The sequence below is a fragment of the Cloeon dipterum genome, chromosome 4, assembly GCF_949628265.1.
Source record: "Cloeon dipterum chromosome 4, ieCloDipt1.1, whole genome shotgun sequence".
NCBI lineage: Eukaryota > Metazoa > Arthropoda > Insecta > Ephemeroptera > Baetidae > Cloeon > Cloeon dipterum.
In genome coordinates this window covers 5581777-5831760 of record NC_088789.1, presented here as the reverse complement: position 1 = coordinate 5831760, position 249984 = coordinate 5581777, and the positions used below count along the sequence as shown (strand labels likewise).

At 41.4% G+C, this 249984-nt stretch overlaps 16 protein-coding genes and 2 long non-coding RNA genes across 37 annotated transcripts; 6 read left to right on the top strand and 12 right to left on the bottom strand.

The window, feature by feature from the left end:
• Positions 1 to 5066: 5066 nt before the first annotated feature.
• LOC135942494 (scavenger receptor class B member 1-like) lies at positions 5067 to 33000 on the top strand. The gene is made up of 11 exons (XM_065488624.1): positions 5067 to 5198; positions 6416 to 6679; positions 25419 to 25510; positions 27686 to 27846; positions 28609 to 28753; positions 29378 to 29578; positions 30059 to 30273; positions 30585 to 30769; positions 30831 to 30949; positions 31013 to 31138; positions 31721 to 33000. Exons 2-11 carry the CDS (start codon positions 6439 to 6441, stop codon positions 32003 to 32005), a joined length of 1770 nt encoding a protein of 589 aa, XP_065344696.1. The 5' UTR covers positions 5067 to 5198; positions 6416 to 6438; the 3' UTR covers positions 32006 to 33000.
• Positions 32547 to 35654, bottom strand: LOC135942495 (uncharacterized). The gene is made up of 8 exons (XM_065488625.1): positions 35519 to 35654; positions 35267 to 35457; positions 35143 to 35205; positions 34904 to 35075; positions 34730 to 34848; positions 34500 to 34679; positions 33821 to 34198; positions 32547 to 33462 (listed from the first exon to the last, which is right to left on the bottom strand). The coding sequence occupies exons 2-8, from the start codon at positions 35447 to 35449 to the stop codon at positions 33001 to 33003; spliced, it is 1557 nt and encodes a 518-aa protein (XP_065344697.1). The 5' UTR covers positions 35450 to 35457; positions 35519 to 35654; the 3' UTR covers positions 32547 to 33000.
• Positions 35655 to 35879: 225 nt separating this feature from the next.
• On the bottom strand, positions 35880 to 39975 carry Ssrp (structure specific recognition protein). Of its 3 annotated transcripts, XM_065489281.1 has the most exons (11): positions 39782 to 39966; positions 39527 to 39712; positions 39071 to 39462; positions 38777 to 39016; positions 38509 to 38637; positions 37789 to 38386; positions 37490 to 37675; positions 36495 to 36641; positions 36337 to 36432; positions 36151 to 36276; positions 35880 to 36093 (listed from the first exon to the last, which is right to left on the bottom strand). In XM_065489281.1, the coding sequence occupies exons 1-11, from the start codon at positions 39830 to 39832 to the stop codon at positions 35986 to 35988; spliced, it is 2259 nt and encodes a 752-aa protein (XP_065345353.1). In that variant the 5' UTR covers positions 39833 to 39966; the 3' UTR covers positions 35880 to 35985. The 3 variants fall into 3 exon arrangements, with proteins under 3 accessions (XP_065345353.1, XP_065345351.1, XP_065345352.1); XM_065489280.1 differs by lacking the exons at positions 35880 to 36093; positions 36151 to 36276; positions 36337 to 36432; positions 36495 to 36641 and adding exons at positions 36665 to 37266; positions 37315 to 37402 and having other exon boundaries at positions 39782 to 39975; XM_065489279.1 differs by lacking the exons at positions 35880 to 36093; positions 36151 to 36276; positions 36337 to 36432; positions 36495 to 36641 and adding an exon at positions 36664 to 37402 and having other exon boundaries at positions 39782 to 39975.
• Positions 39976 to 40793: 818 nt separating this feature from the next.
• Positions 40794 to 44473, bottom strand: Rala (Ras-like protein A). Of its 4 annotated transcripts, none has more exons than XM_065488578.1 (7): positions 44239 to 44473; positions 43868 to 43985; positions 43688 to 43809; positions 42194 to 42280; positions 41965 to 42139; positions 41686 to 41821; positions 40794 to 41259 (listed from the first exon to the last, which is right to left on the bottom strand). In XM_065488578.1, the coding sequence occupies exons 2-6, from the start codon at positions 43970 to 43972 to the stop codon at positions 41705 to 41707; spliced, it is 606 nt and encodes a 201-aa protein (XP_065344650.1). In that variant the 5' UTR covers positions 43973 to 43985; positions 44239 to 44473; the 3' UTR covers positions 40794 to 41259; positions 41686 to 41704. The 4 variants fall into 4 exon arrangements, with proteins under 4 accessions (XP_065344650.1, XP_065344651.1, XP_065344652.1 ...); XM_065488579.1 differs by having other exon boundaries at positions 43868 to 43982; XM_065488580.1 differs by lacking the exon at positions 44239 to 44473 and adding an exon at positions 44071 to 44093.
• Positions 44474 to 44753: 280 nt separating this feature from the next.
• On the bottom strand, positions 44754 to 47987 carry LOC135942458 (FAST kinase domain-containing protein 5, mitochondrial). Its single transcript, XM_065488577.1, has 3 exons — positions 47465 to 47987; positions 46652 to 47188; positions 44754 to 45953 (listed from the first exon to the last, which is right to left on the bottom strand). The coding sequence occupies exons 1-3, from the start codon at positions 47852 to 47854 to the stop codon at positions 44868 to 44870; spliced, it is 2013 nt and encodes a 670-aa protein (XP_065344649.1). The 5' UTR covers positions 47855 to 47987; the 3' UTR covers positions 44754 to 44867.
• Positions 47988 to 49502: 1515 nt separating this feature from the next.
• On the bottom strand, positions 49503 to 52040 carry LOC135942622 (dorsal root ganglia homeobox protein). The gene is made up of 3 exons (XM_065488834.1): positions 51932 to 52040; positions 50499 to 50833; positions 49503 to 49859 (listed from the first exon to the last, which is right to left on the bottom strand). The coding sequence occupies exons 1-3, from the start codon at positions 52001 to 52003 to the stop codon at positions 49715 to 49717; spliced, it is 552 nt and encodes a 183-aa protein (XP_065344906.1). The 5' UTR covers positions 52004 to 52040; the 3' UTR covers positions 49503 to 49714.
• A 16683-nt stretch (positions 52041 to 68723) lies between these two features.
• CIAPIN1 (cytokine induced apoptosis inhibitor 1) lies at positions 68724 to 69804 on the bottom strand. The gene is made up of 2 exons (XM_065489944.1): positions 69640 to 69804; positions 68724 to 69533 (listed from the first exon to the last, which is right to left on the bottom strand). The coding sequence occupies exons 1-2, from the start codon at positions 69714 to 69716 to the stop codon at positions 68813 to 68815; spliced, it is 798 nt and encodes a 265-aa protein (XP_065346016.1). The 5' UTR covers positions 69717 to 69804; the 3' UTR covers positions 68724 to 68812.
• Positions 69805 to 70075: 271 nt separating this feature from the next.
• LOC135943422 (huntingtin-interacting protein K) lies at positions 70076 to 70744 on the top strand. Its single transcript, XM_065489945.1, has 2 exons — positions 70076 to 70205; positions 70269 to 70744. Exon 2 carries the CDS (start codon positions 70303 to 70305, stop codon positions 70660 to 70662), a length of 360 nt encoding a protein of 119 aa, XP_065346017.1. The 5' UTR covers positions 70076 to 70205; positions 70269 to 70302; the 3' UTR covers positions 70663 to 70744.
• Positions 70745 to 71111: 367 nt separating this feature from the next.
• On the top strand, positions 71112 to 79101 carry vir (VIR_N domain-containing protein). 4 transcript variants are annotated; one of them, XM_065487288.1, is made up of 17 exons: positions 71112 to 71211; positions 71397 to 71509; positions 71561 to 71705; positions 71772 to 71971; positions 72020 to 72128; positions 72218 to 72512; positions 73245 to 73474; positions 73523 to 73612; positions 73936 to 74128; positions 74186 to 75746; positions 76195 to 76729; positions 77123 to 77285; positions 77341 to 77596; positions 77651 to 77937; positions 78186 to 78482; positions 78699 to 78892; positions 78960 to 79101. In XM_065487288.1, exons 1-17 carry the CDS (start codon positions 71143 to 71145, stop codon positions 79056 to 79058), a joined length of 4836 nt encoding a protein of 1611 aa, XP_065343360.1. In that variant the 5' UTR covers positions 71112 to 71142; the 3' UTR covers positions 79059 to 79101. The 4 variants fall into 4 exon arrangements, with proteins under 4 accessions (XP_065343360.1, XP_065343361.1, XP_065343362.1 ...); XM_065487289.1 differs by having other exon boundaries at positions 73242 to 73474; positions 73529 to 73612; XM_065487290.1 differs by having other exon boundaries at positions 73242 to 73474; positions 78192 to 78482.
• shtd (shattered) lies at positions 79083 to 88459 on the bottom strand. Its single transcript, XM_065487286.1, has 32 exons — positions 88256 to 88459; positions 88067 to 88192; positions 87781 to 87994; positions 87473 to 87721; positions 87281 to 87411; positions 86802 to 86956; positions 86643 to 86747; positions 86402 to 86587; positions 86153 to 86345; positions 85479 to 85847; positions 85359 to 85419; positions 84836 to 84985; positions 84489 to 84778; positions 84288 to 84434; positions 84073 to 84237; positions 83858 to 84020; positions 83371 to 83803; positions 83083 to 83320; positions 82667 to 82829; positions 82425 to 82613; positions 82179 to 82364; positions 81998 to 82124; positions 81383 to 81607; positions 81134 to 81335; positions 80537 to 80769; positions 80285 to 80480; positions 80099 to 80166; positions 79909 to 80047; positions 79673 to 79858; positions 79441 to 79618; positions 79266 to 79391; positions 79083 to 79205 (listed from the first exon to the last, which is right to left on the bottom strand). Exons 1-32 carry the CDS (start codon positions 88277 to 88279, stop codon positions 79114 to 79116), a joined length of 5709 nt encoding a protein of 1902 aa, XP_065343358.1. The 5' UTR covers positions 88280 to 88459; the 3' UTR covers positions 79083 to 79113.
• Positions 88460 to 88753: 294 nt separating this feature from the next.
• LOC135944775 (ABC transporter G family member 20-like) lies at positions 88754 to 93484 on the bottom strand. Its single transcript, XM_065491964.1, has 14 exons — positions 93348 to 93484; positions 91607 to 91750; positions 91391 to 91550; positions 91168 to 91322; positions 91009 to 91116; positions 90856 to 90949; positions 90586 to 90804; positions 90413 to 90522; positions 90138 to 90354; positions 89899 to 90076; positions 89710 to 89825; positions 89575 to 89645; positions 89253 to 89518; positions 88754 to 89196 (listed from the first exon to the last, which is right to left on the bottom strand). Exons 2-14 carry the CDS (start codon positions 91741 to 91743, stop codon positions 88898 to 88900), a joined length of 2130 nt encoding a protein of 709 aa, XP_065348036.1. The 5' UTR covers positions 91744 to 91750; positions 93348 to 93484; the 3' UTR covers positions 88754 to 88897.
• A 941-nt stretch (positions 93485 to 94425) lies between these two features.
• On the top strand, positions 94426 to 100072 carry LOC135944774 (glutamate receptor 2-like). The gene is made up of 16 exons (XM_065491963.1): positions 94426 to 94698; positions 94761 to 94910; positions 94970 to 95173; positions 95228 to 95394; positions 95444 to 95650; positions 97299 to 97475; positions 97735 to 97983; positions 98057 to 98230; positions 98295 to 98394; positions 98450 to 98627; positions 98694 to 98769; positions 98847 to 99076; positions 99133 to 99286; positions 99337 to 99509; positions 99640 to 99761; positions 99814 to 100072. The coding sequence occupies exons 1-16, from the start codon at positions 94614 to 94616 to the stop codon at positions 100050 to 100052; spliced, it is 2685 nt and encodes an 894-aa protein (XP_065348035.1). The 5' UTR covers positions 94426 to 94613; the 3' UTR covers positions 100053 to 100072.
• Ero1L (endoplasmic reticulum oxidoreductin-1-like protein) lies at positions 100066 to 104588 on the bottom strand. Its single transcript, XM_065491965.1, has 11 exons — positions 104280 to 104588; positions 102486 to 102605; positions 102343 to 102426; positions 102227 to 102283; positions 102084 to 102160; positions 101659 to 101903; positions 101507 to 101599; positions 101386 to 101455; positions 100928 to 101116; positions 100711 to 100864; positions 100066 to 100655 (listed from the first exon to the last, which is right to left on the bottom strand). The coding sequence occupies exons 1-11, from the start codon at positions 104397 to 104399 to the stop codon at positions 100458 to 100460; spliced, it is 1407 nt and encodes a 468-aa protein (XP_065348037.1). The 5' UTR covers positions 104400 to 104588; the 3' UTR covers positions 100066 to 100457.
• Positions 104589 to 105276: 688 nt separating this feature from the next.
• Positions 105277 to 110339, top strand: SREBP (Sterol regulatory element binding protein). 2 transcript variants are annotated; one of them, XM_065491959.1, is made up of 11 exons: positions 105277 to 105458; positions 105841 to 106613; positions 106673 to 106939; positions 107197 to 107389; positions 107439 to 107623; positions 107751 to 108154; positions 108354 to 108543; positions 108644 to 109084; positions 109335 to 109505; positions 109568 to 109703; positions 109815 to 110339. In XM_065491959.1, the coding sequence occupies exons 1-11, from the start codon at positions 105311 to 105313 to the stop codon at positions 110030 to 110032; spliced, it is 3126 nt and encodes a 1041-aa protein (XP_065348031.1). In that variant the 5' UTR covers positions 105277 to 105310; the 3' UTR covers positions 110033 to 110339. The 2 variants fall into 2 exon arrangements, with proteins under 2 accessions (XP_065348031.1, XP_065348032.1); XM_065491960.1 differs by lacking the exon at positions 105277 to 105458 and adding an exon at positions 105616 to 105741.
• A 12337-nt stretch (positions 110340 to 122676) lies between these two features.
• Positions 122677 to 238806, top strand: LOC135944628 (cell adhesion molecule Dscam2-like). 9 transcript variants are annotated; one of them, XR_010575352.1, is made up of 32 exons: positions 122677 to 122997; positions 168548 to 168871; positions 184960 to 185121; positions 194311 to 194460; positions 200998 to 201115; positions 206122 to 206334; positions 206802 to 207040; positions 208494 to 208641; positions 209216 to 209367; positions 212369 to 212479; positions 218671 to 218829; positions 228463 to 228759; positions 231534 to 231653; positions 232122 to 232298; positions 232415 to 232562; positions 232948 to 233102; positions 233199 to 233330; positions 233521 to 233669; positions 233846 to 234006; positions 234061 to 234236; positions 234291 to 234437; positions 234779 to 235379; positions 235629 to 235756; positions 235813 to 236040; positions 236098 to 236304; positions 236366 to 236509; positions 236567 to 236713; positions 236767 to 236919; positions 237090 to 237223; positions 237344 to 237508; positions 237666 to 237753; positions 237985 to 238039. XR_010575352.1 is itself a non-coding variant. In XM_065491713.1 (32 exons), exons 1-32 carry the CDS (start codon positions 122952 to 122954, stop codon positions 238208 to 238210), a joined length of 5706 nt encoding a protein of 1901 aa, XP_065347785.1. In that variant the 5' UTR covers positions 122677 to 122951; the 3' UTR covers positions 238211 to 238806. The 9 variants fall into 9 exon arrangements, 8 of the variants coding, with proteins under 8 accessions (XP_065347785.1, XP_065347786.1, XP_065347787.1 ...); XM_065491713.1 differs by having other exon boundaries at positions 168551 to 168871; positions 237336 to 237504; positions 237985 to 238806; XM_065491714.1 differs by lacking the exon at positions 228463 to 228759 and adding an exon at positions 229191 to 229472 and having other exon boundaries at positions 237336 to 237504; positions 237985 to 238806.
• Positions 175745 to 177003, bottom strand: LOC135944631 (uncharacterized). Its single transcript, XR_010575353.1, has 2 exons — positions 176710 to 177003; positions 175745 to 176653 (listed from the first exon to the last, which is right to left on the bottom strand). It is a non-coding gene; the product is annotated as an uncharacterized LOC135944631 (long non-coding RNA).
• LOC135944632 (uncharacterized) lies at positions 184052 to 184609 on the bottom strand. Its single transcript, XR_010575354.1, has 2 exons — positions 184434 to 184609; positions 184052 to 184348 (listed from the first exon to the last, which is right to left on the bottom strand). It is a non-coding gene; the product is annotated as an uncharacterized LOC135944632 (long non-coding RNA).
• Positions 238792 to 243947, bottom strand: LOC135944630 (uncharacterized). 3 transcript variants are annotated; one of them, XM_065491722.1, is made up of 7 exons: positions 243838 to 243937; positions 243669 to 243739; positions 242569 to 243069; positions 240762 to 241130; positions 240269 to 240510; positions 239588 to 239699; positions 238792 to 239287 (listed from the first exon to the last, which is right to left on the bottom strand). In XM_065491722.1, the coding sequence occupies exons 3-7, from the start codon at positions 242994 to 242996 to the stop codon at positions 239188 to 239190; spliced, it is 1251 nt and encodes a 416-aa protein (XP_065347794.1). In that variant the 5' UTR covers positions 242997 to 243069; positions 243669 to 243739; positions 243838 to 243937; the 3' UTR covers positions 238792 to 239187. The 3 variants fall into 3 exon arrangements, with proteins under 3 accessions (XP_065347794.1, XP_065347793.1, XP_065347795.1); XM_065491721.1 differs by lacking the exon at positions 243669 to 243739 and having other exon boundaries at positions 243838 to 243947; XM_065491723.1 differs by lacking the exon at positions 243838 to 243937 and having other exon boundaries at positions 243669 to 243830.
• Positions 243948 to 249984: the final 6037 nt, after the last annotated feature.

Here is a 249984-nt window from a genome sequence, read left to right as displayed (position 1 = left end):
AACAAACCGCATCAAGTTGCGGCTGTTTTTTTCCAAGACATTATACTGCACATCCTTCTTTAGTTTAGAACAATAAAACAAGAGCGCATTACTCAATTCGGATTTCCCAGATTGACGGCACTCCATTTTTTCGGTGTGCCGTCAACAGGCACAATGCAAGGGCGATTTAGCTTTTGTAACGAGAAAAGTTTTATACGCAGAAACAATGGCAGAAAAGTGAAACTGAGCGCGTACAGAGAGACACGGAATACATAAATTTAAGCCGGCACTCTCCGCACGTAATTGCCAATTTAAATGTCAAGGTTTTCGTGTGTGACTTAACCAAGCCGAATGCAAAATGCCGCACATGTGTGACTTAGCAAGATTCTCGACGGCGGCTAGTTTTCGTCTGCGCACCACGCCTGTCCATCACCGCAGATAAGCTAAATTCATGTCTCTTATAACGTTATACATTGTCTGCTGTATGACTTTTATTTTCGTGTTCCGGAAAGAATAGCTTTTATGAAGGTTTTAAATTCTATTAATCAAACGAAATTTGTTTATTATCGATTTTAATATTTTTGCTTGTTCAACTAATTAATCCCTTTTTTGTTTTTAAATGTAACGGTGATTAATTTTGGGAGCAACATTGCTTCCCTGGCATGCTAGTGCATTATTTTAATAATTTTTTCGCGCTTCTAACATCAGGAAACTTCTGGTTTAATCGCGTATCACTTCCGCTTTCGAAAAAAGTGTCGCGTGTCATGCAGGATGCATTCGTGTTTTCTCCTCCCGCCAGAGTGCAATTGCGTTTTGATGATAATTGCACTCGTCGCTTATAGTGCAGAAGATAATTTGGCAGACGTCAAACCCACTCGGCCAACTTCCTCGTCTCTGGAATTCAAACGCGCAATCGTTAAAACGCCTTGTTTGAGGGTCTTTCGTTTCCATCCGTCTCAATTAAGCCCACGAAGCGAGTGACTGAAGAAAAAAGAACGAATATAAATAATCGCTTGTTTCAATGTCAAACAGGCATGGGTCCGATTAACGCGTTTCTTTCTTCGCGGAACGACTGCGCGGGAAAAATTGACAAAGCAAACCGCAGCTGCTGATTATCTGCGAGAGGCGAAAATTGTAATTTGTCGATAAATTAAATAAAATTGAGAGTTACTCATGTTTCGTTGAGCAATTCAATTTATATTTCAAAATTATAAGAATACCAAATCTCCTGCGACCTGAAAATGTCCTTTCACCTAAAAAGCGAACCAATCATTAGAATTTCCATCCGAGATGTGAGAGAAATTGCGTCGCAGAATAATAATAAAAAGCCATTCGATCCCTGGAGTCACTTCGCATGTTTTTTTTCACAATGCCATTAGGTGGCTCAATCAGAGCATGCTCAATTAAAGTAGAGGACCTTTGCATTTACATTTGCAAAAGCAGTGCCGGACGGGCATTATTTTATGAGTGATAGCAACACGAAAATAATTAGCTTTATCTTCTTGCATTATCTGATAATTTGGTCATCTTATCACGCAGAATCACCGCACCGTGAAGGATTAATTAAAAAGGCACTTTTACTTTCGTATTCGCGCCGTGGCCGAAAATCGAGAGAGTGTGTGCTGCTGTGTGTTTTCTTCTGCGAGCAGGCAGACTCGACTGACTCGAGTGCTGGTTCTGCTGTCACAGATTATGCAACACGCTCTTAGTCAGAGTCTAGAGGCTCGTCCGGCAATTTTCTCCGCTCACATCATCTCGCACACAAACACACCATTATCTCAATGCAAAAGATCTCATATGCTGATTTTTAGAACTTCAACGCGATTTTTTAATGGTTCCTGGAAACTTCCATCAGGAATGTTAAAGATTTGCTTCGTTTGACGTAAAAGTCGACGATATTTGCTCACTTAATGAGTCCAGTCCGAGCGGGAAAGGTGTTTACAAGCATTTTTACTGCCTGCATGGCTATGAAAAAATAGAGCGGCTCTTTTGAGGGAAGCGTAGTCTCAGGAGGAAAGAGTCCCTATTCATAGTTTCAATCCATTTGGACGAGGCCACGCGCGTTTTTTGATCCCTGACCTAAAATTATGACACCTGACTTACTTCCTGCTCTAACGTAGATAACTATTTAATTGTTCAAGGAAGATATGTCAGTTCGGATGGCTGTGAAAAATGTGTATGAAAATTGTCACCTCGGGGTCAGCGGGTCTCGCGCCGAAACGAGGAAGTTTGCGCATCTCATTTCAATAATTCTGACGCAATGTAACGAGGAAGCTTCAGTTTTTATTATTTAATATTTTGGTTCAACATTATTTCAAGAACAAAATATAATTCTTTTAGTTAGAATGTGCCTCGCAACCCTGAAAATCGGTTTTACTTGCGGATCAAATCGGAGGTAATCTTTTATGCCTTTTATGAGGAAAGAAACGAACATTAACAGAGAGGGCTTCTGTGGTGGGTACGTAACATTTTGACAAAACACTTTCAAAGAAAATAAACAGAATATATGCCCTTTTCATAACATGAATCTCAATCAAAAATTGTTCATATATATTGAACACATATCTCCGATATAATCCATTTTTGTAATAAAGTTTTAAAATTTTACACACGTTTATATTTATTCATCGAAGGTTAACGAACAATTAAAAAGTTCATTTTAAGTTTGATAGATGGCTACGACGGAATTTAGCACACGATTTCGTTTAAGAGAAGGTATTTTGGAGCTATATGTGCGTCACACGAAAATTTCTTCAAACAAATGGCGAGTTTAGGAGGCTGGACCTTGAAAGGAAAGCCGTGCTTATTGCTAATGCGGGCTTATGTCATTCTTGGAGAGCGACAAGGTCTAGCTAGCTATTTCTCGTTGAGACAGGAGTCGGTTCATCCCTTCATTGCCATGAAGCCGAGGCGGCGGCAGCGGCGGGCGCAAAGAAATTGAGTGTTTCCTGCTTTTCGCGCCCGCCACGCAGTGTATTTGACCTAGATTCGGTGACGCGAGATTTCGGTCGGCTGGTCCGCGGCCGAGAGCAATGTGAGCAAAGGCAACAGGTGCCGCGTGTGCTGAGCACGCTGCTGAAATCGAGAGTTCTCGTCCATTCTCAAGACGCACGGCAGCCCAGTCTTGATGATAATCATATGCTAATTCATGAGCCCAATAGAGAGGAGACGACGCGCGTTTATCACTAGTGCTTCTGCTCTTTGAAACACTCCGTGCCTATTTCATCAAAGAAACTCATTTTTTTCAAGCATCAAGGAAGTCTGTTGTTTGTCGAAGACCGTCATTAATTTTTGAATATGGCTATTATTTCTAAAAATATATTTTATAGCAATTTTTGACGAGAATCCTAATTGGGTGGGTTTTTCCGTTTTATTTTGTTGTGGCGTACTAAATTAAAAGAAATTATACCCAGAATGATCGATTTTCTATAAAAAATTAATTTGAAATAAAATAGAACGTAGTGGCTTAATCTCGAACATTTTGCACACGACCAGTGCTTTGGAATGGTTACAAAATTGGATTTTGTTGGCTATAAGAGAGATGAAAAGTAGAAAATAATGCAAGGAAATATTTTTAAACTCAGAATTATGTTTCTTGTGGATCAGCACTGTAGGTAAAGCAGTATATTGATACTTTTTAGTGCATAGACGTTGAAGATTTAGACGATATCTAGTCTTTTTTGTGAAACCAAATTTTGTTTTGATATAAAATAAAATCATCTTTTCATAAAGTCCAAAACCATCTCTAAGTGCCGGAACCATTTCAAAACGTCTACTCACTTGTGAAACCCTCTAAGCATGATATTATTTACACTACATATAGATACATTTTATTATTTTTTTTTTTTTAAATTCACCTTGACTGTAGTTTGGGACTATTATGAAATCTTCTTAAAGGAAGAAAACAGACAATCGCTATTCACAATGTTGCTAATTTTCTCTAATATTTTTTATCGTAAATGAATTAATAAAATGTGTCTGATTAGTAAAGCTTTTGCTGTTGTCAAGACCATTCTAAATAACTAATTTCAAGCATATTTTATTATTATGTTGATCTCGTATATAGTCAAGCGTAGATTTGATAAAGTAATTTGTGCTAAAAATTCTTAAATGAAACAATTGAAATAAGACAATATGTTCGATAGTATTTTTAGTTTTAAATTTGTTAAAAATTAGGTGCCCTAAAAATGCTTTGTTTTTTGTTAGAGAAGACCGCCGTAACGACTCCGTTTGGTCTATTTTTGTACCCGTTTATGCCTTTCGGATTAAAAAACGCAACTGCCACATTTGAATACTGTAAAAAAAACATCTTAACAAAGCCCGAAACAGTCTAGTATATTAGTCAGGGTGCTAGTGTTGAAGGAAGTTAATTTATTTTTTCGTTTCATTCCAGTATGCTTGCTGGACATTTTCAGAAAATTTTCCCCACGTTGTTTTTTGTTGCATTAGTTGTGTTTGCTAGCATATAGATTAATTTAATTTTTTTAATTTTTTTTTAAAAAGTGCTCAACAGTATTTCTTCATGGAAAGTCTACAAGTTTCAACCCTTTAGTCAAGATTATTAAAAAATTGCGAATAATTAATTTTCTCACGTATTAGAAATGCTCAAATTTGAATTCATTGGTGCCTTGCACCACGATGAAATTATTTGCAAATCATTTTCCGTGAATTAAATGAGTGCCTTGAACGATGTTCCATTAGATTACATCACTAGAACTACGAATGTACTTAAGCAAATTGCATCTAATTTCGTTTCTTTGCGTTCCAGTTAGTCCTTGCTGGTGGCGAAACTAGCAGAGATTACAATTATACATGCAGGAAGAGAGTGCTTCGGCGAAAAGAGGAACAAAGCGATTTCGGTGCTCGAGGGCGAAATGGTCCTAGTCGGCGGCCGCCAAACGCAGAGGGGCGGCTGCTTTCTCGTTTCCCCGTCCGTCCCCCGAAAGGTGCGGCGCCGAAGGTTGGTTGGCCGTCGGCCGCGGTGTGCGTTGCACGCGGTTCAAGGCCCGTCGGCCACCCATAGGTGCACCAGACCCCCTCCCCTCTCCACGCGCTGGCCGCCGCCGCCGAGTTCTTCTCTCGCTCAGCCAGGCTCTCTCAGTTTCGCTTCTGCTTTTGCCAGGTTCGGTGCCGCGCCATGATCGACTGACTTACTCCGTCTGCCACACCAACCCTTTGCCCCGCGACTCCATCGGCCGCTTCTCTCCCTTTTTCCATTGGTAAGTAAGCAGGTCCCATCAGCCTGTAACTGTCATAAATAATTTTCAAATTTATTTAAAACAAAGGGCAAAATATTTACTTCATGATGAAACTGTAAAATCAAAAATTTAACTGGACATTCTTTAATTTTGTGAATGATTGAAACATTTATTAATAAAAAAGTGTACAGCAGATAAAACAAATAAGGTTAATGTTATTATCAAAGTTCAATTCTCGATTTTGTTTTGGCATAATTTTGTTCTTGTCACAGTTTTTATTTTTTGAAGAAAATATTTCGATATTTCAAAAAATTGAGTGATATATTAAATTTGATTAAATTTTTCTGACCTTTTTGAATGAGAAAAAATGACTCTATTTATGCGCTGCGCGATTTATAGTTCGACTGACTGAGTGGCCCTTTTAAAAAGCGGCAAGTGCGCGGGATTTAAGTTGTTGCCAAACAAAGTACCGCGAGCGTGTATGTATGCGCTCAAAGAGGTGCACGATCACCATGAACTCTTTCTACCAAACAGCTGGTTTCGCCGAGCAGTCGCGGCACCAAACACTCTTGCTTTCAAAATACCACGCTCGGCAAGCCGTACACTTACTTTTGTTAATAATCACATGTGCCAGTTCTCCTAAACACCTCAAATTCGATGCTAAAATATTCCTCAATTAAATCTGGTTTGCCCTTCCTCAGAAATGATGCTGAGTGCTATTAAAACTCAAAATGGGCATATTTTGAGAAAGCATTTATGAAAAGTAAACAAAAACACATTTTTAATTCTAAAATGAATATTCACTATTTTTATTTGAGATGAATTCGTCTATTTACTTGAACCATATGCGCTTTAAAATAAGAATAGCGAGAGTGAAATGACTGTTTTTATTGTTGTTATGTAAAAGAGCTAGATGTAAAACTTTCAATACAAATAATATGATTAATTTAAATCTAAATTTAAATTAATGAATTATTTATTGAACAAAATATGCGTGCAAACACTAAATTGATCAATTTTTACATATTTTTGCTGCTTCTCTCAAAGTCAATTTTCTTGCTGTACGCTTTTGAATATGATATTTTTCACAAGTCTCGCAACAGAAATTACATCTACAATCGTTATTAGGTTCATAATAAACCTAAATTTTAAGGGGTCTAAACATTGTTGCTTTTCCAAATAAAAATATCAAAACTATGAAGTTTGTTTTTGACATATAAGGACTCGTGATTTTGCAGGTGTGCGCGATGAGAGCAGTCAGATGACGACCAAGGTGCCGATCGACGAGGAGGATGGCCTCCTGCCCATGCGTGCTGCCCCGGTTTGCGTTATGGTCGGCGGCGCCGGCACCCGTCTCCTGGCCCCCGAAGAGGGTGAGGACGTCAGCATCGAGTCCAGTCTGGACTCCAGCTTGGAGTCCACGACCATCACGTCGTCGCCGGCGCCCTCGCTCCGCTCGGCGGGCTCCCTCGACAAAGGACCGCACAAGGGATTCTCCAAATGTGAGTGTTTTTCTCCCCATGAGCAGCACTTTGCGAACTACGAGTGAGAGATCCTCAACTCGAGTGTGTGGTGGCGCATTACGCATGTACACGAAACGCTGGCTGGTTGTGAAACGCTGGCCGGCCAGTTGGGAAACGCCGCCGTCACCGCGGCTGCTGTGCCATTTTTTACGCGCGCCCGATGCTTTTTCGGCCAGTTTTCTCTATACCCGGCTTCTGGGAATCGGTGTCCCCGGGTGTTTTGCATAATTAATCCGGCGCGTCTTGTGTTTGATTCCTGCCACTCAAATTCTTGATGGCGATGCACGCCACTTGTTTTTATTTTGGAAAATCAACAAAGAGGTAAACAATTTCAACCGGGATGAATTCGAAAGTAAGGTCAAACTGCTCGAAATCGGACCTTGTTGAGCGTGTTTGTTTTCTTGCTGGATGGTAGAAAACATCTTGGAAAGATTAGCAAATGCATCCTGCCGAAAATCGTCCGTCGCTAAATATTTGCCGTTATCAATTCAAATATTTGCGGGTGCGAAAAGTACATACACCTTAAATAGTTTCCAACAGACTTCCTCCGTGCGGTTGCACAAACATCAGACAAACAAAAAAATCACGACTGAGTGAGACACGGCCACGTACGGTCGGAAAATTAAGACCGAAGGATGATTGGTACGAAGAAGAACCATCAATCTGCGTGCGTACAAAATAAAAAGTAAAACCTGACTAGCAACCACTGTTAGGAAATCCCAAAGCGATCATCGGACGGTCTTGTTTTGCTTGTACTTGAGCGTGACGAAAGAAAGAAGCAAGTTCAAGCACCGCTGCCTGAACTCGAATTCGAAAAATGCAGATCGAAAGAGGCTCATGACCTGCGTGCATAACGACAACTCGCCAGGTCGGTTTTCTTAGGCAATCCTCTGACGTGGGAATCCATTTTTTGTCGCTCAGGTTTCGAGAAACAGGAGGAGAGAAAATATAAGTGACCCTCGTCAGGCCGCGTTGGCTGAATTTCCGCATTCCTGGCAGCCCCCGAGGGCGAGGATCGGCGATTTTGGCGGGATCGCTGTTGCTTTCAGTATCGAAATCATGGGAGAACGCACAGGCTGCCCTGAGGAGCGCCTCTACTTCCTTTTTACTGCTGCTCTCTCGCGCGTTTATTGCATTGATTTGGGTTTGGATCAAGGTTGCAGCACTAAGCGCGCGCGCGCTGACGACCAGTTGGGCAATTTAAACCGCTCTCGAATGGCCACCAATTTTCGCCAGAAATTAATTTTTATCCATTTTTAAAAGTCTGCTGCGCGATCAAATTAAATTCCTACTTTGTATTTTAAAAGATTGAAAGAGAAAAGCTGCTCGACACAGTTTTTATTTTTTCCAGCGATGAACTTTCCAAGCGTGAAGAACACTATTAACACCGCGTTGCATAACACTAATATCCTAAGCTCAAGTTCAATCGTAATTACGGTCATTGACGAGAGTGAGAATTAATAATGCAAGTATGTGCGCTAGACTGCAATATACCTGTAAATACCCGCGTGGCGGTCGGTGACGGATAATTGTTGACTTATTCTTTTCCCTGTCGTGCAGCACCTAGCAGCAAAAAACTAGTATGGAAAGTGAAATGATTCCATAAATCTGAACGAATCGAATGCGAGCCGCAGCACACACACACATCGACTCTTTTTAAAAAAATGCCAAGGTCTTGTGGCAAGAGCAAGAAAAATTCTAATTAACATTGAAACAACTGTAGTAGTAAAACGAGTAAATCTTACGTAGACGCCGAAAAAAATTGTCGATGATGTAAAAGTGCTTTCTCCGGCACTGAATATTACCAAACGTGCCAATTAGGACTTGAGTACCAATCCTATACTTTGGGATTCAATTTTTACGCTTTGGTCCCAACAATTAATTATCCAACAGTATCCAAAGCTGCGGAAACTGAAATGGGTAAAGATAGATAAAAATAATATCAACCAGAAATATATTTGCCTTCAAAATTTCACTAATAGCCGCCCATTCTTAGTCAATCTACATAGCCATTTTTTAAATTTCCTTTCTTCATCATGATAAACGGTCTTAGGAACTGCGCAGAATTTGCAAATAAATTAAGAACAACAAGTTATCATTCAAAGTCTCTGCCAATGAACAGAAATTAATCCTGTGTGATGGATGACAAACTTTCTAATGATGTCGAAGGTTGGCAGAATCAAAAATTTTGCAAAGTTTCTTTCTGTGCAAGTTCCTCTGCAGCGCATGCAGTGAAATTGGAATGAGCCCTTTTGTGTCTTCTCAATATAAAGCGCGCGGCGTTGCGTACACACGCTCGCAGTTAATGCCCTATTCACAGAGGCATAATTAAACCGCTCAGCAAGCCTTCGTGGGCAATCTTTCGCAACTATTTTAATACATCAACAACAGCAAAGGCAGTCGGCCGGCCGGGGCGCAGTAAAAAATCAAATCTGGAGCTGATTGAGCGCCGAAGGCGAAAAGTCGCGGTCGCGAGCGGCGTCTATTGCATCCGCGAGTAATTAGCGACATCATGGCTAGCTGCTTGGCAAACCGGAACCGAAAGAAAGCAAAATCCAAGGCTGCACCCAGCCAGCGAAGAAAGTTAATTTGCTTTTCGGGATGGGCCCGGGGGACCGCGATGTCGCAGACACAATCAGCAGCGGCAGCAGAGAAAACGAATGCAAAATGAGAGAGATAGAGGAATTTGAAATTCAATTTTAAACGTCCACCCTAGGGCAGCTGAAACGCCTGCGGGAAAAATTAAAGTTTTCTTGTCGAAATGTAGTTCCAAGTTAATCATTAATAGAGATATTTTGCAACCAAATTTTGGTGGTTCAGCCTGGAAAAACTTTGTCTTGCTCCGACATACATTATCTCTAAGGATCGGAAAGAAAATTTAGACAAAACGAACAACCTTTTCATTAACAATTAACTAATTTAACCTTGAATGATTTATTAATATTATTTTGTTCTTAAGTCGGGAAAGTTAAATTTTCCTTGTGAACAAGCGAGTGAGATCGTTAATGCTTTTTGGAGTAAACGATAGAGAGTTTTTATTTAAGGTTGGCTTTTATTTACGTCAGAACGAGCGGTGAGGAATATTTTAAAATGGCTAGCCTATTAGTGTTTCCGATTTATGACACGTTTGCACGGATATTGTAGCTGACTTAGAGCACGCACGAGCTGACCAAGTTGAAAGTTGTTTCAAGGGTGACGATTAGGTAATGGCTATGCTTCGGTTATATAATTTATGTTAAGAATTTTTACTTCATTTCACTCAGCCTTTACTAGACATTTGTGCATTGTCACCGGTTGGAAAGCGAGCTTTTCGTGAAAAATCTGCGTAATGTACCTCTCGTCAGTGCCTCGGGTTGCGTAAAACCTAGCCGAGAGATGAGCAAACAGTAATGGCGGAAGCAGCTTTTCTCATTCAGACACACACACACGAATGTGCAGACCCTGAATGGGTTAGAGAATTGATGACCGTCTGCTGCGGCTTGCAAATCTGCCGCGTTTTGCATAACGAATAAAAAGCCGTGCGTGCCGTTCAGTTGCATTTTGTTCTCGGTGCAGCGTCATGCACTCGTCCGAACATGAGGCACGTCGACTTTCTTCTTTGTCAGAAAGAAATCGAAATCAAAAGTGAGCAAATTGCAAAAATTGAGGGGCGGGCGAGAAACAAAAGTGTGCCGCGCATATCAAAACTTTTCACCACAAATTGCTTGACCTTAAATAACAGCAACGAGCTCAACACCTTTGCCGCGACATAAATTGGCCCTGCAATTTTCTCATTCGCACGCGCACGAGCTGGGGAGCAGAGGCGAAAATAATTTTGTCGGGATGTGTGTTAATTACATGGCGAGCATCTTTGGAAGCATAGTTCCGCGAACTTGAATTTTCGATGCTTTCGCGCAATTAAACATAATTAAATGTTGACAATGCGGCTCTCGAGTTATTTTCAAATACATACAGCCGTCACGGCAACCGCAGCCACAGGAGAAGAAATTTGCACACATCACGAGCGTTTTAACTTTTACTATTAACAGTTTAAAAGGAAATTAAAAAGTGAAAAAGCAATAAATTGATACAATCAAGAGTTCGTGAAAATAAATATATTTCACTTAAACTGCAATATACGTGTGTAATCTGAGCTAAATATCGCGTTGGGAAATATGATAAAGCAGTCTCCGTGTCTTACAGAATTAATTGCAATCGCGCGCCTGGTTATTAAATTAGAGGAAACGACCAACCTGCTGGTCAAAACAAGGCCAGCTTTGGCAAATATAAAAATGGCCCAATGCTGTTTTTTTTTCAAATTCGCGAGTGCGTTAGAAACAGGAAGACTGTTGTTTAATGAGCCGTTTCAGAAACAAAATAGCATCTCATAATTTTTAATTGCGGTCAGCTAATTTAGCTTTGGACGATTTACACTAAAAAAAAGATGCCGTGAGTCCTCTCTATCAAGATTTACGGCCGATTTCCGCGAGCTGCGCATTCTCGCGAGCTGTTTTCGCCGTTGGCAGGGCATAAGAAGCGGTGGGCTGGCCTTCCAGCCGCCAAATAATGCCAACAATTGCAATCCCCGCCCGCCGCTGACTGACAGAGTGAGTTCGCTCGCAAAATGTGCGACACCCAAACGCTCTCACGCGAATTAATCGTATGCGAGAAGCGGCCCGCGCGTCTGACGTAACTTTAACTTCTGTGTCAAAAATTCTAACTGGCCAGGTCACTTTCGCTTAAAAGCAAGTGCCGGGCCGAGCGGTTCATCTCCAAACGGCTCGGCATATTTTCTTGATCTTGCATTCTTTTCAAAATGGAAGCTCTCGCTCTAGGCGCACGGAATATCCTGAAATCTTTTTAACTATTCTATTTGTTTAACGAATTATGATCTTATCTATTATAGTCAATTTTAAAGATTTCTTTGTGTGGCTTAAGAACTGCGATAATTAGTGGTTACGACAGTGAGAGGCCTCTAAATTATTTTTTGTTCATGAGGGTCCTCAGCGAAATGCCAAATCGCATCTTGTCGGTTAGGCCCAGCAAATATGCCGTTGGCTAGAGACTCACAGCAGTCGATCTGTCTGGCTTTGATTTTAATACATCTTGGTATGACGCCATTTTTCCTTGACAGTAAAATCAAACAAAAATAGTGCATTTTTATTGTGTTAAGTGATTCGACCGCTGTGAAATTTACAATAGAAGAATATCAGACAATGACAAATAACTATTTAATGCTTAGCATGCGAATTCCAGCTGTTAGACGTAATTTTATTAGCCACTTTAACGGCTGGAGAAGCAGCTCTTTGTCCGCGGCGCGCGAGCCACTCAATCGCGCATTGTAATTGAAAATAATACAATTTATACAATACGAGAGTGGTGCCATTCAGAGTCAAGTGGCGTGAAAAGACAAATTAGTTTCATTGTGGGCGCGTTTGTGTCAAGTCACGATTGCTGCCGCCGCCGAAACAGATTTGCTCTTCTAACGTCTAATTCAGGGATTGTTGGCTCAGGTCAATCCGCCCGCGCTTTGCAGAGAGAAGACGCCTTTTTGCGTCTATTATTACGGGCTCTCAACCAACCGAGGTGAAAATCTCTTTGCACGCAATTCGGTGCTTTTTATCTGCGGTCGGATCGCTGGCGAAATAATATTTCACGCCAGGAAAGAAAGGCAGTCTTTCGTTCGCAATGAGACCCACGCTTGCTGAAGGTCACTTCCGCGAAAGAAAGGTCGTCTCTAGAAACAATTTTAACGGCCGCCAAGTGCGCCCATTGCATCCTTCTTTTCTTCCCCCCAGTCGTAGGATTATTCTCCGGCGCTTCGTTCGCGAATTTTGCAACGAGCTTTCGCGGTGGACAGGAGCCCAAAACAAAACACGTGGCCCCCGACGTTGTCGCAGCTGGAAACACGCGAAAATTGCATCAGTGCGAGCAGATGTAATTTGTTTGTCGCTAAATGCCACCAAACGTCGGCTAGAAAGTCTCGATTCTGGTGTTTTGCGAAACACGCGTAGCTCATTGTCAGCATCAGAAAATTATCAATTCTCGGTCAGAAAAATATAAAAATTGTTCACAAGATAATTCAACAAACATTCAGAGCTGTAAAATCATAACAGAAACAGAAAGTTTCTAGCTGTCCAAAAATGTTTTAAGTCACGCGATACTTTCGGTTAAAGGTCCCTGGAACTCGAAGGCTCTTTCTTTTATGGGCGAGAAGCTTCAAAAATACGTTTATTGTTGTGGACCCATTGAAATGCCGGCGCGCGATGTTGTATGTCTGCGTATACGTATCCGTACAAACAGGTTTTGCAAATCTTAACTGTTCTCTGCGTACACGATGCTTTAATTGATATAAATCTTTTAAAAATGCTGAGAAAAGTGCACGTATAGAGCAGCTGAAGGCCACTCGGTGGCACAGAGGTAGAGGACACTCGGAATTTTGCAAGAGGGAAACAAATGACTGTCGCGCACCTTTGAAAGATCGTAATAGCGGATTAACTTTTAACTTAACTGCCTGCTAAGACATTTGACGTTGTTTGTCCTGCCAAATCGAGCCTTTTCATTCTCCGTGCGCGCGTGTACTTTGCAAATTAACGAGGTCTGCGGAGAAAGTTAAAAATGGTAAAAAAGATGCTAGCACGTGATTTAAATTGTCAATGTGCGGATCCCGACCAGTCTGACCTCAGATTGTCATTAATTCAGGGAACAAATGGACACGCTCCTACCGCCGCTGCAGAGCGGATAATTTAATTTAAAGCGGCTCCGGTTTGTTACTTTAATCCTGGTTTCACAGCAGGGCAGGAAATTCTTAGGAAACGTGCAATTTTAAATTCCGATGATTGCCTGGCGGAATAAACTGAGCACAAGCAGGAAGCCGGCCGGACGTTCCAATTGGTGAATTACACAAATTGTGTATTTGTCTACGCGCACGAAGAGTTGCAGAGAGAAAACGATAGACACACTCAACTGCACGCAGCCGGCATGCAGCCTTGACTTGTTTGGTCATCCAGCAAGGATGTGCCGAGAGTGGAGAAAAAGAATGTCACCTGATTCCTTGAAACCATCACTCTTCCCCAAATGGCCGAGACGCCGACAACTAGCCACACTTACGAAACTCCCTCTCTATTTTGAATATGAAAATCGAACGGTTTTCAGCGCGCGGCCCAAAGAAAAATAAGCAGCAACGTTGCTAAGGCTAGCTGTTCACCTGATACGTTGACCTCTGCGCCGTGTCGGAGAAATTCAGCTGGGCGAGATGTTATGAAACTGCACCGAATCTTCGGAGAGACCCCGGGCCAAAATCATAATCTTTCGCTTGGCCAAAGTCGGCGGAAATAGCGTTTTGTTGCTGCCGAGAGTGCACCAACTCTTCCTTCCGACATTGCCCTGCCCAGCAATTATTCCCAAATAACCGTTTTAAACGCCGAGGACACTTTTTAACGAGAACGTGGATGTGCCGTTGCGAGGAAGAAAGCGAAAACGATGTCCTTTTTCGAGGAAGAAATCCCACGCGTGCTGTCAGGAAGGTGATGGCCCTTAAATCATCTTGTTCAACAGCCTCGAAAGAAGTGCAGCATGCGACTCGTCGTAACCGCATCTCTGGAATTAGCAGGGTTCAACGCCCTTCCCTTTTCAACTTGATTTATTCTGACACAAGTGACACTGAAGTCATGCCGTTGGCAATCAAATCAATAAACCCTATCACCCTTCAATAACGTCTTCATAATTATTTTACAATGCTTAAAAAATGTTGAGTGTTGATGAATTTAGTTCAGAGCTAGATCATAAAATAAAATCTAGACTGGCAATAAAATTCCGAATCTGCGTCGCACTTGAGCATCGGACAACCGGCTGAGTTGATATTTTGGTGCGTATATTTACAAATCTAATAATGAAGCCGAAAGACGCGAACAGTGAAAGTATATTTGTGTGCACTGTTACACCTATGGTGGCGGCGGCTGCTGGTAAGATCGAGCAGCAGCAGCAGCAGCAGAAATAGGTTACTAGGTGGATTATATCACAGCAAACCTGTTCTCTCGGCGAGTGCTCTTGAAATATATACATTTTTCTTTCTCGCCGCGTGCGCTATACGTCTCTTACTCAGCATCAGCAGCAGGCGTCGCGCAGGGTGATATGGAATAGTGCATGTGCACACGTACCAAGCGTTGACCTGCCTCAATTGCAGTCAAGTGCATGCAACTGCGATTCATACACGTGACTGGCCGCTTATGGAAATTCCGACGCAGCTGGAACTTAGTGTTTCCTTAAAGAGTTTGTTTGATGTGTCCAGACAAGAAAGAGCTACCGTGGCAGTTACATAAAGCCGAAACGAAAACAAAAATAAGCAACTGAATTCAAGTGGGGAAAAAAGTTAACATTTTTGTGACGCACGCCTGAGGTGTTCTATAAATCCATAATGAAAAGTTGTTTTGATTTGAAATGTGATGGGGTAACCCTTGGAACAAGTATTCGAGTGAAGTTATTCAGGTTTGAATATTAATTAGCAACTTTTAGATATATTTTGAAATATGTCCCTGCTACTTTTTATTTCGCGGAGAAAATTAATAAATTCTACGAAAAAACAATTTATTTGCCTGATTCTATTAATTTATCTTCAATGTTTATCTCCCTTTTTAACTCATAGTCAGGTGAGACAATTAATATAATACCAAGTGTGCGCGACTTGTTGGCATACATTCCTGTTTTATCTCGAAAAAAGTTCCATTCATCTTAGTCTCAGCGGCACGCAATTCATCTCGGCGGAGAGAAGACAATTGCAAAAAGCAGCCGCGTGTGCTGCTGGTCAAATAAAGGAAATGAATGCGCGCGCGTCGAATGTGAAAGTTATATTCTGGCGGCCTGGCGCGCTCACACATAATTTTTTCCAACCACACGCAGACCCGCTGGTCGCCTAATTTTGCACGGAGAAGAAAAAACGAAATAGAGACCGCCTCTATTATGCAACAACAGCTAATAAATGTGATCAAATAACAACGTAATTTGCACTCAACGCGTATAGCCACGGCGAAATGAATACATTTTCCTGATGTTTCACCGCGACTAAGTAAGCACGCACCTTTATGGCTCTTTGTTTGCAGACGGCAGCAAAAAAACTCGCTTTTCCATGTGGCGTCAAGAGGTTTCTCCGCAATTATGATAATGGCAATCAGAGATGGGATGGATAGAGAAATTTTTGGCATTTTTTTTTCTTCTCCAAGCAGCTCGATAAAAGTAAATTATTTGTAGGTCTTTACAACTTCCAGGAATGAGTTGTTTTTGTGCACGTTTGCCACTTGTCTGCTTCCTTACAGGGAACGGGGACCAAAACTGTTGTGTCACAACGTCCGCCAGATAAAATTTTTACAAAACTGAAGTCTCATGGCGACGTAACGTTCCGATAATTGGTCCGAGTGTTGATCCTGAACTGATCGGTGGCCATATTTCCTCGGTGCGGAGAAAGCAGCTGATCGTTAAATCACGACGGCGGAACATGCCGACATGAATGGACTTCGGTCTGCCCGTTCCATACGCTGCCAAAGTAATAATAAAAGCCAACAAACACGTGTGACGCAAATCAACTGCGGCGCGGGCCGTTCACCTTTTCCAAAAGGAAAAAGGATGAGTCGAGAACGTATCTGTGTGGTGCTGAATTTTTTGTTTCAACCCCAACGACTGACCACAAGATGAAGCGTTTCTGCGTTTGCCACTTTTTCAGGACTGGAAAACCTTTTCTTGATTTTTCTTCCGTATCTCTCTTATTTTCAATAAAAAGCTAAAATCGATTCTCGGCGCAGTGAAAAGAATTTCAATTCAATATTCTCTTTTAATTTAATTTAATTGTCAATCAAGCTCAAATAACAAACATGTTTCGAAAATATTCAAAAAGACTCAATAATTATTTAAAATTGAAGTCAATTCTGAGAATTGTACTTTCAAGCGTGAAAATTATTGCCGCTTTTGCAGAGCTGACGTAATATGTTTACGTATTTAATTGAGTAACCAGGCGCAAGATGCGTTCACTGTCGAAAAACGCTATCATTTCCTTGGAATAAAAGCGTTTACAGCTCTCATTCCCGCGGCCGAGCGAGTAATTCCACGCAATAAATATTACCTCAAGGATATTTTGCATAATGTGGAATTAGCCGGTATGTGTATCATTACCTCTTGCCACGTGAAATATTATTGCCAAACTGACCAAAATGCAGGCACGTGAGCAAGACGGAATTGACGGGAAATTACTATTTATGCTATTTATACTGTTTGCGAAAAGGGAGTTGCCGTGCGTAGCAGCTGGCGCGATGAATGGGAGAAAAGATATTACAGCCTCGACGCACTGCTGACATAGAGAAGACGGTGTCATCAGCCGCGCGTGGGAAAATCCTTATCGCGCCGGGCCTGGCAGTAATTTCCAGAGGTTCCTGCTCCCTCACCGCCGCGCGGCCGATACCCAATTTCATAATTGGCTTCGAAAACACTAGATTCTGTGTTCGCTTTCAAGGATTTTGCTTCTATTTCGGCCGCAACGTGTCCCAGAGATTGAGTGGCTCGTAAATTTCTTTAATAAACGGTTGCTCCTAATTCGATTTTTTCATAATCAAGTTTTGATCATAAATGTCAAAATTGCGATGAAACAGATTTTAATTTATGCATGCTTTATACTACTTAAAATTTATTGTATCTAGCGGGTCTAAGATGCTTCATTTAATTTGGCTATTTTTAAATGAAAACTGTGTATTTTATAAAAGTATAGGAAGACCTAATATGAACAAATATCCCATAACGCAAACCCATAACTTTGAAGGAGTTCATTTATTAAATTTAGAATTAACATTGTCTGTGTTGTTTGGGCAGGTCAAGGGGTGTATTTATTTATATTTAATTTTTTCCCGCTCTGTTAACACTGGAAAAATTAGGTATTCTGTTTCACAAACTATTGTCCTAAAATACTAGCAAAGCTTACTTAAATTTACACAGGTTTTCGTTTTTTATTTTACTTCCGAGAAAGCTGACTTCTAAGTTACGTTTGTTTGATTTTTGAGAGGTTTACAGTACACTCTGTCCCTAATGGAAATCATCAGTGGATTTAATCAACCACTTTCCACAGCCATTAATACACAGTTAAATTTTTGGATGTCCTCTAAAGCTCCTATTTGCGGTTGAATTTTACTCATTTACAATAAAGAAATGCATCTCTGACCCTTTATTCCCACTACAATCGTCAGAGTTTAGCAACATGGTTGAATTAATTTATAAACGGAATTGCCTCACGCTGGATTCGTCGGGTTTCGGAGCAGCAGCGACTCGCTTGCTTCTATAATGCATTTTTTGTGGCGATGCGCGCACAGGATGTTGGTATAGACAGGCGTCGACGCGTAAAAATGCATAATTATGCAGCGCATCGATTGGCGAGTCGCGGTGCGTGCGCGAGTGCATCCTTGGCCAGCCTTTCGCACACATCGGATGCACTTGGGAATGCGAAATACTGCTTGGCCAATGCTCATAGGTGACATTGCTAGGGCGGCGTGTGACGCAGCCGAGATGACCGCCGAGCACTGACCTCGACGCATTTTCTTTTCCACAATAATAAAACACACAATTTTGGGTCCACGCGATGGCTCTCACTCTCGAGCACGCATATCGACAATTAAAATTTCGAAAGACACGCTCTGATAAGCCTGTCTGTTGCGAGACTCCGACGTGTTTGTTACACTTTTCGGCTGCGGCGGCAGGAATTAAATTAAATCCGAGTGTCTTTCTCTCGTCAACGACGACGTTGGTGGCGGTGGCGATTAGTATTTTGCCGCCGTTTGTTTGTTTTGTTTGCCTCATTAAGAGAACATGAACTGACGCAATTGCCGTCTGCGTCGGATCCGAACGCATTGTCTTTTCCGCAGTCAAGGACGCGTGACGTTAGATAATAATGATAATTGAAATTATTGCGTTCGTGAATTCCTCGACTAGGTAGCGACGTTTCAATACTCAGGCAAACGAAAGGCCTTTGCCATTGAGCTAAATTAAATATCCGTGATTTCTCTGGACATTTTACCCAGCAGAGTATCCTCGGCCTTTTCATGACCATTCTCTTTATAAATTAAAAATACTTTGGTTCAAAAACACACGAACGTTCAAGAGTTTTTCTCTTTTGCTGTGATGATTAAGGCGTGTTCTTCTCTAATTAAAATAATTAAACCTGCGCTTTATCGTTTGAAGGAGCCATAAAATTATCATTCTAGCCTTGAATTTTGTACAGCACAAAACAGCTAAAACGCGATGTTTTCACAAAGAATAGGATGTCTGCCGTTTAAATTACAGCGCTTAGCAAGCTACCGAGCTAATGTCCTTTGAATCGAAATAGTTTAACAGGCCCTCGATTTAAAAATATTCCTCTACTGTTTTATTGCATAAAAGAACAGATCGAACACGCACAAGCACAAGCAGTAGTAATTTATTTTACTCTCGACCAGACTGAAAAACTTACCGTGCTTGATCTCACCGCCTTTAAGCTGTGACTCAATCTCTTAGGTTACTCGTAATTGATAATTGTCGGCGAAGGATGTGAATGACGCACGTGACCCCATGCTCTGCAGAAACTGGTGGAAAAGCAGGATATGGGTTCTGCACCTGACGTATGCAATTTAGGCTGACGCGAATGATTGAAATGAACTACAGTTAAACACATATGTAAGCCAATTTTGTAGACAATTAGCGGCTCGTAAACTTGCTTAGATCTTCCCAAGGATTCGCTAACACCGATTCAAAAGCAAATAGATGGGTTTATCCCAGACGTCTGCAGTACCTCAGGTCTCTCGTCTCCATATATACACACTGACTATATGGGCTTTCAGGTGTTATCTTTTAATACAAGAAACCTCATTTTTCCTTAAATTTCTAAACTTTTGTAAAGCCTTCAGGAAAATCCATAAAATTTCGACTAACAGATTTTTTTAGCAATTAAATAATCTTAATTTGTCCTATTGAAACCGATTATTGACACCTATCGCAAAATATTTTGTCATTGGCACAGATTAACTCAATTACTCGAGCACGTTTCTGCAAAGTAGGCTCTATTAAGTACTTCCTGCAAGATGCGTGCATGTGAACAATGAGGCGCCGCAAAACGCGGCGTCGGCCCTGATCTTGCGCGGCCGGGCAAACATGTGCCAAGAATGCGGGATCGTAATCTGCGGCACTTTAGTAATAATGTCATTTGAGTGCGAACGGTTCTGGCAATCAAAATGGTCGAGTGCCGCCAAGTGAGAATAGAATAGGCAGGACGCAATCAGGTGTGAAGAGGAAAATGCAAGGCGCGTAATGATATTTGCACGGATGGAAAACACAATGGGTGCCGATCCTAACGACTTGGCTTTTTTCTTTACTCTGCTCACGGAAGCGTGAAAGACAAAAAGTGAAATGTTCAGGCGCCCGTGGAGTTGTTAAATTGATTTTTGTTGATGTCCTAAAAACAAAATGGCTTGACTCTACTTGCAATTTTTAAAAAGCAGGAATTGAAAATTGAAAAGTTTAAATGAACATTGAAATCATTGATGTTCTTCGCTTTCGTGAAAAACAATTTACTGATTTCATTCATGGATGTTTTCAAAATGACAATGAATTCGGAATTTTATAGAGTGAACTAAAATTCAAATTCTTTTCACTTAACTAAATTTTGAAGAAAAATCATATCAACGATGAAACCACGATGAAATAAAACGCATTTTATCTTAAATTTTGATTTTTTCAGTTCGTAGAGACAAACAATAATTTCACATACGTTGGGGAGATGTTAAATTGATTCATGCATAGCTTTGTAACCTTCTGAAAAGGTATACGCAGCCTTCAGGAGCTCAATAAAGTCGAGTGTTTTGCAAATTTTATCGGACGTACGAGAAGACAAAACTGGTTCGGCCGTAAAAGTGCAGAGCGAACTTGAACGCTTCGGCGACCTCGGAACGAGGAACACAAATCAGGAGGACGGTCACTGGCACTCCCGTGTTTGTTGCGAAAAGTTCACATGGCGATAGTGCCAGAGCCGCGCGTTTCGGGCCTGGGAGAAAGGAAGTCGGGCGGACAGCAAGTAGGTCGTCAAGCCGCCATATAGTGTGTTTGTGTGTATGTGACCCCTGGCCGCGCATGGGAAATCCAAGGAAACGCGATTTCTGAATGAAAGGTCAAGAAACCGAGCCGGCCGGCCGGCCGGCCGGCATCAGACACACCTGGTAGGTCACCTGCCCTGGCAACAATATGATCTATTTCCGAGTTGTGCAACACGCATCGGTATGGTAGCGGCACTTTGCCCTGCGCTGCAACTGTCGATTTATGCATGCACGCGACCGAAGCCAGCGGTGACGGTTTCAAATGTCAAGGCTGCATGCCGATTCTTCGTATTTTGCGGTTTTTTCGCGGTTTTTTAATCACTTATTACACTCCTAGTTACACGCTGGAAGGTTTTAGATAACAGAATAATTTAATTGGATGCCGCCGAACATTTTTTGCTGCAGATTACTTATTAGATAGCAGGTAATTTCAGATTTTCCTCTTCAAATTAACTCTTTTTTGAATGATGATAGATAGGAATATAGCCTTCACTTCGTAACATCGAATGTGTACTGCGAATATAGCAACGAGGAAAATATTATTAAAATATGGTGCTTTGATTTGAAGATTAGCTTTTCACCTCTGCGTGTTATGAATGAGACGCAAAAATGCAGGATGCGTTGGATATTTTAACTTCTGCTTTAATTTTTTATAAAAATTCGAATTGAAGAGCAAAATGCCGCAAACATGAACAATTTTAAGAAATTTACAAATCTCAAATAAAGCAACCCTTATTTATTTCTTTGATTACAGAGCACTGCGTGTTTTTTAAATTAATGAAATCAAACCGGACGTATAAATTAGCCGACACGGACACATTTGCTAAAATGAATTGCTTTCAAGATTTTCGCATCCGGACTCACGTATGTGCGTTTAATTAATTCATAGCAAAAGAGCTCGTTTAAAGTTCCTGATACCAATCTAGAGTCCTTCTCAACGATCCTGCAATGTTAACTCAATGTCGGATTATGCACTACCTTCCACATGCACCGGCATAATCAGACCGACTGGCTGATCATCGGCATAACAACAAAATGCATAGGATTAATTAAAAAAATATCACTTTAAGTAAAATTAAAAAACATCAATGTGAGGGAATTCTATTTTTTTAAATTTTCCTTGTTCCCATAATTTTATTGCATTATCGCGTTTGAAACTTTGTACTGCGTCATTCCTCAGTACAAAATCTATGCTAGCAGCTCAAAATTTCGTCTGGAGGTTTCGCTCCTCCTCACTGACTTGTGTCAGAGGAGTAATGACGAGTGAGCGAGTGCGGCGGAGACATGAATGGTCGTGGGCAAGCGCGCATTTAAAGAGGGTTAAGGTCGATCTCGGAGGAGGCATGCCTAGCTCTGGTCGCGTCTGCACTGGCTGAGTGAGCTGCCTCGAATGAGGTCACATGAATGTTTTTCTTCCAGCGAAAACCCCTCCTGCACGCGTGGAAAGCCAAATCCGGTTCCACTTTTCCATAAATCAGACTTTTCTGTGATGGCAGAGCCGCGCTGAACTTGACCCTGCTGTGACGCTTCTTCTCTCCTAAATACGTGATGCCAGGCGGCCTTAAACGCGTGATAGGCGCGCTAATTTTCTGAAGGATTCGCGCATGAAAAATAAATATCTGCTAGGATCGCTGTCGCAGACACACATCATACCGCGGCTGCCATCACAATTAAGTGAGCGGCGGCAGATCATTGTTTCATTCAATTAGCCCGCCCTGCCGCTGTTGTGAAATAGAAAATTGCTCTTTTGAATTAGATTAACCGTGCAATTGTGAAATCAGAGTGAATAAAATTATCCCAAAGTCCTTCAAATCCAGGGATAAAATAAATAATTTGTTTATATTTTATGAGGGGATAATTTCGTCACATGATTAAAAATTAGATTTCATTCAACTGAAGGGGAAATTCAGTTGAATGAAAGCAGCATGCATCGATCATGTCTATATTCAAAGTTAGGCAGCGAGAGAACGATCGCACAATTAACTATTATTTCATTATTATGTAAAGAAGCTGAGTTAACCTTGTAATACTGCACTTAGCCGCGCTCATAATGGCTCAGGTACTCGGCGCTGTGACCTGTTTCGACAAACTAGTCGAGCTTCAAACAATCATAATGCATTGGTAATCTCGCCTTCAATTAAATCACGAATTTTCCTTCGACTTTGCACCTAAGCGAATTGTGTAGAAGCGGAAATTCAGCGAATTCGAACCAAAGCTAAGTCATTTACCGTGAACAAAACAAACATCCTTGTTAACACGCAAAGCAAAATGTGCACTTGCAAGAAATATGTATTCGGCGAATATGGTGTAATTTATTTTACAAATAATGCAAATCACGCTTGTCTCATGTTTAGCAACTTGACGAATGAAAAGACTGCCCTTCTGCGAAAACAATAAGCAAACACTCGACGGGAGCGGCGTTTAGTAGAGTGGAAAGACACGCAGACGTGCCAATTGAAGAGCTCAAAGACAAATTTTATCTAGAATTGTATGCAGTGAAAATAAGGAAAGAACTCTGCTCGACTCACAGTGTTAAAACAACAATTAAAATCGCAATAAACGCTAAATAAAGCTTACGAGGAACATTAAAATACAGAGCTTTTATGGGAGTTGGCTTGAGACAACATCGTGGTTAACCTTTAAGTCAAACAAGGACAGAGCACTTAATTTGCACACTTTAACTATATTTTGTCTCCGTTTGAGTTATCAATTGCTAACGCCAAGGACCAGTAAAAAAATAGGTAATATTCCAGGGTGCCATTATCTCGTTCCTCAAACCAAGAAAATTTGCATGAACTATAAATCAGACTTCAATTTCTGAAACATCATTTAGCACAAGTTATGTTGTTGGAGATATGGTAGCTAAAGTTGATACTGCACGTGTTGGAAACAAGGATGCGAGAGAGAAATTCGCATCACTCTTTTGGACATTCTCCGTAAGGAGACAATAACTTTAATGACAAATCGTGTATCCAATTCAGCGTGGACTAAAAAAATTAAATCACATTTAAGGCAGCGAAAATGTGGTCACGGGAACAATTTTGCGCAGAGAAAGGCTATTAAAATTAAAAAACGAAGATAAAGCCCGTCCCTTGACTTTTTTCTCGATGAGCGAACACCTGCGGCCGACGAAAATTTCTGACAATGAGTGAAGAAACGCGCAACATTATTTGCTGAGGTTTCTCCCTCTGCATGCCGAAGTGTCGTTTGACGCAATGAATGGACAGCCGGTAGATTTACAATTGCTTGATAGAATCGAGGCACACTTGCGAATTTTGCACACATGGTGCGTGCGGCCGAGACAGAAACCTGTTTTCTTCCTCATATTTGATTTTACGGCCATCCATCTGCCAGCACGTGGTTGGTTAGTCCATTCCACACAACGAGGTAGAAAAGAAAAAAATGCAAATCAGTCAGATCCGCTTGTGCTGTGTGGTGTGGGTCTCGACTCGTAATGTGTGTTACATTGGGATTATGGCGGAGAGCGCTGGAGAAAGGCTTTTTATGTAATCGCCGGCTTGCCTAAATGCACTGTTGAAACTGGATACACACAGCTTCTTTTACATGTATGGCAATTTTTCGCGACGCTATTGAAACTTTAAAAGAAAATTCGGGTGCGCCTGCTTCTCTCTAATGTACCAGTCAAAGATTTTCATATTACACGGAAATGGACAGTAAATTTGCCCTTAACCTGTTGACGTGTGTCGGCTAAAAATAATCTGGTGTTGGAGATGTGAAAAGCATCCTGCTGCATTAATAGATACCAGTCAGGTATGCCATAATACGAGGTTAATAAAAAGTAATTAACTTGAGAGAGAAAATATTTGCATAATAAATCCTCCTCCCACTATTGGAAGTTGTGTTTGTTATGACGAAGATGTTATCTTTGTACACTCACAAATGAATGATCGCCAGTTGTTGATCAAGACTGACGAATTACATGAAACCAAAGCACAATCAATAAATTGATCCAACGGAACCTCTTTTGTCCTTGAATCTTTAAATATGCAGGGCCCACTCGCCCCACTCCAACTCTGTCCTCCTGGACAGGGTTTTTGTAAGTTGCTTGACAGGAGTGTTGCCTTTTCTCAAATGTTTTTCTAATATTTTTGACAGCGCCATAAAATGTATTAGCCGAAAACTGCCAATGGTTAACCTGTTTTATTCTTCTGAAAAACTTTATTGCGCGGCAGAACTGGCAAAAGACCGCCAGAATAAAAAATGAATGAAGTCCGATGAATAATGCATCCACGTGTACGTGCCAAAAGAGGAAGCACACCTGGGCCCTGGGAAACAGGATTAGGCAAAAACTCAACGTCTCGCTCGTCAGTGGTCAAGCTTTTCGGTCGGAGGTGAATCGGCCGGTGAGACGTAAATCAAGGTTTCCAACCTTGAACCTGCGAAAACAACAAGGCTCGTGACTCACAGCGAGCGAATTTTTAATTTTCGCTCACTGCTTGTTGTGAGGAAACGCAAACGCTTCTGGAAAGCAACCTTGTACTTAGATAGCTTTTAATTTAAACGGTACACTCAAGAGTATTCACCTCCTTGACAATTTAATTTTAGTGCTGTGTACACCTTCTCTTTTCAACATTTTGTATACATTTTGGGTGCAAATTCTAACAGTGCCATGTTAAATGTTGCAGGCTTGTGCTGGTTGTTCGGAGTCGGAATCACCTTCTTCCTAATCGGCTCGCTCGCCATCATCTTCCCGCCATTCGACGTGCTCATGAACGAGGTGAGTCTAGGATCCAAAAGACACCGACGTGCAGAGTTGTGCGTGGCCTTGCCTTAATTGCGAGACCAAAATGTGCAATTCGCCTACCTGCTTGCCTCGAGAGATATGCGGAGGAAGCACAACGGAAGCTTCTTTTCGGTTTTTGTATTGTTTGCCCAATCAGTTAGAAGTTAAGAAGCCATAGGCTTTATGGCGCCCGAAGCCAGATTTACGACGCTTTTCTGTCGAACTTTCTAATTTGTACGAGTCGGATTTGATTCTGAGTCGGAGTAAATGTTTGTTTTCGCACATAAATAAGCAGGCGGGCCGCATTATTATGTAACTCAGCATTGCAATCGGCGCTTGTGGGCGCCGCCAAACAGTCTTTCAAGTTCGCGTCGCGAAAATTCAGCTCTGATTTGTAGCCAACACCCGAGCGTGTGCAACTAAATTTAATGAAAAGAAGTGCGCATTTGAGTTTGTGCAAAAAGATCAATCGTAGTTTGCTTCCGCGTCTAAGAAAACCGCAGTCGGAATGAAAAATGAACGACTATTGAAATCATATCGTGACAGATGCAGGGCGGCGTGCACTTTGGCTGGGCGCAAAAATTAAAATATATTCACTATCGCGGCGAGTGGTCATTAATCAACGGAGAGGAACAAAGAGGGACGTGTTCGAAATGAAATACAATAAAAAATAGAAGAGCAAACCACACGACACGACGTCGCTTCTTTTTACACGCAAATATTCGCCAAGGCTGGCCTTCAATCATGGGAGGGTCGTTTACATCGGTCTGCGCAATTCGCGTGTAAAAAAGCGGACACGTCGGAAAAATCAATTTTAAGACCGGCTAAAGAATAAGAAGCATTAGGGGGAATTCCGGCCGCTTGTTATTATGATTAATGCTTTCTGCGCTGCCGAGAGACGACATCATCTTCATGCGCGTGGTAATTGCTCCACTCAAATAACCTGCTATTTCTGCATCTCACCAGATCCGGCTGGTTTCTGGTCTGCAGACTTCATTTGAGGGATAATTTTCCAACAACTGTATTTTGGCCGTATAAACACGAACCTGGAGCAAAGGGAAATCCAAATAGTACTGGTTTAGCGTAATTTTTTTCACTCCAGACTAGTTCACATCTCTTTGGGCACAATATCAAACTTGCATCTCTGGGGAAACCCAGCAGTGGAAGAATTCGTCTTCTTGCTGATCCCACACGAAACCTGGGAGTAATTATTAACTACACTAGCATTTTTTTTAGCTGTTCATCACATTTACTTCATTCTTTGACTGGATTATGTAACACTAGTAAAGATGTATATATGTCCTATTTGGATCCAAACCTTGATTAGATATGAAATTGATCTGCACGGATGACAGTTAAAAAAGCTTTGGTTGCCTATCTTGTAAATTGCACAAGTAAAATAATGAAAATTTCACCTTGAAAATATATACTATTTTAAGCCAGCGTACGTGTTCACTAAAAAAATTATTTTTATGCCCTTAGGTGGAGGCAGAATGCTTCACTTAAATAAATTGTTAATAATTATTCCAACAAGGAAAAAATTGCGTAGATGTTGAAATATGTATTATTAGATCACTGTCTGCTAAAAACTGGCAGCTTGACAGAGAAAATATATCGAGGGATGGGAAGCCTCAAAACTAAAAGTAGTAAACTACCTGTTATTTTTATCTTGCACAGTAATGCATTCAGTAACACTTCAAATGTGGTTTTAAGGAATTAAACAACTGCTTCAAATATGACATCAACATTTAATGGTAAGAAGGCCTGCAGAGAGCTGGCGGAAAATGCCCTTCAATCTCGTAATGAAAAGAGGCGTCAAGTTGAGACGAGCAAAAAACAGTGCCAGCCAGTCGGGACGAAGGTGCACTGACTCCAGACGCAAACGTTATAACATAATTATCCAACGAACATTCAAGAAAGCATCACAGGGGAATCCCTGCCGGCGGACTGCCCATCTCGCACTGCTCCCGCGTTAGTTTGTAGCGAAAAGTCGACCGGCCGAAGAAATAAATAAATAAAAAACCCAACCGGTTTTCATACTCACGTGGAGTTGAATAAGTTGCCAAAATAGAGTGACCTCAGACTCAATGTCAGGTCGGCAAGGCAGGCCACTTACTCCTCGTTGCGTGTCTGCCTTTCCTCATTTCGGGCCGCTTTTCTCTTCCGCAGAGGCTGCGTATGCTACGAGGCTTTCCGGCCTTTGAGTGGTGGGTTGAGCCGCCAGATGAAGTCTTCCTCCGCCTCTATATCTTCAACATCACCAACAAGGACGAATTCCTCGCTGGCAAGCAAAAACTCAGGTTGCAGGAGGTCGGCCCTTGGATTTTCAGGTAATCCAGTTTCACACTTCACTCCACGCATTTTTTGTTCTTTTTTAGTTTAACGCAGCGCACAAGGTCGTCAGTATTTGTTTTTATCTGGACACAAGTGAAACGCAGATGCGAATTCCTTCTCTCGTGCGTCATTTGGAAAATTCCTACCCCTTTTTATGGGTGCTTAATGAAACTCGCGATTAAATTAAAAGTGCCTGGAAAACCCACCTGCGTCAATTCAAATTTAGCTCCATTGCGACACTGCTTTCATTGTGTTCCGATTTTAAAGCAACGTAATTATTGAAGTTACAAATTTAAAATGAGATATTTTTGTCAGTCATACTGTACATGAAACATGGAGGTGCTTTTTCATCATATCCTGTCCGTAAATTTGACAACTGCAAATCTTTTAGGAATTTAGTTCTGTCGCAGTTGCTCTCTTAAATAATTTAACGGACGCAAAAAGCATGGAAGGAAAATATTTCGCCTAATTTCCTCTTTTAATTGTACCCGAAAAAAATGTTTCAGATGTGAAATTAGCCTTGAGTTATCCCAAGCATACTCGTCGCAATTTAAATTAAGCTGAAAGACTCGTTTTGAAACCGCCGGCGAGTCATTAGTCTGATATCTGAACGAAAAATCAAGCTGCTACTGCGGCTTAATAAATCTTGTGCGCATCGGCCTTGTCCTCTAATTATCGTTGGAGGCGTGGAGCCTCCATTTTGGCGAATGGCTCTCGATGAAGACAAATAAACTGATTTCTCGCGTGTGTGTCCAAAGGGAACGTCTGCGTCACACGGACGTCTTTTTTAACGACAACGGCACCATGACCTACACAGCACACCGCAGCGCCGAATTCCTGCCAGAACTGTCCGGCAATCTCAGCATGGACACGATGCTAGTGTTACCAAATCTCGGCGTCCTGGTGAGTATTGCCATTAGCGAGCGAGCGGGCAAGAGACAAGAGAGCGAGGAGGCATAGGATAGGCAATCCGCACGTTCACTCTGCGCGGCGTGTTGCCCTACTTCGACTTATCAGGCGTTCAAGCAGTTTTATTCAAATCTTTTGTTCCATTGATAATGCTTTTTTAATCAGTTTTTCTTTTGGATTCAATCACAAGATTTTTTTAGCAAAAGCTGGTGATAGTGGTGATTTAAAAAGTCTGCCTTGTAGAATTCGGCTCAGATTAGCATGCCAGAAAAAGTTCTTGAACTGGTTGTTTCTATGGCGATAGCTTAGTGTTTAAAGTGTTATTTTTTATTGATTGATCAAAACAAGATTTAAAATATTTCTTAACTGTTATATATGTTCGTATTTTATTTATAAAGTCACTATCCGAGTTCCCTTAGTTTTTATCAAAAGCGCCTACATAAAATTAATTATTTAATTGTTAATTTTAAATTTGGATATTTCAATATACATGACACTTACAAATACACAGCTATTCGAAACACCCACTGTGGAACCTGCTTTCGTTTCCGCTAATTTTTGTTATTTTTTTTCGCCGCGACTAACGAAAAATTGTTTTTCTTTGACTGCGTGATACAGGGAGTTGCCTCGTACATGTGGGACGCGTCTTTCTTCACCAAACTGGGCATCAACATGATGATGATGAACTACAACTCACAGCCGATTGTCACGATGCGTGCCGGCGACTACATGTGGAATAACACGGACCCCATGTTCAGCATGGCAGGCAACATCATGCCTGACTTGGTGCCCACCACCAACCTCGGCATCCTACATATCGTAAGTTTTGATATTTTCCAATATTAAAAAAGAAAGAAAGCTTAAACATGCAAGCTTTAGAAAAATAACATATATATATAAATATATTCTACTGAAGAATCCTAACTAGGTCCTTGTTTTCATGTTTAATTGAAATGTCGGACTTTTTCCTCGAAGCTTAACGTTTTTATTACGCTCAACTATAGTGTCGGCTTCTTCCAGAAGCTCTATTTTGGGAACAGATTTTTTTCAGAACATTAATAAAAACGAGTTGAGCGTAATGAAGACTTTAAACTTCGAGGAAAATGTCCGGCATTTAAATTCATCATGAACAATTTTGATGATCTGTTTCTTTTATCGAATACGAATGTTGTGACTCTAAATTCTTCGCTTGTAGCTTCAGAAAAGTAAGGTTCAAGCAGTCAAAGCTTATTTTTCTGTATATTGATTCTCCATATAATATAAATTGCGAAAAGCTGACCGAAATTCCCACTTTGCCAGATTTACGAGCACTTCAGCGACGAGGTGACGGTCTACACGGGTCTGCAAAACAGCCGCCGCTTCTTCCTGATCGACAAGTTCCGCGGCTCGCATCGTCTCGGCCTTTGGGACGGCGAGTACTGCGATTCGGTCTACGGCGCCAGCGAAGGCGTCTCTTACCCTCAGTTCCTCACGCGCAACGACAGCCTCCTGTACTTGCGCAAGACCATCTGCAGGTACCAGAACTTTCATATTTTTCGAGTCAACATAATCCCATGAAATCCAATTAAATTTACGATAAATTGTGATAAATGGTCCAAAGCTGTTTTTTTAAAAAAAATTGATACAGACGTTTGTAGGCTTAGTGTTGCACGCATAATAGCGTTTAATAAATTATTCATTCTTTGATTTTTTTTTATCAGGAAACCTGTTTTAGTGCCTTTTTAAATTTTGGTAAAAATAAATAAATCAATAAAAATGAGTTTACGTTTCCTATACGCGTTTTTAATTACGTATTTTTAAGTAATTTTGAATTGCATTCTGTCAGAGCGACGCCGTTGTATTACGAGCGCGACGAGATGCGTTACAACATGAACGGACTGCGCTTTGAGCTACCGTCCAACTTGTACGCCTCCCCAGACGAGGTGCCCGAGAATAAGTGCTTCCGCCGCAGGGGCGACTTCAGTCCCCAGCTGCCATCGGGGGCCACGGATATCTCGCCGTGCTTTTACAGTGAGTTTGAACGATTTCCACTGACGTTGTGCAGTTTTTAAAACATCCACTCTTGGAACAGATTTCCCGCTGGCCGCCTCGTTCCCGCACTTCATGCACGCGTCCCCAGAACTGAGCAAGAACGTCGAGGGACTCAAGCCGGACCCCAAGAGGCACGGCAGCTACGTCATAGTGGAACCAGTGAGTTTTCTTGCTCCTTGGGTTCTTTTTTTATGATTTTGCTGCAAATTTTCGAATTTCCAGACCACTGGCGTGCCCATGGAGAGCAGCGCCCGCAGTCAGTCCAATCTGGTGGTGCGTCCTCTGCACGGCTTCTCCAAAGTTCAAGCCTTCAGCAACATGACTATCCCCATGTTTTGGGCTGAATACGTGAGTCTCCAAAATTAATTATTTTTTAAGTATTACGGGCGATCAAATGGTGGCACAGCTTATTTTTTTTATTATTTCCATGAGTTTCGTAAATTTTTCATAAATAGTGTCCGAAACAGAGCGTCAGAAAAAGGTATATTGGGAATTGGGGATGTCAAATTTATGATCGTATTTCTCTCTTTAATTGTGCTTCATCATTTTCGTGGACGATAATAAAAATGCCAATGAAAAAACTCTTTCCACGGAAATACATTAATAATTAATTATTGATCTAAAATTAAACTTTGAATTTTGAACTGCTACCAAGTAAAATTTAACGGAGCTTAAAGCGAAAAATTGGCTAGAGGCGTAAAAGGCCCACGGGACAATTTTATTTCTGCAATTATAGTCAGCTCATTATTTTACTCTTTTATCTGTAAATTTGACTTAAGTGAATAAATCAAAACGTTTGAACAATGAAAATACATGTCATTAGAAAAATGAAAATTATTTGTTCAAAATATAACGAAGCTTCTAACTCTGCAAACATATATTATTTATGCGTATATGATTTGACAAAAAATATATTATATATTTTTGCAGACACAAGTTGGGTTGCCGTGGTACATCCGTTGGCTGATGTACCTGGTGGTGGAGATCATCCAGCCAAGCCAGCAGCCGGTGGCGTACTGCCTTGTAACGGCCGGTATGTCCATACTGCTGGCGGCCTTCTTCGGCTGGACGTGCTCGCGCAACCAGTACCGGGAGCTAGGCGGCGCTGGCTCAACGCCGCGCTCCAGCTCCTACAGCTCGCTCAACCTGCTGCCCTCGTCCAAGAGCAGCCAAATCTCGTTCCAGCCGAAAGCTGACAAGCTGATGCATATGTGATAATAAATCTACCCTTATTCTTGCTACGGAAAATAGGAAAAATTCTACGTCTCAAACGTGCCTGCTGTCTGCCAGACTGAAAAAGGAGAGGACTCGAGTTGCTCGAGCAAGTGAGATTGCGTGTGTCTGTGTGTTTCAACTGCACCCGGCCCAATTGCACCGCTCATTCAAATCTCGTGTGGCATTAAATAGTTAGCTATTTGCGTAAACGTTAAGTTGCGAGAAGCCGCCAACGGATAATCCTGTAGCCGTGAATTCTAGACGAGAGAAACTTTCATTTTGGCATACGGAAAAAATAAATATGCGTAGAAACGACAACGTATTTTCTGTTTTGCATCGGTTCCATCGCGATGAGCTAAATCAATTTTAGATTTCAGTCAATAAAATGGATGTTTCACTCTGGAATCCACAGAAAAAGGGCATTAATTAGTGTTAGTGCCTCAACACTGTCAATGGCTGTGGACACTTAACTTTTAACGCAAATAAGAAATATTTTACATTTAATGTCTTGTGAGTGGTACGTTAGATTTTAAATTATATCTTTTTATTGCGCAAAATATTTTTCTACAGCAAAAGGCCGGAGTGCAGACAGTGGACTTTTTATACGTCACTTTAATTTATGAAAAACGACATTTTTGCCATGCTCAAAGATATATCCAAACAATTTGTACTATTTTTTTATTCCTGCAATCATATGACTGACTGTGTCATCCCAGTGAAGCCCCTTCTCCTTTACCCCCAATCCACGCAACCAGTCTTATTGTGATCAACTTAGTAACGTCTTGCCTTTTGATTTACTTTGAAGGGCGTAGTTCATCTGTCAGAAACCTGCATCAGGTTTTGCAAAGCGGGCAACCATACGTAGCTATAGGTATATTTATTAATCGTTTGTGCATTTATTTTATATTTTTATTGTGTATTTGTTATCCCCCATAGAGATATCAATGTAACTCTTTAATCGACAAATAATAAAAAGAATCAGACCCCAAACAGAATTAGATTGCGTTTTGCAAGTTCAACACAATTTTCACAGCACCAATCCGTTTCCTGCCCAGCTTGACGTTCGAATTTGAGAGTTTCTGAAAACTAGTGTGGCCGCTGAACGAGCTGTGCTGCTGCTCGAATTTGTGCCTGCGCAGCTTGGCCTGCGACGCAACCAAGAAGCACACTTTGCCCAGATGGCTCTTTCCGTTTTGACGTGGCAGCTTGGCTGGTCGCTGCCTTCGCGTCGGCGGCGCCGGTCGTATGTGTGAGGGTCTGGCCACAAGGTTGACCACGTTTGGCGCCGTGCTTATGGCACCGACAAATCTCTTGGGACTCTGCGGCGGCGGCCACCGGCAGCACATCACGTCTTCACCCATCAGCTCGCTGAAGAGACGGTAGACCGCGTCAGGGTAACCCGGCGCGGCCACTGACAACGCGTTCTTGATTGGAATGTCCACCCCGATATTCTTTCCCTGAAATTAAAAAAAAACAAGCCTGATGCATTAAATCGTGAAAATTTAAATTAAAACTCATGAAATAAATGGGTTGAGATTTAAATGACAAAAATAAGAAATAAGCTCGATTTTTAAATTAACTGATAAGATTTGATATAAAGATAGATAGACTGGCTGTCATTGGACACAACTATTTTTTCCATAATAATGCTCATACAATTAGAAACTAAAATAAAGAAAAACTAGAACAAACAATTTAAGGGATTTTTTGTAAGAAATTAGCGTTGCAAAACTCGACAAGTTTGTTAAAAATTCAAAACAAAAACGTTTTTTCCTCTCCCTCTGCTCAATATTCAAATATTAGTCAATAAATCACCTGCAAGGCTAGCGAGCAGACTAGCAATGTGTCCTGGATGGCAGCGTAGTCAGCGACAAGCTGCGGCTTGCTCCTGATGGCCTCGAGGAAGAGGCCGTAGGTGGGTCTGTTGAGCAGCAGAGGCCAAAGCACAAGCGCCAGTGACGCGTTCCCCATTGTGGCTAGCACCTGCAGTGAGCCACGCTGCACCTGTAGTGGCAGCAAGCTGTCCTGCAGGCACTTGTTCAGCTTAACTAACACCTCTCGAACGAGCAGGATGTTAGGCCAGCGCAGTAGCGCACGGCCCAACAAGTCGGCTGACTTGCGCCGCAGATCGTCGTCTCGGCCTTGGTTCGGTGAAAATGCCACCGATAGCAGACTCGCTAACAGCTTGTTGATCTAAGTGAAAAATAGATTCGTGTTAAAAACAAGTGACTAGTAAAACCTTTTTTAATTAATTATACAAAGATTATTTCTTTATAAAACCATTTTTATTGGTTGAAAATTAACAAAATGCAGCAACAGGATATAAGAGTAAGTTGAATAATTATAGTTAATATTGAATTAAGACACAAACAATATACCAATATCATCTTGAAAATTAAATCAACATAATGGAGATGTATATTTTTCAAGCCTCAGAAATAAAATAACCGTAGCACTAGCAAGAAATTATACTGCAATTTTAAGCCAAACTTACGCTGACAGACTTGCTGAGATCGACGTACTCATTGCTGACAAGGGCGTCGGTGACCTCCAAAAGGCAGTGCAACTTGGAGTCTCGCCCGTTGGCCACCTTGATCAGCTCACCGATGTCGTCAACAACGTAGGGAAGAATTGGGCCGAGGAGGGAGTTGGAACGCAGCGACAGGGACAGAGACTGAAATTGAAGTCAGGGGAGAAAGCAAAAGAGATTGACCGTTTGATTACCCTGAAGTGCTGCTCGTTGGAGCCGCACAGGATGGCACGGATACTGTCAAAGCACCTGGCCAGTGGCTCCGACAACTGGCCCAAGCTGCCGTCTTCCCCTCTGCCTATAATTAGCTCATCTAAAAGAAAGCTGATGTGATCCACAAGTGTTAATATGAAATATGCTGTACGTACTTTTGATGTAAAGTCCTCCGTTGAGAGTGAAAGTGTTGGTATTGTTCAGCACTGAGCTGCAGAGGTCGATTTCTTGATCATTTTCAACAAGGATTCCACCAATGTTCCAAAATTCAGGCATGGCTTGGTGATCTTCACCAAAAATCATTGGGTAGTTCATTCTCTCTAACACCTGCCAAAAACATTTGTTGTCGCACTGGGTAAAAAGGACGTATTTTCAATCATTATATTGATCAAACCTGGTTGACATCGCCAACTGTGAGTAAAGAACTGTTTTTCTGCGCAATCCATTGAGAGCATTGCTGAAAATTGACGAGGAAAACGTTATATTTTACTCAAAACATTTGATTTTACAAAATGAACCTGGATGATCTCTTTCAGTCTGTAGGTAACATCCCCCACGATGGCGTTCAAAACCGTGTCGGACACCTTTTCAGTGATGAGATCTTGAAACGGTGGTGAGCTGTGGCTATTCATGGTAGGCAAATCATTTTGCAACTGCTCTAATACCTCGCGTTTCGTGTCCTCCATCGCTAAATTCCGCATAATTCACCCTAATGAAAATTTCATGGATGGAAGTTTTTAAAATGTCTCCATTATTTTAAACATGCTTACACAAAGAAGCTAATATTCAGAAAAGAATGTCATCGTTCCTTCAGTCCACTGTCATAAAAGTAAGAATAGTTATGTAGCTAAACCAAATCTTGGCATAATTATATTTTGACCGGCATCGCTCTCGCAGTCAATCGAATTAGTGGTCCACAGCAATGTAAACAAGTGGGTGTGGCGTTGAGCTGAACAGCTATAGAGCTAAGCCGCGAATTTTAAACCCTTTCTCTAATATTGATACTTTCAAAATGCTCTGCAATAATTAAATAATTGCAACGAGGACGTAGAGAGTGATAGTAATTTTCTTGTTTAGCAAGTTTTAAGAGGTCGCGGGTAACATTATTTGATTAACAGAGAGACAAGGAAATCAGTAACTTAAAAATACAATGGATTTTTCGGGAAAAATTTATTTAAGCAATAATTAAGTGGTAGAACTTAAAACGAGATTGGTTCCAAGTAAGAGAAATGCGATTTCAATCAGAGTCATCGCCTGACTCGCTTGAGGCAGTCGGCGAGCTCAAAATCTCTTCCTCATCCTCCAGCTCTTCTTCGTCGCTCTCATCCTTTTTGCTCTTTTTCTTCTAAAAATAAGATTAAGTTAGACCACATTATCACAATTTAAAAAATTTATTGCTTACTGAAGTTTCCTTCTTGGGTGCTGGTTTCTTTCTCTTCTTTTTGTCATCATCACTGCTCTTCCCATCCTCAGACTTCTCTTCTTCCTCGCTTGAGGCTTTCTTTTTTGGTTTCTTGGCGGCAGGTTTCTTAAGTTTTCAATATATTAGTTAATATCAATTAAATACATTGATTCAAAGTTTGCTCACCGAAGAGCCCTTCTTCGCCTTCTTTCCTTCCTCGTCAGAACTGTCGTCGTCATCAGACAGGTACTCCTTGCTCTTGTAGCCGCCACCGGATCCAGACTAAAGACAATGGAGATGCAAATTAACTAATTATCTCGCACGCTAATCTGCAACCTTCGTACCTTGGTTGGGGAGACAGTCTTAGACGCTGCAGAGGCTTTGCTTGAGCTGCCACCGCTCTTTTTGGGAGCACCACCGCCACCCGCTTTGTACTCTTTCATTGCTTCTTCATACTCAGCCTTGAGTTTGCCTGCCTTCTCATCCCACTCCTGGAATTATCGTGTTTCCAAAAATAAAGCCAGAGTCAAGTGCGAAAATTAAACACCAAAGCGTGCATGCAAAAACGTTTTATCAAAATCTCTGATAAATTTCAACACAAAATGTTAACAGCCTTCTATTTCTGAAATAGAAAATAATAAACATGCAAATCAGGCAGCAAATCAGCTCAATAGAAGAAATAGGGTCTATAAACAGGATAGTTCCACGGGACGCGAGCAAAGGGTTGAGAAAATTGGTTTGGATTCGGCACGAACGGCGCACGAAAGTATCTGGGCACTTGCAACTGCGGACTATTGTAGAGCTGGGGGCCGAGATCCAAGGGTCTGATCGCGGGAGCGACAACAGCTGTATTTTTCGCCGATGTCTCTCCATTCATTTTGGTCTTGAGTTGCATTTCGGCTAAGATTTTCTCACGCAGCTCTTTTTCCTCCTTCTCTGCCTGCATTGAAGCGATCACGTCAGCCTCGTCGATGCTGTCAAAATCAGAACATTCCAGGGACAAGCCGCTCCATGAAGACTCAGAGTCATCATCAACAGGGCTAATGGAAAAATCCGGCTTTTCCTTTTCCTTGGCAACGCCAAAATCTAAGTTGCAGCTAGCTTGGCCTAGGGAAACTGAAACTGAGATCGGATCGGCTCGTCCTAGTCTGGACAGAAATTTACCTAGCCTGCTTTGCCTATGCCTAGCTAGAAATTCTTGGCATTTCAACATCCGCATGCGATCAGCCTTAATCAGTCTTTTGTCTTCCCGCTTGAATTATAACAGCAAATTTCATGCAAAGCAACAAGCGACTACACACAGTAAACGTTCCACCAACAACAAAAGCAGGGTACCCACCGATTTATCGGTGAGCTCTTTCCACATCTCGCCAGCCTTCTTAGCCACTTCCGTAACGGAGATTCCAGGGTACTTCTTCTTGATATTTTCCCTGTTGCTATTAAACCAGAGGAAGTAGGCAGACATAGGCCTCTTTGGCTTTCCGTCGTCTTCCTTCTTTTCCTTCTTCTTCCTTGGCTTTTCAGACTGCAACACCAAGTTTTATTTATGGTCGGACGTTTTGAAAATTCAATTTGGTGTAAAAGAGGAAGTGAATATCAAAGGTCACTTAAGAGTGAGATTAAAAAATTCAAACAAACCACAGATTTTGTTTTCTTGGCCTTCTTTTCCTTCTTCTTCTCCTTTTCCTTCCTCTTCTTTTCTTTGGTGCCCTCTGAGGCGTCGCTGTCCTCGTCTGAGTCACTTGAGGACACGTTACTGTCAAACTCCTCTGCGACGTCACTTTGCTCCTCGGTGGGCTTGAAGTCCTCGTCTTCAGACTCATCCTCCTCATCATCGTCATCCTCGTCGCGCTCCTTGGCCTCCCGCTTGACTCTGGCCAGGTACGCGTCCGGCGCGTCCTCCTTGTCGGAGTCACCAAAGTCGTCTGCGTAGTTAGGCTTGTCTGCCTTGCCCTTGTTCTTGATGTGCAGCTTCTTGTTCTGGATGAAGTCAAACAGCTTTGTGTACTCGTCTTTCTCAATACTGCTGAACGTGTGCGTGATGCTTGACTTGAGCTCCACCTCAAAATCAAAAGATCTTGTGCTTCCGCCGCTCCTAGCAAAGTTGACGCTCATGATCTCTTCAAACCTGATGTGCACTGGCGGTTTGTGAACATAGATGAAGCCTCGCTCCAGAGGGTACAGGTAACCAGCAGCCGCTTTGTATGAGCAGCCAACGGCAGGTGTGCCAGAGTGACTGAAATTTTCATACTTTGTCAGATTTCATTTCCATGATTTTTTATGTTACTACAGTTACAATGCCTCCAACAGGTTGGTAGAAGGAAAAGAATTGTCAAAATTAAAATATCAGTATCTCACCCGACAAATGTGTTAGGCATAGTTATTTTCCTTCCAGTCATGCACTTCATTATTTTGCTGAGAACCTCGCAGGTTGAGCCTGACAGTTCTTTGGAGAGCTTCCCATCGTATTTCTCCTTCAACTCTTCCCTGCAAAAGACCAAAATAAATTATTTCAATCTGTCCATTTCTTGGTAAGGTAGCATAATCATAAATTACATTTAGTTTTTGCATATTTTAAGGGCAGATGTTCAAAGAAATATTACAATTAATAGGATAGAATTCTTACTCAGACATTGGCAGATCAATAGTTGTTTCCTCATCAGGACCAAATGAGAAGACAAGGAAGTGGTAACGGGTCTGGCCCTGCTTGATGGGGGGATCTAGTGAAGCCACGAAGAACATCTGCCGACCATCCTTATGTGGCAAAATAAACAGTCGCAGCACCGTCGACATGGGGATTTTGTAGTCGAAAGTCTTGCCGTGCAATTGGAAAAAAGTGGGGAACACCTTGATGTCGTAGCGACCACTGAAAGAGGAATGAAATTATAAAAATGGAAATTAGAAGTTGATTTTTACAAACCGAGGAGTGAGGCATTGGATTTCTCTGAAAATCGCGACAGCATCCCCAACCGCGCTGATGACGCTGGCTTTATTCATTACATTCTGCTGGAACTGGTCGACAGGGTCATCGCCGGCCAGCTCGCTCGAGGGGATGTGGAATCGCATCTCAAGAAGACTGACTGCCGCGTCGTCGTTCTGGTGGTATTCGAGGGTGACCTCATTCTTCCCAGTTGTGCACTGCGACACGTTGTTCAAAGGAACCTCAAAAGCTGTGTAATTGCCCACGTCGAAGCTCAGGGCTGAACCAAGAAACTTGGCTGTGCCCCAATTCCAGCCTTTCAGGCTGAGCTCTTTCTCTAGCATTTCCTTGTCGTAATTCTTCTTGAAGAACTTGGCTAGCTTTTCCTGCTCCTGTTTGGCAAATTAATATATCACTTTACCGGTCAGCAATTGTGATAATTATCGAATCATTTACCTGCTCTCTGAAGCCAATGAATCTGTGCAAGTTGCCATTTTTCAAAAAAAGACGGATTCCCCAGCAACCGACGTGTTTCTGCCAGTTGGCAACTTCAACATCAGAGCCACTGATCTGCTCCACTTTCCCAGTCTTACTGTTTTTGAAAATTATATGTTGATCTGTAAATTTAAGCTTTCCGGGTGTCTGTAAATAAGAGTATCACGAGTTATGAAGTATAAACGAAAATGCAATTCAAAACTCCAAGTGACTTACAATGGCTCCTTTAATTTCGGTTTGGATTTCCGAATATTCGAGGAAATCCATTTTGACTTCGTCCAAATTGATTGGAAAATCTATAACAATTCTTTGTGTTCGTACTCACAACTCGCAGTGAATGTACTGACAAAAATCCAGAAAATATGGAAATATAAAAGATTATTTGCCGGTCACTTCAGTAATATTTACTGCTGAAACTAAATAACCACCATGCTTCTCCTTCCCCTTCCTTATCGCAGTTTAACCAACATTAACACAATATCAACTTTACTCACAATACGTACGAAAAATATCTCGAGATTACTTATAAATTTGTAATTTTATTGATTTTAAGATTAATATATATTACTTAATAATATATCAAATATTATCTCAAATAAAAAGAAAATCAGACAAAAAACATAACTGGTTTTTTTATGAGGTTACCGATGCTGGAAAAGCGCGCCATAATTTACACAGGAGAAGCGCGAGCGCGTTTCTGATTTTAACATTAGAAAGTAAAGGCGAAGCTCTCTTATTTTCAGCATGGTGGAAACATGCCATGGGTCGTCTGTGCTCTAATATTATTTCAATTGAGAATAACAGTGCTATTATAATGAAAATATTTTTAAATTGGCAAAAATTAAAAAATAGGACTCTACGATTCGTCTAACAATAATATTTAATGCATTTATATTATGTCAACTTTTATAACTTATGTAAAAGAGCATTAAGAGAATTACATTTGAATCTTTAGACCTACTTTTTCCGGAATAATTTCCTTTGGGAAGAGCTCTAATTTTTAATGGTCGTTCCATTTTATAAAATCCATTGCATTCATATCATTAATGTGGAGAAACACACATTATATTATTTTAGTTTGAAAACCTTTGAGAATTCCCTTATGATCCATTATTTGTTACACACACCTGTAGTGGTAATGTGAAATCTTTTACTTAATTTTCATGTTTTCTATTCCTGGTTAATTCTTTACTTTGGTTAATTCAATTGAGAAATAATGCTCATCAGATCTACTTTACAACTTTTTAATAAATCAGATATCTTATTACATAATATAAATAATATTAATATGATAAAGTGATAAAAAATCAGTTGATTTAGCCGTAATTACAGAGGAAGCTTCTTTCAACATTAAAATTTTGAGTGTGCGAAACAAACCTATTAAAAATAAGTTACAAATCATAGAGGGTTCATATGTACACAAGTGGAAAATTAGTGTAAAGCAAGGCTCCATTTGATGGACCCCAAGATTTGGTTGAAAGAACAGTGAAATATCTGTTGAATTGCCGGAAATGCGTCGGTTGTCTCGATGTTGCTTTGTAGAAAAAAAGGCGCATGCGATTTCAGTACATTGGGGAATGATTTTTCTTTCACATAATAACACAACACTTTTTGGTGGCCTTGTCTTCCTTGTTGTTGGTCACCTCTTCAGCAGCCTTGCGCTTGGCAATTTTCTGTAGCAGCTCACAAAACACCTGAGAGTGAAACATGTACGCCAATGAGAATTTTCGCAGTAAAATTGTAACGAAAATAGCCAGCTAATTTCAGTTTTCTAACAATTGAAACACCATAGTAACTTTGTAATGAAAAAGGCACTGATTAGTCCATAGATAGAAGATACCTTGGCAAAAAATGCCTCCACCAGAGGTTATGCGAGTGCAGAATTTAAAAAATCCATTCCGATAGTTTTTTATGCGTATTTCTAATTTACAATAGCTAAAAAAATGTAATTTGACTTCCTACCTTGGAATGCAGATTGGCAAGAAGAACCCACCGTGTATTAATGAATTGTTAGCTCAAAAGTCAAAACTAGAAAATGGTGAGTGATGAAAGAGTAAAGTCAGAGCTGGCCCACAAGCACAACAACAAGATTGTAAAGAAAGCATCGACGTGCAGCACACCTAGATTGGGGATTCGGCTCTACAAGATGGTGCATTTGCGTTTCTTCCTCTTGCACTTTTCCTTGCCCTTGCCGTTGTTGGCCTTGTTCTCCTCCATCTTGCGCGACCTTATTTCCCGCATCAGGTCGAAAAAGACCTGTAACACCAACCACGAGTGCTCTGACTGCCGCTGTCCTCACTTTTGAGTGCGCCTCGCGTGCAAAGCCGTCAACGAACAAAACACTCAGCAAGAACGAAGCGAAAAACCGAAATATAAAACGAGCAAAAATGAAAACGCACCTTGTCCACGTTCTCGCGCGTCTTGGCCGACGTCTCGACGTAGGGCACGCCCCATTGCTGCGCCCGCGAGGTCGCCTCCTGCAGGCTAACCTTCCGCTTTTCCTTCAGGTCGCTCTTGTTGCCCACCAGCAGGAACGGAATGTTGTCATCATTTTTCACTCGTAAGATTTGCTCCCTGAGGCACAACAGTTAGCACGCGGTTCGCAAGTTCCCACGCCGCAGTAATTACCTGAACTCCTCTGTCGACTGGAAACTCTCGTGCTCTGTGATGGAGAACACGCAAAGGAAGCCTTCACCGCTGCGGAAGTAGTTATCTCTGCAAACCACGATCGTGAATAAATTAGCATTTTTCCTCCTCAGAAATTAAATGCCGTAATTTAACAAAAATCACATGACCCTAAGAATTGAATGAATAAACAATGAGGCAATTAATTACCTGCACTTTATATTCGTCATTATTGGTTTACGGTGAGAATAAACAGACAAACAACAATAATAATATTTCCAAATTAAACATAAGAAATTTTAAAAGAAAACTTACGCAATTATTGATCAATTTTTTGGATGGGATAATTATACTAGATAATATAAAAATCCGAAATCAATATACATATAAATGCAAAATTAGGAAGGTGCTACGATCTTCAGCACCAAAATTTTGAAAATTTACTTTAAGCCTGAACCAAAAATTAGCCCTCTAAAACCTAAATTTGGGTGTTGAGCAATGCAAAATTCCAGGAAAAATTCAAGCTTTGAATGAGCAAATTGTGTATCTCCTAAATCACGTTAGCAGATATTCAACAGCGTGATTAGCACAACACTGTCAGTACATATATTGATGAATTGACTTATTATCAATCCAATTATCGATAAGAATGATATAAATTATGGGGAATGCATTTTTATCTTTGATGAATCATTAGAGATAAGACTATATTATCGTTTTCCATCTTGTGGAAATAGCTGCGAAACACTTATTTTTCTAGTTGAAAATATAAGCACCCTCCTCCATTATGCTGTTATACAGAATTGTCCTGCTCTACTAGTTTTGGCCACTGGCATTTCCAGGCATATAGCAACAATTACTACTTTTATATATATACACTACTTAGTCTACTTATTATTATGAAGGGATTGACAATGAGCTCCGCCACTTAAAAAATTAAATTATATATTACTATCGTAATAGATGCTTGTTATTGTATAATTTTAAAATGGGCTTAACCACAGTATTAATGATTTAAAAATAATTTAAATGTGCTCAAAACGGCATCCAAAAAAATTGATTTTTTTATACATTTTGAATGGCTTAACTCCAGCTATATTTTCTAACCTTAAATAAAACTTGAGGCATCGGAGACAATTATTAATAAATTTTTGGTTGGGAGTTAATAATATGCAAAAGCCTAATTGATGCAAAAATCATTATCTCTGTTATTCAAAAGGTCGCACACACCTACAGCTTTTACAGGTATTTTTCTATAATAGCGGTTCCTATATTTTAAATGTGAATCCCTTAAGAAGAGAGCCAAGTAAAATAGCTGATTGTTACGATTCAACATCCCTTGGAGCTATTCGCATAATGTTATGATGCGAGAATCACATTAAGGTATTTTCAAGAGCAACATAACTAAAGCATGCACTTGTCTAGCCTTCGTCTCCAAGGCTGGAGTGCCCTTTTCAGGCTTCACTCTACAACAACAAATCATTGATGTATAACCACCTGATTGCTGCGTAATCCTCCTGTCCAGCTGTGTCCAGGATGTCGATCTGCACCTCCTCACCGTCCAGCACTACCTTTTTCCTATACGAATCCGCCTTTGTGGGCTCGTAGTCCTCGACAAACTAATAATTTTTATTGTATTAGTCATAAGACGGAGAGATGCGAATAGACGATACCGACCTCATCATACATGAACTGCAGGGTAAGAGCTGACTTGCCAACGCCTCCACTGCCCACCATGATGACCTTGTGCAGCGCCGGCTGCACCGCTGGCTTCTTGGACATCTTTGCGGATCTTCTGGCAACAAGTGAGACGGGAATTTAGTATTTACAGTGCTAATTGACAGGCCAGACGTGAGTCACGCCCATCCATATTGCTCAACTGATCGACTGCGAAAACTCGACGCGAGGAAAAGACTACGATTGACTCATCAACGCTGAGGAAGTCGATAAGAAATGATAGCTCTTCGACCAGGCAGGATGTGCAGCGCGGACTTTGAGCTCCACATTCGCGCAATATTTGCTAGTTAAATGTTATTTGTGTATCATACCTGTCAAACCGCTGTGATCGAGGGTCAACGCTCTTCTTTGTTGGCGGATCCGCCTGTTACTCGTCGCGCTTTCTTGCCTCCGAATCGCACACAGGCTCACTGGCGATCGGCACAGTATGGCTAATTGTAAGGACAAGGGTTCGCCGCTAATTAATAATATCCACCATGCAGTCTTTTCGTTTAGGTTTCGACGCCCGTGAGTGAGTAGGACAAGACCAAGACACCAGAGACGACTGTAAATGAAAATATATCCCACCTCTCCCACCTACAACTCTATTGTGACGTCATCCAGTTGGAATGTTTTACGCGCCAAAGTCCACTCTACTTTGAAAGTTTATCTTGTGATCACAATTAATTTTATCTTGTGGAAAAAATTACATTTCTTAATGCAATATTGAAAAATGGAGAGGATTATAAAAATATTTAAATTGCGACATGAAAATAATTTGAGGATTTTTTCATGAATAAAAATCAATCAAACAAAGTATTAGTACTTTAAAGAGAATACAATGACATTCAGTTAACCAATATTTTTTATTATAAAATGATATCCAGGCATAAATAATCGAGGGAATTGTTAATTAAATGAAATAAATGAATTCTTCTAAAAGTTATTTATACACGTGAAACTAATTTAACAGAACGTTTTGCTGCCTTTTGCTCATAATTGATTTCCGGCAACTAATTAACAAAGACTCAATTTTGTCAATTTGATCATCTCTATTTTCAGGCCATTCTAAATTTGGTATGAGAATACAGTTATATCCTACTTTTTCCAGCCATCTCAGTTTCATGGCTAGACTACCAATCACTTGGTTTTCGTCGCCCCTGACAACTAAAGACCTGCACGCATAAACCACTACTGCCCAGTTCGGGCTGTCCGGTTTCTTGATCACACCTGGCCACTGAAAATCAAAATCACTGGGGAAGTCTTCAAAGCTCTCACAGTCCTCACTGAATTTCAAAGCGATATCAGGCCAGAAGAAATTGGGCAGCAGGTGTCCAATGTACATTTTGCTTTCCCAGCTGGGGCCAATGATCTTTGACATGGTGAGCGCGACTTCCTTCAGTTTCTTGTCATTATAAGAACCTTTGTCCATGGTTTGGTTAAAGTCGCGGTAGTAGTATGGGCTCTTACTGATCTCCTTGGACAAAACCGATCTGGACTTCTGCTTCAGTCTGGCACCTTGGTAGTCAGGACACTCGACCTCGAGCCCAACGTCCAGAGACAGGATCTCAAAGCCAGAGTCCTTGACGGAAGGTGTGTAGATGACATTGAGAAACTCGTGGCTGAGAGCCCTGTCCGCCAGCTTGTAGTCGTAGAGGCCGGCAACGCTGAGGTAGTGCAGCAGAGAGGTGAAGCTCCTCGGGTACTGGTTGCACTCCTGCTCTCGCTCCGGAGAGTGCAGCTCATTCATGATGAACTTGTAGAGGTCGTCCGTGACGCCCGGCACCTCCTTGGGCCACTTGAACATCTGCAGAGTCAAAGCCAGCCTCTCCAACTCTTTCAGTCTGATCGATTTGATGTTTCTGAGCAGACTCTCTGTGACGCTGGACAAGAGTCCTTGGTGGAAGACCTGCACGTTGGTGCCGGCCAACACAAGGTGCAGCTTGGCGACACTGTTCAGATCACCCCTCTGTACTCTGGGGTACAAGGCCTCAAACACCTGGAGGAGCAATGGTACCAGACCAATATGCAAGCCCATTCGGATAATCTGAAAAAGGAAAAATCATTATAAAAATATTTTATTGCAAAATTATCATATTAACTATTTTTATCTTATTTTAAAAGATATCAGACTAGGAAAATTTTTATGATTGGAAATTTTCATTCTAGGTAGGCTATTTTGATGATGGGAGAAATAATTGGATTTGTCCTTCTTGGTTGAAGTTCTAATTTTATTTTTCACGACATGTTTCAATAAAAAGATAAATTCAACATGAAAGATGAAACACCTCTAAGTTTTTTAAATTAACCCACAAATGAATTTCCAGCTAATAAATTATTTTAATTGTTAAAAATTCTGGCAACTACGCATTAACTGCTTCTTTAAGTCAAACTCCTGTGAAACCTTTGCATTATATAAAAGAAAAATGTGTGCAGGAGTAAATATAAGATTAACGATTGGAGGCCATTTTTCTAGTTAAATTTCCTGAGTGGCTCTCAAGAGAAAGTTGCTGAGGAATTACCACAAAATTAAGAAATTGTTTAGAGAATTGGTATTATTCAAAAAGTCTAAATTTAACAGCTTACAGTTGCAATTTAAACTATGCTAGTTGGTGGGAACAAAAAATCTTGTGTTACGTTCATTTGGAATCAGAGAGAAAATGTGAGCTTTTTATGGACAAATAAGAACTATTAAATAAGGCCAGACCTCCTGAACAGCCCTGCTTTATTCATGTCTCGAATTACCTTTGCAATACAGCCAATAGTGAGAGACTCAGCAGTATCGGCATTGGAGATGAGCTTTCGGAGAATCATCTCCATCAGGTTGAAGCTGACGATCCTGGTCTTGGTCTTGAAGAAGGCCATGGCGCAGACGCCAACCTCCTCCATGCTGAGCGCCGAGATGCGCTTTTCCAGGTGCACCTGCAGCCCAACGACCTCTATGTCAGGGAACACCCTCCTCACGTTGACATAGAAGAGCATCTGCACCAGCTCGGCCGAGGACAGGCTCTTGTAGTTACGCAGGGCCTTGCGGCAGGCAACTCGACCAAACTTGCCGATGCGCAGCAGGGACAACTGGTACCAGTGGTCCATCACGAGTAGCAGCTGCGGCACCGACCAGTCGCGAAACTTGGTCATGCACACCGAGTCTAGCTGTAACCACAGCTCCTTGAAGTTTGGAGATTGGACTGAGCTGGTCGGCGGCCACATGTTCAGGCAGAACAGCACCTTGCACAGCTCCTCAAAGGTGAATGATGGAGACGCATTTATCAGTTCTGCTACCTGCCAAATTATTATTATTATTATTTACAGTCACACTTACAATTTCATTAAATTGTCATTTTTCTTTATTTTCATTAAAAGTGGTAGAGTTAGAATTACGCAAGAAGTTTTATAGCTACTGAAGGGAAATAAAGGGTGGAGTTAGATTCAAGGAATCATTTGAATTAAATAAAATTATTTTCTTGAGAGGCAAGACTTGATCAGACGCCAATAATCTCCTTGCGGGGAACAACCCTTTGCTAATGGGAGTAGAAAATAAATTTGTATTTTCTTTACCAAAGTATCAAAGCAAGGTTCTGAAATAGGGATGTCCAGTCCTTGGTCTCTGACGAAGTAGGAGATTCTGACGAATTCGTCGACGATTGTGTCGCCCTGCCACTGGTTGTTGGCCAGCTTCTCAGTGAACTCGTCGCTGATCAGTGGTTTTTGGGGCAGGTAAAAGTCTTTTGAAATAGGAGAAATGGTGGCCTGGTATTTGGGATCCCTGACCAGGAAGCTGTGCGAGGTGATGTTCTCGTTGTCGTAAGTCATCTTTGCCAAAACGATACGACTAGTGTGCATGAGCCTCAACCGCACCGGCAACTGGATGGCCCTTGTCGTTGGTGCCCTCAACGTGAGGGCCACCCGCGAGCTCACAATCAGTCTCTGCAAGGCTCTGGTAATCATCTTTGGATGCTATATTGCTGAGTTTGTATGTATAAAATATGAACTAAAACAACATGTTCACTTGTATCACAACTTAAAAGCAGAAAAACGATGGTTGTGCGGCTTTGGCTCCAGCCGCGTGGTGTTTTGTTTACAAGTGGATCCGTGACGTCACGAGATTTTCCACGCCCCTCGCATCGACGCAGACTTGTGAGTTGACCGTGCGCGATCAAACCAAATAACATCTATGTGTTGAATAGAGAAAATCCAATTCAACATTTTACATGTTACCAGTCTCGGCTACGTGACTTAAGTTAGGTTTTGTTAAGGAGAGTAGAGACTCTCTACTCTCCTTAGGTTTTGTTAGCGTACAAAATGGAAATAAAATATTGCTTTTATTTATATATGAATCATCGAATCTAAAAAATTGCAACAATTTTCAACTTACATTGTGTGTCTCTGTAAGGTGTGATAAAAAATGGATTCTTAAGTTTCAAAACTTTGATTCAAAGGCACGTTTATATTTAAGATAATATTTTATAAACCACATTAAGTGAGCAATTAATCAGCGACGATCTCCAAAAACATCCGGAATTTCTCATTTCTGATTCAGAATTCTGTAGCTGATAGCGCACGATTTTTTTTTTTTTTTTTTTTTTTGAGATTATTCAAGTACTGCTATTTAGTCATGCGGGGCCCAAACAGTACCATTTTTTCCTCATATATTTTTCACTATTATAGCTATCGCCGTTCCAGAATTAATTTTCCGCACAGAGAGTAGAGCAATTCATTTTTTTTTTATTTAAATATATTGTTTGAGGTTATTGAAAAAAACAATATAGCTAAATATGATTCAAGCTAAATTTAACGTCAGTTTGGGGCACTTTGGGGAGGTTCTAAAAGTGCTCTGAATTAGAGACATGATAAAAAAATGCCCTAAATCACTTTAGTTAAAATCAGAATCTCTGAGTGAGTATTTTAAATAAAAATGTTAGCTGTATTGTTCTAAAAGGGCAGCATTATTTGCTCAACTATAAAACTAACAATAAAAGTTTTGATATCCTAATTTGAAAATTTGAAAATGTCTTGGAAAATCGTGGCAATTCTACAGGTGACAATATTTAAAATCTAATTAGAGTTGTACACAGCGATTGTAGCCGATTTTAATGTTTAGGACCGATTATCTCTGTTGAGAGCTTCATAAACTATCATTTAAAAATAACCAAATTCATTTAAGTTCAAGAAATTGTTGGAGGTTCAAATTATTTGAGTGATAATATGGAGGAATCTAGCTATAGAACATTTAAACCCCCGAAATATACAGAATCATCATCAAAATGTTTTTATTTAACTTTTTCAGTAAAATTCCAATTCCCTCAAGACTTCCGTCATTGTTATTTCCACCTCCACGTCTTAAAAATTGCTTTGTACCTATCGATACGATCATTTCTTCTTGGCATGCTATTATTTTGTGAATGTTTTTTAACACGCCGGTACAAAGTCGGCAAAGAAGTGTATTAATACTTCGTACTCGGAAAGTCAGAAAATGGATATAAAAAGAGGCGTGGTGTGCGCCTGCAATTTTCGGGGGTGTATGCAACCCGCTTGTTCTCATTGACAGGCGGACAGCATAGCTCGGTTTGACGCAGGGGGAGTTGGGTCAGACAAATCCGCTTTATATTACGTTTAAACATTTATTTTACATTTTGATATACATTATATTCCAGGTAAGAGTGGACAAAGAAACAAATTTAATGTGGAAATCACTAGTCAACTTGATTCGCTTGCCTAATTAATTATTGTACATCTATACAGTCGATTGAATAGCAGAGAGAGGGGATTCGTCTGTTTTTATACCCAAAGAGATCACACGCAACATAATTAGGTGGAGACCACTGTGGTTGGCGGAGGAGCGGGACTGACTTTGAGTCTCTCGGCAACCGCGTCCTCCTCGTCACTCGACGTCGCTTGCGCTGGCGAAAGTCTGCTCGTGGCCGTGTGCTGCGACGGGTAGCCGCAAATTGGCCTACAACACAATCAAAAAAATCCTGTTAAAATTGTTGCTAATTAAATCACATTTATAAATTAAAGAACATGTTATTAGCTTGTTGGTCTAATTAATTGAAGGTATACAGCGCATGGAAAATTACGAGGCACGCAGTATCAACTTTCGGGATCAACAATATCAGATCCCATTTTTCATTGTTAATTCTAATTCACATGCATGCCTGGAAAAATACCTAGACGGGACGATATTAAAATTTAAAGTCCATTTAACATTATTTGGCAGATTTCCCCATATGTTTAAAATTATGGCTTTTCTGTTAAGGCTATACTCTAATCCATTAACTCATTTTTTAGCTCAATTTGATCTGGTTTTATTTCATCTTAATTTTCCCGTTAGAAAAAGAAATCCAACCTCACATTCCCGTCTAATTGTTTTGCAAACAAACAACAATGGAAAATGATCAATTTTTAAAAATATTCAATTTTATCGAGGGAACTAATTTTGACTCATAGTTTGTTGCATTCTTGAGAGATAAATCAATATGAAGACTTCATCTTCGTTGAAGAAATAATTTTTTTATAAAATTATTTAACAAAAATTAATTGTAACTCAAGAGTTACCGAATGTAAATAGAGGAACTTTTCTCACACAACTCACTTTTGAGGTACCCTGTAGTTGTCGACGATTTTGTTGCTGAGGTTGGTGGGCTCGTTCTCGGCGGCCGCCCCCGGGGGCGGCTGTCCAAGCAGAAGGGGCGGCGCTCCGAGGCCGAGGCACCTCATGCGCCAGGCATCCTGCAGGAGCTGGAGGCGCGCCTGCTTCCGCCACTTGGCTCTCCGGTTCTGGAACCACACCTGCACCCTCGCTTCGGACAGGTTGATCCGCAGGGCCACCTCTTCGCGCAGGAACACGTCAGGGTAGTGCGTCTTCTGGAACAGCGCCTCCAGCTCTTGCAGCTGCTGTGGAGTGAATGTCGTCCGGTTGCGTCGTTGCTGCCAAGAACAGAATGCCATGGAAGAGATTTTAATACCATTTTTCCCAATCACAAATAATTTTAAGATTAAATTTGGGCAAAATAGATCTGTTATTGGAACTTAATTTTTTTCCTTTTCGGAGACACATATATTTTAAATATGTATTTTTAAGAGGATTAGTCCAGGCCTACAGATCTTTAATATAGAGGGTAAGAATTAAAAATTATTTGCACTGTTGGCTGAAGTGAGCGATAAGTTTTGAATTTACTGGTTTACAAATTTTGACTCTACCGACGCTATACTAACTAAAATAGTACCAAGATAATTACAACAAAAGTTCAGATTCCAGATTTTACTAATTTAATTGCAAATTGAAATCACTCAACAATTTTTACATGTAAATTTCGATTCCTTAAGCTTGAGATCTTTCCAATAGTATATGCTTTTTATGACGGAGACACTCCTAATTTATAAATTGAATGCGAAATCAAGTTGGAGGAACCTGTTCATCGTATGAAAAGCTAACAAGCCTAAAAATGGTACAGTGCGTTTTAAATTGAACTTAATCCACATGGATTTCATAATATGACAACAGGAATATTCTGGGATTTTAATTATCATTCTACTTCCTTTCTTTTGTAGAAGGCTTATTTTTTGTTATTTTAAAAAAATTCTGATAGGACTTCAACTGCTAACGGTTTATTTTGAAGAAGTTTGAAGCAGTTTACAGTACCTTTCAACCTTTTTTAATTGGGATGTATTTCCTCAAAATAATGTAGAAAAATTAAAATAATTAATATAAACATAATTAATATCAAATATCCCTGTTTAAGGGGATTTCACCATTTCTTGATAAGTAAAAAGCTTTAGGTGAAGAGAAAATTGAATTTTGAAACGTAATTCCTGCGTGGTCCCGAAAAGCAAGCAATGTGGTAATTAGTTTCACCTAATGCAGCTAATTTTCACTACTCAAAATATTGGGATATTTTCAACCTATAGATAGTAAACACAGAAAGCCCTAAGATTTTTTTTATATTTGGAGTTTTGCTCGTTTAATCTGATAAAAATTAATTTATATACGTATAAAGCATTATAATTAGTGATTGAAATGATTACCTGCCGTCTGCGTCCGAACATATACTCGGAGAGGAGATCTCCTGGCAGGGGAGACAAGAACGGTCCTGCCATGGTGGCTGCCGCGCGAACAATGCGGGGATGATCAAGCGGCAGGTTCATATCATCCCCCAAAGACCGCCTTTGCAAATATAGAGGCGGGGCGATGCTCGGCAAATAGAGAGTTCACAATCGCCACATTAGCCAATGAGGGGGTGAATTCGATTATTCTTATGCATCATCACATTAAAGCATCCCCCTGAGTGCGCGCCCCGCCGAGTAATTTTCGCGCACACCTTCTCTCATATCATTTCATTGCAGTTTTTTCTCTCGTTCTTCCAACGACATCTCGTTGCCCTCCACCGACGCGGAAAATAATTCGTATTCGAGTGCGCGCGTATAATTAAAAACGAGATTCAATAGAAAGAGCGCGGCAGAGACAATAGGGCTGTTACCCTAATAGAGTGATGACGACGACGAGTGCCACGCACAATGGCACCCAAGCGCGCCACTCACTCGGCTCGTCTGCACAGCTTTTTTGCCGAAGTGGCCACGCACTTGTCGCCAATTGTCTCCGCGCAGCACACACACACACACACACACACACACACACACACACACACACACACACACACACACACACACACACACACACACACACACACACACACACACACACACACACACAAAACAAAAGTAGTGTGGCTGTTAAATCCGAGGCGTAGACTGGTAAATTTCAGTTCTTCGACCTTTTTCATGACAGTTTAAATGAAAACAATGGAGAATAAACAAAAAATTCTGATATTTCATAAACTGTGTTTTATCTTACAAGATTAACTGAATCGACTATTTTAAACTGACCATCGTCAGAAGTCAGAAATTTGTGGGTAAAAAACTGATCCTGAAAAACATTTTTTTCTTAAATATATGTTAGCTAATGCAATTTTATTGAAATTAATTTGAAACTGTTTATTACTACCAAAAGTTACAGAAATATTAAATGTCCAAATAGCAAGTACAAATTTTGCGCAGTTTGAACAGCATTTAAGGCTGTCTTAATTAACTGACAAACCATTGGTTTGATTTACTTTGATAAAAAAAACACGTTTAATCTTACTAATTTATTGTCAAGACGTGTGTACACGTTTATTCTCACTCATTTAACTATAGGAAAACTTTTTAATCCGTGGTAAATATTCCTATAATCTCTATCGGAGAGCAACTGTTTGAGCTCAAAGCCACCTCATCTACTCTATAATTTAACCAGCCTGTTGGTTCGCATTGTTAAGGCAGTCTCAGGAGCAATGGGAGATGTTTGAGCTGTCCGAGGATCTAATACTGGCTGCCCAATGTCAGAGATGCCAAACGGTGGTTAATTTATAGTAACTCGAAATTCTCAAATAGCTCAATTCAATGGGAGGCGCATCGGCACCGACTCGCCACTTGCTGGTTTTCGCACCTTTCCAGCGGCTTTAGGGACAAATCTCTGGCGTTTCAATAAAAGACCTCGGTGCGGGGACGCGAGAAGATGGCCACATTGGGTCCAAGCGCCTCTGCGGTCACTCGGGCCCCATGTTATCCTCTCGGTGGTGTTATTGGGACCTGGATTTCTTGCAAATCCATTTTCAGTTAATAGCAGCTGTGACCTCCATGACTTATTATTTCCACTCCCATTACGCTAATTGTAACTTTCCAATTTTAATTATTGGTTCAGCTTCAGCAGACAGACAATAATGGAGAGAGAAATGAATATTTAATTTTTGTTGAAATAAATGTGCCTCTCATTATTAAAAAATTCATATTTTCCAAAGTAAATCAAGTTAATGGTGCTTGTTGCGGAACAAGTGCCGCATGCGGGTCCGTTTAGCAGGAGGGCTATAAAATCAGCATTTGGGGCCGCAGTTATTAGAGGCCAGGCCGGGGGGAGGGGGAGATGGCTGCGTGGATATGTTTATTCAACAAGCACACTCAAGTGTAATCACTTTGGCACGGCCCGAGGAGAGTGACGGCTGGCAGCTGCGGAGATTTGAATAGCCCTGCGGGGGATATATATGAGCGCTTTCTGCTGTGTGCGCCCTTATCGCATCGGATTAATCAAATGAATTACATTTTAAGCGATCGCACCTTTGAACTCGCTAAGCTAACAAGTAGCACTCGAGCGAATTAGACACACACAACAGCCCTGCTCTATCTGTCTGCATGCACGGTCAAAAGTTTCTCGCTATACAAATTAACGCATTCGGAGATGAATTAGCAGTAATTGGATTCGACCCTCAAACGCGGCTCCTCTTGTTTCTCCATCTGACCGTGTTTTCCTGTAAGGTTTAATTAATTAGTTCCCGTTTGCATGCACACCGAGCCATGCTAACAAAGAATCAAACCAGGAAAAATTATTAATGAAAGAGGGCTATAAGCTGTACAACTATAACCTTTAAAAATAAAGAAAGCTGCTATTTAAATTTAGTTTAGTAACAACAATGTGTATGAAGTTAACCCTTTTGGCAGGACTCGAGTGCACGGAATGAAACTGTTAGCCCCGTTTGTAAGTGTTGAAGTGCCCGAAAACTGTTTTCAAGTTCAAAGCTACCGCCTGTGGAACGACCTCACGCCGAATTTGTGCATCAACGAAAACTTACGCACCTTCAGAGAACTCCTAAAAAACAGTTCCTATGAAGATTTAATTCAATTGAATTTTCCTTTATTCATAATTAAGTCGGAATATCTACAATGACTTTTGAATAGTTTTCAAGATCAGTTTTAAAATTCATCATCACACATATACCATATCTATTTACACACACACGTCTTTCCACTCACATTTGGCACATAAAGGTCGTTTTGGTTCACTTGGGGATTTTTCCTTGTACACCTCACAGAGGGGTCAGAATCTTCACTGTTTAAGGGAAACTTTTCGGGGTAGCGCCTTGCAAACTTAACACACTCTAATTTGTAAAGACCATGTGACCCCCTAAAAGATTACACCTTGCGCCAAACAAGACAGAGCTTCCGAAAAAATCTAAAAATATTAAATTTTCAAAATCCATATTTTGGTCATAAAACATTTAATAATTTTTATTTTCTTAACATAATGCATATGTGTTTTGGAAATTGCGACGCTAAGCTTCTCATGAATGTACAAATTTAATTCTTTTTTGAATTACTTGAGGTATCAGCCAGCCGCGCCAGCCGGCAAATTTTGGGTCACGTGGGCAGCCGCCATCCGCCGTGAATCTGGCTAAGCGGCGCCGGCCACGCTAGCCGCCGGCGAAAAAGTGTCAGATATCAAAAAGTGCAGGAAAAAAATGGCTTGCGGACCATCGGGCCGTTAAGCTCTATCAAGCTTCATGTTTAAAATATTGTCAGCCGCGCCAGCCTCCGGTGAAAATGGCAAGCCGCCACCACCGGGCAAAAAATTCGGCTAAGCCGGTCCGGCCAGCCGCCAACTTATATCAAGTGGCTGACACCTCTATTACATAATTTTTAACTTGTATTGTGTTTACAAAATTTTGACATCTCTTAAATTTGCTCTTGTAATAGAGCTGTTAGTATAAAGAGTCGAATAGTAAAGAACACATTTATCTTTATTAACAAGCAAACTTGTATAATCATCCTTGTAGTATTTTTTCTCAATTTCAAAAAAGATCTTTAAAACTAGTGTAATAAGCCTTTGCAAAATTTTCGATCTGGATGTTTTGATGCAAAACATTTTGAGGCATGTATGCCAAACACTAGTGAGCATAGAGAGTTTTAATCTTTTGCTCTTGCTGGAAGCAAATTAAATGTGAAAAAGTGGTATATTTGGTGCAGTGTTGAGGCGCATCCGCGTGTAAAAATATCAATTGCAGTGGTAAATCACCCGTCGTCATCAGCCCCGAGCCCTTTTGTGCGCCTCGAATGAAGCGCGTTTATCTCTTTTCACACACACCCATGTAATGCACGCTAATGACGAGACGCAGAATTCAAATTCATTGTGTTACCACCGAGAGTAATAAATACAGTACTCGCACACAACACGAAAAACGAAACAAAAACACACAGCAGCTACAGCGAACACACACAGCGTTGAGATAATAAACATTTACGTGCTGCTCTGAGCTTCATGGGAATTTGAATTAAAACGGGTTGCGGGCAAAATTGCACTTCTCACTTCGTACACTACTGTTTGCTCATGGGAAGGTTTCGTGATATTATTCATTCTTGGTCTTTAAATAGAACAAATAGGCATGGACGGCACGTGGGTAATAAATTTAAAATTTTGTAAAATAAATTATCATCACACACTTTCGTATCGTACAGTGACTCTTTGTACAGTCCTCATCAGCAGTACTTACAAAGAGAAATTAATATGAAAAATTATTCAATTAGTTATTAAACCCGACCAGTTTAGGCGAATCGAAATAACTCTGAAATCAGCGAGGATGAAAACTTGTTATCCGTATATTATATACCTCTTAAGAATACAATAAAATCGAAAACTTTCCGTGTTGTTGGAATTCGGTGTTTACCCCAATTTGGTTGTGTGCGGAACCACAGGGGACGCGAGATGTGATTTCAGCTAACACATATACAAACACACGTACGCATGGATTGTGTGTATGTGCGAGCGAGTGAGAGCGAGGAAGCACGCGAGATTGTCTAATGAGGCGCACAAACGCAGTGTAGCGCGCTGCAGAGAGCGAACGAGAGAGAGAGAGAGAGAGAGAGAGAGAGAGAGAGAGAGAGAGAGACCCTTGAAATCATGTGTCACTCTCGCATTGCGGCGGTAAATAATAATTTCAGTGTATTATTATAATATCACAGAGGCGCGCGCATGCATTGTTATTATTTTAATCAGTCAAGCTGTCAACACTAAAATATACACATGCTGCGCCTGGCGTGTCGTGTCGCCCGCCCGCTTTATTATTATTTGTTGTGTACGTGAGCGCCGGATTAACCGCAGCGAAGCTGCTTTTTATTGTGATAAAAACATAATTATTGTGTTGCACCGCAGCCGCCGATGTATTAACACCCCGCGCAACACAAACACACATCTCATCACACAATGCTAAATAAACCCTCTTTTCAGCTATACACTGCGCTGCTCGATGCTGACGTCGCCTCGTTAAAATAGGCCGCTTGCTTTTCTACCACCAACTCCGATTCGTGGGAAAATTGACCGTCTTTTCGCTGTGGTGCAATGTTTTGTGTTTTAATATATACCACGACGAACAGATCGAATCTACTGTGGATATTAATTCTCAACTTGAGCTGAGTTTTTTAATTCAGGAAATAGTTATCTCTTCCCAGTCAATTTGTGCAATAATTTATAATTTATTTTTGATATATTCCCAAGCTTATAGGGCTATATATAATCTATTGATGAGTTTTGGAGCAAAATGGGTTGTTTTTATTAGTGGAATTGTGCATATGTTTTATACGGATTGATACCTCACACTATTCGAATGTATATATTTTAGGAAAAATCTTGTTCTCATCATTCTTTTAAGAGTATTTTAAGCTCAAAGAAAATATTGTTAGGCAGAGAGTAATTTTTTATTAGAACAGCGTATCTACCAAAATTGACGTTTTATACACAATTAATATTGCAAGCTTTTATATTTAACAAAAATAGTAATTCATATAACTGCCCAGTTTATTATGATCTTATTATTTTTCAAACCCTTTCAATCAAATATATCTAACAATAGATATTATTTTTGAAAACGCCTGTTTTCGTATGTTATAAAATATTATTTGCTTTTCACAATTAAAAAAGGTCAGCTCTTTAAAAAGAGCTAATTAAATTGAAAATATGCCACGCAGTTGTAGAGCATTCTACAAGGCTGCATTAATCTCAAGAATAAAATGGTATAGGTCTAAAAATTTGCAATGAAACTGTTCGAATATAAAATAAAATTAAAAATAACTCCAGACTGGAAAATGATACATATATACAGCTGTACAACTGTATAGGTAAATAACAAGGTTACATCTTGCTGGCTTCAGGCAGACTAATATCTCTTTTTAACGATTCAGGAAATGTAAATAGTTTGCTCTCTTATCTGAGAAATAGCAAAGAGTCTTTTGTCAATTCACAGTGGTAATGTTTGCTTTACATCAAACACGATGGTACCCGTGACGTGTCTATAATCACAGAGCGTGGACTTCCAGTTTCGGTGGCGCATTTAGTCTTTTATTATTGTTAATAAATAATCTTAAGCATTCCTTCATAGCACTGTACATGGGTTCAAGAATTTCTTTTAATTAAAATAAAATCCAAACTCCTATATGGTTGGCGGCGAGGGGCGCAATCCCCAATTCCGTGACCGGTGAAAATGCCGAGGGCAGCAGGCGTTGCGGTTCACCTTGCAATAATGAAAGGAAACAATGGGGAGAGCAGTGAAACAAAATGCCAATGCATCGGCTTGGGCATTTTATTACCGCAGTGGGGCGGACGAGCCGAATAATGGAGCCGGCTCCCGCACTCATCACACGGCGGCTGACCACCGCGGATATGTATTTACACTTGCGTCGTGCCCATTGTGATTAATTCCTCTTTGCTGGAGAATGGGAAAACTCATTTCGGTGCGCGCGGCGGCAAGAGGGAGAACACGAGCCGCCCCAACAATATACCGCCCGCCGTCGCTGCTGAAAGGAATTTTTATTCCAACAAAATTAGTGGTGCGCAAACGGGCTGTTTTTTCATCCGTCGGCAGCGCGCCACCAGATTACCATACGCATCAATTGATTTTGCCGTTCTCAATATCAGAGGCCTTTTCATTTTCATCATCACAGACGTGCACAGAAAGAGAGAGAGAGAGAGAGAGAGAGAGAGAGAGAGAGAGAAAGAGAGAGAGAGAGAGAGAGCTGCTCTCTCATCTCGGAAACTCTCACAACACACTCTCGCACACACAAAACAATATTAAAATCACAGAAAATGCGCTGATGCCGCCGACAAATCTGCCGATCTCTCTCTCTCTCTCTCTCTCTCTCTCTCTCTCTCTCTCTCTCTCTCTCTCTCTCTCTCTCTCTCTCTCTCTCTCTCTCTCTCTCTCTCTCTCTCCCTTCCCTTTGCCTTTTATTAATAACTCCTCTGCGGCTTTTGTCCTTTTGACTGAGTGATTTCATTTTGATTAAAACCCAGCGAGCCTTTCAAAACCAATGTGAGCACACAGATTGTTTGTGTTTTGTATTAATATCGAGGAGAGCTACAAGATGTGCACCACCCGCTCGTAATTATCGTAATGACATTTTTCTAACTTCCAATACAAAAACCGAGGAAAATTGGAAAAGTATCGGTATATTTTCGCCCGCCTGACGAGAGTGCATAATTGGAAAGTGGGGCAGCATAATCGATTTTTAAGCAGTGTGCACAGAAATAAACATGGATGTAGATTATTAATTTCAATGTCATACATCCATGAAGAATGGAATAAAAAATTTCCTTTATTAAATCAACTTGCAGGGGATTTAAAGGCGCCATAGTAAAGAAGATCAGCATTGAACCAGCTTTTTTGCTGCTACTATTTTGACGTCACGCATCCTCGCCTGTCTAGCTAAGATCGTGTGGATCACCATCATTCTTTGGAATCGCTGTTAAAAGGTGATTAGCATTTCCGTCTGCCGTAACATTTTCAACTCGGCGGGGCGCTCTTTAAAAATTTCTTCAATTAGCGCTAATGCGCGCGGATTAGCAAAAAGTACAATTTGCTCTTTTGATGGGAGCGGGAGCGCAAAAATGATTGCGATTGAGAGGGAAGGCCGCGCCGGCCGGCGTGTATTTGACTTGACTGACGAGAGAGTCGCATGCAAACAATGCGCGACAACAAAAACAACAAACAGGCAGCAGGCACGAGTCAGCGCAGTCTTGTCGGCAAACAAAAAGGGGCTCTCCTTGTTTCGGGTATTTCATTTCACAAACAGCGTTTCCTTTCGGCATGAAAAGTAAAAATTTTAATTATTTGCTCTCAAGTTATTCCAAGATACACACGCCGCGCGCGTAAGGAGAGACGACGAATAATATACGTCTTTCTCTCATTCGTTCCTTCTCATCTCGGCACTCGCTCTCCTCCCAGCTTAGCTGCGCATTTTTGTCAATTTTTAATCTGAGTCAAGTCAGAGCCTCTCTCTCTCTCTCTCTCTCTCTCTCTTCTCTTTCTCTCTCTTTCCTTCTCTGTGTGTAGGGAAATAAAACATGATTATTGCAAAAATCTGCCCGCCCGCCCACCCGCTCGCCACCCCTCCACCCGCCTCAGAGAGAACTCCTTTTTTCATTTCATTTTCTCATGACTCAAGGCTTGATTTTTTCTTTTGTTGGATCTGCATGAAAATGGATGACATCTTTTTATTATTTCCATTCCTTTTTTCATCCCTTCCCTCTCTCGCTCTCTTTTTTGTAATTATGATAAAAGAATTTTTTAATGTTTCAAAAAATCTCTCTCTCTCTCCGCCACTGCCTCCTCCAGCAACAGCACCAGCGCGCAGATTGGAATAAACCCTTGAACGGCGGAAAAGGAATTAATGCATCTAACCTTCTTCGTTTGCAAAAATATACTAAGTGCACGCAATGTTTTTTGTCGCATAATCGACGCAATACTATTAATAAATTAAGTAACAGAATCAAGAGAACTTTTAGATTCATAACTATTGGCCACCATGGTTAAAAATCAAGACCAAATATGATCAGGTGGTCCGAACGATTACTTCAGGTTTATTTCAAACAAAAAGAGAAAAATATATTTTTGTTGAAATTAAAAGCAGCTTCCTTAGTGTATGTATCAAATACGGAAAAACAAAAGCTTGATACAGACCGAGGAAGCTGCATTAAATTTCAACCAATATTATGGTGACCTTCGGTTTGCTTCATTATCTATCAACAAGAGAAATATATGTTTCCCAGTTTCCAATTAATTTCCGTTAATTACTGATTGCTAATTATAGTTACACAAAAATATAGAATTTTCTGTACTTACCTCCTTTCCTTTATTTTTTCAGACACCAATCAAAAATGGTTAAATCACAATTATTATTTTTTTAAATAAGCGTTCCAAATATTATTGCTCAAGCCATGAATTAAATAAATTCAATAAAACAAAATGTTTGTCCCGAAACAATTACACCATGCCTGATCAAAAGCTACGTATCACAGCCGCTATTAAAAATGTGATTCGCTGGTAAAGAAGCAGCGACAGTGAACGAGTAAAATTAGCTGAAAACATTTGGAATCGCGTGGCGGCGGCTGCTTTCCCGAAACAAAGAGTGAGCTCCGTCATTCACTCGGTAATTAACCAACTTTGAGCGCCGCCGAGCCATTGAATTGCTCGTATTTCAGTCGGCAGGCCAGTAATCAAACGAGCGCAAACAAAACTTTGGACGCGCAAATCGCATGCTGCGCGTGAAGAGCGGAATGATGCGTTGGCAGCCGAGGGAGAGAGAGAGAGAGAGAGATGGAAATTATTTGATTCGCGCGAGCAAATGCGATTTTCATCATCATCAGGCAGCAGCAGCAGCCGAGCCGTACAATTTGATGAGATGAATCTCATCCATTCTGTGCCGCGCTCGCCTTTTGAATGCAATGGGAAAACCAGATTTTCATTAACTGTTACCCCAGCGGCGCCGCCTCCTCATCCGCAGCTCTCTCTCGCTCTCTCTTCTCTGCATTCAGCAGTCACCATCAAAGTTAATTACTACTTTGATATAAACGGAGCCGCCGCCACCGCCGAGCTGCATTATTTCTTCTTACAGCCGGCTGACTGGCTTGCTCTCTCTCTCTCTCTCTCTCTCTCTCTCTCTCTCTCTCTCTCTCTCTCTCTCTCTCTCTCTCTCTCTCTCTCTCTCTCTCTCCGACTTTTTTACTATTTTTATATTATGATAGAATTAAAGCCGCATAGCGGCAGATGTGCCCGCCCGCGCGCTGAACACGCTCCATTCAAAAGGTTTAATTCATCAAATCTCATCAGCGCGCAGCATCCCCCGCCCCGCCACCTAGCTCGCCCCCTTTCCTATCATAATTCCTCTCCGCCTCGGCAACGCGTTTTCGCACACACAAAAGCCAGCGAGAGAGAAATAGAGAATGGAGACCCTATAATTTTCAGCTACGCTTTTGTAAAACAGACAAATAAATACACAGCAGGTGACTGATGAATTGAACATTGAAATGTAGTTTGGATAGAATTAGAATGAGAATACTCAAAACCATAAAATATTTTGCCCCCATTATCAACAAGAAATGTATATTTTCTGTGTTAAAATATTTTTAGATATGACATGGATACATGTCTTAAGTATCTTAAATGCTTTTTAAATCGTTGTAAATTGAGTATTATTTGGATTCAGACCAAGACAAAGCTTCGTCGGTCTGCGCCCGTATAGCAAAGCAGAACACACTGGTCAGTGTTTATGTATCAGTTTGGTTAAAACCTTTACCAATATTAGATCAATTTTATCATATATTTCCCTCAACGGCTGGTCCAAGTCTTATAATTTCATAAAACAAAAGTAAAAACAAAATCGAGGACTGGAGCGCAGTCAAATCAAGGTTGTCATGGGGAAGAGTTGTATAGGCAATTCTGGTGTCAAGGAAGTATGCGAAAGGTGAAGCGAGAGTTTGCTGCAACGCGGCTTTGAGGTGTTTCGAGCAAAATAGCAAGGAAAATTATTCTTGGGGTTTTGACACATTTAAAAATGGGAAAAGACGATCTATGCTTTTTAAACTTCAAACTGAGTTTGAACACCATTCTTTAATCTAAAAAACTTCTCTTTGCATTTTTATATATAATTTTTTGTTTAATTTTCAGCGAAAGTTTTGTTTTGAAGACTTGACATTTCAGGTTACCACGTTTGCTCGTGGTGTGTATTGTGACTTAGCAGTTCAATAATAAGCAATGATTGGTCTATTTTGGACATATCGAGTTGCATAATTGTGAATTCGGCGCAAGCGCGCGCCACGACTCTCATAAAAGTATTTGAGCAAAATAACATGCTGTTTTAAAATTTGAAAATATTTTTTATTTCTTGAATATTGATGTTTATTTTAAATTCGAGTTGAATTCGAGTGGCGTACTGTAAATCCTGTTGTTAGTTTGGTTCCACTGCTGGACTTGAGCTATTCATGGTATTCGCCTGAAACGAGGGTGACAAGTTTCATGCGACCAAAAGTTAAAAAGATTGAAAGTTGAAATATCATGTAATATCTCTATGTGTTTAAAAGAAGGGGGCGACTTGAATGTTGGATTTAACACTGTCAGAGGTGCAGTGGAAAACTAGAAAAATAGCTAGACGCTGTGAGCTATATAAGTTATAAGCTAACTTGTATATTACATATTTATTTGGAAACAATAATATGTATTTCGCTGTTGAAATAATAATACCTTATTCTTCCAAGTGTTTTTGCATTCATTATTACAAAATTGTTTATAGCGGTTGTCGACGCAACTGCTATTTTTCCTCAGTTAATTTAATAAGGTTTATGAAAAATAAAATATTCCGAAGACTGACCAGCAAGTTGGCTCGCATTGTTAAGGCATTCCCAGGAGTGTCAAAGCAATGGGAGATATTTGAGAAGTTCGGTTCGGGGATCTAACACTGGCTGCCAATATCAGAGATGGCAAAAGGTGGTTAGGTTATAGTGACTCGAAATTCTCAAATAACTCAACGAGCTGCAAGGGAGGCGCACCTGCTCGCCACTCGCTGGTTTTCGCACCTTTACAGCTGCATTTAGGACAAATGTCTGTCAGACCTCGGTGCGGGGAGGCGAAAAGATGACCAAATTGGGCCCATGCTCCCCTGCGGTCACTCGGGCCCATGTTATCCGCTCGGTGGTATTATTGGTGAGCTCATAGCACATGGGATGTGCTGAGCATATAGGTTAAAAAAAGAAGAATGAGCTTCTCGTAAATTTCTCTGTTCGGATTTACTGTTGCCGTGGCCCCAATAAGCGACCGGACCGTAATTTAATTGTGAAATAAAGGCACAGTTTTAATTATAATCACTGTCTTTGTTGGAAAATTTAATTTTTATTAATTGCTGAAATAGGCACGTTTCAAGCATTTTGGTTCATTAATTAACAGATAAGAACATGGACTTTTATCATTTCCTGAGCTGTGATAAAAATCAGACGAGTTTGACTCAAGCTGCAAAATTACCAGCTGAATGACTGACCCAAATTATTATTATGAAATCTGTTGTACACAACTTGTGTTTAAAGAAGTGATTGAATAATTAACAGATTTCAATTCTACTCATATCGAAACAGATTTTTATTATTTGAATATATCTGTTGTCACTCCTGAGCCTTTTTTAATTCCTTTACAATTCGGAAGATAAAAGCGGAAAAGTTCATCAGAGCAGGAGTCTGCAAATCGGAGAGCGCGCCACGAGATGTAAAGAATCCTCGGGTTCGCATCCTATTACATTTCTTTTCATTCTTCCTGCTTTATGCCCGGGTACAAATATTATATATCCGTTTTTATACTACAGAATTCGCACTCACAAAGAGCAAGCTGCTGTTTCCATCCATTCTTTGGCAGCAGCCACCATCAAATCACAACCCATCCATAGAATACACATAAAAACTTTTGAGCAAATTAAAAAAATCTAGACCTCGCTCTCCCTTCCTTTCACATGCGCAAATTTTTTTCATTCTCGTCGCTGCTGGGTTGCGCGAGAGCGTGTTTTCCTCTCTTTCTCTCGCTCTCGCTTGCGCCATTCATTCTTCTGCTTTGACTTAATACTCGTAATGCGTTAAGGGGATGGGGGTTGCCTCTGCTGCATGCTGATGAAAAAATGTAATATTGTGCTCTCTGATACACACACGCACGCAGACTTGACTGGCTCCGCAGTTCTTCTTTTCTCTCCCTCTCTCTCGGCGCTGCTGCTGCCGCTGCAGAGAGGGTCGAGGTGAAAAATTACTTTATGCAAACGACAAAACACGCTCAATTGTTCTCCATGGAATATTTTGCGCGAGGATGAAAACAACGCAACGCTTCTCCGTCGTCAGACTAACTCACTAATCACGAAATGGCATTGCCTCGAAAATGTTCACTCTCAACGCAAAATTCGAGAGATAAAAATATGAAAAAAATCTATACAGATTCCAAATTCAAATATTTCACCCTCAGATATTTGAATTATTCCTTGAAGTAATTTTGCAATGGTTTGAATACACAGAAGAATAGGAGCTGTCCATAAAAAGCGCGACGAGTCACATTATAAATTAAAACAAACGCCTGCAGGAAATAGAAGTATGCAACCCGCTTGTCCCGTTCTGTTAATATGGTACTCTCAGCATCTTTCTACTTCTACACAAATCTATTCAATTTTTGACGAATATGTACAGCTTTTTTTACGTTATGCAGAAAATGGTTGCGATTAACGTGTTTCACTTAATTATTATTGCATTACCTAAAGAGTGTCGAAGTTTCATGCGCAGTGCTTGTAAGTCTGTTGTGAACGGAACATAACGCTTCAAACATGGGGTTCATCAAAGTGTCCTAATGGAAAAGTATCCTACGATGCAAATCACTAAAATGTCTTAATTTTCGTAAAAATTTAAGCTGGAACAATGTGGTCAGCATTCGATATTTAAAGTAGCTCACAAATTAGCAAATCTTTTTAAAAATTGGCTTCCAAGGTTAACAATATAATCCAAGAATTTTTTAAGATTGTGCATATTGAGATTAAGAAACGTGATAGAAGAGCTGGAAAAACTCATTTTACTGACACAAAGCGCACGAGTCGCACTCTTTATCCAGAAAACACATTGTCAGGTGCTGTAAGATGAAAAGCGGCAAGCGCCTTTTAAGGATGCTAAACAAGATTGCAGGCGCGAGACATCCATCGTTACGCTCAAACACGGCAAAACGACAAAAAGGGAAGGGAGGAGAGAAGGAAAACTTATTTGCTAAATTACTTTTTTTAACAGCGTATTTTCGGAATTTCTCACAAAAGCCAATGGAAAGGCGCTGTTTCGAAAACGTTACAAAATAGCTCTTGAATGAGAACATAATTTTGAAGGTGTAAGAGTCGCGAAATTTTGGCAAATTCCATCAAAGATGTTATGATGTTCAACATGTTTTGATAGACAAAAAGTGACGGGCAAGTTTTATTTTTTGTTCTTATGAAGTATTTATTCTTCTCGTATTTTACTTCATTTTAATACGGTATTATGTTTGCAGGGTGCGGTGATGAAATAAAAAGAGAAACATAGCGTTATTTTTATTTTGTCTCCAACGAAACAAATTAATTTATTTTGAGCCTCGGATAAAACCATTATATTATGTGTATAGAGTAACATGGTAAAGCACGTTGAGAGACAAGGTGTTGTTTGTTCCTATCCTCCCTTCTTAATTCTGAATATGTAGATCTGCTCTTATCATTTATCAACAAGGAAATTTCTAAGCAAAAGAATATAGCTCTCTCATTGTGCAAAGAAAATCGTTTAATTTAATTAGAATTGTATATTATTTGGTTAAAATTCAAATCAAAAGTAATTTCCGGATGAAAAAATCTTTCGCTTTCGGAGGCTGCACAACCAACCGCATCAAAAAAGAGTTGTTTTTCAGTCTATTTTTATCTCGAATTTACCGAAATTTTCTTTTAATATTCATTTTAAACTCAACTCCACCTAGAAATATTCGTTTTCAATGCGTTTCCATTTTTTTTTCAAATTTAGCCCCTTGAAACTCGGTCCTGATGGATTATAATGTCCATTTTATTTCTCCTGGAGCGATTTGAGCCAATTTGATGGCGCAGTGTTGCAGTGTCTGCGGCGAGTGGCGAGAACAAAGTGTGCCGCGATGCTATTGTTGCAGTGGAAGCACGCAAGGGAGCGAGCAAGCAAAAGCAGCAGGTATACAAGCGAGCGCGCAAGCGTGATTTCATTAGACTCAGCCCCCTTCTTGCGCCGGCTAACTCCGCCCTTAATTAAACCTAAGTGCCTGCTCGGTGCGCCAGCCAGCCAGCCAGCCCACCCGCCTGCATGATATTTTATCAATTTGCGGTTGTTTAAAATAAAAACGCGCGCGCCGCGCGCAGTAGCTGAGCTGCTGGCTGCTTTCTCTCTCTTGCAGCCGCAGCATCCCCGTCCCCGCGCTCGGACCGACCGACTCGGCTCTCCTTTGTTATAAATTCTACATCTCTCTCTCTTCTCTTCTGCACACCATAATGCGCTTAGGCGAAACAAAAGCCGGGCAGACAGCACTCGCTCTGCTCTGGCTCTGCTCTGCTCGCTAATGAAAATTATTTCGATTAATCACAATGCTGCTTTTGTTTGTGATCATGTTTTCCAATAGGGGATTTCTTTGGACCTGCAGCCGCGGCAGCAGCAGATGGGAGAGCAGCGAGAGAAAAGCCCGCGCGCCGTGTACTCGCTGTGGGTTAAAATTAAAAACAAGTTGGATATGCGCGCGCCCAGCCGACTCGCTCGCTGAGTGATTAATCAAAGATGACTCCATTATAATTATTTGTGTGCTGCTGCTGCTGGGGAAAAGATGGGCATAAAAAGCATTCATCATCTGCTGCTGCTGGACCGTCTTTGTGTGCGCGCGCTCAGAAAAATTGACTACGAGCTGCATTATTTGCCTTTGTGTGCCACCGTAATTAATAAACATTCAAGCCGACTGAGTTTCTCGGGGCAAAAATACAATCACGAGCAATTTCTCCTTAGCTCGCCATTATTCAAATAATTAAAACTTTATTTTATGATTTATGAGATATTATATATCCAAAAGTCTTTCAAAAAGTGTGATTCTGATGGAAATATTTTAGGGGAGTGTTTTAATGAACAATTACGTCGTGTCAGTTGCGCCTTCAAACATATGTTTCTGAACTTCTCCACCTTATTATTAACTGTTTTGGAAGGATACAAAATGAACTGTTAAATTTTTAGTTAACTTACGCAAAAAGGAAAACAAACTTAGCTATCTATAGTGATATTATATATTATGGAATTTACGAAATTTTAAAGTTCTAAACAGAAGAGAAAGATTATTCTACAGCACAAAAGGAAACAGAAAACGCGGAATAAGATTTAAAATTACACCATGAGGTGTATATTGCGGACTAGTAATATCCCTCGCAACAACACCGCAAAAATTATAATTATTATCACGCAATCCATCACTAATTCATGGACATTTTATGGTAAATTTCGTCAGTTTGTCGAATTTTGTCTTTTCTGTCATCCGCCGACCTGTGACATTTTCGTCGCATCCTAGTCTATTTTTAGCAATTTAAATTGAAATCTTAAAATATCCTAGCAATATCTTACGGCAAGGAATGGATAAAATGATAAATAAATATTATATGGCATATTTATTCTATTTCTAAATTATTCAATATAAGGACGGAAAAGGTTATGTAGAAACTACTTGAAGTGATCAGCTTAATAATTTTGCATTTAGCAGCGAATTAAGAGTAAATTTTAAATTTTACGTTTCACCGTACTACTAAAAGTAGCTCCCGTTTTACACCTGTATAACTATTTACCCTGTCTAAGCATTGGCAACATTGGTACTATGAACCAATTAAAAAAGGTAATCCCCCTGGAAAATTAAAACTGTGCTCTTTGCAGTTACTTTTTTCATGCACACACAATGGCTAAATTTGTAGTGACAAATTAGATGAAACTGTAAGGACAACCTCAAGACAGAGAGATCGATAACAGGTTTTGTTAATTTACTTTCAAGTTGAACAATTCTCACAATTCTTACCAATAAATAACGAATAATTTTCTTGTGCAATAGAGTTACTAACTAATCTGTTGAGAAACGAGACTGCATAATCAGACAGTGTCCTTTTTAAAATTAAATATGATACGTATTTTTAAAGTTTTATTTACTATTTGATATAACCAAATTGACAGTACATCTAGTGGGCCCATTTAAATAGTAGACATATGGATGGAACTTAAATGTCGTCCTGCAGCATGCTGGCGCTGAGTGTAACCTTCTCACCAGGTTTGAAGGCCGGCATGCCGAGGTAGGGGCATGAGGCGCAGCGGAACGCGTCTCCCAGGTAGCAGCTGCCGCAGGACGACTTGGGCTGCTCCTGGGGCGCGGGCGGCTTGTCCCCAGCGCTCTTGGCCGCCACGACTTTGTCCAGACCGCAGCTGCAGTTTTTGCATGGAGTCTTTTTGCCTGTGGTGCCGCACACCATCAGCGAGGCAGCATCTGGCTTGGCAAAGTCCTCGTCATCAACCAGCTGGTCTGGGTCAATGATGTCCTCGGGTTTGCCACCCTCCTTCTGCACGGCATCCCACACAGCCAGCGCATCAAGGTTGAGCTTTTTCGAACTGCCAATCTCAAACGAAGGTTTTGTGCTGATGATTTCAAAGCAGTCGCCAAAAGCAGGGTTGGAACTGACGGTGGGGTTGTTGAAGCCGGATAGCACCAGGGTCGATTCCAGGTCTTCTGACTTTGGCTGCAGGACGATGAGCTTGCCGTTTGGTTTGAGGATGCGGGAGATGTCAGCCAGGAGTTTGATGTTTTCCACAGAATTCAACGGAGATATCAGCACCTTGGAGAGAACCACTGTTTCGAATTTGTTGGCTTCTAATTGGGTGGTAGAGTTTGACGACGGGTTCAATAGACTTTCTGTTCCAACTTTTTCTGAAAGCTTCTGCGATATCCTGAAATTACATAATATATAAGTGTTTAAAGTTATATCTACGATTTGTTATTTTTGACTGCATTGATGTGTAATTAATAATGTACATAATTGAAGGAGTTGTTCACCTCTGACAATCGTCGCTGGATCTTTCACTGTCGTTCCAGAGTAGCAGAGTAGATTCCCCACTTTTCAAAGAGTCCATCTCGCTATTGAATTTTGTACCAGCAAAGTTTCAAAATGTTAATGGAAACTCAATTCTGGATTATTCGGATTATTCCTAGACTTCGCTTCTTTTCCGTCTTATCTTGACAAAATTTAAAACTGGGCGGGTTCATAAATTACCACCATGACAGAAGTGCTTATCATTTTCCACGGGTGCCATCCATTCCAGATAATATAATATTATAAAATTTTCGACCATTTCGTTCAGATCTCCTTGCACGATTTCTCTAAACAAAATGTCACATTTATATGAGAAATTTGCCTTAAAATACTCACGATTAATATTTTTTCATAGCAATGCGAATGAATTACAAGTGATGATTGAAGTTAAGTTGGCTGCAATGCATCAACATTGATCAGATATCAGCCAGCCGCTCTCACGCCCAGCTCACGTCTCACACCTGCGACACCTGCACAAGTCCTAAAACGCAACAACGCAACGCAGAATCTCACTTCAGCAAATTTTGAGGTTCGTTGTTTTTTCTAACATACAGAAATATTTAATTAGATTATTTTCTGATTTTGTTTCAAGGTTTCCACATTTTTCTCAGTCACCCGTCTGCGAAATGGAAGGTTCCCAGGACGAGGAAGTGTATGGCGACGAGGTCGAGCAGGAAAAGTCTCAGAAAAAAAGTGCCAAGCATGACAGCGGCGCGGCTGACCTGGAAAAGGTCACCGACTATGCCGAGGAGCAAGAAATCATGGCTTCTGACCTGGCAGGGGCAATGACGATCATTGACAACATGCGCAAGAAAGAAGACGCTGAAAGAATTGCCAAGGAGAAGGAGTTGGCTAAAGTGTCGATCCAGAAAGAGGATGTTGATCTTATCGCCAACGAGCTTGAAATCTCGAGGATTCAAGCTGAAAGGACACTAAGAGAGCACCTTGGAAACGTTGTTGAAGCCCTTATTTCACTCACGAATTGATTTTAATAATGTCACTTGAATGCGCGTATGAGATCCTGTCAAACTATGTATGTTAAAATAAATTGTACTACTCATAATTTGAGATATTTTTGCCTTTCTGATTTATTGATATACCGACGTAGAAATTAATTTCGATCTCTAATGGTTGTATGTGGATTTCATTATCTGAATTTAAAATTAAAATAAAAGTTAATATTAATTTAAATTATTAAATAATGAAAAATAAAACTAACTTTATAATTGCCAGAAACAAAATGGAGAAATGCTTGAAATTTAAAAATATATAAATATGTTTTGGAATTTATTCACAAAAAGCCAACAATACTACATCACGTTGACACCTTAAAATTATTTTCAATTCAAGTATCTATTCACCATGCGGCGAGTGGATTGATTACTTTCAGCCTGGTGATTTAAGTCATAGAAAATCAGGGATGCCAACAGACCAATGACAAAATAACAAAATTTGAGTTTGTTTTCATGGCGGTCAATATGGACGACGAAGCACAACTTTTATTTTTCGACACATTTTCGCACGAAACGTCTGAAGTAAGCTTTTTGTCACTTGTTTGTTGCCACGGCATGATCAATTATAATTTTAATTAGGATAAATTTTTAACACTTTGGTAAAACCCCGATTCTAAATATAAAATAATTGGCTTTTCATTTTTCACACAACTTGATTTGCCGGATGATTTGTTTTTATAGTTGGCATTGATTGATTTTAATTTCAGGAACTCAATTTAGACTTGGTGCAATTTCCAAAGCCTGTTTTACTTTCGGAAGTGCGGATCATACCTTTGGGCGCTAAGGTCCAAGCCGACTTTCCAGGCGGAGTGCGTTTGGGGTAGGTTGACAAGTTATTTTTCTACTTAATTGCAACTAGAATATTTTCCAGAGCCACAAACCCTTCACAGTTCACGATAGAATTTTTCGTCAATGACCTGAGCAAACCTGGCGCGGCGACCTTCGAAAGTCTTGGATCTCTGGAGTACAAGCAGAATGGAAACATACAGCTGCCCTTTGACAGGAAATCCATCTCGGTAAGAAAAGAAGGCAATGCTTAGGAAATTAAAGTTAAAATTATATTTTCCCTTGAAACTTTAAAGCAAATTCCGACTGATGGTCTGGTTCTGCGAGGACTGTACACGACCATCACGCTGGCTGTGTATGGCAGCGTTAGCAAGAGCCTGACAGATAACACAAACGCCAGTTCTTCGGCGCATGCAGCTTCTGCTCAGAATGTAGAGACTGAGAGTCGATCGCCACGACCCGAGTGGACTTCAAATGACTCTGGGAACGCTCAAAGGTTGAATTAAGATTTGATTTTGTTATGATTTATTAAGTTTTTATGTAGATTCAAAGATTCTCAAGAACAATACCCAAGGAACTATTCACAAGACACAAGGACCTATCCGCAGCAGGAGTATGGAGGCAATTTTGGAGATCAGTGGAAACAGTCTCAGGTACACATTTTAAATTTCGTGAAAAGTTAAACATGGCTGGAAAATTGTATTCAAGAAATTCTGCTTAAATTAATTTTTTGCTCATTCAGAATTCTGGGGATGGCTATGAGAAGGAGCAATGGGATAGCCAGCGCGGCGGCAATGAGCGCTGGGAACGTGGCGAGGGTGGACCTGCAAGGCACGGCGCAGGCCGCGGTAACTGGGAGTGGAACGAGGCGAGGACAAACGACTACCACGAGCGGCAAGAGTGGGGCGGCAGCCGCGGCGCGTCCAGACGCAGCTGGGACGAGTCGAACGCTCGCAAGAGGCCGCACACGCCGCCGATGGACGAGAAAAAATGGACTAAATCGAATGAGAAGCCTCCCGCCGAGGTGGAGGCCAAAGGTATTTCAAAGCTCAAGAGACGCTACAGTGCGGGCGCGAACTGCCTCCTCAGCGGGACAGACACTTTTAAAGCCCTTCTTTTCTTGTTGACCTTGCTTGGGCGTAGACTTTAGAACTGAACTATTTGACATTGAGTATGATGGTGGACACTTGTTTCGTTATTGAACTCTTCCTCGGCCATGTTCACTTAATATTAAGGTATGTTCATAGCTGCCATACGAATTCTCGTGTTGGAAATGATGCTTATTATTTTTGTGACATAGACATACATCACCTCTCTGTCATTCCTCTCTGGAAAGTAGTGAAAGTCTTGCTAATTTTCATTTAGAACTGCGTATTTGAAAACCAGAGAAATGGTTCCCACTATTTCCACATGTGCAGAACTGATCTGGCGAATAAATTAAATGTTGATATTTGCACCCCCGCAATTCCTTTAGAGAAGGGTTCACCCAGTCTTCATTTAAAAATTATTTAATACTTGTGACCTATTTTTTATGTGAGATCAGGGCGACGACTTCATTGGCTTATGGGATTTTTGAAGCTAAATACGTTCTTCAAGGGTCACAAAGTAAAATCCTCCATTCAAATTTGGTATTTCTCTTTCAAGTTGCGAGTTTCACTATCTTTCCGTGCTGAAATTATGTCGAGGTCCCTTAAAGGTGTGCGTCAGGCAGATTGCTTGGTTAAAGACGTGCCTTACGACACGACATATTGAACATTGGGTTTCAGAAGAAAGTACTGTTGCCACTCCGTTTGAGGCTCTGTCTCCTGGAGATGTAGAGTCCATTTCATCTGACGGGGACATCGGGGACACTTTCGATGACGGAGACTTGGGCAATGGCGTTGAGGCGAACTCGCCTGTTCAAGAGCCAAACCAGGAAAATAGTCCCCTCTCCACTCCTGACCAGGACCCTGAGCAGTATGAACCAATCTTGAGCGATGAAGACATGGACGATGCGGAGGTAGAGAAATGTAATTAACAAATAATGCTACTTATCTATTGTTTCCAGTTTCAGGACTATGAATTCGACGACATCAAGGATATCCCAATTGAGAGAACGCCACTGTTTGATCCAAATAAGCCGCTGCGGACTCTAGAAGTAAATTGAAGCAAAAATTCGAACTAGCTGAAACGAGAAAATTTTCATTCTTATGTTTAAACATTCAATTCAGCGCTAATAAATTTAATTCGAGTGGGGATTATGAATTAATAACTTCATCAGGTCAAGTGGATTTGGAATTTAATTTCAAATTTTTCAAACAGCAAATTTTTATTAAAATCTAATTTTTATACCAAGTAATTAATTTCTGCTCATGAAAATGAAATCATGCGAAAATTGCGTTTCATGCACTGCAGACAGGGAAAGAGATAATCACAAATATTAAATTTGAAATACCACAAAATACCATACTATCATTTCAGAATTTGTCTGATCCGAGCTTAAGTGTTGGAGAGAATATGAAGCAAAACGCCAAGTTGGCTGCGAAAGTTGATCCAAGCAGGTTCATTGAGCTTGCTGATAAGATCAGATCTTCAGAAGACATGTCTGAAACCTGGGTGGAAAATCTAGAGCAATTGGCTCCATTGGTTCCAACTTCTCTTCACTTCAAACCTGGTGCGCAATTCAATTAATGAAAAACACCAAGATTTATTTGATGAATTATTTTTTCAGAGTTTTTACCAAAGTTAGTTAGCTGGGTGAAAATTGGTCTAGACGTGGAGAAGGCGAAGGAGCAGGCGGTGCCAGCCTTCAAGGTGCGCCACCTCAAGGCGGGACTGCGTCTTGCGTTTTCACTATGCTCTGCTGGAAATGACGCCCTTGCCTCCCTGGTGGACGCGGGCCTGTTTGGCATGATCACGCAGCTCTTAAAGGAAGACTGCATGGCCCTGTCGCTGAAGCTGCTGGGTATTCGGGTTCTGGACTGCACCCTCTCCAACAGCAACACAATGGAGCGGTTCTTTGAGTTTGAGCCAGAGCGAGGTCGCAATGGCGTGAGCTTTGTGCTTGAGCTGTGGCGTAATACCAAGGTGACCAGGGTCAAGTTCGCCCTTAACAACCTGGTGCGGAAGATCAACCTCTACGAGACGCTGCGGTTCATCCAGCAGGCATGCTCGGACGCAAAATTCGACCAGGACTCCAGGGTCAGGCTGACGTGCGCATTTAAGTTTGTTCAGGACGCGTTCACAGACATGAAAATGAAACTCGGCCAGTTCAACCGCTTCCTCCCGGTGGCTGCGCACTTCAACTTCCCTGTCAGCACGCATGAACCACACGTGGCAGTTTACGCGTTCATGAAGTCAGCCAAGCTGCTTGAGTGCTTCCTGGCGTGCCTGTCCGCCGTTGAGCCGGACGACGAGCTGTGCCAGCAGGTGCTGGCGCTGATTGGCGGTCTGCTCAAGGAGGAGCACGGCCTGCGATTCCTCGCCTCGCAGCCGGGGCAAACGCAGGTGCTGATCCGCGCCCTGACCGATCTGAGAGAGCCGCTCGGCGCTGAGCTGGCTTACTGCATGCGCATCCTGGCCGTGCTGGACGAGCTGGCCAACGCTGACACTGATGAAATTCGCTCAGAGGACGACATTGAGACGTTTAAGGCGCTGCAAATTTTGTGTGAGACCCCGGCTGGCCGGCTCAACGTAGCGCAGGTTCTCTCCATGGCCGACCACTCAGAGCCGCTGTTCAAAATCGCTAAGGCTACGCCACCAACGTCAGCGTCCCGCAACCTGAGCCTCGACTTGATCCATTCAACTGTGTCCATGGTCGACTGCCCTGAATACCTTTTCCGTTACCAGCAGCACCTCAGCCAGATCTTCACCGAGGAGAACAAGCTTGCCCACCTTGCCTTTTGGGTCAAGCATTTTGACTGCTCTAACATCCAAACGCTGTGCCAAGAATTGAACGCCAACATAGACAAAGCCAAATCCAACGCGGAGGAGCTGGTGCCCATCGTCAGAGCCCTTAAGTACCTGGCCCTGCCCAAGCTGGACGACAGTCTAGATGAGTTCGAGAACGCCAGCAAGAGGCAGATGCTGCTTGAGCTCTTCTCGCATGACGGCCTCTTCATCCTGTCCAATGTGCTGGCATCGGTGGCCTCGGCCTTCGAGCACCCTGAGCTGCACGCCGCCACCCTCTCCGGCATCAAGGGGCTAAACCTCATTAATCTGATTCTGCCCTGTCTCGCTCTGCTCAGGGCCATCTTGACGCTTGTCGCGTCCAGCCAAGGAGCTGAGTTCAAGTAAGTATTTAAACGCTGATGATAATTTTATTTTCTTTGATTTTACGTTGTTAATCCACTGCTCTTGTGATTCATCTTTTGGCTATACTGGCGCTTATAAAACCTTTAAATTTGTATGATAAATGTCTCTTTTGGTCGAGTTTTATTCTGGGAGTTTTCCAATAGAAACGTTAATCTCTTTTGTCTTTAGGAACCAGCTGTGGCATAGGGTTCACTGCATTTCGCAAAACTGGTCAATAATTTTAAAACTATTGAAATCAATAAGGATAAAGTTTTGTTATTCATTTATTATCAAGTGAAAGCTTTAAATTTGACCATTTTTTACTTTGTTTTATTTTTCCCTCAAATTTGGATCCAACCAACAGATACTGCTTAAAATTGGAAACACTAAAACTACCATTTTTCTACAAATCAGCATTTAGCATTAATTTAATCGAGTTAATTTCAGGAATCTCACACCAGTTGGACCTCTTTTGAGCATCTATGAGCTGCTGCACGCGTATAGGAGCGACACACCGTTTTTTGCGAGCGTGAACGAGAGTCTGCAGCTGACGGTGAAGTCGTTGATGGCGTACACACAGCCATGCTCAGAGGAACAGCTACCCAAGAGTACCTGGACGCAGATGGCGGCCGAGGTGTTCAAGCACATTTCGCTGCGGCCGAACACTGTGCTGCCGGGGCTGGACCTGCTTTCGAAGCTACTGCCTAAACCACTGCCGGTCTGCGGCACCAGGCTGATAAGAAGTGACGATGAGAAGCGCATTCTCACTTTCTACCGGCTGTGGGGAGCGCACTTACACCCGCTCGCCTCCGCCATACACGAGATGATCAACCTCTTCGGCGTCTCGTCTGTCCGCAAACTCGCCACTAAGATGCTCGAAATTTGCCGACTCATTTCTGATTTGGGGCCCAGTCTGGCCTTGATTGTTGTGCAGTCTGTTGTCGAAGGCTTGGTTTCCAGTATTAAATTGGACCGCAAATTGGTTAGTCTGCAGCAAACAAATCTTATTGCTAGTAGATTTAGATTTTATTGCTCCAACATAAAAAATGTTTATAACTTTTAACCACTGGGGGCCAGATGCGCGTTTGAATTGGTTCGCGCCGGTCAGCAATTTAGAGCTCTTTTGCTTTCTGTACGAGTTTCAAGAGTGCTTTTCTTCTCCAATCGGCATAATTAATTCATGTTATATATGCTAATAATATCATATTTTTGTTAATAACTCGTTTCTTAACCACATTTTCATGAGCCTGAATCCCCAGCTGAAGCCATAATAGCGCTTTGCGTGAATCTAGCCCCCAGTGATTTTAATTTTAATTTAAGACTAAACTAACTATTTGTATAATCTTCTCTCACAGGATCAATTTCGTGATTTCAGGACTACAATTCAGATTCTACGCGAAGGAGGCTGTGCCTATTGACGGCTCTTAGCGCTCGGGGTGCGCCGAAAATTGCTCTACTCCACCTCTTGCGCACCGGTGGAACTGAGGAAAACGGATTAATCACGCTCTTCAATTGGGTAATCCATAGGAACGTGCAAGGTGAGCCAAAGTACTCCTTTGCAGGCACATATATGTTAACTCGTTTATTTTTTAGACAAACGCTACACGGAGACGAAACTCATTCTGCAGTTTGTAGACAATCTCTTCCAGCCGAAAGAGACTGTGTTCTCGTCCGAGTGGCAGTCCGTTCCAAGCAGAGAAATTATCCAATCTGTTTCCCATTGCCTGCTTGACTTGATCGCATTTTTGACAAAGGAACAAAAAAGCAGCCTTTCCAAGGACATAATTTCCGCACTCTCCGCTTTGCATTTAATTTCTGGTACAGAAGTCGGACTGCACTTTGTGAAAATGTCAGTTATATAACTATCGCCTTTCTTGCATCATAATCACTAATTTTTTCTCAGGTGTTTAGAAACTAAGTCCGAGTGTTTGTCGAATGTGTTCAGCTATTGTGTGGCAGTAGAAGACAACCGGGAAGAAATGCTTTCTAGAACAATCGTGCTTTTGAAAAAGTGCTACCCGTCGTTTGAGTCGTCACCTTCACAACTGTCAAAAATATGCGGATGTGACGTGGGCAATCAAGAAAATCATCCATTGAACCGACTTAATGAACTCAACCTGAGACCTGAAATTAATGACCTGTTCAAAGTAGCGTCTGCCGTTCAAGCTTCTGACCTACCCCTAGAAACAGGTATGATGTTTCTTCTTTCACATTAAAAAATTACCAGTTGGGTTGAATCGCTGAAAGGCTAAATCAACTCTGTGATTAGCTTTGAGAATGTTTCTCTCCTCAGTGACCAACAAATATGTTTATTTGTTTTTTCTTGTCAGACTATCAGACTAAATTGTTATTAATTAATTAAAGCCAAAAAATTGAATTTGAACTTCATACAAAAATGATGTTTGCAAATATAAAATGAATACAAAATTATTACAAAGTTTTAGAGACTGAAGTTCCTACGGTGCCAGTGGCAGAGCAACTACCCGTGCAATTCTTGCTGCAAGAGCCGACGAGGGAGAGTGAGCCCCCAGCGGAACTGGATCTGCCAACGCTGCCAGAGTCGAAAGAACACCTCAAAATCCTGGACCTTGCTGAACTTGTGGCCGCCGCCCTGCCAGATGTTAATCTGGCGCAGGAAATAGATAAACTGAACAGTATGCACCGTGGAGACGACATGCGACTAAGTCAAAACGACGTGTCTCTCTCCAGGGAGAGGGCTGTGCGTAAACCCATGTGTAAGTTTTATTTTTAATATGGAAGCGAAAGCCCAATTTTCCCAAAGGATCCTATGGAAATATAAATAATTTCACCCATTGCTGGTAAAAATTACTTTGAATCTAAATCAGAAGGGATTTTAAGTGTGTTAATAGTAATTGGATATAACAAAAATTATATTTACCAACAAAAGATTTGATTCAGTTTTGAAAATGCAGCAAACTTTTTGCTTCTAGCTGCTCCAATACGAGGAAGACTGCTTTTCCCAAGATCTGTGCCATCATCAAGAGGAGACACTTTCCGATCGCGGCCACCAAACACGTCACGACCACCATCTCTGCACGTTGACGATTTCCTTGCCCTTGAGAGCGCCGGCCAGCAGCCGACGGGACCTACTGGCTATAACAAGCAAACAATGCGCGCAGCCAAGGTGACGAATCTGAATTACTTGTACTACTACTAGGAGAAGGCGAGACTAACTGATCTTGCAATCGCAGGATTTGCTTGTGCCCAGACAACGCATGCGGGGAAGGTCGATGGCGCCAGACCGAAGTGGCAGATTCATGGCAACCCCAGCTCCCACATACAGAAGATAGTGTTAACCAATGGCAATTAAAAGATTTTATCTTAGAAAAACCATTTAAATTTGTTTTATTTTTTATACGAATTTCCAAGCTTTAGAGCCATTGACGGCGTGAATCCTAAATTTAGCAAGTGTAGTGGGTTGAATGGTTTCTTGATTCCTGAAATAAGTTGTAAGGGCTATAAACGACACGCTTGGACGAGAAAATTTGAACATTTACCTTGAAGAACTTGGGGTGTAGGGATATCATAGAATACCAAGTAAGCAGCAAGACACTTGAGAATATGGCTGTCGGTGGTTGACAGAGTGCGACCATTAGAGTAGTCTTCAATGTGAGGTTTCAGACCTTTTAAAATCATTAAACTAAAAGTCGCAGAAAAATCATAATAACTTACGAGACTCCAGGGAGTCCAATGCCGCACGCGTCCTTGATACAATGGAAATTGCCATCTCTGTTGAGATTAATGGCGTGAGCTTGGAGGTCTTGGACAGATGTTCAGCGATTTTCAAATGCAATTTGATCTGCCAGATGACGCTTGTGTCTGGCTCACCGTTTGCCAGATCAATGGTGCCCTTGATTCATTGAAACTATTAGCGATTGCTTTCCAGAGTTTCCATCAGACTCACAAAAAGAAATGACAGCAAAATTGGCAGCAGGGATGACTTGTCGTGAACGCAGCAGTCATATGTGTACGTTTTGATCAAATCTTTCAGTTCCCTCTCCTTGTCAGTGTCACCAGGTGCGTCCTTGAGGAACAGTCCCGCGAAGTCGACCAGCGGATTTTGCGACGAGAAGGCCAATATGGAATCCATCTAAATAAAGTCGTTGAGGATTTAACATATTTGATTTATCTTGTGCGTACCCTGGCAGACCAACAAACTGTCTTTTCATGCGTGAGAGATTTGGCAAACATGGTCCTAAAGCCCGACGGATCGTCTTTGTAAGACAAGCAGCCTGCCTTCTTTTTGATGGGCAATGAGTGGTTCATTTTCAGCAAGTTTCTGCGAATAACTTGTTAAAATGGAAAAAACGTAGCTTTGCAGCACACTCACATCAGTTGGTTCCAGTTGCGGCCTTTTTCAAAGGTGATGGGCCAGTACCTTTCGTCTGTGACATTAATCTATAAACATTGATTCAGTTATTTTTCAGTTCAGTTTTCTCATTTTTATCACTAATAAAATATAGTTCCTGTGCTAGCTAATTTAAGTCAAAAGTTAAATTGGTTACTTGTGTCTCACCTCCTTGATAAGATGCAGCTCTGGCAGCAGGCAGGGCGCTTTGAGGACGACTTGCTGGTTCTTGTACCAGGGCGTGTCCAGGTAGACTATTTTCAGACTGGTGTAGTCGCACTTAAAATAGTCGACATCACGGGGAAGCAGGAGCCGAGGCTCCGCCGCCAGCACATACAAATGGCGGAAGGCTTGAAGGTGGTACCTGAAAATTCGATCATTTTAAGACCTACCTGCCTGATAAAAGGACAAAAAACTCACCTGTTGTCGTTGGAATGTGTAGGGAATTTGGGGAAGAAGGCGCAAAGTAGGGCTGCGACTGACTGTGCTGACGTCGACAGCGTGTAGCGGCCGCCGCCGAGGAACAGAAGGCCCATGGCCATGTGCGTGGCCAGGTGCGACCCATACGTGACCACCGCTTGTGTTGGCCCAACACGCGAACGCAGGAATCTACACAGCCGCAGCACTGTTAAGTCGCCAGTGCCAGCCATAACCTAATAAAACAAAACAATTTCATACAAAATCTTTTATCATTTGTGCATTTTTAACTTTTAAAATTGTAACAAACTCACACTGATATCGTTTACAAATTTCAATATTTATATTTTTTAAGAGGAAAATATTTTTTTTATGGAAACTACAGAAGTCCAGCCAATTTTGGAGAAATGATACTTAAGGACATATTACAAGGTTATACAAGATTTAAATTTGATAAAATTATACTGCTGATATGAAAATTGCATTTAGTGGCTGATTTAAAAAATAGAGTTTTTATAATAATTTTCCAGAACCCATAATGGCAGTTGAAGGTTCACAAAAAACGAGCTGGAAATATATGTGTCAAGTTGTGGAACTCACCATGGCAAGGGAGAGAACAATGACATTGATGCAGGATTCGACGGTTGACTTGCCAGCCAGTTCAGCAATGGACTTGCTGAGCAGCGAGATGAAGTGGTTGGCGTAGTAGAACAAAGTCTCATAGGCTTCGTTGTTCGCTGATCCGGCGAACCTAAGGCCCATGGCCATGCAGGAGCCAGCCAAAATGTTGCAGTACGCCTGACTGAATGTCCAAATTAGTTTGATTTTAGTTGGAAAAGGTGCTCATACTTCATTGTTTCCAGATCAATGGAAGGGTCAGTGCCAGGCTGCGGCTTGGATAAGGCGAACGGACGGATGGTTTCTGGCACGTTGCTCTCGACCCACTCCTTGCTGGGCACGATCTGGTCCCACATGATAAGGCCCTTTGCCAAAATCCGCAGCAGCAGGAAATCAGGCCGGATGAAGTCCAGTAAGTACTGCGTGTCAGGAGCTTCCATCCAACTCGCTACAGACCTGATGGGAAAATTTCATTTAAATTTGGCATCACTAGACCAAAACTACAATCATGTCAAATTAAGTAGCGATAATTAAGTGTGGCATAGCACCAAAACAATCATTTTAGTTTTATGAGTTCAAGTACAATTTAAAATTCATCTTCATAAATTTCATAAATAACCAATTTAAGCCTGGTTTTAATTATATTCAACCAATTTAAGATTAACTCAATTTAAAATTGTTGGCAGAGGGAAAATCTCAATTCTACTTCAATTTGTTTTCCAGAAAACAGAAAACTTGGCTCAATAAAATTTTCTGATGCTAAATATTCATAAAAAGTTGTATTTAACCAAGAAACTTTTTTAAAAATTGTAAAAAATAAAATTAAACTCTCGAAAAATGACTCACTCATTGCCTGTGCGGAAATAGAGCATTCCAAGTGCCAATGTGGCTCCAGGGCACGTGACGTGGACATTGACGTAATCGCCTTCTCTGATCTGATAGCTTGGGTTCTTGTACTTTTCCCTCTGGGAAACTGCAGTATTATTTGTTAAAATTTTATTAAGATGGGAAATAATTGGGAGCGAACCTGGAAGTTGTCGCACGTGCCCGCCGACCATGTAGTGGTGCAGGGTGTCAGGAATGGCGAGATCCTTGAGGCCCGCCATGTGTCCATTGCCCTGGCCCAACACAACCAGGCCCAGGGCTAGTCCTGCAGCCAGCGAGTACGATTCTCTATCCACGCAGTTTTCCATTTCAGGTCCAGGTGGGCGACCTGATTAGTTTCACAGTTCAAGAAATAATTCACTCATTGCATGAGTTTGAAAAGTATTACCGATCTCGGATAATAGAACTTCAGCGATGTGTCGATGCGCTGAGCCTTGGTACAGTAAACCAAGCCCAAGCAGTGCGGCCACCTGGATATTTTGGGCAATGTTAAGCTCCAGTGAGGTTGGTGGCAGCATCGCTTCAATGTGCAGGCAAATCGTCCTGATCGCCTGAGACGCTTCTTGGTCGCCGCTTCCTGAAGCCTCACGTTAATGATAAAATCCCTGGCAATGGAGTTGAGTTACACACCTCTCTTGCTGGCAGCAATACCCAAAAGCAATCCTACACTGGTCATTTCATGGCACTTGTTCAGGTACTCGTATATTTTAAAGTTTTTCAGCGTTTTCAAGTGTCCGTTCAAACCAAGCGCCATCAAAAAGCCAGCGTGCTCAGTCGTTGAGTCAGCGCTTCCCTATATAAAGGCAAATAAAATAACTGATTATTTTTCTGACGGCTTTTCACTAGGAAAAATAGCTACCAAAAAGGAAAAGGGCAATGTATTAATTGAGAATATACATTTTTAATTATTAAAAGAAAATTAAAATCCCTGCTATTCACTAACTTAAGTAAAACAGGGGTAGAACAAAAAAAATATTCCTAGCAAAAATCACTGCCATAAAACATTATATTAAATATATTGTAGAATGCAAACATATTTTACAAACCTTTTGGCGGTTGTAGCCGATCCAAGTGGAATCAATTCCTGGCGCGTTGGGGCTGACTTTGAGCCCAGCTGCTACTCCATTGTGGAAGAGAGGCCAGTAATTCATGTTGGCCACAGTTTCAATGTGGGACAAATCAACAGTCGTTCCTCTGACCGGGGACCTGCCAGTCAAACACAACTTGGGTATTGGAAGAGGCTCCAGTACGACTGGCTCAACAGACGCCAAGGTGAACATTCCCCTGAGAAAAGAAAACGTGAGCACAATATTTTGAAGAAGTTTGAATGGTACCTTCCAACTGGCAAGGCCAGAGTTCTGGTGCACAAAGAGAGGAGCTGCTTCTCTTGCTCTTCAATGTAGTCATGGTCTGAAACTTCAGGCCGCTGTACGACGGTGATCTTTACTGGCTTGGCCGCCTGCAGCATACGCCGCACGGATGCCACCCGCTGGTCCTTGGGAAAGCGCAGCTGCAGGCCCTCCAGCTCCAAGTCCTCCATTCCATCCACAACCTCCTCAGTTGTGTTCTCCTTCTGGACGTTGGGTAGCTTGTGCGGCGTAGTCATTGCCTCCCCTCGGTACAGGATCGCCAGGTCTTCCCTTCCAACTAGTTTGAATGCCTCTTCGGACCAGTCTGGAGGAGGATTCTCTCGGCACTCAGACAAGGCGCACATGAACAGCAGAGCAATGCTTCCAGGCAGCCGTTCAATCACACTTTGTGTAATATCTAAAGGTGAAGATAGAAAATGTTCAATGGATTAAAAACAATGTTTGTTCTTACTTCTTTGGACCATCAACTGAATGGCTCTTTCAGCGACACTTGTTGTGTGTGGAATTTTCTCCTTTTCCAACTCTTTCCTCAAAAACGATGAGCCGCTGTAGTGTACAAACGGCTCCAGGTCAATTTTTGGATTTTTCACGCCCATTGTAAGCAGAGCGGTCAGCTGAATTAGTTTAAAATTAAACGATTGGGTATTCCTGCTAAAATTTCCTTACTTGGACAATATCTCTCGACAAGTCGTTTACATTTGCCAAATATGGGTACGGTCGAGGCTGCCGACTTGGACAGTCCAAAAACGTTTGTACCATGTGCATTATGGACGATGGCTCAGACACTTTTAGGGTCAGTTTACTGAGGTCGCTTGGTTGCATTTGACGTTCCTTTGAAATCAGTTGACAGCAAATTTCATTTTCTTTGTAATGTATGTTACCTGGCTATTGTATGGACGGCACAAGTGAGGGTAGTCCTTCCAATAGTGCTCGATATACATTGGCACCTTTAAGTCACTGGCCAGCAAGTGCAGCAGCTGGGCAAGCTGAGGGAGGTCTGATTTGCACAGAACGTCCAGTTTCATTTCCTACAGAACGTTTTCAATTATAAGCACTTGACACGATGAAAAGCAACGTAATACTTCATAAAGGAGGTGAAGGGAGGCGAGAATAGATTCAAATGCCTTGAAGAGCGGGGCCTGCGTATTGATTCTGCCGTCGGTTGCATTTGATTCAATGCTAAACAACTCAGGGCAGCTTATCTTGAGCACTGAGCACATGTCTGACAGTTCCTTTTGGTGGTTTGACATGACCCAGCTCCAGTCATCCCTGCTCCCAGACTCTGACTTCTTTTTCCGCTTTTCCTGCGGTGCGCAATTCGCATCGTACTTTTTGATAATTTTCAGCTTCTCCACCTCGTAGCCCATCAAGCCTAACGTGAGAAGAAGGTGTAAAAATATATTAATACTAGGAGATTAGGATAAGATACCAAGAAGCGCTGCCAAGAATAGCTGCCACTCAGTCTCTGCCGTGATATCTTGGGAGCCTGGCGCGTTTCTCGCGCAATACCATTTGGTCAGCAGTTGCATGGCACTTTCCCTCTTCAAAGCTATCCGCAGCGTTTGAATGCATTTCCTCACTGTAAAAAACACGATAAAATCCTAAGGGTGTGATTTTTGAGTCGAGAAAATTTAATTAATATCCATAATTGAACTTATATACTCTTAGATTTTCGCGTGCACAGCGCTAGTATAAGCACTACAGCTACTTTATGGAAAATTTTAATAAATCTAACGAAACGACCATAGCTTTGCATTAGTTTAAAACAAAAAGTCAATGAAAATAATTTGGCTCCAAATAGCAAAAATGAGAACCAACTGTCTATGGTTAAACACCAAACATCCAAAAAAAATTTCACATTATTAACTAATCTATGAAACAAATATTTAGTTAACTAAATCCCCGATAATAACTAAATTTAAAAATGTGAATTCAAATAACTGATAACTGACCAAGCAATGAGGTATGAATCTCAGGTAGACCTAGTCGAACCATGTGCCCGTTGCTGAATTCCTATAAATGCGTGAGTTTTAACTGAAGTCCACGTTGATCATGTTTATGCAAAACTATACCAAGGTGACGCGTTTCTTGGCGGCGTCCCGGAGACACAAAACCTCATCTGTGTTTAGCTGACTCCCATCAAAACTAGCGCAGGTGCCCATTTTCATCGTCTTTGGCACTGGCGAAAGTACGCACGATGCGTCGGCAAACAACGAGCCCTCCATGGTTGTTTCCGCGCGCAGACTGCTCCTACGCACTTTGAACGAGCTCTCAGACAGGTGGAAGCTAGCTGGAGATGTAATCAGAGAGTGGAAGGACCTAGTCGCCACAGGCGTCTGCATCGGCATCAAATTGGGCAGGAAGACCTTGGACACGACGTCTGGGCCTGAGTAGAGAGTGACGCCACCGCACACGTCTAGCACCACAATCATCGGCAATTCCTAATAATTTATTTTATTAATATTAGAAAATACTGTTGATAAGTTTCTATTTTAATATATATGAAAAAACATTTTGCAGATAAAATTGGTTGGGACTGTTCATTCAATTCATCAAATATGTGAGAAGTATGTGATATTTAATTTTATATAAAATGCTTTTTTGCTCCTAAAAAAATCCATTTTATATTTTTCGAAAATCCTTTATTTTTATTCTAATTCGAATTTTAAGTGAAGGGAAATCGTGACAATCAATGTACAAAGCAATTTTAAAGAAGGTTTGAAGGTGTAAATTCAGCACTACTTACAGATAAAGGCACAGCGTCTTTGGCAGGAATACTGGTTCTAGTGCAGAAAATCAGCTGCTTCATACTATTCGTCTGCTCAAGCTTGACAAGAAAGAGCTCTTGTTTCCCAGTAACAAGGTAACACAGGTATGACTGGCCGACCAAGTCTGTGGTCAAAAACGCCTTCGAGGCGCCACCACTGCGACTGCTCTCCCTGCAAACAGAATTGGTTCACGCGTCAACAGCTTCAATCCTAAAATTTTGACTTACCTGGGAGACTCTGACCAGAGAAATTCGAGGCACACCTCTGGGTAGAGCGGCTGCATAGGCACGTCAACAGGCATGTTCAGGGGCGAGCGGCAGTCAATGGTTTCGCGCCGCTCAGAAATCGGGGTCCCCAAGCCTCCAAGGCTGTCGGCTAGACTGAATTTTCGAGACGCGTTGAAAGGGCTGGCCCTGATCCAAGAAGAATTAGTTATCACTTTTGATTAACACTGATAGAACAGGATACTTTGCATGGAACGGCGAGACCCCAGTCACCGTGTTGCGCCGACTGGTGTTTAAGCTGGTCATTGGCGGCGGACTCATCGGGGATGCAATGTATGAAGACCTACGCCTAAACAAATTCTCCCTATCAGTACTTGTGTCAGTGAGAAATACTCATTCTTACATATCTATTCTGCTGGTGACGGGGCTGGAGGCAGCCAGAGCAGATGGGATCGGCGAAGCACCAATCGTCTCCAGGGGATTCTCATGGTATGGACCGCTCAAAATGCTTTCACCAGTGAGTGACAGCTCAACAGCCCCTCTTGGCGTGAAGCTTTCCTAATTAACAAATAAACTTTTACTATTTTCCAGAGCTACAATTATTAAAATTTCAATAGTGAAAATTTGAATTAACACATCATTTTCCTTTGTGTTTTCTTTCAAATTTCTACTTAATTGAACCCATTTTTATCATAATTTTAAATCGAAAAAAATGGATTCAATGGGGCGGATCACGGCAACGCAACCTTGAGAAAAATGGCAACGCTGGGCATAAGGCAAGCATTGTACAGTGTTTCAAGGTCAAGCTAAAAAACGGTGCCGTGATCCGTCCCAATATTAATTAGTACTTATGCTATTAAAAATCAAAACCCATCTATGTACCTGAAGGGTGGCACCTCGAACTGTCCAGACGCTGTGTGATCCAGCCACTGAATCGTAAAGCATACATATTGATGGATCCTCACTGGCAAAGACAATTCTTTGTCCTGGATCCGTAACAGCACCAATGCGAGCTGAAACCAAAGTTGCAATATGGAATTTTTACTAAGCGGAGAAGCTTGAGCTGAAACTCACTGCCATGCTTGGTCATGACAGGCTTGATGTCATCGTAGGGGTGGTTGACACTAAAGATCAGCGGATATTGGATGGCGGAGATTTCTGAGTTGGCTGGCACGTCGGCCTCCATTTCCAGTAAGAGCCCATTTTTTATGGGCCAAATTTTGGAAATGGGGAAGGGAGAGCTGGCGACGTAGTCCCGGCCGTCCGTGGTGAAGACGTTGATGTTGTGCGTGTCCACGATACAGATGGCCTTGAAGGTGCCATCTAAAAATAATTAATTATGCATAGATTATAGCCAATATCAATTTCAAATTTTTTGCAACCTGTCGTCTCGTTGCGAAGGGGGAGTTGGTGCAGAGCGGGAGAATCCTTGAAGGTGGCCCAGCAAGTGAGATGGACTGGGAATTCTGAGGTAAACGAACGCAGGATCGTCCATCGGGAATGCGCGCCTTGGCTCCAAACCACGGTCCTGCCATTGATGTACAGTTCCTCCTCAGCACCGTCTATATCTGGACTAGCCCGAATGCACCACCATTCCTGAAAAAAATAAAGCGTGTCAATATATCAGCTCAGATTTTTGTTTCTTTGAAATTTATGTATCATATTTACCTTTCCAGCGTCGGAGAGGTCAATGTTGCTGAGCTGTTCCGCAAGTCGGTCATTCGGTTCGTCGGATCCAGAGACACCCGCCAACTGTCCGGGATGTTCCAGTGAGCGTCCATGCGGCAGCCAATCCTGTCAATGAAAAATTAATATTTTGCGTTTAGAAAAAAAATATGTATGATGATCTGCACCAACCTGGACATCTGTGGCGGCTATCATGGTCTGCTCTGGAGCTGCCAGATTGCCAAACAATGGAATAAAACCTTCTCCGGCCTCTCAATCGTGATCAAATATTTTGCAGCATGAGTTTAGTAAATATTTCGAGTTTTGACTCTAGTTGAGCGATTGTTTTGCCGGCAAAACAGACGGTGCCTGCTGTTTGTTTATGCAAGCGGAGGAAGGGGGTGTGTATGTATTGTGGAATATTCCATTCAAACGGATTTGGCGCTATATGTGCGTTTAATACGAGGATGTGACTACAATAGTGTAATAGTTAGTCCACTATTTGAAATTTAGTCGTTTTGTACATTGTCCATAACACACGTAAAACTTATTTTCTGTTAGAAAATGAAACTATTCAAACGAAAATTATTAAAACAGTAAATAATGGTATATTCTCAAAATTTCTGAGTTTTCTGAAAAGAAGAGTGATACATAATATAGGGATCGATTTCGATGAAAATAAAAATGGCATTTTTTTAAGATATCAAAATTTTTACTCTTTTCATAATTTCAATATTAAAATAGTTAATTTACAGCTAAAAAATACCCATGATTTAATTCACTTAAAAATATTCAAATGCAGTTGACCGGTTACAGTTTATTGCTCTCTTCAGGTCACTTCTTGTACCTGACGCCGATGAAGCAAATTATCGACACTATTACTGTCCACACAGCAGAGTAGGCAAAGCCATTATAGACGTCGGGGTATTCGATTCCCCAGCCCCTGGACATGATGGCTCGTAGGGTAGTGGTTGCCCTGGTGATGGGCAGAAACTCGGAGTAGGTGCGCAGGGCGGGCACCATGCCTTCAAGAGGCCACGCAATCCCAGAGAGGAAAACTACGGGCACAAAGCTGCCCAGTGATAAGTAAGACGCTGAGTTGATGTTGCTGCAGAAGATTGATATCAAGACGCCTGGAAATTAACTCATATATTTTTTTGTTTTTTTTTTCTAACAAAATTAATTTTACCCATAAAAACGCCAAACCAGCCAATAATTAGGCAGATAACTGCAATGAGGAGAATGGAGCCTTCATTTTCCAGTTTCAAAATGGCTAAACTGAGAGTGAGCACAATGAAAACTTGGATCATCATGAGAATGGTCTGGGTGACGATGTGCGAGACAAGCACCTCCTGCTCCGTTACTCCTGCTACCAATGCCCTGTCCCAAATCCCTTCCATGGTTTCGGTGACCATGATCACACACGTAATTCCTAAGCTCATGAAGTAGACAATACTGGAAGTTGAGGAAAAATATTAGGACATTTTTATCATGATTCGAATAAAAATTACGTCAAAATTGATCCTGAGGCCATAAAGTCGGTGAAGTTGGGACTGTTTCGCCCGAATATCGGCTCTTGAAACTGAAAATTTACACATATCATTAAATTAAAACTTAGAATAATTAAAACAATGTATAATTTTCACTTGGATTGGCGTGTCTCCATGCCTTGCTGATATATTGCAGTCCTGGAGAAGCTGTTTAGCAAATCTCTTGTAGCTCGCCAGCAGTTCCTTGCTCAAAAACTGAGCGATTGGCAGCTCTGTAGGCAAATTTAGTACGTTATTTTAAAATTTAAAATTTGGAGAAAGCATTGAATATTTTTCAAATTTTACCAGACATGTCGAGTGACACGGCGATTTCACTGTCGTCAATCAACTCGTCGCTCACTTCCTGCCAAACCTCCCTGCGCTCCTTCCACGCCTCTGTGAAGTTAGGGCCGATGTGGAGAGCGCCTTTGACCTTTCCACTTTTGACTGCATCTAATGACTCGTTCCAAGTGAGGTAAAATTGCTGCAAATTAATTGACAATTAAGTAGATTCAAGTTACAAAATTCAATAATCTGTCACTTACTGGCACGATTTGCTCGGGGTTGATTTCATTCATAAGTCTGCAGCTGAGGAAAGGAGGATCACAGCCAGGCTCAGCTAGCCCCACGCAGTTGGTCACATTGTCAAAACTGAGTTCCTCGTTGACGATGGCCAGGGGCAGACTTCGAGGCTCGTGGCCGACCGCATACACAAACACGAGCAGTTGCAGAATTGGGAACATCACCAAAAAATATAAAGACCTAAAATTTAAAAGTCATATTATGTGAGTCATGAAATCCATATGATTTAAATTTTTACCCTGGATTTCGGTAATATCTAAGAGCAGTCATCATCAGTTGAGACTGGAGCGCGCCTAGAATCGTAGGTTTGAGTTTTCTCATCTTTTTCCTCTCTTCCTGTTCTTTATCCTGTGTCGGAAGAAATTTTTTCATGATTTCATATACTGATTTAACTCTGAATTTAATTAGTACCTGAACTCTAACTACTGGCAGTGGCTCCTTTTCAATACTATCCTGAGATTGCTCAATGGCTGGTGATCTGCTTTGGCTTGTTATTCCAAGCTCCTTCAGCTCCTCCTGCCGTCTGCTCAACTTGAGGAAAACGTCCTCTAACGTTTCGCAGTCATGCTTCCTGATCAGATTTTCGGGCGCGTCCTCAGCCAACAGGGTTCCCTCACGCATCAGGCCTATCTAAATTTTTCTTGGGTTCTTTAAATCTTTTTATTGAATTTTTCAACTTACTTTGTCAGCTTGCCGCGCCTCTTCTATGTAGTGCGTAGTAATAATCACAGCCTTGTTCTGTTTCTGAGTAATTTCTACCAAGTACTCCCATATGCTGCGAAACAAAGATCGGACGTTCAAGCGAGGAAATGAAACTGCTTTATAGGAACTGACCTATGGCGCAAAACTGGATCGACTCCGACGGTCGGCTCGTCTAAAATGAGCAGTTCTGGGTCGTGTAACAAAGCGGCCGCCAGCGAGACGCGCCTCTTTTGTCCTCCGCTGACATAGCTTGGTGAGTTAAATTGACATAAAATCTGTCACAAGTTCTACCTGAGGTGGAGAATTTGTGTGTCCTTTGGCGGCAGCTCCAAAATTCCACACAGTAGGTGCATTCTGTCTTCAACCTCGTCCGTGGTCATGCCGTAAATTTTGCCAAAATAGTTCATTGTGTTTCGTATCGTGAATTCGTTCAGCAACGCCGTTTCCTAAAATAACAAAATTTGTAAAAAAATATATGAGGATCAGCAAACAAGCAACAAAGAAAAAAACGCACTTGAGGCATATAGCCGACTTTAGGTCCAGGCACGCCACTGCCCGGTGTTCCTGGCTTCCCTCCGAGCACCAAAATCTGACCCGACATTAATTTTCTCCGGCCGACTATGCACGTCAATAGAGTGGTTTTACCGCAGCCGCTGGCGCCGAGCAGGCCGTAACTGGAATAGTTTTGAAATAACGGCTGATTCGACACAAAAATAGTTTTTTGCTTTACATGCAACCTCTGGCGACCGTCATATTCAACTGGTTCAAAACGACGATAGGCTTTTTCTTTGAGCCGTAGAATTTGTACGCATCTTGAACGCTGACCGCCAGCTCAACGTCGGGTAGCACGTCCATCTCGGCCGACATTTATTTGCTGAAAATTAGAAACCTCTGTGGTCAGTCGGATATGTGTACACAAGACTTCGGAGGTCGGTATTAAAATTAATGTTTTCGTGCCGCAATGCATACGCGGAAACTTTTTACGAAGTAGTGAGCGTGTCCGTTTATGCAATACCGCCAAATATTATACAACCGCATGAGGAAGAAAGAGTGCGTGACAATGATCAAATTTTTATTTTATTTTTGTTTTATTAAGTGCGCAATCAAAACAAAAATTAAGTCGGAGTCGTTTAGCCTTCAACTCGGCGCTGACCGATTTATTGAGAGATTAGATTGGAGGAATAAAAATGATCGAGATGCGCGCGTGGCTTGAATAAAAACAAAACTCTCCTTGGCTCGGGCCAAAACTTTCACTTTGGCTTGCGCGCAACAACACTCCGGAATTGCTGCTGTTGCATTAGATTTTTAGGCATCATAGCTATCATGAGATAATGCAATTGACCTTGCTCAAATGCAATGCAGAATTTAGTTTTTGAACTGTATTGCATTTTAAACACGCTCGCGTCTCTCCGACAGAAAAGTTGCGGTATTGCGCAGTGAATTCTAAAGTGGCTCATTGTTTACACGTTGAATTGTCTTATGGTTCATATTTGGAGTTGAGTTTTAAATTTGCAAACGCAAGGAAGCTGTAACGCGTTGTTTATAATGAATAGCAAAAATCTGGCAAATCTGCCCTTCGATTTTTTTATTCAGCTAGAGAATGAATAAGCTGGAAGCAGGTGAGATTTTTCAATGCTGCGCTTTTTGTTTATTGGAGAAATTGAGGACGCTGCTCGCGCACGTCTTTTAGCTCCAGTAAAAGATTGCATCTAGGTGTTAGATCCTCTCTAGGTCTTTTTCTCTTCTCTCTCTGCTCCACGGTGTATTTTGTTCTGGTTAACTGCCTAAATTGTAGCTTAACTAAATTTACAAAAATCGCTTCCTATTTTATCGTTTACAATTTTGTGAACTACAATCACCAAAAGAAGAGTTTAAGAAGATTTAAAAACGGTTTCATCTGCGCAAATTCTTCTAAAATTCCTACAGAGTCTTGGTTTACGTGTTCCGATATCGAGTTTGAGCGAGGCTGAAGATGTGCAAAGGAGCATGGAAAGTGAAATGTGGGCCACGAGCAGCCTGAACGAGAACATGCGCCTTGCGTATACACAAAGCCAGGTCGCTTCTTAGTACTGCAAGTGTGCAAAAAAGGAGCAAAATATATTAACAGCTGCTATTCAGAAAAAGGAGCATTAGAAAACATGCTTACTTTGAATAGCAGACGAAAAGAAAGTTTATAGCACTTATAAATGGTATGAAAATTGTCACTGTCAAAATTCTCTATAGGACCGCTTTGATGCCATAATAACTATTCATTTGTAAAGCGTTGAGAAGCGGAAATTCCAACACATAAAAACTCTTTTTAATCAATGATATTGAGTTCCGTGTATTGTTGTTAATAGTTACAAAAATTGTAATAAATAAGCATTTTCATATTTTAAAAAATTTAAAAAAGGGGGATAAAAAATTTATATCTGTAAAATTTTAAAATTAAAACAATCGTATCAACTTGCTCTCACAAAAATGTTGTGTACCTTGTTGTTAAAAGCAACGACTTTTGTATCCCAAGTCAGGTCGGCACCGTCCCGAAGAAAGGAGGCATCACCGGGCACACACAGCTACGAGAGAGAAATGCGGCTCTTTTGCAGAAGCAAAACTCTCACCTCTCGCGCGTTTCCTTTCTGACGATTAAGCACCGTTGAACCCCCCACTCCACCCACCTTTGCTGAGCCTTTTGAGGGCCAAGGTTACTTTTTGAGAGACGTTTACAAGCGTCTTGAATGGCGCTATTAAGCACAAAAAATTGGTCAACAATGATCTATCAAATATTGATGTTTGCTTTAATGTGATCGGGATCAAATATAAAAAATGTGTGACAATCGAGAATTGAAATTTTATGAGGATTAAATTTTCCTTGCAGGAAACATAACTTCATTCAAAAATCTTATCTGCTTATCTTTTAATAGAATTATTGATTTTTTTTCTCAAATCTTTACTCTCAAAATTCAAATCCTACGCTGAAAGTGTTCATTGACTTTTAACGTAGATTAAAAGAGCTGCTGGTAATATTTTAACAAAATTTATCCGATTTCATATTAAATACCCTCTCTAAAATTAAATAAATAAAATTCCATCGTTATGATTTTAATTTTTTCGGGCACATATGTGGTCTACCGGCCAGTATTCAAAAAAAGAAAAAATACACAAATAATAAAGGGAGTTTTCAATTTAAATTAAGACCTATTTCCATAATAGGATTTTTTAAATATATCCTTGACAACTTGACGTTCTAAATGCAGACAATGCAGTTTACTCACCGCTCTTTGGTGTTTACCTACTCGTTATTACGCGTTAATAAATAAATTACTTCCTATACCTGTTTAGTTGAGCTATTGTGTTCTACACTTAACTCTCGCCGGAGGGGGAGCTAATTGCAAGTACTAAAGTAATTCACAAAACAAAATCAATATTTGTAAAAAGTCATGGTTTTATTAAAGCTTTCTATTTAAAATATATCCAAATTAAAATGTGTGCATGTGACACAAAACTATTGAATACATTTTACAGCAAAGCTAGTTGCGTGAGTTTATTCAATTCCAGCTTCGATTTTTTTTGTGTGTAATTACCACCGATTCAATCTCTGCGGTTGTAAAAGCTATGCGACAGCGGCGGCATTATCTCCTCGCGACCAAGCAACAAGTCTGGCGATCCATAATGCGAGTGTCACTACATTGAACATTATTGCGGAACAATTTTAGTTGTAAGTTAGTCGTGCACACAATAGGAAGAGACAAAATAGAATGAAGTGCATTTCCGTAATTTTGTGTTTTTTCCTTGCATTAGGGGTAGCGAATTGCTACGATCTTGGCGCATCTGTCACCTACTGTGAGTTAAAATGAATCAACTTTTAATCTGTCGAATTGTAAATTCGCTTCTGAAAATTCTAGTGATGTTAATAGACAAAATGCAACAAGCCATTCCGCAAGATTTTGAGGCGAAACTGCGTGATCTACAATTTTTCAACTCTGATAAGCACGACCTATACCTTAAAACTCTTATTTACGATTCACGATATCCAGAAGAATCTTTTAGAAGAGGTTTGTAATAAGCATTGACGTAAGATACATTTTTAATTTTTTTAATCAATTTTAAAAAGCTTGCAGAACATTATCAGAGCCTCTGAATGCTATTTTCGATTTTACACTGGGAGGCTGGCCACAGATTAGAGATCTCGCGAACATCACTGGAACTCCGTACCTCCAAGTAGAATTAACCTCGGGGCCCTTCTTCAGGACCATCACGGATCACATAGAGGCCCGTGGAGGCAAAAGAGCAGTGTACGTTTTTCAGACCGAGATAGGTAGGTTTCTGTTCTAAAAGGAAACTGTGACGATCTATTTGAGAAATTTTGAAGACATGATATCAGCGGAGTACACCTTGGCCGACGAGTTTAAGCTCGAGATTCTCTACTTTGTTGGTTTAAACGAAGACAGCTTCGATTTTCTCAGTAGTAGCATCCAACCAGAAGACTATTTAGCAATATTTTACACTTCAAATCAAGTCAACAAAATTTTCAATGAGGTTTGTTTTAGCTGAAAAGCTGTTCACTTAAAACTCGTGGATAATTTAGGTCTTGAAAAGCAAGTTGGTTAGTCCCGATAAAATCATCACTTGTTTGCTGGACTTTGAGATGAGCCCTTTCGACACAGACCTCGCCGATTTGCATTTGGAACTTCCGGAGCAAGAAATCACGCTGGTTCGACCGTCAATTTCCTTGATGTGCTGCCCAATTTTGAATGATGCTTCCAGTTCTTGCTCCTGTTCTCCAAAAACAAAGGTTTCATTTGATACTTAAGAAAACAGTTGTTGTAAATTTAATTTTAATGCTCAGGTTTCTTCAGTAAAAGGACTAAAAAGCATAAGAGGTCTCACGCAACACTTTTGAAAAAATAATTATGCCTAATACAAAAACCTAATGCGATTTTTTGGTTCAAAAATGACAGTAATTGCACATGTAAACGCAATCAGACACCGTTTTTAATCGGGCTCTATAATATGCACGTCAAAAATAGAGTGAGGAGCAAAACATGACTACCAAGCTCACCTTTCATTGAATAAGAACTTCCTCAAATAATTTGAATACTAGTCGAGCAGGCTCTGCAGGTGATTGATGTACTGTATGGCCGCCCTGAGCACGTCCACTTTGCTTAGCCTCTTCTGGCTGGTGACCTCAAGGAACTGTTCGCTCGGTAGCATGCTCCTCAGCTTCTCAAAGCCCTCGTTGACGCTCCGCACTCTTTGGCGTTCCCTCTCGTTCCTCTTGCGCACCCCCGAGTACAGCTCGGCCAGTCCGTAACTGTCGATGGGACCCAGAAGCTCGCAATCGGGAAGCGGGATCTTGTTCTCCGGCCGAAACGGGTCTTTGGCCGGAGACACGATTTTGTTCTCCGCCGGGCAAGGCTCGAAATCCGACCAGAAAAAGTCTAGGCTGGACAGCGAGCTTTCGAGGTTGCTCGCACTGCTGTCCATCTCAGGAAACGAAATGCGGGGTTCAATGCAAAGCTGGAAAATCACGCACCCCCTTATTGGTGGACACAACCCGTTTGCGCATTGATTTGTGTGTGGACTGCCGCGTCCTTGTTCTTTCCTCCTCCTCAATGGTTGAAGATAGCGCGAGAAAACGGATTTATAGCTTTTCCGTTCTTACACAATACTGCTGCAAAACCTAATGTGAGATTGACACTGTGAAAATCCTAAAAGTTTTTATTAAATTCCAGATTTTATTGTAGACTAAGATTCTGTATAAGGACTGTAGAATATACAAATAAATATAAGTAAATCACATGTTTAAAACAATTTTAACAAATGAGAATTTTGAATTTTTCGGCAATTTATTTGACGGAATTTTCGTCAATTAATACAGTAAAGTAAATATGAAACACAAAAATAGCGTACCCAGCGATTTGGTTGAAGCAATTAAATAAGGGAGATAAACACAATTTGATGAGTCAGGAATAAAATAATTCAAATTAACAGATATCACAGCAGGTATGGAATTATCTTAAAATTTACTTAAAATCTCATATCAAGTACTCACATAACAGCACATAAAAATATTTGCATCGTTTTAAATTCTTCAACTGGGGTGTGCGAGAAGCAATCGCAGTAATTCGTCGTGGTTGAAAGTTGTAGCGACTTGAAGTCGATGCCTGAAATCCGCTCTCTAGTATAATTTGCGCACTTCTTATAGGCCATCAGGACTGCAATTTGGGAATAATATTTGACAGACAGATACTTGCGCGTGGAGGCCTCTTTGTCATTATATTTTTGTTTATCCACCGACTGTGGTTGCACAAATATGTTTGCCTACTCATTACGTGTGCATAAATTACCACCGTGAAAACGCCACCCTCACCCTTCTCGTGCGTTATTGACCGCACTGGGGGAGGAAAGCTTATTGTATTCATATATTTGTAAATTTTCAGATACTGCCGGTGGTATTGTCTCGCGTTGCTGATCTTTTTCTCGACTTGGTACGCAAAGATCTCTCTGTGATTCGGCGACCAAGGCGGCCAATGGATTTTTGTAATCTCGAATTAGATCTAAACTTGGAGGAAGAGGCGATAATTTTAAGGGCGAAATTCCGCAATCAAGTTCTGGAAGTAAGGGACCAGCATTTTAGGATAAGTTTTATGATATGTTTAGAGAGAAGCTATTAAAATTCGAATTTTACCAGCAAAAAAATTTAAAAAAAATCAATGCTGTGAGAAACTATAGTGCTTAATAACCAGTTTATTATTGTAATTACTTTTCTGCATTATTTTTTACTGTTTCAATTTTAGAAAAAATTCTCATAACATCTTATAAGTATTAATTTTTAAAACCTCAAAATATCTTTTATGTAACATAATTTTTTCAAAGATCTTGCCAAATCACCGAGCGTTGGAGTTCGACTGGGACAAAAAGGTACTCGGCTATCAGACAGTTCTGGAGATATTATCCCTCCAGAAGTTTCAACTGAACGAAACCGAACGCAGGCACAGATCGAAGCGTCAGTCGAGCACGGTGCAGAAGTACGGCATTCAAACGATTTTGAGGCAGGTGGAAGCGCCGGCAGGCCCGGGAACGTCGAATACACCGCAGGTGACATTGGTAGTAGCTTTCGCTGATGTAAGTCAATGCAACCTGCGCTGCATCCACGTGAAGCGGAGTTAATAAAATAAAAATTCACTCGGTCATACAGGACGAGCCTTGGTCATACAGGGATGGAAACCGTTGGATTGGCTACTGCGTGGACTTGATGCAAAAACTTTCCGAAACGGGGTCATTCACCTTCAATGGCGTTCGCATAAATGATTATGGTACAAAGCAGAGTGACTTGAGTTACAATGGGGTGATTGGACAACTCATAAAGAAGGCAATAAAATTACAACAAATGAAAATATGATTGAAATTATATTATAAAGTCGATTTGTATTTAGGACGTTGACATTATTGCTGCTCCGTTGCCCGTCACAAGTGACCTGGACGATGCCATTAACTTTGTGGAGCCTTCTTATGAACGAGTTGGCCTCTCGATTGGTACAAAGGTCCCTATGATAGCGTTGCCGTAAATTAAACGAAAAATCAATTTCAGTCACGATGGTGCCTCAAATCTCAAAATCGCTGTTCAAATTCGCAACTGTGCTCTCTCCGGCCGTGTGGTTCAGCACTTTTGGGGCGCTGGTTGCCATGAGCTTCATAATCTACTTCTTTGAAATCATGTCGCCATTCAGCTATCGAAACGACCCAGCTCGCTATCCTTATCCCTGCAGGTATGTAATATATTAAATAAAGGTTGATAATAATTTCAGGAGGAAAATTAATCTGAACAACCTTAGAGGTTTTAGCTACTACGAGAGCATCTGGTTCGCAGCCACGTCGTTCACTCCACAAGGAGGAGGAGAGTGCCCGCGGGTCCGTGTAATTTTTTTTTAATTTATCTAACTCAAATTGCTCGATTTCAAAGCCAAAGTAAAACATTTTCATTGCAGCCATTGAGCGTGCGAGTAGTAATTTTTGGATACTGGATCTTCGTCGTGCTGATGCTTTCAACGTTCACGTCTAATCTAGCTGCCTTCCTGACCGTCGAGCGAGCGCAGAGTACTCTCGACTCGCTCGAGTCTCTGGCCAGGCAGACGCGGGTCGCCTACGCTGTGCAGAAGGGTGGCAAGGCGGAAAAATTCTTCGATAACATGAGAAACGCTGAGGATCTTTTATACAGGTGTGTAAAACTGGACTATACCAAAAAACGACTTAACATTATGCTTTCACTTGCAGACAATGGGTAGCAAGTGTGGAGAGTGCAACTAACGCCGAAGCCAATGCGTTCCGAACGTGGAACTATCCCATCCGCGAAATGTACAAAATTATCTGGGAGCAACTGGGCAGGACCGGTGGATTCTTAGAAACGCCTGCCGAAGGAATACGAAAGGCAGATTATTAAGTTTTTTAGGATTGAAATGCTAATCAAGTTGCGTGCAGGTTTTGGCAAGGCCGGACGGTTCTTTCGCGTTCATTCACGACTCGACGTGGATCAAGTACGAAGTGCTGCAAGACTGCAGGCTGACAGAGGTCGGTGAAGTCTTTGGGGAGCAGCCAATTGCCTTGGCTGTCCGGAATGATGCCACCCTTCTCTCTTCGAAACTAGGCGCAGAGTAAATATAAAATATGCAGATTATAAAGTGAAACTTTTACGCTGCAATTGAATCTTGTCATGATACGGTTTCAAAAACTAAAATGCACTCGTCAATCTATAAATACTAAAACCAAACCATGGTTTTGCAGCCTGCTCGTTTTGCAACGAGATAGATACCTTGAGGAGTTGACGTCTAAGCACTGGAATCAAAGCCATCGAAACACTTGCGAGGGCGACGTTAAGTCGGAAGGAATTTCGCTCGAGAGCATCGGTATTCCATTTCATTCAATTAGAAAAATTAACCCTACATTTCAACCTTTCAGGGGGCATTTTCATCTTCACTTTTATCGGATTGGCAATGGCATTCCTAATCGTTCTGATTGAAGTGTTGTACCAACAGAGAGTAATGTCAAGGGCAAAAAGAACCACCAGGGCGATGTTCGCAACGCCTCCAGCGGCTTCAGAAATCAAGCCAGGCGAGTTTAAGCAAAAGCGCAAAAGGAAATCCACCAGTGACCTCAACACAAACGCTTCACCCAGGAAGAACTCCAAGTCCAAATAACTTCAAAAGCACGTTTCAGTTTGAACGATCATTTTTATTGAACAAAAACCATAAATTGAAAATAAGTTATTGTATACACAATACAAATATATGTACAATTAAATTTGTGATGTTTCAGTTGGTACTCTTATCTCTGACTAAGCGACAATTTAATGGAAATTGAAAAAAACAGGTTAAGAGTATCTCAGGAAGTGTAAACAGGTGTTATATTAATCAATTAATGCATTATCTTGGAGTGAGCGCATTCTGACTATAGTTAAATGGAAAAAATGGTCTATTTAGGAATTTTAAGAGCCAGCCTATCTCAGTCGACAAAGCCAATTAGATCACGAGACTGGGGCGTAATTCACGAATTGTATACAATTTTAGTTACCACCCACCTCTGGTTTACGCCCCGTCAGAGTCTCATCTCATCATATTTCTGAAGTTCTCCAGCTCATAAATGCTAGTTGACAAGCGGCCAAATGCGTTGAAAAGCGAAACAATTTCCATCCTGTGCAGCTGGAACTCTGTCCTGCTAGCATTACTGATGTCCATATTTTTAATTATTTGGTTGAAGCGGCCGGAAAACAAAATCTTGAGCGCTGTTCCCAAGCCTTGAGTCTAAAAATCGGAAGTTTTTGTTTAAGATTCAGGCTTGAACAGGAAACGGTCTCACCTGAAGCTTGCCCCAAAGTTTGCACTTGTCACAACCAACGCAGTCCATGATCTTAGAAATGTTCCTAAAATGCTGCTTGAACTCGCTCAACAACTTGGCGGCTTGCTTTCCACCGTTGAACATGGTGCTTTCATTAAAGTGGTGTGGAAAACTCCTGCGCAGATAGAAACGCGTTTAATCAACAGCAGTTTTTAGCGATTGAGCAGGCAAAGCTTACTTAATGGTTTTCAATATATCTTCAACAGCTTTGGCCACCATTTTGTCTTCCTCAGAATCGCCAGTGAAGTAAGGCTCTCGCTGCAAATACGGCGCCGCCTTTGCAATGGCCCGCATTTCCAGCAAGTAGACAAAGTACAAGTTCTGCAGCCAGTTCGGCCCCTCACCGTCAGTGTGTTCTGGGCTGAATCTGTGGGACAAATTAAGCATTCTTATCTTACACGTTTCCATAAAAATTAAGCCTTGCGTGATGTGAATCAACGGTAAAAAATTTTGACTTGTAGATTTAGGGGTTTGGATAAAAAGGGGCTTCATAATAGTGAGATGTTCTTTGGACTTTTACCAGGGAATTATTTCCTAACAAAAATATTTTGGTACCTTTTCAGCAGAGTCAAAGGGATTTATACATTATCAGTTTTTTATATCTAGTCAGAGAATTTAAATTAAAGAAAAAGTTACCTTCGGTAAAATTCATCCAGATTAGGTCCCCAAGTCCCGCTTGGCGATGGCATACCTAGAGACGATTTATCTGTAAAACAATATCAATGAAATTACTCCGTACAACAACATAGACTCCTACCTGAGAGCAGGTATCTCGCACTGAGGTGGATGTTGATGCTGGAGTGAAGGCCTGAAAGAACCCTGTAGAAGCTCCTCTTCTCCAAGCACATGTCTAAACGAGACCACAAATAAAAATGAGAAAAAGAGAATGATAATGAGGAAAAAACCAACCGTTCAGTTTGGAATTTTCGATGTAGGAAGTGAAAGTGGTGGCCTTTGGTCTGAAGCAGTTCTCTTTGTAGATTGCGTTCCAAATTCTGTGCGCACTCTCACCCTTGTAACCAGTGTAGCGCTCCGGGTTGAGGCTCAGGTCAACGTAGGTAGCGTTTGGACTCAGGTAGCTGCTCTCGTCGCAGAAGTTGTCCGTCGCGTCATCATGCTGCTCCCACTCAATGAAGCCTGCATGCGCGGCATCACTGCAGAAGAATTATCATTAAAGGAACTGCAAAAAACTAAGTCGCTTCCATAATTTTTTTAATCAAGCTAGGAATGAGTAATCTGGAATTTAAAAAGGACATAAACAGATAAGACTCAACTTGTAAGTCTTGATCGCCTTTCCCCTTTTACAAAAGAAAATTAACAGACTATTCACTGACCTGATAGTGGTGTTCAGATATCCTAATTCTTTATCGGTATCACAGCTCTCAGGTGGGCTTTGCGCTTGATCAGAGTACTGGGGGAGATAAAAAGATAATTAGCTCACGAGTCCTTCCACATGCATTTTTCCACTTTCGACTACCTTATTTCTGTTGCTCTGATTTTCAGAGGCACCTTTTAAGCCAGGAGGAATATCTGCCTGAAATGCAAACACTTTGTCAACCCTCTGTTTATAAAAATTGATTTATTTTTGTTTACCTCTTCGCATTTTTCCACGTGGCAGTACCTGATGGCACACCGACTGTCATCAGTCCAGTGCGGACACTCCGTGGATAAATCAACCTGGAGTAGTAAATTTATTAAAATATGAGTGCCACAATTTCATCAAGAAATAAACTTACTTTGAAAAATTTAAAGTAATCACGCTGCAAGAGGCTGTTCAGACGAGGATACAGCTGGTTGTTATTGAAAATGTCAACTGCGTCGACGTTGCAAAGACAGTCGTCAATTTGACCATCCAACTGAAACAAATTTTTGAGAAATTAAAAAAATCCTCAAGACCAGATTAGTCACAGTTGTCACATGAAACTCTGATAACAAATCAGTCATTGAAAGTGTGAACAAAATTTCAAGTGGAAACCAATTATCCCATAAATTATAATTATCATAATTAATCAAAGATATCAAGGCTTATCACGCAATGCAAGCAATGATAAAGCACAAATAAGTACCGAAAATTAAAATTTAATTTTTATTTTTAATACAAAACTTATTGGCTGATTTTCAGAAGGAGAAGAGCGAAGCAACGACGTAGCTGTAAATTATTTTAGCTGTGCGAACCAGCTAAACAATTATTGACATAACCGACATAACATAAGTGTAAGAGTAAAGGAGTTGAGTTATGGGACAAAATCCGAATCATTCGCTAGACTCAAGACAAGTGCTGCATACGTGCACACTCTCCCGTTTCGCGTTATACACGTCATTTCACAAAAGCACTTCAAGACAAGACATACTTCAAGTGCGTGAGAATCAAGTTAAAGGAAAAACCAGAGATTAAAAATTTTATATTTCATAATCTACAACGACGGCCAATATTTTCTGCGAATGACTGCAAAGCAAACAAATGCATTTCAATCGCTCCATTCATAAAGGAAACTCTGAAGCAATAAAATATATGACGATATTCTGGATTTAAGTTGAGACACGATTGAGACTGATATTGTTATGTATTTTCAATCGAATTCTTAAAAATTGCAGTTGTATTCAGAGTGATTTTGATCACGTTTAATCTCAAGACTAGTAATGCCGAATTCTTTAAAATATTAATACGATGCATTTATCATAGAATTTGATTTAATTTTGCGAATTTCGTTAATCCAAAAAAGACGAAGGAAAAAAATAGAACGCATCACTACTTATAACACAGGGGACCAGGTAAAAATATGATGAATTGTTTTTCTGTAAATATATCACAACTCTCAACAGACTTGGTTTGGATGCCGTATAATATGCAACCAAAAGTTAAGCAGTCAATATTATAAGCGATACAGAAAAAACAGATAGCTGTAAACGCAGAGGTAGCTGGATTTAGATTCAACTTGGCGCATGATGAAATTTTTCTATTCATGTTGTTACAGTGTAATGAAAGTAAACAGAAACAAACAGTATAATAAATAATAAAGAAAACTGCTATTATGTAAGAACAAATTATGCAAATTACATAATTTAAACTACCAGGTAAATGAAAACCAAAGGGAGGATTGGAAACTGTTTGAAATTATAAAAAAGAACGATACAAATGTTTTAATTATTATTAGTTTTCAGATTGCGTGGAATGCCACGTGCTGAGGACTTGACTAAAACGTGCAGTGATAATAAATCACTGAAGAGTGAAAATATGGAAGAAAGAAACCAATAACATCTTTTAAACGTCCTTACAACGCATTGAAAATTTAGGATTTAGGAAATTTTTTTTTAATTTTTTTTTAAAAAATCTCGATATTCTGGAACGTTAAACAGAACAAAGAGTTGCACGGTTTTGTGAAATAATTTACAAAATTTTAAATTGTGTTGTAATGTTCATAGCTTTCTATTCCATCTACATATCTACCGTATTTAATCAGTCATTTCTTAGCAAAGTACCTAATCAAGAACAATATTCCGATATTACAAAGAGAATCATGTTATCTTACCTTGCAAAAACACTGGTCTTTTTGTTCGCTGTCGAATGCTCGCTTTCCAACGTTCGGGAACACTCCGTGGGTCAGGGATGCGAGCCCGAGAATAAAAAACACCGTCGCCCGTCTCTGCATCTTTCCGCTTTGCTCGTTCACCGTGATCAGACGGAACAGGTATTAGTCAGGTGTTGTGTCGATAGCCGCACGTAACCCGGGACATTATTGTGCGAGTGCTTTTATCAGTAGCAGACGAATTGCATCTCACAGTTCATTGTTTTGTTGTACCACTAGCGAAAACACACGTCAGCTAACAAGAGACAAGGCGGAGCGGCCCGGTCCCTCCCCCTCCATATCTGACCTTGGCTGCCAGCTGTTTCTGCTCAGCCTATAAAACGCGCGCAACTCAACTATTCTTTAAAGTCTTCCGTCTTTGTGACTGTGACTCACTGTGACTATAATCCCAAAAATCCCTATACCGCATCTCTCATCCTAATCAGGTTCCCACTTTAAGAAACAAACATAATATATAATACTAATAATTAAATAACGAATTTACTTTTGAATCTAATTACAAATTAAATTTTGCCGTACAGGGTGAGTCAAAATTAGCTCGACAGTTATTTGTATTTTAATGAAGCAATAAAGTTCAAAATTGATGTTTCTTAATATACGAAATGTCAGGGTAAATTTGGATTACTGTATTGTAATTTAATTTAACATAATCGACACTAATTGAACAATAACGGAAAAAGCAGACTATTCATTCGAAAATTCGGTGCGACTGTAGAAGGTGAAATCTTTTGAGAAAATTTGCTTTGCAGAGAGTCGTAGCAGAAAAAACATTCCAAGTATATAGCTAAATACATGGAAAGTTTAGCGACTTTAGCGTGTGTTTCGCTCTTAAAAGCAGCAGTGAAGTTCCAAGTTTGCGCGCCTCGGGCGTTGATTGTGGTTGGCTGGCGTAGGGATCTGACCACTTTCGTCATCATAAGGTGATTGTTTTTCTTTACTCTCATTGGTCGGTCCATATGGGCTGATGTCCTGTCATGGCGAATTTAGAAGGCCAGGGACGCACTTGGTCTCGTAATTTTCCTGAAGAAACGATGGCTACGGATCCTGGAGGCCTCGATGCCGACGGGTTCGCTGCCGGTGACAGCGCCCCGTTTACCCTGGACGAATTGACAGGACTGGATGGTGAGTGGTGGTCGAAATTTGCTTTTGTTTACCGAGGTGTCAAACTCACCATCGGGTGATCATAACATCCGAGGTTTCACCTTTGTGGGAGAGTTCAGCCGCGATGTCTTTGTTATCATTTACGTGAGGAGCGATCAGATTTTAGTGCGTAATTTGTGCCTTGCGGCCTCGCGTGGTTTGCCAGTCAATGAGTTTGATATTTGTTTGCCCGAAAGATTCATCATGAAACAAAAAACGTTTCAATTTTTTTATTATTTCATCAGACACTAAAGCAGCTGACTTAGTGAGTGTTTTAATAATTGCCTTTAAACAGTTACTCTCCAATTAAGGATTTTAACATTAAATTTATCTATCTATCATATTTATCTATTTTCTCTTACAGATATAATTTCTGGCTGCGAAGACGAGCTCTTTTCAAGCGACCTGCTGATGGCAGACGACACAGACTTTGGTCTTCTCAACAACATTAATGCTGATGCTATAATGACCCCTGTGAAGGACGAGAGTGCCATGAAAGACTTTGACATCAAGCAAGAGGTTGTCACACCCCCCATGTTTACAAACTCGAACAGCAACTCTCCACTTCAACGGGCCCAGCAGCAGCAGCGCCTGATGCCCAGGCCCGCCGTCGTGCAGCAGCAAGTTTCAACACAAAACACGGCGACGGTGTTGCTCCAGCCGATGGGGATGACACAACAAATCTACCAAACCAGCCCCCAGCAGCTACTTCAGACGGGTGGCAACAAACAGCAGGTACTGCTGCAGATGCCACAGGATAAGATGCAGCAGGTGTTGGTGCAGGCACAGTTCATCAAGTCTGAGCCGCACAACTCGCCGCCGCACCAGCTCAAGGCAGCCCAGGTGATGTACACGACAGCCGGCTCCCCAGTCACTGTAGCCAACAGTCGGGCTGGGCAACAGGCACAGCCGCTCAGGACCATCGTGTCCAATCCAGGCACCTTTGTCACCGCAGGAATTTTGTTGGATGGCGACCAGAAAATGCCCATCAACAGGATTAATGTCACGCCAAAGGAGGTACCTAAAGTGAAAGAGGTGAAGCGGAGCGCGCACAACGCCATCGAGCGAAGATATCGAACAAGTATCAATGACAAGATCATTGAGCTGAAAAATATGGTTGTAGGAGTAGAAGCCAAAGTAAGAAGTTTTGAAAACTGAACAAAAAACCTATATGAATTGACTCTTATATATTTTAGCTCAACAAAAGTGCAATTCTGAGGAAAGCCATTGAGTACATCCGCTATTTGCAAAACTCAAACGCTAAGCTGAAGCAGGAGAACATGGCTCTGCGGCTGAATGCTGGCCAGCCAATAAACACGACTGGTATCAAGGACCTGCTCTCAGTGTCTCCAGAGATGTCTCCTCCTCAGAGTGCTCCATCTTTGTCTCCACCGTCGCTCTCACCACCCCGCTCGGACGACAGTGGATCTCCACCTGGCTCTCCAGACTCGTTCACCACACACGTAAGTGACTCATTTCTATGTGATAGACCAAATCGGCTTGATGCTGACAATTTACAATATTATAAACTTATCAAATTAAAAGAGTTAAATTTTACTGACAATGAGGATACTAAAATCCTTCTATTTCCTGAATTGATGCTAATATCGAGCCAGGGGGCGCAAGGAGTTTAAAAGAAAACTAATTTTAGCATGAATTGATTGGTGTACATGATTTGCTTGAACTGAAATGCAGTTGTACTAAATCATGAATTCTATAGTTGCAAGATGGCGATGACTCCAACTCAAGTCTTGGTCTGAGACACGGCATGCTGGACCAATCCAAGTTAGCTTTGTGTATGTTCATGATGTCTGTAATGGCGTTCAACCCCATGGGAGCCTTGCTCAGCGCCATCGAAGATGGGGGCGATTACAGCACCAGCCAGAAGGGCAGGACAATGCTTGGCTTTGAAAGTATGACCCTAAAAATGGATATATCCCGTTCTGACCATGTTTGTGGCAGGTGACAATGCAAGCATGTGGAGGTGGATCACATCATCAGTCCTGATCTTCATTTTCAATTCTGTTCTGCTTGGCATTTGTTTGGTCAGGATGCTCATGTATGGAGACCCGATTATTCCTTCCAAGTCGAGAGCGTCTTTCGAGTTTTGGAGGCATCGAAACCAAGCTGAGTTCAATTTGAAGAAGGTAAATAAAAATTAATGAAGTGTGATTTTGTTATTTTAATTTATTTCTTGCTTGAGTGAAATTTCATATGTTCTATAGATTAAAATTGAATAGAATTTGATTTAAGCAGTTGTTGTCTCTAAAATAGGGTGATCTGAGTGCGGCAAACCAAGAATACAGGCGCTGTCTGCAAGCCATTGGGAGACCACTTCCAGCCTCAAAACTGGAAACATTATCAGCGTTCTTTTGGCAGTTGATGCGGCAGTTTCTGCACCGCGTTTGGATTGGTCGCTGGCTGGCAAGGAAGGCAGGCCCTGAGGCAGCCGTGTGCGCCAAGGAGCTGGCCGTCGTGTACCACAGGTTGCACCAGATTGCGCTTGTTCAGGGATCACCTGAGGGCCGCGCCTCTGCCATCATTCTGGCCCTGAGCGCTGTCAACATGGCTGAAGCTGCTGGGGACTTGATGCCAGTTGAACAGCTGGCTCTCATCTACGTGGGGGCCGCCCTCAGGGTCAAGGAGAGCCTGCCAACCGCTCTTCAACTCTGCAACCGGTACACAAGCCTAATTAATTCCAAAATCAGCCTATTGCTTGGCTTGATTTTGGTGGATGAAAGACCCACTGGAAATTGCTTTAGATTGTCCCTTTGCGTTTTAAAGCTTAATAATGTTTTCTTAAAAGTTTCATAAGTTCTCAACAATCTCAACACAAAATATGCGGCCTTCATTAACAGGATGCGTGTTTGACTTCAGGTTCTACTTGGGACTGTCGCGACAGGTGTGCATGAAGCAGTGCAGCCAGGTGCCGGCGCGCCTTCAGTGGCTGTTCACCGCTCATGGCTACCGATTTTTCATTTCGCGCTCCTGGAGCTACGCAACCATGACCGCCACCCTCTTCAGTGGACTTGAGGACAACGCTGATCCATTGGCCTATGCTATTAGGGTAAGTTCTCGTATCTGTTTCCTCCTCTTCAAATTTATTTTACATCCAAACATCAGAATTTTTAAAATAAAATAATAAAAATCTATTTTTTTGGGATTAGATGTACCGGAAACAACTGCTGGAGAAAGCAATGAACACCCTATTGGCGCCAGGCACGCACAGAGTTGCGAACGAGGAGGAAATCAGGCGGACACAGACCTCAGACACGCTGACCTACGTGCATCTGTTGGTGGAGAGCGGCAATGAAGACGAAATCTCTCAGTGGTGGGGCTCAATCCTTGGCGTTGCCACCTACTGGCTGCTGGGCGAGGAGTCAAGGGCCGAGCACCTCTACTCTCGTATAGAGGCAATCCCAGATCATCTCAAGAACAACAGCAATCCGCTCCCCAAGGCTGTCCTGGCCGCATTCAGGGCTAGGAGGGCCCTGCTCTCGAGGAAGTCCAATCCCAAGGCTATACAGCGCATGTGCGGTGTCGCTGGACGGCTGATTGACCACAGTATCACCTTCTCCTCGTGCAAGCAGCCCTCCACCATGACTCTCGTAAGTTCTATCAAACGGTCCAACTTGCAGCTCAATTTTCCCCATTCAAAAAAATAGTTGGGTACGTTAAAAATGATAATGATGCAAATTGTTCTTTAAATGTAATCAATGTATTTTGAAATAATCCTGAAAATTAAATCATTTTGTACAGTGGCTACTTTTATATTTCCTAATTGTTTGCCATATTTTGGGACCCTGGCAGATGACAATCCACTAGGCATTGCTATTCAATACCAATTCAAACTTTCAGCTTGCTCAGCTTTTGGTCTGTGACTGGCTCTTGGAGACGCGTACATGCGTCTGGGAGGCTGAGTCTGAAGAGAAGTCGTATGATGGCTCCTCTACGCCTGTCCCACAGTCAGAACTCTCTGGCTTCCAGCAGGATTTGGCTTCTTTGAGAAGGCTCTCTCAACTTTTACCAGTAATAATATCATTGAACATTATGAAGCAGTAACTTCAATTAAATAATGATCAAAATTGCAGTCTGCCTTGCCCAGAGTGTTTTTGCACGAAGCTGCTGCCCGACTTATGGCCGGCGCCGCGCCTGGCAGGACGCAGCAGCTTCTGGACAGAAGTCTGAGACAGCGTAACAGCAGATCGTCAATCATCTGCGGAAAAGGTTTGTTGTTTCACTCACATTTCTTCAAATATTTTAAAAAGGGATATAAATTGCTATCTTGACTGTGAACATGTGTAAGAGCTAGTGGATAATGTAAGATTTTTTCTTCAGACAAGTCCAACCAAGCAGTAGGTGGTGAGAGGGAGCACGCGAACGCCTTGTACTTGGCGTGTAGGCATCTGCCAACGCCACTTTTGTCAACTCCCGGTGAGCGTGCCGGAATGCTGGCGGAAGCTGCCAAAACCCTGGAGAAGATCGGCGACCGCAAGAAGCTGCTTGAGTGTTACCAGTTGATGAAATCGCTTGGAAGCACGTCGAACACAAACTAAATATTATCATTTCCTGCGTTGTACATTTTTCATCGAGTTTATTCCATAAGATCACCACTTCTCGTCTAAGATAGAGTTTAGTTTGTGAAATTGTTTGCTTAGTTCATTTTTCTTTGCATGTATAATATGATAAAAGTGGGGGCAAGTGACTCATAACTAACAAATTCATCCATTTCTATGATAAATTACTTTTTAATTTAAAATATAACAATTGGATTTTTTAATCTTGAATGAACTGTGAGTGGATGGTTTGAAATAATAAAGCATAAAATAGTATATTCATTAAATTAATAAGAACTTTACCTTACGCAACAACCCATTTTATTAATTTTTGAAGATTTTCCTCTTTATCATGGCTGTCCCATGTACTTTTTACGGAGCACTATTTCTCGGCGGAGTGATCATATCCGCCATAATTTTCATTACTTTTTTTAAGTGCCACAGTGATTTGTGAGCCGAAGCTTTCACTACAGCGCCAGGAGGAACTTTTTACGGCTCCTGGTGCTCGGAGCTCGCCTGACCATTTATTATAGGAAGCACATGATCTATATCGATCCCGCAGATGCATTAACGCGTCTACAAGCACCACATAATGCACAATGAAATTTCGCCACTCTGACCCACTCGCCAAAGTGGCTGACTAGGAGTTTCTCTTCATACCGCGCATGAATAGGTCTTTTAAAAGGGCCTAATTTTTCATAAGAGAATTTCCCTTTAAAATTAAAGCAGAGGATACGAAATCGTTTTAAAAATAACATATTGGCGATCACACTGGTCTCTTCGGGAATTTAAAAGCCTTGAGCAACCTTGCGCCTGCAAAATATAATTTATGCAACCAGCGTATCATGCATGCACTACCGGTTGCATAGCTGTGTCATTTATTCGATAAAAATTACTGATCTTCAAAATCACTATTTTTAGATTCAAAATTCAAAGATTCTTTCCTTTATTAACCTCTTGGCTTTGTTTTCTTCAGTTATTAAATAAAAAATTGCACGTTTATTGCGAAAAATGCATTGAATATTTTATAGCTACTACATCTTTTTCATTTCCCAAGATTAAAAAGGAATATTATTTAAAAGTTTTGTAAGATAATAAATTAACACTTTCATTAATTTCATAAAAATATGGTAGAAAACCTTGATGAACAAAATTCGGGGCAATTGTGGGCCACCAAATTTAAAAAAAAAAATAACTGCAGATTTGGTCCGTTTTTGGATTTAAATTATTTTCTATTTTCAATAAAGCATTAAAAGAGCAAAACTTGTGAAATATTCTTTAATTAAAATTTAATTCTGTCAGATGACAAAAATGGTAAAAATTACAAATTAAATATCTCTGGGGTCCTTTGCTAAGTAAAACGAGAGTGATAAAGTGAGAGCATGTGCAATAATTATGTATTCCTAGGGGCGATGGCGCAATTGTGTCGGAGCTTAATGCTCTGTCCGATAACAGGCTTAGCACCGAGTGAACGCCACAAAGTGTCAGTCGGCGCTCAATAATAAGCCGAAATTGATTGCTGCTCATTCATATTACGATCAACACGACGAGAGCAGCGCGGCGAGAAATATGATAGGCGCGGCATTTTCGGTTGGCTCATTCCTCATTCTTGTGGCGGAAGGCGGAAGAGAGCCAATATTTCACCGGCTGCGTGCGGAGCAAAATAAAACAGCGCCAACAAATATCAAGCCAGCAAGCACATTGCAAACACCTCCTCTCCGGCCGGCTCATTTTTTATCGGCGGGCGTGCGAGCGCTCAATTCGGAAATAACAGCTGGTGTGCACCGCACAGCACAGCTCACACACCCTCACACTGACCTATCATCTATCAATTTTGTTATTTGCAAGGTGGGCCGGCTGCCTGGAATAATAACGTTGGCATCAAAAATGCGATCGGCGTGCCTCTCATTTGCATTATCCAGCGTGGCAACGAAGGTTGTGCATTAATTTGGACGCAGCCTCCTCCTCCTCGCATCTGCTCTCTCTCTCTTAGTGATTTTTAACAAGGCTTCATTAATGTCGGCTGAATAATGATGAGATTTAATCAAGAATCGTGAGCATACATAGCAGGAGCTGGAGGGCGAAGGGGCCTCGCACTTGGTTTTAACGAAGTGTTTGCTTTTTTCCGATCAAAGAGATCGCACGTGATTGGTAAAGTCGAGTGGTTCCTTCATCAGCCTGTATTCCGAATTTTTTTGCTTATATTATTGATAGTAATAAAACGCATTTGTTTAATCATTCCTTTAACACTTTCATATATTATGTAAAACGCTATAATTTATTCATGTATAGGAATTACTTCCAAGCTCAAAGTGCCCCAATAAATTATGAATAGAAAAACAAAGAAATGAACACGCAGGTAATTTTTAAAACTTAAAATTAACGAATGGTTAAACTCTGAGCGGAAATAAATTGTAGATGTTCTGCTAATAGTGAAATTCAGAGAGCAAAAATTTAAAGAACGCACGCTCTCATACTGTACAGCAGCTGTTTTGGGCCCGCAGGCCTCGTCAGCAATACGATACCTCCAAAGTAAAAATCATACCACAGTATAAGCTGCTGATAATTTTGATTCAGCGATTTCTAGATATTATTCGATCAGATCAGCCTAATTTAAAATTGACAGACCTATGCGGTGACGGCTTCAAACAAATAATAATTAAATACAGTAATATCTAAATGCAAGAAGTAAATCATTTTTTGCTTTTCTATCGAAGTAGATTTGTGTTTCAAATGCTTTTTATACTCAACAGTTAAATTTAGTTGAAGTACTGTTTGCAGTGGTTTTCATTTTCATAGAGCCATTTTTCAAATAGTTAATAAAATAAAAAAAAAATCAGCCAAAGAAACTGTTTCCAACCTTAAATCCACGCAATTTAGCTGGAAAAATCACCATGTTCGATCTTGATGGTTTCTAAAGACACCTCTATTACGTTGATTTTGCCATTTTTGGAATTTAAATAATTTTGAATCGGAATTAGCCTCGCAACATCCAAGGTAGACGTGACTTTTGGGTTCTCTTTTGTGTAGAAATAAAGGCTAGACTCTCGTTTCAAAATTAGCAGTATACGCGTTTGCTTTGATATTCAAACTATCGGTGGCGAAAGCGCAGCCGAGCAAAACTCGCATTACGGCGCACAAAAGCAGACCGTTCATTAGGCGGAGGTCCGCGCATTAGGTTTGTTCGTTCGTTCGTTAGGCGCGCGCTTCAAACGGACTGCGCTCAGCGCAGCACCTCACGTCTGTGCGTAATTTGATTTCGGCAGCCGTTCTCAGATGAAACGCGTCCGCATACACATGATTGCTGTTTCAAGGGCTAAACAGCGTAATTTCAGCAGTGAAAGCATTTTTGACAGCAAAACAAATCACGCTGCAAGAGTAGCTAACGAGATTTGCAAATGAGACCGTTTTGTGCCTGGAATCACTAAATTATTAACCTGCTCTTTTGTGCCTTTGGTTCTGTGGCGCTATTCGTGTTAGTGACGAAATGGAGAGGCACACTTATATATAGGATTAGATTGAAAAAAATAAATACTTTATAGAGCCACAATCTGTCAAAGCAATAAATTTCTGTCCAGGGGTCGATGGATTTTGATGAAATTTTGTTTGCGTTAATTTTGCCCTAATTGTACTACAAAACAGTTGAGAAAACTCGGCCTTTCCAATTTTTGCAGGTTTTGCGGGCGTTCAAAGGTCAAAATCTGGGAATTTTGAGTACTTCATAACTTTGCTCAGGGTGGTCCGAGAACAAAAATTAAAAAAATCCGTAAACTCGGCTCAACAAGGCAAACAACTTTTACACTGACCTCAAAGTGGTAGGTCAAAGGTCAAGGTCATAAAAATTAATTTTTAGATTTTAAACTCAAATTTGAAAATGAATGTATTAAATTTTTTTAGTCATTTTTTAAAGTACAAAAAATTAAGCTAAAATCGTTACAATTTGGAATGGCGTTTTTCCTCATTTTTTTAAAATAAAAATGAAAACTTCGAAAACCCTTGTTTTTCGAGGTTGGTAAAAAACGATGATTGACCAAATCTCGACTTCTAGTCATCCGAATTTCAAAAACCGCATACCGTTAGGCTCCTCTCGACGTCCCTAAGTGCACTAAAGGGGTTTAAGACCCACCAACCCGCAACCCTCTTTTGACCCCCTCAATAACGTGAAATTTAGAATTTTTCGTCTGTTTCAACACCTTTGCACGACGTTGACGAGTAATAATTGTCTTCTTCAAACCAATTCAGTTACTTAGTTCCCTTCAAATCGAGTCAAACGGTAATTAATTTTTGTTAATAGGACCACCACAACCCGAGAGTCGGGTGTAAAATTTTTTTTATCGAGACGCGATACAATAAAACTCTGGATGATCGACCAAATCTCGACTTCTAATCATCTGATTTTGAAAAACCGCATACCGTTAGACTCGTCTTGACATCCCCAAGTGCACTAAATGGGTATGATACCCACCAACCCCCTTTTAACCCCCTCAATATCGAGAAATTTAGCATATTAATAGGAAAAATTACGAATTGGTATTTTCTACCGCCAATTCATTCTGTGGGCATTGAATCTTAATCAGGCACACATAATCTCAAAATGGTTTGTGTCGCACTAGAAATGTCGTTCCTAGGGCGCGAATTGCAATTTTTGATGACAGCCATTGTCTAATTATCGCAATAAATGGTTCTGTTTTTAAGACAAGTACAACAAGATATAACTTATAATGACAAAGAGGAAACACGTGTTTCAAAAGCTTTATATCAAGTAAGTGGGCGAGGGGTGAAACTTATTTCTCATATGGTATCTCAGCACTCTTTATTAAGAAAAACAGCCCTTCTCTTCCTTTTGCACCTTACTAAATTTTAATTAAAATAGAATTACTCCTTAACGGGACTGAGTTTCCTGCTCACGTTTTGTGAAGTTAGAGCAAAACACCCTGAATAGCAGCGCACAAAATTCGACCGGCTAACTTTTTGCGCCGCCACCACGGACGAGTTTACTGCCAGTTGGATTGTGGATTTATATCCGAATGCAGATGATGCGGTTTTTTGCCCAGCGGCTTTCACAACGCGCTCTTCTCGCGCAAATTCTCATTAACTTGCCGGTGTGGGTGAAAAGGGAAACAGATGTGCGGCTGGTTGCTGCATCGTCCGATCCGAGAGATCCGACTTTAAATGCACTCGGAATTGGATTCGACGCTATGCAGTGCGGCGAATGCACGCTCACATTAATTTTGCACATCTCCGCGCGCGCTCACCATTCCCCTCTGAAAGCAGGAAATGAGAAAAACAACGCTGAAAATGAGTTTTGAAAGCGACTTCGTTATTTTTAATTTCGCACTGCTGCGGAGAATATAAAGGAAGCGTTCAGATTATTATTTTGTGATTAACAGCTTTGGATTTTTAATAAAGTTTGATAATTCTCTTGTTTGTTATCAAATCTTTACCAGATTCTATAAAATATAATATTTTCACTTCATAATTTGTATTATGCTAAACACAAAAACAAACATACTTTTTTAACAGCATTAAAATAAACTCCAAGCATTTGCTGTTATTTCTTTCCTCTGGAAAAAGTTGATTTTGGTTACAGCCTGAGCGATCCAGGGAGATTGCAATGTTTACAGAGGCGCAGGAAATGAGCTTTCCTTGAAAATATACCGTTGAAAAGGAGTTATTCTCGGCGATAATGTCTCACTGCTTTCTCATTCAGACTTGTGTATCTTTTCCTCGCTGGTGATGAAAATTTTCCAATAAAGCCAGCAGATTACAATCCAATAATACACCACACTCCGTGAAGAGCACATGGAAAAGTAGAGAAGAGCGACATATTACTAACTTGATCGCTATCTTTTCCGCGTCTCTGCTCTGCTCTCGGTATATCGACAGAACATCACTGGGGATGATGAAACTGTGCAAAAGGCACTTGAAGGATAGCGCAGTTCCTCAGATTAATTTAGCCTCGGTGGTCAGAGGAGAGCTGCTGGCCTTTCCTCGAAGGGAAAACTCCAAGGGACGCTAATCAATAACAACTCCTCTGAAATATAAAAAATCGATCAATCTCCTGGACTAATAGATATTTGATTTTAAGGTCGCAGAGTGTTGCAATTAATTTTAATTATGCGCGGGCATCGTTGTCTGAAAACCATGCCTCCGGGAACGGTAAAAAAATCAAACAAATTTCATCGGCGACCAGGGCAGGGCGAAGCATGTTGCGAGCCTCTGGTGATCCTCGGGGACTTGACAAGCATCTCGTGTCAGAGGTCGGACAGGCAATTCCTCCTCGTCAACGTGCCAGCCAGATAATAACAACTCAGCCTTATTCCACTCCACCGAGCGGGTCCCTGAGGAGCCCAAAGTGCTCCAGCTACAGCCGCCCAGCCCTGGGACGTGTCACTCAAATAATTTACACCGCAATTGTGTGCCAACGTGCCGCTGCACGTATCTACCCTTTGGACGGAGCCCGCCCCCTTGGCACCCTTCCTCTGGGAAGATCGCAATTTCATCCGAGAAAGCGACTCGCTTGCACTTTAGACTAAAATTGATTTAACTGCGCGCGTGGTTCAAAAGTTTTGTTACGCAACATTTCAAAGTGGCTCGTCACTCGATCCCTGCTTCATGCCGAAAATCAAAAGCTTTCACATCATTAAAACGGTTCACGTGCACGCCCAATTAAAATCAGCAGAGCCTGCTCCGTGCTTAGCATGCAGTGTGTCTCAAATCGGATTTCTTGTCTGCGGTGAAATTTCGGAGGCACTATTTGTATTTGCGGCAAACGAACCTGATCAAATTCAGTCTCATTAAGCTGCTCCTGCTTTCGGGAAGAGCAAATAATTGAATCTCTCACCGTCCAGCACATCTACAACTAGGATCAATAATAATATAATAATTTATGAAACCCCTAGCTCTCTAGGACGCGGGGAGTGACACTACGCCACCGCGAGCGTATAACGTATGCACAGGTGGCTGTTGGGGCAGGAATCAAATCGACCCCTCTCCGCTTTCCAATTTCCCTTTCAGCCGATGCAAAAATCGCCACTGAACGTGGCGCAGCTTTATCGAGTTTCCGTGTAAATGTACACGCCGCAATTTTTATTCCGAGAGGCTGCGGGCGAGGTCGATAATCTCTCGCTCGCGTAAATTCGGTGCACTTGTGCTGATAGAGGCCCGTCAAATGCGTTGGACCGTTTTCCCGTTGGTGCGGCTGGGCGGTGATAGAGGCGCAAAAATCGTTTTCATCTGACTGACAAGCGACCCGCCGGCCATCCGCATATTTTAACTGATCCGATATGGCGTAGATTGCGAGCAACAACCGGCTCTATCTCTCTCTCTCACTCCCTCGGCTGCTGTTCTGTCTGTTAGAATGCGTAATTTCGTTTGCAACCACTCGCAGCCGCCACTAACCTCATTTTCGTTACGTTCGCTAGTCTGTAGGTTAATTTTTCAACCCTGACGCTGAGATTAAGCTGAAGGCAGACGCTCTTTCTCGGAACTAAGGAGAGATAATCGTAAAGAGGATTTTCCGTTCACTTTCTCATGGCTCTTGATTCCCAACATGCTTATAAGTCACGCTAATGGTCACCGTCAGGGTTTAAAATAAAATTTTGTATACCACTACGTAAGCTTGAACTGCGTGGTCTCCTAGCCTCAAGGTCTGGCTTCTTGAACTTTGCCTTAAAATTCAAAATTAAGCTCTAAAAGATCCAACTTCTAGCCTGCAAATTCAACAAAGTCCTACAGTTCAACCCCTTCATAAAGCCTCAAAATTAAATTTTTAGTGCAGCGGAGCATGGTTGTGCTTGGTGCATTTTAAGGTGGAGGAGAGTGCCACGTATTGGCAGGCACTACATTAGGTATAGATACTCTCGTGACAACAACTTGCTGCCCCAAAAGAAAAGAATTGAGCTGCCTTGAAACTCTTGCGATTATCAGCCCGAAGCCACGAAATTAGATTTTTAGCTTTCAAACCATTCTTAACCTGTTAGTTCACGATTGGTGTCAAATATCACCATGACAGAGTTTTATGTTTGTCGTGAAGATGGGTGGAAAAATCGCGAGTCAGCTGCAACCCTTAACGGTGATCCACTTTCAGCGCGCGGGGCTTGTTATCTCCACTTTTTTGCCAACGCCAGTGGCACACCGCATGAGAATGGAGATCGAGCTCGCATCGTGTTGCTTTCCACGACTAGAAACGCTCCTCCTCTCCATTAACGTGAGAAAAATCCGACCTAGTGCTGCCACAAATGAGCGCCGGACACGCCACCCAAAGTGCGGACTACAGGATGTATCAAGGAAAGCAGTCATTTTTCTCTTTCACCAAGGACAACGCTCTCTGCCATTTAGGTCGCTGACACAGGCATTATTTGGCAAGCAGAGATTTGAGGACAGTGCTTTTAGTAAAAATAGGTTTACAGAAATATGAAGAAATAGCACTAAATTATTTTTTTAGAAGCAATTAACGATCCAAATTCTTGCAGCTTTGATTATTATAATTATCCAAATATTAAAACAATGAAAAATAAAATTTATTGTTAGAAATAATTATTGTTTAACAAATTCCAGAATACAAGCAAGTTGACAAGGACACCCAAGACGGGAACGAAACCGCTGCATTTATGAAGATGATATAACAATATGTTGGTCAGCATCCTGACCCAAAAATGAGTTGTTTATTCTTTTAATGTCTAATTTGAACTTATGGCCCATTTCACAACTAATAAAATACAAAAAATATTCCTGTTTCGTGTAAGAAGCATCGTCTACTTCCCTTAAATTTAGCTTACTCATATTTAAAGCAAACCGTTTTTGACCCAATTTGTTGGTGTATTACGAGAGACAGGAGCAAACAAAAGGGTGAAAAATGAGCGCAATCCAGTAGCACGTTCGGGGAGCGGGCATATTGCGCAGAACCAAAGCGATTTGTTAGCGCGAGTGGAAAATAGCCCTGTGACGCCAGCTCGGGGTCGAAAGGGGAGCGGTGATAAATCGGACTGGATCAAAAAGCAGACGCGAATCGATGATTGTCCAAGTGACTGACTCAACGACTGACACGTCGCACAAAGGTGTGCCGTGCAGGCCACACGCCATCAATCCTGCAGCCTTCAGGGTTCAATGTCGGAGCTCGAATTCAATTTGAAGTTAATTTGGAATCGAACACAATCAACCACGCTCTAGTAGACCATTGGATTATTTTCCAATAAAGATTTGCCTCGTGTATATCCTGAGATAAAATAGGAATCCGTTCAATCTGTCTGCATAGAAAGGTAAAATTACACTTTAATTAAATATCGGATAAACACGTTTATTTCCCGGGAACAGATTGAAGTGCTCCACTCCCGCGTAAAATACGCCGTGTGCGATGATGGCTGCGTTCCTTCCGCTCGTCAGCGGGCTTAATTGACTTATCAAGTTGCCGCATAACAAACTTATTTTCATCAGCTGTCCCGCGGCTAGAGAGATTTAATCTCGTATTTCCTAATTCAATTCCAAGTGTGTAATGCGATGCAGAAAATGCTGATGGAAATTGAAATAATCCGTCTTCGTGGAAACTCGATCCTTCGCGCGTCAAATTCATTTCGCTCTTTTTGCGCAGTCCTATTTCCTGCATGCGAAGAACAAATCACGCCTGCCTGAAAGCCGCAGCTCGAGGGCTCTCTGCCAAAATAATTCATTTACAGAGTTTTTAATCCGATTAATTACGAAAGGCGCTTTTTGTGTTTCAGGGAGTCTCGGAGAGTTTGATAGTCGAGTATAGCGTGCTATTTTTTTAACGTGCGCTGCACGATGAAATTAGTATCGAAGGACTTCATTAAATCCTGCAAGACATAATATAGTTTTGTAACGCGATCTATTTTCACGTACATCAGTTTTGCAAAATCTTGCTAATTGAAAAAGTTAACAACGTTTAATTTTATGAAATTAAAAAAAATATATTGTTAATTTTCCGATGTATAAACTTGATGTTTGAAATTTAATTTGTCCACCGATTTAAATCTTAGATGGATATGAGTACATCTATAACAGCGAGACCAAAATTCACAAAGTTCATAATCTATAGTCAGAAACTCATTATCAGGCTATTCTGAACTTTGCCATAATTTATTTACGCACTTACCAGTTGAAGTTCTCAACCCCTGATACTAGGAATACTTGTGCGTATGATATAGCTAACGTATTCCTCAGGTGTTCGAGATAAGTTGATGAAGTAGGCAGGCAGCAAGCCGCAATATCCACATGTTTTCAGGCGTTCGCTCAAGCAACTCACTCACCTAGAGGCATGCACCAAAGCCAACGCAATCTCTCCTTGCGAATTGCTCTGTGAGCAGCACACACATACACGGTAAAAAGTCAGTGTTGTCTCAACACACTTTGCTATTTCTTTACGTGATGCAACGGTGGTGGCTCTAGCGGTAAAGAGAAATGGTTCCTTACTTCAGCAGGTAGAGTCACCAAAGGTAGCAACAGGGTAGTTATCCGCACTTTGACGCTCTATGCTGCTTTTGCTGCGTCACTCAGGAACGGATTTTTTAGACTGTATGATGTCATAGCACATATAGTGGAACGGAATGCGAGAGAGAGAGAGAGAGAGAGAGAGAGAGAGAGAGCACTGCTTGTCAAACACGTTGGAGTACATTATGTATATGTGTGCATGCAATTTGTGTGTTGGCGATCTGGTTCGTGACCGTCGAGCGGGTTCTCTCTCTCTCTCTCTCTCTCTCTCTCTCTCTCTCTCTCACTCTAACAGAGGTAGATATATGCAACCCGTCGCGAATCGTGCCTCGCCTGCACCCTGGTGGCCGCAGTCACCCCCTCGCCCCATGTGTGCACGGGCACCGGAACCAATCGGGTCAAACGGATTATCTGCACGTGCAATCACCCAATTTGCTTATAACTTGATGCGTGCTGCATCTTGAAGACATGTACACTGCACTGCTGTAATTTCCTTGTGGAAAAGGATGCACTGTACAATAACATTTGCACGGTTAAGAAATTCCACGCAGGTAGAAGGGTGGGCCAAATATAATTTTAAGACACCACTTAAGTAAACGGTGCTGATAAATAAGATAATAAGCAGCAAATTTTCTTTAATTAACACATGTATAAACTTAGACTCCCATATAGTTTCATTAATTTCAATTTCGGTCTTTCTATTTAAATTATTAATGTTGCCTACGTTTTATTTGTAAATATTTATCTTCTATACTGCTTTTTTATATTTAAAGAATGCAGCTTAACTGATTCTGTAAAAACTATAAAGCAATACGAATAAAAAACGTAATATGCCACTTGGTCGACTTGTGCAGCGAGCACGATCGGCTAACCATATACGTAAGAATCATGCGTCCAGCGAACCTTCGAGGATATCATCTTTTTGATTGACTCGTCTTCAGAGAGATCGGATAACCATCCCTCATTTCTTTGTGCTATTTCCGTATTTATTGCTCCAGGATCATGCTTATTGAGGTTTTTTTATAGTGCTGCTCAGCTATCATAGTGAATGTGAACACGAGTTCCTTACCCTTCTCTATAGGAAACTGGCAATATATAATATTCTGACTGCGAAGCCTTATTATTACTATTTTTCGAAATGGATATCATGTGGCATTAAGCATTCCAATGATTGAAAATTTTATTTGAAAATTCCTTTCAATGGCGTCCATCACAAGATTGCTTTCATTTCAAATTAAACTAAGGCATTTTGTGAAACTACAATTCTCAAATTAAAATAAAGATGTTTTGAATAAACTACGTCTAACATTAATTACGGATGATAAAAACGTACCCCAAAATGGTCTAGAGTATTTTGGTTTTTACTTTTCACAAACTGTATTTAGAGGTAATGTTCAAATTTAAAAAACTTTATTTTGCGGTATATTATCACTACAGGTATTGTATCGATACCTGGAAATTGTAATTTTTACATATTGTCTTGTTTAATACTCTCTTTGCATTGAGTTTACACGTTTGATTTTTATGTATTTAAAACATTTTCATATGACAGGAAAAAGTTCAACTAAAATACTTCATTGCAAAACCCGCTTGTATATTTGCTACAAAACTTCAAAATGCCCTTTCAATGAAGATAAAAATAAAAACGTCACGCAAAAAGTGCTTTTGAAATATTTCAATTTTCATCAATTCTGCAGTGTACATAAAAACCGTGCATGAGATTTTTCTCGTATCATAAAGTGTGCATTATGATGATTTGGCTGACAATTATTCATTCTAAAAAGCTTGCAACTACTTGATAAAACAATTAACCTGACAGCATCAAAGTTTACTGAACTAAACGGTTGAAAAAAATCCTTTTCCCAAATTTTAATTTGTTTCCTTTAATTTTACACTTTATTGGTGATGTTAAAAGGGTAAAAAGTGGCTCTGAAAAGCTTGGTCTGAAAAGAAAAGGCCCGGCATACTTTGGTTTAGCATCCTCGATGCGTGTTTGATTATCGGCTGCCGGTGGTTTATTACCACAAAACGGGAGTGATTTTCGCTGGCTAAGCCTGAGAGCAGGAGCGGAAGTGCTGACTTGGTGCTCTCGAGCCAAGAAAGAAAAAGGGTTGTGTGAAGGGTCCTCGAGCCGGTCCAGCTGCGCAGGGGTGGCTAGCTTTGCGTCCCCACTCGCAGTCGGGCCAGGGTGGGTGAGCGAGCGCATTCCGCGGCCGACTCTCGAGCCGAGCGCATCAACCCCCACCCGGCTCCGCTTGGCTGACAACGCGCGCTCACGTGCTTTCTCTCGATTCTCGCTCTCTCTCTTTCTCTCTCGAGCATGCTTCGGCCGCTGCTGTGAATTGCGCCACCTTTCACCGCAAATTTTTCATGGACTTTTCCGGCGGCTGGCCCTAGGCAAGCGCCGCTGACACTTTCGTACTCGTCCCAACCTGTTCCCAAATCCAGCAAGTGGCACACGTGACACTGCAGAATGATTCGGCTCGGCTTGTTCTGCGTCGCAGTCTTCCTCCTCTCTGGTGAGTACCTGATTTTTCTGATTTTCGCTTTAACTGTCAACCGTTAACCGTTTAATATGACTGAAACTAGACCAAGCAACATCGAATCTTAATTATTAAAAGTAATATTTGCCTGCAAAATTCTTGTTTTGACCAAATCTTAAGTTCCCATTTTAAAAATTAACCGGAAGTTCAAGAAGTGTAATAAATTAGTTTAAACCGGTATTAATTTCTCATCTAGGCCCTCCGATAATACAAGTAAAAAAGTTAGAAACATGATATTTCTTAAAAACTATGGCCATGTACAATGTGTGTGCTTATCGGTGTTATTTGTGGCATGTAAATTTTTAAATCAATTCGAAAGGGATTATTTATAAAACATAAATAAAAGCAATTTGCATGGATTTTCGTTTTAATGGATAAAGTAAAAAAACTCATTTTCATCTAATTATTTATGCTTTTGTAATTATCTTACTTGTTTTGTTGTGTTTTTTTACTTATTTAATTTCTAAAAACCAAAATCGTTCTTTCTTATATCTTATATCAAGTTGTTTAAAAAACACTATCGAAGTCATAAGGTTTTTGAAAACAAACCAGTAAAATACAAAAATTCGACCTTCCAATCGTTTTGTGAACTTCAAATGAGCACGATTCGTGAAATTTTAAGCTATAAAGACGAAGATTCAAACCATCAAAAAATGTTGATAAGCCTAAACCCATATTATTTAGCTTATAACTTAAGAGAATCCACACATTTTATTTCGGCTGATGAAATTAAATATCGTTTGTTCAAGATGCAAACTTTTAATTAATTGGGTCTTCTAAAAGCTAAAAATATTTGTTGCTTCGTTTTCAAGCCCGAAATATTTTTTAACTAAAGATAATTTAAAAATACTTCAAGTTATACATTCATACTATGACACTGTTTACACTTCACTGGTGTCATGTGATAAATTAATTATGGGGTTTCAAACTGAGTTATAGTGATCCCCTTACGTAGCTAGGGGGAAATTTTCCTCAAATTTGCAAACAAGGCTCCCCCTCTGTTTACAAAACACGGTTCCGAAAAATTTGAAAACAGTGCACTCTTGAAAGCACGCCGGTTGGGGCTGCTTATGTAAAAAAGCAAGATGCTCCAGTCGAGAGACACTTGCTAATCCACGGAGACACACGGAGAGACGTCTGTCCCGAGGCGTGCCGGGCCCGAGGAAAGCCTCTGCTCGGCGCCGCACATTTGCATATTTAAAAAGAAGCAATTCTCGGCAGAAGTTGTTGACTCTTGGCAGACCGAGCAAGCGGCATTAAAATGATTGTACACGACGCCGAAGAATAAATAGAATAATCCTCTGCATTTGCGTTGCTGAGACGGTTGATCCGCTTTTTCGTATGCAAAATTATTGCGACTGAAAGCGGCATTCCTCCGCCAAAGCAGAGAATTCAAAGAAGCTGTATTAAGGGTTCAGTAAATTTGTTCGAGTGGATTGCTGCATCCAAAATTTTCCGGATTTCTGCGCCGTCTTCGCCGCGGAAAAAGAATCTGGTATGCAGCCCGCAGGACAAGCGAGCCCAACGGTTTGCATACATCCCATAGCACGCACTGCTCCTTTGAGTGAGCTGTGCCCCGGGGCAGCAAACTCTCCACTTTGCTTAATAATTCGATCGAGTTCATCTTTTTGTGTGCCAACGTCACAAATCGCTGAGTTTCAATTCCATATTTGCTCCCGAGGTTTCTGCATCAGTTATTAATACAGCAGAAAAAGGAAACGTTATTTCCGATTTATTAAAAATGAAAAGAAAATTTTCCACTCTGATGAAGAGCATTCTTTAAAGTATTTTAGAGATATGTTTTTGAATTTTTAGGAATTGGAATTGAAAAACACATGCTGGTAATTTTATGAAAACTAAAGAGTTAATCACGAAATGTCTCATCTACTCTGCATGGAATTGATGGAGCTGTACAGTGCGAGAACACGAAAATTCATTTTTAATTCACTCATAGCCGCCCATTCTACGTCTTTTGCGCTTAGAGTAGAGCCATTTAGTAATTAATTAGTTTTCAATTTTGGTATTTTCACCGGCATTTTAGCTAATTAAGTCTGAAAGCAGAGGTAAACCTCGTTATCATGTCAAAATATTGGTTGATTAATTGATATAGACGATGGCCTCAATACACAACCTATAACTTTAGTACACTATAAGAGTAAAACAAAATGTTTCGTATCTCTTTTAAAATCAATATAGCAAAATTAAAAGCAAAACAGGAAATATAAATGAATAAAGAAAAAATATCCAAGTCAGGAACTTTGGTACTGTCTCTCCAGGAATCCAGAAATAATAGATATTAGCAATAAAATATCTTGAAATTTTTCTTGTCCAGATTATAGGAAATAATCTGTGCACTCTGAAGTGAGCAAATATTTATAATACCAAAATGCAAACACACAACAAATCTAAAACTCTATAAACGTATGAATGTACAGTAATTTGCTGATAGCAAGGAGGAAGATTTAATCCTGCGACGAAATATGTTAATGATGAGCGCCATATTGGCCACAAAATGTTACAGAACGAGCCTTCCACAGCGATTTAGAGCGTGCGCGCTTCGCAAGAACTGCTAAACTATTTTTCCACCACCGAAGATCCGCAATTTGCTGTTTAGTGGCGGCTGCGGCGGGAAAAAACTATTTTCCGAAATTTCCTGCTCGCGTGCGTCAGGCAGCTTTTGTGTTTATTTTTTTGTGCGACGTCTGCCGCACGGAGCAAAGTGCTGCCGATGCATAATTCATGAACTCGTCCGCGCGCAATGAGCTTTTTCTATAATCCTTGCGACACGCACGCACGCAATGAGAGATGAGACGAGCCGCCGGAATCGATTCACCGAAACTAAAACGCCGCGCGACGGGGCTGGAATAGGCGCGCAAAATAATTGCCAGCGCGCGCGGTAATGAGGCCTCTTTCTCTTTCTGCACAGAGTGGCGAAAGCCTCTCAAAGCCGGCGAATTGCTGCCTTGTAATTTATACCCTGTCCTGCTCGGCGCGCGGTTCTTTCTACAACTGCTGCTGCATAATTCATTTGGCAACGCGAACCAAGAGAAAAGCGAAAGGCGAAATCTATCTTTGAAATGTATACAGCACTTGCCAGCATTATCCACCGCTGAGCTTCTCTCTCTCTCTCTCTCTCTCTCTCTCCCAGCCGTCGACCACGGATGCTGCAGAAAGTGCGCACGAAACAAAACAACACGCGGCCGTGGCTATTTATTGCTCGGGTCCTGAATTATTTATCCACTTCATATTTTTTCCTTTCCCTCGCAATGCAATTGAATTCGCCTTTCGGCCACTGTGCTGTGCACATTAATTTCCGCCACAGACGGCTGCCAATTGACTTGCAGAGCAAAACATCGGGCTGATAAGTTTGAATTTATGACCTAGAGAAAGAATCGTGGAACATGCTCTTCAATAACTTAATCTTCAATCTCGGATATTTATTTCCTCGAGTTAAAATTTTTGAGGCTATCATAAGCGAGGAGGTTTTTCATCTATGAAATTTTTATCTCAAAGATTGTAATAAATTATCCGTTTTAATAAAAAAATCAATATTTAAAAGCAATGTAAAATAGGAACAACGGTTAGTATAAGCGATACAATTAACAAATCAGAAATACGTGTTGACTATCAATAAAATAGATAGATAAAACATAATTTCAAACAAAGATCTCTGTTTGATACGTTTCAGTCGTTTGTAGAAATAAATTTCCACTAACGTAAATACAACGCTTCTCTATATACTTCAAGCTGCTGTTCGTGTACAATTAATACCAAAGATCCAAGTGAGAAGTACATATGTATGCAAGCATACAAACAACGCATTTCCATATCTCTCACGCACAAGATTCAGCTTTAGGGCATTGGCGAGGGGGCAAAGTTGTGCTGCCCACGGAAACCCGTAAAATTGTTGCGGCTTTTGAGGGCCTCCCGACGGCAAGCGGGAAAACGCAAATCTAAATATTCAGGAGGCAGAAAGGGCTTATTAAAATTTGCGTGGCCGCCTGATTTCTTGGCGCCCACTTTGCAGGGAGACGAAGCCGCTTACGCGAACAATGGTGGAATCAAAGAGAGAGAAAGGTAAAGAAAGCAATGATGTGGTTTCTGCACAAAGAATTACGTATATATCCACAGATGCACAGCAATTAAAGGCGGCGGCTCTGCTCGCTTGGTCCCCTGCCAAGGCAGTTATTATTAAATGACGATAGCAATATCTCTCCTTCTCTCATTCTCCGAAAGATGAACTAACTCTAATGGAAATAACGACGAGTGCCGCGTTCGTTTAAACTTTGATTAGATTTTCGCTGCGTGCGCCAAAATGAGAAAGCGGGCGATGCTTCCTTTCCTCGCGTCGATTTCGCATTTTATTCATCAGGAGCTCTCGGAGCCATTCACTTGACCCCTTGGAACGAGGCTTCATTACTTTGCGAGGCCAGCGCATGAAATAAAGAAGAGCCGGCCGCTCTCTTAAAACGCCATTTGCCAAATTAAAAAGTGGCGGCGATAAAACACAAGCTCGGCCCCCGATCCGCCGGCCTTTCAGCGGCGATTCGTTTATTGCATTGGCTTGAGTGCGGCCACGTCGCAGTCCTTGTCAAGATATATTTGCGCGCCGGATTACACGCCGGCCGCCACCGACTTTGTAAAAAGTTAATTAATCCTCTCTTTTATAGCGCAGCGAGCAGCACTGAACTAATTTCGCAACTTTTTCCTCGTCAGCTTTGACTTATGATTTAATACTCGGCGAAAAAGGAAACTTCATAAAAAGTTGCACACGGCACGGAGGTTTCAGCATAATAAGCTTCTGGTTCTGCGAGACAGAAAAGTTGGCTCATTCCAGAAATCTTGGCAACAGCATTTGAGAGGCTTTATATTGCATTCATAAGCCCGCACAACAATGTTCATTAAGGATGTGCACGGAGCATGTGAACATCCGGATTATTGCAGCCGTTCAGATAAAAATTGCAACATCATTATGTTTTAACAAAAAGAAATAACAAACAGTTCAGCGGTTTCTATGACCTCTTTAAGTAGTGTTGCAGCCATTTGGAAAAATTCCGGCTAATTGGTTGTACATCTTAGGTCGACATATTAATCTGCATGGAAAGCAGTCGTCTCGCTAGGATAGGCATCTTCAATTTCCGCTGATAAAGGCGACACAAATTAGCCGAAAAGACTCAGCGGAAAAGTTTGTGGCTGCTCGATCTTAACGGCGACATTAATCTGGTGCTCAAAACAGGCAGAGATGTTATCAAAATCGAAAGAAAGCGGTTGTAAATCAGAGGCAGGTCCTAATTGGCTCTGGCCAAGTTTAATTACTCCACACGTCTCGCTAATAATGATAATTTATCGGCGACGCTTTCCGCGTGCCATAGAAGGAAAACTGGTCCTTTTCGCCAAACCAGGCGCGTTGAAAAGGACGTGACGCGCGTTCGCTCTTTCTCGCCCCTTGCCTGCCAGTGCAAAACACACTCGTGTAAATAACCGAGGCCCAGCACCGACGCAGCGAGAGAGAGAGAGCCGACCATCCTTGCGGTGTGTTTAATCTTGATTTACGTGATCCTTGTAATGCCGTGATAAATTACCGGCAATGCATTACGGCCGCCTTTAATAAAGAGCAGGCCGATACACACACAGCAGCAGCAGCCAACGCTAATCTGCGCACGACGACGGCGAGATGCACGGCACACTCTCTTTCTCGGCTTCACTCACTAAAATTATTAATTCCTCCTCAAGGGAAATTACAGCAGCATATTTATCTCTATATATACGCGTTTAGGGCAGGTTCTTGCTGCTTTTCGTCGACGACTGACGAGCCAACTAACTGACTAACTTGATGACGCGTCCGACTCCACCCTGCTCTCCTTCTCCAAAGGCTTTGTGCGGTGCGGAGCAAAGTTTCCGTTCGATTCGGCGACGGGCTATTAGGCCCTAGTGCTTCTCTCATTTATGACTCTGAATATTTTATCATCTCCACTCCAAAGCCGAAATTCATTCATTAGGATGATGATAATAATCAGTTATGTGCGAGCAATAAGACGTGCGTGGGAGATGTACCTTTCGCTATATACTTCCTTAATAAGGCTTTCTGACTGGATCTCCGCTTTGGTGGAGGATTCTTCACTCAATTTTGCTATCTTTTCATTATATTCGTCTTGTGAAATCTTTAATCTCAAATTTAATCTCAAAACATCATCTGAATAAAAAGCTTCTCAAAACTTTTAGCTTAGAATTAAAACAACGCCCAATTATTTTCTGCAGAGATAAAAACAGCTGTGTATTTCTAGCGAAGTATGAATATACATACTTCTTATTTTCTACCTATTGATTCCTCAGAATTCTTGAATAAGAGGCTTAATGCTCTACTGTAATACCCATTGTATTTTATGATTGAAACAAATCCTATCGGGGCTATTCAATCAAAAGTTGTTGCTCGTTAAAAAGCAGCGACCCAAATCGCAATAATGATCCAAGTTTGGGCGGCAGCAAAACCGCAAGGCACACAATATGATCCGTACAAAAGCATGACAGACAAGCAGCGGCGGTGGAGAAGGGATTGAGTGAGCAGCGATGTAATTCGTGTTTGTCTGTCAAGCCGCGGGAGCAACGCGAATTAATTAAGTACGGCTTTGTCGAGAGCAGCAAGCAGCCCGTCTCAATTAAGCGCATATTATGATCTAATAATTTGGACCCCTCCAGCTACGGGCGCGCGGAGGGGAAAAAGAGAGAGAGAGAGACACACACACACACACGAATGAAAAGCAGGAAGAAATGATCCGCTAAGCATCCGCGTCTGTTGGCAGAAACAAAACCTCTCCAAAGAGATAAGGTAAAAAAGAAGCAGATCCTCTTATAAACAATGTTTTAGTACACAGCGGCGACATCTCTTTCTTTTCCTCCTTGGGCGACGGCGCAAGGAGCCGCGAGAACAAAAGACGGTTTCAATTTTTAACCAGATTTCTCTTGGGAGCGCGGAGCGGGTGGAACGATATCACTAGAAATTTGAATTCATGAATACGAGACATAATAAATATAATAGAGGCTTATGGGATTAAGAGAGAACTGCGCTCCGGCTGTAAATTATTGTTTGGAAAAAGCAGGCTGCAGGCTGCTCTCGTCACCAGCAAAGCCGCTGACTTAATTAACTTATGCCTGCTGCGCGTAAATCAGCAAAATTTGTTTTTGCACGTCGTAAAAAATATCTCGCGCCGCCGGGAATAAATTCGAGGGCGCCGGCTGCCGAGGGAAAGTAAGAAACGGTAAATCCTGCGCGCTCGGAAAAACGGCCAAAGAGGCTGCGGCTCTTTATTCAGCTTTGCTCTCAGATTGGAAAAATAATGAGAGAGCGCGAGGGCACAGCGAAATCGTCAATATTATTGCTCAGGGAAAATATTGTAAATACCGTGCCGCCGGTGGAGTAAATGGTGCAGAGAATAAACATGCCAAACATCTCAATCAAAGCAGCAAAGCCAGAACCTGCGGCAGTAATAATGAAGCTCCCAATTTGCGTGCAAGCAAGAAAAGGACATGAACAAGAAAGAACGAGAACCCTTTTGATTGGACAAAAACGCTACATTTGCATCAACTGCTTCTGATTATTCCCACCGAGAACAAACTGGTACGCTTTTTCAATTGGGTCTGATCAATGCGCATATATTTATTTTTTTACTCGAGCGAAAGGAAAACAGTAACAAAAACATTTGATTTGCAAAAACAAGGGGAATCTCAAAAAGCTCTATTGGATCTGATTTTCAAAATTAATTCATTTTTCTTAAAATATTTTTATCTGTCCGGAAATAATTGCATTTTACAAGATTTAATCATTTCTCTTCTATTTATGTAGCAATCATAGTGGTCAGTTATTTGGTTAAATACCTTTAATCGCTGTTCATAAACCTCTTATCCATTGATGAACTAAATCAGCTTGGAGGAAAATATTTTGAATTCAAAAGATCATCATTCCCAAACGTTTTACTTCAATGGTCCTGATTTATTCCATCGCTGTAGCACATTTAATTTATTCATTTTTAAAATATTGGACCAAGGCGAGGAAGACAACTTTATTCAACAATGCTAAACAATTTCCAACGCCTTGTAGGAATATAAACTCGGCAGCAATCTGCAAAAAAGCTTTCCCGACTGGAAGGAAAATCACTTTCGTCGCATCCTTGTTTTCCATTCGTGGCGTTAGTTGTGTGAGAAACGCGCGCGCGGACCGAAAAGTTTCCGAATTGCCAGCCTCTTGCTTATTCCGCCGGCACATGAAAGCAAGCGTGGCGTGGCGCACCCGGAAAAGTTTCAAAAAAACAATTTTCTCCAAACGACGACGACGAGCGAGCGAGCTACCTGCCTACTTACTCTCGGAATGAAAATTGAGTCGACATCATTCAATCAAGACACGTTCGCCTCGTTTCCATGCCACGGGGGCACAATCATTTTTTGCGCTCGCCAACTTTAAAACGCTCGTGTAATAAGAGACGAGCAAGAGAGAGGACCAACTCGCCTGCTTTGAGGATGGGACGTTTATTTTAATTCAATTTTGCCTTTGTTTGCCTTCGTGCATGTTTGCGCTTTGAACAGAAAAATGAAAAAGCCAGCCATAGCCTTGCTGTGTGTGCGAAAGCGACCCGTTTCGTAATGAGAGCGAGAGGCACAATTATTCCGAGTCCGCGCTCGACTTTTAACTTTTTAATTGGCTGCTGATGGAAATTCCCCGGAAATTGCTTTTAATTTTCCGTAAAAAATCCTCTTTGAACACTGCTCGCTGGCTACCTTCACATTTACATAAAAGCAGTAAAATGGCCTTTGAAACCTTTGTTATCGGCCGAAAAAAAAACTATAAATTTTCAACTTCACTTTGACAAACAGCTTTGCTACGTCAGGGCAAACAACCGGAATCGAAATACACGGAATAGGCGCTCGAGTATTGTCAGCAAGGCGAATAACTGATTGAGTTGTTGGCAGCAATTCGCTTTCGAATCGAGATTATGTCCGCCCGGCCCGAATGTCATTATCAAAACGGCTTTTAAGGCAGAAAGCAGCTCCAGACCGATGAATAGTGCTGCGATAGGCTCCACATTTCACGTTTATCTCGCTCCGACCTCACAACTAACACACGAGCAAAACGCGGCGCACAATAAACTACGACTTCCAATGTCGTGTGCGCCCAAGAGGAGGGACGGAGAATTCAAACGTGCAGCGGTCCTCATTTGGTAAGTGAATGCGCGTGTATCGCATTTGGAGAGTAGAGGCAAGTCCTTATTTTCCATTTAACCATGTCCCAGCTGCGAATTCTGCAAGCTATGGCCTCGGCCTTCTTGTTGATTGGGCCGAACGGCTGCTGATCGGGAGTGCTGAACCAAACATGACATTGGAAGCTCTCATTCCGTCGTCTCCCAACAGGATATGTACTCTTTTAAAAGATATGGGTTCGCTCTTGAATAAATTCTAGGAGTGAATTTTACTACACAATCGAATAAATATCTAACTCTTTGGAAACGGTGAAAAATTTAGTTACTTTTCTGCATTAATTTATTAAGAAGCGCTGGAAAATTAATAATTATACGAAGCGCCTAAAGAATAAAAAGAGTATATTTCTAATTTAAGCCGCAAAATGTAAGCAACAAAAAGAAAAAAAACGATTTATAAGGCAAATTTTAACTACGTAGTGCCTGGAGGTGTTTTATTCATCTTAAAATATAAACTCCTAGATCTAAATTTTCTGTATGATTGACCAGTTTGAAGGAATTTTAAAATTGTGCAAAGAAACTAAGAGCAGATTTGATTTAGCTCTGATTCGCTTCCGTCTCAATACACAATTTTTAATTGTCTCAAATTTACTGCATATAATTATAACCATTATTATCGCAGGGCCGCCACGTAATCAATAAAATCATTAGTAAAGAAAATTTTTAACCCATCTAAAAATTTATTTTTCCTTTAAAGTATATCTTTAATTTAATTCGCGAATTATGTTTCTTTGCTTATCTCATGAATTCCCACGGGTAAATATAGAATTAATAAGCTTCAATTTCAATAAACAACTTGGATTACATGTTAATATTTATAGAAAGGAATGATGTATGTGCAACATAAAGTATTTTCGTTGGGGTACAACTACACTCTTTCCTCTTGAATAAAAACTATTTTAAGCCGTGGATTATTGTGTAATCAATATGTTTGCACGAAGCCAACCGAGCCTGTACATCCAAATTCTACCCCCAATGAAGGTGAAGCGCAAAACTTTCCAGGATCGTAGGAGTGAGACTGAAATCCCCAGCGCCAATTGCAATTTCCCACCCAGATTCCGGCCTCTACGTCTGCGGTGTACGGCACAGCAAATTGCAATCGAGTCACACACCGCGTGCACGTTTTGCGTCGGAGAGAAATGCTCTCTCTCTCTCTCTCTCTCTCTCTCTCTCTCTCTCTCTCTCTCTCTCTCTCGGTGCCGGTTGTGCTCGGCACATTGCCCGTCCGCTCGTAAAAGGCGTCCGCCGGGACCGAAAACACACGGCTGGAGGTGGAAAAAGAGCGCATTTTCAGCGCCGGACGGCGTGTCGAGCACGTGCCGCAATTACTGTAATTACTCGCGGCGAAAAACGGCGACAATCACATGCAAAACAAAGGCAATCGAGCCCCGCGTGCGTGACCGAGAGCACTTGCGCCTGCTAATGAAGCCGCCCTAAATCACCCGCGCAACCCGTAATTCCGGCGCTCCAGAGTGGCGGCTCATATTTATTCGCTCGTCTCCGCTGTCCGGCCTTCCTGAATTTAATTACTCTCTCGGCGCTGCTCGACGGCCCCTCGGAAACAAATCGAGCCCGAGCAGATGAATTTATTAGGCACTCGCCCGCTCGCACGCCTCTTTTGCCGAGTGCGTGATAATCACATTCAATCATGTTTTATGCAATCGACCACTGTGCGCTGTGTCAACCATGAAACTTTGCATTGTAAGCTGAAACGATTCAATTAAAACTTGGAAACAAAGAACCTGTTTGACCAATAACTCTAAACGCAGACGACCTGGATAATTCTATGCATGGCAATGATACACAAGCCGACGTGAATAATTCAGTCCGACGGTGGAGCTAAAGCAAATACTCTAGTGCTGTGTACACCCCGATGGACTAAACTAACAATAAGCAAGAGTCTATTTAACGCAGGCAAAGTTTGGAATAATAATTGAGCCGCCGGGCTTGCTCTAGTGCAAGTTGCCGGCGGGCTTTGAAACCGTCGCCAACTCAAAGAGAGACTGGAATCGCGATAATGTTACACACCGACGCTGCAAATATGTACACCGTTGGGCTGCAAATCTTGAGCGCCTCCTGCTCCTGCTCATTACCATGAGCGGCAGACAAGTTTTGTTTCCAGCCGTGCACGGGCGAAAGTTGAGCCCTTGTGCTGTCGAGTGACACGCCATCCGCCGCTTATTGCCTGGGTCGTGTCGATATACACACCTTTCCTCCTTTCTGGCTGACTGCGAGACGTGCGTCTCCTCTCTTGATGTAGTCTGATATACACACACACGCCTCTGCACAAATCGATACAAAACTAGATAGTATGCCGTGAGGGTTGTTTACTCCTTTGCAACTTCTAGTCATCTGACGAAAGCTGTTTGAGCTTGACAAATTTCTACCCTCTCGCAATAGGAGCTTGCAGCTTTGTGCACGAGTTGTTTGCATCACGCGCACAGCATTTTCTTTGTGACATATTGCTTTTAAGGAATTAAAAACGTGGACAACAGAGCGAATTTATGTACAGACTTAGTGGTTTCCAAGCAGAGACAAAACCTCTCACTTTGCATAAAATTTGACAATCCTTGAAAGAAAACATTTTAATTAACAGCAAACACTGCTTTTTTACTTTGTTTAAATAAGACCCTTTGTGCTATAGCACTGTCATAATTGGCGAGTACGAAAATAGATGTATATGCTCCTGTGAGCACAGCTTTGAGAAAAAAAGCACTGGAAGTCTGGAAGAAATGGGATATGCCACATTTTTTTGTTTACGTTTCATTATTCCATTTTCTTTGCTTCTGAAAAAATTATGAGTATATAACTTCAAATATTTCACAATGCTCATCGATTCGGTCCACTGACACTCTGCAGTCACAAATCAAGCGGCAAATGAAAAAGCTGACGTAAAATATTTCATGAGCATTTTTAACTCAAAACATGGCATTTGCACGTCACAAATCGATTTCGAAAACTATAAGAAGAACGGCCCTCGTCGGCGCAGCGCATGAACAGCAGCAGACAAGAGAGGTAATTACTTATCCGTGCGAGTGGATTAAAATTCGCAAGAGCTTTTCCGTAACATTGATTTCGCTCACGCGATTTGCGTACGCGGAGCAGTCGGCGCCGGCAATGACGATAACGGACTTTAACGAGCAGAAAAGAAGAAGATAAAGGCAAACAACACAGTTTCCCAGTTAATTGCAAGCTCACTCGAATAGATGTGCGTCTAGCTTGAGCAATTAAAATACCTCTTCTTTGCAGTCGTATTCAATTTCTCGCGTGCAACTAATTGCTCGGCGCAGATCTTTGTGTGTGTACGCGCGCGCCTTAAAATGCACTTTGTACCCGCCGCCGGCAGCTGAGCCCGCGCCTTTTATTTACAGCGCGCCGACGGGCATTAATTCAGCAGCTAGATTACACGACCGGTTTTAATTAACATATCAAGCGAAAATGAGGGTGTTCAGCTCGCAGACTCGGAAATGGACATGAGTCTGGCACTCTTCAACCGGCTTTGTAGCGCCCGGCAGCCCGATTGAGCCCCGTTGCTGGGGATTATCCCGAAACTTTGACGATAAATGCTCACTCAATAAATTTTCTACGGCTGTGAGCATGCATAAAGACGAACACGAGCTTGTATGTATTCAAAGCGCACTGGTCCGCGTTTTTCGCCCGCCTCCATGAGAGTTGCCAGCGCAGCCAGCGTTATTTGTCTTTTGTTCAGATCGTTGCCCGGCGCTCACCATTATTATTACTCTCAAAGTGTGCCGTTGGTGCTTCGCCGGCCCAACCTCATTTGCGCCCAAAACTTTGACGAGAGTTCGAAGCTGCATACGCAGCTGGATCGTTCAATCCAGCATCCATGAATGCCACAACCGAATCTGTCAAATCTGAGTGCTTATATAGTCCCAACGAATTCCTCTACAGTTCAAATCAAGCTGAAAGTCTAGTGGGTAATGGAATTAGTAGTTTTAATGACAATAAAAATTGCAAAAGAGGGAGTTTTAAAAAACTGTCATTAAACTCAAATGAAAAGTTTAAACCACAAAATTACAGCTCAACCCAAATATAGGAATTGGGGTCAGTTAAATATTGCAATACAAACCCAATTACTAAATCAGTTCTGTTCTTGATCTGGTGAGCAATATTATAACTCTATTTCAAACTGGATATGTACAATCAAACAGAAAACTTGAAATTTTATTTTCCTTTGCTTCAAAATCTTACGATTTAGTCTACTGGTCAGGATTTCATTCCCTCAATTTCTTCCTGGGTTATGTTAAAATTCCAAAACTCAGCTTCAAGTTTTCGAAATTTTCCAATGATTTCCACAAGTAAATAGATGAGTTTGATAAAATGATGGATTCTTAAGTGGCCATGATTCCCAACTCCGTGTAGACGTGATGCGTTCTTGGCTCTACACAGAGCCGGAATTTGCTCGGGGAGCGTAAAAGGGCATTAAATTTTCAATTGATTGCGTGGGCGAACGAGCGCCAAATTATTGTCGTTGGCTCGTAAGCTTTATCCGAAAAGCAATAACCGAGAGCGCGCGGGGACGATGGGTACGTAATAAAAAGCACGGTGTGTCGGCGCACGCGGTATCGGTATCCAAGAGGGAGTAAATAAAAGTGGCGGTTCGGCATTTCTGGCGCTGCTTCTGCCTCGAATAACAGCGGCAATTTCGCAGAGACGCCGGCCTCGAATCGATACACCAGAGAACAAATAACTCGGCTAATTGCAGCCTCGATTCCGCCAAACCATCCATCTCTCGGGGAGCGATATTGCAGAGGCAGCAGCAGCCGGGGAGAATGTTGGCCGATCGCTCCACAGGCGAACGAGCCTTTGTGTACACACACACAAACACACACACACACACGATCGACGATCTGGCCTCGAGCTGGCTGGGCCCAACATATTTTATCACGCAAATTACGCCCCACTGCATGCATCCTTGCTAAAATACTTTCCTTTCTAATTGCCGTCTCGTGCGCGTCGGAAAACGGACGAGTGGGAGACCCGTTTCTGCACACGTGTAGGTGGAGCTTAGGCGAATCACTGGCTAAATTGGGAGGAAATTGAGCGCAATCCGATAAATGTGCTGGTTAATTGGCCAATTTGGCTCAGATCAAGACAGCTGTTCTCTTCACGGAGTTAATTAGCAGAAGACCATCTCTGCCGCACACAGACATTTCAAACTAAATTCCTAAATGCGAGTCTTGGGCAAAATGGTTACTACCTTGCCCGCAATTTAAATCCGCTATTCGTCGTTGATTTCGATCGAAACCCTACTGCTGAGTAAAAAACAAACCCTCCACAGGAAAAAATGCAGTCAAGGATTAAAGGATTACGTGCCTGCGAGCTAACTTGATAAACTAGAAGCAAACCCTTAATTTTGAATGGATTTCCTACTCTTTTGGCTAGAGGGAAAATCAAGTGCGCGTCAGTGTTCCTTAGAGACGAGTGTTTATAAATCGCAAGCCGTACAGCTCTACCAGTGGCAGCAGCAACTTGTTTTTTGCCTCTCACACTCACATGCCGAGTCGAGTCCATTTTTTGCCCAAAATAAACTGCGAGCTGTTGGGAATCGCATACGTGGAAATTTGTAAGCGGCAGCAGCAACCGCACTTGTGTATTATTTGCACAAAATTTCCACGTACGCGTGGCACAGCCCATATGTATGGGGCATTGGGGCGCGGGGGTGTGGCTGGGGGAGTGCTGAATTATTTATCCATCGCACGAGTCAACAAAAATTCGGTCGCATTGACTGGGAATGTGCTCTGCGGGGAATACAAGCACTTTTGCGTTAAACTTTCAAAATGCTCGCTCTCTGCTTGTTTTTGACGAAATTGGTTGCTTTGCTGTATATCTTTTTGGGTGAATGATTATTCGAACTTTGATGAAACTTGGGCAAATACATATTATAAAAAGCACTTGTGGAAACAACCTGAATTCGAAGCATATTGGTTTATATTATAGCGGTTCCCGCACACACTGGCGTTAACTAGTTTGTCTCAATCTATAGATGTCGCTATTTACTATGATAAGCTTTTCTCCTTTACCCTGTATAATTCACATTACTGACCGCTCACCTTTGCTCGCTACTGGTCATGTCATACTTAAGCTCCCTGGCCAGGAGCTACTCAAGTGAGAAGCTAATACTATTTGTAATTGTTAGACTCGAAGACTATACCTGGTCTAAACCTCTAATTTCTATGTTATGGAATCCAATAAACCAACACTTCAATGAGGAATTCGCATATTTTGATTCCGCTGGATGACGCACCAACAATATTTTTAAAGTTCTGTTTAAGTTGAAAGAAAAACAGATGTTTGTGGTTGTACACTTCCCTGTAAGAAATCCTGGAAGGTAACAAAGGGAGAAAAATCGCAGGCTTTGCAGGCTGCGAAGCGTGGTGTTTCGGTTCGCCCATCCAGCGTGGGAAGTGGCAGCTGGCAGCTGCGAGTTAAGGCTCATTGCAACCTGAATGACGCCTCTCCCGCAGACGCAAAATGTGCCAGCAAATCAATTGCGAAATAACGGAGGCGGCGGCGGCGGCACTTGTCCCGGAATTGGATCCGCTCGCCGCCATTGGTGCGCCAGTAAAAAGGGAAAGAAGGCGGCTCGAGTGGCGAGATCATTCATATTGGCAATAAACCGGCTCGTTTTACGACCCGCACTCCCAGACCAGCCGGGACACACGCATTAAAATATTGTAAAGGCGCGGCTCGGGGTCGTGCTGAAATATTAACTCGACTCCCTCTTTTTTCCCGGGGAGCACCGCCAGAAATTAATGTGGGCCCTATTTACGGCTATTTTTTAAGCTCAGCTGAACCCCTGGCGTCCGCTTGAGTTGACGCGTGCTCCATCAGCCGGAACCGAATCAAGCACCACGAAGCCATCAAGAGAAATTTCGGAGCTTTTAGTTTGTTGACTCGAGGGTTGGAAAGAGCAAAATGTATTTTTGCTGCGGTTAACGCTCGCTGCCTGAATTACAAATATCCCGGTGCAAATTTTTTAAAGGTTATCATCCTTTTATAAAAATTTCTTAAGAAAAACATGATCAATCACACAGGAATTCCCCATTGTCTTTTTAATATAATTTAATTGGGGCAATTTTGGTTTTTAAAATTACAAATATTTTCAGTTACATAGTTCAACACAACCTTCTACTCTACTGAAAACAGTTCCGTGGAGAACTGGGAATTATTGGACAAGTAATCCGATTTTCCTTTCCATACGTTTTATGTATATATGAAAAGTTTTTGGGGCTTTTGTTGAAAGCTTTTCACTCAGACTGTCGTGTTGCACGTTAAATTCGGCTCAAATCGGTGGGAAAAAGTCGGCGTGCCTGATAAATCACTTCTCACGTGAGAAGATTTTGAACCTTTCACAGAAAAGCAGGAATTTCTTACTCCAGGCTTTTTTCTTACACTGGTAACGGGGGGGGGGAAGCAGCGCAGAGTAATTCTAAGGGGAGTGCGAAATTACCTGCTCGCCGCGGTGGATTTTCCAGTTTTCCACGCGATTCACCATCTCCGTTTGCCATATCCTCGGATTCAGTATCGGAAACGTGTCATTTTTGCGCGCTCCACCATCCATCACATTATTTGAGCAGCTCGCTTTTCAACTTACGCCGCAGCCGTGGGTTTGATTGTCGATGAGCCACACGCGAAAAAGAGAGTGCACGTCACAAATCAAAGCGGTGGCGACGGATAATGTATCAGTGTTTGCCGACTGCGTGACAATGAATAAAAAGATGGTATCGAAAAAAGAAGCATTTCGTTGGGCTGGGTGTATCGCTACTCAAAGGAATAAGAGAAAAAGCGAATTTTCTCCCGCCACTTTTTGCTCGCTCCCTTTGTGTGCGCGTCGAGAAAAATCTCTCCGTCTTTCCTGTGCAGATTTTCAATAGAGCGCGCGGTTGCTGTGATAAATTACTCTCGAATTTGGTTTTCTTCCTTTCGCCACTCGCGTAAGTTCACTGGGGAGATTTGCACACCTATGCTCTCGGCTGCGGCGTAACATCTGCGGCATCCAGCCAGCCAGCAGGCAGGCAGGCAGGGAGGTGTTTTGCATAGCCAATTATGCCCCTGCATCGAATTAATTAATTGTACACGGCTGGGAGCTGGTGCCGCCGCCGCCGCTGATTATAACTCCAGAGAATGCCTCGGCGTTGTGTAATTTGAATTTATTTGCACACGTGACGACGCTCCACGAACATGTTCTCCGCCTTCAGGCCGTTTCAGCTGTGCAAATTCAAAACCTAGTTGATGAGTCGCAAAAGGTTTTGCATAACTCGTCACACGCGTGTTGTCTCACTCCCTAAGTTTTGAAAGGCGCTTGCAGAATGTTTACTCAAACTTTGTACTACACGAAATGTAACTGCTGACGAGAGGTCTTGGTTATATTAGTCTTTAAAATTTAATGATTAATTAATACGAAATTTCGTCGAATTTAACATTCTCTGCTTATTAAGAGAAGCAGGCAATTTATTCTCTTTCCCTTGGCTTTTGGCTCAGTTTTGATCTGTATTTAATCATGACGTTAATTAATTGCTTCTATTATTTGTTATTAAAGCCCTTTTAAAATGAAATCTTTTTTTATCACAATCCATTAAAATTACATCAATCTATCCAAAGTCAAATTGAAAGCATGTGAGAATGGCGACGCTTCTGAATCGCTTATTGAATCGATATTTTTTCCTTCCTTACAACCCACACCTGGGGAGGAAAATGCATGGAATAAATTAAATCAGCGGAAAAGTTTTGAACGTATGAACTCATAAAAATGGAAAATTCATTTCGAAGCGTCATTCAAACAAGATACCATTTCCTGTCGTGAGACGCCCTCACAGTGCAAATTGTGTTATGCTCGCAAACGAGCTGAACTTTAGCGTGCCTGATTAAATATCGCGCGCGTAATTCCATATCCGCAGAAGCCGCAAAAACATCGAGAACTACTTGTAACTCGTAAGTTTTCGAGAGCGGGTATTTAATTTTCTGACTCGTTTCACTTTGAGCGGCGGGCGCGGTCAGGATGTAGTATTGGGTTGCGTGACACCGGCTGGGTATTAATTCTCACCCCCAGCGTTAAGCGCTCCCAGCACACACAAGTTGTAGTTGATGCCATAAAATTATTAACTCTCCCACGGGCGTTACAAGAGAGAGCTATTTCAAAGTCTTCGCCGCGTGAAAGACTTGTTTGCTTCGGCGGACGCTTTTGTCGTAAATTTGATCCAATTATGCTCAACTCGAAATGTGTGTGTATGTGTGTGTGTGTGTGTATATATATTTTCCGTCCTACCCGCTGAAAGTTAAGAAATCGGAGAGTGAGTAGCTGTCAAGGCGCTTCCTGTCTTTGTCAGAAAAGAGAATTTCCTTTCAAAACAAGCTCAAAAGCAGGTGCAGCAACTCAACTGACAAGTGCTTACATCCGAAGAAAGATTTCCCAGTCTGTGTGTATTTTCCAGACTGCAAAAGGATACTCCGTCTTAATAGTGCCTGTTGTTTACGAAATGCACTTCGCAGCTGTAAAATAATCAGCAAACACGAAGTTCGTTTGCCCCATTATGTAGCAGGCGCGTAAGCAAAGGCACCGAGAAAGATGCTGTTCCTGAAAACGACCTTTTCCGTCATCTTTCCTCCTTCAAGCATCTCATTTGCGAGAGAGAGCTAGAGTTCATTTCGCATAGAAAAGGGAGGCCATAGTAATGAGTTTTAACTCCCGTCGTCGTCCTCTTCAAACACCAGCGAGCTCCGTGGCACAGTTTCTCGCGAGAATTATTCTTCATTTAGCAATCTGCAAATGCAAATTGTATTCGATTGCGAGGCAAATGAAACTGGAATAATTAAACTCGCTCCAGAGTTGAAATTAAAAATTTGATGAAAGCCAGCGGAGTAGTTGTATTAACTTTACAAATTTTTCTCATTTTGTTTGCGCGTGTTGTGCACACAGAGCGGAACTGTTTATCACCAGCTGTGAGATTATCAAACATTAATCCGCGCTCGGAGCAAAAAGTGCTCGCTTTTCACTTTTATCCGCGAATATGGTGTGTTGTTTTGTCGTAATTCATAGTGTAGAACTGTGAAGATGAACGGACAAGCCTTTTCATAAAATAAAACGAAATATTTCATGCTATTATTGCAAACAAACTGATGAGAATTAATGGCTGAAATTCGCTTCCATATTTGTCGCCGTGCGCGGGATTTGGATTTATTGACGCTCCAATTATAACGACTAGCTGTTTTTTATCCTTCACGCCGCTCACGCTCATGACGGGAGGAATAGTATTTGAATGTACAAATACTAGAGTTTATGTTTTACGAGGAAATTAAGGTTTTATTTTTGACAGGACAATTACATTTAAATTCAAACAACATTCTAATCAATTATTTACGTGTCTGATGAAAGTAAAATAATCTCACTTGCCAGTTATTCAACTCTACACAGCACAAAAGGAAGAATGGAATACAGGACAGACCTTCCTCGATATTTTGAAATTCAATTTTTTTAAGCTTATTCTGTGATTTTTTTCTACTCAAGTTTATCATAACCGAACAAAATCCTTTTTACCCTTCTGACTGAATGTTAACCAAAAACATTTCATTTGAGCTGAACAATCAAAAATCCAGCTCTGACCAATGGGAAAGCATCGTGTATATTCATCCACTGTGAGTGCTTGATCGCGAATTCAGGCTTTAGCGTTTTTAATTGACGCTGCATACCTGGTCGGTAGGCACAGTCACGTCAATGATGCTTGATCACGGCGCGCTGCTATTGCTGTCAGTTGATTTCCGTGTCACTGTATTTCGACTTTTGCTGCTCATCCACCAAACGAACCACACACTATACCAAAGCCTGGCTGCGATTCATCCAGATTTGAATGCGACTTTCATTGCCCAGGGAGTTTTTTCTGCACAGATATTTCAATGCAAGTGAGCATTAAAAAGGAAAAATGGGCGAGCTTTAATAATTTTTATTTAATCACTACGAATAAAAAAGATTTTTCTCTATTTATCACAGGAAAGTAGGAATCTGTTTTCACTTCATGTATGAGTGAGTTTCTATTTATCTGATATTAAATATATGTTTGTCTTTTTATGGAGTGGAATCCTTGGTGTTGCATTACTTTCACTAACAAATGTGTAATTTGATTTTGAAATAGTTTGTGGGAAAATTTGCAGTATAATATTATACGTATTAATTAATCAGGAAGACCACGAGTCTACGACTCTAAAAAGCTAAAAATCATAAGCTGGAGCCATTTATTTTCTTGTAAAGCAGTTAGAGTTTTGCAAGCAATTTTAGTGCATTACTTTTAAAAAGTGCGTATACGTGACACTCATGATTGTACACCATTTTTTGTCGTTGAAAAACAAGCCACTCAGAGTGCGGAGCTGTGAAAGCCCGGCAACATTTTCGTTTCAATTTCTCTGCTCGCGCTGTGCGTTTTTTCTCTCTCGCTCGCACTTTGGCGCGCCATAAACGCAGATCCGCTTCATTGTTTCCCGTCCATTCGCTGCCGAGACAATCAACAATAAAGCATACACATGCACACGCCAGTTATTTTTGACGAGTCCATAAAGATTATTCACGGATTCGTTGCCCAGTTTATGGCTTTTTAGCGGAACGCGGTGAGCGCGCGCGCCCTACATTTTCCGCTTCCCAAATGAAAAAAGTTGGGTAATTTCTTCGGAAAAAACGGAACACTTTATCTTTTATTTTATGAGCTGCTGGTTGCCATTTTTGTGTGCGGCTTTCTTTTCTTCATGAACTAGTTGTCTCCCTGGCTTTCTGGCAGGCGTAGACGAGTGCAAAGTTTTCAGGACGCTTGCCAAAATATCGGCCGAGTTTGCTGCTTCATCTGCGTCCGTTTTTCTGTCTTTTTCAAGCCAAAGCACGACTTTGTTTTACTTTGCTGCTGCGATGTATGCACAACTTATCCGAGGCCTCATTCAAATAGCTGTTTTTGCGGAGATTGTGGTGAGCCAAGAAATTGTGTTTTTATGCCACAGACAATCCGTACTCGTTCTCGAACGCGCGAAACGTCGAACACGCTGTTACGAATTTTTTGGTGAACACGCCGTCCACGGGAAAAGCAAATCGTGCAAAAGCGTCGTTGCCATAAATTAACTTTCGCTCGATCAAATAACAACATACGGCACGTGCGCCTGTAGGACATGCCCCATGAAAAATGATTCAAATTCGATTAAAAACACGATCAGCTAGTCCATAAATCGTCTGCGTTCCAATGGTCACTGGGGACACGACGATGATAACGCGCGCGTATTGTTTGCGCGACTCACGCCACTCTCGCTGCTGAATAAAAGCCAGGAGCAAAAAAGGCGCCAATTATCCGAGCCGTATTTTTCCAACCCGTTCTCGCAATTTCCCTTCACGTCCCAGACGACTGTTGCAATTTCCGGAAAAATCACCACACTCTGCCGTAAAAAATTCATTTAACGTTAAAATTAAAAGAATGTGGAAAAGTTTTAAATTTCATTCTCAAGAAGGGGCAAGTTTGCGAGTAGTCCAAGCCTTCCAGCGCCTTTTTAATTAAAAACATATATTTCTTTCATGATAATTATTCGCGGAGCCAACGATGGCCCATAAACGGCAGCTCTCGGGCAGAAACAATTTTGCCTGAAGCGAAAAAATCGGGTGATTCTTTCCAGAACGAAGAGCAGCGTCACTAAATTCCAATGCTGGCCATAACCGTAAAGTGCGTCACCGGCCGTTTGCCTGCACGAGAGAGCGAGAAGTTTTGTTTGATTAAAAAATGGTGGGTGGTGCACGAGGTTTGGTGGAGATTAAATAAAAGCAGGCCCCTTTAGCATGCACTTCGCAGGCGTCTAATTTTTGGCAAGCGCGGCTAAATTGGGCCAATCTTGTTTTTAGCTCAGCCAATGTAGGAGAAAATTAGCCAGGGCAAGCGTGTGCGATTCACCCAGAAACGCCAACTGGGGAGCACTAAATTGCACAGATCCTATGAGCGTCGCGCGCTGTCTCGAGAAAATCTGCTGATCGCATTTACACGAAATTAAATTTCGATCGCAACAATGACACTCCAAGCAAGAGCTGGTAGTTCTGCAAAATTCAGTTTCCAACTGAATTGATGAGTGATAGATTTTTATTTTAAACTTTCGAAGAAATGTTTCTAGATTTATCAAATTTGATGTGAATTTAAATCACCGAAGAATTTTAAGATTATCTTCTACCTTTGCCTAATTCGAAGTGAAATTGTTGGTTAACATGCAAAATAAATTAGGGCAAACTGTGATCCTTCCACCAATTTAATTTTTTGCCATCTCAGTCTGGTAAAATGACCAGTTTCTTATCGCACTCTTCTGAAATATAGCAAATGGTTATTTTATTCATGAAAATGAGACTTTACCATTTTTAGGATTTCTTCGCAAAACTTTCTCAGCAATCTGGTTTTACAGCTTGTAGCATGTGTCGGGACAAAGCGGTCAAAGGTGTCATTTTTTCGATTGCCAGAGATCGTATACACGGAGGGAAAGCATAGGCCTCGACACCATTGTGCTGGCCGACGATAAAAGACAATAGGGGCGACAGCAGCGAGGGCATTATCATCTTTTGTCGGCAGCTGGCCGGCTCTTTTCTTCGCTGCTTAAGCCCTTGACAATTTCCCTGTGTGTGACCACTCGAACGGGCAATTTGCAGAGCGCAGCTATAATAATACACACACGCACACATACTCGTCATCGCCGCTGTCGTCGTCGCCGGCTCGCGTGCTCGCAAAATGAGCAGGACAAAAAGTGTGTGCTCGAGTGGAAAAAGAAACCCTGGCTCGTGAGGTTGAGGGAAAATGGTGAACATGTCGACAAAAAAACGGACCAACCGGCGAGCGAGCACTCGTTTTTCTGTTCGCTGAGTTCTTTTTGACAGATTTCCCAGCTGGCACAAATTTTGAAAATGAGTTTCCTGCGCTCTTGCTAAATATCGTAACGCTTCTTCTTTGTCTGTGTAATACACTGCCTCTCTTGTTTGGCTTCTTTTTACTATACAAAAGTTTGGAACCAAATTGGTGTGCCTAAAATCTATCAATGGGGTTTCAAATTTGTAAAAATATAAAAGTCATATTTATAAAAAAAAAATGTTGATTGGAACTCTGGCTGCATTTCTTTTGGGAGGGGTGCACAAATCAAGACTTGCTTATTTTTTGTGAAATATGTCATGCTACAATCATTTAAAGCATTCACATTCCTCAGGCCCAAGTGAATATGTACACATGATATTAGCAAACACTGGAGAGGCCAACGATGGAACTAATATTTACCAACATCAAAAACCCACACAAACCACCAGATGTTCGTTTTGCAAACAATTCCGTTCACCACTATCGTCAATTTAATTTTTGCCGACATCAAACAAGCGGCCCTTTGTGCGTGCCCTGATAAGATTTTCAGTTTGCTTTGTTCAATTGGGCCTCCCGTCGCCGTCGGAGATTGCCGAGATTGTTCAAGCAGTACAGCGTCTAAATTGGAAAAAAAATCTCCGGCCGCTCGCTTTTGATGGTATGCAGGCCGTTGCCGGGCCTGGCCGGGCGGTCCGTCTTGGTTCATTTTTAATGCGTTCGCCCCGCGCAATCCAATCAATAAATAATCTGCCGTGGCGTCGGTTGCGGTTGTTAAAGGGAGGCAAAGTGTTCCTCTTGTTGCCTGCCTCTTTGATAAGTTTACACTGGCGGCGCGCGCGCAATTGAAATTCGCTCCGCTGAGTAGAAAAAAAGATTTGCTCAAAGCCAGTGAGCATCTTCCTCTCTTCAAAGGCCGCGCGGGAGTGTGTGTGTTCAAGCAAGCACGCCTTTTTTTAATTACTCTCGCCCGCCGCCTGAAGATGAGCCTCGATTTACCCGGTGGCGAGTTTAAATTTTTGTCTTCGCACACACATACCGCTGCTGTGGAGCATCTTGTCGCCAATTAACTCACGCCAACGCACGATAAGAAGCCGCTTTTCGCCAGCGTCACCTCGTTTTCGCGCTTAATGATTTTGCCGCAGGTTTTGTATCGTAATTAGTACACAGCGCTGGCAAAAGCAAACACATCCTCAACAGTTTAGTGATGACGTAGGCCGCGTGGCGATAAGAAATTCTAAGTCTGCGAGTGGGAATAAAGCTCTCTGAAGAGGCTTGATTTTACATCATTTTGTGATTTCTAGAAATTAAGATTTTTCTCTTCCCATTCTCGGACGCAAACACTTGATTCATAAAGATTGAAATTCTTGATTTCAAAGTTAGTATCCAAGATTTTAATTGAAGCTCATACAAAGATTGTGCAGACTGAAGAGAGAGTCATTCATTGTTTACTTTCACTAATAAAAAAATATATTTGAATTTCAAAATACTATATAATTAAAATTTAAGTTATAAGCCCCAGTCATATTCTGACATTTCGAAAGATATGAGATTATAGAAATAAATAAACAAAGGAGTAAGATGAATAACCGTTTTTCTCTGCGTCCTATTTAGTTAAATCAAAAAGCACGACTCATGCAATTTTAATTCTTGGAAGTAACATTTTAAACCATATAAATCGCTTTTCTAAGCACCTTAATAACACCCGGAAAACTTTTAAGGGAATTTTGTACCAACAAATCGGTTTTTCTAGACGGCTCTTGAGGCATTTCAAAGTGGTTTTTGAAACTGCAGTTATAGTCCTAGAAAGAGATAAAGGTTGCATATTGAAGAGTTCAAACAAGTCGTTTTTATCTTTAAATGCGAACACATAAAAATGTATAGCGTTTAATATCCCAATCATTGCTGGTCTTTTTATCAAGTATCATTTGATTCTTTAAAACTGAATTAAATGATAAAGTTAAAATTTAATGATTTCGAAAGCATTCCGAAAATATAAAACCAAAATAATTCCAAACAATTCAAGTTTAGCAATAAGATATAACTGTCTCTAAAACCGAACCTACTAACTTGAATCCAATAACGTCTCAAAGTTCCCAACCGCAAACATAAATGGTTATTTTGCCTCGTTAAAAAGTTTTCGGTTATAGTTTTATTTTGTCTGTAACCACTTTATATTCGCTTTGTCTCGCCATATTTGGTCATCTGAATAAAAGACTTTCACTTAAAAGCTGTTATAAAGTCCGCTCACATTGCTCATCCAAAAAGTTTTGTGCCCGAGAAAATGTTTCGCGGGAGGCACAATTTTTGCCGAGATATCAACTAGTCTCCGCTATTGTGTCCCGGATATACGCGTATGTATATAATCTTTGCCCAACAACAAAAAGCCATTGTGGCAAGGGAGAGTAAAAAGCGGCATTTGGTTATTCGCATTTCACGCACGTAGCATTTTAATGCGGCCGCCGTGCGCGCGTATTGAAGTGCAAAACCACCTGTGGGGGCCGCGGCACTGGCGGAAACGCAGACATTCCCGTTCCTCCACCTAGTTTCGCTCGTGTTTGAGCGAACATTAACCTTTTTGCAAACAAAAGCCCCGGGAGTGCCCGACAGCCCCAATTTTCCAATTTCGGTCCTGCGCCGCTCGACACACACGCCAGCCAGCGCCCCTGCAACGGCCCTCTGTGTCGTGTTGATTAAGATAACACTATGTCCCGTGCGACTTCGTTTGTGTACCAGCCTGTGAATGATGCCAGAAATGCGTTTTTAATTAATGAAAGAGGCCTTCCCGTTAATCTAAGGTCCAATCAACAGCCCTAGCTGCTTATGAAATATTAATGACGACACGAAGGGCCGAAAACTCCCTGAAGGCATTATTTGGACACTAATTACATAATCATATTAACTCGCGATAAAACATTTTGTTTAACGCTTGCGTAATAACTAAAAAAGTTGCATAGCTGAATATGGAATAAACAGAGACGAGGTAATAAACCTTCTGTTGAAACAGCCTTTGTATAAATTTCACAAAGCGTTTACTTTATGTAAAAATGATCTTCGATTACACGGGTTTTTGTTTTTCTCCGCAGGCATGACTTTGTTAGATACATTGAAATGCTATCTTTAACAGCGGAAAATTCGATCCGTTTTAGTTTGAACGCTGTAAAAGCTTATCAGCTGCCGCAAGTCTGTTTATTAGTTTGATACTTTGCCTCAAATTCGTTAACCCCAATTTTAACTACTGCTCGCTCAATGCATGTTTACATGCTCGGCATTTCGTTACACACTTTGCATGCATGCTCGACGTAGTAAAGGTGCTAGACCGAGTTATTTGCGGCGTAACACACACATTTTGCTCAGTGGCAAGTTTGTCGGTCGGTCGGAATTACAGCACAGGGTGCTAATATAGACATAGAGTAATATGTATTATTGTTAGTATTGCCGTGGCAGTAAAAACAAGGTGGTACAAACCGGCTCTCGCACATCGTTTTTACGAGAGCTAGGCCAAACCGACAGTAATTTCCATTCCAGCCAGGGGCTGTTTATTTCAATGAGGCGCGCACACCAATAAATTTTATAGGGTCCGAAAAATCGGCCGCAAAAAGTTCCGGCTACCCGTTTTTATTATTTGATCGTCACTCCTCGTCGCGCACGCCAGTCCCTTTTGTGTCGACACTCTGCAGGGGATTTCATTTCGGCGGGTGTCGTTTTTTATGTGATTAAAATTTTATAAAAGCCTATTTCCCTCAAGGGGCACTCTGCCAAATATCAAAAATGTTGTTTTTATTCACGTTTCCAAAAATGCCTCGGGCGTGTTTACATATGCCTCCAAAATGTAACTTGTTTGGCAAAACTGTTTCGAAATTTAAAATAAGTTTCACCGAATACACAAAAAAAATGTGGAAATGGGATTCGTTTTGTACATATCATATTCTGTTTGTTTACAACCTTTTTATTACGAAATTGCCTCGGATGTGATATGCCCGTGAAATCGTGTGGGCAAATCAGAATATACAATTCTAGAATTTTATACCGCTCTGCCTTTTTTTTAAATCCAGGTTATATCACAACGTGTTTTTGCTGGCAAAATGAAAAGAAGCAAAATAAAAGGACCAGCCGTGCTTTGGTCATCAGTCGGAGGGCAAAGAAAGGATCGAAAGAGCGTCAGCAGTGTGTCGGAAAAGCTGCGGTCGCTGCAGAACGGCTTGGGCCAATCTTGAGGTGGAATCAGCGGCCCAATCTCTGATAATAAAAGTGTTGGCGCAGCAATGTCGATGCCGTCTTCCCCCAATCCGGCAGAGGCTTGCGGCACAGCCGATTACCGATTTTAATTATTTTCACTCGCTCTGAGCTGTGCTGCTGCTATGTGCTGCGGCCTGCCTAAGATGCCGTGCAGAGATTGCGCGTGTTTTTGCATTATTCCGCGCCATTTCAGCCGAATGAGCTGCCGCTGCCGCCGCCGCCGCTCTTTCTGCGGAATTTCCCCGCGGGTTCCAATCTTATTTTACGCCGGCTGTCTTCTCTCATTCCTTCCGCAATCAGCCAGAACGTGATCCCAGCCTCGTGTGTTTTTTCTCGTTAATTGTGCCCCCTGTCGCCGTCGCCGCAGCCACCGCCGCCTCATTTCACCCCGCCGGGTACGTAATGTCGCCGGAAAATCCCCGATATTTCACCCGGCGAATAATTCAATTTCGCTGCGTGACGCCTGAGCCCCCTAATTTTCCCCGCTGATGAGTCGCTTCTTGGTCAATCGTTCCTTCGCTCACCCCTGCGTCTGCATGCTGCAACTATCTCGGAAATAAACGGACTTTTAATATTCATCGTTTTGGATGATTTATAAAAGAAAGAGTTTTGGCAGCTTCTTTGTCCTTCTGGACAGCAAAAAAATGGAATCTGTGTTTGAGCAGTTTGAACAAGGGCTAAGTGCATTCTACCAAAAGATTTATGACCTTTTTCTCCCGCTGCCAATTTGGCTGGTTTTTATTTTTCTATCTCTTTGCTCTTTTTTTGGATTTGGAGACACGGGGTTACAGGAAAAATAGAACAATTTTTAAAAAGACTAATGCTTTAAAAAAAAATCAGTATTTGCTTGGCATGATTCGTGCTCATTTTACGTTCTTGGATCATAAAGTGTAGAAGCTTATTCGACCATCTGAATTCAACAGCCATAGAAATAAATTACTGATGAAACCCAAGATCGAAGAAACCCCAGCATGTGCTTGCATAATCTGAAAATTAATCCTCTGCAGCTCACCAGATTTAATCGCGTCCCGGCGCCGGGAACACTTTTTACCGACGTCAATTTGGTCGTCGCTCATTAGCGGCCGAGATTAATCAGGCTGGCGATTTAATTTGGCCGTACACAAAAGATCATTTGCAGCGTCTCGCTGAGACAGAATGCAATTAATCATTCCTGCAATACTTTTCTGCCGCTGCAGCAGAGAGAGCAGACAGTTATTCGGCCATTTTTTACGCCGCGCTGAGCCAGCAAAAATTTAATCTCGTCGCTCGATTTGCGCTCGTTATTTCAGGTTGAATTAGCACGCGCGCGTGGTGAAAAAGTCGCAGGTTTGCAGCGATGACATGTCGCGCGGCTTTTTGACCCAAAATAAATTAATAATGCGCGCGCGCCGCCGTTTGTCGCAATGAGATGATCACGCGATCCTAGCTGCTCGTTAATCATCGCGACAGGGCTCGACTTTTTGGTCTTATTTTTCTCCAGGCTATTTCTACGGGGCGGAAACCGATCGTATCTTGTGCAGACGAGGGTGTGGGTTCACCCTTTGAAGGGGCATGTTCTCTGTTGAATCTGCTCTAGTTATTTATTGGCACCGAAATAGGCAACTTGCTGATTCAGTGATAACTCTAAATCACTTTTTCCAATAAACCATAAAATTAAAAAATTCCTTGAACAAGGGTAAACGAAAAAAGCAGCATATCTTAGAATTGTATTATTTTAAATTCTTAGTTTTGGCTGCTTCAATGTACATAAAAATTGTTTGGTGTTGTTGTTGTTGCTCTCTAGAAAAAACGAGTAACTTACCAAAAATGGAATCGCAAAATTGGACCAATTCGTTTGATAACTGAAATCTCAATTTGAGAAACCACGAAAGAGAAGGGTTCAATTAAAAAATAGGAAAAATAATGAGGGCTGTTTCCACTGCAGTTTTTTTTTAATATTAAAATTGCAGATCTCTAATGGTTATTTAGAATCTTGATAGAGTAGTGGAGAAAATTAGCGGCAATCTGGACTCAGGACAACACAAACATAAGAATATCACGAGTTCTAACGCAACTAGAACCACGAACGTTTTGTCAAATGACGAATTTTAACAACTTTCAGATATGAAACTTTAGATTTTCTAAAACTCCAATTTTATTTGTAACTATACAGGCAATGAATTTGTTCAATTGTGTGTTTTTTAGTTTCTACAAAGAAACGAATAAAGCTGATTTAACGACATCAGTGGGTGCTCTATAGGTTTGATCTGTAAAATATGCACATATTTAGACCGGCCAAAAGTCGAAAGATTTCTGAATAAATGCAAATTACTACAGTTCAACCATTCGCATGCGTTCAGGGTATTCAGGAAACATCCTGAAAAAACCATGATCACCTTCGTGTGACGTAATTTACTTTAGAAAAGTGCTGTAAAATAGAAGCCACTCCATAATCCATTTCCTAGTCTGAACCCGGGGGAGCATGGAAGCGAAAAATTTAGGCATCCCGGCGGCAGATAAGAATATTTCCATGTAACCGAGGCACGGGAGTAGCCCTAAATTTGGTGGTTAGTAGGCTAAAAGCACTCGAGTCGACTGCAGTAGAGAGACGTGGGTGCAGTGGCTGCCTGCGTGTTTGGCTCGGCGAAAAAGAGCACTCTCGTGAGCAGAGGAGAGTGTGCTCGTAATACGCGCGGTGATGGTGCGTATGTGCCTGCCGCAGATAAGGGATATCTGCCGGCTGGGCGAGCGTGCGAGAAGAGTTAATGGGCTGGGTGCCGGAACGAGCATTACCTCGCGCAGAACAGCGCACGGCACGTCGCGTAAAAATGGCCGCCTCGGGGCGGCGAGCAAGGTGAGAGAGCGCGGTACAAATGACAGGAGGCGCTGACGAAATTTACTGCTGATTCGTTTCTCATAAATCGGCCGATCCGACTGATTTACGACGTCTTCGCGCCGAGTGGAGCCGTTTTACGAGCGCCCTTCCGATGAATAGCTCGAGCCCAGTGAAATATTTGGAGAGCAAAGTGGCGAATTGTGTCGGGAGCGGCACCTGCCAGCAGACGTACAGACGGACGGACGGGGGCCGAGCTAGGCAACCTGCTCGTCGTGCGTGTCGGGCGGGAAGGAAACTCGTGTTTCGCATTTGCTCCGGGCGGCGTTAACGAGAAAATTATTTTTGCACGCAAACACTCACACACCCGTTCCACAAAAACGCTCTGTTTAACATTTTTAGTGCGCAGTATAAACGTCGAGTGCTTTTCCTCCCTCTGGCTATGAGTTATTCCAAAATGTCCCTTTCCTCTCGAGTTCGCGAAGTTAAAGTATGGAAATGATTTGCGGTTCCAAATGTATTTTGTAAAATGATCAACTCAGTTAAACAAATTGAATTATGTTTAGGCTATTTTATTTTTCTTGAGTCAATGTGTACTCTTAAAATACGAGATAATAAATCAAAGATATCGTTATTTGGGGAATAATTCTTAACCGCAAGTCTGGCACTGGTTCTCTTTCTTGGTTTTTCACGCGCCAAATCAAATATGACCCTGTTGTTTACCAAGTATTTCATAAAATTTAAATACATATATTAAAGAATATACCGTTGGGATTTAAAAGTTGGCAAACAGTGGACAGGAAATTCCCTGGATTCCGTTAACATATATATGAAGCCTCTAGACATTTTATTTTTAATTTAAATCAAACGTATCTGCAAAACAAATTATGTCCGTCAAAAGAGAACTTATTAGTGCTGATGATTTTTCTGAAAATAAATTGCCTATCAATAGTCATAATCCTTTTTGACATCAAGGAAGAGTTACTGTGTGAAAATATAGAAAGTTAAAACTGAACTCATATATATATATATATATATATATATATATATATATATATATATATATATATATATATATATATATATATAAATGACACCCTAAAAACAATTATTTTTTGTCACATGAAATGCTAAAAAGCTTTCAATCCCCGCAGTGCCGGAAGGAAACGCCGAGAAAATTTATATCATGCGTGCGATAAAGAGACAGCGAAACTAGGCACGAAAAAATGAAATCTCGCAGTATTGCAGTCCAGCCACCGTTCAGGCATTTACTTCATTCTTGTGTGTGAGTGAGTGAGTGCGTTCTCCGTGCGCGTTTCAGCTCGTGTGCCATTTGGGAGCATCAGGGAATGGCTTTTCTCATCGAGATAATAACCTCGCTGCCATTTCCTCCTCAAAACGAGTTTTCGTGGCATGAAATATATTTTTTCCGTCCGCCTGGCCATCAACCCCTTGAACACACACACACACACCACATTTCAGCTCTGGCTCGCTTCAAACCACCCTCCATCGCAGCCGCAATCCCTTGAGCTCGTACGCGATGCATTAAAAGTTTAATATTTGCAGCGCTACTTATCATCATCTTGTACACACAGCCAGACAGGCCGAGTGACCAGTCTCCAGGGCAACGCAATTTAATCTCTCTCCGGACTATGACAGTGTCCATTCATCGCAAAAACTAGACTCAGATTCTTGTTTTCTGTAAAAAGCTTTCCAAGTAACTTTTCACATACACATAATTAAAAGAGCAGGCCATCACGGAACCGTGAATTTTTATTCCACTGAGCATCAAAATGTGATCTATTTCACATTTCTTGCTGGCCACATCTAAGAGGCCAAACGAAACATTTATTAAAACTAGACATTGAAATTATTTTTTGAGACTTGAGTCTTTCTTTTTAAAAACAGATTCCATTCTTTTCGAGAAGAAATTTCTAAATCATATCATTTTGATAATATCACAATAGAGAAGGCTGTACTCAACTGGAAACTCTAAAAAGAGGAGATAGAAGGAGGATAACAGTTATCGAAACGTATAACGTTGCCTTTTATGTTGATGCAGAACGGCGATTCGCTGAATATTTTCCCGAGAGGGCACAGCGACGAGACAAAGTTGCCATGTTTAATGTGTTGAGGTCATCCCAAAGAGCGGTCGAGCAGCTCTGTGTGTGTGTGTCTCTCTCTCCGGCGGTCGTCGTGTTTGCCGTGGCCCTTGACAAGTCGACATACACTCACACAGTGCAGGGGCTACTTTCAGAGGGACGTGCATGGGCGTGTGTCCGGCAACTTTCTCCATAATGCATCGCGCAAAAGCAAACATCGCAGCCGCTTTTTCTTTTTAAGCAATCACAGCCGTAAAATTTTTAAAATCTTTGCTCACAAACATTTTTTCGCGTCAGCCAGCCCTTTTTGCCGCAAGGGGTTCGTCCTTCCTGGAATTGCGTTTTGAAGTGGTCGACCAAATTGGAAGCATCATTTTTTCATGCCGCTTTTTAGGTCGCCACACGCGGCTTTGTACCTGCGTTCGCGTCGTTTTTCCAACAGACATCAAAGGTGCATAATGAAATGAATTTACGACACCATATAAATAATTTAAAATTCCATTGGACCTCAAACCTACTTCTTAGCAAAAGAATTTTTCATTTATTATTTATTTGTGGGAAAAACAAGCCAACTTTATATGCATAAACGCGGAGTGTTCGGATTGTGAGCTTACTCTTGGCGTTTTAACCCAGTTGCTTTGTCTCAAAACTGTGTTTTGGGTATTGATTTAAACGGTAAAATGTTTGCTACTCTTGAATAATAGACAAAACACGCCTGCTCTTTGGAAGTGCTTGCCAAATTAGTTACATAATGGAACGAAATGAATTTTACATTTATGCAACATGCTATTATATAATAAATAATAGAGCAGCTTTCATTTTTGTTTGTTTGTGGTAACAAGTAACAAAAAGCTTATCAGCAAAAGACTGGCTTTTTGGCGTTATTAACAGAAGCCAAAATTCTCTCCACGATATTCGGATTCGGTGAATTCAAGCGTTTTTGCCGAGTATCATGCAGAGATGAAAACGCGCTCTGCTTTTTGTGGGCCGATCCGGATTCATTTGATGTGGTCATTCCGACCGGTTTTTCATTACACCTCACATTCGCGCAGCACAGTCGGAATTAAATGCCGCAGTTTTTCACGCAGTCTGGGCACGAGCTGCAAATTAGAGCGAGATTTAAATCGGTCGGACGCCGTCCGTCTCCCTCGGGGCGGACATTAGTGGTGGGCAGGCTGGCTCCTTTGAAAGCGACGAGTCCCCGGCAGCGCAAACAAGTTATTTGATGTGTGAGAGAGTGTCCATATTTATGCACTGGCTGGTCGAGCCGGCCGGCGTCATCAAAGTCTGCGCCGCGGTGAATTTTAATCAGTGAATGGGGCCGGAAAACCATGAGCAACTCCTGGCGTCGGCAACTTTTTATGCGTCACGCTATTTATGCATTTACATACATATTTACATGAAGATCAGCCGGAGGGTGACTTAATTGCGGAAATTGTCCAGCTGGAAGGCAATCGGCGCCGAGATGCTTTGATGCAGATGCGTTTGCGCGTGAAATTCCTGCGGCCGCAACTACACCGGGGAACTAATTAGGTCTTGTTTAAAAAAATCCTCGCCAACAGCTCCTTCGATTCTGCTGCTTTCTTCCCCTCGCAAATTAGAAAAGTTGGAAGGTTAATGAAGTACTTGTGTGCCAGTCGAAAAATCTCTTCAAGTACTATTTTCCCGGCAGTAAACTTTTATGCGGACCACATAAAACCGGTCGGGCAAACGTTTCTTATTAATATACGGGGTTCTTTGAGCGAAACTCGAGCGACCATGCGATAAAACTTTCCGACTGCGGCCTTGTAAATAATAAATAATAAGCAAAAGAGGCGAAATTCAGCCAGGATGGAAATATAGAGCAGGAAATGTAATTAATATTAAGCGAGTCCCCCATTGGTTCGGTCCGAGAAAGGCAAACCCGAGGAGCTGAATAATAATCTTTTGAACTGGAAACAAAAGAGAAGAGACGGCGCTTTGTGCGACTTCCTTTCTTTTTCCTCCGGCCCGCAGGATTTATTATCATCTCAGATGTTCTCGAATCGATCCCATTACGCTGCCAGTTCTTGTTTCGTGCTCTAATTTGAATTCGTGCGCTCGCTCACGTCTCTGTTCAAATACGCTGGCATAGACACCGAATCAATTTCACTGACGAAAATTTATCATTCCGCTTTTTGCTGGTTCCGTCCAATTTCATCGCTCATTTCACAGATATCCGAATTTTCATTCCATCAGATCATTTAAAAAATGACCAAATATTTTAAACAAACCTTTAATCTTCCGATAGCGTTTTTCAGTACCAATTTTTCGTCTCATATTTTGAAGAATATAACGACATGAGTTCATTGTACGCAAATCTCCTCTTTGATGTTCCACTTTTAGAAATTTGTAATAGTTTTGTTACTGCCTCTTAAATTGCCGGGCTAAATTACACGCTTTTGTCGTCTTGATTGCGGTGATAATTAAAATCATATTATAATGAAATTTGTTGCACAAATTGACACGGTCGAGCTAACGAGCGGCAGCAGCAGGTTATCAACGCTTGCATCCCTTTTGCTGGCGTGTTAACAACTAAAAGTGCCGCGGCGGCGACCAAAGACAAATTGCAGTGTGCGCGAAATAGGCCACACAAACAAAACAATCACAAGCGTGCGCATATATTTCACAGCGGTGGCGGCGGCGTTGCTATCTGGCTGCACATTTATGCACACCATTTAAAGTTTTATCTCGTGGCGCGCATTATCAACTTTCCACTCGAGCGCCAAATATTTACATTGTCTTCTTGCGAACTTGTTCTGCTCCTCGTGTAAAATTCATCCTGCACCGAGGCGGAGTCGTCAGAGACCCTCGGCCGACTATGTTGAATGTGTAAATTCGCAGCGGGGCACAATCGATAGAACAAATATTATTTCGCAAGGCGGAGTTTTCGTTCGGCGCCGGGAAACGCAATTTCATGCGACGACGACGACGACGGCGGCAGCGTCGGCGGTGGTGGCGGCGGCGAAGGCCAAATGTTATTCCACCGCAAGACGAGCTGGAAAAGGAGCGACGCCATCGCTGCCGCCCTAGGAGTGGACCCTGAGAGAAAACCCGAGCAAAAACAACCGAATTTCCTTTGAGGCCGCCTCCTCGAAATGAACAAACCTAGTTCAAACGTGCCTACGAGGAAATTACCGCGGGCTGATGCGCCCGAAAAGACGCGAGGAAATTGCCCCACCGCCCGTTCCACCCGGAGCAGACGTCTGCTCTTAAAAACGCGCACGCTGCTGCGTTTTTCTTTTTTGCGGCACTTAACAATCCCGCTCCCACCGACACCTCTTACTTAATGAAAACCGGCTTAATTAATTTTGTTAGGCTGGTGCGCGCCGGTAATTAGAAACTTTGTTATGATCCCCTCTTCGACGTAATTAAAGTTCAAATAATCGTTCTAATTTTTTGCAAGCGACACCAACACCCTGCAGACTTCAGAATAATTACTTTGTATCATTTTTTGCGGAGATTCTAATATTGCTGCACGCGAAAATTTGGCTCGTTTTCATTTGTTGAATTAATTCGATTTATGATCTAACCTTCCGGATGGTACCAGTTCGCAATTAATTAGAAAATAATTTATTTCAAGAATTTAAAATTTTGTTAAATATAATTTTAGGATGTGTACGACTCGACGATTCTTTGATTGCCGACGTTTCAGTGACCTGATCACTTTGTACATGTGCCTTTTTACTCTTTTTGATATATGTAAATGACATAGCAGAGAAATAAACTATTAAATTTTGGGTTCATTTCAAACGTTTAAAATTTCTCATGGTTAATAAGCTCTTTGACGCGTTCCCAGCATTAATCCGAAATCTTGGACATTGCAGCTATGTTCATCCAAAATTTGTAAGCAGTATAAATTAATAAGACAAGTGATCATGAGACATGGTTTTCATTGTTTCAATATTTTTTTTGCAAGAAATGTTATAGTTGAACAAACTTCATTTCATGGTCCATTTATTACGACACTAACTGATGTTTACATTTTTTACAGGAGAAGAAGTGAGACTAAATTTACCTATAGGTATTTTTAATTGGTAAGATCGTTAGTAAGCTCATTTTATTTCGTTAAAAGGAGAGTCTCCGTCTTAAGATATCCCCATTGGATGAGTCTCGATGAGAGGAATCGAAATCAATAAATGGAACTACGCTGTATTTTGGAGAAATTGGACAAAACTTGCATTATATGAAAAGCTTGGAATGGTTTGATTATACACTATTAGATAATTGTTGTAAAATATATTAGAGGAAAATAGAGATCGTCTTTAATCTCGCATATTAATCAAACAGTTCAACTCAATCGAATTATCTCTATAGATACAATTACCTTAAATCAAAATCCGTTCTTGAATGGTGAAAAAATAGTAAAAACAAAGTATCTCTGTCTCAAGATGGGAAGGTTAATTTGCGCAGAAAACATTAGAAGACTTTTTATCCTTTGATTTCCTTTGACCTGATTGAATGAACTTTGCATTTTGTTAATAACTATCAAGAAATTATTAGTTAATACTTTTATGATTTATCGTTGTACAAGTATAATACATAGAGATAAAAACTTCAACATTTTCCTGGTATAAATAGAGCTAGAAAAGGTTACATGGCTGTCAGAATGAAAAAATTCGCCTTTTTCGCTTTGTATACGATGTAATAGCTTTCCATTTCGCGTATGAATGATTGCCTAGAGTGTACACGTCGCAGGTTTCGTATTTCGCAACTAAATCATTCTCTTTGTTACACATGTTAACCTTCAAATAAAAAGCAAACTTTTGCAATTGTACGCCTAGCTCGCGTCGGCAGCATGAAGGGGGTTGTAATCAAATTCTTTTGTAGCGAGCGCCCAACAAAGGGTTCATTGCAAACAAGCTCTCCCTTTGGAGAAAGGAAGAAAGCGCGCGCCTCAATTTTTCAGTATAAACAGACTGCTAATAAAAGTTAGCAACACAGAAATTTTCGCAGCAGCAGCTGCGGCTGCGGAGGCGGATCTCGGCGGCGTGGGTCCATTTGGTGATTGGCGGCGCGCGTTTGTTTGTCCATTAGTCTGATGACGTGTGCGTGTGTGCTGACTGCGCGTAGCGGTGTCCACTCACCGACGGAGCGTTTTGCCACATCAAAGTTGGCTCTCGGCGTCCGCGTTTTATCTCATAGCGAAATATGTACAGCATGTGTGTGCCTCTCGCACCGTTTCCGCCTGTTATGTACCTTGGTTTGTTTAGCTTATCGCGCACAAGCACATTATGCATGCAAAATTTATCCTTAGCCGGCGATAAACGGGCAAAAAATATGCACAACAACACGCTCGGCCGGCGTAATGGCGAATTATGAAGTTGCAATTTTACTTATCGCGGCTGCCTGGTTGGCTGGCTAGCTGGGCAGGCGAAAAAATTGAGTCTGGTGCGCTCAATTTATGGCTTCCTGGAAATCGACTGAGTTGCGGCACTGCTTGCCAACACATATTAAGTTTGAAAACAATTTCTGCTCGTCTCGCCGAAATTAAAATAGTGCTAGCAATGCGGCTCCAAAAATAAATAAGTATAAATTTACGCTCGTTGACGCAGCATAAATTTGGCAATAAAACAGCATTTTATGCGTCGCAGTATTTTTCCTGGCATTGCTAAATTTCATTGGCAAGTTTTTTACGTAGAATTACCAATAATATCGAATATCGGATGTTTTCGTGGAGAATCCGTCGTTGTGTGTGAGTGAGGAATCGATAAAGACCGCACACATTGTTCACATTTCAAAGTGATAAGTTTGACGCAGCATCAAAGCCTGTTGCTGATCCGGTTGCTCTCTCGCTTAACATCAAAGTTGTGATTGGATTTGAATCGTGCGCCCTGATTTGCAGCCCCAGCGGCCGCGCTAATCTCTCGCAACAGCGGCTGGTGCAAAGCCGGCGTTGTATGGTTTGGTTCGTCGAACAGTGGAATGCGAAAAATGCAGCTCTTTTAAATGTAGCATTTTGCAATTAACTTTGCTCTATGCTAATGCTCGAAATGAAGGCAACAAACTTTCCGTCAGAGCGAGCGGTGCACTGCCAGCACAAGGGTAGCTTTCCATTGTGCGCGACTGGCTGGTGGCGTGCACACAATAAACTTTGCCAGCACGAGGCAGTTAATTAGCAAAGGCTTCATCAGCAGCGCACAATGAGCTGGAAATGTCATTCTAGCCCTCGTCGATACAGAATTCTGCTCTTTGTGAACCACCCTCTCTTTGGGTGTATCAATTATAATGCGGCTTCAATCGCAAGGTGTACTCCGGGTCGTGCTAAACACAATTGCGACTGTCACACAGAAACGCGACTCGCATTAAATTTGCTTTATTCTGTGACACATGTAAACCTATTTTTGTTTTAATTAAGCTATTGTGCCTCTGGTTTGCAGGAAATAGCATTTCGCGTTGCAATGCAGTGGTAAAAATATTTGTTTGATGATTGTAAGCTATTTTCCTTCATTTATGGTCTGTAAGAATAAAGTAATTCTTGAGAGAGTTGTAAAAGATTTAAGCACCCTTTATTTACTCTCCTTTACAACCACTTCATCTTTGATGGGCTTTAAATATTAGACGCACACAGAAACTCATGGCGAAACATTTAACCGAAACATTATTTCCCTCAGCATTGAACAGTGCCCTAAATTTAAATATTTCACCCTTTTTCTACACGAAATTTTAACTAAAAGGTTACACAAATAGCCGTGAACCCTTTTATCACACGCGAAGCCAATAATGCCTTTATTATTTCTTTTCTCGGAAGCTTTTGGCCTTGCATTTATTCCGTTGAAGCGGCTGAAAGCAAGCGCAAACCCGGCGCTCACTGTGCGAGCGTAAGTGCGCCCCGCAGGCTTTCTTTGCCCGCGTCTTCCAGATGTTGAAATTGCGAAGATCAAAGGCTGTTGCGGCGCACGTACATGCATTCGTCAGCGAGTGTCTATTAATGGAAGAAAAGCACGGGTATTATTTGCTCTTGCTTGCGTTTGGATTCCTCTTACATCGTTAAAATGATCGTGGGAAACGGGGCATAATGGAGCAACTGGACTATTTAATTAATCTCTGCGGGAAGAGGGAGGGGAAAATCAGACATTGCTGCTTAAAGTTATTGACGCTCGGAGGAAGGAAGATATTTGCAAAATTTTATAATTTTAAATTTAAATTCGCGTTGCTTCTAGAAAATAAATGATTTGTTGCTTTTTTAAACTTTAAGGATATCCATTTAACTTTTAGAACATATTTTTAAATAATTGCGTCAGTCTCTAAGAAGTGAACAGGATTTTAAAAAAGAGTTTACTCTGGTGCTCAACAATTTTGCAATGCGTGGAATGCAATCAGATCCTATCCAAACTCAACTCATACACTGTCAGATTTTGCAACTATAGATAAAGCGCTAGCATAATACTGGATAATAAAAACTCATCATTTGTGTAAACTATTTAGTTTGATGCAAACAAACCAAAATTTTGAGAAATCAGGGGTACGAAATTGTAATTGTAAATATCGTTTATATATCGTTGAATACGGTAATTTTTGGTTTACAAAAAATGCAAATCTTTTGGAGAAAAATTTACAAAAAAAAAAAACTTGAAACCCACACGATGCAATTGGGTTTTCCCGAAAATGCCATGTTTCGTTGCGCACGTGATCTATTCTTTGAAATATTCAAGTGATCCACTCAAAGACATATTCGTAGAAAGAATAAAAAACAATTTTTTTTCTTTCAACGGATCCCATACTATGAAACAATGCTTTAGATGCAAGCCGAAACTAACAACGGAAATAGTAAAAATGATTTTCTGCAATGATGAACAGCCCAGTTTTTAATTTCAACACATTCTGAAGTAATCGGGCTTAACTGCAAACCTCGCAGTTTTAATAATCTGCGAGCTATTGCAAAATCCCATTCTGTGATTCCGTCGTATTGATTTCTCGTTCACTTCCATGGGAGTAATTTTGAGGTAAAAAACGATCTTTGCAGAGTCGCGTTTTCAGCAAGTGCAAGGTATTCAACGGGAGAAATGTATCCCCGCGTCGGCAATAATGCCAACACGTGTTTCTGCACAATGAATCACTTTTGCCGAGCGCAATTTTCGCTCCCCAAGGATCGCAATAAGGGGGCAAAAAATAATAATGATGCAGCCGAAAAGCAATAATTTTAAACGCCCCATTGTTCCAGCGAGAGAGACGTCGAAGCGACGAGAGAAAAGAGTCGCGCGCGCAATATTCCCTCTCCTGGCAAGCATGTTAATAAAAAAGTACGGTTAGGGAAAGGCTGCGGAGACATTCATACGTAAGAACGGAAAATAAAGAGGAGAGCGGAGACGTGTCAGACACCCTCACACGCACAATCAATGCTTCTTCATTACAAAAAGCCCCGATATGTGTGGCGGAAGAGAATTGAAAGTTGAGAACGCTCGCTCCTCTCATCAAGTATGTTTTTGTGCCGCCGATGCAGAAATGAATGTTCTGACAGCTTGCAGAAAATTCCACGGCCGATGGTTATGCGTGCATCCCTCCTTACTATCTTTTTTAATAATCGCCGCCCCAGCCAGTCATTTTGTTAATACGCCAGAGCGAATATTATTCTTACGATTATTATTCCGCGCTCCTTATCAAGACTCGCATGCAGACGAAAATCGACTGAGCTCTTCCGTCACGAGAGGGGTGGGATATTGTTTACGCAGACAGGAAAAGCCTTAAAATTGTATGCTCCTCGGGGCGGGTGAAATTGAAATTTTATCTGCCTCCGGGTGTGCTGTTGCGCCGAACAAAAAAGCGTGATGACTTTTTGGCGCCTTTTCGGTTTATGAAAAAAGCTTATGCGTTGCGGACGCACGAAATGATCAAAATCGAAAGTGGGGAGACGAGAAATTCAACTTTGCTTAGCAACAGGAAACTAGGGAGGCGCAATTAACATGAATCAAACAAGAATAGAACCAAATTTGGTCTCCAAGCTCTAAACTTAAGCGCCAGCTTGTGCAGATTTGACGCGTGCCTGTGCAATTTGCATAGTTTTATCATAATTCAGGCGAGAGTCAGACCCAGAGTCGCCTTAAATATTCCGGCGAGGGTCGGAAATATGTTCTCTCTCGTCATAATTACGAGCCGGGCGACCCCTGCAGCAGCTAAATTGATGACTTTGTAATATAAATGTCGGTATCAGTAGGTGACACGCGGACATGATGGATGGGCAAACATGTTGCGCGCGGCCAATCGATGCGCTGGCCTAATCCTGCAGGGCTCAAGCTGCAGAAGAGTGCCGACCTAGCCGAGATTCGTTTACAAATTTCCACTTTCATACCGAGAATCTGACGTTTAATTCGTTTCTCTATGTGGGCGTGGCATAATTTTCGCGGAAAACGCGTGGTTTGCCATTTATCAAAAGAGAGTGAGTGCGTAATTTCATTTACAGCAAGCGCTGCTCTCCGACGCGTCAAAGACACAAAAACCACTTTGGCTGAATTTATTACTAGCGCTAAACTCGAATTCATTAATATGCATGGCGGATGGATGGATGAAATGATAAATATGCAAGCGGCCTGCATATTTTGAGTTACCAAGACACGACCATAAATGCAAATTAATTGAAATTCATTAAGCTTTTAATTGAGTCCTTTTGTTTCAAATTGTGACGAACCTAGTTATGATTCAATTGGATAGATATAGCACTACGTTTAAATTGGATTTTAATTTGTTTACCCTCATAGCGGCTACACTGAACATGAATTCCAAGTTCTGCAGTTTTTCTTTAAAAATACCTCAAATTTGAAATTGAATGGGTGCGACTTGAAACTTCTCTTGGAAATGTCTCTATATATTCCTGCCATCCCACAATTCCAATTCTTTCTGGCTAAACTTCAACCGTTAGACAGCTACGAACGCTGAATAATTGATCTGTGTGGCCAAAAACGCGCGTGGCAAACGAACATTCGGCGATCATGAAATATCAATCAGCCCTTGCGAGACGCGTTCCATTATTTTCAGCGTCTAACTGATCGTTGGTCCCAATGGCCACAAACGCGTGAATTATTGATTGGTCGGCGTCGGGTTCTAATAATTATACGAGGCGAATTTAAGTGCCTCCGCAAAAGGAAGATTGAGTGCTCTCTTAGGTCAGTGTTGCCTTTTCGCAGTCTCTCTCTCTCTCTCTCTCTCTCTCTCTCTCTCTCTCTCTCTCTCTCTCTCTCTCTCTCTCTCTCTCTCTCTCTCTCTCTCTCTCTCTCTCTCTCTCTCTCTCTCTCTCTCTCTCTCTCTCTCTCTCTCTCTCTCTCTCTCTCTCTCTCTCTCTCTCTGCTCGGCACGTGCTAATTTTCCCAGAAACGGATTCCATAATTAATAAGCTTGATGAGCGGGACGCCATTTGCTGGTCGCACGGAATGGAATAATTATTACAATAAAGTGTGGAATTTTCCCTGCAGGACACTGATTGCAAAACAATGTCTTGCTTGTTTATGTGATTCGCAATCACAACATGTTTTCTCCATGTAATTGTGCCGAGGCGTGCAGTGCCGTGGAAATTGTTATTATGACGGGCCAGCGATGAATACACACACCCAACACGGTGGCGTGTTTAATCACGGCCAGCGTGTAATTGTGATCAAAGTGATACACATGCAAAAGCAGCAATATATACAGGCGCGCGCATACTACTAGCTATCTCTCGCTGTTTACTTTCCGAGCAAACGCAGCCGACGTATTAATTAATGCAGAATAAATATTTTGACGAAGCGATTCGTGCATCTGTTGATTTGAGGTCTGCATCAATAATCGATGCACGTGCTTTGCGCTCGCTGACTGCTGCGTCCGCAATATTTATGCCGTGCAACATCCGCGAATTTATGTTTGCCCCTACACAATTTGTTTCGTTTGCAAATCCAGTTGCTGTGCTCGCACCAACTGGAACTTACATAAATAGTATTAATGTTTTATACTTTTGGGGAATGAAGAGGGATGAAAATGATGAAGACCGATGAATTCAGATGAAGAATTTGGTTGGTGTATTGGTTTACAGTTGCAAATCCGATCGGATACTTAATCAAATACCAGAACTGAAAAAGTTTACAACAATAAGTGATAAATTCTTTTGTTTGACTGACGGTTGGACTCACCCCTTTGAATCGGGTTCTGCACAATTAAACAAATCACGTCAGCACCGTTTGGCTGACGGACGAAAACTGAATTCTTATTTTAAAATCATCTTTCTGCTGTTAAACAATAATGCAAAATTACAATAATTCAAACCGCCGACAATTGTTGGCTTCCAACAAAAAGCAGGACCGCGTTGTTGTACCGCTACATACTTTTATTTGGTATTTAAATTCCCATAATTGATTGTTCTAAATTTAGGCCCTTTGCATTCTACGGGAATTCGATGCCACAGACAATAGCAAAGCTCTCGTATGACAACTGTGGGAATTTGAAACACGACTCTGGCTGAAATGGCAAATACCTCTACTCATTCATTTTACGTGGTTTTAACCAAAGATATTTACATCATACTATTCTTCTAAAGCTTTCAATTGAAGTAGGTCTGGAGCAATGGAGATAATAGTAAAGGTACATTTCTACGCCCTTAGGTATCTAAAAGTCAAGCATCAGCCTTGTCCACAAAAAAATTCTGCGCGTTCGTCAAAATTCTTCGTCACTCAAGTTGCTTCCGTCGCGATTCAACCGGTATTTTCGCCAAAATTCCGCAAAATTAATCACCAAATTGCAATTTCCACTCGCTGACCGGAATGATTTTATCGCGCCATCTCGATTCGTTCATTGCACCGAAAAATGGCTTTGGATTGATTTTTTATTTTATTTTTTAGGCGGTATGCGTGTGCGGGTTATTTTCCAACTTACGAGATTTTACTAACAGATGTGCACCCATGCTAGCTGAAATTTTCTTAGAATTTCACGGCAAGTTTGCTCGTTTTCAAGTCAAACAGGAAACCGCGCGTCTTTGGCAAGGTGTTATCTCTCTCTCTCTCTCGTCTCGAGAACTTGGGTTTCCGATTCCGCGCTGCTGAGTCGCACTGCGTTCGCTCAAAGTTTGCTCTCCCGTGGAGGGTATTAATCTTGAGCCTCTTTAAATACAACCCTTCTCAGCTGACCCAGTTTAAGAGTCGCACACAAATTCAACTTTCAAGCATGCATTTCTATTTTATTCCATCAACTGCAAACTGAGATGATGCAGTTTTCTCCCTTGACCTTTTACATTATTTACTCAGTGCGTCCGTCGACAAAGCAATTTCACCGCTGGAAAAATTTGGCTGTCGGAAAGTTGCTGGGCCGCATTCTTTCTGCACGTTCGTAGAAATCAATAAAGCGCCGTGCTTTTGTGTTCTTGACAGGTAGTTATTGAATTTCGAAGTGATTGACGTGAAATTGCTGTATTATGTTGTAATAATCATTGTTTGAAAGTAGGCAACGAGAAGTTAAGAGACTTCTAAAGTTCAATAAAAAACAAATGGTAATACAAATATGGGTACAGTAACTATTTTCTTGCATTAACTTAAAATAAAATATTTTTACTATTAAAGGAACAAAATGTTTGCTTTTATGATTTCAATTAAGTTTACCATAAAATAACAGACCTGATTAAAAATAAAAGTGTCTTAAGACTATTAAATCTTCCCAAAATATATCACTTTTATTGAACGCCATTGGAATTTTGGAACCAGTCACTGGTATATCAAGTAAAAAGTTATGTGTTTTTTAGAAACAATCAAGACATGCCACTTTTTACTGCCCTTATTGTTAATCTAAAACATATATAACATAGGAGACAAAAAGGAAAATCCACCAAGTAGCCCAACAATCAGCAGTCACTGCTATAGGAAAGTAGAGTCAACGAAACTGACCATCTTTCATACCTTCAAATTAAATTCTTGTGGTGGGGTATTAGAATTTTCAGCCCATAATTGTATTTACTATCCTATCAAAGTAGCGACTCTGTTTTCCTTACCCGAACAGTGATGAGATAACGTCAAGATTTACTGGCTGCTAGTTTAATAGCCCGGCGGCCCATTCTAAACATTCTAACGTCTTTGTCCATTTAAATTTCTTTTGGAAAAATTACACTTAGCGCCGCGACTTTTAGTTTTCACCACCTATATACTTTTATATGGGCTTCTCATAAGAACTAGCGAGTGTAACTTGGCGGTGGAAACTGTAATTTTTCCATATATTTTGCTAGGCACGCAATATTTATTTTATATTATTTTCCATTTAATGTCCTTAAATCATATTTAATTTTGGAAAATTTTGTTTCAGAAGGGGTGGATGGCCTGTTTGACACCCAAGGTCCGAGCTTCGTGGTGGAGCCACCACCCCGGCTAGAGTTCACCAACAGCCGAGGCGGAAGGGTGGACTGCCAGGCCGAGGGTAACCCGGACCCCATGGTAGACTGGGTGGCGGCCGACGGCTCTCCCCTCTCGGTCATTCCCGGGGTGCGGATGCCCATGGGCAACGGCACGCTCATCTTCCCGCCGTTCCAGGCCGAAATCTACCGTCAGGACGTGCACGCCGCCGTCTACAAGTGCGTGGCAACCAACGCGGTCGGCTCCATTGTCAGCAGGGATGTTGTCGTCAAGGCTGGTGAGTCAACCATTATTTTATCCATTGTGTTTCATTGCAAATTTTGAAGTGGGAGCGTCTACTTTGTCCGAAAGATTCGAAAGTTGTCAGAACGGTCTGAATTCCCTTTTTGGTTTTAAGAAAAATTTCCTTTTTGGACAAAATATAGCCAGCCATATACATGAAAAAAGGCATCTTTTAACCTTTTTTTTTGGTAAAATTGGGGAGATGAAAGAGGTTTTGACTTGTATTATGTAAAAGAACCTTAGCCAGATTGAAAAAGTAAGGATATATAAATAACGATTAAAACAATAAAAGGTCGAACTCAAGAAATTTCCAATTTTGCGGCAGAATTTATAATTCAAGATAAAATTCAATTTCTTCAATGTCCTTCAATTTATTAATGCATATTCTAAATCAATGATGGAACTATCCGGAAACCATACGTGACAATCAATTTGAGTTCACTTTTTCAAGCCCGCGCGGTTTTGCAAAGTGGAATGGTAAACAAATGTAAATCCAGCATCACATACACATACGCACTCTTGTGGATTGAAATGCAGAGTGTGTTGAATCGTATTGCTCAATCAACGTGTACTCGCAGAAAAGGCAGAGGGTGCAATCTCGGTCGCAACTCGCCTTTCAAAACCCGCCGTTTGTGAGGTACGCGTCGCGAGAGCACAGAGGCAAAGAAATGAGGTTAATTGAAATGGCAGTTACATACACACACGTGTATTGCGGAACAAACAAGTCGGATGCGACATACACGGCTCTTTGTGGTTACCTGCAACGCAAAAATACAATTCATAAAAGAGCATGAGGGTTTTCAATTAGCTCAAAAACCATGTAGTTGGGAGCAACAGGAGATTCAACGCAGCTTTGAGAGGCTTCGTTGCCGTATTCCTCACTCTATTTACGGATATCCTCTCAGGCGGTGAAAAACTGCGCAAATTACTCCCACTGAGGCGCGTTTTCATTAGCTAAAATTTTCTGCTTCGTCCGCTGACCCAGAAAGAATCCGATTTCTTTCTATTTACCACGTAATACCCGTTATTAAATCATTTGCGCACAACTGTGTCAGTTAATTGTTTATATGCATCGGCGTGGTAATTAAATCTGAGCTGCCATAGAAAACAAGCCAGTTCGGTGGCAAAATCAACAGGTCAGCGAGGCAATTATGCGAATTTTTAACTCTTTTTGAAACATTTACTGTTAAAAATCCGCAAGTTTTTTGTTAAAACCAAAAGTTTTGTGGAAACCAAAAAATAAGAATTAAGTTTGTGAACATATATAGGGAATACGATGCGCAATTTGATTTTACGGAAATGAGTCAGAATCGATTACGTGGCAATAGATTAAATTTATCAAATATATTGATATCAAATTTACTGCTATTTTGGGGGCCAGCGCTGTGGGATATCAGCGGAAATTGATTTCCTCTTTTTTAATAATAAGCTAAACTTCCTGGATTTTTGTTCCAGAATAAGCTATTGGTCAGTAAGTTTAAAATATATTTTTTACAAGGCTCAAACCTTTTTATGCAGTGAGTCACAACTCAAGCATCAAATAATGAGGAGAAGGCAATAAATTGTCTAGGTTTGCGACTTGGGCTTGCATAACAAGGCCATTTCCGCGCACCAAACGCAAAATGATCCGTGCCCCCGAGGGCGGCAGCGGTGCCATTTTCGCGCTCTGAGGGACAGATTATGCATCTGGGCGGCCATTCGTAGCGCCAGAGACGGACAATGAAGGCTCAATTACGCTGTCACCGATGCAAATGCACGAGCAGACGACTTTGCAAGTGCAATAAAAGCTGGCCAGCCGCGTTTCAGCCGGAAATGGAATACGCCAAAGCCATTACGGCTTTAATTCAGCGCTGCCATTACTAGCTTTTAGTGGGCTGGATTATACCCGAACACACACACAACTCGCGCGCTTTGAACAGCACAATATTTCAGCCCAGCATCCAGTATGTATGTGCTTCCAAGAACCGATGTTTTGTACTGGATGGTGATATAAATTTGTAATCAAATTCTCTTTCCCACCCGTGAATTACGAAAAGTTGAATTTTAGGATTACGTTTTGAATTAGTTGGGTCGCTATTTCTCGATTCATTCAATTAAAAATTTGTAGCAACTCTAGAATTATGCTTTAATGAGGCAAATTGAATTCGTGGTTGAATAAAAAATAGCTGAATTTATTTGGAATTTTTGTAAAAATTTGAATTCAAATGATGCAAATTTAGAAGCGGTTCAATTTTGTCAAGAACATCCTTAGAGTCAGATTAAAGCGATGGCAGACGAGATTTTGTAGGCTGCTCCTTGATGTGCTAATCACAAGCTCAGCCAGCAGCGTCGTCGATTCTTCTTTGACGGGTGTTATCACTTTCGAGTCTCGTTGCCCTCTGTGATCACGATCAAAAGGAGCCGCGCCCTTCTCGATCCATTTTAATCGAGAGCATCATCTGCATAATGATATTCGCATTTTGTGACGTCGAGCTATGCGACACTTGCTCCCTCCCTCGACATGAAATTTTCACAGTGAAGGTGTGACGTTGAAATATTAATTATCACGAGTGCTGAAATTTTCAATTGTTGCGTTTTTCCATGGAAGTATCACTCTGCGTGAGTTTTAATGTGCCTCCATTGCAATTCATAAAATATTTTGATTTTTACTGACTTTAATTTTTTAAACCTCTCTGCTCATCACTTCCTGTGGGCTATGAGCACACCGAGTCCCAATAACTCCCCGAGCGGATAACATAGGGCCGGAATGGCCGCAGAGGAGCTTGGACCCAATTTAGCCATCTTTTCGCCTCCCCGCACCGAGTTCTTTGATTTAAACGCCAGTTTTTTTGTCCACAAAGCCGCTGTTGAGGTGCGAAAACTAGCAGTGGTGGCTAGTTGGCGCCGATACGCCTCCTGTTGAACTATTTAAGCATTTCGAGTTACTTAAAATTAAAAATACTTCCATTTGCCATCTCTAACATTGGGCAGCCAGGGATAGATCCCCGAAATGCTCAAATATCTCCCATTGCCTTGACACTGCGGAGATAATATATGCCTTAATAATTAAGAGCGGTCGCGCAGGAATTATTTTTTAAGACGTTAAAGCGGAATATAAAATCTCAAGATGATGTAAAATATTTGTGCATGATTATGCGGCCAGAAAATTCAAATATGCAATTAAAAAATTTAATGGAGATTGAGAGAGACTAATAATATCAATCGATTACTGAGATATAGGCCAATCTCAGACTCAAATCAGTTAATGTTGAGTTTATATTTCAATTTCCTAGCCGTACAGTGCTGGAAAAAAATATCTCATTCCATCTTGAGTTTTATTAATCCATTAAACACCTTAACAATTATGCTACCGGCCTAGACTTATTCCATAAACTCGCTTGCAGGTAAAATTGGACTTTAAAACATCATTTAAACATTTTATGTGATTTATTTTAAAAAATTCCCCATTATTGACCTTCAAAACAAATTTTAAAATCAAACGAATTAATAGATGTAAAAATAGTCCTACTTTATGTTCACACCTATATTAAATATTTTTTAAATATTTTATAATAAGCTTTGAAGGTGATTATTGATGGAAACGATGGAAACATATATTTTAATGCATCAGTTGTTTATTAATCCCTTTGTTGTCTTACAAACTTGTCAAAAAAGCAAACAAAGGGCCACAAGAAGCAAATAAATATGTGCGGAGCGTAACCATGTAATATGAGATAGGCAAGTGGATAATATATTAATTTAGAAAAATAAAATGAAATAGTAATCACTATACCCATTGAGAAAAAATGCTTTGGTATTATATTGGATATAAATGTATTTAACGTTGTATTGGATTTCCGTTTTTGTACGTGAGTTGAGTTGTGACCAAGGCGGAACAAAAGTATATTTTCTCCCGCGCGTGTTAAATGCCAAGTGCCATTTTTACAAAAGTGTAGCCCTAAAATTAACGACTGGTCAATTTTTGGAACAACTTAAGTCGGAATTGGGAAAGATTTTTTTGTCTAACATAATAGGTAAATCAACGCTGCCAATATTATATTTCTTGGCTACGCATACTTAAATTGAGTACTCTGGTAAATTTTGGCGTTGTTCTAGATCATCAATTCCGGCACGCAGTACAACAGTAAATGCAATACAACTTAATAAATGGATAAATTTGTTCGAGATCAGATTAAATTTAAATATCTTTCAGTGCCAAGTATTCAGGATTCTCCGAGATGATGGACTTGGTGTTCTTGTAGAATTCTAGTGGGCGTGGATCTGACTGATCTGAGGCGTCGTGCTTGAGATTCAGCTCTTGATAGATGGGCTCATTTTCGGTGGCGTTAATTTGGTAAATTTTGCGCATCTTCACTGGAACGTCCAAGTAGATGCTGAGGTGTGCGAAGGTCAAAAATAGGGCGATCGCCACAAAGACAGCGGCGGAGCAGTACCAGAAGAAGTCATGATTCGGGTGCGGGATCATGTTCAAAGTCACTCTGAATGGTTCGATAGAGGGTTGTTTGGCCACCTTATTCTTCTTCCATTGCTCAGACCTCAATTTCATTTCGCCATTACAATAGCAGCTGGATGCGATATATTTACCCGTCATATCTTCATTAGGTTTATTATCGCAAAATATTTTACTCGGACAAAATGGGATTCCAGCTGCAAATTTATGAAATTTAAGTGTACTAAAATAGAAGAAAATATTACGTACAGCGTTTGTCGTAAAGTTCAAAAGTTTTAGTCTTCTGTGAACAAGTCATAGTCACATTTTTGTTTGTTGTATTGCATAAGCACGTCAAGTTTTGGGAGCAGGTCAAGTTATTGGACCATGAAGGGTCATCAGTTGGACACGGTGGATATGGTTGACCTGAAAAATATAAATGTCTGGTGGTTTATCAGACATTTTTTTAAGTAAAATCAAACCTGATGCTGAAACAGCCAACGCCACTACGAGGACTAGAGGAGCTAGGTTAACGACCATCATCCTGGACTTTCCTGCTTCTTGTGAGAAAGAAAACGAGATATAGCTTGGCTTAAGGCACCAGTTATCATCAAATCAACCAGTTCCTTAAAATAAACTTTCTTGCGGTTCCTGTATATATAATACGGAAAAGTGTTACTCCATCTCCTTTTAGACGACTGCGATAAATTTAAATTTTATCAATCTCCGCTTTAAAGTGATATAGCTCTCAAGAAATTAATTGGCCTTCGTATTTATACAGATGAAGACTAAGCCAAAATTCAAATCAGTAGGATGGTACACAAATGACACGTCTCGAGTGCACCTTACATGCAAACATTGACTTATGTGGTATGTACAAAATTAGCTCTCATCGTGTAAGGGCACTCTAAATACATTTTATTTTTTGTTATTTTCCTTTATATACAGTTTGACGCTTTGCTGGACTGATTTCCTTTCGTTTTAAATTATCCGGGATGAGCAGATCTTTGACAAACTTTCTTCTGTTGTTGCTGACTTCCAAACCAGTGTTAAATCCGACCAATTTGGTGCGAAATGTTTTTTTTTTCAGGGAAATCACCTTTAATAGATGATGTGATGATTATCATTTAAAAAGGCTAAATTTTAGTATCGTAATTAACTGTTTATTGTTGAGTACGTGCTTGTTATACCTTTCTGCGAGCTTAAGCAGACAAAGACTCTTTAATGAACTTGGCCAGAACAAAAAGCAGATTTTTTTGCGAAGCGTAAAGCATAAGTGTTTAATAAGAAATATAATGTGTTTATGTACTACACATTGCACTTCGAGGTTGAGTTTTTACTATTGTGTAGGATATAGTTGGTTGTCACCCTCGGGTACAATAGTTTTGTTAGGATCAAATTTAAGCATCCTTTAACCCAAAATATTCAGGGTGTTCCGCGGTGACAGACTTATTGTTAGCATTCTTATCGAAATCAGGCTTGGATATGAAGTGTCGCGGTCAAAATTCAGGCTCTTGATAAAAAGCTTTTTTTCGGTGAGGTGCCCCTTTCGTTGGTTACTCTGATAATTTTTGTGCATCTTCACTTGTACTTTCAGGTAGATACTGAGATGTGCGAAGGTATAAAACAGGGCGATCCCCACAAAGACAGAGGCGGAGCAGTTCCAAATTTAGTCAAGATGAGGGTGCTGAATCACGTTCCAATATCACCTAACTTTTGAATCAAACCTGATGCTGCAGGAGCCATCGCTACCACGATAACTAAAGGAGCTAAACTAACGACCATCATTCTGCATATGATAACTGTTAGAGTATGGAGATCGCTTGGCTCGCGGTGCCAGTTTTCATCGAGTTCCTAAAAAGATCTGTTCGTAGTCTTTTGTTTGCAGCCAGGAAAAAGGTTTTTTTTCAACTATAGTTGTTTGATTGTGATTAATTTAAACTATTCTATTTCCTCTATTGATTAAAACGAAACAACTCTAAATAAATTACTAAGTGCCTTTTTAGGCTTTAGACTGAGTTAAAGAATAAACCAGCAGGCTCGTACACATATTATATGATAATACACATATTATACATAATAATATGTATAATAATACGCTCTTGGAGTGCACTCTGTAGACAAAATTCCTTTCCAAACACATGCAGCCAAAAAGTGATTTATTATTGTTGCAACAATGAAACAATTAAATTGTTTTCACATATCGCTCTACATTAGGAAATAACTTGATTCTACTTATTTTTATTTACTTCAACTATAATCCAATTGAAATATGGTGTCCAAATAAAAATTACGGAACATTTTTTTCCACCTTATTTTACTCAGTTGTCGCGAACTCCAAAACCATGATGTAATACCAACGAGCTTGGTGCAAAATTAATTAATGTTCAAAATCTTTATAAATATTTATGTGATGATTATAAGGAAAAACCTAAACTTTAATTGTATTTAAGCAATTTAATGTCCCAATTTGTCAAATTACATATATTATGAGAAATAGCAATAAGGGCAATATAGACCTCTTGCTATCATACAACACAAAATAATCAATGGGATGGAGCTGTTTTCCGTCAAAGGTCCGATCGCTGGTAGATAGTTATTTGGTAAAAATGTATCGGAAAATATTGCACAACAGTCCCTGATTTCAAAAGATTAAATAAAGAGTTGAAGTTACACGCAGGCGAACGACAAGCTTTGGGATATTCATCTCGACGCAACAGACTGCGACCATAACAAAAGGCAGAAAATAATAATTAAATAATACAACACATTTATTTTGCAATACCTGGATAATTATGAGTTGAATATTCATAATGAAATGATATTACAGTGGGTATAGTTGGATTGTTTAGTATTTGTATTTAAGGTATTTAACTTAAATATCATTTAGCTCCAAGTATTCAGAAGTCTCCGCGATGACGGACTTTATGTTTCTATAGAAATCCAACGGGCGTGAATCTGTGGTGTCACAGTCAAGCTCTTGATAGATGGGCTCATCGCTGGTGACTTGCCCATTCCGTCGGTCAATCTGGAAAATTTTTCGTATCTTCGCTGTCACATTCAGGCAGATGCTGAAGTGTGCGAAGGTCAAAAATAGGGCGATCGCCACAAAGACAGAGGCGGAGCAGTTCCAATAGTAGTCAAGATTCGGGTGCGGGATCATGCTCAAAGTTACTTTGAATGCTTCGATAGAGAGTTGCTTGGCCATCTCGTTTTTCTTCCACTGCTTGGACCTTGATTTCATTTCGTCATTGCAAAAGCAGCTGGCTTTCTTGTATTTCGTTTTAAATCCGCTTGCATCACCTTTATCCATGCAGTGCAATTTTTTCGGACACATTGGAATACCAGCTGCATAAATCTTATATCAAAATCTGCAAAAAGATAAAATAATATGTAGTACGTACAGCGTTTGTCGTAAAGTTCCAGTGTATTAGTCTTCTGTGAACAAGTCAGATCCATTGTGACGCTTGTTGTCTTGCATAAGCACGTCAAGTTTTGGAAGCAGGCCGATTCATCTGACGATGAAGGGTCATCAGTTGGGCAATACTTAGATCCTTGATTAGTAATATTCAAGTTCTCGGGGGTATCAAGTGTATTTTTTTCAATCGAATCTGAGGCTGCAAGAGCCATCGACACCACGAGAGCTAGAGGAGCTAGGCCGACGACCATCATTCTGCACTTGCTGTCTCTTATTGTTAGCTCGCGGCACCAGTTATAACCAAGTCAACCAACACCAATAATAATAATATCTGTTTGTGGTTTGTTTCTGTGTTTCCAGTCCGGAAATTGTCTTCCTGTCGTTTTAATTGTGATAAATTAAAATTTAGTTATAAAACATAATCAGATATATGAACTCTGAGTAAAATAAACAGTATTTTCATTTGTTGACTGAGCAAAATAATAAACTAGGGTGCTCGTACATATGTGCAAATGACGCACTTGGAGTGCACTCTGCAGGAAAAATCCCGTCTCGACGTACAATAATTTATTTCTCGTCGAGCACGTGCACTCTAAAATACAATTTTCAGCCAGTCGTCGACGACGGCGCAAAATTAATTCGCGCACTCCGTCGTCGCTGCACAGAAAAATTAAATCGCATGCAGTTGGCTTGTTGCTCGAGTGAACTGCAGGAAAAAGCCGCATAGTGTGCGCAGCCAACGCGGACACATACACCAAATTAATTGATTAAACGTATTATAATATTCCGTCGACGTTTGCTGAGGAATTTATGGGCGTTTTAATTGCAAATTGCACTCGCAGGAAAATTATTTTTGCGCATGACTATGGCTGCATATATTTAAATTTTCAACTATTTTTCTGGTACGTGTGCTACGAAATAATGAACATTAAATCAAGAAAAACGCTTCGTATCCTCATAGGTTTAGTAAGTTTTTTAGTTTTACTAATTAAACACTTTTTTATTACTTTTATTACTTATATCTTCGAAATTTATGCATATTTTGGCCTGCATAAGAATTTTACTCATTAATATTTTTTATTCTATGGTTTAACAGATAGAGGGGTTTAAAAAAAAGAAGTAGGTTTCCGGAAGGCAATAATAATCCGGTCCTGAGGCCGCACCTTGCACACGTCCAGCCGAGGCAAAGTCATAAATTTTTAGGTCTTTTGGCGGTGGCGGGAGTCGAACCCAGCAGGTAATCTGGGTACACATCAGCGCAGTGTGCGCGAGGCAGTGGCTTATCCGGCCAAATCCTTTGCCGCCTCACTTCTTGCTCTGCTCTGTAATGGAGGGCTCGTTTACACACACGAGGCCGTCGTGACCAGCGTGCCCGAGTAGGCCCCAATAATCCTGACGCGCGGCGTTTGGAGAACACGGCCGGGCGGCGGACCGGACGGGCGAAAAGGTTGCCCGCGTGCGCCCCCGGGGGCAGCTTATCGGATCTCGAGGGAGCACGGCCCGCCGCGGACGACTCGAACGATATTCCTTCAAGTGCGTCTGCCGACTATAAAGCCGTGGCCCCCATGCAAACGGATAAAGCTGTTTTAATCTTCGTGAGCTGAGGGCGATAATAGAGACGTCCCTGGCGGGAAATCCGCCCGCTCGTCGGCCATTCTGCACTGCCGACCGGAAATAAATTTAATTGAGCCAATTTGCTGACCAAACGGCCCTGCCAGGAAGTGTGTACAAGTTAGGCATTTTCCTCATCCCACACTCTGGCAAACTGTCACTGATTTTACCGATTTTACACTTCCGATTACGTGACTTTTTCCTGGAAATAAACGGAATTGATATAATAAAATATTAACAAGAATCGTGTGTGTGTGTGTGTATATATAATATTTGCACAAAAAAGCCTTTTACTTATCCAAGCAAGCTTGCATAAGATTTAAATGGCTACTTTTCATCAGAGAAGGCAGATTTGAAATTGATAGTCGCAGTTTCCGTCTCCCATCCCGCGAATGAACCGGAAATTCGGGATACGTGCGTCGAGGAAAACGGAATCAATTGAGGCCGTGTGGGCGATAATTTCGTTAACGGCGCGTGCATGTGACTTCATGCGTTGAAAAGGCAGCGCACGATTTTTGTGCCAACGCGGCCTTTTTTCTGCTGAAGTGAGCATCGCCACTGTTCATTTAATACGCGAGTGCAAAGCTTTTTGTTCGTTTTGCAGCGCGTACTCACACACGCTTGCTCACCTAACTGCCGCGCGCGCTGAGTAAATGAGAAATGAAACAGCTCGAGGTTGCGCGAAATTAATACTCGCACACCCAGCCACCCATCTGTCGTGGCGAACAAAAGGGCAGGCATCCAGCAGTTTCTCGCGTGAAATGACACGCGTTTCCAACTTTGATTACTGCAACTGCCGAGGCGCGGGATCAACCGCGTCGCGTTTCAACATCGGTGCGGAAATTTTTCATTTGCTGTTTTTTCACTGCGCTACTGTTAGTCATTAGTCTCAAAGTGCACACGCGCAATTTCTCGACAAAGAAGGAAGCTCTTACAAAAATTCGGAACAGGATCAAATATTTTCGATTGTATTCGAACATTCTGTCAGTTTTTCTTTTTTATTTTCTTCTTATAACGTCAGCTGCAAAAGGAGCGTAAAACACCCAAAGTAGAGCTAGAGAAAACTCTTAAAACTTCGGCTGGCACAGCTATAAAAACCTTACTCCGTATTTTTCGTTTTTACCGAACTGTTGTTGACAGCTTGTTCTTTTTTGTTTGCAAATGCAGAATGGTGGCGAAATTTGATCTCAACATGCGTGAGTGACACACGAGAATTTGTCCGGATTCCACGAGAGCGAGAGCTATACACGAGCAAACACACACGCACAGTTTAATTAACTCGAATTGATAACAGCAGCTCGACTCGCTCTAGTCGCGTAATTACCCTTTTGACGATCAGATCACGTTTCCGATACAAGGCCGGATTGTGTTGACTTTGCAAACGGGACACGAACTTCGCAGAAATCCCCTATACATCGACGTCAAAAGCAAAATGTTGGCCAAAAAGCGGAGACCGCACGTAATTGTGCCACACAATTAGTCTGAAAAGCAAAGTCTATAGCTGCTCTTAAAATTAGTCTCGGTGTCAATTAGCCGATTGGTTCCGCAGCGCGGTTTCCAGGTTGCCAGTATCTAGGTTCTTCGCTTGCTATTCCAAGTTTCCACTATATACCTCGCTTGGTAATGAGCGCGTCGCTCTGTTTAATTTGTTATGCAACCAGTGTGTATCAAACACTCTCGCGGCTTGTCTTCCCTGCCTTAATGAGCCCATTCTCCTTCTGCCGCGGCGGCAATGAGGGAATGCCGCACTCTTCTTCCCTCTTGCTAAATAAAGACCTGTGCCGAGTTTGTTGTCATGGTGAAACCATGCTTTTTGTTAAGATAACATTGGTAGTCAGTGCAACACACCAATTTTACTTGTACATACTGCAAAAACGTAGTTTCAAAGTAGGAAGAGATTTTTGAAGTTCAGATATTCTAAAAAATTTTGAGTAATCGTGCTAACAAGATTTTTTATTTGAAAATACTATTGAAAGAAAGTACAGATCTGTTCTTGATTTTTTGTTTCTTTCAATTCAGAGGAACCCTGGAAAATGTTTGCCTGTAGCGCAGATTATTTATAACTGTATTCTTTTATTCTTTCCGTTCATCAATTGTTTTTCTGTAAAATTTTCACGTAAGAATACTGTAAGGGCACAGACCTCGAAGGTTCTTAGTTTTCTGTTTTTCAACTAGTGCATTGGAGATGATAAAAGCTCTATATCTTTTTAAACGTTAACCAATGACCAATTTAACTGCTCATCAATGTCAATTCAATTTTCAAATGAATGACATTTATTTCACGCGACCAATTTGCCACACAAATGAATAGGCCTTTGCACGATGTACAAGAAATAACATTTTTTCTGAAATTTCTGGGAAACAGAAAAAACTTTTTTAACGTCAGGTGGTACAAGATTCCTCTTTTCAACTTATTCTGTGGAGATGAAATTTGCTTCGCAGATTTTGTTTATGAGACTAAACAGCAGCTGCCTATAGTGAGCTATTTATTCTTTTCAATTTTTCGCTTCCTCCCTGTATCAGAAATTTTCAAAGAAAAGTGCCGATGTTGTGGAAAACACCGTGTGTAAAATAAACAAAAGCCATGTACGCGGATGTTTAAAGTAGTTTAAAATATAAATATTTAAGTGGGTTCAAATTGCTTGTCTCAAGGCTGGTTTACGATCCTATCCTACGGAGGAACGAGGAAAACTGTTTTGTGGCGTGCGGCTAATATTCCTCCACTCGTTATCACACTTGAAGCCGTGAAAAGTGGAGCTTTTAGCATTTAACCCGCGATTCTCCACTTGCGAGTACTCTCGCTGAAAGTTTCGCAGTTAGGCCTTCTAACCGACTTGAAATGCATAGAGCGGAGAACAACTCACTCACTCCCGCAAACGCTCGCTCCGTGTGCTGTGTGTTATTGTGTCAAGAAACTCGGCACCGCGCATTACCAGCATGCCTCGAGATCAAAAGTTGTCGGTGCGGTGGTTTTTGCCAGTGGCGTGAAAAGTTGCATGCAAACAAGCTCGTTCTCAACAAAAACACCACAAATTCAAATTAAGTTTGCCGCCTCGGCGTGCGAGGGAGTAATTAAGAGCGAGTTCTTTGCTCGCTGCTCCGCTTTCTTTCATCATCTCACGCGCGATTATTTTCCCGCCGGCCCAGAGCTCCTTATCTTGGTGCAACACTCGTCCTCAATGCCACGTGTGCCTTTTCGGAGCTCCAGTAGCATCAGAAGCAGAAGCAGCAGCAGAGACAAACTACTCACTCGTTCTGTGCGCGCCTGGATAGTTTCTTTGTGCGCTTGCTAACTAGATTTGCTCTGGCTCGGATTATCCTCTTGAGTGTGCTCGGCGATTCCGTTTTAAAACGCCAGCACGTACACATTCGCCTAAAATGCTTGCAGCCTAATTAACTGTTCTACGCTGTGCAGTGTTAATTAAATACGCGCAATCATCGCCAACGACTGCACAAAGCCTTGTTTATTTTTCCACTCTCGCGGCTTCATTTAAGATTGTGTCTTGATGAAGCCGTTTGACACTATTATATCAATAGTGCAGGGAGTGGAACTGCGATATAAGAGCCTATTTAATTGAAGCTGTCTGCTAATTTAAAATAGGTCAATAATTATTATGCAACAATTAAAGTAATTGGCTCCCTGTATCTTGAGCAAGACAATTTTAAATATGTATAAAACTAAAGCAGTAAAATTGTTGATGAATCGAAATTTCATAAATTGTAATTATGGTAATTATGTTTACACAATATTTTCAGTTGATCCATGCAATTTTCTGGAGGAATATTTATGTTGCTCGAAGCCTAGCTTGCAACCTTTCCTAGTTTGAAATCACAAGTTTTGTCCTTGAGCATTTATATCAGCTCACGTTTTCCGTCCGAGGGCACACACGATAATTCAGTTCCGTGTCGCAAAGTGAGGCACGCATGAGGGGGAACGCAATTTGCAATTCCATCTAAAAGCAAATTCCAATAAGCGGGCTGGCAGCAGGTCGTGAAGTTGACAACAATTCCATAAATAATGCAATGCCATCTCTTGCGTCGGCGAGAATTCAAATTCGGCGTGAAAAACAGAAAACACCTAGCTCGCGAGTGGGGAGAAAGTCGTGCAGCCACCTTTCTCTCCAAGGGGCATAAAAATGCAAAACTCAGCCTCTTCTATCTTTCAGCAGGGAATTTGCACATTTATCATAGTTTACGTCTTTGCCTGCTTTGTACGCTCGCACGTTCAAAATATCCAAGCCAGGGCATAAATATTTGAGCGGCCACGCGGCCGAAATTCCTGCCAGCGCAAGAGGTCACGTAAGAGTGGCTGCTGATATTTTGTAGCGCACTTTACGAGCTCGCTAGCCGGCCGCCTCCGCCACACGATGATAAACTTTTAAAATGCTGTCGACGTCCGCTCGCTCTCGCATCTTGCACCCTTGCTGGAAATGGGCTTTGGCTGACTCGGCTTGGGCGAAAACTCGAGCTGATTTACTCCCTCGGCTCAATCAATACGCACGTAAGGTGAGTGAGTTCACATTTGCGTACCAGATATATTATATGCACACACACAAAGCCCGGCGGTGAACAGCTGTCGTTGACAAACGCCACTCTCTGCATTGAGCGCCGGAAAAACGCCCACCCAAATTCATTATTCAAACTAGGTCGACAATCTGATTCAGTCTTTTTACAGGGAAATTATTATGAAATGTCTTGAGTGAAAAATGCAAAAAAATGTCCTCAATAAGCTTATGTTTGTGATACCGTTATGATATAAAAAAATATCAAACCTTGCCTCATATAATTTAGAATTCAAGTTCTGTATGAACATAATTATTTTGTGTGCCATAATCTTTACCAAGCATAGTAATATTGAAAAGTCCATAGCGAAAATAATTTATTTCGTAAGGTGACGGGTTTCAAAGATACAAATGAAAATGTTTTAGATTATGTTGCAGACCGCTCGTATCTTAATATAAAATGAATATAATGGTATTATCATTAAAAAAGTCCCGGACAAAGGTTTGGGGCAGCAGAAAAGATATTAAAGATTTTAGGAACAAGATGCCTATACAAAAATTGATAAAATAAATGCAAAAAAAAGGTATGGAATAGATCGTGTTGTGGGGCCTTGCCGCCACTACAAGTAAAATATCCCTTGACTGTCATAGGTGCCAGTGCAAAGGTGATTCTCATCTTTACTGCACCTTAACCCCCACTGCATAATTGTTCTCGCACGAAAGCAGTCGCATCTGATGTCTCCCGACCTTGATGGAGAATGCGTGCGAGATAGGAATTGTATAAATTGACGGAACCCGGTTTGGGTTCTGTTCTACACTTCTAATGCAACGATTATTGCCACGAAAAGTCCCAAATAAAAGAGATTAATGATTAAGGACGCAAGCTGCTCTTGTATTAATAATTCTGGCTCCTCGAACCTGAACCCTGACCGCTACAGTGTAATTAATTTTGATTGTCATAAACAGATGTAAACATAATTTCTGGGGTAGAACAAATTAGGTAGGAAACTTCAAGAATTTCTCCACATTTCCCCAAAGTTTCAGCTACATAAATAGAAAATAGATTCCGCTTCCGAAATCCAGTTCATTTAGTTAATTAATTATTTATTACTCTCCAATGTCAAGGCAGAAACAATTCAGAGTTTTCCACCAAGCTTCCTGTTCATTTTTATTTTATATTATGGGGAATGGTCGAGATAAGTCAAACCCCACAAATTGTTGCAATGCCTTTATTGTATTTGCCGTAATTTAGTCTGAAATAATATAATAAATTCCATAAATGCATAGAAAAGAATGTTAAAACTAAACACATTAAAAAGGCAAAAGGCCATTGTCAATTATTAAAATATAATATATAAAAATGACAAGAATAAAATAATAACTCAATTAATATAACACAACACAATATATATATATATATAATAACATAAGCTTACCCCTAAAAGGGAGTTGTCAGAGATTGGCAATATACAAACAGGGTAGTTCAATTATTCGTCAATTATAGGGTTCGTACTGTAATATGTACATACACGTCATTATAACTAACTAAATTCACAAACCACAAATAGTAATATTGTTCAGAGAGATAATCACTTACAAAGGGAGCTATGTGCTCAAGGTTAACGAACTCCTAAAATGTGCGGCCGAGGGAGCAATATTTGCTGCTACCGCACACGTTTATCGTCGAGTTTAGAATAACTCCTTATCAGGTTAACACGGATATACTCAGGCAGCCAGGGTAGGAGAGAGCGCCACCTTTCGGCAGCCACCATAATATAATTCAAATTACAATATGCTTCATCACATCTAAAAATTTCAGCGCCCTCCTTTTCTTTCAAATTAGAGCGTTTTTGAAAGGATTTTGCTTAGATAGAAACCTATTTTAAAAGCAATATAGCTGCATTATTCATATTTTGTATATTTTAGAACACACCATCCTCTTTAAACAGTTTATTTTCATTGAACATGACACGTCGTTTGTTTGCATTAAAGCAAAAGTAAACTGCAATTCTAACGCATGCACGACAAGCTGTAATTCACTCTTATTGGCTGCTGGTGATGCGAAATCGATGGCATTATGACTGTTAAGGTATTAACGCTCGGGGGTGCGGTTTTTGTTACAGTGGTTAACCAGCATTACGAGCCCGAGGTGCAGAATCCAGGTGGCAATGTGGGCAACACGGTGATCATGCGGTGCACCGTGCCAGCTTTCGTCAAGGACTACGTCACCGTCACCTCGTGGCTGCAAGAGCCGAATTTCAACATCTACCCCTCGATCATCAGCGGTGAGTCAAAAGCCCTTTCAATTTAACACCGCAACAACCAAAAAATGATTATTTTTTGCTCTTGCGGTTGGGAAGGCACCGAATTATTCATCCCTAGGATTTAAGTGCTCGCATTTACGCACGAAAAGCGTGGCATAAAACCAAGCCGTCTCAATCAATCAGACGAGAAACCAGTCCATTACATGATTTGATCCGTCTCGCAAGAATAATAATAAAAGTCGGCGCCGCCGGGCTCTGCAGTAAAATTATTCCGACCGGGGAAATCGCCACCTTTGCCCTCTCCAAAGGAGCAAATTAGGAGAAAAAGCAAAGCCCGGTGCTGTCGGGCGCGATTAGTATTCAAGGGGGTTATCAGCAGAAATGCAGCTCCGCCGCCGCCAACGCGTCGATCGCACGCACTTCCTCTCAATTTTTCGCTATTCAATCACCCTCCGCCCAACCGTCTTGCTCTTTTATGTATTATTATTATTCCGCGCGGCGGGTTCCCTCCCGAAGGATTACTTTCCCGGCGCACCGTGCTCCAAGTTTAATTTAGGCAAACATCACACACGCCCACCTGCCGATATGCGCACTCACCGTCGGCGGATGACGGAGACCTTTTTGTTTTTCTATCTCTGAGAGTCACTCCGCCAGGGGTGAATCCTATTAACTCTGCAAAATTGGCTCTAGCATAAATATTTTGCCTGCTTTGTGATACGCAAGGCGCTGCCTGAATAATTGAATATATGAGATGAGTGACGACAAAGGCAGCAGCAGCAGTTTAAGCCCACGCAAGCCGAGAGATCGCTTCCAGCCGATATAGTTCAACGGGGAATCTTTAATGGCATTTACCGGTGCTCGCAGTTTCGTGTTAAACAACGGTCTCTAAGAAAATAAATTAGACCGGGCCAAGGGAATTTAACTGCCAACCGAATTTTATCTTCACTGTCAAAAAGAAAGATAATTACCCTGCGCTATATTCGTGCTGCGAAATTTATTTTATTAAACTGGTTCGTTCTTCAAACTGGATTGGCCTCCTTGAATATGGTCTTATCGGATTTCATTTAACAAGTTTTGCATAATATCTTTGAAATGGAATAACTATTGAACACCAAGGGCATATTCCGTTTACAATGCTTTTGCAAACAGTTAAAGTAGAGCTTTACAGGCCAACATACATTTGCATTGTTTACTATAGTGAGTAGTTCATTGGTTGGTATTTAGCAACAGTTTATCTTTACGATGTGCAATAATGAGGTCAGGACCATCCGGACCATCGAACTTTTAAATTTTATATTTTTCTGAATTTCTAGAAGGTTAAACGTTTTTTTCACTAACTCGTCTTTCGCTTGACTTCGATCCCTCTCGTCGAGATCGATCCAATGGTGTGCGAATTTGTAGGAAGATTCGCTGAATTTTGAAATAAATTATGATTTCCAAAAAGTAGACAGAGCTCGCCTCTTGATTAGCATGCAAACTTTTGAGCTGCTTTTTTCAAAAATTTAAACGGCTATACCTGGGAAATTTTTAGCTATATATCCAAATTTTTATTCAAGTAAAGGATTTTTTACACAATTTCAGTAAAGCTTCACTTTTAAAGAACGTCATTTGTTTATACTTCCGTGCCTTGCATTGTAAACTAAACTTTGTGTTTTCATTAAGTTCAAGGAAGTCGTACAAATCAAGACAACTCTTAATCAAAGAGGGAAACCTTTTACAGTTGTAACTGGGGATTCTAGATGACAAAGTTTCTAATTACACACCAGAAAATAACATCCATGAAATGAGCATCTCTCGTAGCTATACTGTAGGAATTAAAATAGAAATATATTTGCACATCATTGCTGAGGTGTACTTTATTTAAATTAGGGTCAATTAGTATTATTAAACGCCATGCCTTCTAGAAATTTTGTTCATAAACAAACAGGAGTGTCTAGAGGACATTTTAGCGGCTTTCAAATTGTTCTTAATTAATTAATATTCAGTCTCAACCAACTTGTCAAATATAATGGAGTATTCTTTAGTACTTCTGGAAAAACTCGGTATTAGCATTCATCGCAATTCAAATCCTTCTTATTAAAGGTATTTTTTCACATAATTCATGTCGATAACAACTTACTCTTGGGATGAAAAGCTTTTAAATATATGACTGGCAAAATTTTCGGGCCACCAAGTTTCTCATCTTTGAGCTTGCTTGCGTCATTTGATTTATGAGCATTTGTATTTATACGCGCAGCTCAGCCGGGTTAAAACCCTTTCAAAAGTTTGAGATCGACATGAAACCGCGCGAGGTATATAGCGAAATCAATTTGATATCTTTTCGCCAATGCCGACTGCCGCGGTCGAGCATAAAGAACACATTTTGCCGGGGCCGAGATTGGAGGAGGCGGATGAAAACTGCATTTGCAAGTGGGTCTTAAGCGCGGCGACGGGCGCGGCACAAAGGAGAGAGGAAGCGTCGGCAGCCAAATTTCGTGGATAATCATCTATTCTGCATGGGTAAGCGCTCTTTCTCTGCACCGAATGGATTTTTGGAGCCAAAGACAAAGAGCGTTATTGACTGAGAGGGTGGGCGGGGAACGTACATTATCTGCCGGCACGTTCATTTTGTACGTAAGAGAAAGAGAGATTTAAATAGAGAACGATCCTTTATCCCTCATCGTTGGCAGGCTTCATTTCGAAATTCGGAAAGAGTCACACATTGGCTGAAAGGACCCAGGCCGGATTCTCGGTTTCAAAGGGAGGTCCATACCGCACCGCACCGCACGTGTCCCCAGGCGAACCCTCCTAGGGTGTCTCTGTGTTTGCCGTATAAATTTATTTAAATGAATCCGCCGCTGTGTGTGTGCGCGCGCGTGAGAGTGAATCCTTGTTTCTCTAGCAATTCAACCCGACGTGCCGGCTGCCGCGTGTTTTACATGTGTTATTCGCCTGGCGTCTCTTATTTAAACATCGCACATCATTAAACCGACCGACGCGTGTGCAAGCTCTCTCTGCTTCTTCCCTCGCAGTTGCAGCGACCGAGAATTCGGCGAGTTGTGTGGAATGTGCACAAAGACACGCACTCACACACAAACGTTGATGAGTTAGTCGGAAAAGCGGCCGCGATTGCCCTTGGGAAATTTCACAGCGCGCTCTACACACGCCCACAATTTTCTTGCGGTGGTACGCATGGAAAATGCAAATTCGGAGAATTTCATTTTGAGCTATAACGAATTCTTATAATTAGTTGTTAGAAGGAAATGTTAAACACTGTAAATTTATCGCTTTTTTAAAATTATTTGTCTCCCTCTACCTCTTTTTGCACAAATATAAAGTCGCAAAATGCATGTTTTTTGGAAGACGGAGGTTGATGGCAATTATATTTGAATATTCACTAAGTGGATCCTCGGTATTAACTATTCTGAATTTTTGCCCACTTAGTTTAGCCGCATTTTGAGCTCAAAATCCGGATCCCTTTCACAAATTTCCATTTAAATGTCTCGGGATGACTGAAAGTGACTTTTCTGACATTTAGCCTCATAGAAAACTAAAAATACCACTAATCGTGAGAAGACGATCTTTGATTGGAGTGTGTACGTTCACCGCTTGGGCGGAATTGTTAGCTGAAAAAAATCATGATTTTTTAATAATACCATATCAGAGATTTGAGGGTTGTGAGGGTTAGTATGAAGAGGTTTTTGGAAGAATTTATCTCTTCCAAACTATACCTTGGAAAACTTTGCTGAGAATCTAGCCCAAGGACATTTACTCTAACCATGACAGCAATTTAATCAGGAAGAAATGATCATAGTGATTAAAAATATAAGCCTCAGAAACAATTACTCTTTTGTACATTATAACATAGATCTAGTAAGCTTGTAACATTTTTTTCATATTAGATGTTCTGGAGCGATATTAGCTTCGTGCAATAAAAATGGTTTAGAAAGCATCGCTGCCGTAGAGAAAAAAGCTTTTAGCTGTAAAAATGGCGACCGCAATTACTGATTACTCTTTCTTTTACTGCCCTATATACTGCAAATCAATTTTAAGCGGAAGTTTCAAAAGGATCTATTGCAGTTTTTTGCACAAGTAGGTCGCTTTTGCAATGGTGCAGCTGTCCTGCATCTCTCAATATTTGCATTTGATGCGAGCAATATTGTTCTATTTCTATTCTCGCATGGCTGTATGAATATGTCGTACTTTCTCTCTCTCCCTATGCGACTCCATAAAGTAGCATACGCTCGAGCAGAAAATTTCCATTCTCTGGTGCAGAAAGCATAGCATTGCAATAAATCCTGCATGCCACGCGCGCGAGTTACGCAAAGGCTTTTTCCTCATTTTCATTACTCGGAAATGCAGATTTTTTGCTCTTTGCCTTTACCCGCACACACATATGGAGTAGAGAGAAGTATCTGAAACCATCCATCTGCAGGATTCCGCAGCAATTTTGCTCGCAGAAGCGTGCATCAGGGGCGAGTAGGTTTGATTTATCTCGAGGCCTTTGAAGTGAAAAAGCACATTTGCGCGTTTTGATATTCTAGCCACCGCCGGCACCGGTGGGAGAAGTCTCGAGGGACTGCTGGAAAAGTCCGTAAAAGCGTCAGGCAGGGCTGGGTAAAAAGAAGCCGGGTTCATTTGGCCTTGTATTGACCACACAGGCCGTTTCCGTTCCTTTTCAAGAGCGCGCGCGCCGACTGATTGTCAGTGCGGCCAATTCTTATTCCGCGCTAGATAACACTTGTAGTAAATAATGAAACACGAATCGCCCACCGGAATCCCAACGATCGCATTCTGTGCCGCCCTTCGCGCAGAATGGAAACAAAAGGCGCGCTCCATGCAGCAGCCCAGATTTCGCCAGCGGCTTGAATATCTCTCAAGCTGCCTGCTACCAGCTTCCTCTCGATACTGATATGAGAAGCCGTTGCGCGTTTTTCCTTGTTTGCTCGAGCACAAAACGTGTCCCGTTTTTTCTCGTCCTTAAGGGACATAATCTTTTATTAACTTTTCCTTATGGCCCAACGGTTTTAATTCTATCATAAAAAGGCTGCTTCCTCTTGACTTCTGTGGCCTACTGCTCCGAGTTGTATGCTCAACCCTTTTTTTACTGCTAAATACGCTCCTGCTTCCCATGAATGTGAATTAGTCATAAGTAAAAACTATCTCTAATTTCCTCCATATTATTAATTTATTTGAAAACTTGGCATGGATATTCTGGTTGGTTGATTTCTTTCTTAAAACCTTAGCAGGAAAAGGTAGACTTCATTATTTAAATACATCAACCCAGGCTTAAGGTCAATTTTGCGCCAGATTTTGGCAATTCGATCGATCACAGCAATCTAGCGGTAAACTTGAAATCGCAAGAGGGCAATTAGCAAGGATTTTGCTTCAAAATGTTCAGCCATATTTTATGTGGACGATGGAGACATTAAGTTTGGTCAATACTAACAGTCTCCATTTTTAAAATTTTGCTTAGTGAGAACAAAATTCTCCCTCGTTTGCTAAATTAATTATTTTTTTTTGCATTTCACTCTTTTACTCATTTGAGCTTTTGTTCAGTTTCCACATGGCTTCACAGACAAAATGAGACAATTTTGCAACTCTTTTGAAAGTCATCCCTGTTTACAGTCATATAAAAATGCTGTTTTTTAATGAGCTTGCAAGCAAAAAGCTTTTTCCTGCTTAATTAAGCCAGCGTGAAGAATAACTCAATTTGCATCACATTTTGTGAGCTCACACTTTTACAACCTGTGCAATGCATAAAATTTAAATAACAATTCCGGTGTGCCATTCGGAATGGCGCTCAAGAGTAAATCTCCAATTTCCTGCACCGCTCTTTTATAAAGCGGCCGCTTCCTTTCGAACGTGCGGATGGCCCGCAGCGATCGTTATTGTCCTGCTGGCCGTCTTTCGGCGCAAATCGCGTCATCGGCAAAACCGAGAAACGAGTCCGCTCCGGCAGCATGCAAAAGGCCGAAATCCGAGAGAGCAATTTCCGTTTGATCTAATAGCAGGCGGCGGGCGGTACGCGCGTCTTGGATAAATAGCTGCCGTGTTGTTTACCCCTGCAAAACATCCGCGGGCCAAACCGAACAGCCGCCGGCGGATGAAAACGCAAAAGTGGTTCGCCGATATGTATTGATCTGGCCGCTTTTCCTCTATCTCTCGCGCTCGATGGCTGGCCGAGTGATAAGTTTGCCACACGTGCGAAACAACAAATCTGCTGCGGCAGTGTACGGTCAAATAGCCTCTGTTTGTCGGCCGTTGAGTTGTGTCCATTGCCCAGATTGAAATCGAGAGAGCACGAACCAGGATCCGATAGCATCTAAATTATTACTTTGAACACGCTGAAATATTATTTCCTATAATGATTGCGTTTATTTTGGTCTTCTAAAAGAGGTTGCCAATTTTGTCATAGAGTTTGCTTCATTTTTCAATGAGGAATCAAACTTAGATATTTAGTTTCCCGTTGCTCATAATGCTTAGACGCTGTCGACATGTGGGGTCAGCTGATATCTAAAAATCAATTTACATATTAAATTAAAGTTAATATTCCAATTTTACCCGTTCGCGCGAGAATTGAAGGAATGAAACCTGAACCGTTTAAGAAATGATGCTTAAACAAAGCGGACAATAAAATGTGACACCCTCCCTACTCACGGTGGAAAAGACAAGGAATGCGTCAATTGTTTCTGCGACTGTTTGATTGCCTGTTGGATTTTCCTTTGTTTCCTAATTTCCTATGTTGTTTTATACCATTTATACCAAGCAAGTTATAAGGACCAATAGAAGTTAGGAAAAGTCACAGCAAGGCAAGTTGTGGGTCCTAATTTCTATTAACTTAAATATTGATTTCCAAAAATTGCAACATCGCTCTGATTTCCAGAATATTTTTCGAAATATGAATAAAAATTTCGAAGCCAGTGTGCTTTAAAGGTAGTGAAATTCAACAAAATAACTGTCACAAAAAAACGATTCGGGCAAAATTTTAAGCATTCAGGATGGTCGTAAAATTTGTGCTCAGTTTTCATTACAATATACCTACTACAAAAACGAAATTGGGTCATTACGTTAAAATTTTTGGTTCTAGCTTTCATTTTTAATTTAGCCTGCTTTTAAATCGACCACGCCATTATTTTCATCATGTATTATTCCGCGAAAACGATGAAAGCGAAACGTTGGTATCTGGATTCCAATGCCCCGCTCTTCTCTCATAAAGTTCAATCCTGAAACGATCCACAGGGGCATGGAGGAGAGACAATTTCCAAGGCAACCGCGGCATTAATCTCCAGTTTTGCGAAAATCCTTTGGTCGGGCCCGAGCACAAGCTCTGTTTCCACACAGTTGTGAATGAATGGCGAGGCTTTAGTATTAAAAAGCGATCGGAACGGGAAAGCGGGGGGTGAAACGACGCGATGCGAGCTGCACACACCATTCAGCTCGATAAATAAAGCATCAGCAAAACATTGTAAATTAAACTGCTCTAATTAGCTGGCGGGCAGAGCTGAGGATCGCAAATTCGAACACAGATAACAAGCAGTCCTTATAAAGTGGATGCTGCGCCGCACGATCGCAAATTGCACTCTGGGATGGATTCCGAGGCAGCTTTTGTGTCTGTTTCGCACCAGCGGGGAAATCACCGTGCCTTTTTCGAGCGCCGAACCCGAGTTGCCAGTCTTTTCTCTTCCAAAGTCTGCCGTGGAGCGAGGATCTCCTTTTTGTGCGCAGCAACTCTCGAGTATCGGAGAACGGCTCTTATTTAATCCTGCACAACAAGCTGGCGTTCATTCGCCCTTTAATGCGTTGAAGATTTCCTGCGGCAAGCATAATTTCGCACAATAACGGCTGAAAAATGTCGGCCATTCGATCGAACAAATGGGGATCAACGCGGCCGCTGTAATAGAGGATATAAATACTTAATAAAGTCAATTCAGCCTGTAAAGCATGAAATGCCCTCTCGAGCGGCTGCAGCCAGTGGATGGAGCTGGTTGGCGAGGGTGCTACGCCGGCCTGTGCCAATCCGCCCTCTTTCACAAGCGCTAAATTTAATGAGGTACTTGAGAGTCATAATGAATGGACCGGCAGGACGTGCACTGCAGACTCACTGCAAAATCGGACGGCACGCTGTGTAGCCATTGAATCAAGATCGCACATTACTCACACTCAAACATGCTCAAAACAATCGGTAAATAAAACGTGCTACTGCGAGAATCAAGACTCGAGACCATTGAAGCCACTCTGACTAATTTATTTGATCAACAGAGCCATGTACTTTTCGTTTAATCTCTTTTAGATTTTTTAATTTAATTATGGCATGACTATGAACTTGTTGTTCAAAACAAAAAAATTGTGTATGATGTTATACTGAGAAATCAAATTTAACATTTGTTTCATTTAATGTTTTTAATGTATAGAAGAGGCCATGATCCTTAAATATTTATATTTGATACCATTAGAGAATAAGCGAGTCTGTTCAAAATTGTTTTTCAAGATGGTTTTCCAAACTAGCTGTGTCAAATTTTCTCTTCCCTCTTCAATTACTAAAAAATGAGGATTTTTCTTTGAAATCTTTCATTTGAAAGCATAAGCTTTAGATTCTTTCGTAAACTTGGTCAATAAATTGATTAGTTTTATTTCTAATTTAGCCAACAGACTTATTTTCAAACCTTCCTGGAAAGTGTGGAGAGCGCATTTCCAACAGCATTACCCCCTTGGGAAATATACAGCCAATACGTTGTTGCTTGATTGGAGCGACGATATAGGCGCTCTCAAGTTGCTTATATTTGTCTTTTCCCATTACGGGGGATTTGACTGCTTTTTATCGGCCGAGGGAAGAGAAGCGCCGCTTTTTGCATTGCACTTTTCTGTTAGCTGGCGTGGCGCCAGTTATTTTTGTCGGTTCCCTGAGTGTGTTCGTCTCAGCACTTGATGAGTTTCTATCGCAACAGAGGGAAATGGTTGAGAGATTGCTCTGATATAGGAAGGAACGAGACAACAAACGGAACTTTTGTTTATTCCGCTCGTAATGGAAGATGACTGTTTACATACTAAAGCGAAAGCTAATTTTTGACTGGTTCTTGCTTTGCGCCTCTCACGAGGTTTCCTTCCAAACTCACTTTCATATATTTATAGGGTGTTCTGATTTTCCATTCACTTGCTAGCAAAATATTTGCATTTTTTACCCAGCATCACTATTCTAACCTATGGCATTATTCCATTGTGTGTTTACAGACGGGAAATATCACATGCTGCCCAGCGGCGAGTTGCTCATCAGCGACGTGTCCCGAGCGGACGCGACCAAGAGCTACCGATGCAGGACGCATCACCAACTCACTCTAGAATCCGTCGAGAGTTTGAACTCTGGCAGAATACAACTCACTGGTGAGTTTACTCTATGTAGAAATAAAATAATGGAAAGACAGAAACTTTTTAAAAAACTTGGAAAGGTTTTCTGTAAGCAACAAATACTTATACCTTGCTATGCATACCAAATTTGGACCACAATTAATGGAATCAAAATAAAAAATATATTTATGTTTAAATCTTGAAATGACGTACACCTTGCAGTTTGATGTAAACTGTGCCGCATAACAGTCCTTCACTGAGGGTGGCAAGCTATCAGTTATAAATAAAAGCTTTCATTTAAATGGAATTTTTTTTCCCCAATCTTTTAGTAAGTAATATCTGATTTTTTTGAAGGTTGCGGTAAAAAAGCCTAGTAGCACAACAAGAACGAAGCACGTGAAGGCAATAAATATACTGCAGCAAAGTAGAACTGGTGGAGGTAGAAAAATGCCTGCAGTAAATTCCTTTTTCGGGGCGAATTCAAGTTGTAAATTGCGGCGGGACGCTCAGAATTGCGCGAGGCGCACGGCCGTGTGCAGTTTTTTCCTTTCTCTCTCCAAGTGAGCCGAGTCTGGTTAATTTTTCAGCGAGTTGTGTGTAATTTAGCCCATTGTTTGGCTGCAGAGCAAACGGGGCGAGCGAGTGAGCGAGCGTTCGTTCTTTCACGGCAGCCGAGAGTTGCTCCCGCGTCTTTCACGCTCTTTTTGTTCTTTTCTTGCCACACGTTCAGGGGGTTGATGCTTAATGGTATAGTTGGCGGCAATTACAATGATTCTGCGCGCGGCCCTCGCTCAAAGAACACGGCACGGGCCCGCTCGCAGTAATTATTTCGCCTTTGTGGCCGCCCGCACAACTTTTTATTAAATCCTGCCCGCTGCTCTCTGAATAATAAACCGGCGTCGCTAAAGAGCCCGTGCGAGAACTAGAGAAATCTTAAAATTTAATCAACCACTCTGCGCCAGGCGAGCGTCGAGCAAAAAAGCTGGCAAGGAGCGGTGAAATGTAATTTCCAGATTTATGTCCACTTCCGGGGGCGGCTTGTTATTAAGGCTGACTTATTTATTTCGGAGCGGGGGCAAAAAGCTGCACGATTTATTCGCTCCAACAGCGGTCTCGGCGATGATATAACCCACGAGTTGGAATCATTATCAAAAACTCGTTTGCGGAAGCTGCCTAACTATAGGCCTTGGGCTATTTCCAAAAAAATGAAATTTATTTATTAGGCACTACTGCCCTGTAGCAGTTTTTCTTCATGTCGCCGGGCAGTTTTTACAACTGACGACAAGCAGCTTTTTGCTTTGACCGCGGGTAGAAAGTCGGCCATTAATTTTGGACCACAACAGCAGGCACGCCATGAGGGAAACCCAACACGCAGTGCCTTTATTTTATGCAAAAAAGTATTAAAAATGGCGTCAAATGGAATCTAGCCAATCAAACAAACATGTAAATTAAAAACAGAAGAACAGAAACGTTAAATTCATTTTTTAATTGAATAAAAATAGCAATGTTAGTTTTAAATCAGGAAGCAAGGTGGGCACCAGAAAATTCATTCACTTATATTCTCTTTATTTTGTAGTAAAATTTCATGTAATTCAGTGACGTTATTAATATTCCTTGTGCCCCCGTTAATTCTCTAACAAATTTTGTCTGCAATATAGCTGCTTCTGGCCGACACTCACTCACAGGAGAGAAGATGAAGTTGGTTTTAAAAACTTTTATTTGCACTGTGGCAGGCCAGAGCGTGTCGAAACTCGAAAACTACTCGTACAGCCTCTCCCTCGGAGGCCCTGGCCGCTTGAAAAAGTGGTTTGCCTTGCCCAGCAAAACAACAACCCTTTCTCTCACTGCTCCTCTCGAATAAAATTTTACAACACCATCTCAGCAGCACTCGAATGCTCTCGAAATTTTATTTTACTAGCTGTTCAGCGCAGGAGAAGAAAGACTTTTTGCATAATCGGAAGAGGCGAGTAGAATGAATTATTCAAAGCGCTCAAGATGCCGATCTTCCGTTCCTTTCATTTTGCGAGTGTTTCAAAGCCATATAATTAAGCTAAAAGTAACACCAATGGTCTCGCTCAATATATTTGTCTTCGGCGTCCCCCACACTGGCTTTCCAATCCCAAAAACAAAGAGGGCCAAGTTATTTGCCAGGTTCGGCAGGCACGTGTGTATTTCGGTCTAGACGAGTAAACTATATCGGGCCGACGACGGCAAAGGCAAACAGATGGCTCGCTTCGCTTCGGCCACGCAGTAAACCTGACACGGGGGTGACTGGCCAGAGAAGAGACACACTTTGCCGCTGGCCTCCCCTCTAAGGAGGGATAACCACTTTGGGCATCATTATAGGAAATCAATTAAGCCCTTTGTTGTGTTTCCAGCCAAAAGAGAGACGCTAGTGATGACTTCGGCTCTCTCAAGCAAACACGCCGCCGGCAGAAATAATTGCACAACTCTTAAATGGAATACTCGGATTTCTCTTGGCTGGCTTCCGCCTCTCGAAAACGACGGAGAGGAAATTGAAACACGCCGTTCTCGGCGGTCGGGCAACATTTTTCTCCCTTTCACTTTCCTTGCCTGCTCTCGTTTCCTGCCGAGCAAAGTTTTTAAATTAGAAAATGAGGCCGGGTGGCAGTTAACTGAAAAGATTATTGGCGAGAAAAGTTTTCTTGTTAATAACCACCCTGATACTTCTGCAATTGACTGGAAATCTAAATTATTTTTGCGAGCTTTTCAATTTAGCTTGGTACTGATTTTCACTGAGTTTTATTCATTCAGGTTAAAAGAAAGATTTGTTTCCATCAAATCAATTGGTATGAAAGGAAGCTATTATTTATTTGGCCGTCATGACAGAGGCAAAATTCGACCCAACAAATTTCTCAAGCCCATTTTTTACGTGCTCGTTCGCCGCCTTGATCCGGGACAAAGAAAGCAATTTTTGCGGAGCGTTTTCGACGCCGTACGACAGCCACTCTGGCTGCATTAAAACGCCATACATCTCATTTTTCACGCGTCAAAAACAGTCATGAATCAACGCATACTTTCGCATGTCGACCTGCGCGCACAACAAAGCCCGCGCACGGGCCATGGCGAAAAGCGGCGAATGGAATAAAAGGCTTTGCCAACGAAATAAACAATGCGGCATTATTCCAGAGCCGAAAAAAACTACTAATCCAGCAGGCCTGTGCGCAGGGCTAATCCCGGCATAAAGTGCTTCATTAGTGCGAAACGTCTGTCCGTCCGTCCTTCCGTCCATTTGTTCATCCCGAGAAGTTTGCAAGTTTCTCTCCCTCTCTCGGAATATAATTGCATTATTCCTCGGGGCCGGAATTTGCAGACAAGTTGCCGGCGCGGCCAAGAAGTTTATTATTGCAGGCTGGCCATTAATTTCGTTCATTCGGACCGCAGATTAAATTAAACGTAGGCTTTCGCGCAAGCAGGTGTGTCTCCCATTTGGCCGAATCCGGGCCATTCTCCGTAATTAATGCCTGCAAACGCCGCTTCGTTAGCGCTCCCAACAGCAATTGCGTTTTGTTTTTAGTTGCTCTTACAACGAGACTCCTCTAAGGTGAGGTTAAAACCGTTAATTGTAAGTTGTGTTTATTTCTTGTTTTAATACCACTTGATAACTATATTTATGGCAACCTTGGTCAAATGAACAAGAGGAAAAAATAACTACAATTTTTTGAAGAAGCTTTTCCTGTTTGCTGCTCAAGATGAATCGGACTAATTTGATGGCCTTTCGACCATTTAGGCCCCCCATGAAACGCAGAGGCATTTCGCAAATTACCGACCAAGCACTTTTATTGTGCACATATAAATCAAAATCCTTGATTCCCAGTTGGGGGAACAGCAACCAATAAAAATGTGGATTTAACATTTATTTGTCCTCTCCCAAAGTTCCACTCCATTTATTTCCCTTCCAAACTGCAGGGAATTTTGCTCCGTATGATAATTCGGGTCCTCCGAGATGTCTGCTCATAAAACGCGGCTGCCCGAAAGTTAAGCAACACAGTAAAATGCCGACTTTGCTGCAGCAATCTGCGAAAAATCCTGCAGGAAATCTGTTTGCCTGCATTTTTAACCGTGCGGGGAAAAGCCGCTTTTGTGCGCGCAGCTTATTTATTCGCCTTCTCGCTCGCCGTGGGCATTGATTTTTTTTCACAGAGCGAAGAACAAACCACGCCGGAATTATTTAGCATTTATTCGTTGTCCGGGGGGACGTGTCTTTCTCGGCGCGCGTGTTTGTTGTTTGCAGCAGCGCGCGTTCAATTAATTCAAGAGCAAAAATGGACTCTGCAGCCGCGGGAATTGTGCTCCTCTCTCTCTTCGTCTAGAAAAGGATGGACGCGCTGGACCTCGTCCATTGTGCAAAGCACACTCTTCTCCTCCGCACACACATGCTTTTTCTCTACTGCCTTGGGGGATCAAATCTCCATGCGTGTCCGCTTTAGCAAAACGCAAGCAAGCAGAGATCCATTGTTATGATTCATTAAATGGCATAAAAAGAATATTTTTTGAAAATTCCTAGTTTGCTTTGTAAATATACATTTTTTGCAGTTAAAATATATACAATGGGCACTAATTTTATATTTGACATAGAACGACAACAATTAGCTGAATGACTTTTAAATATGGGCAGAGGATAAACAACATCATCATCATTTATTTATTAAACACTATCATGTGTACAACGAAGTAAATATTACAATTTGTCATTTTATTTAGCTGGGTACTTTCCAGCTTGTGTCAGAATCATCTTGTTTTTATCACATCTAAGAAAATGGTAAAAGTCGATACTCTCATCACAGAGTTTACACACACACAAGTAGGTAGAGTTTCGCTATGAAAGTACGTTTCTTCACATTGAATCATTTTATAAACTGTAGACACAGCGGTAATCTGTTCTGCGTTTAATTAACACCTCAAACTACCCAACTTCAAATAAATAGGATAAATTTTAATAATTATAAGTACCCGGTTTAAGCAAATTAATATCAAACCAATTGATGTTAACGCAAATTTCACCAATTAAAACTTAAATGATATCTATAATAGTCTATTTTAATTTAATTGCTTTGCTTTCTATGATTTAGTTAAGAGAGCAAATAAAGAACAGGCTTTTAGTTGAATTGAGTATATCAATTCTTTTCGCTTCTTGTTGTGGCTAATTTTAATCTAAAAAATACCCCTACCACAAAGCTTTTTTTAATAATCTATAGCAATATTTAAGATATATCAAAAGTCCGGAGTGGAAAAACTTTTAATAAGAATGATCTTCACGTTTGAGCGTCAAATCACGTTTCGGATCGAGATTGAGCTCTGCGTGGAGTCTTTTGTGGTCAGGCGTGATAGTGGCAGGAAGGAATATTGGCTGCATGAATTGTGCATCAAGCACGCTCTCGAGCGCTCGAGCTCGTTTCCTGCTCGCCTAGCTCCCTTTCGCTCTTTTCTCTTCTGCTCCACGGCCGTACGGAAAACACAAGAGCCGCTCTTAAAAAACACTAGTCCGGCTGTATTTGCATATTATTAAGGGGGCGATGCATGCACGCCACGAAATGTACGTATAATAACATGCGTCGGGGATTAGCCACTTGAGCCGCCGACGCCGCCCACGCGCAGAGTAATTTCGCATGCCTTGTTTTGCATGAAAGCGCCTCGCGTTTTTCATACTCGCCGGAGTGGCTAAGCAAGCGAGAAGAAGAAAAGTCTCAAAAACCACCCCGAGCCTGCCAAATGGGGGAAAAGCCGCTGCCGCCGCCGCCGGAGCTTGGCTGCGGCGATTTGTGGCTCAGCGATTTGTTCTTTACGCTTCCTTTATTCCAGCGCAAATTGCCTGGACATTTTAATAGGCCGCTAATAAATCTCGGGTCTAAGTAGCAGTCCTATATAAATAAAGACACTTATTGCTTAACATTTGCAAAATCTTTAAACCTGCAAATTCATTTTATAATTATCCGTGACGTAAAAATTGAAATAAAAATCATTCAAACAGATATTTAATACTTTTCAGACGCGAATGCTTGAGACAAAGATTGTATGTTGTTATCTTTTATCACTCATCGATTGATAAAGGAAAATTGGAATCATCTCTACTGGGTTATGCCAGAATTTGAGGTTTATATCATCACAAAAAAATGATTTTTTCTCTATTTCACCATTATTTAAACATTGGCACGGGTTTCCCTATTTAATTTTAAAAAAATTGACCTATTTCTCCTGCCAAAGTGAATGAAAATTAGAAATTAACTTCTCTAATATTTCCTGATAAGAAAAATGAAACTATATGTCTCTAGCCGCGAAGCAACCGCAAAGTGAACGGTGCTCTCTTATTTTTCTGTCTATTGTGCACTTTTAGTTTTTAATAAAATATATTAATTAAAAAGGCATGCAATCTGTCCTGATTAATTTTGAATCTTTTTTTTGTAGATGTGCCAAAATTATTGTTTTCTTTTGAAATATATAAGATTCAATATCCGCATGACATGATAAAAAGGACACGAAACCTTGCCCAAAAATAGCGTTTGTCGTAACGAAGCAATTTGCTCAGGCTTAATTGGTTGTTGGCTGTTTCAGAAATCAGAGGGCTGGTTCACCCGACGCTGTACGACAAATTAGTGACGCTCACTGCTCGAGTAGATGACACGGTGGTGGTTCCGTGCGTGGCCTTAGCCAACCCTCGACCCAGCTACAGGTCTGTATTTAATTGTGCGCCCGTTCGTTCTCTTCGTTCGTTCGTTCGTTGTGTCTGCATATATAACACGCGCTGCTCTCTCGGACCACTCAGCCGCGACATTTTAATTAACGCGAGCGCGCGCGACACCCTTAATTGATCACATTGCACGCTCAAATTCGCGATAATTGATTTGCGCCTAACAAGGTCGGCGAGCCTGCAATTCATTCACCTGTCTGCATGCAGTATAACTGCGCCGCCAACAGCTGCATAACTGGGTGATTGTTAGAATTCCGCAATTGAATCACACAAAAATTCAGAGTATGTCAATTTGCAGACTTTTTTTAGATTTAGAGTGGATTGATACAGGGTAAAAATTAAAATTAATTACAAGTGTTGACTTCAGTTAGCAGATGATCGTATTGTCAGTTTGAATAATTATATCAACAGTGTGCCATAATTAAATCAGGAGCAATTTACAATTAAATTTCAGAATTTGCCCAATAACTCGCAAAATTAAATGGTATTTCTGTAGGTGTATAAGCATCAAAATCTCACTGATTTAAAAGATTTCGAATTCAACGATTCACATCTTTTTGAAAAATCCATGCTTTAAAATTTAATTTAATCCTCGTTTTAAATTACAAAATGAGCTATTTTCGTTCATTTTTTAGACCAAAATATGATATCAGAAATTTAAAACTTAAAAAAAACCATTTTTATGTGCCGGCCGTTTTTGCAATGAATTCCATGCCTTCCCTCTTCTAAATTCGCAATCGATACGCCTGGCAAAGTGTGCAAAAACTATAATCAGCTATCGTTCTCTCGCGACGGTACACAGAGCGTGCCGAGCAAATAAATATAAATGCCTTTGGAGGAGCATCGTGTTTGCGAAGGCGGCTGGCTGCTCGATTTGCATGCGAACAGATAACCCTTTGGTGCTGCCAGCACAATCCCGAGGCGCGAGGAAAAAAGCCTGCGAGAAAACGCGTCACGATGGCGGCTCTCGACTCGTGTATTTGCCTCCTTCTTTGAGGGGGTGGTGGCGGGCGAATTTAAAACGACAGCTCCTCGGCGATGCAAAACAGCATCGAAGGGCATTACCATACCGTGAATAGCCCTCGTTCCCTCTCTCGGCGAGGCCCGCGTTTCGCTGTAAAATCCTCATTCCGTCAAGTGTGCGCATATCCCTCATTAACATTTTGCCAGCGAAGACGCGCTTCCTTCAAACGGTTACTCTCTCTCGCGAAGCTATTCCCTTCCTTTTGTTCCGCGCCAAATTAAATCCCAGGGCTCCACTCTCCGCATGTGTATCTTCATTCACTGAAATGAAACTGCCACTGATGTGATCTAAATTTGGGGCGCCGCTTCCAAGAATGGAGATTTTCCAGGATATTATTGTTCCAAATTGGAGTGTCATTTCAGGATTCAACCAATTTGAATATTTTTCCTCATTAGGATATTACATGTGTATGATTTTTCAGTTTATAAATCGGTAACAATGAATTTCTCTGGCTATATTGCTCATTAATAAGACTTTTAAATTAAGACGATCGACAATTTTTTTCTGAGCTTAAAATCAGTGTGGGACCATCAACTGAGCAAAAATCAAGCAATTGAAAGCCAATCAAACCCAATTTAAAATTAAATTTTAAAAACCTTTTAAATCTTTCCGATAATCATCTAAAAGTGACAAAATTGCCTGCAGAACCATAATATAGATTACTTTGAAACTAAATTGGTCATAAAAACCATCTAAAAAAGGACGGCTATTTCCTGAAAAGAAGCCGTCTTTATTCACAGCCCGCTACTCATTAATCAGTCAGAATAACCTGGCAGAACCAATCGAGCCTGTATATACACTGCAAGCCACCACCAACTGCAACATTACACAATCCCACTGTAATAATAAGAATTTCTCCTAATTAATGGAAAATATCAGATGGAAAAAGTGAATTACTTGTATTTAAATAATCATGGAAATGACGAAAAAGTACAATTCCCTTTTTTTATAGTGCATCGTTGAGATCCGAGTTTATCCGACGTTACGCTTAATAAACTGGGAGGGCAGACCGCCGGATACCTCGGCCGTGGCTTTTGCCAATTAAATTTACGATTATTTGAGCTTGTTTGTCCTGCAGCAAGAGCAAGTTTCGTCTGCCAGGGCAAAAAAGGAGAGGGGACCCTTTGCTAATGCAATAAATGAAATCCCCGGCCTAATCCAGTGACGCGCATGGGCCTTGGTTATTTATCTGGCTTAGGGCCGCAGCAGATATCAAAACAGTACATCTCACTCACTATGCGAGCGAGAGAGAGCGAGGGTGTAATATCAGGGGTGAGAGTGAGACTCTTGCCTCTGCTGCTGTGGCGGCAGCGGAAGACGACAATAAACTTTGACAGGACCTAAAAGTTGCTCGCAGCAGCCGAAAGCACAATGGAATATCGCCATTTACGTCGCTCGCTCGCGCGCGCGGCGAGTGAAAGGGCCCAAAGTTTGCAGCTCGAGCCGAAATTTATTCCCCTCTTTGCTCAAATGACGCCGCCTAGCAAAAAGTGTCACCATCAGAAAAACTTATTTTAACTTTGCCCACGTGCACGTCTTGTCCTGAACGATGGCGATGGCCACGCTCATTTTTACCGCATTTTTCGGCTCAAAAGCGTGCTGACGGTTCAAACTTTTGTCTCGCAAAGAGACACACAAACTTTTGAGTTATGGCCGAAAAATTGTTTACCCGTATTGGTATTTATGGGGCAGCGAATTCGGGGCAGATTGCATATAGGCGAGACGCGTTGAGAAATTGGCTGAGCAGCAGCTGCAGAATGATTGAATGGCGACTAAACGCATAAATCTTCTTTTCTTTTTGGAGATTTCCTTTCGATTCAAGACGAGCATTTTACTTAGAGAGGAATAGAACTGTGAAACGTAGAAACTCTTTAAAAGATTATAGCTCCAGCAAAAATTCCTCCAACAAAATATATGATGGTATTGACTAGACTTCATCGTGAAGAATTCAAATCTGTCATAGGAAAATGGGAAAAATCTACATTTATCTTTTGCTTGGTCCTTTTTTTGGATAAAACCCTTTGCAGAGAAAAATTATGTGTATACAATCACTTCAAACCACTGCTATCAAAAGCCAGCAATTTAAATCATATTCTATTGTCTTTCGGTTTTGCTATATCAATCCACTATAATTAGTTATCCCTATTTCATATAAATAAATTTTCAAGATGAAATAACAAAATACTCCTTTGTGAATGTCTATTTCAAAATAATGTATGGTCTGTCAATTCTATTACATAGTTTCCCATTCATAGATTCCGTGATTGGATGTCGAGTAATCCTATTTTTTGTGTCAGCCAACACGTGAATGATGACATTTGCTAGTGTGATATCGCGATTTGCATGCGCAAATCGATCAAGACAATCTGTTGCGTATCAACCCAAGGGCATGCGAGATGCACCCACCACGATTTGCCGTCAAGTGGAAATCCCCCGGAGCCTCAACAAAGTTTATAACGCGAATATATTTCGCAACTTTCCTCCTTGCCGCATTAGAGGCCGAATTCCTCGCGCCGTAAGACGCGAGATTTATCATTTTAATGCGCCGGGGAAATTATTAATTGTGGACTTTGGTGCGGTCTAGGTGTGTGCGTGTGCGGCGGCGCATGTGGCGTGTAAAAACTTTTGGATTGCTCTTCCGCACACACCGCACCGGTGGCTCGGGCGCGCTAAATTGAGCGTAAAAAGTTGCAATTCACTAATTCAAACTACCTGAGACACTTTTAAACTTGACTCGGCTCGGGAGCACGCGCCATAAAATTTTCACTACACAAACTTTCTTCCCGCAAGATAGCACAGCCATACATTCCCACGGAATTATTTCCAAAGAAGGACTTTTCTTTTTCCTTTTTTTCTCTTCCGGTTCCCGGAAGCGTCAATTTAAAATTTAAATGTCCTCAACAGCAGCTTAGTCAGGATTTGATTAGATGCCAACCTGGAAATCAGCAGGCAGACGAAAACGCCAGCAGCAGCAAATCAGTTCCGATCTTCTACTGTAAATACGCTAGAGAGTTTTCTCTCTTTTTCTTTCTCTCTCTTTCTCCCCGGAAAGCATGTAATCCGATAAAACAAGAAACAAGCCTGCTATTTCTTATTCGCCGCGAGTTGCGCGCCGGCTGGATATTCTCTCTTTTTACGGCTGCGGGAGGGAAACGGAGGAAAAATGCCGGCGGAATACAATGGAGCACTTTTCGATATCACGTCCGCCAACAGCAGCAACACAGAGTGGACCAGCCGCGTGCTCTGCGTTTTATTTCGATTTCGCTCCAGCGTGATTTTGCTGTCGCGTACAAATCGGCTACAGGCAAGGACGTATGTGATTTTTATTATCAGACGGCACATACGCGAGTTATTAAACGCCCATCAGGCTAGAGATTGGAGCTCACGTCCAATTATTAAAACTGAGTGACGATTGTTTTTATTTTGGGTTTCCAAGACGATGCATTGTACGTGTTAAGCGCAAAGAGTGTTTTTTCTCAATTTCATCGGGCCGGGTGATTCAGGGCTCGAGTCGTTGAAAGCTTTATACATCCGCCGAGAGCAGCAATTTCTCCCTTCCGGCCTCTGTAGTGATGATTCAGCTCAAGCTAGATCATCTTTTTCTCATAGGCCATCTCGAGTCGAGTGGATTTGACCTGACGTTGTTTTTCTCTTTTCATCAAGGGACAATGGTCGGTCCAATCCGATTGTCGGAAACGTTGATCGAGTTACTGCATTATTACACCGCGTGTGTTTCTCCTTTCAATTTGTAGCCACGTCGGCAATCATGAGTTTGTTTTTCCTTATTGCACTCGAAAAGAAGTTGTGTATTGTTTCCTCGCATAGAAGTTATTGAATTATATGTCTCTATATACCGGAGAAAATACTCTTCTCTATATTAAAAGAAAAGTAAACTTACTCCTCCCTAGTGAAGAAGAGCTTCGTCTGAATATAAAATCATTGGGATTGTTCGATTGTGTTGTAGGTGGTTTCACCGCACGGGCCAGAACCAACAGCAAGCCAACATCGACGGGTCGGGCCGGTTGCTGGTGCGCGACGGCACCCTCGTCATCCCCAACGTCAAGCAATCGGACGCAGGTTCGTACTTTTGCAACGCCAGCAACGCGCAGGGTAGTGAGGTGATGGAGGTCAAGCTGAGTGTGACTGCGACGCTCGAGGTCACCATGCAGCCCAACAGGTCAGAAACTTTCCACTTGCTCGCGGTACCAAACTTGGCTATTAACAGCCGAATTAATTATTTACAAAGAGCATCCATCGCTCTTTGGAGGCTCTGTGCCAATTCGAGAGTTGGGGATGCAGAACAAGTTGTGAACTTCCTCAATCGGAAATGTCATGTTTTTATGTTTTCTTAATGTTCAGACACAAACCAGAGCATTAAAACTGTATGAAGAGTCTGAATCAAACCAATTTCTTACATATCAATCAGACAAAAATGGGATTCCTATTTTATTTTTGTAATTAAAACTAAGATATTTTAAATTTAATTTATTTGTTATATTTATTTATAGATTATGTAGTAAATTAAAATACAACACATTAAGGAATGTTCAAAAATATTTAATTTAAAACGTTACTGTTTAATGCAAGCACGATTCCCCGCCATTTCTGCCGTATTTGCCGAGCGTCATGTTCTTTTTCCGCCAGACTGACTGTTGACCTGGGCCGGAGTGCGGAAATATCGTGTGTGATCAACGGATTTCCCCACGGAACTCCGGTCTGGCTGAAGGACGGCCAGCCTCTGCGAGTTAGTTCCAGATTGCGGCTCGCCGCCCCCGACAGGCTGCACCTGGGCTCCGTCTCCAAGGAGGACCGAGGCATGTACCAGTGCGTGGTCAGGAACGAGCATGATATGGCCCAAGGATCTGCAGAACTCAGACTTGGAGGTATAAAAAAAATCCTTAAACACATTCTATCCAACCTTAAGAACACCTGTGCCACATCAACATATATATAAATAATAGTTTAGACGCTTAAACCACACATCATAATGTTAGAAGAGTAGAAAATCCACTCCTAAAATTGACAGCAATTTAATTTTAATTTAAAATAAATTAGGCATTCAGACAGACAAATACAAATAATAAGTGTTGTCCCAGTTATTTTCAGTCGAGCTATAAAACGAGGGGAAATGGAAAAAAATAAACCAGAACAGATAATAATTTCTCTTTAGATTTTTAGCTTATTATAGAGATATTTTCCTCCAAAACAAATACTCTTTTTTATTTAAATAAAAGGACATAGTAAAATTTCACTCAGATCAAATGAAAAAATAATCATAGATTTTTTTGAAGCAACTATATACGTACGTATGTATGCAGGCTTTTTTATAGATATACGCCCGCCAAAGATATTGCAGGCGCGTTTCAATGTCCTGCAACCGGCTTGTCAGCTCCGTCGCGCGGGTTGCCTGACTCGGAAGCCAATTGGAGCGAACGCCAGCCACAAAAGTTGCCGGTTAACATAAGTAGAAAGTTGTGTGTGATGTTTGTGTATGCGCGAAAGACACACTGGCTGGCTTGCTGGCGTGAAAGCCTTGCGGGGAGGCCGACGTGTCAGGCGCAACAGGAGCGCGGAGAACAAGCGGAACAAATTCAAAGGACGGATCCGCGTGAATACGGTGCCATTGTCAACATTTTAAAACACCTTGCTAATTGCGCCGCCGCCACAGCCTCCGTGGCAGCCGCTGCGACGAATGATGATTGCGGTCTTTTGTGTGGCGGCTCCACACCTAATTGTGGTGGCAAATTCGCGTTTCTCGGCGCGTCGTCAGCATCTGATCTTGATTGCCCGACTCGCGTCTCCACCTCACGCTACCGCGTGTCAAAGGTTTTGTCGACAGCCGGTAAATTTTTCTCCGTGCAGGAAATAACGAACATCTGGCGTTGCAGTTTCATTTCGACGCTTTCATTGTAACTCAAATTAATCCCTCTTCGTGCGTTGAAGATTTCTTGGCAACAGATTTTTGTTAAAAAACAAGGCAGCAAATAAAAATCCAAATATTATCAAATTCTATTTTAAAATAGATGGGAAAATAACATTTTCTATCGATTTTGGTCTTTAACAGTACTGAATACACTGCCCAATATATGAAACATAGGAAAAAATAATTTTCCAAAAGTGTCAGAGCTTTAGTTTGTAACTCCCATTTAATTCAATTTTTCTCAATCGATACTTTCCTTGAATATTCTTGCAAGCGTTCCATTTGATGCTTTGACTTCCATTTACTCACTGCTCAACCCTTCGCTTAGAAATGCGGTTTGTGTGTTTGTTTGTCCTGATTGCTCACAAATACGGACTCGGTAATCACGCGTGCGACTGGCGCTGATTTGCTTTCAGAGGTGTACCCGCAGCTGGTGTACCGATTCATCGAGCAGACCCTGCAGTCGGGGCCGTCGGTGTCGCTGAAATGCAGCGCGTCGGGCAATCCTACGCCACAAATCACCTGGACGCTCGACGGCTTTCCGCTGCCTCATGGAAATGACAGGTGAGTTGAAGCGCACCGAAAGCAACCAACCAGCCGCGACACGCGCGTACACCGCAATTAATCATTCCAACGAACGGTCACCCGGCCACGATGACTGATTTATTTGCAAACGCGAGTTTTTGCACCCGATTTACTTTTTAATATCCGCTTCTGTTAATTGCAAAAGTCGAACTTTTCACCACTGCGCTTGATTTATGACTGTGGCTTTTACACACATTTCCGAGAGGACTTTTACTTGTTTTATTGATGTGGTCAACATTAAATTTATTTCCTTTATATTTTATCATTATCCGGGATGTTTGCAGGAGGGATTCAATAAATGTTTGCTCGGCAATATCATTAATTTATTTCATGAGGTTTCAAATGCTAAATATCTAGTCATAAAATCACCGGAGTTGCAAATGCAAACAAGTTCAGAAAAAAAATACTTTTATTGCTAGTATGAATAATCGAAAGAGCCAAAAGTGCAGACTTTTTTATTCAGCAAACTGACATTCAAATATTTAGTTTATGCAGAAAATTGAATTTTTCCATTTTTCTAATAAAAGGAAAATTTGGCTCTTGTGTTTTGCAGACTGATGATCGGACAGTTCGTGAGCGTGTTCGGCGACGTGATCAGTCACGTGAACATCTCGTCTGTGCGCGCTGAGGATGGTGGCGAATATGAGTGCGTGGCTGAAAACCGCGCCGGCACCGACAGGCACTCGGCCAGGCTCAACATCTACGGTGAGTCCGCATCGCATCATTTGCCGCTTGTCATCTGATTTGAGCCACGAACCGTCTGTCACGCCCATCCCCTGGTAAAATCCATCCGCTGGCCGACCGCACCACTGATAATGACATTGCGGTAGACCCGATTCTAAACTACGCAGCACGACCGACCGCTCTGTTGAGCCATTTCCTCGCACTGAACAATTTCCGAGTGCATGCAATGGATTGGTTACAAATAATTCAACTAAGACAGATACTGGCTTTCATGGAAGGGAAATTACTAATTTTAAGATAAGCGCGATAAGCGTGAAAACTGTTTTAAGAATATTCATAATTTTCCTTTTTTTACCGTGCATAGCTGATACGAAAAAACAATACCGGAGGACTATTTTCAATTAATTATACACATTTTATATATTGAAAGAAACAGTCTTCGTTCTCATTTTTGAATCAAAATATTGAACAACCAAACTCGAGTGTTGACATCAGATAAAAATTTACTTTAAAAATCTTTTACATTGATCAGCAGGGCTACCCAGTACAGAATCAAGAGAAACAAGGGGAAACTTGGGTTCAATATCTTTTAAATAAATGTTTCACCAATTCATTGGTAGACAGTTTTATTCTTACAGTTAAATGAAGAGGTGGGACTTTCCTTGGCTCAGCCATTTTTACAAATATATATATTTTTTATACATTACCCCCCCAAAATGAGATTATTTGTTACTTTTTAAAATTCGTTACTCGATATTAGTACCTTTGTTTAAGCGGGATAAGTTCAGGTCAATTCACTTCAAAGAAGAATTAGCCGTATTTGGCAGGCAATATAACTCGGGGATTAATGTGTGCACGCGGCCAAGAATTAATCCGGGGCAGAAAGGCAAGGAGCGAGCCACATCAAGCAGACTCTTGGCGGATAAGTTTACGAGCATGTAATAGTGTGCCATTAGCTGAAAATGCGCCATTGTTGTCTGCTGCGGTGGATTGCAGTCAATAATAGCGCGCGAAACAAAGAGTCTGCAGGCCCACCCGCCGATGCTTAATTTGCCATGAGCACTCGAGGAAGAACAAAAGAGCCGGAACGTGATCGTTTGCAAAGGCGGGCGACGGGCCGAGCGTGTTTTTTTACTCACTCAGCCACCTCGAGGAGCACTCGCGAGGGGTTAACGCGGAAATCAGCCATGTGCCACAGACCCGGCGCGAATAATTTGCACATCCGACAATTTTTTTTCTCTCCTCCATCGACTCATACTGTGCATTAATGTACTTTCTAAATGAGATTCACCATATTCAAGTGAAAATCCACCTAATGGACAGAAACTGTTAAATTATCTATTCAAATAATGATTATGCTCGACGGATATACATATTATTCTTTATAGTCATAAAGGAAAACTAAGTTTAAATAAACAACAATGAACCTCATACTAGCACAGAAATGCTTATTCGGATTTATCAAAAGGGTCATCTTAAAACGCATTTTAAAAAATTGCTCTTTTTAAATTAAATCAAATTATTAGCCGGCACAGCTATAATCATTTTTGTGTTTAGGCATTAGAATATTAAGGAATAAATGATACTAAATATGGTATTGTTTTTAATGGACATTTCAGCATGGTTCGTCCCCGAATCAGGACACTCGCGAAATTAGGCCAATCAAGGGAATGCTGTGTGTTTGGCATAATATGAGCGGCAATCTGAATGTGCGATCGGCGTCTACGGCAGCCGGCCAGCCAGCCTGCAAGTGCCAATTACATTGTACGATAATTGCAGCGCTGCTGTTGTCCCAGTTATGGACTGGTTATTTGGCCATAAATTCGCTGCTAATGCGACGCGACAAGAGCGGTGCCGGAACGGAACATCTGCCTCTGTTATTAGTGCGAATGGCCGGCCGCTCTGCTCGCAATGATCTAATGCGATCTCATTGTCCTCTCTTATTGAGGACCACTGCAAGCAATTTATGGCCAGGCACCGAGCTCGTGCAGACGCGGCCCAAAGCTGCTGATTGCAAATTGTCCTGCAACAATACCAATCGTCAAACAACAACCAAATCTGCTGGTTCGACAATACGGTGAAATTCCGGGAATTTGATCCGTCCCAAAGTTTTCCCCATTCGCTGATTTTGACATTTTAAGATCATCATTTGATACATTTTAAAACATTACATCAAGCCATTCAATAAAAATATCATATGTTTATGTTTTGGGTGGAACATTTTTAAAAAAGCCAATGTTCTCGAGGTTTAAAGGTTCCCTTTTGAAATGCTGCTGATTCTGTGCATGTAGCGATTTTTTATAAATTACTGCAGCAGACGTTTCCTATGGTATTGAAAACTAAACAGCCCGCCACGCGCCAAGGGAGCTGCATTTAATTTCAACTGTAAACAGAGGGGAATTATGCAAAGTAAGCACAAACAGAATGCATTTTACTAAATTAAAATCATGATTTATTTGTAGACTTCATTAAAAGCTGACGCACCTGTATTAGGTCATGTGATGTTTTGAGTAGCTACATTAAATTGCACTCTACAAATCACGATTCGTGATATAAGTAAATATTAGAAAAATACACAAACAGAAAAATTAATTAAATGAAATTAATACAAATGCAAATGACACTACTTCTGTGACCATCCTAGCGAACTTAACTGGATCAGCTGATGAAAGAAGTTGCATTAATTTAATTCATGCTTGATTTTTAATAAAGTTATAACCCCAACAAGGCTATAGATACAAAATAAGTATAAATAATAAAAGGCACAGACCAACAAGACTAAAAAGTCTTGGTATGAACTTAACATTATATATGCTTTTTACTTTCTGCGTAGTTTGCGAAGGAGCCAAAATATTTTTAGGTTAAACCAAACATTCCTCCGGATTTCCTGACAAAAACCAGTTGCGTGGACGGCTGATTGAATTGCTTGGTCCATCAAGCGGGCCGGAGGACATTTTACTTGCGAGAAAATGTGTGGCGGCCGGAGGATGGATTTGATAAAAGTTGTTTTTGCGTGTTTCAGGCCAGCCGTACGTGCGACCGATGCCATCAATTTCTGCAGTCGCCGGAAAGCGGCTGGAAATAAAATGTCCCGTCGCTGGCTACCCCATAGACACCATCAGCTGGGAGAAGGGTGAGTCGAATTTGTATTTTATTCCAATCTGCTTCGCCCGCCGGGCGCTGCCAAACTCGAGTCGGCGCGAGAAAACGGAGACAAAGCAGTCGGCGCGGGTGGAAATAAAAGTGGAGAAAAAGCATGTGTGCCCGATGATAAATGGGCGCGCGTGTATCGACATGAGAAATAATAAATCTACCCGCCGAGATATTGTTTTCTGATGGCGACAACTCATTCCTACTGCGCAAAAATGTGGTTTTGTCGCTTTGGAAAAAGCAATCTCTCGCAACCGCGGCATTTCTCTCCCGTGTTCCGAGTCAGTACATTATATTATCAGATTTTACATGAAGTCCAATGTTAGTTACCATTTTATTAATTTGTCGTGAAAATTGTTATTGAATTAGTCCGCAGTGTTTCTACTCTGATTTCTCCGGTTCTTAACTTACTTGAAATTAACTATGTGCCTGATTTCACATTTAGGTTCAATAGTCTACTTCCCTCCTGCAGATTCCAGCATTTTTTTACTAGCATAAAAATTAAAATTTCAACTTTACCCTCCTAGGTAGAGTCTTAAACACGTTGCTTGCCGGGAATGTTACCCTATGTTTCCCTTTTTCCCATTTACGTTCAAGCGAGAACAAAAAACTATAATAAACAAAATTACTTCAATGAGGAGCTGTAGCTATACATATTTAATTGACTGAAGAAAATTGTTTAGCTAGCTAATTTAACTATCAATTCTTCGTATTAAGCGACGTAATGAGGGCAGCACTCTCTATTGGATACAAATTGGATGAGAATGAAGTGAATTAGCTAAATCTTGAAGAAATGAGTCCTCAAGAAACCATTACAAAACCGTGCTTGAACGAGTTTAGGGGGCGCTGATGAGGATAATTTAGATACCATTAAGGCTCCCATTTCGTTTCCATTCTTTGATCAGTCGGGTCTTAATGCAGATAATGGTCGACCCAATTTCGCAAACAATGAGAAGTTTTAATGCGTCGCCGCAATTGCATAATAATTTAGCTCGATGACTCAATCAACTTGAAGAGCTGTGTGCAAATGACGATTTCAAGGCTTAAAGCATTCTCCCCGCATGCTGTGAAATATTAAAAATGCTTCTGTCAAATTTTCTCGTCGACATTAATCGCAATATTTCTTGCACGTCTCGTCGCGGGATGATTGTTGAAAGGAGTTGGAAACTAGTGCAGATACGACGAGTGAATGTATGTTCTCCGCCAGAGCCGACGACAAAAAGCGCGGTCTTGTGCTGTTGCTGCGATGCAAGCCGACTACGACGGCGACTTTGTGTTCCAAAAAGGCGAGAGAGACGACGAGCTATTCATTGTTGTGCCGTCATCGGTCTGCGCTGGGTGAGAAAGGAAGAGCAGGGAAAAAATTGCAAAAGTCGCGATGAATCGCACGCGAGCGTGCAGAAGAAGACGAAGGGGCGATGACAGTTTCACTTGCGGCCTCTTCATTGCCTCTGAATATAATACAAATAGCGACACGAGACGCGCCGGAGAGAATGAAAGAAGGAAAGGCGTACCTGCTTTTTTGTCGCTTTCCAGCGTGGAATACGAATAGCAGCATGGTGCGGACATTCACTTGCTCGCTCCTCGTGTATTCCCATCCCATCACTCTAAGTGATTGTCACCGGCCGCCATTGTAACACAGCATAAAGTGATTCCCTGCCGGCTGAGAGGCGAGATCAAAAGTAAGTGAAAAGTACACACATCCGTTAGGCAGCCAAGTAAACATGCATTTATAGTTCAAGAATTTAGGTTGATAGAAAGTGACCTACAATTTTTAAAGTTTCTATCAGATCAAGCGAACTTATAAAAAGCATTCTACTGATTTTACAAAGACTATACTCAAGAAAAAATCAGGTATGGAAGGATATCGAGTCGAAAAATTTGTTTGTAGATATTGTAAAATCAACAGCATTAAATTCAATCCTCATAATTTTTGTATTTTAAATTTTAAGTTACAAAAAGCATATCATTATTTAGAAAGCATTATAAGGCGTTTGCATTTATAGCGGCCCTGCCCTTTCAAATGTCTGCAGTTTAAATTATTGTAATTTAGCATTATTGTTTAACAGCAGAAAGAATGCCACTCCGGCTCTGTCCTCCTGGACAGGGCTTTCGTAAGTTGTTTGCCAGGAGTGCTGCCTTTTCTCACATGCTTATTATATTTTTAATGACGTGCTTTAACACGAATGTATATGACAATTTGTGAGAATAAACAACAATAATAATAAGATGATTTTAAAAATAATACTTCAGTTTTCGCCCGTCAGCCACACGGTGATGATGCGGGCCGTTTAATAGTTTAGAACCCGATTCAAAGGGTTCTGGTGTTTAACTAGGGTCCGATCGGATTTCATCTGTAAACTATGTATTGCAGTAACAAAATTCTTCACTTGAATTTATCGGTCTTCATAATTTCCTCACTCATCCCCAAATTTAAAGTAAAATATCATCATAATTTTATTTGTTCGTTTGATTCATTAAAAAAAGAAACTCCATTCAAGGTCTTCCCAAAGTAAGACATTTAAACAAAAAGTCAAGCATTTCCTGTACTAATATTTAGGATACCTTTACCTTGCTCCTAACAAAGATAAATTTCAAGCGTTTCATTTTGAATGGCTAATTTAGCAGAGAAAAAGCCATTAACGCAGCACCGCGGAATGAAACAATGGGCGCTGTATGAATTCAAGCTCTTTATCTTTGCAACCTCGAGAAAACTCTGCCGAAAAGATTTTCATTTCTCCGTTCTGTGCCTGCGTTTTTTTGACGCGGGTCTTTTTGTCGGCTTCTATAATTCCTTAAACAGCATGAATTTACAATTATAGTACCTCTGTGTTGTTATAAGTTTCCATCTCAAGAGATGAAAGAGTGACGGCAAAGACGCGTTAAAAATGAAACACACAACTCTCGCATAACGAATTAATTTAAACATTTAATGAGTATTATGTTTTCTGAATTTGAATGGGTTTTGCAAAACAATGTGTGTGTTTAAACTCATAACTACACGCTGAGAGAAAATAAACAAAACGAACGCTAAAAGCACTTTGAAAATTCTGTTCCATTTGTACTCTCTGTTACTCTAAACATTTCCCTCATTTTCCTCGCTCCAAATTTAGACCGTTGTTCGTAAACAAGCAGCATGTTGTCGCTAGTGGGTCAGTGCTACTCGAGGCTGGCAAATACGTTAGGCAAACAACCGAAATCTGACCCTGGAGGTGTTCTTTCAGGTAATTAGAGCGGACAGTAATTAGCAGAGACGTAATTAACTGTCGGTTTGCATGCACACGGCTGTTTGCAAAGTAGAATGCGCCGCGCGGCTTATTGGCTTTGCTCTTGGTTTGCCAACCCAATCGACGCGCGCATTATTAATAATTATGCAGAGAGTGCTGGACGGCTGGTGACTGTGTGCGTTCAGCGGCCAGACTAATTTGCTGCTTCAATCACACACACTCGCCTTGTTCATTGTGTAACATACACACATATGCACGTGAGCTGCTATTGCTAATCAAACTAATGCCTTTCCGCCGTGCATCTGAATTATTGGCCATTTAAACCCCCGGATCTATAATCTGCTCAAGGTCAGTGTGCTATGCAGGAGATTATATTCACGGGTTCATCAGGCCGCAAATTCAAACAATAACCTTTGCATTTGCTGAATATTTAACAATAGAAAGGTTGCGTGCCGCCTAGCAGCTAGTGTAGGTGGTGTCGGAACGGAAAGGACCAGGCTCTTGCTCTGCTGCATTCAAGAGGATTTTTTTATGTGCTGGTTGAGGCACCACCAATGAAACTGGAACATAAAGCCTCTGTCACAGTGCTTCAAAAATTCGAAAAATGCCAAGTTAGTTCTAGTCTAGAGTCCGATGAAAAATTTCCTTGTTGATTTTTATTTCAGAAATAGACTTGGATTCGCTTTGTTTGCTCCGATCTCATTGATAAAATAGTGTTCCCAGCGCGGGGATGTATAAAAAGCACCATTTGAAACTCGGCACTCGTTTGAAAACAAGATTTATCACCTCTCTCGCCGCAAACATACTGTATTTTTAACAGGTGACGCTTTACCTTTCCTTTTTCCCAGCGCGCAACGGACAAAGGAGCAGAAACAACAACCGAAATAAAAGCAAAGTGAGCGTACACGTATGCGCGACAAAATAAAAGCAGCAGCTGCAAATCCCTGGCGCCGTTCTGATGATTTAGTTCGGAATTACGGCCGTGCGCGCGCGCTCACATACGCGACAATGCCGGTAGCAATGTAGAAAATGGCTCATAAAAGCGCGAGTATAAATCGCACTCTGTTTTTATTTATTTTATCACGCGCGCCACGGCGACAGCAGCTTAAAGCGGGGGCGAAATTCAAAGCACCTGATGGCCGGCAGATAGCGAAAAAGGGTTGCTTTTATTATCGCGTCTGAGAGGAGCTGCCTCGGCACGACCTAAGGCAAAGTGAACCTTTAATGAAGTTAGAAAGGACCTCTTAATGAGGTTAGTCGGCCGCACTCCGACGGCGGGCTGCAAAGCCGCTCGTCAAACTGCCTGCTGGACGACAGCAGTAAAAACGCCCCAGACCACAGCAGCAGCAGCAGCAGGGGATGCAGCCTCCAATCCGGGCTTAAAATGAGATTAGTGATGAGATCGAGTGGTGAAAATGTACGGACACTCCTTAAAAATTTTGAAATATAGTCGAAATCTACATAATTCATTCTAAATCAACGGAAAGTAAAATATTTAAAAAATTGCGTTGACTTTGTTCTGAAAGATTTGTTACTTATTGGTATCAAGTATTCTATCAAAGCTGTGAAATTTAGACAAGCTCCCAACTGACAAATTATCACGCAATTTTGAGCTATATTTTAAGTAACCTTGAACTCATATATAACTCGCTATAATAGTGATCTTCAGTCGCTAAAAATCCCTAAATTATTTTCGTTTTGTCTTTTGACACTAGTTACATACATGAAATCATTTTTAATTAGGTGCCGAAATATTCGTATGAAATTAAAATTTAAAGTTTTTAAACCACTATTTGGATTAAGGATCTCATCTAGTTAAAGATAACTAATTTAAATTCTTTAGATGATATAAACCGAACAAAACACTGCTCGCTTTTAAGGACCCCGCCCTCTCATGGAAGCTCTCTTTTAACTGCAAGTATCTTTAACAGAGCAGTGTGGTAAAAGCAGGGTGTACCTTTTATTTTCAGGATTTATTCTAATGGATTATACGTGGCCAACACATGCTTTATAAGCAGCAGCAGACCATCCGCTGGCACTGGCATGTGGCATTATTTTCCGTGGTCGGGGTGGCTTCACAACTCGAAGCGGGTATTAAAAAGACACTACGACTACATATAATGGTGCACTCTGTCGCGGCATGTGATGTGCCTCGGCGTTATTTGCATTCAGAGGAAAGTTCTGCACGTGCTGCTTGCACAACTTGCATGCACCAACTGCCGCGCAACCAACGAAAGCGGCTGGTGCACTTGGCTGGAGCAAAATAAATGCAGGCAGCTGGAAACGGCCACTGTGTGCCATGCAAAGGGGAATAGCCTCGGGAAATGCTGGCTTGCGACTTGTTTTAGCTGAAAGCATGCGTCGAGCAAAGAAAATAAATGAAAACGTGCCCTTTATCAGTCATTTCAAACAAAATGAAATGCTGAAGTCTGATTCTCGGCATTCTCATTTTTGCTCCGTATTATTTCAGGTAACGTTGAGTAAAAAATGTGATGATGTGAATGAGTGCGTTTTTCTTGGTTTAGTTGACACAGGCGCCCTCTACACGTGCCCCTGGAAATTCAGATTTCCATACAGTTTTCAACATACTTATAATTTTAATAGGTCATTAAATTATGTTGAGAAAGCGAGAAAATCAAAAGAAAAATATTTTGTTGCACTGGAAAGCAGTTGTTGTGAGAGATTTTTCCTCCTTGAAAATGATTGACGCAGCAATCAGATTTCCCACTTTTTTTCGTTAAATTTTCATGCATTCCACCAATTTTGAATTAATTGTACCCGGAGAAAAATGTTTTCAATTTTAAGCTAGCTAATCGCAACCAGGTGTTTTGTTCAGGATATTAGATATTTTTTGTCCTGAAATTTATTGATTAAGGAGATGAAAACTGACTTTTACTTAAATATTTCACTTGAGGTGTAACAAAACATTTTTACTTATTTTCCCCAGATGAAGTGCGATTGCCAACAAACATCCGGCAAAAGGTGAACAACGGCACGCTCATCATTGACAACGTACAGCGGACCCTCGACTCAGGCACTTACACCTGTATCGCGAAGAACAAGCAAAACTACTCTTCACAGCGGTCAGTCACCATCAGGGTACTAGGTAGGGCAGATTTTCAAATTTTTCTCCGCACAAACCGCACTGCAACTGTAACTCAACGCAATTTCAATACTATGCATGCTTCCCGCTTAATCTTTTTATCATAATTTTACAGGTATTTATACTAACATATTTTAATTTCCAGCCAGTTTGAGTAGCGCATTATTTAAACTGAAAACCCACTCCCCACAAATTTACAGCGACTCTTGAAATAAACAGGCATCTGCATCGGGCGTTTTTGAAAGAGTATTTCCATTTATCAACGTGGCTTATTATTTTCATTTCCACTCTAGCAGAGTAACAAGCCGCGCTATCTGAAAACATCGACCAGGTGGAAACATGTGTACGCGCGTATGCTTTTTCGTTTCGCTTTATTCGCAGAGCAAAAAGTGGACTCGGCGTCGCCCTCGAGTGGAAAAATATTAATCCAGTGTGCATCCGCACGACTGCTTTGTGCTCCCCGGCCGCCAGAGCAAAATATAAACACACAGCACACTCATAACTGGCGGTGACGGGCTTTCAAATATTTATTTTTCTCGGATTTGACGGCGACTGCTTGTTGGGTTTAATGTTTTCTTTGAAGGATTCGGCGCTCTCTGTTTATTTCGCTGAAAATGCTCTTAGGAAAGATTTCTGTGCCAAGCAAAATTGGAAAATGCGAGCGACTGGCTTTTAGTGGATTTTGCCTCCCAACGGAGTGGGCGTCGCAGTCGACAATAAAATCACATCTGAGCTGCTCTCTCATTGGAAAAGTTAACTGTTAGCCTTACCAAAAAACCTAAATATATAGATATAATACTCTTGTCTAGACTTCTCTCTCATTTTTTGTGCTCTGAAGCTGTACCTTATAGATATTGCAAAATATTTCGTTACTAAATTCAAATTTTGTCTATTTCCAATAGAATTTTTGTCTAAACATCTAAACATTTCATTTTGGAATTGTTTTCAATTAGAATTACTAACAAAATGGTTTAAATTCTGTTTGAGCGACGAGTGGCGCCAGATTGGATGTAAAGTTCGTGTCTACGCAAATTCAATCAACATTTGAGTGTGTTAACATGGGCCGCGTGTCAGTTAGTTTTATTTCGCCTCACTTTGCAGCTTTTGGATTTAAATCAATTTGTTCCCTCTCGTCGCGGGGCTCTGTTTACGCCAGCAGTAATTTATTCAAATGTATTCGATCACAGAAGCGCGCAAACATACATAATTTGCATACTTTGCTCCACGCGGCTCGTGCAAATAATGTGTTCCGATCAGCCGGGAAAATTCTATCGGCAGTCCGCACATTCTGATTATTTTTATCACCCCTATAAATCGGCTGTCGAAGAACATCGGCATTTTGTGATTCAAAAGAGCTTTAGGATTTGCAGCCAGCCGTTTTTGAAGCAAAACAAATCGGTCGCTCGTTTCCCACTCGGCAGTTAATTGATTTTCTTTAGTCGGGAATTAATTAAAAAGCATATTGGCGCTGACAGAAGCGGAATTAATCACTGGAATGAGGGTGGCTTTATGAAAATTTCGCTTTGTGCAAGTAAGCTATCAAAAGCTCGAAACTCAACTCGTGAACTGCGCCGATTGGAGTGGCTCCGTGATGTGTGTTCACGCGGGTTTTGATCCAACATTCAAAACATGACCGCATTAATTTTGCGTTTATCAACGTGTACGCACTGCTAGTGCTGCCGCCGCCAATTCAATATATTATGCCTGCAAATTGGTTTGATTTAGTTCTGTCTGTCAAAAACGATGGAAAGCGAATTATATGGGCTCTGCCAATAACGACAATCAGTTAATGAATAAATTTTAAACTATACAAACGTGATAAATCTGAGTAACCCAGGTTAGCTCGGGTCCCATCATTTTTAATAAAAAGGCTTTGCTCTTTTTGGTTGTCAAATTGTTGACAAAATTGCTTTTAGCTGTTTCCAGAAATTATAACAGCCCAACAAAATTATTTGCCGGATTCTTGTTAATGGATAATAACATTTACTTCTCAGAAATTCAGCACCATTAAAGGGGTTTCTAGCACAAGAATGTAATCAAAGCTCAAACAAAGCAAGCATCTCCTGCTCTTATTAATTCGGCCGGGCTAGGGTGAAAGTTGCTGATTGGCCGAGACTCGTTGCTTCGGTAAACATGCGGCCGGCAATAATTTAATTTGCGGGGTTACAGACTCGGAGTGGATATGAAAGTGCATCATTCGCGGGAATGAGCACAAGCCAGTTGAACAGCTAGATCACATTTCTGTTTCTGCAGCAACAGCGGGATGACCAACCCCCTCCCCCAGGCACCCCCTCGGCACGTGCCCTACGTGACGTGTACGCTCAATCGTCGAGCTGGACAGTCTCTGCTGCTGCTGCTATGTTTGTGAATGCGAGCACACACACACACACACACACACACACACACACATGCCCAGCGGTGCACACGCAGTAATTAATCCTTTGCCTGTGGCGCCCTTCCCTTTGCGTCTTCTCCCATCTCGAAACCCCTGCGTGCCTCTGCAGCTGAGAATTGGATTTCGCTCTTTGAGTCTTTGGGCGCTGAGGCCGCTGAGCCACCCTTTCACCGCCCTTTTGCTTGTGCAATTCTTCCCATAATTACTACAGACTTCTTTCAAAAGGCAACCGGCCAAAATCATGCAATATCCTACTTTGTGATAAAAATTTCAGATTATTGCATGGAGGTCTGCTTATTTTATTAAGGAAAAAATCTCAAGCACACCACATAATATAAACAACGTAATGGGAAACGCATATTCTGATTTTTGCTACCATATAAAAAGAAAACCTAAAATATTTCTATTAATATATCTTTCAAAATATAGGTTGAAAAATTAGTATTTCAAACTTTAAAATAGGACCAAAACAGATTCATTTCCCCAATCAAAATGTAATCAGATGGAAATTTTCCAAATGGAAAAGTAATGAAACTTTATGTTTGAGAATGACGTAAGTCTGTAATTTAGAGGGTCTTTGATATTTTAAGAGCTGGTTTGACTAAATACGGACTTAAAATTGAAATACAGAGTCCATCGATGATTAAAATAATAAACTCCCCGCTGTTAATACTGAATTTAATTCCCAGCGAGGCAGATAAAAGTTGTGAAAGAATTGCCTCAGGCCAGGCGCTGCTGAATAATTCATTCAAGCACAATTAGTCCTGGTATCAAACGTCGTGGTTTGATAACCCAATACGTGCTCGCAGGCGGATTACAACATTCTGAATGGAGGCGTGCACCAAATGCTTGAAATACGTACGAATAGATTTGGTTCAACGTTTTTGTGAAGCACGCCGGCTCAAAGTCGGCGGCGAGGCGAAATATGCCTTTGATTCTGAAGAACGGACGAACACACGATAATAATAATCCTCTCAGCACATCCCTTTGACTCGGTACGACAATTTCATGCTCTGAGAGCAATTATTATATCGAGAAAACGCGCTCGCTCCAACCCCCTGTGGGTCACGTCCATTTGCATGCACAACCTCACTGCCTCACAACGACCGTAGTTATTTTGTAATTACATGCAAACTCGCAAGTGGAGCTGCATTTTTAAATCAGCAGCTGCTTTTCTGGTGCTCGACGAGGTAGTTTTGAATAAGTGTTAAAATCCTTGCCTGTAAACTCACTCAAAGAGACTTTAATTTTGTGCAGCTCTCCTACTCTCATCTCATCAAAGAAAATATACATTTCATTTCTAGCATTCATCCTCTCCAATTAAAAAATAAATGAGCTGATGGATTTCTGAAAGTATTTCCGCACAAACGATGTACGTTCTCATCTAGAGAACGTACTTCGATTCATCGCAGTTCTTGGAACGCTATTTTGTACAAGAAGTTTTCTCTGGGATGAATCGACGAGGAGTGTCACTACCACGCATTTTTCTCTCCTGAAGCGCATCAAAGCGAGGAAAATTACACGTGCGCGTGTTCTATGCTCGATTCCGACGCGCAAGACGTGCCATTAGAGTAAATCAGCTCAAATCCGATTGTCTTAAAAGCGGCAGATGCTGCACGGGCGTTAAATTATTCAGCTCGCAGCAGCAGCAGCTGAGCCGCTTGTGTGTATCGGCCAATATTATTATCATCATCATCTTGCGCCTCGCTCCATATTGATTTCAAATATTCCAGCAGCGTCTTTTCTTCTTTTGATAAACTTTATTCGCGTGTGTTTTTCTTCAGTAGCAGCTGCAATCGATGGTGGCGGCACAATCAATGAAATGGAATTTCGCTTTTTCTCTTTAAAGTAATTTCGAGCTGCAAAAGTTTGGCTGGTGGCCGCGAGGTGTGTGCTATGCGGGTGGCATACGCTATGTGTCGGGGGCGAAAGATTACACTGCCCGCGGGAACGGGAGCGCAGGGATGAGGCGCGCGCGGCGGCGGTGCAAGTGGTGGCGAACGCTTGAGCACGTTCTCCACGCGAGTGCACCCACGGCCAAACACAACCTGCTCGTGCAGCCATTTCTCTACCAGCCGTTGCTGCCGAAATGATGAAGCGGCTCAGTCAGACTGATGAACTCCATCGCCGTGCCCTCGGGCCTGTCGCGCACGTACGAGAGGCAGCAGCCCAATTTTCTGCGCTTCGAATCCATGTCTTTCGCTTCTGTCGAATTAAATTTTCAAACTCAGTTTTTAATTTGACCGGTGGATTCAACCAACCGCTCTCTAAATTGCTTGTATTTTCAATACACACGCACTGCTATTTTAACCTCTGCTCAGCACATCCCGTGGGCTATGAGCTCTCTGGGTCCCAATAACACCGCTGAGCGGATATCATGGGGCCCAAGTGACCGCAGAGGAGCTTGGACCCAATTTAGCCATCTTTTCGCCTCCCCGCACCGAGGTATTTTATTGAAACGCCAGATATTTGTCCCTAAAGCTGCAGGAAAGATCCGAAAACCAGCAAGAGGCGAGTCGACGCCGGTGCGCCTCCCAGCCCGTTGAAACTGTGGGTTCGTGGAGCCGTGACAGAGATGCGTCTTTTGTTAGTGTAGCTACTCGTCTTTTATTTTGGATCGTGGTTGAAGTAGTAGTAATCAAGACTGTGAAATCACATAAATAATACAAAATCACAATTCAACAAATAATTACAACAATGAAAATATCACATTCGAACGTAAAATAATTATTACAGCTTACCCCGTAAGTAGTGCGGGTCTTATAAGAAATAGCGTTTATAGAATTTCTTCGCACCTAATCTCATCCAAGCAGGAGAGAGTTCATCTGCATTGGTGCGAGTCTGATAGTGCAGTGGGGGATAAAGTGCAGGAAGGGTGCACTGCTTATCGCACACCTTGATACTGCCACCTGGCGAAGCGTTTTTAATGCAAAATAGTTATTAGGAAAGTAGTGGCGAGAAGGCGCCACAAAACTAAACGAGCATTTCAAGTCTCTTGTAACTAACCCCCTTTTCCATCTCTAACATTGGTCAGCCAGAAAGGTCAAAACTCCGTTTTTCAGTGTGCGATGTTGTAACGCTGGCCCCTCTGCTAGTGGTGAAGGGAAAGCTTCAGAAGAAACCTTCAGCTCTGCTGCTTTTAACTGCTCCTCAGGGGGCGTCGCAATAATGAAGAATGTTTAATATGATTTTTTATGAGCAAATAACGCTCATTCTTTCAGGCTATATCAAAGGTTTGTCTTCATTCGAGGTTCGTGGAAAAACCACAAGTTATTCCCTGCCTTTATTAGAAGCGAAAAATGAATGTTTATTGGTGTAAACATCAGTTGCTATAGCAATTTATGTAATGCTCCTCTTGATTCAAGCCAGACGCTGCTCTAGAAAAGAGATGGGTTCTGTCCGACGCGAATTACCCGCTGGGGCAGAAATGGGAAGCGGCGGCGGCGACACTTAAAAGCACGAGAGTGACAATTTCGGCCACAAATAGGGTCCAAATTAAATAAGAGGGCGTGTGAGCCGAGAGCGCGACTCGGGGAGAGGCGACAACCCTCCAGCCTGAATAATCTGCCCGACTTTATCGAATTTTGGACCGCAAAAGTAGAGCCCGCGCAATATTTATTTCGCTAACATCAGCAAAACGCTTTTCAAACACACGCGCTCTCAGGAAATTGCTTTTGCGTGCGAGAATATCGAATTTTTCTCGCCATTCCCGATTCCATTTGAACGCAGAGGCAGTGCCACAGTTGCCTACTCTCACTCGATTTGCTTGCTGGATTTTTCACATTGTGTACGAAAATGCGTCGCCCTTAGGTTGACAGAGTGCAAGCAAATCATAAACGCAATTTTAAATGTAATTGGATTTCAGGATTTTCATCAAACTTCCATTCAATTCTCATGAAAAGACCGATCCAACGATTGTAAACAAAATTGAAAACAGCGGCTGTGGGGGATTAGAATTTTTAATTGCCAAAACAAATTTGGTACGCAGTGCTCGGCAATTTAAAATTGGACTCCTACTCATCCACACGTAGTCAGCACTTTTGGCACGAAAATAGAGCGGATTCTAGCAGGGAAAGCGCTGCTTTCATCATCATTAGACGTGAAATTGGGGCTCCTAATGAAAGCTGCACACCAAGTAATTTCTACCATTAATTCGGAAATTTACGGCTCCTTTCCGCAGCACTCGGCAGCACCGCGTGTTACTTATTTTTTCCCGGGGCAGAGAGAAGTCAAAAAGCTCATTAAACCGGAGCCGTTACTCATTTCAACGGGCAGCCCAAGTGCTTTATGGCTGGCCCGGCCGTAATAATCTGCCCGGCACGCTCACCGAGAGCGGAAAAATGCTGTTAATTTCCATCCAAAAACGCTCGCCCCGACAGTTACAAATTTCAACGTGTACCCAGTTTCGCTGGTGAAATTCTTTTGAACTTTAATATATGCTCTCCATTTTTTCCGCAAAATTCCACGGGTACAAAATTAAAAAGTGCTGCTCGTGCGCCAAAAGGCCGAAAACTTTAGCTAGCTCCGTTCGGAAAATTTTCGCTCATTCAAGCAAGCAAGTTTGGCTCTGTCAGTCGCACACGGATTTTTCGCTGAAACTAATGTCGGAGAGACTTGTTCCTTTCCTTCCTTTTATTTCTTTCTGTCTGTCGATCCAGACAGCATGTATTGTTCTCCAAATTACTTGTCTCGGACAGACCCTTTGACTTATTGTCGGGGCTCTAATTTCACCGCTTTTCCCGCGCGAATGTGCAGAAAAATAATCGAGGTAGAAATCGTCTGCTTCAATTCGAGTTCTAAACTGCCTGCCGCTGACAGCCTCAAAAACTTTTGATATCCTTGCAACTTTTTCGGTTGGGAATAAACTCCTGATGAATGCAATTTGCCATTTTTTATTTTAACACTCGCTACGGTTTGGAATGAAAAATTGGCTTCCTCCCGCAGAGAATTTATTGGCCACGTGTGTAATCCTGTGCTTTTTGCGTGGGGCACCGCATAAAGTCCGGTTATTCGGCACTTGGCTCTGCAATTTTGCCAGCGATAATTTATTGCCTTGAGAGGCCGCACCGATAATGCTGACGCCAGGGGAGTTTCCAAGCAAAGTAGAGTGGATCTGCTTAATGCACCGACTCTGCGGTCCATTATCGGGCAGAAAATTGAATTTGATTGCTTTCTAAAAAGCGTGAGCAAATATGTCCTTGTTTTGACAGGCGTGTGCTGTGTTTGCACAAATGTTTATTTTACAGCCATCAAGTGAAACAGCTGAAATGACAACAACCGAAGCATTTATTTACTCTAGCAATGTTAGCGAGGGCCTTTACCAGCGTGGCAATTGGTTTTTATCTAGGTCCCTCCAGCTTCAATTAACAAGCAATTAATTTCCTTACACTCGCGTTTCGAAAATAAACATCCCTCCTTCCTTCTTCCCTTATTTATTCGTGTATAGCTAATAATCCTTTGTGGCATTCCTTGCTAATCAGTAATCATCGTGGCATCGTGGGGAGAGTTAAATTCATACGTCTGAAACCCAATAAAATTCAACTTTCATTTGTGAGGGAATTGACGGGACGAGAGTCGGAATGCAGCTGGAAAGGGTGCTTAAAATTTATCGGCAGCACGCGTTGGTAAATTTAGCGCACTCGCCGAACGAACGCAGCCGAAACTAATTTCCTGCGAGTGCTTTGAGAGACGCTCTTTGCTTTCAGTCGGCAACGCAACAACAATAACTCATCGCGGCGTATCGATAATGTGCAAGTGGAAAATAATAATGGCGCGGCAGCCGCGTGTAATTACGGCTGATCAAAAATGCGCTCGCGTTTCCACAGCGGTGGTAATAATTTTCACTCATTTCGCAAGCAGATGTCGCCTCGCGTGTAATTATAATCGTACAAAACATTCTCGTTTCCCAGACACATGCAGCGCCAAACTCTCTTGTCCAATTAAACGTACATTTTTGCGCCGGCCGCCAGCCCGCGTGACGTTTTATTTATTATTTTATCGCCCAGTATTCGAGTCTAATTACTGGATTATTATTTTTCAGCCGCGCTAACCATTATTTCCGCCCTAGGACGTATTTATTGCCATTTCGGTCACAGCTTTCGTTTGCTGCGTTTGACTGCCGATTGATGGCCGCAATTTGCCTGCCACCGTGCAACGACGTCACAATAATTATCATCACACTGTTTGTTTAACGAGAGTGCACGTTCCAATTTCAGCGCAGCGGTTTTACTGTTTGCATGATGATTCGCCTCAAACCTGTGGTTGCAGCAACAAATTATTGTTCCAGCACAGAACGAACTTAACATTTGCTTTAAAGCCGATATATCGGAATTTTCAGGATTTCAGTGCTATCATCCCCCGACAACTCTAAATGCTTTCATATATCGTAAATTATATCACTTTGCCTTTAATCGAGTTAACTGAGGAACAAATTATTGTAATTTACATTGAAATGAGATGGGTTATTCGATATTTTATGATTATACAAAGAATTACAAATAAAGTGGTTTATCTTAAAATTTAAAATAAAAAATGGCTCTACTCTGAGTGGAGATTTAATTTTGGATGGTCAGCGATTAGTAAAAATTTGGAAAGGAAAAATTAAATGACACGATCTCGTACTCTGCAGCAGCTGTTTCCTTTTTTCGATTTTACTCGGAAATGATGAGTAAAGCTGGACGTTTTTAACGATCGCTGATTCGGAATGCTCTGCAGCTAATACTGCAGTTATGAATTAGGTTTTGGAGATAAAGTAGTGCTGATAAGGCCTGCGGGGACGAAACAGCTGCTGTTACGTACGATAATATGCTATTTAATTTTTTCTTTTCAAAATTTTCACTATTAACTTACCATTCAAAGTTAATTTCAATCACACAGATTACAGCCATTCAGTTTTTCTGCTTTTTGTTATATTGAAAATTGAATTGAACTCGAAAAGATTAAATTAATTTAAAAATAGTTTTGATTTTCTTCCAATCAATTTACTGGAAACCCATAACAATTCTTTCCTTCTGACACTCATTCGAGTTCCAACGCAGGATACACCTTTAGCGGCTCTGACTGCGTTATTAAATAGTTTGTAGCTTATGACCTACTCTACTTGTCAAGCCGGTAGAGGTGTCCCTGTGGCAAGTGCAAATGTTAAAACTTTTTACAAAATGTTGAATATTCTAGAACTTACAAAAAATTGGTTAGAGAAAGTTACTTTGATTCGTGTCCGCAAATAATGTTGCACTCCCCAGTTCCACCGAAAATCACTCCGTTTTCCTTCGGTCGCGACCTGAACGTGGGCGAGCGCACCAGCATTCAGTGCGTGGTGGTCACCGGCGACCTGCCGCTGACCTTCACGTGGCTCAAGGACGGGGCGGTGCTGTCCCCCAGCGCGTCCGACCTGCGCGACGTGTCGGTGCGGCAGTACGACGACTTCACGTCGGCCCTGTCGATCGGCAGCATCTCGCAGATGCACGGCGGCAACTTCACCTGCCGCGTGGCCAACGACGCGGCCAACGTCTCGCACACGGCGCGCCTCCACGTCAACGGTGATTTTTCCCTGCCCCCCCTGGCTCGCGAGGCCGCTGGAACTAGATTCTGTTATTTTCTCGAGTTTGAACAGGAGCGAATTGGTTGCGATTTGTGATTCATATTCTGTTGTCCAAAGTGTGTTAATCGAGTGGAAATTATCGTTTATTAGCGTTATGTGGAATGAGGTGAGGTCGTTTCAGCCATAACTCTGATCATTTATAAATCTCTAACCGATGATATTGGGTATATTAAACCTATATAAATGGAAGGAAAAAATGTGTGTTACTGTACAGCCAGTGGAATTATAATTCTCTCTGGGCAAGGTATTTTTGTGCAAACGGGAAAGCAGACCGCAATGGGGATGCAGCGTGACAGCAGGCCGGACGCTGCGGGAGTGAGGGTTTCGGAAGTAGCGGTGTGTGATGTTTTTGCCTGACTCGTTTTTCAGTCCCTCCCCGGGTGTCCCCATTTAATTTTGACGCGGCGAGCGAGGGGCTGCGCACTCAGGTCATGTGCACCACCAGCCAGGGCGACCAGCCCTTCTCCTTCACGTGGCTGAAAGACGGCCGCGCGCTGCAGCAGGGCGATGGCGTCGAAATCAGTCAGTTCACCGCCTACTCGACCATCCTCAGCATCGACAGCATCCAGGCGCGCCACTCGGGCAACTACTCATGCCGGGTGCAGAACGCGGCCGCTACGGTCGAGCACACGGCCGCCCTCTCGGTCACCGGTACAGTATTCTCGCCCCCTACCCCCTCTTTCTACCTTTTTCTCTTGCCGACGACACCCTCCTGACGGATGCGCTTGCTTGCTGCCACTTTTCTCCGCAGATCGCATGCACTTGATGTTTTTTGGACACGAGCACCGCGTTCCCGGCACTTTTTCGCTGTTTTTTGTGTAGAATTTCACGCATGAAGCTGTCATTTTTCAACCGGAAGTAGCAAGTCTTTAAATATACACTGTTAACTCCGAATTCCCAGCAAACCAAGGAAATCCAGCATATTCTAATTTCTGCAGATACCTCAAATGATTACTGTGAAGCTCTTGTAGGTTTCCATAATATGCAAATGTTTATTTTCCCATGATCAAGGCATCTTTTGTCAAAGCCCTCTACTATTTGTTTCCAGTTCTGTCTGATTTTTACGACCTAAAAATTTTGATCTTGTATATTATTTCGTTTCTAGTATTTATTTTAAACGATTCCATCTTTCTGCTGAAGTTCTATTTTAGTCTTCTCTTTGACATTCTAGTTCTGATCAGTTGGTGCCACCAAATAATATAAAAAACAACTTTTATTCTAACACTTGAACTGTTGAAATTACATTTTTTGTGTATGCTGGAATCAGTTGTTTACATTAGAGGACAAAACCCTCCATAATTCATAAGTAGATTGGATGCCCTTTTCAACTCTGCTCTTTATTATAATATACCCACATAATCAGCCCAACCATTTTTATACACTGAAATCATTACTCGCGATTTCCTCTTGCTTAATGCCCAAATTTCATAAACACAACTTTTTCCTCAGAAAATTTTTGACAGCAATTTTGAATTTTGTCTAGCAATTTAGAAGGTCCGCTTCATGTCTGAATGTACATAACACACACAGAGGACGTTCCCCTTGCCCAGTGGCTTTGGATGTGTTCGTTTGCACCAACTCAGTAGCGGCTAGAAAATACGTTATCGTTTAATACATGTATATACGATCTAGAGTCACTAAGGACACGTACGACACTACTTTCTCTCGAAACACTGTAAAGCAGGCAACTCCACCAACATGCGAGAGGTACAGTACACAGCTAGACACGAGAAGTAATAATTAAAAGCTAAACTATATATAGACATGTAAATAAATGCTGCCACATCCACCTCTTGGAAAACAACCCTTTTGAAGCGCAAACACGAAAATGACTTGTAAATAAATAAAATTTTCAACAGGAGGTGGAGAGTAAATAAGATTTATTTTGTGTCTATGAGCAGAATGGAGGCTGGCCGCCTTTGGCGTTCGGCCTTGTTGTGCGTCTCTCGGGCTTTTGTTGCCTTGCATATTGCGCCAAAAGGCAGCCAGTCTCTCTTCTCTCCCAGTTATTCATAATAAATCTTTTTCAGAACCTACAAAAACATCCTGCCCCTTATACCACAAACCCTAAAGAGAACATCACACAAAAATATATTTATATAAATCAATCTGTATATACGTATAAGAGAAAAAATTATATATAACCAGCACTCTTGTACATATTTGAAGTCTATGCGTTTGATTTTAGGCTCGATGCGAAGAAAGTAAATTAGATGCTCACTCTTGCAGGTCTTGCCATTTAAAGCCAACTTATGTACTTGACTAGGCTTTTACTGTAGTTGTGTGACAGCTATTTGGTGTTTTCACTCTGATGATTGGAGTACGATTTGGACTCACTCACGCACAATTTGTGTTCATTATACCGACCAAGCCGGAATTACTATAGTCACGAGATATACCATTGGTGTGTCTTAATATGTAACACAATGAACTGGGGCATCTACCAAAAGTAGACGCGCCTTGCTAGAATTTCTGCACATATTCGTACAAATAAAACTGTAAATATCCCAATGTACATGTATCCGAGGTTCGAACCTCTTGCAACAATCAGTGAAAAGCTTTGTTTGAAGTCAATAATTGCGCAGAAATTCCTGCTGTAAAAATCAGTCCGCTCCTGTCCGTCAGTCAGATTGTAAATAGCTAGGGACCAGCGCCTGCACCCCCCTGTACAACTAGCCCCTGAAGTGACCCGTTCTTTTTATTTCTCAATAGTGCCTCCGAGATGGGTCGTCGAGCCGTCAGATCAAAACGTCGTCCTCGGCAAATCGGTCGCTCTCCAGTGCCAAGCCGACGGCTTTCCCAAGCCAACCGTCACGTGGAAACAGGCGATCGGTAAGCTGAATAATTTGTACGTCTTACATAAAATTTGAGTAATTGAATATCCTCCGTTTGACACTTATTTTCTGAGCCATTTTTTACTTTTTGGAGTACTTAAATATTTTTTGAAGCCTTCAAAGAAATTGCCAAAAAATTCTTAACAATTTAAGTATAATGTGTGCAATAATATCTCCGCATATTTAAAGCTAAAATTTCAATTCCGAACACGACGTATGCTTTAATCATCTCCAATCATCTCTTTGTGAAAAACCTCGCGTCCTTGGTTGGGTTCTCTTTGACAGTTTGAAGGGAAAAGGTGAATCCATGGGGATTGGGGGTCCTTTGTTCAAAACTGGCACGTGAAGGGCGTTATTTTAATCAAGATGGAGCTAGATAATTGTTACACAGTTGTAAACGCGGAGAGCTGTGTGCTAATTAAGGCGGCACGTGCTAATGAAAGCTCGGCCTGAAATGTGTCATTAGGGAAGCAGCCCGGCGACTACAGAGAGATAGGCTACCGAAGCCAAAGACTGAGGGTCATGGAAAACGGATCGCTGGTTATCGCGCGGGCTATGGAGGAGAACGAGGGCTACTTTTTGTGCCAGGCGAGCAACGGCATAGGGGCAGGCCTCAGCAAAGTCATCCATCTCAACGTCTATGGTAAAATTCGCGCCCTTTGACTCCAAATTGAAATCACACTTCTCGAATAAAAACGAGTCCCGATAGAGCAGCAGTTTTTGAGCTTTAGTGAGTTACGATAAAAATGCGACTTTCAGCTGCCCCTCGCTTCAAAACGCAGTCGAAGAGCGAAACCGTCCGAAAGGGTGCGACTGTCCACCTGAAGTGCGATGCTGAGGGAGACAACCCAATGGATATTGTCTGGAAATTGAGATCAATTATTGTCGACCATACTTTTGACTCCAGGTAAATAGTGTGCAATCTATGCAATCTGCTTGACGTACGTGTACATTCTGGTTGCATATATTGGAATTTTACTAAATAAATTCCTTAATTAAAAGATTAAGAAATAGCAGGTATACTAGATAAGTTATAAAATTATTCTTTTTGATATCATTATAAGTAAAAATTATGCATAAAATATCAAAATAGAATTCATATGGTGAATTAATTTTATAAATAATGCCATTTTGAGCTGAATCTTTGTTTTAAAAAAATAAATTTGATGCCAAAGGATTTTATTTAATTCATCATAATTTTATGAATTAAATATCATCCTATCAAGAAATTTTATGCTTTATTTATCCTCTACATTCAAGCTATAATTAATGATTATATTTTTATATTCAAGATTTTCTGTGAAAAAGTCGCCCCTTTTGACTGGAAATGGAGCCGTGTCCGAACTGACCATTTCAAACGCGGGTCACCAAGATAGGGGTGACTACATGTGCGTTGCCACAAACGAGTATGGCAGCGACACACAGACATATCAGTTGATGGTGCAAGGTGAGTGAGCAACTGAGCAAGCAATCGGAAGTTTTTATATTTCCCTCTGGCGTTGAGGAGAACGATCGTAATATATGTTTAATGTGGAAATTGCAGAGCCACCGAGTTTTCCGCGAAATCTGCACATCACCGAGCAAACAAGCAGATCCATCGTGCTTTCTTGGTCGAGCAACACAGATGTCAATATTCCCATCACTAGCTACGTTCTGCAGTACAAAGAGTCAAATGGTGAGTGAGTGAATATTGAATGTGTGCGCGCGAAGGAGTTTTTCCTATCCCATTTGGTGCACAGCACAGCGTATTTCCCGATTTGCTTCTCTCTCAAGAAAAGGAAACGCCGGCGCAAAAAAGCAGCGGCGAACAAACAAACAAGACTGCGGGCTTGCAGCAGGAATTGAGTTGTATTTCGATTTTCCAGATGTTTGGAATGAACTTAATGCTCAGCAAATAATAGCCGGAGATAAAACGACAGCGGCTGTCGAGGGACTAAAGCCGGCCACCATGTACCAGTTCCGGCTTTATGCCGAGAACCAGCTCGGAGCCAGCGAACCAAGTGACATCCTTCACGTAAGCACAAGCTTTCTTTTCCAATAACGCGGCCGTTAAGCAGGATGAGAAATCGATATACTAAGCGGCTTTTCTTCAATAGATAAAACACAATTAGAGAGTTTTCAGATAAAATTTTATATAAGCGGCCCTCACTGCTCTTTTATGCAAGATGAGAATAAAAATCTTAAATATAGGGTATGACTTCTGGAGAAAAACCGGCGGGTCCTCCGCTACAAGTTTCCGTCGAACCAGTGTCTTCCACTCAGCTCAGGGTAACCTGGCAACCTCCCAACAAGGAACTGTGGAACGGGGACATTTTGGGCTACAACATCGGCTTCAGAAAGTCATTGCACGGGTATATGACCAACTTGTGGATGTTAAAATTTATTTAAAAAATATATTTCCTTAGCTCACAAGAGGCTGATTACAATTACACTCGAGTGTCGATTTCCGGGGACATGCCAGGGGATTTCCGACTGACTAATCTGGAGAAGTTCACCAAGTACTCAGTCGTGGTGCAAGCCATGAACAGTATTGGGGAAGGTCCCAATTCTGACCCCTTTTCTGCTCTCACACTGGAGGATGGTACTATAATATAAATTTAAAAGCAAAATATATGACTCAACTTTTAATCGTTAGTTCCAAGTGGACCTCCTCAGGACGTGCAGTGCTCCGCCTTGACCTCGCAAAGCGTCCAGGTAACTTGGCAGCCGCCGCCACTGGCAAAGGTACACGGCATCATTCAAGGATACAGAGTCACTTATGAGCCCGTGGAAGAGTGGTCTGGTAAGTGCTGTTTTCAATATAAAATATTATTAATTATGCTGAAATTATGCCAGGAAAGAGCCCAATAAATTAGATACTTCCAAAATGTTAATCCTTTTGCGTTATATCCAATGCATGATCATCTCCAAAAGGTTTTAAGCTAAAGATGTTTTGATTTAAATTAATAAAATGTTTTAAGCTGTTAGCAGACAGTTTCAATGATAATTTGCTGATAAGTTTGGAACGTCTTTCCCTCTGAATTTCAAAAAAAAAGTTGAAATTTAAAAAAATATGTCTCTGATATAGCCTTGAATATCACGTTTGTGTGAAAATTATATAGCCAATACAAATTTCCATGGCAGACTCTCACGTAGCAAGCGAGACGCGTTCGACAGCGGGCTTGAACACGGCGCTGCACGGTCTGCAGCATTTCACCAACTACAGCATCCAGGTCCTGGCGTACACGCGCGCCGGCGACGGCATCAAATCAAACACAATATTCTGCCGCACCGACGAGACAGTGCCAGAGGCTCCCGAGAGGGTCAAGGCGGCGGTGAGCTCGTCCAACGCAATCACCATAAGCTGGCTGCCGCCGCGCAGACCCAACGGCGTGCTCACCAAGTACACGGTGCACATCCGCTCTAGCTCGGAGGCTAAGGACCGCGTGCTCAAGTGGACCCTGCCGCCGACGCAGACCCAGTACAACGCGCAGGACATCCGCAAGAGGAACGGCGACACGTACGAGGCCTGGGTCACGGCCTCCACCAAGGTCGGCCAGGGCCAGAATACGCCCGTCGTTAAACTCTATCCTAGCTCGACAGTTCCTGCCGCCATTGTTTCATTTGGCCAAACCATAACCGTGCCTTGGAAAGTCGAAGTCAAACTACCGTGCCAGGTGGTTGGAGTTCCTAGGGCTTCGGTGGAGTGGAAAAAGGGAGACGTGAAAATTCAAAAGGAACATAGGTAAAAAATTATTAGTATTATTGTACTGCCTATTTGTTTCAAGTTAATAATAATTTTTGATTATTATTTGTTTTTTTATTTATTTATTTCTTGTAACGGTAACAAATTTTAGCGATTATTATGAAGAAAAATGATAAAAGCACATTCAGGGGGAGCATTTAAATTTCAAATTCCATTAATTTTTTTATCCTTATAAAAACTTTCTTGACTTACAACATTTTGATACATTTTAATTTAATTTTTTTGCAGAGTCATGGTTTCTTCAGATAATACGCTCATAATTTCCAACGTGCAGAGGGCGAACGAGGGCAACTACACTTGTTACGCCAGAAACAATCTTGGAACGGACCATATTACTTTCGCTCTGAGAGTCCAAGGTATGGACCGATTTATATAATATATTTTGCAGTATCTTAAAAAAACGGAATTTTAGTGCCCCCCACGCAGCCGATCCTGTTAGCCACCGCAGTGACGTCAAACACGGTGCAGCTGCAGTGGAAGCAGGGCGACAACGGCGGCGCGCCGGTCAAGGGCTTTTTGCTCTCGTTCAAAAAGGACTTTCACTCGGCTGAATGGGAGGACGTCAGTTTGGACAAACGGCTGCACATGTACCTGATGGACAATCTTGATTGTGGCACGCAGTACCAGTTCAAACTTACCCGTAAGTTTGATTTTATTGATTACAAGATTATGTGGTTTTTAATGAATTTCCATGCAGCATTCAACAAAATTGGTAACGGGGTGCCGAGCAAGACTGAAATCGCTCAGACCAGCGGCACCAAGCCAGTGGCACCATCCAGGAACCAGTTTTTGCAGTCCAACATCTCCGCCGTGGTGCTCTACCTCAACACGTGGTCCGACGGCGGTTGTCCTGTGCTGCACTTTGCTGTCGAGCTCAGGAAAAACAACGCAGAGTGGCAAACAGGCAAGCATATTTTAATTTGTCCCTTGATTCGCATGCTAAGAAATAATTTCTTTCGGCGCAGTGTCTAGTAGCGTCACTCCCCAGCCCAGGTACTTGATCGAGGGCTTGGAGTCAAGCACGAAATACTTCCTGCGCGTCACGGCGCACAATAATGCCGGCTACACCATGGCCGAGTTTGAGTTTGAAACCCTGCACCAGTACGGAGGTAATATTTTAAGACCTAAACTTTCTCATGGAAATTTTTTAACATTGATCTCCTCAGGAGTATCCCCATCTCACGGTGTTGTTCTCTCGGCCTCTGATGACTCTAACGTCTCAGTATTTGATCCACAAGTCTTGCTGCCCTCGTCAATCGTCGTCGCTGTCATTTTCCTGTTCGTGTCCGGCTTCTGTTATTGCTGGCGAAGAAGTATAATGTTCTGGTCGAGTGTGCAATGATTTTTTATGCTATGTAATTTACAGAATCGGACCATGACTCCATGCAAGACTCTCAGGTGTCGATGGCGATGGACAACAAGCAGAACATGGAGCAGCGAGAGCTGCAGTACTACGCAACTGTGCGCAAGCCGATGCCCTCGCCTGTCAGAGACATCAGCACCCTGGAGAGAATCCCAGGTGAGACAGAAAAATGCCCTTTCCTATCATCTATCCTCTTTCTCTCTTACAATCCCCGTTTTTACCCATTCTCTATCTCTCTAAGTCTCGTAAACAGAGATTTTGGAATTTGCCGAGTTCAATATAGAGTTGAGTAAAAGAGCCGCCTCTCGTGCAATTGGCAATTACAGAATATTCAGAGGACATCTACCCCTACGCTACTTTTCACCTTCCCGAACAGGAAAACATGGCGTCCAATCCTCAGTTGCAGGCACTCCTCTACAACGAGTCGCAGCACGCCGCGGAGACTTTGCAAATGAAGCAGGTGAAAAGCTGTTTCTCTATTTTTGCGTGGATTAAATGCGCTTTTTTAAAAAATAAGAGCCTGTGGTGGTTTTATTTCGCACACTGTGAGTAAAATTGCGGCGTGCTTCAAGGTCCGCAGCAGATCTCTCGGACGAGGCAGGGGCCGACGCAAGTCATTCAAGTCGGAGAGCGAGGAGTACGACACTCTGGGTTCCGAGGACGAGGAGGAGCCCCTTTCGAGCCGCACAGAGTCGTCCAGCCAGCTGCACGGAGGCCCTCCCCCTCTCCGGCCGCACCTCAGTAAGTTAGTATTGCATTTCGCATTTTTAGGCATGGCACCGCAATCAATAACCCTTTGAGCCCCTCTACCGCAGTACCATTCCCTGATCATCGTTTCAAAGATTTAAGATATTGATACATTGGTGAGTTTTGGAAAAATGTTTGCTTTGCCTTTTTTCCAGATTTTCTGTACCACAATCAAGAATCAAGTACGTCGACCGAGCCGTCACCAATTTCTGAACGCAAGTCTAGTAGACAAGGAAAAATAAGGTCAGTTTTTTACACACTTCTATTTTCAAATGAAAATTTATTGCAATTTTCTTTTAATTGAATTCATCAAAAAATTGTCGACGAAAAATTTTGACTGGCTTTAATTTGACTGGAGAAAATAATATCATAATTTCCAATGAAACAGGTTACTAAAATATTTAATATTTTTCGAATAAATTTCAGAAATTAATTTTTAATTGATAAATTGATATGGGACGTTGATGGTTGCAGAAGCGGGCACGGCGGTCGACGCGCCATTCTCGATACGGACGGTGTGCACTCTGCTCGGCAGAAAGGGGAACTGCCCAACGGCTTCCACGAGTTCGCGATGGAGCCGAGTGAGGCAGAATGTGATATGGACTCGCTGAAGAAGCTGCGCCTCGGTGGCATGAAATTCTACTACAGCCCTTCGTCGGGCGGGCGGCACAATTTGGAAGACTTCACCATCGCCGTGTGATGGGTCCCTTTTTGTACATACACTTCATTCTCTCTGTGATGAATATATATTATACTGCGAAAAGAAATGGCCAGTTGCTCGCGTTTTTGTAATATACTTTGAAAGAGGCGGAACTTTTGTAATTATTGCGACTCATATTGTTGAGCAAATTTAAGAAAAAAACGTGTTCTATATCTGTCCAAAGCAAAAGTTAAAACAGGCATTCGAGATACTGTTCAGTGTTTGTTACGGGCAACTGCTGAGATGTTCTGCGTGTTTCGTTGTTGCGATCGGCAGTTTTGCTATTGAACGAGAAAGACAAAAATATGTGATCAACGCGTTGATAGATCTGCTAATGATTTTGATCAAGTGAATGCAACTGAAATGGCTTTTAAATTATTTTACAAAATGGCCTATTTAATTGCTCCAAACAATATGTGATTGGTCTCTCTGAATTTCGAGTCGGGTAGGCGTGTTGCCAAATATTTAGCACTTGTCCAGTTGTAGAAGGGCAGGACATCAAAACGCCTGATATTGTTTGGGGCTCATAAAAAAATGTGAAACTGAGACGTGTGGAAATGAGAATAAATTAAAACAAGGTGTTTTTGATCATTAAACGTATATTTCTTATTGCATTTTTCAATCCAAGTACAGAATTTTAAAAATTAAAATCCAAGGCTCAAATAAAGCGTAAAAATGGGAAATTAAAATTTCGAAAATAGGAAGTACCCAACGACTCACCTAGCTCAATGAGATCGAAATGAAATTCAAACTTTTCCACTTCTTGCTAGGTTTTTAAAATATGATATACAGAGACACCAGTTCTCTGCACTGTATAAAAGTGGGCAAAACGCAGACAAAAAATTATAAATTTTATTGAAATTGAAAAATGGAGGAGAGAAATAACAAATAACATTTTGAGGTTTTCTTCGCAGCGACGAACAGATATAGCCTGTGGTGATTACAATAAATATCGGCTGATGAAAAAGTTCATTAGCTTATTTTGTGTAGTAGTTCCTCCTGTCACCCATCAATCGTGAATTAAGCTCCACCAGTTGTCTCAAGAAGCTTTCGTTGGGGATGATTTGCCGCCTTGCTCTGTCGAATTTAAAATTGCAGAGTTAATTTTTAAGCACACATTCTCGCATTGCAACTGGCTGTGCGTTTTTCTGGCAGCAAAAGTTGAACAATATTACAGAACGACTTTTAAAATCCGTGTTTCCCAATTATTTATATTGTCATCGCCAGAAATACATTTTAGACTATTGAGTCACTTTTAACAGACCGCAATTTGGCACCAACCCAAAGCCACACGCGAATCCTTTTTGTGACGCAAAATCGAACGACTCAATCAATGAATGAGTCAGTTGAGCATAATCGGACATGCGGTCTACTCACCTAACCGTTTTCATGGCGTCCTGGGCCGTCATGCCCCGACGCATCATCAAGAAGGCAAGCACCAGGGTGGCTGACCGGCTGATGCCCTGATGACAGTGAACTAACACTCGTCCTAAAAATATAAAAAATTGCATTATACGAATGAATAATGAGATAAATCCAAATTAATGTTTTCTCTCCCTTTTCTCACGCATCATCTTACGATGAAAGATGCTTTAAACGCTTTATTAATAATCGTGGATCACTCATTTAGACGTATAATTTTGAGAGCTCTTATCACTTGGTATAGTCCCTGCGGTTTCTGAGTAATAATAATGCTGGCTTTGTGCTTTAGCTTTACTTTAATTATCAAAGTAGTGCTAATATTTGAATAATAAACCCCGGATTTTAAGACAACTATTATTTGGGAAACTGTGGTCATCACTGAAAATTGGTGGATAGTTTTGAAAATCAGACTTCATCTGATAGCAGAATCTAAATTTCTTGAGAATAAATTATAATTAGCATTTTTAGTAGATTTTAAAAAAGTTAGAATATCAAATGGACAGCAGATTGATTTTTGAATTTGTAAACTTTTTTAATCTTTCAAAGCCTGTCATAAATTCTGAAAATTTTCATGCACAAATTTAAACCATTTAAAGATTCATATTAATAAAATGTTTAGTTTTCGCATTCTCGCACCTCCAATGCGGAGTGCCGAATCAATGAAGGCGGCTGCGTCGTTAAAGTATTGGCTGATGTCGAAGGACAGGCTATCGGTGGCTGGCACGCCGAGAAACTCTATGTCGGCCCTTCGGTAGTACTGCGCCGTGGTGTTGACGTAGTAACCTGGCTCCTGGCCGGGCCGAGAGTCCTTTTGAGAAGCGTTCAGCACGTGAGTGATTCCTATCGCCCGAAGCTGCTGTGTGCACAAGGCTGTGTGCCTAAAATCAGAGCAACCAGCACGAATCAGCAATGACCCAGAACCACTGTGTGCCAGCCAATAAAAGAGTACGCGAGTGCTGATTTCTAGATCTTGACAAATTCTAGCGCAATTAGCGTCCCAGTCAAGTTCAAACTATTTTGGCACTTTTACCAGTACACGTGAGATTTAATGGCTTTTACTTTTCCTTCTTTAAATATATACAAAAATTTTAAATACATTTAAAAAACTGTAGATATTTTATAAACTCACATATCTCCAATAAATAGGTCAGGATAAACCTCATTGTAGGCATCGGTGGGAAGGACGTAAACACCACCTGAGGGCTCAGTTATGAGATGGCTGAGCTCCTTGACGGAACAGGTGAATTTCCGGGCCGGAGACACCCTGAGTGGCGTGAAAGTCTCGTATTTGGGCACACTGGCGTGCGTCCTGTGCTTGTCCACATGGTGGTGCTGATACTTGAGGGCATACTTGTTGTCGTAGCGAGGGCTGCTGTAAGTGCTGGGCGCAGTTGGAGGCAGGCCATCGGCTGCGTACACGTTCTCCGTGGGGGCAGGCTTTGGAGGCGGTGTAGCTTCTTTCTTTAAAAGGGCCTCCATTCGTTCTCTCTGCCTGTACCTTTCATTTGACATAGTTATGCTTAGTTAGTCTGAGGTTATTTTCTTCATGGTGTGGTAGTCGATTTGGCCATTAGTTCGGATTAACACATATTAAGGAGGCATTTAGGAGATCAAAGCAACACAAGTTACAAAAGTAGCATTGATTACATTTTTGTATAACAAAAATGCATTTATATAGGTTTTCTTTACGATGATTACCTCAGTTTCAAGTGTAAAACAAATTTGCTACCAATTTACTTAGGTACAACAGATGTTAACTGTTAATTTTCAAAGCAATAATATTTATGAAAGCAAAGTGTGACTAAATTAGCTGAAGAGTGACCAGGAAGAGGAAAAATGTGGGTTTATTGGTATGAGGCCAAGTGCAACTGCGTGTGGCATCTGCGTTCACGTGACTGACGAAGGTCGCGTTTTTGTTCTGACAGTGTATGATTTTATTATGGTACGCAGTTGAACGTCTATTTCGGGCAGCAAACTTTTTCTACTCTGGACAACGATACATTCGTAAAAGGAATCGCGGAACCGGCTCGACGGTCGCGCGCGAGTCTATTCTGGGAAAATTTGTCGGTCTGCGAAAGTCAAACACGCAACCTGCGTGACGCGCGTGTGGCGCGTGTTGAATAACGAGAGCAGCATTCTTCAAAAGGGCTCGTCAGATATTTTTTTATTTAGAAGACCTAGTAAAATGCCTCACGATTAGCAATTTGATTAAAAAATGAATCAATAATTAAGTTTATACAAACAGAATAGATTTCGACAAAATTGCGACATTAATTTGTGCTATTCATTTCATGGGCTTCTCCAATGAGGCCCGTGCGCCATGTTATTCGTTCGCGATGTTATTGGGACACGGAGTTTTCGCGAGTTGTTCGCTATCAGGATCATCTCAAAATATGTGAACCGATCAAAAAAGGAAATACAGAAAAATAAACACTGCCACGGAAGCTGTATTATATTTCAATTAAAAATTATGACATCCTCGAGTGCATCTACCTTCATTGCAATGTAACAAAAATTCCGCATAATAATTTGAAATTAAAAGCTTTATACACTGTTAGAAAGGTCTCCATAAGTTTAACCAATGATGAAATTATCAATGCCTAAAATCTGATTGAAAAATATTGGGAATCGACTCTCAGCAAGCTGTCATATTCGTTCAAATTTTTACTTCATTTTAAAACTATATTTACTTTCTCCCTCTCTGTACACATACTGGCAAACTCCCAAAATCAGTACAACCTTCTTATTGCACATATTAATTTGTAACTTGACAACTTCTAGCAGTTTTGAATTCAATTTTGCTTTGAACTGTCCAAATTTTCAGCATTGGTGCATTTATAAATAAATATATAGCATGGTATCTCCTTTACTGTAAAAAATAATAAACCTACAAGCCATATATATTTTACTGTCCATCCAAAATATCAATTCCTTACCTGGGCAAGAGAATTTCCATCTCCTTGTCCAGGATGCTGGGGCTCTTCATCCTTGGACTCTCCACCTGCCTCTCGATCAGGGGGCTGCGGTACTTCTTCATAATGGCCTCCGAGGTTAGGGACTCGCGGTCTACGTCAGCGGACGGCCCAAGGTCCAAGAAGGAGGATGGTGGTGGCGTGCGATAGACGCGTGATGTGTACAGCTCTGGCCCCTTGGAGGCGTGCCTGGAGGTCGGTAATTTGGTCGTGGCGACGGGCGACGGCGATTTGTAACGCGGTGCCATCAAAACTCGCTCCTCGCTGGACGCATGCGACCATGGCGAATACTTGGACCCACCGTTGGACGCATTACTGTACTTTTCCCTCAGGTTGGCGTATTTGTCCGTTAGCTGCTGATAACGGGTAGCCAGGTCATCGTACTGCTCCATTGGGGTGCGTCGCGGTGAGGCGGCCGGGGTGCGCGGGCACGACGGGAAGTACCGCGATTTGAAGTATGAGGTGCTGCGTGCGTCCAAATTATTTGATTAACATTTGTGTGTGAGAAAGAGTTAAGAGTCTTATTTACAGTCGTGAAAAGCCACAATCAACACGATCTAAACAGGGACAATAAAACACAAAGGAGATGATGCGGAACGTTTGTGGTTGCGGCGCGTGATTAAACCCGCCTGGCGTGGTTTTTGGTCTTCTGTACAGTTTTAAATTTGATCCACGTGCGTTTCTGTGTACATGACGGTGATGTTAAAAGCGACGTTAACTTTTCCAAAAGTTCAATATATTAAATTTGGCGCGAGATGGGGGAATATGAATAATATTAAAATTCAGGGAGAATATCAGGCTGAGTTAATAGATCTGTATATTGCAAGAGAATAAATTTATACATCACATGCTGACAAGCTTTTTAAAAAGGCAATAGTTAAATATACAGGGGTATTCCATGAGCGATTAATTTAAATTTTGAATTTTCTTTTAAGAAAATTTGATTCAAAATTGTTCTTCAAAGTATTTAAAGTAAATTTCTCTCCAGCATATTAGCAATGAGTGAACTGTGTTGCAAACGAATTCCAGTTTCGAAGCTTTAGCAAAATGTGAAATAGAAGAACCTGAGGTGACAGCGTCTGACTGCGGGTTCGCAGAATACACTTGACACTAATTCAAACACGAACTACACTTGCTGCAAAATGAACAGTGGAATATTTAAGTTTAACAAAAATAATTCGATGGGGAGAGTAAAGAGATGATGCAGAGTAAAAATGGCAGAAGCATACAGACCTCATGGAGGAGGTTGTGGTGTCGCAGGCACGGCCCAAGAGACACTGAAAGAGTTGGAATTAGCTCGACCAAGCCAAAGTCTATTTCGGGTCGCGTGCGCTCTTTTCGCATGAATCACTCGCGTGTGTTTTCTTCGCTCAAGCTGTGCTCTCTGGCGGCTGCACAGGCAGAGAGCGGCGCGCGTTCTTGCGCTTTCTCACATAATGAATGGCCTCTTCAGCCTCTTGCTCTTATGCAATATCGCAACTACGACAGCAGCTCGATTTAAAAGCTCTTTTGTTCTTCAAGTGCGCACCTTGAACCAATTAAAGGCTCGTCAGGCTCAAATGAAGGGGCAGTTAGCGCTGTCTGGTTTTTGGGAGGAATCAATTATTTGATTTCTTTCAGATGATATGCGAAGCTTCTGTTATTTATTTTACTTAGACATATAATTTTTGCTATCGATTTATTATAATAATTGTCTTGTAGAAATAGAGGGAAAAGTGGATTCGCCGAAATTGGTTGAGATTAATTAAATAACTCTGAAATCAACGAGGTTAGGAAGCCTGTTATTCAAGTTCCACTATGCCAAAAACCTTGAGTGATGATTTGTTCTAAAGGATGAAAATTTTATTTCGAAATCAACTTTGCAAAGCATGATTAGAGAATTTAAAATCAACTGCTCGTTGTAAGGTTGCTTTTTCTTAAATAGATTTGCAAGCTCAATTTACTTCAGTTGGGTTATGATGAAAAGGTAGCCAGTCACAGCTCCAAAAGTCTGAAACAAGTCGGCAGGAGTTAAAAGATCAGTGCATCTGATTATTTTGCGAATTTCTCACAGCGAAAATAAGAGGCAAGTCTACATCGAACAAGCCGCAAGCGGAAAATGTTACCTTCCTAGACCGCGCCAAGTCGTAGAACGCTTGCAACTGAAAATATTAGGCATATATACTAATTAAGCATTTAGTTTAGAGTATCATACCTCTCGTGTCGTTTTTTGGTCTTGGCCGTGTCGAAACAGTCGACTAACCAAATCAGCAGTTTTTTCCGTCTGCAAAAAAAATCGAGAGTTAATCTCCCTCGTTAAAATATGACGTATAAAAACGTTTATGCAAAACGTTTTACGTGCATATTTGCCTCATTTTTAAGAGTTCCACAGCTAGCTGCCAAACAAATAAACCTCGTGGAGCAATCCAGAGCCATGTAAAGGTAATAGAAGAAAAATCGCGACGTCATCCCAGTCTCCAGGAAGTGTTTTAAGTGAGTCACGAAGATATTGAGGAATCCGTGCACGATGAGCATGAACAACTGCGCGATGTCAAAAAGCAGGAAGAACCGAGCCATTGCCGAAATTCTCTTCTGGCTCTTCAAAAGTGCCTTTAACACAAGATTCAATCCAACCGTCTCGTTTTTGCTGCACACCAAATCCAAGGTGAGAATTTTCTTGTTCAAGTGTTGAACCCGGTACTTGAGCTCGGCACAAGCCCAGCACACCAGCATCTCAGATAAAACATTCATGAAGTGAAATATTCGAGGTGAAAAAATGTGCCTCCACCACGATGATTCATTTATAAAAATGAAGAGGAACGCCTGACGAAAGAAAATCAACGACACGGCCAAAATGGAGAAGAAATACGAGTGTCACTTGCTCTTGGCACGATGCAAAACGCCGTCTGCGAGGTGCAAGCCTTCCAGCACCAGCTCGATCGTAGCTGGCGACTTTTGCGACATGATTATTATTGAGATGGTGTTGGCGACGTCGATGAGAAAATTCACCGTGGCCGTGACAAACGTCCAAAGCTGTTGCACGTCAAAGTTCGGCCCGTAAAGTTGCTGTCCGGTGTATTGCACTCGGATGGCCAGAGTTGCGGAAAAGTAGTACAAAACGGCTGCCACTCCTTGCACCACAAATGCGTACACCCGTGTCCAATTGGTTGTCAAAATTTTTGTTTTGCTGATTTTCGAGAAGGGAATTACGCCGAAAATGCGACACAGGAGTAAGAAAGGATCCATGTTCTATTATAGATCCTATTTTTGATTTGAAGAGTGAACGACTTGTAATATACTTTAACTGTTTAACGGATCCCTTTCAAATTTAAATGTCAAGTATTGATTTGACCGTTCCTTAATATGATTGCGCAATTTGATAAATTGAGTTTTGTTGGTTCTGTACTGTTTTCGTTCTCCTTATCTTATTGCGTGCAAATTTTAAAATGAATAACACTTAGTGTACATATATATTAAGGATGCATGATTATCTACTATATGTACTCAAATAATATTATTTCACCCCATAATGTGACTGAGTTGATATGTATTTGTGTTTAAACAATTCTTGTGCCGATAAAAGCCAGTAATTCAATTTTTTATTTAACTTGAAGCCTGTCACTGAACCTGCTGCCTAAAATCGTTTGTTGTTAGGTGATGAAGGGAAACAAAGATTAATTTAATAAATTCCTTCCAGCGAATCATAGCAGTAGTAAATCAACGTTGAACAGGCCGCAAGAGCAGAAAAACGCCTTCCTAGATAGGGCCAATTTGAAATTCGCTTGAAGCTGATATTGTTTACTAAAATTAATTACTTTGGTCGGAGAACATTAAAAAAGCTCTCCTTTTGCATTGTTTTACGATCTTGCAAACAGCTCCTGGGCCGAAACAGCTGCTTTACAGTACATTCTGCAACCCTTCTCGTACGAGAAAATGTAATTTTATTTTTTTTTTAACCTCCATTCAGCACTTCCTGTGGGCAATGAGCTCACCGAGGTCTCAATAAAACTGCCGAACGGATATCATGGAACAAGTGGCCCATAAGTAGCCGCAGAGGAGCTTGGGCCCAAGGTGGGCACCCCGCACCGAGGACTTTTATTGAAACGCCAGACATTTTTGTCCCTAAAGCCGCTGGAAAGTGGCGAGCCAGCGCCGGCGAGTTATTTGAGCATTTTTTCTCACATAATTTTCCCATTTATTTTCCACATAGTATAGAGCAATTCAGTTTGTGTTTGTGTATTTCTTTCTTTGTCTTAAATAATTAATCAACTCAAAATTGATTTATGCATGTAAATTAGTCTTTATATATTTTGACAATGATACAAAAAGCTAATGAAAAATCATTTTTCACTTTTCATTTTAGTTGAGTTATCAAAAAAATATAGCCAGTCACCGAGCCAATTGCCTAGAATTGAGAATATACATCAAGACATGAATTTGTTTAAAATTAGTTCCTTACCGCAAAAAGCAGTTGCAAATCGACATTAAACAGGCCGCAAGCAGAGAAATGTGCTTTCCTTGATTTTGCCAAATCAAAAAATGCTTGGAGCTAATTATGACACATTCATTTTAGTCAGTTTGGTGACTTTATTACCGCTTACCTCTTGCGTGGTTTTCTGATCTTGGCCATGTCGGAATAGTCGGCCCACCAAATCGGTCGTTTTATCCGCCTAAAAAATTGCTGAATATAACAAATATATTTGTTTTGCCACATGCCATTGACTCGCCTCGATTCGCAGAGTACCACAATTTCTAACTAGCCAACAAAATCTCCAAGAGCAGTCGAGGGAAAAGACAAGATTGAAGCACCATTCATTCATATAGAAATCAACCGATCGTCCGATGCAGCTCATGAATCCGTTCAACAGCCCTGATACGATCAAAAGGAACGCCTGCGTCAAGTCCAACAAAAGGAAAACTTTCACCGCATTTGACAATCGCGAATGGCTGTAGAGAATCGCATTGAAGATGTTATGGTAAATCCGAATCTCTTGAATTTGAGGTGACAGTTCTTTCAAGGCGAGGTTTAATTTAACGAGTCTACTTTTCAGCTCTAAAATGGTCAAAGAGATGAGCTGCTCGGTGACCAGGATCATGCAGTAAATAAACCTGGATAGCAAAGCGCTGCATGTCACATTCCTCTGGTCGAAATAAACTGTTGCTACGGTGTTGCGAAAAATCATCAAAAAGCAGGTGCATAAAGTGAAAATTTCTGCACGAATGTTGCCCCCCTCGACTCCCAAGTGTCGGTCGGCCAGAGACACAGCGGCCAGAGTCACGTCCAATACGGGACACATCTGCTGTGATAGAACAATGATGGAAATGACGTTGAACTCATCAATAGTGAAGCCAGTCAGAGCAGTGCCGGCTGTCACCATGATTCGAAAATCTCTCGTGTTTTTCTGTTGAGAGTAAAACGAGTTCATGTAGTATTGTATTGCGTATGAGCTGAACGCAGTGAACGCTGACATCTGAACAGAAAAGGCGATCAGACGCATCCATGTGGTTGTCCGAATTCCGTGCCTGGAAACTGTGACGAAAGGCACGACGCCGAAAATACGCGCTAAGTGTAAAAATGGAACCATTCTGACGACCAATTGAAAAAGAAGAGCTTTTGAGAACAGCCGCAAGGGAATCAAATATGTGATCAATATGTGAAAGAAGGATCAATTTTATTACTAGCGAAATTGACAGAGTGAAGAAAAGGTGCACTACACGAGTATTAAAAAAGGTTGAAAAAACATACTTGCCTCGTTGTGAAGTCTGCCGCAGTTAATTGAAATAAAGGAGAATCTGCATGAGGCTTCTACAGCGGTGTATAGCGTGTAAAAGCACCAGCTCAGGGGCAAATCACGATCGCTGATATGTGACCAGCAAGTGAGGTGCGAATTCAGAAATCCACTTATAGTTAGCAAAAACAGCTGAGATAAGTCAAAAAGCAGGAAAAATCGCACCGTTTTTGACAGAATCTTTTGTCCAAGCATGATATCTTTGTAAACATAGCATAGTTTTATAATTTTACATTCATTTGCGCTGGAAGTAGGAAAATTTCGTATTTTTCCATTCAATGCCTTTAGTCGTAATCTTAATTCAGAACAAAGTAAGCACAACAACATTTCTGCGAGTAATTTTTGACAGTATACTAAGCGGGCGCCGATGAAGAAATGAAGAGGAACGAATTTCAACAGCGAAATGGATAAGGCGCATCGCAAAACAGTAGCCGCCAAGACTAAAATTGCCAAATTAAAGGCCATTAGACTTGAAGAGGTGGTATGCAAGGTTTTGTCTGCACTGCACAGACTTTTCAGGATTGACATCAAAATTTTCGGCATGCTTTGAGAAAGGTGGATAATAGCGAAGAGATTGCAAATGTCAATTGAGAAGTTGCAAATGGAAGTTGCAGCCGATACGACCACTCTCACGTCATAGTTCGAGACGCTGAGCAACTGGTCGATATTGTATTTGCCCTTTATGTATTCGCCTATGTAGCCTAGGTAGCATCCAGTCCCCACTGACTGCAACACAAATGAGTACAAACGAGAGTAATTAGACGCTGATATGTTGCTTTTCCTCAGTCTCGAAAACGGAACAACGCCGAGTATTTGACACACACGCAAAAAGAACAACATTTTATAATTCGACGTCCGTCTGAATATTTTAATAAAAACGTTTATAGCTATAGCTTCGAACGTGCGGCCCCGTAGACTCATTATATTAATCGATTTACTTCGTGGCATCCGTCGTGAGGTGAACATTATTGAATTTGTTTTGACCGACGTCTCTTGAAACACTCATGAAGATTGAAACCGCGACATTTTTACTCGCTCTTATCAATATTACAATTTAACTGTTTTCGATCGACGAACGACTGATATATTATTATCTAGACCTTGCAATGAGCAATGACAAAATTAAAGCATTAAGAATAAATATTTTTGTTTTATCCAAATTTACTATTTGTTTCTTTACCGCTGACGCCTTTGTCTAGCCTAAAGTGTCCTATCTTTGAACTATTTTTTGAAACAGCAAATTAAAAATAGATATAAATAACAAATAACAATCTTAAGATACAAGGTCTCCATATTAAAACTGCGGCCCAAATTTTCTCTTAAGAATTTTACTTCAGATATTATTATTAAAAATTAGGCGTTCTTCATTTATCGCAAGCTTTTAAAATTACGTTAAAATCTGTTCATATGAAAATTTATGTCCTCAAATCCTTTAACAATATCTGTAAATGAAAACTCTATTGGAAAATAAACTAAGTTAGCATCAATCTGAATTGTATTTGCCTTTTTTCTTTCAATTTTTACTTCAGTTGAGAGAGCTAGGATGAAAATGTAGTTTAAGATAGCTCCACCAGCCTACAAAAGTTGAAGATAAACTTTACGTCGATAGTTA

Coding starts and splice junctions, on each gene's coding strand:
- LOC135944630 (XM_065491721.1), bottom strand. Junction 239,700..240,268: donor TTCGGCACTCCGCATTGGAG/GTGCGAGAATGC, acceptor TTATATTTTTAG/GACGAGTGTTAGTTCACTGT. Junction 239,288..239,587: donor GACGCCATGAAAACGGTTAG/GTGAGTAGACCG, acceptor TAAATTCGACAG/AGCAAGGCGGCAAATCATCC.
- Ssrp (XM_065489279.1), bottom strand. CDS start 39,832: ATGGATTTCCTCGAATATTCGGAAATCCAAACCGAAATTAAAGGAGCC. Junction 39,017..39,070: donor ATCCAATGCCTCACTCCTCG/GTTTGTAAAAAT, acceptor TTCCTCTTTCAG/TGGTCGCTACGACATCAAGG. Junction 38,638..38,776: donor ATTGATCTGCCAATGTCTGA/GTAAGAATTCTA, acceptor GGTCTTTTGCAG/GGAAGAGTTGAAGGAGAAAT.
- shtd (XM_065487286.1), bottom strand. CDS start 88,279: ATGATAGCCGCCACAGATGTCCAG. Junction 85,420..85,478: donor CCAAGAAACGCGTCACCTTG/GTATAGTTTTGC, acceptor ACGCATTTATAG/GAATTCAGCAACGGGCACAT. Junction 79,619..79,672: donor TTTTGCTGTCATTTCTTTTT/GTGAGTCTGATG, acceptor CAATGAATCAAG/GGCACCATTGATCTGGCAAA.
- LOC135944775 (XM_065491964.1), bottom strand. CDS start 91,743: ATGTCGGCCGAGATGGACGTGCTACCCGACGTTGAGCTGGCGGTCAGC. Junction 91,551..91,606: donor ACGGTCGCCAGAGGTTGCAT/GTAAAGCAAAAA, acceptor AAACTATTCCAG/TTACGGCCTGCTCGGCGCCA. Junction 91,323..91,390: donor AAGTCGGCTATATGCCTCAA/GTGCGTTTTTTT, acceptor TTGTTATTTTAG/GAAACGGCGTTGCTGAACGA.
- LOC135942458 (XM_065488577.1), bottom strand. CDS start 47,854: ATGATTACCAGAGCCTTGCAGAGACTGATTGTGAGCTCGCGGGTGGCC. Junction 47,189..47,464: donor AACCTTGCTTTGATACTTTG/GTAAAGAAAATA, acceptor ATAATTTGGCAG/GTAGCAGAACTGATAAATGC. Junction 45,954..46,651: donor CTATTGGCTGTATTGCAAAG/GTAATTCGAGAC, acceptor TTCCTTTTTCAG/ATTATCCGAATGGGCTTGCA.
- Rala (XM_065488578.1), bottom strand. CDS start 43,972: ATGTCCAAGAAGCCAGCGGTGCAGCCGGCGCTGCACAAGGTCATCATG. Junction 42,140..42,193: donor CAGTCGACAGAGGAGTTCAG/GTAATTACTGCG, acceptor GTTGTGCCTCAG/GGAGCAAATCTTACGAGTGA. Junction 41,822..41,964: donor CGCGCGAGAACGTGGACAAG/GTGCGTTTTCAT, acceptor TTGGTGTTACAG/GTCTTTTTCGACCTGATGCG.
- CIAPIN1 (XM_065489944.1), bottom strand. CDS start 69,716: ATGGACTCTTTGAAAAGTGGGGAATCTACTCTGCTACTCTGGAACGAC. Junction 69,534..69,639: donor TCCAGCGACGATTGTCAGAG/GTGAACAACTCC, acceptor ATGTAATTTCAG/GATATCGCAGAAGCTTTCAG.
- LOC135942622 (XM_065488834.1), bottom strand. CDS start 52,003: ATGGCAGGACCGTTCTTGTCTCCCCTGCCAGGAGATCTCCTCTCCGAG. Junction 50,834..51,931: donor TGTTCGGACGCAGACGGCAG/GTAATCATTTCA, acceptor TGTTCTTGGCAG/CAACGACGCAACCGGACGAC. Junction 49,860..50,498: donor AACTACAGGGTACCTCAAAA/GTGAGTTGTGTG, acceptor ATTGTGTTGTAG/GCCAATTTGCGGCTACCCGT.
- LOC135942494 (XM_065488624.1), top strand. CDS start 6,439: ATGACGACCAAGGTGCCGATCGACGAGGAGGATGGCCTCCTGCCCATG. Junction 25,511..27,685: donor TCGACGTGCTCATGAACGAG/GTGAGTCTAGGA, acceptor TCTCTTCCGCAG/AGGCTGCGTATGCTACGAGG. Junction 30,274..30,584: donor TTGCGCAAGACCATCTGCAG/GTACCAGAACTT, acceptor GCATTCTGTCAG/AGCGACGCCGTTGTATTACG.
- vir (XM_065487287.1), top strand. CDS start 71,143: ATGGCGGTCAATATGGACGACGAAGCACAACTTTTATTTTTCGACACA. Junction 71,510..71,560: donor CCAGGCGGAGTGCGTTTGGG/GTAGGTTGACAA, acceptor AATATTTTCCAG/AGCCACAAACCCTTCACAGT. Junction 78,483..78,698: donor GGCTGTGCGTAAACCCATGT/GTAAGTTTTATT, acceptor TTTTGCTTCTAG/CTGCTCCAATACGAGGAAGA.
- LOC135944774 (XM_065491963.1), top strand. CDS start 94,614: ATGAAGTGCATTTCCGTAATTTTGTGTTTTTTCCTTGCATTAGGGGTA. Junction 94,699..94,760: donor TGGCGCATCTGTCACCTACT/GTGAGTTAAAAT, acceptor TGAAAATTCTAG/TGATGTTAATAGACAAAATG. Junction 98,628..98,693: donor CGCTATCCTTATCCCTGCAG/GTATGTAATATA, acceptor GAACAACCTTAG/AGGTTTTAGCTACTACGAGA.
- SREBP (XM_065491959.1), top strand. CDS start 105,311: ATGGCGAATTTAGAAGGCCAGGGACGCACTTGGTCTCGTAATTTTCCT. Junction 105,459..105,840: donor CGAATTGACAGGACTGGATG/GTGAGTGGTGGT, acceptor TTTCTCTTACAG/ATATAATTTCTGGCTGCGAA. Junction 108,155..108,353: donor GCTCTTCAACTCTGCAACCG/GTACACAAGCCT, acceptor GTTTGACTTCAG/GTTCTACTTGGGACTGTCGC.
- Ero1L (XM_065491965.1), bottom strand. CDS start 104,399: ATGCAGAGACGGGCGACGGTGTTTTTTATTCTCGGGCTCGCATCCCTG. Junction 102,284..102,342: donor ACGTGGAAAAATGCGAAGAG/GTAAACAAAAAT, acceptor TTTGCATTTCAG/GCAGATATTCCTCCTGGCTT. Junction 101,117..101,385: donor CTGGATGAATTTTACCGAAG/GTAACTTTTTCT, acceptor TTTGTCCCACAG/ATTCAGCCCAGAACACACTG.
- LOC135943422 (XM_065489945.1), top strand. CDS start 70,303: ATGGAAGGTTCCCAGGACGAGGAAGTGTATGGCGACGAGGTCGAGCAG.
- LOC135944628 (XM_065491712.1), top strand. CDS start 122,952: ATGATTCGGCTCGGCTTGTTCTGCGTCGCAGTCTTCCTCCTCTCTG. Junction 236,305..236,365: donor CAACGCAGAGTGGCAAACAG/GCAAGCATATTT, acceptor CTTTCGGCGCAG/TGTCTAGTAGCGTCACTCCC. Junction 237,754..237,984: donor AGTAGACAAGGAAAAATAAG/GTCAGTTTTTTA, acceptor TGATGGTTGCAG/AAGCGGGCACGGCGGTCGAC.
- LOC135942495 (XM_065488625.1), bottom strand. CDS start 35,449: ATGCGGAATTTAGCGATGGAGGACACGAAACGCGAGGTATTAGAGCAG. Junction 34,680..34,729: donor CCAACGAGCAGCACTTCAGG/GTAATCAAACGG, acceptor CTTCAATTTCAG/TCTCTGTCCCTGTCGCTGCG. Junction 33,463..33,820: donor TCTGCTCGCTAGCCTTGCAG/GTGATTTATTGA, acceptor TTTTAATTTCAG/GGAAAGAATATCGGGGTGGA.